Here is a 288,358-nt window from a genome sequence, read left to right as displayed (position 1 = left end):
GATTAACTATAATCACAGCTGCTAAAGCACATTTTTTAGAGAAACATTCTCTGGGTTATTGACTTATACACCAACACAGTTCTCTCTTGGATTCCTTGCGAAGTTTAGAACTAAATACTTTGCAGGAGGTTTTACAGCAGAGCGGTTCAGTTTCTGACAAACTTTTCTTTCCTCTTGGAGGCAAGCACTTGCATTAGCAAGTTACACTCATGTTTTGCTGCTCGTAGATTGAATTACATTTATCACTCTGGAAACAGCAACAGCATGACTGCCCTTCCACATGTGAGACATGCAATTCATCGATTTCTGGAGCTGCAACCACAGCTCTACATTTATCATATGTCACTTCTGGTTTACTTAGCAGTCCCCTGCGTGGGACAATGTAGTTTAAAATGTTGCTATTAAAGAGGGGGGGGAAAAGAAATATTTCACATACAATGGTAGCATTCATCAACTGTTCTTTGCAGAGAGATGTAGCACTATTTATCAACTACCAGTTTTCAATTTCTTTAGCAATAACTTTTTTACTCTTATAGACAGCTCAGAGATGTAAGAACAAAATGACAAAAAGAATAGTTGAAATACGACTCACATAAACCTGCTTTTTACAAGAGGAGGATGCAGTTTGTTTGATCCCTGAACTTTTGCCTGAAGGTATAGATCATCTTCATGGCCCCTAAGGAAATTAACTGGTCCCCAAAATTAAAAGCTTCAGTCCCAATTTCAAATATCCCCATTTTGTGAAGGTGAGTGACAAAAATCTCATCTCTATCTCAACTTTAAGTTAGCATCTCAAAAGATGAGAGAGTTCTAAAGCTCTGCCAGTTTTGGTGGGGTTTTGTTGGGGTTTTTTGTTTGTTTTGTGAGGTTTTTTGACACCTTTTAAAATTTGTGGCTGTGAACAGCATGAAGTCTCTGACAACTGATTGGGTATTCAGGGACAGCATCTCTGGTCCCCAGTCACACAAATCCATTCTGCTGCCCAGGAAGTCAGGAGAACATGGTCTTCCCTTCATTCTGGAGGTGTTGCAGGCCCCTTACAAATCCCACATGGACAGTCTAAGACAGGCTGCAGAAATACACTTAGAATCATCTGCAAAACATTCCCCAAGCAAAATTTCAACAACTTGGAGTTTGCCACATCTCTCTAGGCTTTAAGGAACAAAGTGTATCCCAGCAGGAGGAGCATAGAATCACCATTACTGTGATGGTTTTCCTGCTGCCAGACTGGGAGGCACTCGGGACCCTGCCCAGTCTCGGAATCTCTGCTGGTCACAGTGACCCCCAGATGTGTTAGAAAGTCTCTTTTCCCAGCCTGGCAAGTGAAGAAAGAGTCAGAACTCTTCTATTCTCATTCTCAAGGTTGTTTATTATTTCTTATCTATTACATTCTTTCTCCAGCCCATCGAGGTCTGTCTGGCAGGTCAGGTTGAGGCGCACTGACCATCTGTGACGGTGTTCACAGGGGTCTGAGGATGAGGGAAGAGACGTAGATTGGACTCCATATTTCAGAAGGCTTGATTTATTATTAAAGATATATATTACATTAAAACTACACTAAAAGAATAGAAGAAGAAAAAGTTCTCCTCAGAAGGCTAGGCTAAGAATAGAAAAGAATGAATCAACAAAGGTCTTTGGGTAGGACAGAGAGAGAGCCAGCTGTGCCGTGATTGGCCATTAATTCCAAACATCCACATGAGACCAATCACGGATCACCTGTTGCATTTCACGGCAGCAGATAACGATTGTTTACATTTTGTTTCTGAGGCCTCTCAGCTTCTCAGAAGGAAAAAATCTTAAGGAAGGATTTTTAATGAAAAGATGTCTGCAACCCCCATCCTTGGTGTGGTGTTGTCTTTTTATACTAAAAACTACATGTACATTATTTACCATAACTTCCCAATACCTATCACTTATGTTAGACAGTGAGCTTCTACTCTAAACCAATCTGAAAATGCCAACATCACCCAGAAGATTGAGGCTAGGAAGAAGAAGGAAAAAGGACAAGGCACACTCAAATTCCTCCATCTTAGGACCCCGAGCCCCCATTTTAAAAACCTCAAAAATCTATCTTTCACCCAGTGATAAATTCACTAACATTCTACTTAAACTGTCGTGGCTTGTAAATCCTCACATAAGGTTGGTATTTTTTCCCAGGGATCAGATCAAAGGCACAGGGGTCTTGGGCTCTGTGCCAAGGTCTCTGAACCCCCTGGGCTGGGGCTCGAGTCCTCCAGGGCAGCCAGAGGAATTTCCTGGGTTCGGACAGCCCAGTACCAGGAGAGAGGGAGCAGCACCGCCACCCCTTCACTCCTGCTCAAAGACCTTCTCTCAGTCCTTTGCCCTGGAAGAGGCCTCTCTTGCCAGAGGGATAGCTTATCTTGGAGTAGGAGGGACATGAAGGGAAGAGGGTGGTGACTATCACCACACTGCAATATATCTTCAAATGGCTGAGGGGAAAGGGAGAATTCATTCTGTCCAGATGGCACAGCAACATGCCAGCAAAACTGTCGCAGACATCTTTTGTGAAAATCCTTTTCTTGGGATTTCTTCTTCCTGAGAAGCTGAGAGGCTTCAGGAACAAAATGTAAACAATTGTTATCTGCTGCTGTAGAATGCAACAGGTGCATCTGTGATTGGTCTCATGTGCTTGTTTGTAATTAATGGCCAATCACAGCAGAGCTGGCTCAGAGAGAGTCTGAGGCAGCTGCCTTTGTTATCATTCTTGTCTATTCTATTCTTAGCTTAGCTAGCCTTCTGAGATGAAACTTTTCCTTCTATTCTTTTAGTGTAGTTTTAATGTAATATATATATATCATAAAATAATAAATCAAGCCTTCTGAACATGAAGTCAACATTCTCATCTCCTCCCTCACCTGAAAACCCCTGTGAACGCCATCACACACGACTGCAAGAACAAGCAGACTTCAGCCTCTCATTGAAAACATATCCTCCTAAGCAAATGAAAAAAAAATGTCTTAAACAAACTTGTGACACTTAACCTTGAAGATTTTCTCGTCCTATCAGAGGGGCTTTCATGAAGTTTACAATATGAATAGCAAAATCACAGACTCTGTAATCACAAGGCAAGTTCTATTTGTTTCTTGTTTTCTGTTGTGAAAATTGCTTTTCTGAAAGAAAACACTGTAAAAGAAAATCTCCCAATAAACATTTGCTTTCACTACACTACAAAAAAACAGCTATTAATAAAGAATATGTTGTGCTGTTAACTGGTTTTATCTGTCTTATCTGTTCGAGAGTAAACTGGTTTTAGATGAAACAGGGCATAGGAAAAAGTAACTCCCAAGAACTGTCATTTCTACCTCCTCCAGAAATTGCAGTATGAAAACAAAGCTATTTTGCCAACATTTCTAATGAAGAAAATATCATTTCTACTAGTGAGGACAGTCACTTGGAAAGTGGGATATCTGCCTTTGAGATGCTGCCATCAGATAGGCAAAACAGAGACTTATGTCTTTCTCAAATCCAGGTATGCATGGAAAGGATCTCAATATATCAAGTAGTTTAACCTCCTTTTCCAAGTAGATCAACTGGATCAGGTCATCCATAGCCACATTCTAGCTCTGAATGTCTGCAACAATAGACAAATCAAAACCTCTCTAGCCAGGCTCTTACAGTGTTTGGCCACCCTTGTGGTGAACACAAAATTTCTAATATCTACTTGGAATTTCCCTTGCTGCAGCTAGCCTCTGGTCTCTGCCATTCTTTCCCTCTGCACCTCACAGAATGGAGCTAAAGCATAAACATCCCCCAACACAATCCCTTCATCTACTTGCCACTACACAAACATGACAGACTGGCCAGGCATGATTTGCCCATGGTAAATCCATGCTGGCTGCACCCAGTCACCTTCCCATCCTTCACATCCTTGGACATGGCTTCCAGGAAGACAAACGCCATGACCTTCCTGAGAACCGAGGTTAGGCTGATAGGTCAAAAGTTCCCCAGATTCCCCAGAAAATTCCCCAGATTTGATACGCTAAAAGTAGGGAGGACTTGTCATTAAAATGGCGTTAAAAAGGTGTATGCCTTTGCCCTGTTCCTGACAGTCACCATATTTCCAAGATGACAGAGGGATTTTGCAATTTTATCAGCCAATGCCTGGCACCCTTGGATGCAGCCTATGTGATTCCACAGTCTGGTGTTTGCCCTGTTGACTTCAGTTGCTCCTAACTCAGTTCAGCATCACTCTCCCAGCCTGTCACTGGCTGCAGAGCCCTTCACTAGATCCAGCCGTGCCAATTACACCTCAGCACATTTCTGCTATTCCAGTGAACTAAGTCTGCAGCTGCATGTGGACTTCAAATTCCTTCCATCTTTTCTGCATGTTGTGTATGTACTTGCACAAACACTTGAGAGTCTGGCTTTAGAGAAAATAAGTAAATAGATTGTCCTCCTTTCATGCTTCTCATTAGAATTTCTGTTAATCTATATTCATATCAATGCTACCACAGTTCTTGGCTATTTAAAAATTTGAATAGTAAGTTAGAAGCTTCCTATATATGGATTGCATAAATTCAATCAGATACTCCCATGTCCATAATCTGAAAACTAAAAACAAAAAAAAAAACAAACCCAGATAAACTGCAAATTGTGAAATAAAGTCTGAGGAGACTGTTATGGGACAGATAGGAAGGGATGTACAATTGGAAACTTGGAAACTGATACGAATCACCAGTATTAAATAGTATTCCACAGTACTGAGCACAGAGTTCAAATGATTTAGAAGTCTCAAGAATTAATCAGAAGCAAGAAATATTTTGGCCATGGTGTCCAAGTGCCATGGGCATGGAAAGCACAACTTACAGAAGGAATGTTTAATTGAATGGTCAAACCACCAACATCAGTTGAAGCCAAGTAAATTTAAGTTATATTTAAGTTATATCTAAGTTGTATTACATGTATTATATGTAAGATTTTAATGCAGTGTGTCCACTAACTATTAAAACACATTTGTAAAGAAAAAGGTGGAATTTCCAGATCTTCAGTTCTCTTTGCCAACAGTCTTTCTGGAAATGTATTTTAATAGTTCACAAATAGTTAACTCCTGAAAAAAACCCACATATCCTGTGGCCTCCAATACAAGAAGTCAAAAGACAGCATAGGCATAGACCTCTACGTTCAGATTGAAACCAATATAAAGCAGACAGTTTCTTGATTCTGCCTACAAGCAAAAAAATGGCTCAGTGGGTACCACAGCAAGTCAGAGGTGTCCCCAACAGCATCACAGCCAGTGCTCTGCCAAGGCAATTTCTGCTGGAAAATACCCAGTTTAATTTTCCTGGCATTAATAAATTCCAAGTCCTTGCCACACTGGTGGGAACGCTCCAGTACTGCAGTAGAGCACCAGCCTGTTTGTGTTCCTGAAGAGTGACATTTACTGCAGCAATGAACTTTACAAACACTTTGGGCCAGATGGCGACCGCTCTCCTGGATGGCACACAGGGGAAGGGAAGCCCCTGGAAACAGCACAGAGGAAATCTCAGGAGTTCACAGGGTAACACCTCCACTGACTGCAGCTTCCCTGGGGTAATAGGGCTTTGCCTCTTTGCCCTTTGCATGGGGGTAAACCCAGCTCTGTGTGAGCTCTCCAAGAGAAACAGATGTGGGAACCTTGTCAGGATAGCTGTCACCTGCTCCTTGCAGTATTCAGAGACTGTGGCCTACTCCAAATAAGCTTATGAAGGTAGTTCAAGCCTTTGCTGAAGTGAATCAAAAAGTTTGGAGCAATCCTAAAGTGAAAACAAATAAGGACAATATTTTGTCAGGTACCTGTCCTTTATTGTTCAGGTCTTATGTCTCTGATCATTTGCTTGCACTCAGCAATTCTTTTCTAGCCTTTTTTATCTCTCTTCTACTGCTATCTGAGTCAGGCCCTTTTAACCAGCTGCTGTCCCAGCCCCAAGCTGCAGATTATGATATTGGTTTGGTACTTCACTGTGATGAGCAGAACTTCATGCCCATGCTGCAGGCATGGGGCAAAGCCCACAGCTCCTGCCTGGATGCAGAGAGGAATTTCCTCTTCCCTCAGACAAGTCTCACAAACAAGTTTCAAGTTGTTTGCACATAAATGCTGCTCTCCCACCCACACTTCTGTCTGCACACCCTGAGTACACTCTTTTGGCTTTATGAAACGCAGATATGCACACCAGTAAAATTTACACACCTTACCTGGCTCGTTAATTCTTATGTGCACCAAAGAAACATTTGAGATACCCATAAAAGGCATTTTTTAAGAATTTGACATTGCATATCTAGTGCAAGCAAAATGCTACTCTTTGCTTTTACCTCTGCAGTGCAGTATTTGAAAATGTACCTCTTATATTACCTTATTGTGGGCAACAATCACAAGCTTGGTGTTAAAATCATATCATTGTGGCAATCATGCAATCTATATGTTAGAAGGGCAATTCTGCAGACTCATTTGTATAGCCAGAGCATGGCAAAAAACTATTAGAAGAAAGAGCTTTAGAAATAAAACCTTGGATGCTACAAATCTAGGATAAATAAAAAAACAAAGTTACACAAAATCATGCAGACCTCATTTTGGACTAGCTGAACTTACAAGAACAGCTGCTTCAGACATTTTTCCAAGAGAATTGAAAGGTACTGGAGGAAAAAGCATTTGTGTGTATACATGCATATCTTGTGCATACACACAGGCACATACATTATATTTATTTATGCACCTGGCAAGATTTTTCCTTTACTCCAAATAAAACATACAGGATCTTAAGGATTACCAGTTAATTTGGTGTCAGTATCTTCAGATATAGAGCACAGCTGCCAAGTGACAGAAATGGATTGAGTGCCACAGACTTTTATTTTTTTCCCCTCATTTGGTGCTGATATAATTTATACCAGAAGCTGGAATGCCAGCCTGGATCAGCAATCAGCTGCAGCCCTGGCACATCAGCTCCCAGCTCTCTCTGCTAGCTGTGTACATCAGTACATCTACCAGCCTGTCAGGCCCAGCTTCTGAACACCTTCAATGTGCTCCAAAGAGAAACACTTCTATATGTAGGATAGGAAATGAGGCTTCTTTTGCTGATAAAAAAAAAGATTTACAACAAGTGTAGGGAAAGAACCTTTCTAATTAAAACACAGCTTAAGCTCTTTTTTTTGTCCTCAATATCCATGAATTCAGAACAACACTGTAATTCTGTTTGATAATTTTAAGTTAGTTTATTAGAGATGATCCCCCTGAGCCAATAGCTAACCTCTAAAGCACTCCAGCTTCCTGTGGGATAACAAAGAATAACATAAAACATGCCACTGTAAAATAAGCATGGCTGGTGAGAAGTTTGTTCCTGTGTTGCCAGATAGACAAACCTATAGCAAGTACTCAGCAGTGATCCAATAAATATCCAGAGATCTTTTTCTAACAGACAACTCAGCAACATCAAACAGATTTCTTGAGCTAATTCACTTGTGGTATGGGCTGATAAAGCAGTGTTAATCTCCTGCTTTAAATCAAGTCTCTGTCATAAGGCTCTATTAATCTCTCCCAGGTTATGGAATGTCTTAGTGGTAGGAAATTATACTTCTAAATTGAATTTTGTTCTCTTTCAGTGTAGCAAGAAATATTTTTCAAACTTCTAATAGGAACCGTAAACCTATGATGGCAACAATACCTTTGAATAAATAAAAGCCATAATTTAAAGCCACTTTCTTCCAAGCTCAAACATTATAGCAAAATAACAGAAATTCGTTACCTACAAAGATGAAATTAAACACAAAATTTTAAATGAAAGTGAAGCAGATGGTTAATGCTTTTATCTTTTTACAGCAATTGGATTTTTTAATCCTTTATAGGCAAACAATCTCCAGACACTAATAAAAACTTATTGATTCTTAGTTTATACACTTACTCTACAAGATGTCCTAACCTGCAGTTTCCATTATTTTTAACAGAAACAGATACCCTTTACATAAGTCTGCACAGTTAGTGCCCCTTTGTTTCATGGGAGACAAATTTACAGTAAGTAAATATCTCTGCATTAAATTTACTATGCTTAAGTTAAAATTACTAACCATAGGTGACAAAATAATTTTATTGCCAGTAATAGAGTTGTTGGGTGGGTAGTGGTAGGAGGCACCAGAATGTAACTGCAGCATCAATAAATTTATGGCCTTTGCTTTCCAAGAAGAGTCCCACAGTCTCTGTAAGGTTTAGATAGATCTGTCCCAGTGGCTTATCTGAATCTTATCTACTGCTGACCATTCCCATCTCACCCAGTGCCCCAAGCAGCACTGGTCAGTGCTTGGATCAGAAGTATTGCCTGCATGGTCACACAGCAGTAAATACAGAGAACTCACACACATCAGCACATTAGGGTTTGCATTAGGCAGAGTGTTCAGGGCATCACCACTCAATTCATATCAGCTGTGCAGTCAAACCAAAATCCAGGTACATAAGCAATCACCTTGATGTAAACCTGATAAGTCGAGGTGATTGTTTATGCTACCTGGATTTTGGTATCAGGTTTGAGGTAAGATGGATTCAATTTCACTTAGGTGAAATTTACATTAAAAAAATAAACACAAGAACACCAAACCAAAAACCACCCATGCTTGCTATGGAAGCATCCTTCCATATGCATCCTTCCTCTGTAGGAATTAGATTTTTCCCACAGAAATAAAAGTCAGAACACTTTCCACAAAGCTGTTTCTTTGGGAGAGGCTGTGGGGCCTTTTAAGGTGTTACCTTCAAGGGTCTTAAAAATGTTATCTTTTAAGTTCAGCTGGGACACATGGTCAAAGTATTGAATACCACCAAGAGCACAGTAGGACTGGAGCAAGAAGCATTTTAAAGTGACTGCTGCCTCAAGTTAATTTTAGCTGACCTTCATTAACTGTTCAGAGTTGACTTGTATTAAACTCACCTGTCTTCACTCCTATGACAAAGGGTCTCAGTCTCCTCTGACATCACCATGGTCTTCCTTGTTGCATTTTCTAATATGTGCCAACATTTAAAGCATCTGTCCTAATAATCAGAAAACTGGAAGTAGCTGTGAAAGCTAAAGGGAGATTCATGGTTAACATTTTTCAAGGCTGGCACAGGCATGTGCTCAGTGTATGTGCAGGGAGAGCAGCATCCACACACAAAACAAGCAATAGGAGCCAGCTGGGTAGGCTATGGTGGAGCACATCTCAGATTGCTGCTTCTTCTGGTGCCAGGAACTAATGATTTGATGCAGAGTAAAAAATATAGCTTAAGTGTTTCCACAACACAGAGCTCTTTCTTTTTGACCTGCTTTCTTTGCAATAAATAGAAGGATAACTCTCTCTTGTCCACAGAAAAACCGGCAAAGATGAGAGAGGAAGAAGAGAGAGGAAAGAAGAGGCAACAGAAAGAGAAGGGCAGCTGCAGACACCAAGGCTGGAGAGAAAGGTGGAGCAGATCCCAGAGCTGGCAAGCCTCAGGTGAGCATTGCAGCAGCCCTCCTGCAGTTTCTGCAAATAATCAGAAATGAAAGGAGCCTGCTCATGGCAATGCACCTAAAGGGGCCTCAGCAGTTTTTATAGTCCCTTTGTCTGCCCATCAGGCTTCTCCCTCAAGACATTCATTTTACCCTCTTTTAAGTAAAGCTGTTTCACTGACACATTTGAGTGATGCTTGCAGCCCCAGCTCTGAACCAAAGAGATGATGTATTCAGCATTCCACATTTCCGTGGAAACTTCCCCAGTTTGCCTTCGGTACCCTGTGACAAGTAGCAGAAGAAATGCCTTATCTAGACATTGATGTTTTCTCTGGAGACTGCTGATCAGAGTTTTTTCCTGCCACAACTGAGATCCAGCAATAAAGAGGAAATATGGTCTTAGGACAACATAAGCAGAAACACATGCTCCTCCAAAATTCAGAATTTTAAGAACTACTCAAGACTACATATGAAAATACATAATGTAGAGCAGGTGTTAACTTTGATATTTCAAGGTGGTCTTATACCTGGAGAGAGAGAATCTAAAGAGAGTAAAAGATTCCTTAAAGGTAAGTGTCCTCATTTGTATTACCTGAATTCAGTAAAGATTTAGATAAACCATTAACAGAACATAAATTTAGCAGTTTGGCAATAAAAAGAAATCAAAAATGGGAGGAAATTTCAAGGCATATTATTCAGAGGTCAAATTCACACCTCCCATAGACAGCTAACAGACAAAAAAAAAAGGCTGACATAACAAACACTAAATTCATTAGAGGAAAGAAGAATTGGACTAATTAACTCTGAATTAAATACTATTCATTAGGGCACATTGTACGATCCTCCAATTCCAGCAACTTTTGCCAATTTACAAGCAAGAGACCATTTTCTTAAACAAGTCATTGATAAAAATGATACTTTTGCTCAAAAGTTACAAGCCTTTGGAATTTCAGCAAAGGTTTCTGAATAAAGACCTTTCCTTACCCACCAATTTACATGGGTCTGATAAACAGGATATCCTACATTTAGTTTGGCCTTTGGCAGCTGGAAGACCTCGTATCCTACAAAGATTAAAATCAGATAAAAATGTCAAAATAATTAAGTTCCCTTACTTAAGCAGGTTCAGACATACTGAACTAGCACAGATTTATGGTCCAGGATCAGAGTAAATAGCTGTCCTAAGGCAGAAAAATCAATGGAAATACTTTAAATACTTGGCAGTCCTTTTTTGAGGGATGGTAGGAGTAGTTGCTTGGTATAAATCAACATATAACTGTGTCACCTTCGAAATTAGAGACCTTCAGACCCTGCAGACTCTTTGCTGGTTTACAGCTTTCTATCCTGCCTTCCAGCCTGCTCAGAAGCCTTCCTGATGCTGTGAAGTTTGATGTGTCTGAAGGGAAATGTAATTGCACAAAATTGAAAGATCTAATATTCCATAGTCATAGGAAAACTAAGGTATTTTTTAAAAAAGAAGTATCTCTGTAGAGCTGGAGGATAGCACTCTGGATAAAGAGACCAGCACGTTTCTAGAAAAATCATGGTATTCCCCACATTATTGAGGTTTTTCTTTGACTGCCACCCACTTCAAACACAGACCTAAAGTTTTTTCATGTATGTAACTGGTCATCTTAAAAAGATACAAGTGCAGTGGGCTTTATTTTATTAAACCAAATGGTGTCATCTTATTTCAAAAGTCCCCTACCTTCTTGGTGATTTCTCACGTGCAGCTCCTCACAGCACTGACTCCTCCTTCTTCACAGCACAACCAACAAACTCCAACTCTCTCCCCAACCAGCTAACCCACTCTTCTGTAGCACTCTTCTTCTCACTGGACACAGCTGTGGCCTGTTAAGGGCAGGCTGGCTCCTAATCTTTGGTGATTAGTACAGCTGCAACTCAGGTGTGAAACTACCTTCGCACTATCTTTATTTCCTTACATTCTATCTCTCCACAACCAAAAATCATATTCATTGCAAATAAATATTGAAGGTCCAGATTCGATTTAGATTCTCTGCATAACAGAAAAAAATGCAGACTCTGAGCATAGATTGCACTAGTGAGAGCTTGTATATATAAATAAAAGGTAGGATCGACACAAGATGGACTTTTGGGATGAGTTCAAATTTAGGTGGTTAGTCTTGGGACAGAAGTTGCCAAGTGATGTTGAATGGATACAGAAACAGACCCAAGTCTGTTTTCAACTTTGTCAGAAACCAGAAAGCAACACTTAGGTCCTTATTTATCTGAAAGTTAAGGAATCAGAATTAACCCATGGGGATTTCCCACCTTATCAGAAGCACCTCTCCATTCAGACCATCAGTGTCTGGGTGTAAAAGCCTCCAGCATCAAGGCTGTAAAGGCTCTTGAGAAGATGGTGCTTCTAGGGCAAGGTAAAGCACCTGAGCCACCCTTGGATGGAGCATCCCCAGCAGTTCCCCGGTTATCAGACATGACTGCTTTCCAGACACACCACAGGAATGAACATATTTACCCACACTTCACCAAGCATACAGTCGTGGTGATAGGGGAGGATGAGACACTGAAGCAGAAGCAAGCCTTGGAGAGAATTGGTTGATACGAAGCTCTTCTGTTACCATTTTCAAAATTTGTAATTGGTGAACACTAAACTGCATTTTTAAGATACCGAGGTTTCCTAAGCACAAGTTTATGACAGCCATCTGCTCCAGTTTGCTCCAGCTGCCAGAAGGGCTCAGCAGGATGGGTGAGACAGAAGAGCAAGTACACTCCTGAGACCCCACTCAAGGACAGTCCCTAAAGAACAGAACAGAACAGAACTAAACCCTGGTTAAAACCACAGACAGCATGTCTGGATGCCTCCACATATCCCTGCCAAACTCATCTGCTCTGCACAGTGTCACACAGACACACAGAGGCTGTCCCCATCCCTCTGAAGTTTTCAGTCTAACTGCAATAGCACAGCCTCTGTGCAGACACACGAAGGGGTTCACGAGGTGACAAAGGGGGTCAGTGCCAGCTGCAGACACCAAACACGAGCCACAGCAGCCTCCCTGTCATCTGCCTGTCCATTGAACTGTGCTGTCTGATAACTACAAAGACACATGACAGAGCAAGCACCCCTGGTGAACTCACATCAAACCAGTCACGACTGAGTAACTGAGAAGCTTGGTACTAGAAACAAGACTGAGAGACAAGCAGAAACAAAACCTACAGGCCAGCAGGGCAAGATATGGTCAAGGGCATTTTTTTCTTTTTTTTTTCTTTGGTTTTTTTTTTTCTGTAAAAGTAAGAAAAACCTTTTCTTCAGGCATTTACACACACACACACAGAGTGCACATTACTATGAGCTGTAATTACACACTGCTGGACTTTTAGACATTTTAAACCAAAGAATTAACACATCACATTAAAGTTTATCACAGTTGTTCACTCATACATTTGTATTATTTCAGTCCATTCCTCTGGTAGAGTTACCAGTGAAGACACAGGAGATTGTCACACAATTCACAGAAACTCTAATAAATAGCAGAAAAGACTGAAAATAAATTTGCCTGGTCTAAGATAGTTCTCAAATTGCCACAATCCAGTCAATAGTGAAGATGGAAATTCTAAATATGCTAAAAATAAAAACACTTCCACAAAGAACCACAACCTAAACAAAGACACACAGAGACTATTTCCAAAACAAACACACAACATAAATAAAGTGCATTTCAAAATGATGTCAAGGTGCTAAGGACCAACAGCACAGATATGACTGTTAACCTCCACATATCCTGCCCATGGAGTTTACATTTAGAATTTTCCTAACCTGGAGACACATTTCAGCAGTTATTCATGCCACTGTGCTTAATGGGGAGCATCTCACCTGCACAGAAGGGAGCCCCTTCTCACATAAAATTTGAAGTGGTGCTCTTTCAGCAGAACCTTAACTCACTTTAGCAAACACTGCCAAAAAATCTACCTTAAGGCATGGGGTGGGGGGGGATACACCAAAATGACAAGTCAGCAGTAAGCTCGTTCTGAGCTAGCATTAAACATAAAGAAAATCCACCATGCTCCAGCATCCCTCCTGGCTGAGCCCAACCAGTCTTCCCAAACTCAGTGGCAGCAGACTGCAGCCTTCAGACCAGGCAGAGAAGAAAAAAGGACCATATTTCTACGAGGCCCAGGCACTTTTCCCATCTGCCAGCTGAATGACATATCTGTTCTCAAAACACCCCTGTTATTCCACATTTATACTCAGGACACGACTCACCTCTTTCCTGAAGATACTCTTCACTTTCAGAAGTGAACTCCTACCATTTATTTCCTCTTTTTTCTTGCTTATGGGCCTACACCTAAGAGCATCCCTAATATGTCCCACAAATCAGGAGTAAAGCACAGTAGTTGTCTCCAAGCCACCTCTCCAGACCTAATCTAACACAAAATTTAGATTCCCCATAGTGCAATCCCATTTTTAGCTGACAAACACCAAAAAGCCATGCTCTCGTAACATCCACGGGCATCCAAATACCAATCAATAGCTGCATCACTTTGTAGAAATAAAGACAGCAATTAGAAGAATTAATCTAAAATAGTGCTTATACATTGATCTAAATACATCAGAATAAACTTACCAGCACAGAAAAGCTGTCTATGAGATACCTGTGAAATCTTTGCCCTATGCATGTTAACTAGTATCATTCTGCAAGTATTCAGTTTTCTTTCCAATCCATGTAATTTGTAGACTGAAGGTGTTTTTATATACTGGACAGTACTAGGGTTCAGTTTCCTTTCACCAGGGGTTATAAATCTGACTAGACAGCAACAATTGCTTTTTAATCTAAGCAAACTGGTATGTCAGAAGCAATCAGTATGGCAAAGCCATCCCAGGAGTATCCTAATAATCCCAATGAATCACTTCAGTATGAAACTGAATAGTTGAACTCTTGGCACAGAATGTCACAAACATTTAATGTAGCAAGTATATGCAGCTGCAAACAGTGAGCTCAGGGACGCTTCCCTTCATAGTGTTTGTACTCCTGATCAACTTCTGCTCTTTTGGCATTAGTTTCCAATCATATTAGCATATTTTATTTTTTAAAACAATTTCCCATAGGAAAAACCTGACACAAATTTAGGGATGTTATTTGCTATTCCTACCAATGGTTATACATTATGTTCAGAGAAAAAAATCAGGAAAAAATCTGGGAGGGCTTTGATACAAGAGAAAACCTATCAACATAAAGTAGTTAATAAAATAAGGAGACCAAAGTGTTTCCAATGAGAGGCTTTTTAACACAAATGATGGACACACAAATGACATTGATTTCAGAGGAAATATTTCAATGGACCACTGCAGCCCTTCTTAGTGGTGTTTGGAGCCCAATTTGTAGCATTTCAAACATATTAAGTGAGCATTTCAAAAACAATGCTCTCCAACTAAATTATATACCATTTATGGAAAGACATGCAATAATGCCATTTTTAAACCCAAACTAAAAGTATAGTCTGTTTTAATTCAATTTTTTATTACTTTGAATTACATGCAGATTTTTAAAACTGAAACTAGAAATAGTGCCTTACACACATAATCAGAAATGTTTCAATCTACCTAACTGCACAGAGTTTTTCATATTGTCATATGAAACTAGCCACTAATTAACCTAAGTCAGTAACCTTACACTAGGTTTCTTTATGTGGTGTGATTCCTACTGCCTCTAAACAGCAGCTAGCCCCACAGAAGTACATCAGCTCTGTTAGTGCCCTTAGAGTGTAAAATGTTGTTGAATTGACAAGTGTGTCTATAAAACATGTATCACAGTTTCTTCTCTATCTTGTCTCTTGTCTATAGTAAGTCTGCATAAAAACAGATGTTCTGACTTGAAAATCACTTATCTTTACAACTCAAGAATCCCTGAGGAGGTTTAATCTAGTTGATTTAAAGCTTTGGTTCTTAGCACCAGTTTAGTATTTCACTGATTTTACTTCTTAACTAGACAAATGCTCTTCTATGGACATGCTAAAAATTCTCAGTAATAAGAGCTGAATAAACTACTCACTTAACCATAATTTCTAAAGCACAGGTGATCCTAACATTTTTTTCTATTGTGCATGTGAAAGTCTCCAAGTATCTGGAAAATTCAGGCCAACCACCATCTTTCTCTCATTCCATTTTCCATCTTATTTGACTATGGAACATACAGTAGAAGTCATTAAGCTGCATTTCACAGTTTATGGTTTTAATGGCTTTGCAACATTAGATGCACAATACATTTTCAAGCATCAAAAACTAGGCTCTGCTATCTAGCATTTCATAAAGATAATAAAAGCTAATGAGCACTCATGATCTATGATCTGACAAGACATCTGCTCTGTTCTTTCCAAGATAAAACACTCACCCTGCCTTGTTCTGGCACAGTGGGAGAACAAATATAAACCAATTAACCATTCTAAACTATAAGCTATATTAAGTTATAGTTTCTCAACAGGCTTTTCATACCCTGTTGCTAATAGGGCACAGGTGTCCTAAAAAACAGTCTTTCAATGCAGTAATTAAATCCTGCTAACTTCACATGGTCAGCTGCAGTCAACAGCAATGTTCAGTTTCAGCAGGAAAAAACCCTGCTCAAAACAAGCAATAAAAAGGCTGATATTATACCAAGAGTCCAGCATCAACAGCTCTCTTCCCTTTATCTACATATTTACTTCATGCTTTTTTATTACAGGAGGATTTTAGAGGAATTTCATTCTAATGTCTTAGGGGGGTAAGTAGTGCAAACATTACAGGAAATCCTACAAGATGCATCATAAGGGACATGACTAATGTGGGGCAGAGGCAACAAGAAAAATTTGCTTTACCATTGTGAGGCTGTAACAGGGAGATGTGTCGTAGGAAACTGTTGAGAGCATTAAAATTCTGCTCTCCCTTACATTTCAAAGCCAGCTGCCAAGCATGCTAGGTGAACTGTTTGAGACCAAACTCAGCTTGTTGTCACCTACAGTATAATACAGATGTGAAAAAAAGAAAAATTCTTTTTTGTCTTCATTCAGCCTTGCAGTATGACTTATTTTGAACACTGCAGGAGCATGGAATGTTTTGGCTTCGTGAAAACTGCTGTATATTACTGCAAATAAAATATGTGAAAGGGGGAAAAAAAAAAGCACAGATTGCATAGCCATTAACGAACAGCACTATTTACAGTAAAACCTTAGATAAAGACAAAAATCCCAGTTTACATAAAGAAAACAAATACCCAATGCCTGACAAACACCTCATACTGCTCAAAACACTGTCCTCTACCAATGTACCTTGCAGAAACACATAATAAAATAAGCAAGAGAACCAGGGAACCAAGCACAGCCCAGCTGTGCAAGAAAGCCAAGTACTTTTGCTAAACTGAAGGATCCAAAGCAACTGAGATTAAATGTGAAAACCCCACACATTCTCAAACATCCAAACTATTCAAATAGCCTAAGCTTCCTCAAGCATGCCAGAGAAGACCAGCATCTCCCCATTTCCTTTCAGGAAAGGGAATGAAATCTTTGTGATTTCAATGAGGATTAATTGGGCAAGCTTTGGTCCATTTCCCTGCACCTCTTGTCATCCCATTCACTTCTATTGCTTTCACTTGATTTTGGATTTTTTTTTCCTTTTTTTCCTTAATATGTCATTTCTTTAGTTTCTTCTACTCTCTGTTTATTTACCTATTTTCCCTTATTTCAGGATTTTAATTGGAGTAATTTTGGCAATTTTTGGTCCTTTTCATTGCCCCTCATTTCATCTCAGTTAATTTGGTTGTAGTCATTCTATTTCCAAATTTTCAGGGTTGTTTTCAATTGTACTTTTTTTTAGTCATCTCATTTCAAGATTTCATTCCCTTTCCTGAAAGCAACAGCCAAGCAGCTTTCCCTGGACTGTTCTGCTGGAAGTGTCTGCTCTTTCCACTACCTAAAACTGGTATTCTCCTCATATGCAGCCACAGACTCAGAATTTAAACCAACATTTACACAACATGTGCACAAACAGAACCAAAAAGGAAATGAAGCTAATAAATTCATGTATAAAGCTTAGTCCAGAGGAAAATTACTGTGGCAAGATGGTCCATGGATTTCTCTCTCACTCCCTCAGAGAGGTTATGTATGCTTTACATTAAAATTAATAAAACCTGAAAAAAACCAGCAATAAATAATCCAAAAAAACAGCAATAAATACTTCTATATAGATTTTTGACATGAAATTCTAAGAATCACAGTTTTTTCAGTTACCCTCGTAAGCTCAATTTACTTCCTTGTGCATTTTTTTTATGTCTATCCATACACTTGGACAATGACTCCTCAAATACTGGTTCCAAGGCAATTTAAATTATAGAAAGATTAATAAAATCCTGGTTGAAAAAAGAATAATCTGCCCACAGAGACACACAAATTTGTCACATTCAGATTCTGGTTAAAATATTAAAATTTAATTAATACCTTTTGAACATACAATTATATCAAGGAAAGGGTAAAGGCATTCAAACAATGGATATAGATCTTAAACAATATTTACAAATTCTGAACTGCAAGTGGACTATAAAGTCACAAATACTTTAAATATTTAGTAGAATATAGTGTAAATTCTTATATAAACTAGGTAAACTCAATCTGTTGGGTTTTTCCAGTCTTAACAGTCTAATCTTTACATATTATATACATTAGAATACTAAAAAGTTATAAAATTTTCTTTCTGTTACTATGCAAAGAAATGGAAAATACATCAGCTCTGTCTTAACTGTACAATATTCCAATTGAACTTTCTGTAGTGGTCTGCAAAAATAAATGGCACTTTCACATGCAATAAAGCATAAAGTACAACTCTTTTCATTTGCAGTATTCCATCTGAGTGCAAAGAAAACTGCAATGCAAATGTCATTTAACCAAATAGTTGGAAATCAAATGTAAACTGTGGAAAGAGATTCTGATAAACTTTTCTCAGATTGAAGTAATAATGAAAAGCATGTAAACTGATTTCCATACAGATCTGTAATTTAAAAAAATGAAAATACAGCATACTGAGAGGTTTGTTATGATGGTATGAGAGCTACCTTGACAACACAATAATGGAGGAAAAGCTGATGGCGCTGTTCTGAAACCCAGCCCCCCAATGGGCTGCAGCATCTAAGATGCTCTTCTATTGACAGTTTCCAAAATTACTTCTGCCACTCAGAATTGCACATTAGCAGTCAGATGGGTTTTCTAGACTTCATTATGCCATTGTGTAACCATAGCTTCCACAGTGCAATGCCACAAGAAGCCTGTCTTTCAGGATTTCTTTACTTGGATATTCAGGTAACTTGAGCATGTTGATACTGGAAATCAAAAAAAAGGAAAAAGAACACCACAGTTCAGAAAAAACTCAACAGTAAAGATTTCTGATCAAAAACTCTGAAGAGATCACATGTATGGAATATGTTGCAAGAAATTAAGTTGCTTTTCACTTCAGTAAGTTATAATACAGTAATTTAAATTTAATATTCCTTTATTAATTTCACTACATTTAATTAGACAAATTTGAGTTGCAAACAATGAGCAAACATAATGTAACATCTTTTGGGATAAAGCCACCACTTTCATGTTGGAAAGTGAATACTGCAGAAACTGTTTAAATTTTTTTTGACCTTTCAATATGCTAAAGAACTGTACTTTTGACTGTGACTGACATGAAAAAGCCCTGGTTTTAAGATACTTTAATGAGAATAGTTAACATACCATGTGCTTGATGTTGGTAAAAGATTTGCAGTGTATGGCACAGCAGCAATAGTAAAATTTTGCAATCCACTGCCACCCATTATATGGGCAAAGCCACCATGAGGCACCCTGGAACTGAGAAAATGTACAGAAGTTAGAGCAGTGCAATAATGTTGTAAGACAAAAAAATGTAACATTTACACTGAAAATATCTCTTACTTAGGATAATTTGACAGTTACTAATACTTTTACTAAAGTTCCCTTTTTCTTACTGGTATCAAAATTCTCATTGTTTAAAAGTTTTTAATTACAAGACCAAATAACACATCAGTCCACTGACAATAGGCACCATATTGTTTGGCTGACATTTAAGATAATTCTGCCTGCAAGAAGGACTCATTTCTATAACCAGTTTTTGATGCAGAATGTTCATAGAATCAGAATATTCTGAGCTGGAAAGGACTCACAAGGACTGAAATCTACTCCTAACTCTGCAGGGATCACACCCTGTGCCTGAAACTGCAGTCCAAATCCTTCTTGAACTCTGTCAGGCTGGGGCAGTGAGCACTTCCCTGGGGAGCCTGTTCCAGTGCCCAACCACCCTCCAGGGAAAAGACTTTCCCTAACATCAACCTAAACCTCCCTGACACAGCTTCACATCATTCCCTTGGGTGCTGTCCCTGGTCACAGAGAAGAGATCAGTGCCAGCTCCTCCACTGCCCCTCCTGAGGAAGCTGCAGGCTGCAATGAGCTCTCCAAGGTCCCCTCTCAAGCTCCCCTTCTCCAGGCTGAACACATCAAGTGTCCTCAGCTGCTCCTTACACAGCTTCCCCTCAAAGGCCCTTCACCATCTCCATGGCCTCTCTGGATGCCTTCTAACAGATTTATATCCTTCTTAGATTGTGGCATTATCTCAGTTAAGACAAACATGTCTATTTATGTTTCAAGTTTAAGCTACATCAAAAAACAGTTTATTCTCTGATTACTATCTGTGGAACAAATGAGCAAAGTGTCCTTGACATGTCTCTTCATGTACTACATCAGACCAAATATTTCAAGTAACTTATAATAAACCATTACATCAGTCACACTACAGCCCAGTGACAAACTATGGCAAAACTAGCACACACTAAAAAATCACTAGCATCTTCAGGAATGCCATCTCACTTAATCATGTTACTCTTTTTTTCCCCTTTACCAAGATATTATTCAAAGATTACTTCAGGTGTAAATGGGAAATAGCCCATTGTTCAGACTCCCTCTCTGTCATTCGAAACTAACAAATAGAATAAAATTCAGATATTTTCATAATATCAACTTAAGCCAACATACACTACAAGATAACATCTTGCTAGCACCGCCCTTGCATTCAAAAAAAACTAAGGAAAAAAAAACTCAAAAAAAACCCAAAAAACCCCAAAAAGCCAGAAGCAAGTGTAACAGAATAAGTAATGTTTCCACTCACAGTAAAACTACCTGGCAAAAATGCACAAACATAAAGGTTGCTGCTGCTGAATGTGAAGGAGCTGGGACACAACTCACAGTAACACCTTTTAAACACACCTTTTAGAACTAGCTGTAGTATCCAACACATAAATCTGTATTACCCAGCTTAACAACAGCAATGTTGAGCTGTTGTTCAAACACTGCTAGACAAAGTAACCACTATGGAGAGAAGTGCTGATTATTTGCAGTATATAATTTCTGATACAAATGGAATTGTGCTTACAGGAACAATGCAGAACAGCAGTAAAGATGGTACATCAATACTCTTATACCATGGTTTTGGCTCACATTCCGATACAGCCCTGCCTCCCCTGCAATGACTTTTTTTCCTCCCCTCTGATAAGCATCCCACATTCAAATCAGCAATAAACAGAGACCTAACTGCTGAAAACTTCTTTCAGTCCACTATTATCTAAAGTTTTTTCAATGTAACTTATAATACTTTCCATAAAACAGGTGAAAATCATAAAGCATGGGCAAGGGCTTTGAACATTTAAAAGGAAGAGATTGCTGCCAACTTTTGCCTCCAAGAATGAGTCTTCTCTCCAAGCAAAACACTGCCAATACAGTAAAGAAAACCTCTAAATAGATGCAAGAAATATCACAATAGCTGTGTGCAACAGCAACAATACAATTCTATAGCTTTGGAAATTTCTATGTTTACATCTGAATCATGACTTTTCTACCTATTTTTCCACTGACGAGTTTTGCATAAATTTGCATGGAATGAAAACACTGTAGAAGAGATTTTCAGTTTGTTTCCTTACATTTTCTTATTCTTATATGACAGTAGACACATACATATCTTTCATATTTAACAACTATGCTGGATTTTCCTTAAAAGAGCATAAGCATATTGCTTATTGCTCCACAAAAACTACAGTCCCAAAAGAAGTTCTATACAATCTCTGCAGCTGTAGAATTCAAATAAAGTAGAATTTATAATTTAGAATCTATCAAGTTGTGAACACTTCCTTCCAACTGTTCACTAAAAATTCCATCAGAAGTTGCCAGTAGAAAATTAACAATAAAATAGCCAAATACCATTATAAATATCAAACAGATCAAGATGAGGAAAAATAAGAAAAGCTTGTAGTATTGGCAATGTCTCAAGCAGCTGTTAGATGAGAAAGAATAAATGGCATCATAAGTGAACTTTCAGATCCCCAACATGAGCCACAAAAACTTTTAGACTTTTTGTTGGGTGTGCAAAGACCTCCAAATATGTTCAAACTTTGCTCATGACAATTACTCTGCTATTAAAAGAGTCTCAAAATTGGTATTAACAATAAATGCAATGTTATGTCCACTGAAACTACAAAAGTAAGACTCCATAAGAGAAAAAGAGAGAGATGTAAAAATGGGGGAAGAAGGCAAAAGGAAAAGTTTAAGAAATATTTAGAGATGTCATAAAAACACTGAAGACATAATCATAAATCTATTTTATTTAATTCACTAAATTAATTTCATAGTCTTTGATTGGAAAGAAAGAACAGTTCCACTTCACACACACGCACAAAAATCAAGTAAGTCAAAGTACAGAAGAGAATAAAGGGAAAGAGAGGGGAAAAAAAGACTTTTGAATGTAGCCTGCCAACCAGGACCCATAGAAACAAATTCTTCACTAAGGCCAGAAAAACATGTTAGTTTGAAATCAGGTATACTTTTAAAGTAAAATTTTACTTAAGGTATCAGCTGACTACTGTACTAGGCTCACAGAAAAGTCATCACCTAAATCTTCCATTTAAAAGAAAGTAGGAATGTCTGGGGACTTATGTGCAAAAGTGCCAGCTACATATCACTATTAGAGGTAACTTTCAAAAGTTAAATACTTAGGGGAAAATACATCCATTGCATTTCAAACACTGAAGAAAAAACAAAGGGTTTCTCCTAGGTGATACAGGAAAAAAATCCTAAACAGAATATGTTTTTAAATTCCAGACCAGATTTCTTAAAGCCACACCAAAAATTTCTTTGCTACTAAGAAGCAAATGGGTAAGAACAAGACAGCAGGTGATTTGTGACCAAAACAAACGATGCTGATGCACATATTAATCAGACAGTGTAACTGTTAACTTGATAGAATGTGCCTCTTAGAGTCCAGTAGATAATCCCAAATGCCATGAAAATACTGAATGCCACTTCAGCATCATTTGGAATGTTTTAAGAAGCATCTGAAACATGACCTTACATTTTAAAGATCCTTATTTGTTTTCTAGATTTAGAAATGGACTGGTCCACTAAAAATGAAAGACCAGCAGTTGGCATGCCCCACATGTGCAGTTACAACTTCAGGAATTATTTACTCAGAGGACAAAGAGATAAATGTGCGTACAACTAGCTTCTTAAATCATCTATGATCCCTAAAACCAAGGAAATTCATAATAAAACAAGTGAAACTAATAGAATTTGGAGACCAGGCCATTTGAGGACACATCTGTGACTGTGAAATTCCTTAATATAAAAGGCAGTTTTGATGATCTTAATTTCTATTTTATCTTTGATTAACCACAAAACTTATACACAAAAGGTCAACTACTCTACTAATCCTAGAATATTAAGGGAACATCAAACCAAGAAGATGCTGTGATCTCTGCCTGCTACCAGAAAAAGACTGGACTGCACAACTCAGGTGTCACATTTGTGTCTATGGATCCACTTTGTGAAATGTCTATACCCACAAGCTCAGCAACTCACCCAGCTCACAGGGGCACTTTTTGCTAAAATATTCCCTCACTGCCCCCAAAACATAAGGGAAATAAAAGTGGCTTTCCCTAAAGAACAAATAGAATTTAGAACAGAAAACCTTTATAAAGCAGACAGTCTTCCATAAGGCTACATCTTATCTTGACACAGTGCACTAATGTTAAATTCAACTCAGCTTGAGGAGAAGGATATTCTGTATATATTGGCTGAATGTTCTTATCTCATATGTTACAGCCTCAGCTGATTGCTGGAAAAGCCAAGAGTTACATAAACATGCAACAGGAAAAAGAATATAAAGCTCATTTAAATTCACTATGGCCTTGTCAAAAACAGTCTGGACAGCAACAAAGGCCTCTTGCAAAGTGATCAAGTATAATAAATAAGTAATCAATCATTTTGCAGGCAACAGAGACAACAAAAGTATTAACATACACTTTGTCTACTTCCATCAATGTATAGAACAACCAGTATGCAAAACAGTTTCTAGATGATCTTTTATGGTCTCTCAAGTCTCTTATTTCAGAGTATCTAGACAATGTATTTGTTCTTACAGAAGAGTCTCTCACCTGCCAGTAACAAACTGTAATAGTAGCACTCTCTCTTCCTGAGTTAGTTCTTCCACCACGTCCCAGAACCACTAAATGACAAAAAAGTTAGTTTGTATTTTCCATTAAATACTTGTAGTACTTGAAAATATACTGAGAAAACAATAAATGGAATATATATAAGTTTACTACTTAAATTATGGAATTCTTTGAACCAAATTCATAAATAATTAAGATACTTAATGTAGAAATACAGTATAAAAAAACCTCCATAAATTTCAGCCAAAATAAGCTTCCACAAACACGCACATATAATGACAACCACAAAATCACTTTTTTTTTTTTTGATTAAGCAGTCTACATTATTCAAAAAAAAAAAGAAAACAAACAAATAAATAATTTTACCTGAATAACTTGGTCTCCTCTCTCATAGCCACTGGTGTATTCTGTATTTTTTAACCAGTCATTCACATCAATTTCTGGCATACCAGACAACAAGAGCTCCTTCAGGAGAAGCACATAGACGGTCATTAGTCCTCCTGACTAACCACCTATTTCAAGAGTTTATGCTACTTTGAGAAGAAGAAAGCTTGCAGTGCTTTTTTAGTTTATTGCAACCTTATGGAACCGACAACTAAATTTTAATACATGAAGATTCTTGAATTCAGAAAACTTCATATGATCTGTTTAATTTAAGTATGCACCAGCAAGAGATAAAAATTATTGCCCAAGAACCTACAAGAAAAAATCTCTGAGTCTTGCCATGGCTTCAGACACAATTTGAGATGTGTTGATTACAGAAGATCAAATCACCAACAAGTATTTACTGGAATTTGAATCTGTGACTCAGAAAAAGTAAAGACAATAGACAGCATCTCCTTACTGCTGTTTTCAAGGAAAATATGTAAAGACTTAAAGGCCACAACATGCCAATTCCATAATGAAATTACAATTTAGGGCATTTATTACTGCCATGTGAAGTTTCAGGAAGATGGAAATCCTGACTAACTAGAAAAAGCAGGAATACAAATAATGAGATCCTCACTGATAGATGCCCAGGAAACAAAGCCAATGTAAAATCTACAAAACCTTTATTTTGTGGTTATTGAGCTTTACATCTACATCATTTCCACTGCTGATGAAGAATGCTGAACAAAGCATTTAAAAATATGTAGGCATTTCATCTTACCAGTTCATATTCATCAAAAAGTTGGATCAAAGATGGTGGAATGAACATATGGAAGCCTTGTAAAAAGGCATTTATCTGAGGCTGAATGGCTCTTGTCATTCTGAGCTCTGTCACAAGCTGGACATATTCAGCCTGCAATATAGAAAACAATTTTAAGACAGACCCCAGCAAAACCACACAGTGCTCAAACAAACTCACACACACAAATGCAGTCCTCAATGCATCACAAATCTCCTCCACTGTAAGGTACTAAGAGTCTCTTTCTATTTTTCACATGGAAGCAACCCAAAATAAGCCCCTTCTGCTCTTCTGTCTTCCTTCCTAAGACAATTACAAAACAGAAGTGTTTGAATTGTTAAAAAAAAAAAGTCAAAAAATGGGGACTCAGTCTAGGATAAAGGAAGCAAACAAAACTTAATTTGTCATGCCCACATCTAATACCACTTCTGTTAAGCTCAATTAAGGCCATAAGCACACCAATGTTTGTAAGCAAAAATACTCTATTTAAGCAAACTGACATTACTAAGGAAAAAGGGTTGACTTCTGAAGGAATGCTTGTGAAACAAAAAGCTTCCTTGCTTTCCCCTCCCTGTCTCTGGAAACCTAAAATAATACATAATAAAGCCTGCAGAGTTTATTAGTCTTAATAAGAAATGCATTTTTTTAAAGAAAGTCTTGAAAAATTTCCTTGGTTTTTAAAAAAGAAAACTACCAGAAAACAACTTCCATCATAGCCAGGGAACAGACTATAACATGCCTTAGAGATCTGGGGACTCCTTTCCCCTTTAAAAGATGCCAGAAAAGGAATCCACCAGAACTTTGCTTTTGTTAAGAACACAAAAGCCTAGGAGGCGTTAATGGAAGAAGGCTTTTAGAAGGAGACAAGTGACTTTTTGAAGGGAAAAGTGCCTGCATTAAAATTATATAAAAATGTTTTATCTACCCTGACCAAATTACAGAAGTTTAACAAAGTTTCTTTACTCAAGAAAATAGTTTTCTACTTGAAAACAAAATTTATTCCTAGATTATTTAGGTACTCTGTTTAAAGAAATGTTTTGACTTCATAATCATGACTCTTAATAAGAAAATCATGAAATGTATCTCCCAATTAAACCATCTCAACTATCAGCTTTCTTCAAGAGAACAATCTTACAAAAACACTACTTTGATTTTTAATTTTAAAATATTTCAACCTAAACTTATATGTTCTGAACCTGCACAAAAGCAACCAAGCATTTTTTCTTTCCTCCCTTTCTGAAAAAGAGAATAAACTATGCAACATTTCAAAACGGAAGGATACTTGTTGAACCCAGCTCCTTACATTCACAGATGTACAGAGGGGTTGCTTGCAGTTGAAAGATACTTTAAAATGAATTATCACCATTTTATTAGATTGAGAGAACAATTAATTTGTGAAGTGCCCTGAAGAAAAACATGACCTAAGAATAACTTCAACTGCAGTACTGGTCCCAAAAACCAAGCTTCAGTCTAGTAATCTCCCCAGGTTGTTTCTACTATCAGTGGACCTGAAGACAGCTCCCTTCTCTGAGGACTGACAGGCAGCCAAAGGAGATTATGTGCACTAGACAAAATTGTCAGTCTGTGAATACAGAAGAAATCAGAAATTTTTGCAATACCAGGATTCAAAACAATGGTAACACTGGTTGTTTTCAATGATCAGAAATGCTTGTTTTACATTTCTTAAACTGTTCTTTTGTAAATTAGGCTACCCAGAAAAACAGGGCTGCGGAAAGAAAAATTCACAACCTTATTTTGAAAAATCAATTTTAAAAAGATTACTTATTTTATGCTTGACAAAAACACTACACTGAACACTTTAATTATGAGAGAAAGCAGTTGCTGTAGTTTAGGTGTACCAAGAAATGTTTAAAATGGCCTGGAACAGCCAAGCATCCTGGCTATCAGGACTGGTGTGTGATGAAAGACCTGCAGCACAGAATTTACATAATACATGTCAGTAAACAACCTGGTCAATTTGTTTTGCTTTCTGTGCATTTCATTTACATTTTTTTCCCCTCTGAAGCCTTAGGAATCCATTACAAAACAGAAATACCTACATCATTTCAGATCTACCTATGCATTCCTACACAGTATATAAAGTTATGATCCAGGCTTCTTTAAGGAAGAGAGATTTGATTGAACACACATTAGATGTGCATCACAAATATAATGGCAAAGTCTAGTCTGGGTGAGGGGTTGTTCTGTATTTTACTTTGAGGTAAATAAAGCAGGGATCATGCTTCCTCGATTTCACAATCCCATATACTGTGAGATGAGGATCAATGGCTATGATGATTTTCAGATTCAGAGAGCAGCTCCATTTTAAAGCTGCCTGGAAAAAAATACCTACAATTTTACTGTCAAACAGAATGGCCAGCTCACAGACAGGCTCTGGGAGGACTGAGAAAGCCACAGGATTGTGGAGATCTCACCATGCTTTAATATAACAAAAGTAAAACCTTGACTACACCTGATTTTATTTTTTTCCTAAAAAGTAGAAAGCTGCAAAATGATACACAGCAAAGAGAAAGATAAATTCAGGACAAAGTCTGGCTTTTCCCTTTGAAGTCTCTCCATTACCATGACAAAAGGCATTTGAACCAAGCTATAACTGTATTTCAGCTGGGCTACATGGACAGCAATTTCAAGACATGAATATTTGCATCATCTAATTGTCCCACAACCATTCACCTATTACACAGCTGATATAAAAACAGAAAATTACCCCATTCAAAGAAAATAACACTTTACAAACAGCTCTTACTAGTAGTGCACTTACTCTGTTTCAGTTTTCAATGAGGGACAGGGACTGCTGGGTGGTTTCTGTGCAGGGAGGGGCAAGGGTGTGTTTTATTCTGGTTTTGGCACAGGGGATTTTTTGTTAATGTGTTTGTTGTTTAGGTTTTTTAAGAGATAAAGATTCATTCATAATTTAATTTTAACAGGTAATCTGCAAGTGTGCATACAAAGCAAATTCTTTTAGAAGGTGAATTTTCTTCTTCCAGAGGTATAATAAATACAATGAGTTTTAAACAGTGATCTATTATTCCTTGGGTAAAGGTGGAAAAAAAAAACCAAGCTATCACTTGCAGGAGAAAAAGAGGTTTTTGTTTATAAAGTAGACACATTCCTATTTAAACTGATAGAACAGCTAAGCCAAAACATACTGCAAAACTATGTTACATTACACAAACTGGAAAAAAATCCCCCCAAACCCCTAAAGTACACATCTCCAATTTTCAACAACTTGATCATTGTCAGCAACTTCATCAGTGAACAAAACAGTGACATCTTACAGATATCTTTTGACTTCACATTTTCCAAGTTCAAATTCAAAAAATGCATTAATATTAACAGTTCCAAAACTACCACTAGAGCACCTCTTTCTTACCACCTTTCAAATTAAAGCTACACCAACTCTAGTCCCCTCCTGCCATGCTGACAAAGGCTTGATGAGACAGAATGGAAGCATCTCTACAGATTTTCAATCACCCTTTTTAGACTGTGCCCCAGCTCTAAAATTAGCGAGAAAATAAGGCTGATAATGGGTAGTACCCTCATGTGGGCAAACTTCTAATTTTATGCTAATTGAAAATGGGTTTTAAATAGTTGTTATGAAATTACAACTTATGTTAAATACATCTTTTTTATATACTGAGAAGCTAAGACTGACCAGACACAAGAATTAACATTCTTGTTTTCTCCAACAGATAATAAAGCCTCCACCTCCACAATTAGACTTCTTTTACCATCTGTATTCTTTCACAAATGACTGTATTGCAGGAATTGGTGCAGAATCAGGCTAATAATAAGATGTATTCCTGCTATTGGAATGACACTCTGCCTTAGTGAAAACGAGGATTAATGCTCCAAGAATCCAGTGCCAATTGCTCCAGCACAGACTGCAATGTCCTTGCAACAAAGGCTGACACCAAGTGGCTGCTCCCAGTGCAGCAGCTGCTGCACCACTCCTGAAACCAAATGCTTACTGAGCACAGAAAACAGGCTCAGCCAGCCCAACACAAACAGAAATCAGAAATACAGAAAAACACGAATAAAAATCAGGACACAAAGCAGACATCAGGACCAGGAGTCAAGGTTATAAAAAACTACAGGTCAGGTCTACCCATGACACTCCTGCTGTTACTCAGAACTGTTTAGTCAGGAGCTGCAGGATTCAATTAGACTTGTGTTTATCATAATTTCTACACAGATCTTCAAAATCTGGCTGTGTTTTCCTGTATTTCTTTTTTTGAATTAATGCTGCAGAGGAATCAGGGGCTTTTCAACCTGCTACTATTAAAGTAAATTTAAAAAGCAGATTATTTCCATATACATCAAGTGACTTGCAAATGGCTGAAAAACCTTCCTGCAGACTTTTACTCTGTCCATTAGCTGCATTTTAATTAGAGCAATACTATAGACCAGCCTGGCAGGCAGCACACTTTGCAACATCACCTATAATTTTATGTTTAGCAATTGCTACTGTTCTACTTCCTTGGTATATATACCTAAGACTTAACTTCAGGAATATTTGTAACTTTCAAAATAAATCCTTCATTTAAATTGATCCCATTTTCCTTCCACAGTTCTGTCAGAAAGAAGAACCTCTAATCTGAACTCTTTTAAAAATTTTTACTACTATTTCTGTAACATGCTAACTTAGAAAAAGAGGAAAGAGTGTTGGCAACTGCAATCTTTTTTGTATTTTCTCCAAAACAGGTATACCATTCATGCTTCCATTTATTCAGAAAGTCAGTCCAATGGCTTGTACTATGCTACCATCTTCTGAATAAACCTGTACACTCACCTTGTTTTCCTGTGTAACAAGTATACTTGCACCCCCTGGCTTCAATGGCACTTCCTCCATTGCTCCAAACACATCAGTCTCAACAGAGAATGTCAGCTCTAAACCCAGATCACTGATATCATTATCTAAAATCCACTGCAAGTTCTTTGCATACTCTGGATCAATAGATGCTACATCCTGATAATTTACAGGTATGCCTAGGAAAAAAAAAAAAAAAAAAAAAAAACAAACAAAGAGACAAAACTGCTCAAATAAACAGGAAAAAGCAAAAAGGATTCTAACTTAATACATGGTAGAAGATTGCCCTCTAGAGAAAAACCAGAATAATGCAGTAATAGCAAAAGGGGAAAAGGGATGCACTGTTGCTAACTACAGCAGAACTGTGCACACTGTATTTTTAAACTACTACAGAATCAAGTTTCCTCTGTATGCTTTTCCTCCTAGTGAAGCAAATGACATACCACTCAGAAAAAACAAATTTGCACCATTGTAGCTCGAAAATGGATTTCAGTAAAAGCATCTACTCATTCTGAACACAAAATGTTAAATGTTTCCTACAAAGTCTTAAAGTTTTCTACCTACATTTTGGAAATGCAAATACCATATTTCTCTATAACAGTATCTTTTCCCTCAGAGCATTACTTGGGGGGTGAGGGGGAGACAACCTTCCTGTACCCAGAAAACTCTATTACTCTTCAGTGTTCTTCTTTTTAATCATACTTGAAGTGAGATCTATCATACAGTTTAAAATTATTATTATTATTATTATTGTTGTTGTTGTTGTTGTTGTTATTGAAATTTTACATTTCAAACTGAAGTTGCAAGTAATTTAGAAGCATTAAAAGGAGAGTTGCTAGAAGTCTGACTTTTATTCAAGTATAGAAAGTGCCTATTTACAAACCCCTTCAAAGGGATGTCACTCAAGCACATTTGAGCAAATGGGCCCAGGACAAAGTGACCCTAGTTTATGCAAGAGAGCTATTCTCTTCACAAGAAAGCAGACCTCGATTATTTTAACTCTGGCATGATAGATACTTCAATGCTACCAAGACAGATACAATATCTGGGAACAGGGGCAGGCAGTGAGGGTAGCAGTAGGTTTAGGGAAAAGCAAGTTACTGGGAAGTACTGTCCTTGCTTCACCATCTCCCATGCACTGTGCAGTGTCATAAGGGTGCCCATTAGGAGAAGCCTTAGCGCACTATGGATTGTGGATGCAGTACCCCAGAGAAACACAAAATTCAAAGGTTAGCAGCCACTGCAAAACATCCAAGTGTAAAAAATGTTACAGTATTTCCCTGGAAGAGCTGACAAGCACTGCAATGGTGTTTAGACAGCTGTAAGGCATTGTTTTTCAAGTAAAATCAAGCAACACACCAGTTTAAGAGAGGGATAACTTGCTGATTAAATATCACTACCACTTCTCTCAAAATAAAAAAACTAACAGCTGTCTAGTAGTTTCCAGAGGACTTTCACTTTTGCTAACTAGCAAGCATATGTGCATTTGACACACGAGACGTAGAAATAATGATGACTCTGAGGGATATGTGCAAAATGTGGGAAAAGAAGACTGAAAAGTAGGAATCAGAGGTTCCTTTAGAGAAGAAACTCAACAAGTGTTATGATGAGAGTACACTCACAGTCAGCATGTTGTGAGACCAAAGCAAGCTCAGTGATTTGGTTGAGAGATATTTTACCAATGAATAGACTCAAGCAGGCAGTTATAAAAAACTCTATCAGATTTATAATGAAAAATGTGAATCCCCCAAAATATTACGTATCTTTCACTTGTATACCCTTGAGGCCCCTGTAGTTTGAAGAGAAATCTATCTCAGCATAATTGTGAGAAGCAGGTATGTTCTGTGCAACACAGAACTTCCAAGAGATACGGGTAAGTTCTGAGACAAACTTATTAATTACTCAAGATTTAAGGCCTCCAGTTCAAAATATGAGCCAGAAATGAACCTTCACTTTTGTTTATGCCATTTCAAGGACTACTTTCTATTATAGAGTAGAATGTAAGAGTAGATAGGACAGGTAAGAATGTATACACTGTCTTTGTAAGCTGAAGGCAGAGGTTAACAGGACAGTAACCATATCTGTAAAGAAGTAAAAAATAACTGGAAAGCAGCCCTGGAGAAACCATCTGCTCCTCCCCTGTTTAAGCAGAAGCCTGGTAGATAAGAAGTGTGAGAAAAGTAAACCTAAGAGATCTTACTAATTTCTGACTATTTCTCCCTGTGCTACATCTGGAATAGAGTGCAGCCCTAATAAACATGCAGACCTATGGAACACTGCTTGGTTTCACAGCACACACACAAAAAACAATCATGCACACTACATATCTAATGCCTTATAAACCACATTAGTTGTGTGTTAGCTGGGTCATCACATATGTTAATGATCTTTCCTCACCTACCAGATGCTGTTGCAGGAAGATCTCAACTCATCACAGTGGAAAAAGGTAATGCACCCACCTGAGACGCAAAGAAATGTATGAACACTTGTTCATACAGGTTTCAGCTTCTAATTAAGTCACTTCCAGGTCATGTCTATTGGCTAAAAAGAGGAGCTCCTCTCTGAAAGAGATTCACAGTGTTCCTCAGACACAGAAGGGCTTAGCACACAGCTGGTGGTTTCAGTGCCATCAGCAGATGGATATACTTCCACTACAGAAAACAAGGATCTCAGTGCAAGGTGAAAAACCAAAGGAATGAAAACAGTCTCAAACTGCAAGAGAATTTATACTCCTTTTTTAAGGCCTGACAAGAAGCTGAAGGGAATTTCTATGTCTATAACCAGATAACTTGTATTTGACATGAACAAGAGCTAGCAAAAATAAAACAAATCTTCTCAGGAGCACCCACTGCTGCACAACTCTAATTCCTTAAACAAGAAGATAGGAGATGTGCAAAGTTCATGGAAAAGGCCTTGGAAAGGTTTAAACAAATCACAGTGATTGAGGCAGAAAAAGCAACTACTTTGAGAAGTGGAGGTGTAATTTTTCCAGTTCTTTGTCTCTGATAAGTAATAAGAAGTGATAAAGAATTGTGAGCATTTTGACCTTAAACAAGTTTAATGTGTATAAACCTCTAGAAAGTTCCAGGATGCCTGTAAAACAGAATGATGGAATGACAAGGCCTTACTAAGACCAGTTAGACCTTATTAACAGTGACTAATGATTGCTGCTGGGTTTGCAATACTTATTCTAGCAAAGTGAAAAAAAAAAAGAAAAAAGTAAGTAATAGGTCATCTTGTCAATTCAGAAATCAACAGCCAAGCATATTATCACAAGCCAAAACCAGTAAAGAACCCAAAATCATTAGCAGCCATTTCCAAAAGAGGTGACAAGAACAGCACTTCAACACTTCACTATTCTCAAGGTAACACTGAACAACAGAAAAATAAGATTTTCTTTTTTGTGAATGTATCACAAGGAAATTAGCCTGTGAGTGTTATTCATAGCAATGAAAGCAGCATGGCCAGCAGGTCAAAGGCAATGATTTTGCCCCTCTACTCCACACTCATGAGACCCCATCTGGAGTACTGCAGCCAGCTCTGGGGCCCCAACATAAGGGACAGACCTGTCAGAGCAAGTCCAGATGAGGTTACAAGGATGATCAGATGGCCAGAGCACCTCTCCTATGAAGTTGAGAGGAGACAGTTGGAGAGACAGTTGGACTTTTTTCAGCCTGGAGAAGAGAAAGCTCCAGGAAGACCTTCAAGCAGCCTTCCAGTACCAGAAGGCAACCTACAAAAGAGCTGGACAGGGACTTTTTACACAGGCAAGCAGTGATAGGACATGGGGGAATGGTTTAAATCTGAAAGACAGTAAGTTTAAATTAGATATTAGGAAGAATTTCTTTACTGTGGGGATGATGAAGGACTGGAACAGGTTGCCCAGAGAAGATGTGGATGCCCCGTTCCTGGGAGTGTTCCAAGACCAAGTTATACAGGGCTTTGAGCAACCTGGTCTAGAGGAAGATGACCCTGCCCAAGGTATCTAAGATCCCTTCAAACCCAAATCATTCATGATTCTTCTACTCACTCTTGATGTCAAAGGCCAAGGCTTAGATCAGCACCAAACTGTGCCATGCAATGATAGCTCTGCTTTAGAACCACTTTCCTGTGTGAAGATCAGTGACCTGGGGAGCCTGAGGAAGCACTGCCAGCATGGTGCTGCAGACTGGCTGTGCTCCACTGGCTCCTGCCCAGCACAGTCACTCTCACAGAAAGCAGTACTGAGGGAGAGGAGTAAAATTCGCTCCTCTGTGAAGAAGATCTTGATGAGATGACTGAGCCTGCACCTTCAATGAACTGCAAGTGTTCTCTGAACACTTCCAGGGAAGATAAACAGCAAACCTGAAGTTAAGAGTTAATCTGCCCTGGACTCAGCAAACATTACAGGAAGACTGCAGGTAGACAACACGATGACAGAAAACCATCAAGCTATCTTATACTTCCAAATATTAGTGACTGAACACCAAGGAAATTCTGCATGCAACAGCAAATAAATTTATGTACTTGGAGGAGTAACAAGAATGCACAGGGAATCACATCTTCTTTCAAGAGAAGTTCTTTCATGACAATGCAGAAGAGAGGCATCTTGTTCAGCAGTCAAGAGGCACAAAGGCTCTTAAAGAAGAGCAGAGAAAAGCCCTAGACCACAGATATCACCAGCTAACAGAGATTATCCTACTAGAAAAGTTATATTTCTATACAAATGTCTGTCCAATCCTCTTGAAAGCTACAGTAAAAGCATGTCAATTAACTTCTCTCATTAAGGAGACAGGATGAACCTGCATTAGTTCTGACACCCTATTTTGGGAAATAAGTAGTATTTGTAGGAATAGGTGGACAGAGAGGTTTTCAACAGCAGGGCTTCACCTTTTTAAAAACCATCACATAAGTGAAAAACTTCAGACGTGATCAAGAATGCCCAATGGATTTTTGCCAGAGTTCACAAACATTCTCAGCTTTGTCTATCTGAAGTTAATTAGGGAACAATTATTTTCATTTCTCAAGAATGACACTATGCAGAAGAGTAAACGAATTTCATAGCTGTAATGCAAAGAATTGCTGTGACTCTGATGTACATGAAAGACTACCAAGACATTAATTTCCAAGGCTTTTTCATCTTTAACATACACAAAAGTAAAAAATAAAGGTTTACTACTCAGCCAACTGTTATGACTAATAGGCAGTATTTTAATAAAACCATACCAAGAATATGTTTGTAGAACGACCTTGTGAAGTAGATGTTCACCAGCTGCCTGTGATTCAGAGCCAGCCCCAGGATCTGGCCTGCAAAACGGAAGTAGTTCAAATGATCTGGATTTACAGAAGAGTTGCTGTTTGGCTGGAATGTTGTTCCTACAAAACAGAAATATTATCATGTTCCATTACTTTTTTTTTTTAAATTAAGCTTTTATTTATCAAATACTCCAAGCATCTGAAAACACTGCAAGAGTTTTTTCTTGGGGTTTTGAAAGTCTGTTTGGGGTTTTTCATTTACACAAAAGGATGTCAGAAAGAAATGTCTTAGAATGTAACAACATCTTATTACAATGATACTGCTTAGCCACTCTCCAAAGCACTGTTCTAAAATAATTATCATCAACAACAAGGTAATTACTAACTGCTAAATTTGGTTCTCCATCTTACTGTATTGCTATACACGTTTTACTCATTCTAATGGGCTTGGCTTCTGTCAACTTGTGAACATGCTCAAAGGAAGGATGAGAATATATCTACTTCCTCTCATATGTCTCCAGCCAGATGCAGGCAGGAGACAGCCCAGTCCTAGCCTCTGTGGAGAAAACTACTTCAAACAGGCAGACCTGAACCTCTCCTTCTAGGTTTCATGAAATAATCTGTGCCTCTACACAGATTTTTTGGATTATAAAAATGCTTTTATAAAAAATGACACCCTAAATTTAGGAAAAAAAAAAGAAAAAAAAAGGGCAGAGACATACCATCAGCTGACTGGGTAAATAAGGCATAATCTGGGTTAACTATTTCACTGGATAAGATATCAAACCATTCACGCACCACACCCTGTCCCTGCATGGCAAGAGAATAAAGCATATTAGTACACAAAACTTTCACTCAATGGTTATGCTGAGTAACACATTTCTTTTTAAGTAATTTTAAAGTAGGCTTTAGCTCAAAACCCCACTTGTGAATGAGAATTAATATTTCCATATGAAAATGCCATAAAAACGTAAAAGTTCCATGCACTTTTACCCACCATTCCTTCTTCTCCATGAAATCTCACAGCAATCCCCTGCTTTAATTTTGCACAGTTTGCTTTAGACACAACTTCACAGCTACTCCTAAAAATAGAATCTAAATACAAAATGCCAATTAATTTTTTCATTTTCATTCATCATCTTTCAAAGACACACTAATTCCATTGAGAACACAATACCTCTGTGAACCAAAAGTATGTCATTTTCATTGACAGGCCTGTGCACCATGTCTGAATCTGGCTGCCCGGCGTGCAGATGTTCATAGAACCATTCGCAGCGATCTTTAAATGGCTACAAAACAAGGTGCAAACCACATTACACACATACATTCCCCTGAATAATTCCTCTCCCATAAGCAAATGGCTATGCATAGTTCTCAATTAATTTTTGAGATGTGCAGAGTCACCCCAGCATGTTATACAGTATTTTGGGAAGAAGAAAGGACTAGATGTGCACTTGAGTGCTTGCAGAAAGACTGGATCACCAGCTATCCAGAAATAGCTATTTAAGTTTTCCACAGAAGAGAAAAATAGCACAAAACTCCTTACAGGTTAGGGGAGAGCATGTAGGAATTTAGATAAGAAATAAGTCACTGGCTTCTGTAAAACTACTGATAATCAACCACAGCTGAGCACAGAAGCACAAGTGATATGAACCAGCCCTATTTGCAGTAAGGTTCACTGGCAATATAAAACAGCCCAGAGGAACCAGAAACCTTACAAAGCAATTCCTGGGTGAGAAGTTTCTAACTTGTTTGACTCAATGCTTCTATTGACATTTTGCAACTCTTTTGAGACAGATATGATACAACTATGGCCTTTCTCATCCCCTGCAATTCACAGCATGTAAGTGAGTTGATCTAACAAGCAGGATATCAGTTCTCAGGGTCTCCTCATTACTCATAGGTAGTGAGTTTCAAAAACACACATTTCAATGAAAGACTGAATAAACAATACGCCTACACCATGTCCCAAAAATGAAACTGCATTAATAAAAGCAATTTATCTTTAAAAATAAAAGCACAGTATGGTTCACATCTTAGGAAATAAAGCTCTTGGAACAGACAACAAGATGACATGGTGTTTCATTAAATGAGCTACCACTAACTACGACCAAATCACGTAATAGTGATGTATTTTGGTTTGTCTCAAAATGTAAGTCATTTAGGGGAAGGTAAAGCATTTTAAAGTTCAATCTATTAGATGTGCACAAGTAGATTTACAAACAGAAATTTCACTCTTGAACTGAAAGTTGGACTTGTAAGACACATCCAACATTGGTTATCTCAAATGGACTCACCCATGTATTTTACAGAATTATGAATACAGAAATCTGGCTGCCATGTCTGTTTAATATGATCTTTCCACATTACAGATTCAAAAGCACTAGAAGCCATGTTTAGTTCTTTCATCCTCCCCAAATGGAAATCCTTTAAATATTGTTTTTTTTAAAAAACACCCTTTGTATATTCACAGAAATTGTAACTAAGCACCTCCTGACATTTACCTGAGCTTTTATGATGTGCATAAACCTGGACATTAATTCAGGACACTCCAGAAGAAAATGAAAGTGATCAAAAATTATTTTGGGATTTCTGAAAGAAAAATAGGTTAGAAGCCTGTTAGAGATTTAATAATAATGCTTCACAATGCAAAAAGTCTACATAAAGAAACAATGCAATTAATCATATAGAAAAGTTTCAAGAGATTCTTCTATTTTATCCCTTTTTCCTAACTCTTGTTTCCAAACAACTTATACTACCTCATCTGTTAAACATGGGAGGATTTGAAGCAGCTCCTCACATAGAAGGAAGGTTATAAACCTGGCAGTCCCAGAGAAACTCTGGAAAGAGCCAACTGTACAAAGACAGTTTAGACTCCTTTAAGTCATCACACATTTGAGGAAAAATGAAAGTTTTCATCTACCTTAAAAGGGAAGGCCTTATTTGGAACAAATATAAGGAAAGAATCCATTCATCAAATTATTCTGTTGCTCTGTGAAATAGAGTTTGTTCATGAATCTTACAAATAGATCACTTAAATATGCAGAAGAGTTCATTTAAGTCTGAGCTCCGAATCATTAATCTACACTGTTGAGTTCAGCAAGACCATTATATTGTATATTGTTCATATATCACAGCAACAATCTAAAAATACAACTCAGCAAGAAGAAAAAAATTTAATTACTGCCAGGGAGGAACAGAGGGGTGGATTACAAGGTCCATATTTGTTGAAGCTTACCGGTTAACAAAACACTTAAGGACATCATCATGTTTACAAACAAATTCTATAAAACGAGGTGATGTCATCCTGTTCAAAAATCATAAGATGTTTTTGGTTAGTGCAATCAAAACTAATTTGAATTACATAAATTCTTGGGGTTTTGTTAAAATACTACACAAATAGAAACTGATGCTGTTCAACTAGTCATCATGAAATTAAATATTCAACAGCATGAAGATCTCATAACGAGAAACAGAAATTTCAGAATTCTAACAGAAAAGGCAAAAATGTCAATAAGCAACCATCTTCCCGAACATCCACAGAGAACTATGCCCCAAACAAATATTACTGCCCAGTTTGAAAGCTTTTATTCAACTCAGTTTGGCAGAGAAAGAAAAATCCTTATGGCGATTAGGAATAACCAAGAGTTGACATGTAGTAGGACCCTTGCTTCTACATTCCTCAGGGAGCTTGTAATACCCTCATACTTGCCTAATCTTCTAGTCATGAATATAATCCATAAAGTCATAAATATAATCCATAACCATCTTGAACAGACAAAGACCTCAGTTACAAGTGGTCACACTTGTTTCCTTTTTAAACCAGACCTCAATGATATTAGGTTTACCTAAGCTGAACTGCATGTTCCACACAAAACTACGTTTGTCAACTTGGGACAGGATTCCAAGTGAGCACTACTTTGAGACTGAACTTTCCTTGATATATATATATATATATATATATATATATATATATATATAGTTATATATATATATAGTTATATATCACAGTTATATATAGTCAAGTAAGTTTTGCCTTAGCCATCATTTTCATACACAAAGATAACTCACTTTTTTTTTATCTGAGCTTATAGCTCTTCTTGTTGGATAATCACATTAAATTCAGGGTTAATTTCACATTAAGAACCAACAGCAAATACAGCTAAACTTCAAAATATCAAAATCCTACTACCTACAAGTATATTACATGATTACAAAGAGCCATTAGACATTCAAAACAAAATATGTCCTAGTGCAGCTACATTCATAGGCAGCAGCACTACAGAAAACTTGCAGTGCTGCGCCTTTAGAACCATAAAAAAAAAAAAGCATTCAAATAACTGAACAAGTGAAAGCATTAAACAGCATAGCCTTGACTGGCACTAACACAATGTGGTCAGTATCAACATTCTTCCCAGAAAGTATGTATGATTTTAAAATGGTAATAGTTTGGGTAAGGAAAATGAATAACCTCCTTACCCCTGAGGCATCTGACAGGAGCAGCACATATAGAAGGCTTGAATGACAGCACTTAGCCTGTTTGCTGTCATGGAGATAACATCCTGACAATCAGCACAAGCTTCCTGCTTCCCAGCAACATCGTATGTTTTTAACTCGACAGCATCAGCGGACAGCTCTTTCCTTCCCTCAGCTCCTGCAGTGGCAAAAGAAGGCGCAGAAGTAGCATCTTGGTGATCTGGTCCTTTTTGCTTCAATAAAATAGAAGTAATATTGGCAGAGTCCCTTTTGTTTTTCATCAGCTCTGTGGCTATCAGAACAAGCCATTCATCCAGAGAATGCCAGAGCAGTTCCAGCGGCTGCAATAAACACAGGAAAAAACAGACAAAAAGAAACATGCTGACATCAGATAATATTAATAATGTGATAATCCTCTTAAGGAAAATAAATATCATGCACATTTTAAAGCTTTAAATGATCCTTTAGAGGTCATGTTAGAGATAAGAGGCAAATACTCATACAAAATTCTGCACTTGTAGCCAAATAGCACAAAGAGAAAATTTCATATAGAAAGAAAATCAAGCAGTAGATGGAAGAAAGAAAAACTCATTTAGAAAGAACTACAGAAGAACTATATCGCAGAGTTTGGCTTCACACAGCACACTACTGCCTAACCACTGCAGCCAAGCAGGGAAATAGGAATACACAGGTTGAGTTTCTAGAGTGCCAGTTCTTTAGGAAGAACCTGGTCAAAGGAACTTCCTCCACCAAGAAGATGGAGGAAATCCCAGACAACACCTCACAGATTCAGGTTCGCGTCTAGTAAGAATGTGCTTTACGCACAATGTGAGCTCATACAGCTCATTTTGATAGTACCTCAGATGTTTTGTACAGGTCACTAACATCGAGCTTTACAAAACAGAAACAAGTATCAGCAGAATCCCATATCAAATTATAAGTCTATACATTTTAATTTACTTTAACAAAGACATGCTTTTTTTACTATCACCTGCTAAAACCCAATATAATTGAAATCCAGTACAATTCGTCCATTACTCTGAGCTGCAGGCCTGCTACAGAGGAGAAAAGGGATAAGACCTGTTGCCCTCTCACAAGCATAAAAAAATCCACAAGGGCTAACTGTATTGCCCCTTAATGGTGTTTCACAAGCCCACAGAGTAGTGACCATAGGGATATGAATCCTATAGGGAAGTAATTGACTCAAGTACTTCAGAGCATTCCAAAAGTAAGAGTGAACTTCTACATGGATTCCTTTTCCCATATGTTACTGCTGCATCAACGTTTTTCATCAGTGAAAACATCCAAAGACTTAGCAAATACTGAGAGTTATGTTCTCATATTCTCAGGTTGCTTTTGAAAACAAAGAGCTGCTCACAGCACCTGTACACTGTCTGGAGCACTGTCAGTTGCACCTCATAGTTGACATGCTCTCAATACACAATAAATTACTTCTCATAAGAGCTCTGAATTAAAAGATTCTGCTGAAATTCACAATTTAAAAACTTACTATGCTTCCATTTTTTCCTAATAGAAGTGTGGGGGAAAGCCAGCCTAATCTCTAACACTGGTAGGCTTTGCTCAATCCTTTGTATGTGACTCACTTAATGCTTGTGCTCCAAGTGACCACACATTTCTCTAGATGGTGATCTGAGTATCTGCAGCACAGGCAGCATTTTCTACATAAATGTCTGCCATACAGGATCAAGTTATCCTCCTCCCAAGACCCATGTGGCAGACATTTACCACAAAACATAATGTAAAGAAACTTTCTAAGGGAAAATAGGATTAATTGAATACACAGAAGAATTAAAATGCAGATGTACTCTCACCCTATAACTCAGGAGAAACTAGGTAGTTATTTACTAGAATACTAAAATCTATTTTTTTTCCCTCAAATTTGTCAACGTTTAGCTTGCCAGACACCATATTCCCCCACTATCTTGTGTTTCATCTTTTACTTCCGACAGATTTAGCACACCTTTCAGAACTTCTCCACCCAATTTGTTTTTCCAAAGCTAGTTCTTCACAGCTTCTTATCATAAACTAATTTAAAAGTCTAGTCAAGCATGGCAGCTTTAACATTTCATTTTCTTTCTTTCTAGTCCAACTTCAGGATATAAAACACTTGTAAACATTGCCCATCACCTCTATATCCACGACTGTCAGCATTTTATGTTGTCATCCATGACCAGACCTTTTCAAGTGGCATATGGACATATTCAATCAAACCACTAGCAATGCTTTTTTTCAAACTACTAGTCAGCATTCTTCTGTTAATTCTTACCATGAACCTCACATTAAACAAAGATCTCCACTTAAACTTCAGTTGTCATATTTCACAGTGCAGAAAAGTTTCTCTAGAATTATACAGCTGAGTCTGATGGAGTACCAAGCTTTTACAGCTGCACACCTTACCTCCCAAATGCAAGAATTTACCTATGCAATGCCTTCCTCTTTACCCATCTAGAAAGCAAGACCAGTAACCAAATCCATATTCAAACTGCAACACTGAAGCAAAATCTTTTGGCAGATGTCAGATAGCTTTTTAAGACACAGGGTGCAGGAGATCACTAATCCATGAAGTGACTTTGTCACAGCAGAGCAGTTACCTCAAATCTAGAAAAGAACAGTATCTGAAACAAGGAAAAAACATTAAGCACTTCCCAACCTTGTTCAATTACAGAGAAATTTTGCAGCAAGTTTCCCTAATGCGATCACACTGAACAGCAACTGGAAGAGCAAAACATGGAAAAGTAACAAGTGTAAACCTGGTAAAAATTACTACTCAAAGTTTCTCACTGGGAAGATCGCATTTGAGTTAGCAGCTTGTTTCAAGCTTGGGAGACAAAATGCAATGCTTCTTTTGTATCTTTCAGGATCAGTGCAAGAATGTGTTATCATTAAAAGTGCTTCCACTTTAAAACACCTGGATATGCTGAATCACATACAGGGAATTCCATGAAAGCACAGATAGATAGCCTTCTGATTTTCCTGACCTCATCAAGCAGCTCTGTAAGCTCAGATCAAGAATACTCACATTTTTAATCCCTTTCCAGTGACAACTCTTCAAACTATGTTCAATCAGTACATGATACAGAATTATTTAATGAAGCACTACAAAAAGGCAGGTCTGTTTTATCTCCTCCCAGAAGGTGAAAAAGACCATCAAAAGCACATTTTCAAAGAAAGGCCAAAAAAGGAGAAGGAAAGGCAGCACTAAGAGAAAACTGGAAGTCATCCAATTCACTCAGCACTATATCTAATCTCCTGCTATCCAGTCTACTGTAAATTCATGGAAGAACAGACTAAACCAACCACAACGGTAGATAAACTTAGCAATGCCAGACTTGTGTGCCCATTCCCAAACAACAATAAGTTCTCATCAACACTTTTATATTTCTGAGTTTGAAATTTAAATCAATCTTTAAAATACCATGGACACCTGCAGTGACTCTACTGCAGGGTTGCCTTACTCATAAAACTTCTAAATAAATTACAATAATTGCAATAATAATTCTTAAAACATCCTGAAATTTTTGTTTTGTTAGGTAATGGAACAGTAGTACACGTTTTGCTTATTTATTAAAAATATACAGGTTGTTTTCACACAAGTGTGAAAGAATTACTGGTATTTTCTGGGACAAGTGTGGCAGTTGTTTAATATAAGTCCACTGCACAAGACTTAAATGCACAGTAATTTAAAAAAAATTCTTTCCTCATACAAAATCATTTGGGCATGCAGATAAGTGATTTTACTGATATACCACTTCCTTTGCAAATTGCAGTTGAATGTTTTTGTTTATTTCACACTGACTTCTGAAATTATGTAGAGTTGAAAAGCAGGAAACCTTCCTTTTTTCCTTTTTGGGCTTGGTAGCAGAATATCTTACTGGAGACAGTTCTTGTATGAAGTGTGTTTAACATCTGCTCATCATTTAATCTGGCATACTTGGAGCAATTGTCATGAAAAATGTTAGAAAGTGCTGCCTCTAATAAAATAATCCTTTTGATTTGGGTACAGCTTTGTTTTTTCAAAAACAGATACTGTTTTGCTTTTTAAAAACAGAATTCTGGTTAAACCCACATTATTGCCCTATTTTGATGAACAATTCCAAAGGACAATTATTACACTGCACACTCTACAGTGCATTACATTTTGTACAGACTCAAAATGTACAGACTCATTACATTTTGTTCAGACTCAAGCATTAGTTTCATATTCATTATATAAATCAATTTGTTCTTAAAACTATTGTGCTACCAGAAGAACAAACATTTGTGCTTGCATGTTTTTTGGTTTTAACAGTCTACTGCTTTTCTTCCTTCCAAGAGAAGAAATTTAAACAAAAACTCAGATACTTCTCTAAAGAAACAGGAATTAAGAGTATCACCTTCCACAATCTTATCAAAATAGTTCTGTCTTAAAACCCCTTAGAAGTAACCTGATGTACATATATCATCAAATAATTGCAGTAATTTCAAAATACTGTTTTCACAACACAGTGGAAGAAATGTAAAAGAAAGAAAAATCCTCAATTACTGGCATCTAAATCTCTTGATATGAGCTGTGCAGTGAAAGAGTATGGAGTAAGATGGGAGAAGAAAAATTACCCTGCAGTTCTTTTTTATTAGTGCTGTGAAAAATATGGCAGTTGTATATCCAATGAAGACTGAGTGGCACACAGGAAACTGGGGCATCTTTACAAAAAAGATCTTTGACTTTCTACAGAGAAATTCCTTAACAAACAAACATAAAAATACCAAACACCTTCAGGAAGTAAACCTCTAAATGGCAACTACCTAAAGCATGTGTTTGAAAGCAGCTATAAATCAGCAACCTTGCAAGGGCAGTAGTGAGCTGATATGTTTCAAAGCACGTAGTAAGAAAAACCAAGAACAACTTGGGAAAAGATTTCATGATCACAGTGAGAACCACAAACAGATCAAGAATTCAATTGTTTCCATTTGTCTTGTGAAGCTGGATAAAGCTTACTGTTCAGTAATCCATCTGTGTATCTCCAACTATCATTTTGAAATTACATTAATATAATCTATTATATTAATATCACTATATTTTGATATTACTATAGTCTTAACAGAAATAAAAACAAAATTTACCAAGGCCACCTGGGTAGCTAAACACCTAATAAACAATCGATTAAATAAGAAATCAACAGGAATCATAACATGAGATGTGCATCAGTGGCTAAATTAATTAATTAATTCAGTGGGAAAAAAATACAGGAGAAGGAAAGAGGGAAGTTTAACTTAAAAAGGGAACATCAACCAAACTTACTTCCTGTTCATGAGATGTCTGATTAATGAATGCATGCTTTGTGAAATTCATCTCTTTAACGTCTATCTTCCTAACAACATCATATACTTTTCTGACCTTGAACACCTGACTTCTTGGAGTTTTATTTCCATTGTAGCCCATGTCATTTCCATTACTGGGGGAGGATGGGCCAATGCGAAACACATGGCAAAATATCCTCACGATCCTTAAGAGACTCTTCATTTGAGCTTCATAATTACTTGACAAGCTGGGGGAAAAAAATGGCATGTTTAAGTGTCTTTTCCTAGATGAAACAATTTAGTATAATAAGGAGTAAGCAATGCAATGGTAGGGTCTGATACATATGCTGAAAAAAACCCTAAGCTTCAAACCCTAGAAAATTCTAACTTTTATTTCCTGCACCAGCCCCAGAAGTCAAACATAAGCATTATGATTTTACTAACATGTAGAGGTAACTTTAACTAGAAGAACAGCAAATTCCAGATCTTTCAAAATACTTCCTTTTTTTTTAAATACATTTCTTATGAACCCCTGGGAGGAAATCCAACTTCCTAAGGATCTCAGTGCATGAAGCAAATTGGGATATCCAGATTAAAAATGTTTCTCAACCCAGAAAAACCCAACAGACTGATCAGATAAGCTGCCACAGCCCATTCTCACCAGCTATTATTCTAGATGCCCATTAACTACCTCAACCAGACAAGGGATCAGGATGGTAAGGATGCCACTTTTCTACTCAAGAAAAATGTAATCTAAACGATACTACACAAAACCACTACTATGTGATTTATTTATCCAACAAATAGACTAAAAGTTTTATGTCTCCTTAATTGAACTGGCAAACACTGAACTCTGTACCAAAACAGTGCAAAATATGAGATATCCATTACTTTATGCACAAGCAGAACATTCTCCACCAAACTCAACTAGGTTTTCTTCCTTAAACCCCAAGTAGTAAGAATTTTTCTGCCTTGAATGCATAACAAACTACAAGAAACTAATCCTTTTTCTATCAAAGCCTACTAACTTATAATAGAAGTCAGCACATACTCAATTCTATCCTTAAAGTACTTGCAACTTAAAAGCATGCTTAGATAGATCAGTAAACACCAGAAAATTGACATCTTATAGGGTGCTGTAAACATCTCTTGCAATTAACAATCTGCTAATACACAAACCTGAAACACAGCTAGCTGTAATAGCTAGCATAGCTTTGTGATGATCTCATTCATCCAATGTCATCAACAAAATACCAATTAATGACTGAGTTAACTTTTAAAAGCAATGCACTAAGAATTTTACCAAACTACTATACAAATTACAACTTTCTTGTGACAGTTTATACTTTAACCAGGTAAGTTTTCAGTAAATCAATATAAGAAAGGAACAGAGAGAGCAAATAGTGCTACAGCAGGAATATAAAGTTTTTAATCAGGTAAAGAAAATCCCCTGACTGGCAGTCTACAATTGTGTTACCAGATGCTCTCATCACAGCTAAAAACTGGCATTTGTAAAATCTTTCTTTATATACCAAAAGAATCTATGAATACAACAAGTTAACTCAAGAAGTTAACTTAATTATTGAAAAGAGAAAAAAAATAAAAACTTTTAACATTTCAACTGAGGCTTATCATGTTTTAGAAGTGGTATTTTCCTGGTGAAATTTCCTGGTCTCCAGGATAAGGACCCACATATGTAGAAAAAAAACCTTAGACGGCTTTTAATAGTTTACTGAAACTTTTACTGGCATGTTTGTAAACATTCATCTAGGCCTAACCTGCACCAGCAAGACCAAGTCATGTCACATGTCAATTATTTTCTTGGATAAAGGGAATACTTGGTGAAGATAATGTTAAGTGAAACAGGGTCTTTGCTTGTACTCAAGGCCAAAGTCTTCAGGCAAAAATTCAGTGGCACTCCTGGATACTTGCTAGAAGCATTACAAGAGACAATTTTAGATAATTTTGAACTAAACAATAGACAAATGCAAGAGCAACTGGTTGTGGGTTAGTACCCAGGAAACAAATAGAGATTATATCAAGTTCAGCCATGCAAGAATATCACTATTGGAGGTTTTCATGTACAAAGTACATTTGACACATTTGTTGGAAGAAGGAGAGAGAGGAAAGAGGCCCAAGCTCAGAGTACTACCAAGTACTATCTTAAACCCCACTGTGTTTATAAGAAAACAACTGAGAAATATTTCTTGAAGTAGTAATTCACTGCTTCTGCCAGGAAACCAAGCTGGAGAGAAGAGAGACATGGTTTTTGCAAAACTGCATCTGTGAAACTGTCTTGGAATTGTTTTATTTTGCTATCACATTTCTGTATTACAAAGTACAAAAGAGAAGCTGGCCAGTAAGAGTCCACAGCACACTCCAAGTACTGGCATGTCTGGAAATGAGTTCTTACCCACTGCAATGCAACCCTTTGATCCTGGCTCACCCATACAGAGCCACACAGGAGCACACAGAGGCTCAAACTCAGAGACAGCACAGTCACAGAGCTTCTGTTTCTACAGCCACACTGAGGGAGTATTGCTCAAATTAGAAGAGCAGTAACAGTAACAAATCAAATCTAAACAACAATCAGTTTAATTTACCTCTGAGGACACTGAAACAGAAGCAAATACTACCTTGTATGATGTAATCCAGCTACCACAACTTCCAGTAACATCTCTATACAGAGCAAGTTTGAAACCCTTTCCTGCACTATGGTTTTACACCTTACCACAATTTATTTGTGGGAAATCTACTGGCTCTAAGGAAGTCTGGAAACTAAAAGGAATGTGTTACAAGTTAAGCTGATACACAATGCAACAGCAGAAATTTTACAGAAAGTTATCTTTGCAGCAACAAAATTTCATTAATGTCTACACACTTTGATCCCTTTAAACCCCAAAGTTTAAAGGGATTCAGACCTTTACATTAATTCATCAAAGTGAACAGCCACCAGCATAAGATTTATTAATGATGTAATGAATTTCCTACCATCATCCAGGAGTTCTGATCTGCTATCTACAAGCTCCTTTCAAATTTAACATGACTAATGAGGAAGAAAAATAAAGTATCTAGGAATAAGAATAAGCTATTTATTTTCCATCTCACTGATGGGTTCCTCAGACCCCAGGCCCAGTGAAAAAAAGCTTCCCAAGTCATAATCCTCTACCACCTATGCTGACAGGTTTCTCTGATTACAGAACACATTCAAAGCTCTCTTTGCCAAAATGCCATCTAAAACATGTTAATAAGGAACTTCACTCATGCTTTCAAACCCTTGGCTCTTTCAGTAAAGATTTTCTAGTAAAGCATATAGGTTACAACAAAATCTGTTAGCTGTTGAGAGCAGTAAGGTGTTCCAATAAATTGCAGAAAAAGTGTTTTGCACAAACTCAAACAGAGGCCACAAAAACTAGGAAAGCATACCAAGTAAATATGTTTGCCTATGTCATGCACTTCCCCAAGTTACTGTTGCTTGTGCTGCTGAGACAGAACACTGGTAGATGAAATTTTTTATCTCATATATATTAGTAGCCATGTAAGGCAACCAGAGCCAGCAAACATGAGACAGGTGTCTGATGTAACAAAACTTTCCTCAAGCATACTAAGAAAGCATGTAAAAAAGTGAAAATGTGGAAGGGAAGAAAAAGTGAGAAGGGTGAAGACAAAAAAAAAAATTATTTTATAGTTGTCTAAAAAGCTTCCCTTTCTAGGGCTGAAGTAGCCAAACTCACCCAACAAAAAATACACTTCCCTGCAACTCAAGCTTCTAGATACCAGCAGCTATACAAGGACACCAACTTTTTCTCTTGAAGCCTTTGTGAAGACAGTGATCTAAACAGACATTATCATATAAATCAGATTTGTGATCCATCTACTCCAGCATGTGCTGAGCACCAGATAGTTTCAACTACTAAAACTATTAAGTGGCACTAACTGTGGGGTAGTTTATCAACCTGTGACCTCACACTTACCTGAGCAATTTGTGACCATTTGTTGTAGCAACTTCAGCAAGACTTGTCAAGATTTTCAGATACTGGCTTTCGCTCTGCTGAGACAAGTGTTCCAGAACCTGCCGCAACTGAAGCATTCAAACAAAAACAACTGCATTGTGGCAAGGAGCATCAGAACAACAATAATTTATCCATTGCATAGAACACCATCACCCAAGCATTATAATAATGTATATCTATACTGTACAACCTCTAATCTAGCCTCAGTTAACGTTTCATTATCATTTACAAAGATTACAGATGTGCAAAGGTACACATTCTAGTGTTGATGTATGTACTACAGGGTATTTAACATTACAGAATGTTACAAACACTGAATGCTTAACCCTGTATTATTAATTCATAAGAAGTTATGACATTTAAAATACAAGTCCTGACTTGTAACACATACCCAGTTTCCTTATGTCATCACTTCCAGATAATATGCACTGGTCATTACCCAAGACTAAACAGAACAGCTCAGACTTGGCCATAGAAAATAATTTTCAATATATGATCACATTTTGGCAATGAAGCAAAACTACACCATGTATTAGCTAATATATTCTGTATACACTCTCATTAAGATCTTGCTTTTGCACACAGCTCTGCCATTACTCAGACAGATGAAAAATTTTTCTCACTTTTTTGCTTCACTTCTACAAGATACAAAAGGTCTTTTTGTTCCATTGTTTTAGTTCTTTCTCTTTTAATTTAAATCATCTATAGCATCTCCCCTTGCATCTGACATACACTTTGAGAATTCTCACCTGCATCATTTCACTCTGTAAAACTCAACCCTGTCTCAGAAATTTAAACACTGACTTGGAAATCCTCAGTGTTATAGTAGAAATAATTGAGTTATAGAGAAAATGACAACATCAAAAATCTAGCAAACTAAATTAAGTAAATTGGCAGCCAACACTTTACTAAATATTATTTTTTTTTACAATCTGTAAGGTTGTTTGCAGTCATTTTAAAACAACTAATGTATTAAAAACCCACAGCAAGCCAGATTTACAAGGGGGAAGAGGCATCCCATGCTTCATTTCCCTTACACAATTAAGAAAAAAAACTTTTTTCCTTGATTTTTCTTTGCTTCAGATTGTACTACTCCACAATAACCAAAGAGAGAACCATTAAAAAAGAAACAGAGTAGTTTCATCTACAGAAATAATAATCAAATGTAATTGTGGCTGCAATCTTTTACACTCTAATTGTACAAGACAACTTCATACAGATGAGTGCTCGTACCACAGACTTTTAAGTTAATTCCAGATGATTAAGCCTCAAGACACATCCTAGAATGGATGTCTGCAGATAATGACTAAATGAAGGCAAATAGGCCCTGTTACACAAAGTAACTATATATAGGATGCTCTAGGAATGCTCTGCCTGTACCTTTGTATTGAAGCTGCTCTTTAAACTGTCTAGATCACTTTGCCAAATGTACAAAGTTAGAACACTAAATGAAAACAGATCCTACATTTAATCCCAAATTCTTGTGTTTAAAATTATGTGAAGAGTGCCCATTTTCCATGAGGGAAGAAAGATACCTAGTGGTCAGCTACTGTGGCACTGACTGCCACTCATATTCAGCACTAAGCTCTCCTCCACACACACAGAGATCCCTGGCTCTAACACACAGAATCCCACATTACCATGTTTTCCCGCAGATCCTCATTCTGGGTCATTTGAATTATTGTCTGGAAAAGCCGAGGATGGTACTGTATTAAGACTTCACAAGTCTCTCCATAACCACCCTAAGAAAACATTTTAATTAAAAGAAACATTAGAATTGAGAGTTAGACTGTTACAGGCAATAACATCTATTAAGGATAACAATTTTTTTTAATGCTGGAGAAACCCTATTCTAAAATAATTTGAAATTGAAAAAATGTAGCAAAGTTAGGCATCCCAAAATGTTTGGGAGAAGACAGAATCAATTTTTTCCAGTATACTGGCTCACATATATCCACTCCCATTTTTTTGTTTCTTGAAACATTTTCCTACTTACCAAAATAAAGGTACAGTTGAACAGCACTTCAGTCAACAATCACCAGAGATTAAAAACAGTGGAGGTATTTTATTTCTCTTCCTCCTGCTGATACCTACTTATTCACACCCAGCATCTAATTCTTCAGAACAAACATTTTCTAAAGGTTCATAGACTTGTTCAAAACAAACATTTTTTAAAAGTTCAAGACATATCTGACTTGTTACAGGAAGAAACAGGATAAACCCATGAAAGGGTTACTTAACTTTAAAATCAATACACAAGTATAATTCCTCAGAATGTGCCTTAGACTGACTTCACACACTTCTGAGAAAAAATGTTTTCTGGAAAGAAGATAACTTGATTTTGTGATTTATTTGTATCAAATCTTATTTAACACAGCTGCATTTTTAAGCAGACACCTAACACCTGAATATGCATGAATTTCTACTCTGGGAAGATGACCATATAATGTATTAACTGCTGCAACTCCAGGGACTCCGCTGTGAATGACAGTTGACATTATCTCAGTGAAAACCCTACATTAAAAAGATTAATTTAATTGTTTCTGGCACCGAGAAATTAAGTATTAAAAATAAACCCACCCAGTTTCTGTAAAAATTAACGAAAGTCAAATCTTCAAGATCAAGGTAATGTTTGCAAGAAGTGTATGAGTGTATAATTTCAGTCTTCTGAAAGCATGTGTTTGTTTGAAAAACAAACTTTTAAGCATAGAATAAAAGCCATAAAGTAAAAAGAAAGAAAACATATTGTTTTCTCCATTCTTACTTGGCATCATGAACTTGTATACTGCACGATCTCGAACACAGTAAGATCATCACTACAAAGAAACACCAGGTGTCACTACTCACACCTAAAAAAGTTAACCTAAGTTTTTTGTGTAAAAATGTGCCCTAGGGATTCCAAAACTGGAGACTGAAGCAGAAACTCAATTAATCATAAAAAAAAACTCTACCATTAAGCACACACTGGTATAGAATCATATAGGTTGGAAAATACCCTTAAGATCATCAAGGCCAAACATCAGCCTGGCACCACCCCTACATATGCTACTTAACCACATCCTCAAATGCCATATCCACCATTTTTTTAAACATTTTCAGGGGTGGAGACTCCACCACTTCCCTGGACAGTCTTCTCCAATGCTTTACAGCCCTTTCCACAAAGAAATTATTCCTAATATCCAATCTAAACCTCTCCTGCCATATACTGTCTTACAGGACTGTGGCTGCAGAAAGCCTTGAAACTGATCAGACTCCATGTGGCTTTATGTAATGATAAGTCATTCTGCCATAGCAAAGAAAAAAAAATCTGATGTGTTTCACAATCAAGTCAGCAGTGAGACAGTATAGTGGTCTGGCACTTCTCAGTGACCAGAGCTGAGGACTTACTTGGTTTCTTATATGCAAAGAGAAATACTGTAAGTAACCTAACTGGAGCAAGGTCTTCCACAGATAGTCTATGAAATAAAGCTTTCAGAGTTAAACACTCCAAAAATATCCTACAGATATTTTTGGAGACAGCACTCCCGCACACACACACAACTATTTCAAGTGCATATCTTAGGCACATGAGGACACCTCAGAAATTAAATATGTTGAGGTTGAAATAGTCTGAAAATACAGAAAAAAAAAAGAAAATTTCAATTTTATCCTGACAAACTAATGACATGCACAAAGGTAGTGTTATGTCCACTCACTCCAATGACTTAGTTTTTTCAGCTTTCAGTTCAGTTTTCTAGTCTAATTACTAGCAAAGGTTCAAAGGCTTCCATTCAATAGTGTTATTTACACACTGACCTGCAACTGGCCTGACAGAAAAAAGTGTAAATGTTCACAAATCAAAAAAGTCACTTTATAATATAGTACAAGCAGTAGGTGATGAAGAAATTGTTTTGCAGTTTAAAATTTCACATTACTTGAAAATATGTAAGAATTTTGTTCCTCATCCAGATATAGAAATCTTTGAAAAGTAAGAGCCATCATCATGTAAGTTTTGTTTGTTTTTAATAGCAACATCTCCTCAATAGAAAAGAAAATCTATTATTTGAGATTAAAAAAAATCACTCCTTTCTACATGCCTTTACCTCTTGTTAACAGGTAAGCACCTAAATTGTGTACTACTGTTATACCAAGGATTCCAAAACTTTCTAGTCAAATGGAGTTCTGGAAACTCTTTCTTATGATTCTTGCATCTGACTTATCCAAAGGGTAGAAATTATGAACCTGCCTGTAGGATCAATTTCATTATTAAAAAATTACATTTTGCACTTGTTTTGCCAAAGGACTACCATCTTCCAGAGGCCTTAGGAATAAGAAAAGGTAATAATGATCAAGTGACACTGTAATAAGTCAGAGAAATTCACTGAAAAAGTGTTCTTAACTTAATACCTGTACACAGAGGTCCAGTGGAGTAACACCGTTCTTGTCCGGTAAATATTTGGCTCCTCTCATCAAAAGAATTTGGGCAGTGTCTCTCTGACCATGGCTGTTCAAAAGAGAAGAAAGACAGTTAATAGAGCATTTATGATCTGAGTCATACATCTGTCTTTATTGCATCTAACAAACAAGACTAGAAGAAAATAGTTACTGCAAAAGAGCAGTGCAAAATTCAGGCTATTTATGAAGTCAGAGTCACTCTCATCATTCAGAAATGATTCATCTTAGCCTTGCCTCAAATATTTATGAGCTGCATTTCCTGCAAAAAGAGAGCTCTTTCTCAATTTACATCCTAATTTACTTCACAGAGGAAGTCATCTTTGTCAAATTCTTTGCTCACTTCTACCATTTTTGGGGAAAAACAATCTGTTTGTGCTTTCAATAAAATATTAGCAAGATATTTTTATTGATAATCCTTTTTTTTGTACAAGAGATAAATACATCACTCAAATGGCTCTAATTTCTATATACATATCTTGCATAGGCTCTAGAAATGATGGGTTTTACTCTTGCATTCAAAGTCTGCTCACTAATCTGCTTATAGGCTGTATAGGACCCTCAAGTCTCTCAAGTTAAAAATTTCCCAACATGCTAGCATTGCCTAGAAAACAGAAAAAAACAACTATTTATACCTCGCAACACTTTCCCAAATCCTTTCTTTGGAAAAAAATGAGAAATTGAGTACCAGAGGTTTACTTCATTAAAAACACATACAATGATTATTTGAATATTGCCTTCACCAGCATTAAGTGCATACACTGCCAAATATAATAGAGAAGCATCTAAAGGGTGAAATGAAAGACTGATAAAAAAAGACATAGCAATTAAAGTTACAGAGACAAGTTTTTTCAGTGAAGTTTTATTCCTCAAACTGGTTTGCAGTACACCCTTTACACCAATGGATATGAGTATTTGGCACCCTGGAACATACAAGAGGCTGCCTGCATCCTCAGCCTGATAGGTGCAGCCTATCAGTTCAGATAGGGCACAGGTAAAGTGACAGCTGAGGGGCAAGAGGTAGCTTCACTGATCTCTCAAAAATTCACAGATGAGTTCTCCTCAGTCCTGTCCTTCCAGCCCAGGAAGCAAACAGGTTAACCTAATGTACCAGACTTTGTCCCAATGCAAATAGACACTAAAGGTCAGAAAGGAGCTAAGACTAATGGCCTGCTTGCAGCATCTTCACTGTAATTCTCTAGACTAAGTGCACAACCCAACACATTGACAAAACAGGTGTTTCAGACTTTGAATACTGATACTCTTCCCGCAGCTACCACCTGCCACTGCTACCACATCCTGCCCTCCCTGTCATCAGGAACCTACAACCTTTCTTTCCAGGTTTGCTGTAGTTCACACCCTATGCCAGATGCTCCAGTTGGTAATTTCTAAGGAATATAACTCCTGCACTTGCCACAGTCCCTTCCTGTGAAAAACCTCCAAGCCAAGACAAGCTGCTTACTTCTTTCAAAATGTGTACAAATACCAGTCCCTAAATCAATGACCAAGGCTAGCAGCTATTTATTCTCCACTTCCCTTCTTCTTAAATGCCACAAGTCAACATACACAAGTCAACACTCCAGAGACCACAGCTCCCAGAATGTAACTCTTAGCAGAGCAGAAGGTCATCCATTTCTCCTTTTGCTTATAGTAATAGTTAATCTTATGTGAACTATTCAACCTGTAATCAAAGCACAGGGATTGCAAAAATTGTCAATGCTCTAACAAATTGCAGAAATGCTCTAATTAAAACAAAAGATCATTTATCATGTGTGTTAATTTTGAAATAGAACTATGAAGAAAGCATAATTGATCAAAGCAACAATGTAATTTTAATTCAATATTGTAACTTTGACACATATATGTACGTTTCATGTATACTGTAATACCATACTGTACATTCAGGAATAGCCAAACTTGCCTTATAAAAGGCTCTGGTTTTAGTGTACTCAAAATAATCTAAGTTGGCAGAATTCATTTTTTCAGAACAGGGTTCAGCAGTCATCAATTTATGATGTGCTAGAACACATACATGTATATGTTTAACATGTCTGTTAGAAAGAGGTACATAAGCCTGCAGTACTAACCTGAGTATTTAGAAAAGACACTAAACCACACTCAAAAATGAGACAAGATTAAACACCAGTCAGCTTTTATATTTCCAAAATTTGTAATTTCTAATTAGTTATTGCAAAAGGGGAAAAAATATTTCACTTTTAGGCCAGTATTCAAAAGTGAAAAGTATATAACCTGCAAGCAAAATAAAGCGGAGTTGCCCCAGAAACGTTCGGCCTGTTTATGTCTGCACCGCTGTCCAGCAAGCACTGCACTGTCTACAAGAGAACAAAACATCACCTTTAGAAAAAGAGCAGTGAAAACCCTAGTGCAAATATTTAATGCATGTCTAAAATACGAAAACACTGACCAGACTCTCAAACAACTTTTGTTGTATTTCAGTCACATAAATTTGCCATATTTATAGGTAAGTGTTTTTCAGAATTTGGCCTTCCAAAATCCAGCACTGACAAACAACAGAAAGGATCTAGGTAGAATTACAATTTATTCTTTTTAGTAGTAAATAGTTCTAGTGGCAATCTGTATAACTCTATAGGGCTCTAATGCACTTCAGGTAAAGTATCCGAACTTATACTCTGAATATAAATAGTCAGCCCTAAAACAAGGCCAGACATAAGAATTATTCACACAGATCAAAATGGAAGAGTTTATTTGAACTTGTTTACTTCTAAAGTTAAACTGCAACTGATCCAACTGTGTTTTCATTTTTTATTCACAGTAAATTAATATTTCAGATTTCAAAATCACATAATAGCTTACACAATTATGAATTAAACATATTCTGAAAAATAAGGCAAAACATTTTCAAGCATTTAAAATTGCATAAAAACTTGATATTAACAAGGCAATAATAGCACTACAGAAGAGATGAATAGTACACAGTAAGTCACCTAAACTCCCATAGGCACTGAGATCAATCATCTCCACAAGAATAAGTAAGTTGCTCCCATGGAAGGGCAGACATTTGATACTAAGACGCACAACAGCATTCTTCACACTTGTAGCCATTATCATGTGCATTACTACTCTGAAGTTTATAAAAAAACCACAACAACTTTGAGGCATTACCAAGTTCTTCACAAATTACTTGTGTTCATTCAGTTTAGAAACTTACTGTCTTGTGTCCATTTTGACAAGCTACATGAAGGGCTGTCTGTCCCATGGCATCTTCAACATCGACATTACTGACGTGCTGAACAAGATCATGAAGCAATTCTGTTCGTCCATTGACAGCCAACCAATGAATCTAAGCACAAAATGATGACACGTGTTTCCTTTAGCAATGGCATATATACACCATAAAAATTATTTCAAACCTGGCTGTATTATTGTCAACACTTTCACAAAGAGAAGCCTTGCATAATATTAAGTGAAGCTTTCAACAATACAATCATATGCTTGGGTATTTTGATCACATCTTTTGATTCTTGATGGCACTGGACACACAGCAGTTTGGTTTTATGTGTAAGATAGCAAAAGCTTAAAAACCAAGAATCTCCAAATTCTTCATTCATTTTATGAACATTGTGATAATTAATAGCACTTACTGCAGTCAAGCCTTCATTATTACAAATGTTGACATCTGCACTGTATTCCAGCAGCTTGCTCATACATTTTTTCTGGCTATAAGCAAAAGAACACATTAAAATCCAGTCAGGGAAAATCACTTAAAAAGACTAAATATCTTATTAGAGCTCCACTCACTCTAATTTATCATTGTTCTAAGCATAACAGGTGGTCAAAATTTATAAGTACAGTGCTGTGCATGTGAAAGAGAGAACTGATCTTCACAGAGACTCAGACAGTGCAAGGGTAGCAAACAACAACACAGGGCTAAAATCACAGCTGGTTTTGTGGAAAGTGCAGAAGCACTTAACCACTACTGTAACAGTTTCAGCTCTGCATGAACTACCCTCTCAAGACAAAAAGCCAGAGTTCAGCCAATAGAAGTCCATGAAGTTCACTGTTACCTGTACATGTCAGTGGACATGTTTACAGCACACCACTAAATCATAACTTAATGAGGCAGTCATTGTAAAACTATGCAAATCCTTGTTAAGTACAAGCACTTTCTTAATAAAACTAGAGGTATTTTTTCCTAATTCATGTTTTGTTTGGTTTTTTAACATTTTTAATGCTCTAAGTGCTTTACCTTTACAAATTTATTTTGCTTTTCCTTTTTATTTGGTACCTTTCTTATAACTCATTTCCACATAACTGTCTCCTGTGTGTTTTTCTGCATTTCATCATAAACCATTTGCCTGCTTCTTTCCTCTCCTACAAATAGACCTCACACATACCCAGAAGCCACTAAACTGTACCACCTCCTCACCTGAAGTACCAACTGTGATACAATTCAGTTATTGTATCACACACATGTCCTAAAAAGAAAAAAGAGAACATTACCTTCACAACGGGATGTTTTCACATACTACAATTCCAGAAGTAGGATCTTTAAAAGGTACTTGCTTGCTGGTTTAGAGTTCTTTCTCTGCCTCTCTCCTAACATTGTGCCAACTTTGTATTCCTTTTCTTGCAGGAAAAATTTTCTTAGGGACACTATCTCAGAAAAATCAGAAGTCTCTGACCCCCTCCAAGCCCTACAACACCTTTTCTTACTCAGCTAACTGGAAGGTGAATGTATCCCTCATTCAATTACTGTCGTAAGAATCATTATGCCCCTGTGTCACAGACACATTTTATGAAAAATCCTTTCCTTAGGATTTTTTCTCCTGAGAAGCTGAGAGGCCTCAGGAACAAAATGTAAGCAATAATTATCTGCTGCTGTGGAATGCAACAGGTGCATCTGTGATTGGTCTCATGTGCTTGTTTCTAATTAATGGCCAAACACAGTCCAGATGTCTCAGACTGTGTGGTCAGTCACAAGATTTTATCATTCCATTTCCATTCTTTTCCTTTCCTTTCAAGCCTTCTGATGAAATCCTTTCTTCTATTCTTTTAGTATGGTTTTAATATAATATATATCATAAAATAATAAGCCAGCCTTCTGAAACATGGAGTCAACATTCTCATCTCTTCCCTGGCCCTGGGACCCCTGCAAACACCACTACACCCCTGATTAACAGAAAACACTAAAATGACTGGAAGTGGAACTGGTATTTCAGACATGACTTACTATTTATAAAATATTACTCTGTGAATACTCAAAATAAGGATTTTAACCTCCATGTTCTCGATTTTCAAAAGTGAAAACCAAAGGTGTTTTTTTAACTATGCAAAAATATTACAGAAGATGCCAGCTCAAGTGCGTTATGAAAAAATTTTTTAAGAGTTTAAGGATTTTAAAAACTTACCCATTCCTTGCTGCTAAATGAAGAGGAGTACATCCTGAGATGTCCTGATAGTTTGGATTTGCTCCTTTTTTTAATAACAGAACAAGGCATTCAACTGATCCACAGCTAAGAAGAAAATATGAAAGGGAAAAACTGTAACAAGAATATTTACAAATCAATATTGGCATAAAGACAACAGCAATATTATGTGCAGATCACACTCACTAGAACATCTTTACATAAAATTGTTTTACACCTTATAGTTCAGGCTACACAAAGCTAAAGGAAAGTCACTTAATGCAGTGAGAAGTGACCAAATATAACTGGTAGCAATGAATAGATGCCAGCCTTCTCTTTGATTTTAATGACTTTAAAACACAACAGTGACTCTTTAGGACTGTTAATTCTTTAAACTATAAACAAAACTATGTAAGTTTTGCTTTCAATTTCCTCTCACCTCCCTCATCCCTAATCTATTAACAGGACTGAATTTTCCATTACAGATTTTGGGGTTTGTTATGCTTCTGTGTCTGGAAGTTATGTTTAGAAGTCTGAATATCAGGAAAATTCTAAAACTTGTACAAATATTTATTTGCTAGTACAAATATTTCTTTGCTAGCAACTTTGAACTTGTAATAAAGAGCTGAACTCTTTTACTTTACATAATATAGCAGCTCTTCAGGATAACCAATGTCACTAAGAGAACAGAAACTCTGCATTACATATTTATCTTGCCCCTGAACTCTGTAAGACGAAGAGCTGATTGAAAAGATAAACAGAGTACTTTTGTATCTGTTACAACCAGCTACTCAATTTTTACAAATCTTCCCAACATCAGAACTGCTACACAACAACCCAAAGAAACTGAAGACTAACTGTACAATATGTTGCAAAACCAGCAGCTTGATGACCCCTTTGTGACCCAATAACTAAGTCAAGATAAAAGACAATCCAGAAACTAAGTGTAACACAACTTCTTGTACCTTTAGAATCAGCAAGTACAGTATATTTTCAAATATAATTCTAACGGATATGTTAAAAATTTGCTTGCATTTTTGTAAGTACTTCCTTAAGTAAATTTTAAATAAGCACTATGTAATTCTTAGATGAAGTAGTTGGGAAACAGCTATTTCTAATAGCCTGTTTAAGAAGCTGGAATTTCCACCTTTATTGTGACCAAATACTGCTATATATATGCAATACTGCTACTATTTCCTTTTCTGTGTTTTGTACTTTTTTAACCATTTAAATGTAAGAACTTTCAATATATTTAAAAGGGGAGCTAAATACAGAGCATTCATTCATCAGTTTAAAGTTTATCTTCCTGAAAGGTCCTGAAAAGTCAAAAACTATCTGGTTAATTTCTATTTATATGATGGTAACCTGTCTGTTTCTTGGTAGAGTGACATATAATATGGAGTCATCCCCACTGAAGAGCTATACAAACAATAAATAATGTAGATCAAAATTTGCACTGAAGCTATCCAGGATACAAAACTTATTAGAAGTGAGCTCCTGAGTTATAGTCCCTTCAGTTATGGTCACATGAAGTACTTTGGAAAGCTGCTTCCCAACAAACATCCAAACACTTCCCACTGTTATAGAACACCTCAAAAACAATCAGCACCTGCAAATGAGAGTTCTCTGCCTCTACAAAGGCAAGAGTAACCCAGCTATACAGGATGCACATCGTGGCTGCATTTTTTTAAAGTACTTGAGATTTCACAGAAAGGTAAAAAAGTATCTAGCCAGACTTCCTTCACTGGAATTTGAAGAGCCATTTGATACCATGTGTAAAATCCTCTTTTTGAGGCAGGGACATTACTAGGCAGAACAAACAAGATACAAAAAGTGTGAAAACAAATGTTAACTGACACTATAGAGTTTTCCAGCTTACATTGGTGCCTTAGATTTGTGGCAATATTTTCATTGTTAACTTCTGGACTGGACTCAAGTAAGTCTTACTTTGCTGCAATATGAAGCAAACTTCTCTTCACACGTCCAAAGGCATAATTCACATCAAATTTTGAATTTGACAGCAGCTCTGAGACAGACCTTCAAATAGAAAAATAATTTTTTAATTTTAAAAACAGCTTACATATCTAAGCAAAGTTTATACTCTAAGTTGTACACAAGTAGTCTATTTCTTACTTAATCACTATTTCTTTTCCATACAACTAATTACTAAGAGATCACATAGTTTTTAAGCATTTGCTGATTAAGAATATCTTTCCATTTCTTACTGTACATAAAAAATGAACTGTGCCACTGGGAAACTGTTTCAAATGTAAACTAGTAAGAATTAGACCAAACAATTGAATCACTTCTTTACAAATACAAAAAACAAGCACTTCAACAGCTTTGGTTTAAACAAAATACAAATTCCCATTTTCCCCTTATCACAATCATCCCAACCACATATCCAACAGTTTTCCCAAACATAGGCAAAGTTCAGAGGGAAGAGTGGTATGTGAAATCATGATGATGAAGTAGAAGGATACAAGATCAGGATAAAAAATTTAAATAGGACCTTTCAACTTCCAGTAATGGGTTGATTTAAAACCCTTGCATGGGATCTCAAAATAATACACAGCAGAACAAATGTTTATCCTGGGTGGGAAAGCAGCTTTCTCTTGCAGTAAGAGTTAGTGCCTGCTTCCCTACAAAATTCCTGTGAAGGAAGCACCACTTAGCTGGCATTATGCAGCCTCCAGGTTCCAAGCACTTCAAGGACAACTCAGTAAGAGTTGCTGTTCATCTGCTCATCTGAGGAATTCCAGATGTCAAATGAGACTAAGAGCTTCTACGTCACCCATAAATACACACACAGAATTAACACATAGTTACAAAACAACACTTTTGTTCTTATCATAGGACAAATTTTCCCATCTGCCTCAACAGAACAAATCCCAGTTCCACTCTATGGCATAAATCAAAACAGGTGAAAGTATGCTGGGATGCACAGTCAGTGACTAACTTCAAATTAGAACACAACTCAGCAATTCAGCAGCTGGACTTCTGGGAGTGCTTTAGGAGCTATGAATTCAGCAAATAGGCTGGGTTTTTCATACCTTAAAAAAAAAAAAAAAGGTAAATTTAAAGAAGCTCTTACCTGTGCTGGTCAGCCATAACCATCGGCATCAGTGTATAGACAGCAGTTTCATTATCTGGGAAGAAATTTAGTTACTCTGTTACCATAAAGATATATTTCATGTAAAATAAATGTATCTAGCAACACTTATTTACATTTTCAAGTATCCACTTGAAATAGATATTTTTTTTACACAGATGCTACACAGACAAAGTTTCATTGTACAGAAAAAGCCATCACACTTAGATAAAAGAGAGAATTAACAGAATTGCAATACATTAAATTTCAATGTGGCTTTTTTTCTTTTACAAACTAAAAAATAAAGAATTTTCAGTGGAGTGTCAATTTCTTTGAATTGACAATTCTGTTACCTAAATCCAAGTTTCTAAGAGATGTGCATTAAAAAACCCAAACAAAACAAAAACACTTTACTATTTAATTTTAAAAAGAAGGAAGTTGCCCGTCTTCCAAGATGACTTCCACAGTCCTGAGACTATGATTTTGTAGGAGTGACTTTTTTAAATTACTTCATAACCATTCCATTTTGTCTCTATACTTGAAAATCTGAGTGCAATAAGTTTCATTTAACTTTTTAATCTCTAATCAGTTGCATATTTCACACTTGAAGGTAACAAAGATCCACGTCAGTGGTGGGAAAACAGTGACATTCAGCCACACAGACTCTGTCATCACTACTGCTGCAAGTGCCAGCACATTGCATGGCTGTGATGAGCCTGTCTGGTCACTTACAGACTTCCTGAAATAAAATACTATTTTTAGAAGATTAATTTGACAAAACTTAAAATATTTTAACATATAATAATTATGAATGGTTTTAATGTGGAATAATTTTTTCTTTTATTATGGACAATTATTATATTTTTTCCCTTCAAAAAGCTACCCATTTTTGAGAGTACAATCTCCACAGAATGTTCATTTAGATACCAACTTACGACAGGAGGGACTGTGCTTTCTGAGAACCCAGGTATATGGCTTCAAGATATGGAAATACGGAACTGTTCTCAAAAATTTTTTATTTTCAACTTTTTCCTCATCACCTTCATCAAACCAAAGTCACAAAGCAACCAGAACAGGAAGAATTAAAACAAGCAGAGTATCTTGTGTCTTTTACAGACCATGCTCTACATATTCACTACTTCCACTAGGTAGGCAAGGTGACATCTACTGAATTTATTTTAAATAAAGATTCTTCAGAATGACGAAGTGGAATCCAGGAAGTTGTTATCATGCTGCAGCTCTGCTATTTGTTGTTATTATTGTTTGACACTGCTCCAAGGTTACTGCTGCTATCAGCCAGTTGAAGTTGTGTGTCCCTAGCTAGCAAAAGAAAGCAGCAATGCTTCTTTCTAACAATCTATTATTATTACCTTTGAACACTGGACAGAGATAAGTCAGATTCAAATCACATTTCATCAGCTATAAAACTTTTAAAACAAAATTAAAAAAAAAAATCAACATTGCTTATAGAAAACACATGGTGCAAGAGACACAAGCCTCTCAAAACACCAAATTATGATTAAACATTGCAGAGTCACCAACCATCACCAAGTTCAAGTTTGAACTCTCTACAAATTGTTTCTTATGGCAGAGTTCTGTGAGCATCAGAAAACTCCATCTCCAACACATACCCCTAGAATTTGACTGCTGGAGAAAGAACAAGCTGAGAGGGAGGGGACACAGAGAGAAAGAATCCTGAAACAAAATTAAATAGATGCTAAATAAATATCAATTGTGGAAAACATTTGAGCATTTTGAAAAAATCTATCCATGATTAGCTCCCAGTATACACAAACTAAAAAAAAAAACATATCTCAAGCTCTGTTTCAAAGCACTCTGGGCAGGAAGCTTTGCAAATAAAACAAAAAAACCAAACTTAAGAACATCAACTAAATTTAAACATTACATCCTTATGTATTTCCACAATTAGGTCCTATACAAGACACCAAAAAAGGGTGAAAAAAACTTTTAAATATATCAGCATACTTAATTGAAATGCTTAATATTGATTCTAACTATATTTAACTATATTGCAAGTGCAGTGATCTAGAAAAAGTCAATAGTTAAATACAAGTGTAGCTGGGCCATAACAGGCATTTATGGCACAGTTACAAAACCAAGCCTTTTGCTATTCTATTAACAGAAATTACACTGTGGAGCACATGCAGACTTTCCCAGAGTTTTTCTGTAAGAAGTAATTAAGAGGGTGTGGGACTAAGGAGCTTTTTATGCCTATCTTTGGTGATTATTTTCTCTAGTAATAAAAAAAAAGCTCCAAATGACACAAACTACATGACAGCAGGTAGAGAAAAAGCATTATACACTCATGGACTCACAGAATTTATTTGCTTGCTTTTCAAATCTTGATTATATAAAGACAAAACAAAGGCACACCAAACATAGTGTCACAGCTTTGGGCTGCAAGACCTCATTTTCAGGCACTGAGCCTTAATAGAAGCATCCAGAAATTTGTGTGCAGCTCTCAAGTGTCCACAAAACAGTTGCTGAAGGATACTTTGGGAGAGTGATAAAAAAAAAAGTTCTACTTGCAAGCTCAGTGTATTCACTGGCACTGGACTCAGGTGTTAAGACTTGCTTTAAGAAAAAAAAAACTAGAAATTTATCATCTAGAATCCAGCCCTGGCAAGACACACTGACTACTTTACTTCCTCAGAGATACCATTGTGAAGCTGGCAGAGATCACAATCTCAAGGTGTCAGCACTGTGCACATCATACCCAAGTGGCCATGGCCCATGCAATGAAACTTTAATACTTCCATTTATTGAAATTTATTGCCTTCTTCAGCATAAATAAATTTAAACATACATCTCCATTTCCTGTGAGAGAACCATGACGCTCACTTTAAGGATGGAGGGGTAAACTATGTATCTTTCAAATTATTCAAATACAGTGGGGCTAAAGAGGGAGGAGTCCTAATTCAAGAGGCCAGACACAGCACACCACAAGCCACCAAACTACATATTATCCTAGCCCAGTGTGGAATACTCCAAGCTGATCCTGTCAGTACATGTTTCGAACAACATACTACAAGCCAAACCTGCTTCTCAGGGAGAGTTTGGGCAGACCTGCATGAACCTAAGGAACACCAGGGTCAAGAAAGAAGATCCCTAATGAGCTAAGACGGACCCAAAGCTGGATGGCCATTGGACAGAGACCTTCTTGCAATGCAGTTTGACACTTCAGTGTGGAAAGCTTTAAGCCCATTTATCTCCTTATATCAGTCCCACTGATTTGTTTCATGCAACTTCTAAGGAATCCTAGAACTCACACTCTGTCTGCACTACAGGATGACAGAAGTACTTGTTCCAAAAGTCTCAGGGCTTGCACCTGCACTACAGGATGACAGAAGTACTTGTTCCAAAGGTCTCAGGGCTTGCACCTGCACTGCCATTCCACAGACATAACTACCTACAAAGTGTAAGACAAAAATGGCCAAGACATGAAGAAAACAGACAAAATTCAGAATCAATTTGCCTACATTACTACTGAAGTAAATTTAAAGCAGCTCCAACTGACACAGGCTGTGCAAACTGTTATTCATATTAGCATCTTCAATCAGTTGAACTGGTGCTACTCCATTATTTCTGTAAGTCTAAGCTTCAGTTAATAGTATTACATCAATTTTCACTGCTGCCATTCAAAGGCCTACAAGCAGCAGCAAAATCTGCCTGAAACTTGCCTGTCAAGTGAAATTTATTAGCAACTGCACTGCAAGGGACTGGAACTGACAGGTGACAATAAGTGAAAGGTGCAGTAGCACAGTTCAGCAGGACACCAGGAAGTCCAAACAGGGAATGCACAGAGAAAACAGAATATTACTCCCTCTCCTCCACCACTGGAGATGAAAGCTGGCAGACAGGCAGCCAAGGACTCATCCATTAAAGCAAACACTGAGGAAAGCACAGTGACCGCACATGACTCACAAGAACAGGAATTCTGCCCGTCCAAGAGTTTTACAGTTAGCCCTCCCAAAAACTGGACCTGGCTGGAACAACAACCCACTTGCCGTAAGAGCCTCAAGCCCTGCTTTCAAACCCATCCTGATATCGGGAACCAGGACCCATGTGAAGTGGTTTAGACCCCAAAAAAATTAGGCTGTGACGGGTGACAGTGACTTACAATACCTTTTCAAACAAAATTCAGCACTACTAAAAGATAAAAAAAACACAAATAAAAAAAAAAAACCACGAAGACTTTTCATCACTACTCTGTCATGGACGAGGCACCTGGCGAAGGATGCAGCAGCGAACGCAGCCGGTGTCCGGCACCCCGGGCTCAGGGCGGCAGCCCCGGCTGATCGGATCCCCCGCGCCCGCCACGGAGGGCGGGGGAAGGAAGGAAGGAAGGAAGGAAGGGGAGCCGCTGTTGCTGTCAGCACCACAAACACACGAACAGAGCCTGTCAGAGGCGGACAGAGCCCGGTCCCATCCTCCCCAGCCGCCTCAACTCATCCCCGCCGGCCCGGGCGCGGAGGCCGCCCGGACCGACCGCTCTGTCAGGGCCCCGCTCCTACCGTCCGGCAGCTCCACGGTGCGGGCGCGGCGCAGGGACCTGGTCAGCCGGTTGAGCTGCTCCATGGCTCTCTCCATCCTCGGAGCGGCCAGCCCGGAGCCGCGGACACCCCTCGCTGCCACCGCCCGCCCTCTCTCAGCCCATCGCGGCGCTGGCGGCGCCGAGGCCGCCCAGGCCGCCGCCACCCCGGGACGCTGCGCGCATGCGCGGGGCGGAGCTGGGGGCGGTGGCGAATTCCCTCAGTTTGCATTTTTCCCAAGGAAGGAAAGGGGTGTGGGCGGTGGATTTTCAAATCTCGTGGAAAATGGATCTTTAAACGTCTGCTTGTTATAAATAAAAATAAAAATGTGATGCCTTTTGAAGCCGCCCCTGCCAGGAGACCCTGCCCGTGCGGGCTCATTTCCCCGGAAGCACGGCGGGGAATGGAGCTGCAAACGCACCTAGGCGGGACAGAATGACAGAACCGATCAGGTTGGAAAAGACCTCTGAAATCATTGAGTCCAACCTATGACTGAACACCACCATGTCACCTAGACCGTGCCACACTTAGTCTTTTCTTAAACACCTCCAGGGATGGTGATTCTGCCTCCTCCTTGGGCAGCCCATTCCAATGCTTCATCATCCTTTTTGTGAAGTTCTTCCTAATGTCCAGCCTAAACCTCCCCTGGTGCAGCTTAACACTATGTCCAATCATCCTGTCGCGGTTGCCTGGGTGAGGAGACCAATCCCACCTGGCTACAGCCCCATTTCAGGTGGTAAGGTCACCCATGAGCCCCCTTTTCTCCAGGCCAGACAACCCCAGCTCCCTCAGCTGCTTCTCACTGGAGCTCCAGACCCTTCACCAGCTTCACTGCCCTTCTAGCGCCGGCATAAAATCTACAGACACTTGGAACTGTGCAAGGAAACAACCACCAGCATAAGCCTGTCAATTCATTTCTTGCTCTAGGACAATAATACATGTTGTCAAGCGTGAAGGAGCATTCAGTGTTGGGTATTTTGGCTTTAATGATGCTTCAGGTGTTGATATAATCTTGGCAAACCAAAGAAGTATGGGCTACATAACAGTGCTGTAAAGTGAGAATGAAAAAATTATGTAAAAATTGAATGTAAAGAAAACATACCCCAACAAGGTTTTATTCATGATCAACTTCCAAGTGCAAGAAGGTATATGGGACTCCACAGGTATCTGTTGTGATCTGGTTCTGTGTAATGCTTTCATTGTTTCATTCTGTGAAATGCTCTAATGATTCTGACTTGGAAAAATGAAGAAAAGCTATCTAAGATTTGAAAAGGGTTGAGAAAGGACAACAAAAACAATCAAGAATCATGGGATAGTTTAAATTGGAATAGACTCTTAAAGGTCACCCATTCCAACCTCTCTGCAATGAACAGGGACATCTTCAGCTAGATCAGGTTGTTCAAAGCACTGTCCAACCTGACCTTACACATTTGCAGGTCGTGGCATCCACCTCTCTGGGCAATCTGTTCACTACTGTCATTGTAAAAATCATTTTTCTTATATCTAATCTAAATCAACCCTCCTTCAGTTTAAAACCATGACCCTATTCTATTGCAAAAGGCCCTGTGAATTGGATTCCATGTAAGTGAGAGCTGACTTGGACTCTGCTATCTGGAAAAGAAACACTGTACAGGACAAAGTAGAAGTGGAAAAATAATGAATGTCATGAAGATATGACCTGGGAAAAAAAATAATTTAACTTATTACCAACCAAATTAGAGTAGGTTAATGAGAAACAAAACCTAAATTTTAAAAAACACCTTCCCTCCCTACAACTCCCTTCTTCCTCAACTTCATGCCTAAATTCTGCACCTTCTCCCCACCAGTAGTGTAGGGGGACAGGAAATGAGGGCTGTGGTAAGTTCACCACACACTCTCTATGCTGTTCCTTCTGCCCCAGAGGGAGGACATCTCACACCTCTATTCCAGTGTGGAGTCATTCCCACAGAAGTCAGTCCTCCACAAACTTCTCTGACACATATCCCTTCCACAGGCTGCAGTTCTTCATGAGCTGCTCCAGCGTGGGTCCCTTCCATGGAGTGCAGGCCTTCAGGACCAGGCTGCTCCAGGGTGGGTCCCCACAGGGTCACAACCCCTGCCAGCAAATCTGCTGCAGCATGGGCTCCTCTCTGCACAGGGCCTTAGAGAGCTATTTCCTTTTATTCCAATATTCATGGAGCTGAGGTTAGAGCTTATTCCAGTTTCTAAATGTTCTCACTAGTGTAGAGGATTAATTGACTGCTTGAGATCCATTTCTTCTTCTGTGAGAATGATTCCAGACACACCTAATATTAGAGCTACAATATGTATGAACAACTGTTCATAGAAATCTAAGAAGAGGAAAGTGAGGAAACTGGGGAATGTATGCTTTTTTCCTAAATTAACATCTTTGGAAACCGTCTGTTAGTACAGTTATATCCCTTCAGTGCAACACTGCCACAAGACATATTTGGTGACATCTTTTAAAAGCACCAAAATAATGGGCTGAAACAAAAACATTAAGAGTATGCAATCAGTCACAAAATGCTATAATTTTTATGTATTTAGCTTCTAATTCAGTGCTAAACACAAAATATATTCAGGATGCATCCTCAAAAGTTAAAGGATTGATACAACAGTATAAAATCCTTAGTAAATTTTTGTTTTAGATATAGTGTTTTACTGTGATCTGCAGGGAGGAAATGCTATTAGTGGACAGTGAAGTGGTAATACAAGTTCTTACTCTTACTCAGCCAGCCTTGCTTGATCTCATTGTGGTTTAAATTCTTCTTAGTTCTTCTTGGGAAAGAGAGTAGATAAATTCTTGGTGGTTATCATCTTCCATACTGTCACAAACTGCTCAGGAAAGAAGGGAATGAACATACATACTAACTAACTCATTTCCATAGCAATAATCTACACAGTCTCCCAGCCCTAAACACAAGATCTTCCTTGACCTAATATCAGGTGCTTCTACTCTCTGTCTCCTGGGGTCTTTGTGGTTTAGCCACAGCCAGCAACTCAGCCCCTCCCAGTTATTCATTTACTCCCTCCCCATGGGATGGGGAAAGAATCAGAAGAGCAAAAATGAGAAAACTCATGGGTTGAGACAAAGACAATTTAAAAGGTAAAACGAAATCTGCACACAAAGCAGAACAAGGGATTTGTTCACCATTTCCCATGGGCAGGCAGGTGTTCAGCCATGCCAAGGAAAGCAGGGCTCCACCTCACGTAGTGATGACTTGGGAAGACAAACACCATCACTCCAAACATCCCTGCCTTCTCTCCCTCCATTTTGGACTCTATTTCAGGTTTTCTTGCACAAACTCATTCTACTTGCCAAGACATTCCCAAACAGATAGGATGTATGGATGGGCATTTGCAGCTTTGTAGCCTTATTCTTTCTTTCCACTACAGCATGAAGAGATCTACAATGTTCAATAACTGTTTTAATTGATGACTGTGTAAAACTTCAAGGAAGGAAAATCCAGTGGAGGCCAGAGAACAATCCAGGCAGGGGTGACATGATCTCAGTGGTCAGTGTCAATGGTCACAACGTTCAGTATCCCTTTCAGAGGATGATCTAATTCCAGATCCACCCAGTTGGTTTGAGGGCTGCACACATGGCTAAGGTTTCTCTTTTTTTTCAGACTACTTTGTAGTAGACTTCATCATTCCAAAAAAGTCTTAGCTTGACTCTATGAGCTTTTAGTATATTCTGGGAAATTTCTACTGGAACAGTTTGCTTTTCCAGTGGTATTGCAGCTGTCCATGCCTGTATTGACTGCTGTGGAGAACTAGGCGCCTCTGCATGATAATTAATTCTGTCCAGTTTAGAAATGGGTATTGCACTAGAATTGGACACTTTTGGAGGTGTTTGTAAGACACCTGTAGTAAGACTAAGTCTTAAATAGAGAACTTTTAAGTGAGCAAAATTGGCTGAAAATAGTAAAATTAGATTTATTTGTTTATACTATAGGTATAGCAATACTTCCAAATTTTATTAATTTTCTTGATGTCAGGGAAAAAATTGACATCTCAAGGAAAGATTAAGGTTCCCAAGTTACCACCTAAGGTTTAAGTCATTTGCTCATTGAATGCAGTCAGCAGAGTTCCCTTCAATACTGAGATAAAGGGACCTCAATATATCTGTCCCTTGCACTTACACATCTGAAGATGCCATGTTCAACTGCCTACAAGCAATTGGTCAAACTTGTCTTTCACAGTGAATGAAATCAAACCAATTATCAGCCCTGTGAAAGCAACACTGTCCTTGCTATGTGTGTAGAGTAATTCCATTGCTGTGAGCAGTCTCAGGGAGGATGAGAGGTAGACTGTTTCTTTTCAAAAAAGATAACACCATCCTTTACAGTTAAAACTCTGGTACTTGTGGTATTGTTTTTTCTAGAAGAAAACTTTTCTTCAGAGATAAAATTATTTTGTTTTCAGGATTGGAAGGAATACAGATTGTTGTCAGAAATGGAATGCAGTACTGTGTAAAACTAAAAACATTCAGCTCTTTCACTCTGTTTTTTCTTGTATACATTCTTCACAAAGACATACAAAATTAGAAGAACTTTATGCTAGTTAGCCTACGGCAAAGTGAGGAATTTATATTGATTTTTCTGTGCTTAAATGCCAGGAGAAATTTGTGGCATAAAGACTTAGTAAACTTTGGATCTCAGGTTTTTTCTGTCTTTAGATTTCTAGTTATTCACAAAGAGCCTTCTCTGGACAGTGATGAGCTCAAACATACAGTCCTAAACTGTACCTTTTGTCATCACAGAACACCAAAATATAGGAACAAATTCAATATGTGGGAAAGTGCATTTCATTTATAGTTTGTTGGCTCCTTTTACCAAAAATATAAAAGGGTTTCTGCTTGGATTCAGTTCAACAGGCCCTTTTAATTTACAAGAAAACTGTGAGATAGGACTACTTTGAAAAAATACTGAATCTCTGCAGAAAGGGAAAATATCAGTAAATACTTAGAAATAGATAAAAGAGCATAATTTTTTATTTTGCCTGCAAAGAAGTCTAGGATCATTGAGTCCAACCATGAACCCAGCACTGCTATGTCCAGCACTAAACCATGTCCCTAAGCACAGTACTGCACAACTGTTAAATACCTCCAGGGATGGTGACTCAGCACTTCCCTGGGCAGCATGTTCCAGTGATTGACAACCCTTTTGGTGAAGAAATTTCTCCTAATATCCCATCTAAACCTCCTCTGATTCAGCTTGATTCTGTTTGAATTTGGTCTTATCCTATCTCTTGTTACTCAGGAGATGAGACCAGCCCCTGCCTGACCGACTTCTTTCAGGTAATTGCAGAGAGCAATAAGGTCCCCCCAAGCCTCCTTTTCCCCAGGCTAAACAGCCCAGGCCCCCAAGCCATCCCTTAGAACACTGTACTCCAGACCTTAACCTGCTTTGCTGCCACTCTCTGGACTCATTCCCGCGCCTCAATGTGAGGGGCCTAAAAGTGAACACAGGGTTCCAGGTGCAGCCTCGCCATTTTTAAGTATAAGGCTATGATCATTGCCCTGGTCCTGCTGGCCACACTGTTTCTGATACAAGCCAAGATAGAGTTGTAGGGCATGTTTCATCAAGGAATCAGCTAAAAATCTGAAAGCAATATGATACTTTTAAGGGATACCCAAGATAGACAGGCATGAGCCAATATTTTCCTGCTGCAATTCCATTTGCCTTGATTCTGTTCCCTATCAGTGAACTAAAAGTGCAATCTGAGCTCTTCCTGGAAGGAGCTCTGCCAGCAGAGATTTTCTTCTCCACTGCATTGCAGGGTGAGGAGTCAGCACATCTTGGGAGTGTGGCTTGGAGCCATTTTTCCCAGCAGCCATGTGCTCCTTGTGGGCTGAGTCAGCTTCTTCTGGACATGCCAGCAAAGGTTGTAAACTGCCCTCATATGATGTGCTGGGACTTGCCTGCCATGAAGATGAAGCTGTATAACTGAAGACCTTTGCAGAATTGTAGTGGAGATCAACTTTATTCAAAGAGATCTTCAACTACCTTTCCCTTCCCCGTGTTGCCATCAAAGATGTTCACAGGCAACGTGTGCATGATGCTTTCCCTCTGGTCTTGAGGAGGCTTGTCTTCACAGAATCAAAGTGTGGTTTGGATTAGATGAGACCATAAAGGTCATTTAGCTCCAGCACCCTGCCATGGACAGGGACACCTTCCACTAGACCAAGGCTCTTAGAGCCCCATCCAGCCTGATGTTGAACACCTCTAGGGATGGGACATCCACAACTTCTCTGGGCAGCTTTTTCCAGTGCCTCACCACCCTCACAGTAAACAATTTTTTCCTGTATCTATTCTAAACCTGCCCTCTTTCAGCTTAAAGCCATTACCCCCTTGTCCTATAACTACATGCCCTTGTGATAAATCTCTCTCCAGCCTTCTTGCAAGACCCCTTTATGTGCTACAAGGCCACAGATCTGTCTTGAGCCTTCTCTTCTCCAGGACAAACAGCCCCAACTCTCTCAGTCTGTTTTCATAGGAGAGCTGTTCCAGCACTGTGATCCATTCAGTGATCCCATAAATGATCCATTCTTATTGCTGGATGTTTACTCTTTGGGATGGAGGAAATCAGATCAAGGGCACTGCAGAGAACTGTGCACAATCCCAATGAAAGCAGTAACAGAGGGTCTGTACCTATCTCTGAGAATTCCAGTGCTACCACAGCTGCCTGTCTGTCCTGTTCACTAATTCATGCAGCTGTGTTTTACTGTACCTGGCCATGTAAAATGCTACCACTGTGAAACTTCAAGCAAACATTTTTCATCATTGGATAGATAAGCTTTATACATGTATACATTAATCCTTGTTTTCCCAGAGGTTTTTTGGATTCCAAAATCTACATTTCACCTTGTTATCAGTAGTATTGAGGGTAAGAAAATGTAGCTTTAAACTGTTTAACTTTTATGTGTTATTTGTACTGGAAATCAATTTTTCATTTGCATATCTATCTTAAAAACAATCCATACAACCCCACATTTTTGTCAATGGGGTTAAAAGTCAATAACAATAATATGGATTATCTCTACATTTATTTCTACTGTCAAAAGAAATGTGAACTTGGCTGATTCCAGATTTGATGTCTGATCCTCATTTTTTCTCCTACAGATGCCAAAGCAATACTAATAGAGGCTGCATTAATTATTAATAATTAAATTATATTTTATATTATTATCCTAACAATAATTAATAATAATAATAATAATGATTAAAAACTCACAAAACAAGATCTATTATTTTTATGCCTTGTATTATTTTTTAGTAATATGATCCCATGTAAAAATATGCTCGCTTTATATTTACTGAATGGGGTTTTTTGAAGTCATTTTAATATATTATTTTAATGGACAAACTTAGTGCCCTAGATAACATTGAAAACCATGTTCTAGAAAAATATTAACTGTATATACTTTTACTGGATTTTTTTTTTCATTTTAGGATGAAAAAATTTCATCAAGGAGAGAAAATTGCTCAGAGAGGGCCCTGAAAGCACCACACCTGCTTCGATTCTGCCAACTGACAGGTCAGCAGTTATGGCTCAGGACATCACAAAAATTCCCCATCACTTTTTCTGGTTTTATTTTATCTACCTTGTTGAACTATCTTGCCTTTCATTTCTTTGCTGCTTTGCTGCATGAGCTATACTATGTCCTGGTTTCTCTTTCTGAGATTCTGGCACTGCTGAAAAAGAGGTATAATTTTTTTTTTTTAATAAGGTTTAAAATGTTATTGTCTATTTTTATGACCCACATTATTTACATTGACTGTCAAAATTTCTAAACTAAAGGACCATCAATTACAGCTTGTGCAACATCCATTTCTATCCTCTGTGGAGCAGTTAATGCCTACCTACATTTCCTTAAAACTGGGTTGCTGATATTTCTCAAAAATAATATGTCCAGGCTTGAAGATATGTTTTTAAACTTTGTCTAATTTACCCAGGCTCCTGGTCTGAAGCAGCTCCTACCAATTCTATTTCTGCTATATTTGTGCTACATCTCCCTTGCATTCATTTTTCAAAAGGAAGCTTTAATGTGCCTCAAAACAAATCCAAAGTGCTCAAGAATTAGAGTGAAAATACTTTGAACTATTTTCATAATGTCATAGCCCTGAAGTTAGCATTGTCTTTACTGGAGCTTGAAAACCTTACAACTATATCTCATATATAAAAAATATCATTACTCTTCTTTTAGAAAACCCATCTGCACAAAGCATTTTTAAGAAAAAAGATACCAAAGAGCAAGTAATATATAAACATAAGGCTTTTTTTTTCCTGCTAATACATGATTCTCTCAGTATTAGTCTAGGTGGAGTCAGGGAAGAGCCAAGTATTTAAACACCTGCTTGGCCAAGAAAACATCAATAACCATTCTCTCCTTGTCTCTCTAACACTGGTGATGTTGCTCTTGCAAGATTATTTCTGGCTGTCATGTTTTTCCTGCCACTTCTCTGGTTAGTTGTGTTTGTTTATTCTGTGCAGCAGGAGCTCTCTGAAGATGTTAGGAAAGTTTTTTTCTCCACATAATGGTGGCCATTTCTTTATATTTTCTCATGTTTCTAGAACATGCATGTTTACAATTCTTCAACAATAAACATAACTTAAGGTCTGTAACTCATCACCACTACACTCAAGCAGAGATCAGAAGGAAACCTGCAAGGTGAAAAATGCTGAAATATTATTTTACATCCTGAACAACAACATAAAAATGTTGAATGAACAGTGGAACCATTATTTTGCTCCACTTGCTGCAAATTTTGAGTTTGTGCTGTACTGGGGTTTTCATTATCTCTCCATGTTTCAGGTTCTTGTTAACCCTGTGAAAATTGCATTCAGGCTGACACTATTTGCTGTCGTTCGAGAACTGATCCTGTTTTGAAGGACAAGCAAAATCTATTAATTTGGTCCTAATCAGCCCTTTTTCATCTTGGGAGTGTATTAAAACTTGGCTATTTTTAGTTGTTGGGAGACAAAGAAGCATTCTGTCAGTCAGAAAAGTTCAAAGGAAGGCAATCTCCTTTCTTTTCTCAAGCAAATAAATAAGTGAATTAATTACATACGCAGGGTTGATCTATCCTCACTTGATAAAGTAACTAAAGAGATTTGTTCTGCTGTTTCTCTGTTACTTGCTGCTGATGCTACACAGGTGGGCTCCCCTTGATATCTGAGACCTCATGTAAAGCATTCCTGCAGACACTGTTGATGCCTATGAACAAGCTAATCAAGTACCAATAAAAGATTGCAGAGCTTCAGATAAAGGTCCCAATTATGTTCTAGCCTGGTATCAACACATTGCCCATTGCAAACATCTGTTTAAGAAAGAAACTTCTATTTAAAAATTTAGAAGACTGTGAATATTGAGCCTCTTAACACAATCCCTGAGATTAAAAAAATAATGTGGAAATTTCTATAGTCTTTGGACTGGCAAAAATAGTATTCTCTGTAATGGATCCTATTTTGCAGAGACAGGAGGTGCATCTTCTACCCTTGCACCACACTAAAGTACATGATGAAACCTTGGAGAGCACACCTGAGTCCCAGTAACTGTCTTGATTCAATATATACAAAAGTCAAGTCTCACTATACACATTCTGCTGGACATGGTAACTTTTAACTCACAAAAGACAGAACATCATTAAAGAGACTTTCAAGCCACAGGAGACTCCATTGTTACTCTGGCTAACATCTTGAAGTTTGCTCAGTGTTCTAGGACAGGATTACTAACAATTCTAAAACTATTCGAGATGATAAATATTATCATGTAAAGAGAGACAAGATTAAAGAGACTGTGATTGCAGTGGTAAGAATGCTTTTGTGCATTAACAATTCAACACCATAAAGCTCTGCAGGGGAAATTAAAAAGATAATTAAATTTTGATACAGCATTCATTCTTTTCTCAGCTCCCTGGTGGGGCTACTGAATAATTTTCAGAATCGTGTGACTAATACATCCTCAGTAGCATAGAGAGGATGTACAGTAGCTGTTTAAGCCGAGGGATAAATTCAGTGTTTTCTAAGTTCGGGCAGCAGGCGTCATCCTAAAAGCAGCCACAAGATGTCAGTCTTAATGAATTACAGCAGATTATTCTGATTGGCTCCTTGCTGGTAAGGAACTAGGCAGGGGAAAACTATTGATCGTGTTGAAATATTTGTGGAGGAAGTGATACAGGAATAATATTGATAGTCAAACATATTCATGAAAATGAACGATCAGATCCAAATATAGCCCCTATGCATATTTGTTTCCTCTAGAAGATTTAACCCTTTTGCTGGGGACTCACAGGAAGGACATAGCGGAGATTTGTTCCTCCCCACTTGCCCCTTTTCACACATTTTCTCCAAGCATCTTTCATCAGACTATATAGACTTCGAGTTTTTTTCTGTAAAGCTATTTTTGTTTTCCTAATAGTCTTGACCATGTTCTAATCCTACGGTTCTGAATGTTTGTAAGATAGTAAGAAAGTCCAATTTCCATTTCCAGTCCAGGTTTGGAGACATCCAAGTGACAGGTACTGATCATTGTTCCTGGAATACTTTACAATCCATTCCTTCATAGTTCACCATTTGAGCCCTGACAAAGGAGCTGTGCTCTACATTGGGGATTTTTTGAGGGACACTCTATTTAACTCTTGCTACTCACACCAGCACTGTTCTTGTATTTGCTACCTGTTTGCTCACCAGATTTACCATTGGCTACTGCCAGCAGTCACAGCCTCCTGTTGTTGTTTTGCTGGTTGTGATGCTTTGCTTTGCTCTGCTCTGATCTGCAGCTAAACTGCTGTGTCTGCTTCTGTGCCTCTGCTCACCCTTCATTTCTGCAGTCCACACAACTTTCCAGTTGTGCTCAAAAAGTTGAAGGGATATCCAGGATCTGTAAAAAGACCTTGTGAATAAAAAGGGTATTTTTCCAGCAGGATCTTTCCCACATTCTGAAAAATACAGACAAAACACCAAAATAAGCTTTGACCCAAATTTACTTTCACTTCCTTCACTGTGAGATCCAATGACAAGCTGCAGCATTTGCTTCCTCACCAATCAGACAGGTTGCCCATAACACAATTAAACCCCTTACAAATCATCTTGTAGCTGAAATATCCCAAGGCACCACAACACTTACCAGGAAATTAAACTTGGAATCTTTGGTTCCTTCACTGGCTCACTGCAGACAGGCCATCTTGTGGGATCCTCCCTAAGGCTGTCAGCCTGCCCTGCACCTCACACCTCCAGCCTTACAAACCACTTGACTGAAGTTCACCGACTCTTGGCATTCAGCTATTAATGGAAAGCAATTTTACTAAAGTTACTTTATTAAAATTTAATTCACCTTCTGTATCTTCAGGTTTCATAATGCACTGTTTGATGGTTGCAAGTCTCCCTTGGGGCATTTTCTTCTGCTTTCTGATGAGAGCAGGCATCCTAATATGCAGATTAAAGGTGCTGTGGGGTTTAGCTCTGGTTTTCTCAGTGGTGAGAAGATGACAGAGAGCAGAGACACCACTCTGCAACTGCCTAACAGTAATCCCAAACACAAACACTCACACAGGGCAGGAAGGGAGATGATGCACTCATGTGGAGCCTCCAGTTGCCTGAACCTGCATCCCATGGCTGAAAGTCTCCCTCCATCTGGGACAAGCATGGCTGCAAACACAGGTTATTTGTGTGCCTGGTTGAAAGATGATTCATGTTCTGCTGAGATCCGTTCTGTGCTTTGTAAAGTGAATGGGCTGTAGTAGGATGTTTCAAAATTTAGGAGGGAAAATGTTTTGGGATGTTAAAGCTTTTTCCTTATACATAATTTATTATAACAGTATCCTTTACTTACAATAATCCTTTGCAAATATTAAAAGTAAAAAGGTAAAGGATGAAAACCTGTTTTTTCCTTGTTTCTCTCAACTTCTGTCTTGTAATTTGCCTGGAATTTTGTCTAGTTTTTAGTACATAATCAGTTCATTCCTGTGTAGTTTCTGTTCTGGAAAGCAGCTAGACATATTGGCCACTAACACAGTCACAAGGGATGCAGAATCATAGACTCTGAAGTTAACTTACATTGATTTAGTGCTCATCAATTATTTTATAATGAATACCACTGGAGCGATGCAAAATGTCAGCAAGACAATGAAATTTCAGAACTTATCTAAAAATATATCTAACATACATAATTTCTGCAGAAAGTCCAATGCTTCCAACAGAAAAAAATCAATTTTCAGATTTGTCAGATAACAATATTTATATTTTTCAATACCTATAAACACACTCTGTTTGAATTCATCATTTAAAGAGCTTGTTCATGTCACAAGACTAAGTAGTGTAGCACCCCAGGTCTTACACTGGAAGCTCATGAAGCACTTGGTTTCATGGGTATCTTTACATTAGTCAGTACAACCCAAGCTCAAGTTTCATTGAAGACAGCTAATAGAGTTACTGTATTCCATTAAAAGAGAGTTTTCTTTCCTTGCCTGATGCTTAATTGGTTTCTTAAATGTTATTCTCTTGCTCACTCTTCTCAGGATGTGCTTTTCTGGTTTTGCCATTTTAAGACAAAGTTGTTTTGCTCGTTCCAGCTGGGGCAGAGTTAATTTTCTTCACTGTGGTTCCTATGGGGCTGTATTTTGGCTATGTGCTGAACACAGGGGTGATAATACAGAAATGTTCCTGTTATTGCTGAGCTTGCACAGAGCCAAGACATTTTCTGCTTTCTATACTGCCATGCTGGAAAGGAAGTTGGGAGATTCATTGAAGATTGGGAAGAGACACAGCCAGGACAGGTGACCCAAAGTGACCAAAAGGTTATTCCAGATCATATTGACATCATGCTTAGTATATAAAGTGGAAGGAAGAAGGAGGAAGGGGAAATTTGAAGAGATGGCATTTGTCTTCCCAAGTCACTGTTAGTAAGATGGGGCCCTGCTCTTCTGGAAATGGCTGAACATACCTGCCCATGGGAAGCAGTGAATCAGTTCCTTGATTTTCTTTGCTTGTGTGCTTGGCTTTTGCTTTCTCTATTAAATTGTCTTTATCTCAACACACGAGTTCTCTGGCTTTCACCCTTCAGATTCTCTGCCTGATCTCTCTGGTGGGAGAGTGAGTGACTGGCTGCATGGGGCTTTACTACTGGCTGTGGTTAAACCATGTCTGTCCTATTTTGGCACCCAATGTAGGGTTCGAAGACTTTGAGATAATGGTAGGTTTGATTGGGATGTGGCAGACTGAATTTACATCTGATAGTGCTGTTTAGCTGGTAATGAGCAGGCTCCTTTGCTTCCATGGGGCTTGCCTTCCTGAATGTATTGTGCTGGTTATTGGCTGCTTTTCGCTTTCACTGCTGCTGTCCTGCTTATCAGCTCCCTCTGTTGTGCCTGGGAACATTCTGATAACAGCCATGGCGATGTGCCTGGGCTGGCAGGTGGCCAAGCATTGCTGCTGTGCTCTGTGCTGCTCTACTGGATGGGCTGGAGCTCCAGTGTGAGCTTGAGTTGAAGGGACTGTGATGGGTGAGTGAATGAAATTGCTCCCGAGGTATTTAAAGACTCTTTTTTCCCAGCTCCGTGACAGAAGAATTTGAGATTCCTCAGCTCTGGTTTTCAAGGTTGTTTATTTTCTCTCATCTAACACATTCTTTCTCTGACCTGCTGAGGTCTGCCCAGCAGGTCTGTTCGTGACACACTGACCACCTTAGCTTTTTAGACTAAAAACTATGTGCACTTTATTTACAATAATTTTCCAATACCTATCACCTATGTTAGACAGTCTGTTCTGTATTCTAAAACAATCCAGAAGTGTCACCATTACAGCAGAAGATAGAGGACAAGAAGAAGAAGAAAAAAGACAGGACATGCCCAGATTCCTCCATCTGACCTCTTGAACCCCCATTCTAAATCCCCAAAACCTTTTCACCCTGTGACAAGTTAACTATTATTCTACTCAAACTCTTGTGTCTTGTAAATCTTCACACAAAGTTGGCAGTTTTCTCCATGGGTTGAAATCGAAGGCACAGGTGTCTTTGACTCCGTGCCAAGGTCTCTGAGCCCCTCACCAGGGTCTCAAGTCCTCCAGGGCAATCAGAGGAATGTCCTGGGTTCTGACAAGTGAATCCACAAGAGAACAAAGATACACATGTAGTCCGTGGAGGACCCCATGCTGGAGCAGGTGGATGCCTGAAGGAGGATGTGACCCTGTGAGAAGCCCCTGCTGGAGGAGATTTGTTGGTAGGAATTGTGACCCCACAGGGGACCAGGGATGGAGATTGTAATGGATGTGCCTTTAAACTGTTGTAAGCTATGATTTGGGTTGTATGTTTCAGGAATTACTGGAACAGGAACCACCCAACCTAATGGAGGAGAAACCTTACAAGAGGCTGTTGCGGTGGAGCAGTGACCTGACCTGAGCTGGCTTTGGTGCACAGTAACTCCCCACGTACACCACCTCTCCTGTCCTGAGTGACCATAACAGATGGAGCCCAAACTCATGGGCTGCATAAATTCAACAGACATTTTGTGGACATTGTGTGGACATTTTGCAGGGGTGGTCCATGGGCTAAGGGAACAATATCTGTGTGTTATATCAGAGAATTGGAGGGGAGGTGGTGGTTAATGAGGTTGTATTCAATAGTGTGGGACCTGAGCATGATGTAAATTGTATGGAATACGCTGGTTTCAGCACAGGTAGAGTTAATTTTCTTCACAGTTGCTGGTATGGGGCTGGGTTTGGGATTTATGCTGAACACAGGGCTGATAATATAGAGATGAAGTTGAGTAGGGTTTGGACAGAACCAAGGCCTTCTCTGCTTTTCATGCTGCCATGCTGGAAAGGAAGTTGGGAGGTTCACTGAAGATTGGGAGGAGACACAGCCAGGACAGGGGACCCAAAGTGACCAAAGGGATATTCCAGACCATATGACATGATGCTCAGTATATAAAGTGGAAGGAAGAAAAGGGAAGTGGAGGAGGACATTTGGAGTGGTGGCATTTTTATCTCCCTAAGTCCCCTTTACACATGATGGGGCCCTGCTCTCCTGGAAATGGCTGAACGAACATCTGCCTGCCCATGAGTAGCAATGAATTAGTTCCTTTCTTTTCTTTACTTGTGTGCTTGGCTTTTGCTTTCCCTATTAAACTGTCTTCATCTCAATTCCTGAGTTCTCTGGCTTTCACCCTTCCAATTCTCTCCCCAGTGTCCCTGGTGGAGGAGTGAGTGAGTGGGGTTTGATTGCTGGCTGGGGTTAAACCACGACAGTCACAGATGGATGCTTCTGTCAATGCCAGTTTTAACCATTGACAGTGATGATGATAGATGATGTATACCTTCCCCCATGGCAAGGCACTAATTCAGAATGCATTTCCTGCCCTGCATTCCTAAGATTGCCCATCACATTCCTTATCCTCCATTCTGCCACTTTTATTTTAAAAACTTACCCACCCATAACCACTACAGTCATCCACCTACTCTGTGTCAGCTTCCACTATCTCTTGGGACCTCCCAAACACACACAGGCAGAAAACAAACAAACCCAGACCTGATGAGTGTTACCAGTCTTCTGTCTCACTTTTCTCCTTGCACTAGAGCATTTTCCAGAGGGCAGGATGGGGCTAAGGACTGTGCCTGAAGAGCCAGCCAAGCATATGGGAATGTTGTATACCATAAGATAAGGTGTCTTTTTAAAAGCTTGTGGCAAGACTATGGAAGGATAGGATTGGGGGTGTTATCCTGGGTTTAGCTTCCAAAAAATTATTAAAAATATGATTTTCCAGATTTTTTTTTCTCTGTGTGTGTTTTCCTGTACTGCATGAAACCCCATATTTGGATTTTGAAATTTTCAGACCTCTCAGCATCTTTGTCGCTCACTTTTTTTCTCCCTGAATTTGGATGTATGGCACGGTTCCTGTGCAACAAGGGACCTGCTGAGGGGCAAAACTGTAGCTGGGGAGTCTGTTTTACAGCACTCACCTCTGGGTGCTCCTGAACCTTGTGGCCTCCCTTGTCCTCCCTGCCACATGGAACTGATCACTTGGGTTTGCAGCTGCACCTGCCCTGTGGGATTCTGGGCCCAGAAAACAGATTGAGTTTAGTTTGGGAATATATCTTGTAGGTAGGTCTTTGTTTGGTACCATGGCTTGGGAAGATGGCCTAGGAGATAGTTAAACTAGGGTCACTTTTGAAGGATAATTTGACATATTCACATTTGAGAGGGAAACTCATTCCTGCTCTGTTGCTTTCAAAACATCTGACAAATTTTAAGCACACTAGAACACAAGTATATAATAACAAATAGCAATATTACTACTTTTTCTTATTTTAGTATTTTTTCTTTTTTATAATATCTATTGTTTTTCAGAGAAGTGGGTCATTGGGTTGTGCCTGTTGCCAAAGAATTCAGCTCTATAATTGAGAGCAGCTTTGTAAGTGAAGAGTTAATCATCTAAAGCATACATACACTTGGGAAAAATAACTGCATAGAATAGCCAGTCTTGTCACACTTGCTTATATCATCATCTGCGTAACTTCCTTGGAGCAAGAAGGGGGTGTGAAGCCTGGGAAGAAAGGAAGGGATTTGCAGGACAAGAAGCAGAATGGTTTACATCACTCTGAGCTATTATCTTAGGCTGTTACTCACTTCCCTCCCTGAGCTCTTTGGGGCCACCTCAGAGAAATCAGTGGGATGAATTGTCTATTTCATATGCTTTGGACAAACCGTCCGTAATTACAGCTCAGCTTTTCTGAAGACAATGCATGTAGGAAAAGATTAACTTATGGAAAATGAAGCCCTGATAAAAACAGCTATTACAAAGTGCTAGAAAACACAGCCATAGCCAAAAAGTGGCACACAGCCACTGACTGTTGGGTGAAGTTTACTCGTACATTGTTTCTGTGTAACTTGAGTTACAGAAGGCAGGGAAAGTGACACCCTCGGCATTCTGCTGCCTGTGACACGCGTGGGGTGCCAGAGAGGGCACCGGGCAGCGCGGAGCGAAGGCGCCCTGCTCATGGTGCCGGCAGCCACGTGGGACAGGCAGGCAGGAACGCACAGGAAACTGCAGCAGCACAAGGCTGCAGGGAGATAAGCACTACAGAGGAGTTTAATTTATGGCCACTGTCTTCCAGGGGCTGGAACGAGCTTCCCATGGACAAGGCTCTGCTAGCAGAGTCCTGTGTTGAGGCCACCCATCCTGGATTAATTGTAGGGCTGCATGGAGCACCAAGATCATGCGCGTGGAGCTCACCCAGAGGGACAAAGCAGAAAAGAAGAGTTTTAAAACTTTCATGTTCATATGCAAGGATATTTAGGTCATGAGGTCAAGAGACTTCTGAGCTGTCACAGAAAAGTTGCTAAGGCAGTCTAGCACCCACAGACTGCGCTTGGCTTCTACCTCCCTTGGCAAGTTTCACAGCTGACAAAACTTAAATTAGGGTGTTCCAGAATAAGACGTGCCAGATCTCACATTAATGATATACTGTATTACCTACACATAAAAATATAGAATATGACAGACCACTGCAATGTTTCCACTTCTTGCAATGACCTAGTTTTTGGCTATTCATAAAAGCAGACAATAGGTATTTTAACCTGAATCTTTGATTTTTGTACTGCACCTGAATAATTAAACAAGGAACAAAAATTATTATCTAAACATATTAATCTACAAATTACACTCAGCTGTATATATACAAGAGAAATACTATATTTTTTGTCTCTGTCTTTCAAAAAAATGCCATCAATAAGACTGGAACCGGGGTTGAATAATATTTTTGGCCAGTTTTCTATATATAGCCAGGGCATCAGATTCCTTGTGAATAAGAGAATCAAAATCTAACCATAAAGGAATTAATATTGATCTACTTACATACAAATTATACCCTTATGTAATATTTAAATAAAATTTTGGGGAGTTATCTATCCCCATGCAGGACCTGATTTATATATGGGTATGTATGTTAAAAATTATTTAACCTGCTGTTAAGCAAATCTGATTTCTGGATATGCTAACTCTGCAGAACTTGTGTGCTCCAAAGGTTTAATGTCTGTATCTAATCCTGATTATTCCTAATCTTAAATCAGAGAAAATCCTCTACTCCCCTCTGCAACACCTGATCTTGATTCCTGGCTTACCTTATAAATACTTAATGGCTTATTAACATGAATCATCTCCTTTTAAAAATATATATTCTACATAAATAGGACCTCAGCACTGCTCACTCCTAAGCATCACTCTCTTACACTATTATATCTTCTAGGTATAGTAGGTATACTGTAGAAGAAAAGAGCTGGATTCATCTAATTTTTGAGCACTTTTCTTCTGCTCCAAATACAGCGCAAATACACGGGGAAGCAACGTCAGAGATTTGAGAGGACTTGCACCCACTCATCACGTACACCACAGTGCCAACCTTATCCACCCCATGCTTCTCTCTCTACAAGTCAATCTGTGCCTAGGGGTGTTGCTGGTCATTGGAACTGAGGTGTCTGTACTGCTAAATTGTTCAAGGAGTCCCTGGAAAAATCTCACCAGGCACACATCTCCCAAGCAATTCCCAGTCATAGCTAAGGAGCTGTCCAAGGCCAGGAGCCGTTTCCTATAGGGCATGCATATGGCCACCCTCATTTAGAAACAAGGGCCATTATTGGCTGCTGTGTCAGTTAACTAGTTTGTTAATTAATTGATTTGTAAGCCAATTCCTTCATGGATTAAATGAGAGTTCATTTTATGTTGAAGAGCAGATGTTCCACACTAGGTATGGTAGAAGGAACATCAAGCCTCCCACAAGGTGTTACCTTCATGCAGGCATCATCTCTTCATGGAATTCACATGGAAGCATGATCCATCTTCCTTGGTAAATCAATGGAAAATAAAGAACAAATAGAAAATGCCATTGCACCACTGAACACTGTAGGCAGTTCTGCCTCCTCAACCAGCTCAGAAAGAGTGAAAAAGTATGTCAGTCAAAGTTACAAAACTGCTCCTATCTGAGGAGTTTCTGAACACCCAAAGACAGAGTTGGGGGTGAGGAAGAATGTATAATAGATCTTTGTAAAGCCAGGGATACCACAGAAAAGGTGCACACCAAGTGATTACGAGCATCGGTGAAATTTCCAGGCAGCATTTTAAATATGAACAAAAGGAAGGATTACTGCAGACAGCACAAAGGAAACCAGAACTCACTGACACAGGACACTGTACTAACACAAAGTATAAATGAGTTAGAGAAGCAGCTAAACAAGTTCCTAGAAAAAAAAGTTTGCCAAAGCTGTTAAACACCAAGTCCTCAATACAACTTTGTCTCTAAAATGCCAGTACACCAGGAGAATATAGCAAGCATATATGTTTTACATTCACTTCAGAAAATCACATTGATCATTGCCTGAGACTGGGATGCTGGGCTTTGCATTCAAATCACTAAAACCTTTCTTATTTTTTGTCCAGTCTATAATATAATCATGCTAATTAATTAATGTTCATTAACTAGAGTTTAAGCATTGATGAAAACCCAAATTGGTCTTATCTGAAAAACTTCTTGGTTTGGATCTTTGTACTATTTAAAGTGAAATAACTTTGAGGAAGAATGATGAAGAATGATAAATGATGAATGAAGCAATTCCTCAGATCCTGGTCTGCCAGATATCCAAAATGTGCAGTTGAACACATGCTAGGGATATTTTTAAAAGAACAAAGTTTCCATGCCTGTTGTTAAACGGATGTATTATCATTAATGTAGCTCAGAGCTGGATTAACTTTGGATATACAAAAATAGCTTCAGCAGCTGTGCAAGGTGAGTTTTGACTCTGGAGATTAGTGTCTCACAGGAAGAAGAGATACTCTAACAAAGTCTCTACTCACAACCATTTCTCAAAAATTAATTAAGTCAGGACAACTAAGCTCATGATTCTCTTTGGTAACAACACTGAAAAAGGTTGATATTATGTAGCTCTGGACCAAATTTCTGCTAAATGAGATCTTAATAAGTGAATTATGGAAAAATGGGCATCAATATAGGAAGTTCTAGTACATGAAGTCACACAAATTTACTTAATATCCTGACAGAACTTTAAGCTGAGCTGTGAGAAAAAAAAATGCCCTGTTTTTCTCCATCTGTTCATCATCATATTTTTTCTTCATATTATTCCTTCCTTCCTTCAAACTCTGGCAAAGTAGATATGTTTTTGGGCCTGACAAGAAAACCCTACACTATGAAAAGCTATACACGTGGAAGGCATGGATTTTAGCTTCTTAACCTCCTAAGAATTTGGCAAATGAGCTTGTGCAGATTTATTTTTTACGTATTTTTGTCTCTGTAGGATATAAGTTTAAATTAATTTTGCTGTCAGCACAACCATGGACTTAGTTAAAGGTCTACACCAGCTCTTGGTCAGCTAGGATTTATGGCCTCTACTTCCTTTTCAAAAAATACATACAATTACTGATGCCTCAGCCCACAGTGGAGTATCCTGGTATACTGCATTATGATATATCTTAGTAGAAGATACCTTGATGGAAAAAGTAATCTTGTTAAAGGGAGAAAGAGCATCTTAAATATACTCTTATGAAATCTTGATTTCCAAATATCACATTAAACCTGCCCTTAGAATGCTGGAATCTACTCCTGCAGCTTATTCCATCCTTGAGCTTATTTATATATTAATACCTTATATAATCATATTAGAAATGTATGTGTGTGCCAAATTATGTTCCCACTGGTGCTGAGGACAATGCAATTTACCATCAGTGAGGTGGAAATGCTGGCTGATACAGAGATTGGTGGAAAACAGTGCAACTGGCATCACTGCCTGAGAGGAAAACTAACAGAGATACAAAAGGGCAGCAAGACAAGCACTGTCTTGCAAATGTGCAGACTTCTGAGCATATTGACATCCTAAAGGCCTTGAATGTTCAATTCCTTCGCATCTCCCTTGAGCACGTGCTGTTTCCTCCTCCATTCATGGTCCATGATGCATAAACCAGTAGCCATCACTACAGGCTTGTGATGAGCTCAACAGCACAGCTGAATCCTCCCAAACACACAGTCAGGAAAAAGCTGGCTGTGGATAGTTTTTATCTCCTTTTTGTACTTCAAAGACCAAGGTAAGAAGCCTTCCAAGTGGTGCCTTGTAGATATATTAATTTCTTGGAAGGGGATTGAGGTGAAACACAATTCAGCTGAGGAAGAAAACTCTTCCTACTCTTGGTATACAAGAGAGGTTTTTCAACACTTTCCCACATATTTATAGGTTTAAGTGCAGAGATAATAACATGGGTTGATGGTTGTTTTTTTCCTTTTCTGACTGATCTTTTTTAACTTGCTTTTCATCCAGTTCCATTAACCAAAGTTTAACTGACCAGCTGCACAAGCCTAGTTTCTAGTGTAATGCAGCAAAAGATGCAAGCTTGGGAGTTTTGACAGTGTGAATTTGAATGTGATATTCCACAACAAATGAAAAAAAAATCAGTAAATTTCACCAAATCTCCAACCTTCTCTTCTGAAGTTCAAAAAATGTTGAGGAGGGTTTTTGTTTGTTTTTTTATGAAGGGGAGCTGATGACCAGTTCCAGAGTATGCAAAAATGTAATGCTGTAGAAAGGACAAGAAAGCAATTTCACAGTTATGATATGGATTGTTGGTCACAATCACAATCAATTCCTTTCCTGTTGACATTGACAATTTGGTAGTTGGAAAGCCTAATTCCTGTAGTATTTTATGGATAGGTGAAACAGTTATTAGGGAGCAGCAGGACAAAAAATTTCTTTGAAGAAAAAATAATTTAAGTTCACTTTGATCGGTGTAATAAATGGAATGTTGTCTTTAGGGAGAAGGGCTGATGGCATTTTTTACTCCAGATCAATCTCTTCTCTGGAAGCTTGCTCTATCTCGTTCTTTCTTTCATAGAGAAAGTAGAGCCCCCAGCCCTTCTTTAGTTACTTCAGCTGAGCACTGAATTGTCCAAGGGTTCAGATGTGGTGGCACTCTAAAGGTCAGGCCATAATCTGCAATGTGGGTCACATTTGCCACATGAAGTCAGCAGAACAATGGTACTTTGCTCCATGAAAGTTTGCCTCTAACTACTTTGTTGTCTTTCATACACATTGTAAATGTGTATGTCCCAAGTTTCTTTTACTTCTGCTCTTTTACGATTTTGTTTGAGGCTCCAAAAGGACAGGAGAATTGGTCTGCTGCTAGAGCTCTCCTGGTTAGATAAAATTATTTGGTCAAAATTAATTTATTAGCAGTCTCTATGTAGTTTGTATATCACTTACACAGTGTCCTGATGGTTTTTCAAAGAACAGGCTTATTGTCTCAGTACCAGTGCATGTTGGTAGAAGGAGTGTCCAAGTTCATTTAAAACAAAATATAAGTAGGAAAGGGATAAAAGATTATTTAATTTCTTTGAGTATATTGAAGGATGGCTCTTCACTTGCCGAGTAGGCATTTTGGAAGGTGGAGAGAATAGCAGCAGTGTTCAATGGAGCCTCTCAAGAAAAGGGACAATGAGCTTTACACAAAATATGGACGATGTCAGGAGTGCCTTGGAATGGCAAAGAGAAACGAAAGAGCAGCTTCATTTATAGGATTTTTATTTGCTCCCAGTCTACTTTCTTCTGTGTCAACAGGGATTCAGCAGGAGCATTCATGCAGGAGAGTGCAGGTGACAGGACAGCCAGCTCTGGGAGGGGGCAGTGCTGCCACATCTCCAGCCGACATTCCACATTCCGCTTCCCACTGAACTCAATTTGTGGTGATGAAGTAATTTGTTAGCAAGATGTCAGTTCCTGTCTCCAATCAGTCTATTTGTTAAAATCATTAAAACCAAACAAAACCACAACTTTGTGATCCTTCCTGTGCCATTCCTTGCACTTACTAAAAGCTCTCAACTGCCTAGCTATTCCATTATCCTTTTTCAAGTAGATTCTTTATATTTCTTCCGTAATGCCTGCAGAAAATATGACAACAGTGAGATTACTGGTAAGCTATAACTACTGTTAACTCATTGATTTCTGATACCTTCTTATCAATCTTCATTCTTATTTTGAATTGCTAGTTCTTTACTGAAGGTTTTTTTCCTCTCCATTTGCATGAATCCTTAAAAAAAAACACGTCAGGTAAGAAAAAAGCAAGCAAGAAGAAGAATTCACCCCACATAATCTAATTCACCTATTCTCTGCTTCCCTCACTTTTTAAACTCTAGGTGCATTTCAGTAAACTAGAGTTGTACATGGCTCCAGTTCAGCTTTCACAGACAGAGCCTGGAGGGTGACTCAGGGCAGGATGATGGAGGTTCAGTTGAAATCCCCTCTGCTTTTAAGTCTTTTTTTTTTTTGACCATAGAGATAATGAAGGGGTAAATACCTTACCTCCCTCCTTTCCTCATTCTTGCTATTTACCCCCTCAAAGTTCCTGACCGATTATTCAAATTAAAAAAAAAAAGAAAAAGTAATTCTTTTTTACTTCAGACTTCCAGCTGTGTTAGCGTATCTGTTTATTTACATGTTCCCAGGTCTGGCTAAGCACAATAGGATGGTTCTACAGAGCTGAATGAGGCTTGTCTCCCCTTATTAAGTGTCAGTTTATAGTTGAGTGGCACAGGGATTTTTAAGGAGAATTAGTGATCCAAACCCAGAAAAGGCCTAATGAAGGCTATTAGGAAGTGTTCTGTAACTATATCTACATCTGTTTATATATCTATATCATCTATCTATAATAAGGAGTTACAGAAAATTCCTTGTTGTGGTTTGGTTTCCATTTAATTTTCCTCTAAGTGTTCCAATATTAACTTTAAAGTAACATATGTAGCATGTCAACAAGCTGAAGTGCATGAATCCCATTTATCATCTCTGTTAAGGAAAGGGAATGCTGAGGGAGACAGTTGTCTAGGCTTTCTGACTCTTCCTTAGATTGGTAGTTATTTTTTTCAGAAAGGCAGTGAGAGTTGTGGCTAACAAATTTTGTGGAAAATTCTTTTCTCTAAAGTCTTTCGTTTAGAGATGTTTTCATTCTTGTGCAGTAAAAACAGAAAATGAGAGAATCGTATTCCCATCAGAGAAAGAATTTTTAGCAGGCAGGTTAGATTTCCCAAATTCCATTGTACAAATTAGCCTTAATTTCTATATCTTTAGAGTGAGGTTAATATTTTTGTAAGTACCAAAAATAACTCACTGGAAGTATGCTAAGTGACAAGTAGCACTGATACACTGCATAACACACACAATTAAGAGAGTGCTGACCTTACCTGATCATAAACTTCAACCAGTAACAAATAAATAGAAAAGAATTTCTTAAGTCATCAAAAAATTCTTCAGTCATTCAAAGATTCTTGAATTACCGTCATGAAACACTCAAATGAACACTTATTTGAGATGAACTTCGAGTAATGAATTTACTTACTTTTAGTAAGTGAATATATATGTATCTATTATATTACACCTAATCTATAACTTTGGAATACCTTCCTTTTTTCAAAATTACTTTTTACTTCAAAACTGGTTGAATATTTGCCCCAATTTCCTTGATGCAGAATATTTATTTCATGTAATCACAGTGGTGTTCATTTCTGTTCCAGTAAGACATCTTGTATTTGATATGTTTGTGTTTAGTGCGTTGTAAATTTTACGATTCTTTTCAATTCATATTGTATGGTTAGAGGGATTTACCTCAAATCAGATCATAATCTGAGAGTAATCTCAAATAGCTACTGTATGTAAATCAGTGGTGTAGAAGTTACAACAAAATATATAAATATAGGTACACACAGTTTTTTAAACTGAAAGGTGATGAAAGCTGAGAAAACTTGTGCTTATTTTATCAGATCTGTGATTCGCTTTGACTTAATGCAAAGTTGAACACTTCCTTAAATATAAAATTCTACACATGACATTCTCAGAGGTTTTCTCAGAGAAGCTTTCAAAGCTGATGTTTTATTTACTCAGATCTCTGTGGTCTATGGTAAATCATTAAAAGTTCAGTTGTTTCAGCTTTGCTAATGGCCTAATTAACCTCTATGTTTGTATAATCAAATTCAATTTGCTTTAATTTTTAAGGTTTTACTTTATAAAGAACAATAGTTTAATGAATAGGCTAGTAAGCTGAAATTGAAGTTATAGCAGCTCGCTTTTCAACTCAATCATATAGCCATCAGCAATAACAAGAAAATAAATTATTTTAGTCTATGTTTCCTATCTGTAAAATTAGGAGAACACTTCTATTTCTTTCATGGTTGTCAAAAGAAATAAAATTCATTAATGGCTATGAGGCTTTCAGATACTGGGATGAAAAACATACAGATGCACATACAGTAGTAACCTGAACAGTGACAGAAGATGGGTCTGAACACAGGAACTTACTCATCTGCATAAACACTGAACCAGTTAGGGTTTTTTCTCAGCAATGTAGGGCACAACTCACAAGTTAGAAGGAGGAGGCACCATTTCCAATTATGGGTTTGTACCTGGCCACTATTTGAAATTTAAAGAATTTAATAATACAGACCTTGGCTACCCTAAGTCAACTGGCCAAGAGGCAGAGAAAGACATGGAGCCAATTAGTCCTTAGATGCACTTTCTCTGTGCCCATAGATGATGAGTGCATTTCCTGGTGATAAAATCAGATCTGCATGCCACAATATACAGTGCATTACTGTTTTAGGTGAGCGGATGTGAGGAAGGAAACATTTCCCATTCCACAACAGTCACGTTTTGGAAAACTCTCATGTCTGCACATTGCAGATGCTCAGAAAACAAAGGATTTTCCAATTTTCCTTTATTTTTTAACTGAGAGACAAAGAACAAGATGCCACACTGGTTACCTCTGCTCCCAAAATACATTTAAGAGACCTGTCTAAAGCCATTGTCTGGATTCAGCAGGCAATTTATTTCTTAATTGACCATATTCAGTTTGCACAATGCACTTAATATCATATTCAACTGTAACAAATTCTACTTGGAATTACCCAAGTATTTGACCAGGTGAGTTCATGTCCTAAGTTAAGAGCTATAGATTTTTCAATGTCCTTAATTTTGACACAGCCTTACATGAGCACTGATCTTGCAAGCTGTTCCACCCAAGTGAGCCCATGCAGCTCTGTACAGCTCCAGCTGAATTGCAGATGTAGGTTTCACCTAGGTCAGCATTTTTTATCATAACTAATGTGATATCTTTTACAAGGCTTGCCTTATTTCACACGTCACAGAATAAAGAGTCACTGAGAAAGGAACCTCTGGAGATCATCCAATCCTCCTCTGCTCAAAATAATGATGCCAGTCAAAATTTAATTATCTTTAAGGATGGAGATTCCACAACCTCTCCAGACAACATATGTCAGCATTTGATCATCTTCAAAGTATGTTTAAATGGAATTTCCGATACTTCTGCTTGTGTCCTCTTGTGTTTTCACTGAGCATCACCAAGAACTTGGCTCTGTCTTCTCTCCTTCACCCATTAGGTATTTGTTATATTCATTGCTCAGGTTCCCCCTGAGCCTTCTGTTCTTCAGGCTAAATAGTTCCAGCTCTCTCAGCCTCTTCTCACATGGCAGATGCTCTAATCCCTGAATCATCTATGTGTCCCATTGCAGGATCACTCCAGATTATCTTTCCTGTTCAGTTCGACATCAACCAGAACCCCCATCTCATTTACTGCCACTATGCTTTCCAGCTAGGCAGCCTCAAACATTTACTGGTGCATGGAATTGTTCTTTCCTAGGTGCAAAACTTGTGTCTTCTCCTGGTTGAACTTCGGGGATGCCTCTGAACCTATTGCTCCAGCCCATCCAGGTCGCACAGAATGACACTGTGACTGTCTGACCTATCAATCAATCAATCAATCAATCCTTGCAGCTTTGCACTTGAGCAGGGAAAATGCTTTTATAACTAATTTTATGAAATTCATCTTTTAAAAAGCCTCTCATTTCTCTAAGACACTTGTTAGTCTTTGTGCAGGTTTTTTCTGGGTTTTGTCTCATAGAAAGTGTAAAGCAACTCAACTCTCCCTGCAAAAATCTACATCAAAGCTACCATGACTTTTAAAGAGAAAAGGGATTTTTGGGGGGGGGGGGGGGGGGGGTCTTTTCTTCATGTCTGTCCCTTTTTGTAGAATTCATCTCAAGTTTACAACTCTTGTCAATCCAGGGATACACTCCTAAAATGGACTGTTCTTCAAACAAGATTGCTACAAGCAATAAAATGCCTTCAAGAGTCTTCCATTGCCCAGGAAAGCAAAGTAATGCAAGGAAATAAAATCTTTGTCTTAGTAAATCCCCTTTCAAAAGTAAAACTGAATCTTTAAATTGAGTCCTGCAGGTACAAAGGAAATTGGTAGAAACCAAGACTTTGGAAGAGGTATTTGCAGTGTTTTTTAGTTTTTTTCTAGAAACAATCAATATTTGAAGAGAAGCTGGAAAAGGCAAAATCCTTGATTTCTATATATGGCAGGTTCTGAAACAATGAAGGTATGGGTATTTTTGAAAGGGTAAGAAGGGTAGTGCAAGCTCTAAACCAAGTAATATATTTAAAATATGCAGTTAGTCCAGATGAGTGTCACTTAATTTCAGAGAATTGCCAGTTTATAATCTTTTATTAGTGTAATTCCTTATTACAGGAATAATAAGGCAAAAAACCAAAACAAGTACAAACCATTTTCCAAGAATGTCTTACCCACTACTTGCTTTGTATGTTGCCACTGGAGAGTTTATCAGTCCTGTCTTCACCTCTCTCATGAATGCTTTATCCCTTTACTTCTTTCCAGGCTTGTTTGTTAGCTTTTCCTTTCTTCTGAAGAAAGCAAGCTTGATAGGTTTTGCTAATGATCATGCCCTCTACACTAACTATAAAACACATATAATTAACGATGGAAGCAAAAGGTTAAGTAAACGAAAGGTCATGACAATTGAGGCTGATTTCATTAGACAGCATTGGTATGTTATTGTTCCCAATGCAGAAATCTAGGTTTAAAGATAATGCATTGATTAAACTGGGCCACAGGAAATGATCATTCTTCTGTTGCTGTTGGGTCACCTGTAACTCTTAATTTAATTAGGGTCACAAGAAGACACTGCTAACAAATAACCTGAAAATTATATATGAGTGTGCTGTCATCAAAATGACTCACATTTTGATTTTCAACATTTACTCATTGGGTAAAATTTCCCAGTATGAAAAATCAATCTTATACATAAGGGTGGAAAATTCTCTCCACTGATTTGTGTCACTTCCATTTTCATCTCTTGGTAATAAGAGAGGAAAAGGACACTTGGGTCCATGTGTTTTGAAAAAATAACAAGCTAGGATTAGGAAAGGGATACTTTGTCACATGAAAACTGAAGCATGGTACTTAGAGAAACACACAAAAATGGCAACTTTCATCTCTTGGTAATAAGAGAGGAAACAGACACTTGGGTCCATGTGTTTTGAAAAAATAACAAGCTAAGATTAGGAAAGGGATATTTTATCACATGAAAACTGAAGCATGGTACTTAAAGAAACACACAAAAAAGGCAACTTTCAGCTCCCTACATTAAGGATATGTTGCTGAAGTACAAATAAACTGCTTGGGAAAAGGACAGTATTTAAAACTAGAAGGTACATTCTTGGCTACTTAATTACATATTGGTCTATATAAATTGTAGCACTGGAAGTCCAGAATAATTTCTTTGATACCTCCAGTGCCTGCAGCAGAGTTTTTCTACCAATGAATTTAGCCAAAATCACTAAGCCTGATAGCTTCAGAGTCTCAGTCAGCCTATGCTGTGTTCTGTTCTTGAGAGAGAAAAATGTCAGACACCTGGATGCTTTTAATATATTCACAGTTCATCACTCAACTTTTCAGCTGCTGAGTGTCACTCCTGCCTTCCCTCTTCGTCCATGTCCACCTAGCTCTGGCATGGAGTCTCCTCTTCTGTGGCTTCATTAACCAGCCAAATATCACTGCTACTCACATAGCTGGTCCTGCAGTGACTGTCAAATTTTTGACGCTCCAGTTTCTCTGCCCTCCTTTTCATCATCACTATTTCTTCCTTGATTGCTTGGAGAATCTTTGCCTCTGCCACTATTCTGTAGCTAACCAATTTGCTCCCTTCATTCTGAGTCTCAGACATGCCTTTGTTATTTATACTGCAGAATTTGTTGGAAAAAGTTGTGAGATCTTTCTGTTTCCACAGAAAGCTGATTCTCCACTTCCAAGCTTAGCTTTTACTTTGGCCAAGGAGCCCTTCTTTTTCTCTGCAATTTTTATTTCTGTCTGTTATCTGCCACACCTTTTTTTTTTTTTCATTTCTTGCTTTTTTACAAGAATAAATAAGTAGGATTTGTGAGGATCTCCCTTCAATGCATCCTTCCCCACTTAGATTTTAACTTGGACTCTGCCTAATTGAAATTTCCCGAATTTCTTCTGATAGCAAGTACAATGGGACTTAAACTATACTGACTTTTAGTCAGAAAAAAACTTCAAAATTTATTAAAAAGCCATGCTTTTATTTCCATTGTCTTTTTTATTTATTTATTTAAAAGGGTATGGGAAATATGAAGAAAGACTCTCCTGTATCAAAGCAGTCTCCATTTGAATCAGTGTCACTTTCAATCAGTTCACCCTTTAGCAATGTGGTTTATTTCTGCAATTAACCTATGGGTGAATTCTGATTGACTGAAACTGAAGTGGCAGAGGTAAGCCAGGAGTGAAACAAAATCTTTTGAGACAATATTTTTGAGTAGTTTAAGCCTTGCTTATCAATTAATGTTTCATTCTTAAAATTCAAGAGTAACAATAAGAGCGATGCTGCAAATGAAGGCTTGGACATTATTATTCTAGTTGCATATTATTCTAGTCCAGTGGAAATGCAGAGAAGCTCTTTCTAAATCATGTTAACTTCTCTGCTTGGTTTTTCAATATTCAATAGAATAGCGAAATGCTGACCTAACTGACTGTAATTAGTTCTTGTGATTGGAGCAATGGTAGATGAAGAAACAAAGTAAATGTATAAGCCAACTGTGCCTTTCCACCCACAGATGCATGAGGCAGGCACTTTCTCACTCTACGCCCCCAACTCCAAGTAATCATTTCCTTTCTTCACCACTGTACACTTTCAAAAATGTTCTATAATTTTTTTTCTACCAGCTAACAATTCAGTTTTTGAGCCTGCAGTTCCCAAAGGAAACTAGTTCAAACTTCTTAAATCAAGCTGCTCTAAGGAGCCAGACAGTTTCAGCTGATGAAAGCCACATCCAGTGTAATGCAATAAAGCCTACAGACCAGTCTCAGCCATAACATAAAATTTATTCCTAATGTTAACATTTTCTTATGGCCATTACTCTTACAGGCTACACATATTGATTTAAAAAGCATTAAATAGAAATGGTTAACAAAGTCCATGTCCCTGAATTCCTAAAACAGTATTTGAACATGACTGTCATCATTTTAAAGTAATTGTTTATGTGTGAAGATCTTGTGCACTAATTCAGCTTCACCATAAATCCCTCATCCTGCCTCAGACTCTTTGCTGTTACGCTGATGAGCATTATATGAAAAGCTCCATATTACTTTTCCTTTTTAAAAAGTGCCACAACCTCCACTCTCTAATTATTCTGAAGAAGAGCATTCTGAAACCTTTATGTTTGAACTGATCCTGAATCCTGAAATCAGAAATAGAACAAACATTTAAAATCTTGGTCAAAACTACCACTTTGGGTAATCAGCTAGACACAAGGAGACCTGTGTCCTTATTTCCTCCCTACCAACCTTTTCTTTAATGGTGGTAAAATGTAAAATACAGAAGAAATCTGTATTGAGAGCAGAAACCACTCAATTATGAGTCTCATTTTTAAAGCTGGCTCTTAAAAACAGAGCCCTCATAGTGGACACTCTCCTGCTCCCCTCCTTCTCTCCTTCCCCTCCCCTCACCAAAGTCATCGTGAGGTCAAGGCCATGTCCTACCAGTGAATAAAAAATTCCAGGGCTCATTTTCTGCTACGCTGTGGCTGACTAGCCTGTCACATCTCACAACCATGCAGGAGTTTTAGCCAGTTGTTCCTCAAACCAGATCAATAGGACTCTGCCCATTAGGGCTTGAGTTTCTCCTATGCTAGCTCCTCAGCCACATCCTGGCACTTACTGTTTTGGTGAAGCCTGGTTGGCACTAAACCTCTTCATGGACTATGCACAACCAGTGCTCTGGCACTTCGTTTTGGTCCTGTTCATTTTGCTAATTCAGATGTGGCCAGAGAGTTTCTATATCCCTGAGCAAGCAAGCCAGCACTGAGGACCTGGGCACAGGATTTTCCATCCATGAAACAAAACCTGGTAGGGGGAACAGATAAACTGAGAACAGTCCCTTATACTTGGTTTCGCAGGGGCAAAATGTTTGTCTTCTTCCTTGGTGTAAAACATACTGACGTGCTCATTCTCATTAATAGGAAAGCTTAAGCTAACACTTTTTTTGGAGGTACATGTGTGGCCTTGGCTGAAAAAGAAGAAAGCTGAGTCTGCTTTCACTGTGGGGGTTCACATCTTCCTTTTTAGTTTGGTAAATATTGGTAAAAAATGGCTTAGAAAAGGTGTGGAGAAGTAACAGTTAAGGCTTGGCTTGGCAGAGCGCTCTGGGTGTGCCTGTGTAATAAATTGACTTTGCAGCAACTAAATAAATGCCTAAAAAGTCATTTTTTTGATAAAATAATTTTCTCTGATTACCATATTGAATGTTCATGTGCTTAGATATCTGCCTAGGTCTGCAAACGGAACATTCTTGAGAATCTCACATTAAAATTTAAAGCTTCATAAAATGCAGCATAATTTTCATAAGGCCACAAAATAAAGCAGAACAGCATATTTTGGCACAGCTTTTTCAAACAAACTTCTAAAGAAATCACTTCATTTCTTTGGCCCCACTGGCAAATGCAAATAAAATAGGAGCAAGACACATGGAAAATAGGAAACTCCTCTATTACTAACATTTTCATGGGATCATTAAAAAAAGAAAAGAAACCCAAAGGCAAAGAAGGAGACTAATGGCTAAAAAGAGGACAGAGATGGTTATGTAACTGCACACAGCCATTGACAGCTAAGAAACAGTTTGGACCATGAGCATTTCTGGGGGAAAGAAAACAAGACCCTCACCAGTGTCCTTCTATAGCACATTTCACATCAAGTTTGCTGCCAGCATGCAGGGAACATTCAGCTTTAAAACTGCAGTAATTTCTTTTGGTTGAGTTTTATAGTAGACTTGATGTGGTCTAAAAAAATAAATCTCTTAGTTAAATGAAAAAAAGACAAATGCAAGACCAGAATGAGGAAAAAACATGGATTAAGAGGAAGTTCCAAGGGGCCAAAAGCTAAGCCTGGAAACTGGGGAGCAGAGGCAGAGACACTGCCAAGAGCATCTCAGCCATATCAGTGTCCATTGGCCAGCATAGCTTAGTCTGCAATATGTGAAAATGAGTTTATGAAGATCAGCATTACTGCTGGCTGGAAGAGCTGTCATAAATTTCTTCAGGAAGCAGCAGCATCTCTCCTATTAATTGTGAGAGGCAAGGATAGGGGAGGCTGATTAGAAAACCATGAGGAAAGTATGGGAAGTTAGTGGGCAAATAGGATAGGCTAAAATAAGGAAAAGGGTCTGGGAATGCAGTGGAGGAGGAAAAAAATTTTATAAGCACATCTGCAAAATGTGGGTTGGGATGGCAGGCCACTTTAACAGGTCACGTTAGGAAGAAATGCCATGGCTCATGAAAATGCCTAGTACTGTTTAATCTGCATAGGAAGAAACAAATTTTTCAGCAAGTTCTCAGGGGGAAACCCTATGAACAAGGTCAGTGGAAAAAAGCTGAAAAAGAAGAGAAAGCATTAGGAAAAAAAATGCGCCGAGTTTTCACAGTCTGTTTGCTGTGATTTATTGAAGGAGTTCGATTCTGCTTATGTTCCATTTATAACTTGTTTTGTACAAACTTGCTATAAAATTAGGTTACATTGTATTCTGAGGGCACAGCAAAACAAAGCATGTGGGGAAGTTTCTTTCTCTGCAAAAATAAATACCTCAGCAGAAATAGTGGGTACCAGGAACCCTTCCCCATCTATAAGAAATAAATAAAAATTAAGTGAAAAACCAACTTCTGATCATGATTAGGTTTTGCTTGTTTGTTTTTCAGAAAAGATTGTGTAGTCTCAAACTATTAGCCAAATACACCTAAAGTTGTGTTAAGGTAATGTAGTTCTGTGCTAGGCTAGATTTATATATATTCCCACAGAGTATGCACCAAATTCTAGGTAACAGAGCCAAATATTAGGATTCTAGAGAAATGCAGGCACTTAAAATCTCATCTGTGAAACATGAAGCAGCTTTCTATGGCTGTGCCTAGATAAGTTGAAGTGAAACAGTTTGGTCATTTGGTCTCTGGGAGACTCCCTCCTGAGCCTTGGAAGCATCTCTGTTCCACACAAAACCTTTCTGAGCTAAGTAAAGCACAGTATTTGAAGGCTGGAGACATTTCACAGCTGCTTTAATCACAGGCTAAGATCACAGAGCAAAATTCTGTGTAAAGCTTTTTCTGTTGAAAGGAAGTTATAAAGCTATGTATGATAAGAATTTTAGTGCTGACTTTGTGCTTACTTACAGCAAAAAATGCTAATAAATTATTGAAAGCATGCTGTACCCTCAACATTTAAATCTACAAAGGAAAGCCCAAGAGTGGGAAGTTCAAGGCAAGCATACTAATGCCTAATGATAGAAAATACATGTGAACTGGGCTCACTAGTTTTTATCTTGTTCTCTTAAGGAAATGGAATTGCATTTGCTGTCCATCTCTTTGCTCTCAGGCTAATTTTGAACCCTTTTCACAGTTTCAGCCCAAATCAACATAAAGGACCCAGAAACACTTCGTGTCATGACGAAAACCAGCAGTCAGGAAAATGAGACTGCTAATCGGTGTCCTCTCCAGATGGAAGACGGTGTGACTTCAGCAGTTGCCTACTGTTTGACTCACCAGCTGGCTAATCCTCAGCACATGAAAGGAACCACACTGCTAAGAACCATACCCACCCATTTTGCCAGTGCATGTGCAAAGTGGTGACTACTGGAGCCTGTATAGAGTGGATTGGTAGCAAAAGGATGTGGAACATGGGTCCATAGCTAGCCAAACTTTGTTAACTCTTCTATTTTTAGAACAAAGACAATATACCTTTGGGTGAAGTTGATGCTCGCTTATGACAGTATGTATACTACCGTTGGGGTATTCCACAGTTAAGTCAGGACAAGCTAGAAAAATAAAACGTTGGCATTTTTAAAGTCTCATATGCCACTAAAGGAAACCAATCATGCTGCAAGGCTACTGGGAACGGACAAGTTCTGGACAAACCAGCTGTACAGCGGGAATCCTGCCTGCTTTGTGGCTGTGGACTGCACACCAGCAGGTCGTGGCTGCAGTGGGTTAAAGTGCTGTTAAGACGCACAAGATCCACACAGGAGCGATGCCCTCCCACCTGCTAGCGGCAGATTTGGGGGCGAGCAGCAGCGCAAGAGGACATTGGAGTGTCCAGTCCTCGGGGCGGCAGAGCCGGACGCCACCACAGCTGCCAAGCGGCCTTCGTGATGCGCGGCCAAGGAGGCGCCTGGGGAGGAGGCTGCCGGCTGCATGCGGGACCGGGGCCCGGGCCCTGGGCGAGCGCGGGCTCCGGCGGGGCCGTCGGGCGGCTCCCGGGGGCGCGGCCGCCCCGCCCCGCCCGCCGGCTCCCGCTGCCCTGGAGCGCCCCCGCGCGCAGCCGCCGGTGCCGCCCGCCCGCCCGCGGGGAGGGCGGCGGGGCAGGTGCGCGGCGGCTGCGGCGGCGTGAGCCAGCGCCGGGGCCGTGTCCGCCCGCCGCCGCCGCCCCTCCTCGCCGGCTGCCGCTGCCGCCGCCTTCCCGCCGGGAGCGCCGCTTCCCTCTGCCGCCGCAGCTCGCTTTCTCCTCCTCCTCCTCCGCTCCGTCCTCCCAGTGGCTCGGGAAGGCAAAGCCCCCCGCCGGGGGCGCCCGTCGGTGGGTGCGTGCCCCCCAGCCCCCGCGCTCGCCTCGCCACCGCGGCAGCCGCCGGCACAGCCCCGCTCAGCCCGGCCACCATGGCGTGCGGGAGGTAAGCGAGCTCCCTTCACCTCTCTCCCTTCGCGGGTCTCGCCCTCCCGCCGGCGCCGCACCTGCCGGGGCGCTGGTGGGCGGCCGCGGGGAGGGGACGGCCGGCGGGTTTCTCCAGTGCCGGCGGAAAAGTTGCGCTGGGCGGAGGCGGAGCGGCGCCGCATTGTTGTGTGTGCGGGCGCGGGTGCTCCCTGCGGGCGGCGGCGGGGCGGGTGTACTTCCGGGTTCGCACCTTTCTGCCTTCGCCGCCGCCGCCGCGCCCCCTCCTCCGCCGGCCGCCGCTGCCCCGAGCCCGCCCGCTCCGGCCCACGGCTGCCCGCGCCCGAGCCGCCGGCACGCGGAAAGGGGGCGCCGGGCCGCGCCGCCCGTCAAATGCCAACGACGACGGCAGCCGCGGTAGAGGAAAGGGTGAAGGGACGAAGCCGCCCCCCGCGCCGAGCGGGGCGCAGCGCCCCGCCGAGAGCCGGTGGCGGCCGGGGCCGGGGGAGCGGCCGCGGGGACGGTGCGGCAGCCCGACGCCAGGGGGCGGCCCGCGCCCCGCCGACAGCCGCCGCCGGATGGCGGTGACCGCCCGGCGAGCCGCCGCGGCCGGGAGGGGCGGGTAGGGACCGGCGTGGGGCGCCCGCGGCCCGGCGGAAGGGAAGGCCGGGGGAGGAGAGCGCCCTGACGGCGGGACGGCACCCGCCGGGCGACGCGTCCGCTCCGAGGCGGCTGGGGAGCCGAGGATGGGGCGGAGGCGGCGCGCCCCGAAGGGTGCGGGGCTCGACCGCCCTGCGGTAAACACCGGCGGGGCGGCGGGGGCCGGAGTCACGCGCGGCGCCGTGTGCGCGGTGCGGGGGGTTTAACGCGAGTGGCGGCCGGGCCGCCATCTTGGATAGCTCCCGCCGCGGCGCGGGGTCGCGGCCGGGCGCTGCCCGCCCCCGGCCGGGCTGAGGGAACAGCGGGGACAGCGCCGGGGCTGCGGGGACAGCGCCGGGGCCGGGGCCGCGTCCCCGCCGGCGAGGGGCGGGCGGGCTCTCCGGGGCGCCGTGACACGAGCCCCGCGGCTGGCTCTGAGGTGCCGGCCGGGCGCGGTGCGGGACGCGGTGCGGGGGAGAACAAATAAAGTGCCGAAATGCCTCCCTCACGCCTTGCTCCTCCCGGTCCGGTTGCGCGGCCGCGGTTCCGCGGGGAGGGTACGGCCGCGGCATCTCCGCGGGCAGCGAGCGTGTCTGAGCGCCGGCAGCTCCGCTCGGCTGTTGTGTCTTTGTAGTACACCCTGCAGCGGGTCAGATAACCAGCTATCGAATGGGAACGGTAATCTGAAAATAAGTAAACAGCAGCAATGCACGCATTTTGTCCAAGCTATAATAAAATATGCAATTGGCGTATCTAAATAAATTTTTAAAGTCTAATTAATTTTAAGTATCTTTTTAGCTTTAACATGAGGGAATTACGCATTTTAATCTGATAAACATATTACCTAAAGAGATTTGATTCATTTACTTGTTTCTCTCTTACCAGCCGGTTAGCTTATTAGTGATGGTGAGTAAATGATATATGATTATCTTACAGTGATGGGACAAAACCATAGTGCATGCTACACTGATTTGTTTACAGGCTTGACTCCTTTTCCTTATGTAACTGGTCTTGCTGTTCTTTTTAAATAGGCCATTCACAGGGCTGTGGGTTTTTCCCCACCTGTTTTGGAATTTCCCATCTTGCATAGAAATTGCAAGTATGGAGAAGTGTCCTGCGATAGACAAGTCATCAGACACTAAGAAAATAGTTACAGCTAAATTTGGTCATAGTTAATTTAAATGTAGTTGTGTATACTGTCAGTGATATCTGGATATAACATTGTACTGAAGTGCAATAGTGCGTGTTTACTCTTCGATTGATATCTGTATGCTTCACATTTATTTTTTAAAACATACTGCTGAAAAAAAACCCAAACAAACCCTTAAAGCTTCAGAGGAGGTAATACCGACAAACTTGTTTGAAAAAATATTTGTAATATATGCAGCTAAGCCGTAATTCTTCAAAGGATGATGATTTTTTTTTCCCATTTGGTACAAGAGTAGTAAGAATCAATGTTGAATTAAATTATTACCTAAATTATTAATACACCAGGAAGTCAAGTTTCCTTTGCTGTAGTCAAATGAATCATGTATGTAATGGCAAAGGTAGTGATTATATCTGATGTTTGTCCCTTGCAGTAGTTACAAAAATGCAGCTGTACTAAAAACTCTGCCTCTGTGTGTATCACAAAAGTAACTGCCTTCTACTCTGATCATTTTAAAATACATTCTGTAAAGGACATGTGCTGTTGTCTCATTTTTATCAAAACTTTATTGAAAAAATTTTAATTAATCTGAAAATGTATTAGCTGGCATGTATTGAGAATTTCATGAGAGGGAAGACGGAAGGAAGAAGGAAACCCCACATGCTCTCCCTCCTAGGCCTGAGCAGCTGCAGTCTAGGCCATTTGCAGGATGCAGTGGTAGGTCACACGCAGTGTTTCACATTGCATCGCCGAGCACAGAAGTGAATTTTAAACCCCAAGCTGTTAAGCCATTTGTTCCTCCTCTTTTTAGCGCTTTGCAACCCCGTGGCAGCGTTTTGTTTGGGCGGCAGCTGAAGCCCGCGGCGCGCAGCGCGATCCTGGGCCGGAGAGGCGCCGCTGCGAGCGGGGCGCTGGGCCGGGAGCGGCTTTCAGAGGAGCCTTTTGCCTTGGCTGGGCGGGCAGGAGCGCATCCCCCGAGGGCGGCAGCGCCAGGGTTGGCAGCGCGGTGCCCCGCGGGGAGCGGCCGGGTTGGCAGCGCGGTGCCCCGCGGGGAGCGGCCGGGTTGGCAGCGCGGTGCCCCTCAGGGAACGGCCGAGTTGGCAGCGCGGTGCCCCTCAGGGAACGGCCCGGAGCGGCCGGGGTTGGCAGCGCGGTGCCCCTCAGGGAACGGCCCGGAGCGGCCGGGGTTGGCAGCGCGGTGCCCCTCAGGGAGGGGCCGGGGTTGGCAGCGCGGTGCCCTGAGGGGAAAGGCCGGGGTTGGCAGCGCGGTGCCCCGCGGGGAAAGGCCGGGGTTGGCAGCGCGGTGCCGGGCGCGGCCCCTCCCTCCCTCCCCGGTGTCTCGGCGCTGTCCGCGGTGCTGAAGCCGGCCGCGGCCATGTTCCTGCCGTGTGCCGGCCCTGGCTGCCCCCGCCGCTCTCGGGCGCTGCAGCGCTCGGGTCACGGCAGCGCTCACCCACGGCCTGTGTGTCATACACCGCATCGCGCCGGTGTCGGATGCTGACAGCAAAATCAATGGCAAATGCCACAGCGCTTTCTCCTTCGGAACGCGAGCGCTCCCAGCAACGCAGATTTTTTTGTAGCCAACTTGTAACTTAACGTTATCTATGTGAAATGGAAGTGTGCGGATGAAACCAGCAACTAGACAAGAACTTGGTATTCGCTGTTTTTAACCACAGGCTCAGTTTATGAAAGGATGTTCTGAAACAGGATGTCATCAGTGGACACGAAATAACCACTCGTGGCACAGGGAAGGTTCAGGAAAAACCTGGTATCCATTAGCAGCAGTGCAAACACATGCATAGGATTTTCTCCTTTTTTCCTCTATTTAAAAAAGACAAATTTAGAAAGGTGTGCTGTCTAGCAGATCTTTTTTTCCAAATTCACTTTAATGTGCTGCAACATCTCTACCACATGAAAAAGAAAAGACTTTTTTCATCTCAGAGACAAGCATTCATTTTCTGTAATTGCACACTGGATGTTTCAAATACAGTTGCACAATAAAAGGCAAATATGCTCCTCTGGTGTAATGTGTAGAGGCTGACAAAAAAAAATACAAAGCCAACATGGTGTGTTTCATATTTTAAAAATATACATTCTGCTTCTAAAAATAGAATTAATTGATATGCAGAATGAATTGACCTTCAAATTAAAGGTCAGAGGTGACAAACCAGGACAAAGGTCATGCAGCTCATTTTCAAGCAATCAGTTTCTAGTTTTTTCATAGTTGAACAAAAGCTTATTTATACAGAAGGGTAAGGACTGTAATACCTAACTAGTCAGTTCTAACAAAGAAATAGAAGTAGTTTTACACAATTCCCTATTTTATTGAATGTAGTTCTGTTAGGGAAATATTTGTGCTGTTACTGGTGCAAAATGTCTGTCTTAAAACATTTAAATGCATTTCTTAAGTTAACATGTAATAATCCACCATCTGTACTTAATATTACTTACTGCTTCAGAGATGAGAGGGTTGTGTAGCCATTTTCTGATTTTTCAGCTATTTTAGCAAAAAATCCTGCTTATGCTATTGTTTCAATAAAGTTAGATTGCAGGTCCATTCATTTTGGTACTCATGCACATACTTATTATTTCTAGCAAACCACTTCCCCATAATCCTACTTTCAGTCTGCAGCATGCTGTATGTCCAAATGCAGTAATTAGAGAGACTTAATACCTGACTGTTTAACAAGTATGTGTATGTGATAATTATTTTATTATATGCACTAAGATTCAGTGTTCTAACAATTTGAAGGTATTGGTTCAGTGTTTATATCAGTAATATCACATTTAAATTAAACCAAGCTTTCATAAATATTCTGAAGGTATTTAACAAATATCCTATAGGGTGACCATATGCAGTAATGAAACACCTAAGGATAACTACTAGAAATTCAACTGTTAAAATGTGTACACTCACTCACTAATAATTTTGTATCACATATTAGGTTTTTTGCTTTTTTTCAGATACTTTACATCCTGTACCTACTTCAGCTACTGATGTGTACATTGTTTTTAAAGTTTTCATCTTTTCTTTTAGATATTGTGAATTTTAGTTATATATCACTGATGTTCTTGTTTACTTTTTTTCCCCTATTTGAATTAATAACCTATCTCCACGAAAGCTTATAAAAAGTGACTATTGCATTATTTGTTTGGTTGTTTTAAACAATGACTCAGTTAGAAGCCATTGACATACAGGACTGATGTCCACTCCAGCTGAAATGGGAAAGATGTGCCCTGAACTATCCACTCTTCTAGGAAAGTGAATATTGGTGTTTGAAATACAGACACTCATCTGCTCTTTACCTTCTACAATGTTTGATTTTATTATTTTAATGGGCAATACTTGATAAGCATATTGCAAAATACAAATTATTATAAAATCCATCATTAGTAGTGCTCTCAAGTAATAATTAAGTGATTTAAAAACCCAACAAAAATTAAGAAATAAGATTCTGTGGTTTGTAGATAAATAGCACATGCAAATAAGACAAAAGTCCTGTGCAAAGGAAGAGATATGTGAAGGTGTGTAAATTCCCTCAAAACAAGTGTTAATGGAAAACATTTCAGAAAAGAGATCTGAACAAACCATAATAAAATTGTTATAAAAGTAAATGAAAATTATTCCATTTTTAAAATAAAAATTGTAGTGCCATCACTTTTGACAGGATGATATTAAAACCCTACTTGGCTGCAGTATTTTTATAACCTAGGTGAAGTTGTAAGTTACACAAATACTGAATTCAGCTTGTCATAAGATTCGTTCTTATTTTGACCTTTAGCAGGGTTCTTTTTCAGTACTTCATTTGGCATTGTTTTGTTTGCAAATAGGTATCAAGTGGGGAAATAGAATCTTACTCTTTATATGTAGTTTCTCACAGAAATAAATAACAAAATAAATGATCAAGCTCTGAAAAATGTTATCTACTTATAATTTCAGAATTAGGGCTTTTAAAGTTCTTTTCCTTACAAAGTACTGATATGAAGTAATTTAAGAAGTACAAAGAAAAAATCCATCTGAAAACGTAATAAGATCACAAGGTGGTTTTCTCATTGTTTCATTTGCTGTATAGCAAATCGATGTGTAGCAATTTCAAATGCCCCTGCTAACAGTAAACTGGGAACAAAATACTTTAAATATGTAGGAAGTAGAACAGTAGTGATCCATTTTTACATTGTGTGTTTAAAAATTTCCTCTTTGAATCACAGAACATTGTTTGAAACATACCTGGTTTACATTGCTTTTTAATTATATAATTATGATCATTGTTTAATATATGAATATTCAAATGCAGACCATAAGAAATTGCAGATTTTAATAAATCAAATACACTAAATATGAAAATTGTATCTAATTAATTTCAATCCTTTAAACAAAAATAACCTTGTTCAGCATATTCCTTTGTTATGTAATATTAACATTTCAAACTAAATAAATAGTTAATAGTTTTTATTGCTTAAACAATTGTCAGTATAGTAGTAGCATTTAATTTTGAGGAGAAACTCTGATCCTAGAGTAGTTAGGCTTTCATTGGCTCCTGTTCTGATACTGTGTGGAGTTCTTTACCCTTTTTATTGCCCAAAAGAATCAGATTCCTAACAATGGTGGAAGCACATTTTGCCTTTCTTTGTTCCAGTTCTCACTGTAGTCAAATGACATTCTTACACATAATTAAAAGGTGTATAACTGGATGTTTGTTTGTTCATTTCCTAAAAACTAAGATATGCTTAGCCTCTTTCATATCAGAAAAAAAAAACAACATACCTGGCTATTGCCTAGCTGTGTTATTTACCTGAAGATGTAGTTACCTTCCTTCAGATCAGTGACAAAAGTGAGTGAAATTAGCAAAGAAAGCAAAGTTTTCATTTGTTAGTTGTTCAATTAATTTCCTTAAATTAGCATTGTGAAAATATTTTTAAATATCTCATGCATGCTTGCTTTCACCTTCACATGCTAGAAAAGTACTGTAATGGTGTATAAACAGAAATATGGAAGAAAAGCAAAGAAAATTATGGCTAAACAAAGAATAAAATTGTGAGAGCTTTCAGCTTTATCCACCCTCTCATTACATAAGGACATTAACACTTGAGTGTACCTTTTCTGGAAACCTTAATTTTTCTTATATATGCATTTCAAAGTAACTATATTGAACTGAACAAAATGAAAAGGAGGAAAAAAGAGTTTCAACAATAAAAACATCTCAGGAGGAAATCCAATATTTAGAATTGCACATTGAGGAATCTGTGTAAAACATGTAAATTCAGAGTGCCAGACAACACTCATTTGTGAGATTTGAAATCAAAATACTGTGTGCATAATGCTTCTATCAGCAGTCAGGAACAGTAAATAAGATTAATTTTTACTGACTGGTTCAAATGACAGCAAAGTTTGTTAATATATCTGACTGGTGTGTATGTGTATATGGATACATTTTAAAAGCTCATGTTTTATGCTCTTACTATGCTTAGGTTCTGTCCACAGAGTTTTAAAATTTTGTATAAGCTTTGCAACATTCATCCATTTAAGTCTTCACTCCTGCTGAGTTAACTGAAGGAAGATCCTTTCAACACTGGAATGTTTTCCCCTATTCCTTTGCATCATTATTTTCCTTGTTTGTTATAAAATAAAGGATTGGTGGGTTTTGTTTTCTAGTTCTTTTACTCTCTAATCATACTTACAGTACCCAGCATTCTTTTAAAAAATACTGCTGGCTTTACTCTGGAAGAAAACAGTCCCCTGGCTACCTCGGTGAAAGAAACGAGTTTAACATATTAATTTTTCTTTTCAACTTACTTTTGGAGGAAAGTGTATATCTTAAATGGAGTAACTATTTATTTCTGCTTTACTTTCTTCCAAACAAACAATGTTTCTAAATTCTTTGGTAAATTCCTGCTTAAGGTAATAAATTCAAAACAATCTATATCTCAGAGAATTCATTTTAGATACAAACTTATTAATTTTTTACTGATCAATAAGTTTTCAAAAATAGATTACATAAGCTGTAAAGTTAGTTCAATTACAGGATATCCTACTTGTAAGGGAAAGTGGATTACCTTTGTTGAGTGTCTGTCAGTGTGCCTTTACACTTCTCATTGTATTTTCTATCCAGCAATAATTCCATATTGTGTTCTCTCGCATTATTTTTCATGCTTACTGTTACAGTATCCTTCCACATGCTGTGAATGCCTGGTAAAAATGAGGATTGCTTTCAAAGCTAGTGACTTTTTCCCTGAAAACATCTTGCTGTCTAGTACACAATTCCTCAGCAGCATTTATTTACTTACTTGCAGTTACAAAGTTCATGTAAATGCCAAGATAGTTTCAGAAGTAAAATGCCAAAATAATTATTTGGTTTGTACAGGATAAGCAGGCACAGGACAGTTCACCATGAGCCATTTCAGAGACCAAACCTGCTTCCATTTAAATCAGGAACTGATTTTGTATGTCTTTCAGTAGGATACAGTAAAATACATGCCAGAATAATTCCTCATTTAAACTGTCTATTTAAATGAGTTAATAGAATTGAAATGCCCAGGCTCTTCTACACTAACACATCTATATGCCAAGCTTTAAGAGTTGCATCAGGAAGCTTTTTGTAATAATTATAAAAAAATTAGGTATCCATGTTTCTGCTTAATAATCTGTGACTCTCTAGAATATGTGATGCTTAAAAATGTGTTACAAAATGACAATACTGGAAACAAGAATAGCTTGAACTTCTCCTGTTTTCTGCTACATTTTTTAAGAACTGTACTTTCTTCCTTTGAATCCCAACACCACTCCCCCAAATACTTATTTTTAATCCCTTCATAAACTGAAGCAGGCTATGTTCCAAAGCCAAGAACGGATCCTTTACTCTATGCTTGCATATTTCATTATGTTGCATAAATAATGCAGGTAAATCTGAAACACACAAAAGCCACATGGCCACAGGTTGGCAGAACAAAGAAGCAGATACAAGAGATTGGGCTTCAGTGCTTGAAGGTGTAAAAGCAGAGTTAGGTTTAGTACTAGACAAAAGTCCACACAATTCCATTGGAAAACTTAGTTACTACAAAAGAAGAGGAACTGAATCAGGTTGCCAGTGTTGTTGCACTGAAAAGAAAAATTGTACCACCCCCTTTTCCCATTTCTGGTGTATGAAAGTATTCAGGATATTTAACTGTAAGGGAAAAGAAGTTAGAGAAAATTGGTTCTAATTTGTCTTTGTTCATTCTTGTGACCTTTCTCACTCCTAGTAGGATATCCAATTCTATTTTTTGTTTTTTTAGTAAGAGAGCAGGATAGCTGTCCAGATGTCCTCTTAGATTGGAAAAAAAGACAGAACTCAGATTTCTCTAAAACAGAAGAGAACCAGGCTTATATCTAAGCAGGTTGATACTGCAATTCCTTGTTTCTTTTTGCATGGGTTTTGGTTAACATGGATTATTCAGAAAGGTAGTAGGGTGACAGGAAGACAGGCTTGTGGCAGGTGAGTTTGTGAATGCTCCTGTCTATTCATCCTTCATTTGTTAAGCAAACTGGACAACCTAAGTAAGAAGAATACTCCAAAACCAAGGTATTTTCCTTAATGCTTCATGCCATCTGCAATGGGTTTCTTCTGTGTGATGTTTTCGTTGACATGATACAAAATAAGCCAGGCCTTTTTCAACTAGAGCAAAAATACACCTTTTATGAAGTTTCAGTCAAGTCAGACATGTATATTTGTACGACTGCTTGATTTTGTTTAGATTGAGACCTAGAATTTAATATTATTACATACTGTGCTCTGCAGTTTTATAAGTCATAACTAAAAGCATTTTTATGTTGATACTCATAAGTTGGCATTGAGTTACTATTTTGATCATGAAAGAATTCTGGAGAATTATTTTTATTGGCTTTTCTTAAATCATATACAAGGTATGACTTGATTGTTTATTATGTACAATTTAAGCATAGTAAAGACAACTCACTAGTTCTTAGGTTACCTACTGCAATTAAATATTGATAAAGGAAAATAACACCTTCCAATATTCTGCAAATCTGTGTGTTTTCCCTCTTGTCATCAATTGTGTAGCTTTCATAAGAGACTAATGAAAGGGGTAATGCTTTTACTGGTGCTGGGGGGCGAGGGGAAAAGCAGCACTTAATTTTTTTCTCTTGGTTATCTCACTGTGGTTCTGATGAGCTAGGTAAGTCTCACACAGTAGGTTTACAGGTCACTTCATAGAGTCAGTGCCCTGGCATTTTATGGCCTCCTAATGAGCCGTTAAACGGGAGCTGAGGTAATTAAATACGGTACTCTGGGACAGTGAACGCGGTACTGACTCCGGCTCTCTGATTTTAGGTTCCTCAGAAGACGATGAGGTCATTCAAGAAGGTCTCCTCAGGCTCAGGTCAGTCTTCTCTCCAGCGTCTTACGTGGCTGACTGTGTATCTGTAAAACTGAGGTGCTTCAGCTGACCCTCATGAACTAATCACTGGGTGGGATGGGGAAGAACCGCTGATTTTGTCCACAGCTTCAGAGTTCTTGTTGGATGCAGTCTTGAGTGTTCGGCTTCTGTAAGAAAAATAAACAATTACATAAGGAAAGTTTATTTACAATAATCGCATGTCGCATACCTGTCGCAAATGGTGGGAGCCCACGGGTTCGTGTGAGCGCTGCGGGACCATCCCCGCGGCAGGCGCGCCGGTGGGCGCGCACACCTCAGTCACGGCTCAAATTCAAACACGTTATTGCCGCGCCGCTGCCACACTGGCGCCACGCACCTCCTGCGACTGCGGCGCCTCAGCAGTGCCGTCTGTCCGTCCCCCTGCCCGTCTATCCATCCCTCTGCCCGTCCATCCCCCTGCCCGTCCGTCCGTCCCCCTGCCCGGGCGCCCTCCGTGCCCTCAGGGGCGGCGCATGCGCGGGCCGGGGCGCGGAGCTCCCCGCGGAGCGGCGCTGCGCCCCCGAGGGAAGGGCGCGCGTCCCAGGGACACCGCGACCCGCACCGCGCTCCCGCAGCGGTGGGAGGCCTGGGGCGGCGATGGCAGGCGCCGGGGCTTGGCTGTGTGCCAGGGCGGGAGGAGCTGTCCGTGTCACCGCAGGCCAGAGCGCGGGGCACTTGCCCGTCGGGGAGGATGAGGCGCGCTGAGGCCGCGCTGTCCCGCCGGAGGGGACGGGCTGCAGCGAAAGCGCCCGAGGCGCGGACCCGTCCGCTCATCGTCCAGCGGCTGCCGAGCGGGCGGCGAAGCGGTGACACCGGGCCGTGTGGCCGGTCCCTCCGCGGTGGCCGGTGCTCCCTGCGGGGCGTTAGCCCTGTCAGACGGTCTCCCGCGACGACTTCCAGAGCCTCCTTAAATCCCCCGGGGAAGCGGCCGCTATCAGTTGCAAATCCGCAGCTGGGAGACGGTTAATGTACGTGAGACCACATCCTGCACCCGAGGGAGCGCCTCCCGCGTCCTCTCGCGCGGGATCGCAGTAATTGGCAGCGGGATCACAGTAATTGACAGCACTTTCAGGAGTTCCCCGCAAAGCGCCGGCGCGCCCGGCAGAGGTGCACGGACGGCAGGGCGGGCCCGCACCCACGGCCGCCGCTTCTCGTTCCGACAGACCGTGTTCGCAAAGCCCGTGCCCGAAACCGCGCTCCGACCCCAGCTCTAGCAGCGGCGCTTGCGAACCCCGGCGGGGGCTGCCCCGTCCCCATGAGGGAGCAGGGGGGGCTCCGGGCATCCGTGGGTGTGACTGCTGAGGAGCGTCGGGGAAGCTAAGAACCCGAGCTGCTGCGGCGGCCGGGAGTGAGGGGACAGAGGCGCTTTCTGAGCCCTGAAATGCAGTTTGGAAACTGCATTTCCCGAAAAGAGCCGCGGTTCGGTACGGGAGCGGTGCGAAGGCGCCAGCATAAAGCCTCTAACTTCATACCCGCAGCCGTACGTCGGGCAAATCCCGTCCCTGCTCGATCCGAGCCGTGGCACCGCGCAGTTGGGCCGGCGGCGTTTCGGGTTTTTTTTTATAAAAATAATTACAAATTGCACATTTTCCACTCTTAATGCTGGCGTTTTAAAGAGAGGGAATCAGCCCGACCAGGGGAACTGGCGGTGTCCCGAGCGCGTCCGACCCTGCTCTCGCTAAGGCGCGGGAAGGCACCGCCACCACGTCCCCGCCCAGAAGGAGCCGCATTTTCGGGGCAGTGTTAAACAAAAGCCCGGGGGCAAAGCCCGGCTTTGGGCAGGGTTGGGGGGACAGACCCGCCGCCTCCCGGGCCCTGACGGCGGGCTCCCGACTCCCGCCCTGCCGGCGGAGGCGCAGCGGTGGAAGCGGCCCCGGCTCCCCGGGAGCGGCACGGCCACACCGGGAGCGGGGCCCGGCGGCCACCCCCGCCCTCGGCCGGGCGGAAAGGGAAAGCGGCTTTGGCGCCCAAAATGTAGGTGAGAGGGTTTTGGCGGGAACAGCTCCGCACCGGCACAGCCTCCCGGCCGCAGGAGCGGCGGGAAAGGCCCCCCTCCGTCCGCACATCTAGGAAGAGCCGCTGTCGGTGGAGACCGTGCAGGAAAAACACGACGGCCATCTCATTCGGTGCGCCACCGGCGGGGCGGCGCCGAGCTGAGAGAGGGGACAGCGGCGCCGCGCCCGCCCCCCCTGCCCCTCCTGCCCCTCCTCTCCCTCCTCTCCCTCCTGCCCTCCTGTCCCTCCTGCCCGCCCCTCCTGCCCCTCCTCTCCCTCCTGCCACTCCTGTCCCTCCTGCCCCTCTGCCCGCCCGTCGGCGAGTGGCGCTGCCCGTGCTTTGAAATGGGAATGGCAGCAGCAGCCCGAGCTCTGCTTTCAAGTGAAAAACACGCGTTTTGTTTCAAATGCACAATTGCGCGCGGCTCCGCCGTTTGTTTTGGATTTTTGTGGTTTGCTTTTTCCCCTGTTTTCTTTTTCTTTTTTCTTTTTTCTTTTTTTCTTTTTTTTTTTTTTTTTTTTTTTTTTTGAGATGGGGTCTTTTTTGAGAAGGCGAGTAGTATTGTAGTATTTTCGGGGAGGGGGGTTGTGCGATTTTTGCCTTGTTTTGGTTTTGTTTAGGGGACTAGAAGAAAGCAAAGTTAGGACTTAAAAAGCTTTAGGAAGGTGACAAATAGGAAATCCAACACCACTGGTTTTGGTTACATAGTTTCAGGCGAGCTCTTGCTGTGCATGTGGAAAGACAATGATTCCAGCTTCCTATAATTGTCTTTTCCAAAATTAGCATCTGTTTAGCGAAATGTAAGGATAGAAGTTGATTTAAAAAAGAAAAAGTAAACTATTACTATGAAACTAATTTTTTCCACGAACTGGCTTGTTCTGTAGGGTTTTCTTACCTCTTCCCTCCTCCTTTCAGAATGAATTTTGGAAGGGTGTTGGTTGGGGTTCCTTTTATTTCTTTTTAATTTCTTTTTTCTTTTACCCGGAGAGTTCCCAGCTGGCAACAGCTCTCTACCTTCCACAAAACTTGAAAGGCTGATGTCCCTTGCAGGAAATGAATGAGTCGATAACATCTGACACCAGTGACCAGTCCAGTGACCCCAACCTTAATTCCACTAATACTGGAGGCCTGAAAATCTCCGTAAAGACACATTGCAAATCCCACCCCCACTCCATTTTACAAAATCTGCGCTTATTTTGCAACCTAAGAAAAACTTTGCAACCAATATATTTACATTTATTTATTTACGTGGTTTAGTAGTCGTTCATTTATTCATCGAAGAACATATAGTGAATTTTCTTTTCACTGAAATTTGCTAACAAGACATTTTGTCCATTTAATGAACTCAATCAACTCGTTTGTGTCTTTTTAACCAATATTCTAGCCTCTAAGGATTTTTTTTTAATTCCGAATACCGGTAAATTAAATCGATCTTTTAAAATAAAGACTTTAAAAACTTTATTAAACCGGTATTTTCTTTCTTTTTGAGGGGCAGAGGGATCTTGCATTTTATTAATGTGCCATTCTGCTACATAGTAGATATGTAGTCTTGGGCAGTTCAAGTAAGTGGTGTAATGATTGTTTTCTTCCAATAACCTTAATTTCTTGTTCATAACTGAAGTTTCGCGTTTATTAAATTCGCGTACATGTATTATATATTAGATATCGTCCGGGTCATAAGATCCAAGCATATAAAATTACTGGCGATTTAATATTGCAAAATAATCGCTGTTGTAAGGGGGAAAGGGAGGTTATGAGCCAAAAGCAGTGGTATGTAGCACGAATGCGTAAGGCAGGTCAGTGTAGGAAGTCGCCCTGACTGTTGAAATAACCTATAGGAAATTTACGGTTGAAGACTGCAAAGGAATTTCAGGATTTAAAGCTTCTGCTCCACTTGTCAGGGTGCTTGTATTTGTACACTCTTGCCCACCCTCGCCTCTTTCTTGCCAACGATCACACGGAGCCTCCACCTTGGTGTTTCACACAGGAATGAGGCGCTGGCAGGGGAATTGACGCTTTCCTGAAAGGCAACAAAAGGAGTAAACAGGCCCATGGGGGCAAAGGCGTTCCCCTTAATTGGGCAGACTGATCGACGCCACTTCCCAAACAACAGCAAGTGCTTTGCAAATGCATAAGCCCCTTGCATTGAGGTTCTGCACGGATCGGTTTGTTGCCTTGGCTTTTGTTTGTGTGTCCTTGGGATAAGAGAGGATGCTGGGGGAGGAGGGGGGAGGTTAAAAAGAAAGTCGGAGTCCTGGTTTTTACAAGGTGTGGGCAACGTTTAAAGCACATATCTATGTATACATATATATGCATGTATCTATATGTATAAACACTGCATGGAAAGACAGGTTAATGAGAGTAGGTGGTGATGAGGACAGAATACTTTAATCTGTAACTTTAAATGAGATGGGTAGGTGGAAAAATAAAACTAATTCTCCCCTGTTTGTTTTTCACGTTTCTGAAATATTATTTTACAAGCGTTTGGCCGCGCGTAGAGTAGCAGGAAGGGCAGGGCCATAGCCGTGTACCTGTGAGCGCGGAAGGGGAGTTCCCTTGCAAAGGGGCTGTTACCAAGCCCGTTACACATCACACATTTCTTCTCCGAATCGAATCCCCCCTCCCGCTGGCAGTGAAGACTTAAACCAGCAGTGCCCGGTCACCGCTATTTCTCCCCTCTTTGTCCGCTTCCCCCGAGGCTTTTTTTTTTTTCCGCCCTCTTCTCCAGTAAATCCCTCTCTCTGTCAGTCCTCTCCCAACCGCTGATTGAGGTTCACTCCAATTCTCGGCTTGAAAACTGGGCTCTTATTTAGGAAGTCATTAATCACATCCCCTCCCCCGGAAAGAGATGGCGGAGAAACCTGTGAAGTACAATTCCTCGCCCCATCCCCCCTCCAGAAATGTTGTGAAACGCTAGATCTCCGCACATTCTGGGGCATATTAAGGTGATACCGCGTTTCCGGCGCGCTTCTCATTTGAATGCGAAATTAGTCACGATCCAGTTGCGCATCTGCCCGCGCTGTGCGCACGGGGTGCCACAGATGCCTGCGGACGCTCGCCGTGCGTGTGTGCACACGCGTGTGACCCTGTTCTGTGTGTGCACACGCGTGTGACCCTGTTCTGTGTGTGCACACACGTGTGTCCCCGGTCCGTGTCTGCACACGCGTGTGATCCTGTTCTGTATGTGCACACGCGTGTGACCCTGTTCTGTGTGTGCGCACACACGTGTGACCCTGTTCTGTGTGTGCACACACGTGTGTCCCCAGTCCGTGTCTGCACACGCGTGTGTGCCCGTTCCATATCTGCACACACGCGTGTCCCCAGTCCGTGTGTGCACACACGTGTGTGCCCGGTCCCTGTCTGCACACGTGTGTCCCTGTTCCGTGTCTGCACACACATGTGTTCCCCATCTGTGTCTGCACACTCGTGTGATCCCGGTCCGTGTCTGCACACGCGTGTGACCCTGTTCTATGTCAGCACACACGTGTGTGCCCGGTCCGTGTCTGCACACACGTGTGTCCCCACTCTATGTCTGCACACACGTGTGTCCCCCGTCTGTGTCTGCACACACTTGTGACCCCGCTCTATGTCCGCACACACGTGTGACTCCTCTCTATGTCTGAACACACGTGTGTTCCTGTTTCGTGTGTCCCCGGTCCGTGTCTGCACACACGTGTGTGCCCCGTCTGTGTCTGCACACCCGTGTGTCCCCGATCCCTGTCCGCACACCCGTGTGACCCCGATCCCTGTCCGCACACACACGCGTCCCCGTCCGGGAGCATCCCGCCTCGGTGCGCGGATCCCGCCCGCGGTGGGCACGGACACCCCACATCTCCCCCGCACGGCCGCCCCTGCGTGCAGCTGTTGTTCACTGGGCTGTATCTAGAAACACACGGACCTTCCTACGGATTTCTGCACGCACGGGAGGGCAGAAACCCCAGAATAATACGTCATCTCGATTTCCCGTAAAGAAGCGTGCAGATTAGCTGTCCGAAAAGGAAGGGGAGAAAAAAAAAAAAAAAAAAGTGCCGCGTTGAAATTTCTTGTTCATTCATAAATTATTTTGGTGTGTCAGGCTACTTGAAATGGCGATTGGCTGCTCCTGCCTGCCGCCAACCCCTTAAGCATCCGATGCGAAATTAGTAGCAAGAAAGCATGTAATTGACCGAGTCACGTGTGCGCAGGGGGCCAGAAACGGAGCGAGAGAGACGGGGAAAAATCAAAAGAGGGAAAGCACATTAGACCATGCGAGCTAAATTTGCGATCGTTCAAAATCAGGATGTTAGATTAATGCAGAAGACCACTTCGATCCACAGGGAAAGTTTTCATCTCACGAGTTTGGAGCAGAGGGCCCGTGGGGCAACATGGCCGAAGGTTAATTTTCTTTTTCTATTGTTTTACTATGATTTTCGCTCTCTCGCTCGCTCTCTCCCCCTCTCCCCCCCTCCCCCCACCCTTTTTTAACCCAACTATGCATTACCCTTTTTTAGCAGCTCGCGCAAGGGGGCTTTCTCCAGACCCATTGTTACCCAGCTCAGAAACTGTTCCGTACCGCCCACACCGATTCACAACTTGAAAAGCTTTCAGGGGGCTATTGTTTGAATTGTTCCTGTTTGATTAAGCACAGTTGCAGTGGTGGGATGAGAAAACGGCCGTACACCTGTCCCAACTTTAATCGAAAGTTTATTCCAAGGAGGGATGGATACACGGTGGAAAATAGTGGTTTCGGCGCTGCATGTGCAATAAGCAGTTGTGCAATCTACCCAATTTTGCTCATTCTCTCTCCTCCACCCCTCCTCGGCCGGCCTCCCCCCTCGCCCCCCCGGTCCTGCGCCTTGCGAGGAGAGACTAATTGGGCTGAGAATTTCTGTTGAGAAATGGGATCGGTCTTAAACCAGCAATATTCAAGTAAAGTATCGCGTTCCGTGCTGTAATGTGGCTGAAAGATGGAGTTAAATGGAAAAATACACGTATGTACAGAAACGTGGGCTGCCCTGGGCTCGGAGAGAGGGAGAGCCTCCGTGCGCAGTGTTTCCTCTCTGTAACCTCCGGTGATTTAATTTTTTTACGTATTTTGGGGAGAAGGTTGTTTATTTTTAGATTTAGGAAAAATACGCACTTTTCACCGTTTGCTTTTTGATTTTGTTTTGTTCGCCCCCATTTTTTATTTTTTATTTTTTATTTTTTATTTTTATTTTTTATTTTTTTTTTACCTCGTTTTTCCGTTTGTAGTAACCCCTTCATACAGCGGCAAAAGGATGTTACCAGAATTTAACTCTTAGCTTTGCATCTTGTCCCTCTCTTCCCTGTTTTTCTCCCCCCTTCCCCCTCACACCCCCCGCCTTTCCCTCTACCTCAGCAGGGGCGAGTAAAGGTGGAGACGAGCCCGGGAAGTTGCCGGAGCAGGAGGAAGAAGAGGAATCCCAGGTTTTGCACGGGACCGGCCATTGCAAATGGTTCAATGTGAGAATGGGATTCGGGTTCATCTCCATGAGCAACCGAGAGGGAAGCCCCTTGGAGTCTCCAGTTGATGTCTTTGTACACCAAGTAAGACCCGTTTTTGTCTTCCATCTCAGCCTGCCACATTTGGTTGAGCTCAGTGGGGCTCCGGTTTTATGTGAAGAGAAGTAACCTATTTTTTCTAGGTGTTTAAGTACATCTGTAGTTAAAGAGTTGCCTTAGGTAGTGGTTTTGTTGGCAGTGTACAGTTTGAGTATAAATAAGGTCGTTAGATTGTGCTTGGTCTCTGTGGCTGGTGATTTGTGCGAGGGTATAATGTTTCTTCGTATCTTCGTCCTTGGTTGGAAAAAGTCTCCTGTGGTTTTTATTTATTTTCAAATGTCACACTTTTTAACAAGGTTTATCATTTGTCACCAGACTGATCAGGAGCAGATATGCCTTTCCTTGGAAACTGTTTAAAATTAAGCTGGGAAAAGGATAAATAAATGTCGGGTTTCATTCAGATAACATTTGAGTACAGTTTTAAACGGTTTACTTGTAAACCTCGAATTACTTTTTAAAAGCTCATCTGAGATTAGTTAGTGAAATTAAGACATAATTATAGTGTTATTTTGCAGTAATTCAGACCTGAGTGCATCCCTGTGGTGATAGTCTGAAGCGTGTATGTGGTTTGGTTGGTTGGTTTTTTAATTATTCCTTTCTAGGGAATAAAAAAAAGAGTAATTATAAAATATTCAGACCAAAAGCAGCATCTCTGTAAGGCTGTTGGGGAGACAAGGGGTGTAGGGTCCATGGTTTTAATTTTAAGCAGCATGGTTGGTTTAGTGTTTTGAACGTGGAAACTGGTATGAATGCCTTCATGATAAACGAGTTAGCAAAATAGGTATGAAATAATAAGGGAGCTTTTTCTGAGACCTGTACTGTGGTTTGTAAAGATCTTCCCTGATCCTTCTGTAAGTCTCCAGTTGCAACAGTGCTATTTTGAATTTCACCCATCTCCTCTGTGATCAGGGAAGAGAAGAGAGCTCTCAGGTAGAGAGACCATTTTGGGCTTGGCTAGGGCCATGTTAGGGAGGCAAAAGGCATCTTTTTCCACTTTTTACGTGGCTGTCCGTTTGCTGTGACGTCTGCAATGACGGTGAAGGGGCTGTTCCGTGGTCATAGAGTGACTCCCTTCTAATTGTGCGTTTGGTGGCCCGGCTTTATTCTGCAGTAACTTTATCAGGCTTTTTTAAATCATACACCTTTGATTAGGTCAGTGAAAAGGTGGCTGAAACTTCTGCAGAATGTGCTGCTGTGGCAGGGTGGGGTGGATTTCTGTCCTGGTGCCTTACACACACGTGCCCTGGCACCTCCGATACAGCTGCTTGCATTTGGAATTATGTACAAAACACAGAATCCAGTAGTGAACTCACTAAATTCCTACACTTCCTGCTTTGTACTGCCATATAAACTGCCCCCTCTTTGCTGCTGCTTTTTCTCTTTAGAACTGAATGAATGAAACACTTATCAAAGAAGGAGCAGTCTTCCTCCTTTTCCCCTTTTCTTCCCTTCTTTGTATCTTAAGTCACGAAGTTGCTTTTTACAGTTCCATGAATTTACTTTAAAGATAAAACTCCCTCTTTCTTAATGTAATTTTGTGTTAATGTATGTAATTTTTTTGCTTCTTGAATTGTAGAAGACAAATATTTAAAACATAGCAGTGCTGTTAATAAAAAACACATTTGGAAACAAAGATATTCTTAGAGCTATGGAAATAGAGAAGTATTGAACTGCATGATAACCTGATACATTTAAGTAATACTAGACAAGGTTTTCAGTTTCATAATGGAAAGTAGTCATAGAAAATAATAAAGTAGTTGTAAATTTGAAGGTCTCTGTTGAGTTGTGTTCCCTAAAGGAAGGGAAGAGAAGGAAATGTTAGACAAGTTTGTTTATTACAGTTTAATAATCTACAATTTATCCATACCCTTGGGTTTCTAAGACAATCAGAGTGTAAAATGCAGTGAAAAATACCATGTTTCATTGCATGTTAACTGTGTGCCTCTGTCATTTTGAGTTTACTTAGAGATATGTCTTACTGAGTGAAGTTATTATTAGTATTTTGCAATGAATTGCTCTTGCAGCAAAGTATGTTACTCATCATTTTCATTCTGATGAAATCTAAGGTGTGTCTATGTAAACTTCGTGGTGACATGAATCTTCTTTCCATCAGTTTTCTGTGTAGTGTAACAGGGAGAACTACTATCTGTTGTATTTCAGAGTACATTTTAGATAATTGTTATTGTTATATAGAATGCTTTGTTAGCTAACTAGCTGACCAGTTCTAGCAGTAGCAGCCAGAGCATAAAAATGTCTTTAATTCTGTAATGTTATTTAATGCTCCTGCTTGTACAACAGTCTGTTGCCTGAGCAGTGGTTGGACCCTATTCCTATTAGTTTCTTTAATTTGAAAAAAATTTGTCACGTGAAGGGTCCTTTTCAAGGCAAAGATGTTAGTTTATTAATCTGTTGAAACAAAACCCTACTGTTCAAAATGCTTTGAAGATACTTCATCATTTAAGTGTGTGCAGGTGGTGTTGCATGCATTCATTTGCTCTTTCTGCGGTGTTTGTAGCTAATAGTATAATTTTATAGAATTAAGCAGTGTGAGCAAGGGAGAGAAGCTTCTAGTTCACTTAGTCTAAGTCCTGTCAAAGCTAGCTTGAACCCAACAACAGTGTTTTTACTTTCTTATCTTACCCTTTTTTGGTGAGGTTATGCCCAGTTTCTGAGATCTTGCTATGAGCAAAAACTTACAGTATGTCAAGTCAAAATTCCTGTAATAGTTTAAGCTCATTATACCTAGACTTTTGAGCTTGCAATAAATAATTTTCCTTTCTTCTTGGAGTTCCCCCTTAGCTAAGTGTGGATTATAGTCACATTTTTCTAAAGTCAGTGCTTGCTAATTGTATATATTGATATATTTTTAGAGGACCATGCTTTTGTTTGGACTTCTCTTCCCCTTCACCCAACGAAAGTCCTATTCACAAAACAGCTGCAGTATTGAGTTTTTAACCCTGCCTTTCAAGTCCTTCCTTTGGTGTTAATCATTTCGATTGATCTCCTCTGAACTACCTTCAGACTGTTGCTACCCTTCTGGTAATGAAGTACCTCGAGCTGGATGCATTATTTAAGGTAGAAACACGTCAGCCATTATATATGTGCACCTGTGTGTCTACAGTGTGATTTGGTACACTTACACACGTCCAGTCTTTTTCTTTTTAGCTCTATTCTGATGCAGCTTAAATCTTTAAGTCTTGTGCTTGAGTCATTCAGGGTCATATAAAAATTATGAGTCCTAAAAACAATTTGATTTTTTTGAACAGAAGCCATGCTCAGTGCAGCAATGTGCCAAGTCAACTCTGTTTCTTCTCAAAAAAAATGGAAGAGTAGCAATGATAGTCCTTTGTAACCTTTTTAAATCCAAGGACTGTGCACCTTACTGGAATGAATAATACAGCTTGTTTCTCTTTTGTGATGTGAATTCTGGACCTAGTTATGTGTGAGTGGCTCTTACTAAATTTTAGAAGAAGATCTATTTGTCAAAGGGTAAAGCAGACTGGAGAGGTGAAGCGAGGGAAACCTTTTGTGGTGCACATGAATAAAGGTCTTCAGTGCAAAGAACTCAGAAGAGCTGAAGTTCTCATAGAATCAGAAAAGGATGATGTTTGTTACATTTTTTTTGCACATTCAAAATTAGACAACTTAAATATATACTACTTCTTTTGGATGCTGGCAGTAAGGCAAAAATGCTGTTTATTCTTTTTCACACACACTTTGTACAGACTAAGTTAGAAACAAGTCTTTTTTCCTTTGTTAGTGTGAAGCACAGATGTTAAAGATGATCATGAGCTGAGGGGTGCTGAATGTAAACAGATGCAATTAAATGTATGGTTGTGAGTATTGAGGGTTAAGAATTTATGTCTGTTTCTCAATAATGTGCTTTTTCAGGATGGAATGGATTGTTCAGTTTAGACGGAGTTTGTTGGGACCTGGCTCTCTAGTCCAAAATTCTTACCACAAGAAGGGATTGATACAATATTTCTGAGCTGGGACCTTAAGCACAATCATTCTTTGGGATCCTCTTTTATGAGATGGGGAGAGGAAGGAAGGGAGGAGCAGCATGTAGGAGCTGGTGTATTTTGTCTTCTCATTAAAAGGAACATAGTTGGCTTGAAAATTTTCACTTTCATCTGAACTTTCTTATTATTACTGCAAAATTTGATTAAAATGGAAAACACCTTTTTCTTGCATTGAGTCCTTTTATACTGTACTATCATTTGTGTATTATAAAGGTTGCTCTTACTGTTTCAAGTACCTATAACTAAAGAAGGAGGAAAAATTATTGTGACTATTTTGACTATAAACAGAAGAATAAATGGAAAATAAGACATACAAGCAGCATCTGAACAGTCTTTTCCCTTAATGTGACCAACTGTTCTTTTTGAGGATGAATCAGATGCCTGTTCCTTGAAATCCTAGTTTTTAGGCACAGCTGAACTACTTTTTCTATGACAGAGTAGGGCATGACATTATACACTCAGTGCTGACTTTCTTACATTGTGAGCACTTGTGATCTTGTGCTTTTTCAAGGATGCATTCATTCTTTTATCTAGCATACCTTTCTCATTTGTTTCATTGGGAGCTTTTAAAAACTACTTAATTGCTCAGGATAACTGGAAGTGCTGGGCAAGCAAGTGGGATCAGCATTTCATTGCTCCTATGTTTAATATGACATAGATGTGCCTGTTTGGGGTATAGAAATCCCCAGACAGAATGTGCTGCTACAGAATTGTCGTCTTCGACTTCTGCTGGGGGCCAGGCAAGCCCAGTCCTAATCAAAACAAAAGTGGCCAGCAGGATTTGGGGAGGGAGGCTGAGGAAGGAAGTGTGTCTGCAGTGTGGGGAGGATCCGGCAGGGATCAGCCACGGGTGTCAAAGTCTGCTCAGCAGCCTCAGCACTGAGGGCAGTGTCCAAATGGGATGGAGCTGCTGGAGAGCCAGCCAGGCCTTGGCACTCACCAGCTGGGCTGCAGCATGCACAGAAATTATGGGGACCACTGATTGTGCTGTGGAGTGCTACAGCAGTTTGGGATTTTTTTTTTTTCATTCTGAAAAATTTGTTTTGGCTACTAATTATTGTATGAGTTAGCATAGTGTATGGACACATATACTTCACTGACAGCTTGATGGTTTAAGATGGTTGTCTGAAGAAACTTGTAATTTAGTTAGTTGAGTTATGGAGCTGCCATCTTAATCTTCCACATTTCATCTATTTACATCTATCCCCAACACTGTAGTAAATTGTTATTAGTAAACCTATATAGTGTTTAAGTGAATGGCAGCACCATTAAACCCAAGTGGTGTTGAATCAGATCAGACTTGGCTGAAGAGTTTTAAACCTTTGCATGTTGACAAGTAGAAATCACAAGTGGCCCAAAGGCAGAGGGTTTCAGTGGGACAACTGTGTTTTAAGAGGTATTTCCCTCTTTGGCAGAGCAGTAAATGCACCCATTCCAGAGCAGGCTATCCTCCTTTTCTCCAAGACTGAGGAAGTTGTGCACAGGGGTTGGGATACTGGAAGGAAGAGGATATTTTGTCTGGGGCACAAACATAAGATATCAAAGCAGATGTATGAACCAAAGCTAAAAGGAAATGAATTGTCAAATTGGGAAAAATGTTGTTATTGTTGCTTGTTTTGGTTTGCAACTACATTACCAAGGCAGTAGGTACATTTAGAACGTTCCAGAGCTTTGTTTCACAAAGTATACTCCCATGTAAATATTGTTTGATTCATCTTCCTTAAGTAACCCATTGCAGTAAAGGCCTGCCATATTCCCCCAATAATTATCAACAGAAGCAAAATTAGGCCCACCAGTTTCTACAAAGGTGTATAAAAGTGACTGTGAAAGTATCGTTTAAGAATGATAGGAACTAAAAACTAAAGACCATTTATGATGCTTTTTAAAACCAACACAAATAAATAAGGACGTACTGTTTAAATTTTTAATTTCCTGTGCTTTTTTTGCCTTTTTAAAAACCAGCTGAAAGTAACCAGGAATGTTAGAGAGGTATTGTGTGATGCTTGGCTCTTTTTAAAGGACAGTTCTTCAGGACTGATTTGGACTGGCTTTTGCCTGATGGATATCACCACTGAAAGCAGTGAATCCTTAAACTGCTTTTACATCAGCAGAGTATCACTGAACACCTCTGCATGGAAGGTGGGGAAGTGCATCTAATTGCTTAAGCCTATTCAGTTGAAGAAACTGGTGTCCATGCTTTTCCTCAGGTTAGTCTGGCTGGTTCTGACTTAAAATGGAGCAGAGGGTTTAACTACTTGAGAGGTGGCTGAAGGGAATTCTACATCTCACTCCAGAGATGGCTTGGCTGCTGGTGGAGCATCTGTGGACCCTGCTGCAAGTATCACAGCCTGCTGTGTTATGGAAAACTGGCACTGAATTTGATTTTTTCTGAACATGCAAAGCTGTATCATGCAGCAGGTTCAGCAGCTGCTCTGCAAGCAGCTGAACAAGGCTTTGCAGTAGCAGTGTGGGTGAATAGGTGGAGGTTTAAACTCCTGCAGCCACCCTTCTCAGTGGGAATCCTACAGAGATGACTTTTCCATTTGGCAGCAGTGCCTCAGTAAGATTCAAGAGCTTTTGCATCACTCTTCATGTTGGACTAGGAATGCTCGTGGGGCTGCATTGCAGACTCAGCTGGGGAAGTGTTCAGGTTTGTATCTGATTTTTGTATCATTATTCATAGCAGAGAATCCCCATGATCCCCACAAATAGGGGTGGGCAGAGCTGGCACCGTGGGAGGGTGGCCAAGGGTGCAAGCAAGGAGCAGCCAGGGTGAGGTGGAGGAACTGGAGCAAAGAGCTGGAAGGTGCTGTCACAGGAATGTGATGAATGTAGCTGCAGCCTCCTGGTGCAAAACAGCAGAGTTCTTGTGTTGCCACTTTCAGCTGGGATGGAGAGACAACGAAAGTGATAATGAATTTTCAAGGAAAAGGGCATTTGAGGGTATTGGCATGAGAGTACAAGCATCTGAGCTCTCTTTGTAAGTGAAATCAGTCACTTGATTTCAGCAATCTTTTTGTCACACTTCAGTTTTCCAGTTTCTCTTTTTCTTGTTTAGAGATTGTAGTTCAGTGGTGGCACTGAAATATATTGATTGCGGATTTTAAAAAGCACTGTTTATAAGGCAGACAAAAATCAGGGAAACTTTGCTGCATGTAAATATGTGGTCTTTTTCTTCTACAAAACTGAAATAAGCATGTTTACAGGGCATATTCATAATAATTTGGACAGGTCTTTTTAGCAGATAGGTGAGGTCTTAGTGAAATTAGTTGATAATCTGGAAAGTATAGCTCTTTAATTATTGCATATTTATGGAATTTCAACTTTGAAAATTAAATACATCAAAGCATTTGAGATTATTTGTCTGAGTTTGTAGAATATTCTTATTCTATTATCAGTGCTGGAGCAAAGAAAAAGTTTCTATTCCAAAATTCTGATCTGGTGCTAGAATTGCATTTTTTGGAAGAAGGAAGGTTGAAAAGCTTGGATTAATTTTTTAGCATCATAAGTCAATATTTTCACTGGTTAAAATTGTAAAACACGTGAAATCTGAGTAAAGACATATGTAATCAATATTTGGAGAGTATGAATTTATCTACAAAATCAAAGTAATGTTTCATGACTATTACAGATCTTGTGCACTCTCAGAAAATGCTAATGTTATTATTACATTCATAAATGTGTAATTCTCATCAATTTAGCTGATAGTGGCTTTCCCATCAAAGATAATCTGTTCCCAGAGAGGCCTTCTTTTAATTAGCCATGCTAATTTATAGGCAGTGCTGAGAGAATTTCTTTTTCTTGATTGTTTTTATTACAGTGCCACATGAGGCTACTTTAACATTTGTGTTACAACTCTCTGTTTATGGTCTTATAAATACATGGCCCAAAATAAACCCTGGTCTGAGACTGAGAGTAAAAGTGATAGCCATTGTGTTCCTTAATAAGACCGGAATAAGCATAATTTCATATTTTTTTCAAAGTACAGGTGTCTTTAAAATCCCTAAATTGTGCACATGGGCTATAATTTAAAAAATATTTTATTTCATTTTACAACTGTGTTTTGCAAGGTGATAATCAAAACCTTGGTTAGTTTTATGAGCCATTTGTAATAATACAATCTTAGGGGAAATAAGGGGGTTTAAAAAGCCTCTGCTGACCATGTGGAATAATTTGTGAATATTCTTAGACTCGTTGTACTGGAAATGCTAGAAATATATAAAAGTAGTAGTATCAAACATACCTAATAGACCCAAGCTGACTTCTCTAGATGTTGGATTAGACCCCAAACTGCATCCTGTATTTAAAATACATATTATCTCACCCAGTTTAGTTACCTGGTCTAAGACATGCAGAATGTACATCCTGAGAATCAGCCATTTTTGACATAAAGTGGAATAAGATCCAAGAATTATTCACAAACTTGTTTGCTGCCCTCTTCCCCAGATATTAAACACAATTAAGCACCTGTTCCTTAATGCAATGAAATTATGACATCCCTTCCCTTCTTGTTGATTGTAGCCCTGGTGGGCCCAATTCTGCTCAATATTCTCTCGTGAATACAGATCCTACTGACCTGTAAAACTTAGAAATGGATGTTAAGACTCTTACATGAATGTTTTTACTGAAACTCTGTGGTTCACAGGGTTTTGTTTTCATAAGGTTGTAAGTGTGCATTTTGTGCTCAAAAACTATCTGAGCTGTTCCTGTACAGCGCCTAAAATGTAGGGTTGTAAACAGGATTTGGGTTACTGTTGCATAAGGAAAAGTTGACTAAAAGTGATACAACTTGTTGAGTTCATGCGCACATACTATGTTATGTATGTAATTTGTATATACTTTTCACAGTATGCCACTTCTTTTCTACTGTGAATGTGTAATATTTAATGTTTTACCTAAATTCACCTGGCCACACATCTACCAGTCTGCTCTGATGCTAAGGTATAATATAATAATAATGTGATAATGTGGGTTTTTTACATCTTCCTGGTGAAAAATTGCTCAGTCCCAAATAAGTTCCTCACAGTAGGAGAAAGTGGGAGAAGTATGTGAAATACTACTCCCAGTGTGGGAAGGAATCTACAGTGTGGGCACAGCAGGTTCTGTTGGAGGTGAATGCAGCTCACCCTTGCAGTGAATGTGCCTTTGGGGTGTTGAACAGTTTCTGAGCCCCATGCAGGGCCTCTGATTTCTGGCAGGGCTGATGGTGGGATGCAGTAGGTATTGGGAAATTCTTTTCAAAACCTTGTAACTTGCGGTATTGCATATCTGTGATGGCAAGGGGGAGGATGGGAGTTGTGCTGGCTGGATCCTTTAGGATCTGTCTTCTTCCCAGGCCCTGGGGTTGGGGATGCAGAGATACTGCTCAGAGACAGGGAGAGCAGAGATACTACTGAGAGACAAGGGAGAGCAGAGATACTACTGAGAGACAAGGGAGAGCAGAGATACTACTCAGAGACAGGGGAGAGCAGAGATACTACTGAGAGACAAGGGAGAGCAGAGATACTACTGAGAGACAAGGGAGAGCAGAGATACCACTCAGAGACAGGGGAGAGCAGAGATACTACTGAGAGACAAGGGAGAGCAGAGATACCACTCAGAGATAGGGAGAGCAGAGATACTACTGAGAGACAAGGGAGAGCAGAGATACTACTGAGAGACAGGGAGAGCATTGCCTGTGGGGAGGAGGAAGCAGCTGAACCTTCTGCTCAGACAGGAGCAGGTGGACAGTTCATGGATTTGGAGGCATTGTAAAATCCTCAAATATTTGTAAATGCAGTTAGTCAAAAAGTTTCCATCTCACCACAGTCCTCAACGGGTCTCCACTGCAGTGAATACATTCCCCTTTGGCTGTGCCAAATCTGCTTTGTTTGCCTGCTTTGCTGTTTGGTTTTGGAGGTTTGTGTGCCTGTGTGTGTGTGTTAATTAAAGAAAGCACATTACATTTGTAAAAATAGCTGTTTTACATGAGTAAAAATCACATTTGTTCAGTGTTTTCATGTAGCATGTTTTGCAGAAACTTTTTTAGTGGGTGGGAAATGTGGGGTGGAAGTGAACCCTGTAAGGAATGTGTGGTTTCTTGTGTAGGGGTCTGGGTGGGTCTGGCATGCAGGCTGATCTAAGGGCATCCTGTTTGTTGTGTGTGATTCTGGTTTAGAAACTACTGCAATTTGGGGAAAAAAACGATGAAATAATTTCTACTGGATAATTTCTGTTGAAATAATTTATTCTGGATGTGAAGCAGATGCGTTAATAAACCAAGAAACTCTTTATTTTTGATACTGTAGAGAACTTTACATGTCACCATTGCCTTTACAACACTAGGCTCAAAGAGAGGACTGTGGGATTGAACTGTAGAGGATAAGAGAGCTAAACATTTTAAAGGTCCATTGTTAAGATGAAAACGATATTCAAGATTTTTAGGCAGAAATATAGTAGATAAAATACAGATAATTTTATCTGAAGATAAAATTTTTGCTTAGACTTGCAGGAATAGTATTTTATTAGTCTTAGTTCCTGCTTTTGCAAACACTAAATGGAGCAGTAATTACCACATCTTTCACTAAAGAGTGCTTAATTATCCTGGACTATAGTCTATTATCTACACTAAGAAAGTAGGTTATCAGATTCTCCTCTTAGCAATGCCTTCTCTTCCTCAAGAATCAAAAAAAGAAGTTTACAATATTCCAAAATACATTCAATTTTATTTGAAAATGTTTAAAATTATATAGATTCAGGACACTGATTGGGAAAGTCCCTTTAAATTTGATCTGTGCCTACATTGTCTTCAGTAGAAATTCTTAAAGACTTCTATAAAAAATAAAAATGCATATTCTATTTTATATGTATTTACATTTAGTAACTACATTTTTCAAGAACGTGGATGCTTTTTAAATTAATTTGCAGTCTGCTTTGAGCAACATCTTTTTATGTTTGATAACATAATTGGTAGATCCAGATTCCCTGAAGAATTTTCACGTTAATTTTCATTAATTTATTTTAATTGAGCAATTACATATTTTCTTCAAATGGCAGATTAATTTATTCTTGCAGTATAGTTTCTTTTTTACTGAGAATAATGATAAGTAGTTTATTGGGAAATGATAGCCCGTTCCATGCTTGTGTGGGTTTATTGTTAATCTTCACACAGTTCTTCTTCTTTGGATGATCATTCTTTAACTGGTGACAGCTGTAAATGGACTAAGATTAGACTGCTGAAGCAGCTACAGTTGGAGCACTTGGCAAAAGATGAATCATATTTAGTGGCCATTATTAGATAGTATAATCAATGTTTAAGATTTTCTGTGATCCACATATTAATATCTTTTTAATGGGAATCAGTATATTTTTAAAAGTATACATAAAACACTAAAATGTTTTTGTAGTTATAATTTGATTTCCTTTAATCTGAATGTCCATGATAAGGGATCTAAGCCAGCACTGACCACAGTAGGTGTCATGAAATGCACCTATAGTGTATTATATTCTCTTGAGTGAGCTAATGGCATAACATGGTTGATTTTGTTGCAGCATTTCTGGTTTCAGGATTATAAATATAATCTATTTGTTAAATTCTCAAAAAACTGGTAAACCTTAGCTTAGTTTCTGTTTTCTCCCTCCATCTGATGTGCATTTTGAAAGTACAGTATGTTTTATCTATATTTCAAGGACCAAATGTTACTAAGAGATGAAATGTTGAGCCATGTGAAGTCAGTGAAATAGTTGTCAAGGAGTTTCAGTGCATATGCAGAGTTTGTCTCAAGGATTTTTATCTGATAGTTTCATTTGGGAGCTTAGATACTTAAACCAGAAAACGTTGATTAAATAAATGAAAGGGGAGTTTGTGTGTATAAGCTATCATTCAGTGGACTTGTTTTTTACTATCTTTGTGGCAGCTTTGAAATCTTTAAAATGCCCTCAAAACTAATTTTATAACAGTATTATTTGTATGAACTTATCATACACAAATGTTCATCTGAGTTTCTTGCAGCACATTCAGCAGGATCTTCATTATTTTAAGTGTAGCTGTGCCACTTTGTGGACAAGTTTGAAATTCCTGACATTTCAGGTCTGAAAGAGGAAAGAGGACTGAAAGAGATAAAAATGTGTACTCATCCACAATTTTCTCCACTTAAGTGAACATGTAGAAAATTTAGTACAGGGGTTTTTTGTTACTGTTTGATTCCAGTGATTTAACGAAGTTGATCTGAATTTGTATGTCTTATGAGCCCATTGTTCTGGGCACACTAACAACTCACTGCCAAATTTTTAAATACGATGGACAAAAGAGCAAATCACTTCCTTTTATTAAATCTGCATGGAAGTAAATCATCAAACAATAAGGGACATGCTAAATACAGAAGAAAGACATTAATCCTTTCTTCCTCTAATAATTGGTTAGTTGAAAAATACTGATTATATTATTGTAACTTAATTTTTACACATTTACCAAACAAAATACTGTTGTGTCAAAAGCAGCTGTTAAGATTTTGAAATATGAAGTTTCCATTAATTTCACAAATTTTATCAAAAGCTTTCTGGTAGCAACGTTGCTATTAAAATGTTACTATTAAAAAGCTACATTCAAGCATAAAGGAATCAAACCAGAAGAATTAATTTAGAAATTATGCAAAAACCCCACAATGAAATATTCACTATGAATAGATGCTAATATAGGAAATACAAGATCCCTGAGATATCTACATACAAGCGTTGTTTTTATCTTGTACAGCATTCCTGCGTGTTTCAGGAAGCAGGTTTAACAATGTGGGTCAGTTTGGATTGTGCCGGGCGGAGGAATGGCAGAGGGTGATGCAGACTTTACCGCGGGTTTTACACTCGCCAGTTCCCTTCTGGATCGGCGCAGATCTGCAAGGCGCCAAAGGAAAAAATTCCGGGCCTTAATTTTTCTGCTCGCTGGCAAGGTTTGCCAGTCAGCTGCTGACTTCGCTGCGCTGCAGTGGGCGCGGGCGGCGGAAAGGCTCCGCTCGGCTTGTCCTGCGCCGTGGATGCCGCGTTAATGGCGCGGCCAGCCGGGAATGCCGCGGGCAGGGCAGGGCAGGGCAGGTTGTGCTGCTGCAGGAGCTGCTCCGGTGCTCCGGGGATGGATGGAGCTGGGTTCGGGCGGGCAGGATGGAGCTGGGTTCGGGCAGGCAGGATGGAGCTGGGTTTGGATGGGCAGGATGAGCTGGGTTCAGGCGGGCAGGGGGTGCTGGTTTTGGGTGGGCAGGATGGAGCTGGGTTCGGGCGGGGAGGATGGAGCTGGGTTTGGATGGGCGGGCAGGGGGTGCTGGGTTTGGATGGGCGGGCAGGGGGTGCTGGGTTCGGGCGGGCAGGGCGTGTGCGGTGCGCGGGGCGCAGTGAGCGGTGCGCGGGTGCCGCGGCGGCGCCGAGGAGGGGCCGGGGCCTCCCTTGCGGCGCCCTCGGCTCCCCTGGCCGGCCCGGCTGCAGCGGGAGCCGCAGGAATTTGCCCCCTCCCGGGTCAGGTTGCAAGCCCCGAGCGAAGCGGGGAAGCGAGGGTCAGGGCTATTCATTGCCTATCGCTTCCTCGGGCCATTTATAACCCGCTCCTCCCCGGGCAGCTGACTGTGGTCCAAGGAAGTGATTGATATGAGAGATTCGAGGATTTTATTACTCTCTAAATAGGGTTTAAATGTTCGGTTTATTTGTTTTATTTTAAAAAATAAAGGGGAAAAAAAAGCTGATTTGGTACACGGCGCAGAACTGGAAATGCTGAGGATCAAAATAATGATAGATCAAAATTGTCTGAAGGCCTGCACTGCTGGAGCTCATGGGTTTAGTGCAGTGTATGCCCATCTCCCTGCAGTGACACACACACACAGTGCAGTGTGTGCCCATCTCCCTGCAGTGACACACACACAGTGAAGTGTGTGCCCATCTCCCTGCAGTGACACACACACAGTGCAGTGTGTGCCCATCTCCTCACAGTGACACACAGTGCAGTGTGTGCCCATCTCCCTGCAGTGACACACACACAGTGCAGTGTGTGCCCATCTCCTCACAGTGACACACAGTGCAGTGTGTGCCCATCTCCCTGCAGTGACACACACACAGTGCCGTGTGTGCCCATCTCCTCACAGTGACACACAGTGCAGTGTGTGCCCATCTCCTCACAGTGACACACAACCTGCCCATATAGTCTTAGCTGAAAGGGATCCACAAGGATTGAGTCAACTTTTAGCCTTGCACAGGACATCCCCAAAAGTCCCACCATGTGCCCAAGAGCCTTGTTCAAACACTTCTTGAGCTCTGTCAGGCTTGGTGCCGTGACCACTTCCCTGGGGAGCCTGTTCCAGTGCTCCACCACCCTCTGGGAGAAGAAACTTTTCCTGATAGCCAACCTAAACCTCCCCTGGCACAACTTCAGGCCATTCCATCAGGTCCTGTCCCTGATTGCCAGAGAGAAGAGGTCAGTGCCCCTGATCTCTGATCACTGGCCATCAGCCATGGCCAGTCCTCCATCAGCCACAGGGCACACTGATACACAGGCAATGCCAATAAAAGCTCTGTGCAGCAAACACTTCCCTGGAGCTTTGGCTCAGTTTGTGGCAGCACTGTCCATACCAGGGTGTGGAATAAGCCGAGCTGGGGTCACTGAGCCCTGCACTTCTCTGCCTGGCCCTCAGGAGCTGCCCCACACCAAGATCGCAGCAGGGTGACATCAAGAACAACTTTGAAAAGAAATGCAGCCTCTCTTTCAGGAGCCATTTGTTTGCTTCATTGATGCTCGGAGGAAGAGTTAAACTTGGGTAGTCGCAGAATCACAGAGTATTCTGAGTCAGAAGGAACCCACAGGTGTACAGCTCTTCAGCGAATGGTGCCTATGGGGATCAAACCCACGATCTTTGGTTTTACCATCACCCTGCTCTGACCAACTCAGCAAAGATGATAAAAAATTGGGCACATCACAATTTTCTGTGACTTCTCGGACTTGCCCTCCTAATGATCAAACAAATCATACTACAGAATACCACACCACCTTGAAGCAGTCATATTTTCAGAAATATTTGAAAAGGAAGAAAATTTTACCAACAAATTATTCTCCTTGAATTGTTAGAACTTTTCAGTGATGTTTTACCTCATATCTTATATCCCTTTTGAACTTCTGAGTTCTGTAATGTGACAAGACAGAATTTTTGAAAAATATTCAGCAGAATTATCTGCTTTTGTTTATTTGCAAGGACAGCAAAGTCCTTCATGCTAAAAAGTCTTTCAGCAAGATTAATGATTGCTGGATTCCAATCTTGCAAACATTTGTTCTTTAAAGTAAGACCTGTTCATGTAAATAAAGGTTTCAAGATTAGGACCTTAAATATGCAGCTTTTATAACTAAATGGTCTTCTGCTTTTGTCTGTCCTTGGGTGAAGTTCCACATGGACTTGATGGGATGCTTTTTCCTTGTGTTATGACTATAGCTTTACTACTTAAAAATACTTTCTTTGAAAAAAGAATTTATGGTCTACAGAAATTTTTCTTTATAAAAAACTCAGAAAGTAGTGCATATACATACTTTATGTACTATAGATGAAATATATATATTTCTTCACAACAACAGTTTTGCTCTAATGGAAATAAAGTCAAGCCATCTTTCCCAATGCAGGTCACATTATGCTGGTTTTTCAGTCTGTGGTTGAGTTGTACAAACCTTTTACCAGTTTTCTCACTGTAGTTTATAACAGCATAATTAACTGCAGTACTTTTTGCATTCCTAAATATAAAATGTACTTCCAGGCTGTCAGCAGTGTTTAATGATTCACCCCTCTGGGAGAGCTTCTCCTATGGGGTGAGTTTGGTGTAACGCCATTGACTGTGATGCATTTGTGTCAATTGTTCCTTCCTCCCATCAGAATCCCACTTGTTGGAATCTCATGGTTTTTTCTGATAATGTTTTTTACTTGCAAGCCATTTTTTTTAGAGGCATGTGTTACGAAAGGAGTTTTTACAGACAAACCTAAGGTTACTTTGGTTGTTTCAGAATAGTGCAGGGATTAAAGGCTGCTTTACTTTTATTGCTGCCTTCAAATAGGTGGCACGTGCTTTTTGAAAGTGTTTTGCAAGCAGAAGTATTTAATGTTTCCAGTACAAAGTAAGTTGGTTTTCTGTAGTTTTAATTAATCCATGTGTGCCTTATATTTACATATTTTCAGCTAAACATAGGGTTGTTTTACAAAATGTACAAAAATTGTTTTTAAATAGACACATTAGATAATGGGAATATTTAATGACATTTTGTATGAAGTTAGCTACTTATTTTAACCTTTCTGTGTAAAATTCTTTGTCTGTTTTTAATGTTAATGTTACATATTGCTTTTACAATGCCAAATGGGAGAAATGCTTTTCACAAATCTCATGTCTTGGGGAGCCCAGTGATTGTCATTCCATACACCAGTGCATAATTACATTTGGTTGATAGACATTAAACTTTTCATTGCTGTTGCTGTGAGCGCTTGAATTATTCTGCATGGTTATTTTTAAATTAAGCAAGCATCTCTATTAATCTTGAAGAAAAAACTGTTTGCTGAAGATATGATCCATGCTAGGCTTTTGCGATTGTTTGGTTTGGTTAAGGTTCTTTTTTTGTTGTTGTTTTTGTGCTCACTTGTTTGATTTGGGTTTTAGCTTTTTGTTTTTTCTTCTCCTGGATGAAATCCTTGCTTGTTACAACCCTGCAGTTTCATTACTGCCTTAAGCCACAAAACTGTAGATTTCTGCTAGAAGAGGCAATCCTTCCCACTCTTTCCTCCACCTGGACTCCCGTATCAATTCCACTGCTCTGTAGCTGCAGGAGTTACAATACTTTTCTCCTTAAGCTGCAAACTGGTAATTTATTTTTTGTGTTTGGATTTCATTTGTATCATGAAACTCATAGGGCTTTGGCTTTGCTGCATGAAAAATTGAGCTAACTTGAGGAAAGCAGCAGAGGCGTGCAGCCTGAGGAAATTTGGGATACACCATTCCATTTGGTATCAGCACAGTGGTGGAGTGCAATTTTTGAGGAACTGAGCCAAAATTAAATGGCAGGTCTTGTTCCCTGAACTTCTTGTTGCTCTCATTGATTTAACATGCTACCTAGGAGAGAAATGGCAGGGTGAGACTTTGCACAGCTGTATCTCACAGAGCTGCCACCTCTGTTGGTGTGTGCTCACTGTGACTGCACATTGTACCAGTGCCAGCCTTATTTTCATTTCTGGCATTCATTTCCTCAGAAAGAGATGCTAAGAGTCCAGTCCTGCAAATAGTGTGTGTGTCTTGTTTCTGTGACTTTAAAAAAAATAGAGTGACTTTCCTGTTGGCAACATTGAATTTGTGACTGCCCCTCTGGTCTGTAGCTAGCAGGTATAACAGAGTTGCTTGCTTTTCTGGGCACTGCTTTTCCTTAGTAGTACAGGAGGATCATGTTAAGTTCCCTGGAAGTATCTCCATGATTTGAACTTTCTTAGTAGACTCAGTGTAATGTTTATTAACTGATCTCAGTGGCTACTTCAACAAAGGCTCAGCCATGAACAGCTTCTCTCCTGTTGTGCATACTGTTTCAAAGCAAGCTGTAGCAGTAATTTAAATTTTCCTTTTAAGGACATTTGAAAAATATTTTCACTAAAATAAACCTCTATGAATGACATAAAAGATGTTCTTAAGTAAATACTTCTCATGCTCATGCACGTGTTTTGTCATTCGTGGTGTAAGTCCAGTGCTGCACAGCACTGTGCCACACTTACAGAGTCCTTGGATTTCATTGGATTTGGCTGCTGATGAGTGAAGTCTGGAAGTGAGCTCTGTGCAGGATTTCCTTGTGTGACAAGTGGCAGGAGGGGACCTCAGTTTGTGTGAGAGCAAGTGGGACTGGGTTCTGTCTGTACAGGACAATGAAACTATGCTGGGTGCTGCATGCATGTAATGTGGGCAAACTTAGTTGATGCATTAAAACGTTCAGTTCTGCTTCTTGCTGATTTAACATGAGGTCAGAAGGATGTTGTATTTATTAAAAAGCAAGAATGGTTGTCTTGAGATTGTTTATTGACACAAGCTCTGCTGTGACTGGCTAGAGAGCAGTTCTACTTACTGTATGTTAGTGTTCACCCTGTCCCCAAGGAGATTGGTGAGAAGGTAATACAGATGTAAATAAATTGAGGGAGCCTTTATTTATATACATATATTCTCTGTTGTATGTGTGTTTTATATAATAGAAATTACACACACACACACACACATATATATATATGTGTGTGTGTATATGTATATATATATATATATATATATATATATATGCAATTTCTATCAAAGTGAGTGTCCTCAGGCAGCTGGGATGGGCAGTGTAGGAGCTGTTTTTAATTGAGCAAAATGTATGTCCTGACATTTTAGGAAATATTTCTCTTCTACAGAGAGCGATTGCCTCTGATGAATGGAGCCTGTCCAGTCACAAATCTCTGTGTAATCGCATTTGATCAGGATCCTCACAATGAGGTTGTCTTTCATCTCTAAAATTTCAGATGGTTTGAATTTGTAGCTGCTTTTCTTATAAATGCGCCTAGGTATTTATTTTAAAAAGAAAAATTGATAAACTAAAAAAATTCTGTTTAAGTGTAACATGTAGCTGAGAAGATCATTAGACTTTTCAGTAACCTTGATTTATTGCATGGATTAATGGTTGATTAAAGTAATTTTCTTTTGCAGACGATTATCTGTATGCCTTGTGCACTGATATTACATGTTCAGTGTAGGCTGATCACAAGTTGCCTTAATATAAGGGTGACCAAAGTAGGTATGGATGTTTCTGGTACACAGATAAGAATCAGGAGAATATCAATATTAGGCATATTGTAACAAATTAAATTATTTGGCAAATTATTCTAGCAAAGAGTGAGTTAAGTGAACAAAATACCATTTATCTTTATTTGTAAGTTGTTCTTCGTATCATTATTGATTTTCAAATTTGAAATAGTTATAATAAGTTACAACACTGACATGAAAAGTAAGCAATTTTTTTTCCCCCAGGGCTTGGGGGAGGGTATGTTGCAAACAAATGGAAAATTTAGTGTAAGAAAGAATAAGCTGTGTGTGAGAAAACATTTTTAAAAGTTATATCGGTTGTGAAAGTAATATTTGAAAAACTACTATGAAATGTAAATTTATTTTCCATTTAAAGGTATTTGCATAGCACAGAGTTTTTTATTTAACAAAATGAAACAATGTTTACCCTTTCTGAGTAAACATATATAAATCACTAATTGCAAGAGGAAGCTGTATAAACTTATTTCCTGTCCCATCAGCTTAGCACTTGTGAGCCAGCATTTTCCAATGAACTCTTGATTTCTTTACAAATAGGATATAACAATAAATAAATAATTTCCAAATTGTTGCTGGAAATTTGTGGAGGTTGGCCAACGAAGAGTTTTTCTTTAGTATCTTTTTTTTTGTTTTTTTAAGTTCTCAGGTAGTGCTAAGGACATGCTGTTTCATGAGGGCTGGGAGAAATGCTGCTGTACCCTGTAGGCATTTCTGCTGGCTCTCCTTCATCTCCTGCGGGTGCCCCTCCTCCATTTTGTTTTCCTTTTTCCCAAGTTTTCTGGTTGTGCTCTCTCTTGACCTCGCTGTGTGAGCCTGCAGCCACACAGGACCCTGGCAGGCTCAGAAAGCTCAGGGAAGGGTCTGCAAAGGCAGCAAAAGGAAAGCAGAGGTCTGCAGATTTTTTTCTATAAAATAATGCAGTAGTCTTAAAACAAGGCTTGAGTTTTGTACAGATTGTTTGACATGTAATTTTGCCAGATAGCACAGCTATTTGTGAAAAATCCCTACATAGATTTCGTTAAGATCTGTTTTTTCTCTTGTGATTTGTTGTTACAATTCAGAAAAAATAAGACTAGAGAAATGAGAATAAGCACTCTCAGTCTAAAAAGACAAACAAGCACCAAATAGGATTATTTTATTTATATTTTTTTCATTGCAAACAAGTTTCCCCAAAATAAACCTTTGAAAACCATGTGACACAATTTAAATAATAATTTGTCCTTGCAAATTAATGCCTTTTATTTATTCCTAAGGTATGACATCTCTGTTGTGTATAAATATGTTTTTTTAATTTAGAAGTTGACCTTAACTTAATGTTTTGTAATAATGATATTTTAGAACCTTGTATTAATATATTTAACCTATTTCTTGGCATTAGTATTCCAGGTTCCATGTTTTGTAAAACAGTGTGTCCAAATACAGAATGTAAGCAGAAGGTACTTGTACTTTTGTGATAAAGTGTGCTTATTCCTGCCTAGTGAGTACATGATTAAACCCTTCAAAAATGTTTTAGAAAGTGCTTCTTTAGACAGGCATAAGAAACTTTCATTCCTTTTGTCCTTCTGTCTCCAAAGTCATACCCACCTTGAGTTTGATTTTCATCTTCCCTTTGACAGGATTTGAGCACCACCATTTGTTACCCTTGTCATACACCTGGGCACCAGGGGACGTGTTCTGCAGTTGGTTTTTCATTTCCATGTTTATCAGTCATTGCTCATGCACAGTGAGGAGAGGCATTCACAAGTTTTGTGAATATCTGATAACAGAGCCTCCTTAATGCTGTGCTCAGTGGCTTTGGGCAAGTCTTTTAGGAGAAAGGACATGGTGCATCACTTTATTGTGCTGTACCTGTGGGTCTGATTTTTACTGTCTGACTATCGATTTTTACATGTCTGACTATGGATTCAGTTTCTTGGCTACTGATTGTCATTTATATTAAAAAGTAATGCAGAGATTTCTCTCAGGATGCAGAGATGAGCAAGGAGCACTGCTGAGCTGTGCTCAGGGTACAGGTTCTTGCTTAAATTAAAGCAAGGGCCAGCTATATGTGATTTCTGCAAGCACCTGCCTGACCAGTAAGAGAAACTTCCAGTTTACAAACCCATATTGCTCACACTGAGGTGAGTGATAAATAACCCTGGGTCAAAGGCAGGCTGAGCAGTGGAGTGTGATCCTCCATCATGTGAGAGGCTGCACATTATTCCCTGTGTTGGTTTTTTGCCCTCCCCACAGCAGCTTTTACTGCATTTGGCGCATGGGAAGGGCATTGCTCCCATCAGCTGTCAGAGCACTGCCACCCTGACTGCTGGGAATGGGGCAGAAGTGGAGAAGGAAAGAATGTTGCCAGATGAATGTTCAATTATGTTGTGCCACCTTGCTTCAGAACCAGGGAAAGATGCCCAAGCTGTTAATTAGAGGCACATATGTAGCCTGAGACTGTAGAGATGGGTGCACATGTGGCTGCCAGCAGATGTTGGCAGGAGCCAGTGAATCACTGTGTTTGTGGCAGTGGTAACACCTCTGTAACTCACACAGGTTCGTTGAATTGTTAAAAATTTATTTATCACTGTTGATGTTCTCATCTCCTTTAAGTTTAATAATAACAGGTTGCAAAGATGGGTGTTTTTGTTCCCTTTCCAAAAGCAGTAGGACATAGTAAGTTTTAGGAGATGAAAGGTGCTACAGTGGGTAAATCCACACCAGGGTTAGTCTGTACCTGGTTAAGGGCAGCTGTGCAATGAATCTCCCCCTGCACAGGTGGGATAGAGGCATTTGACAGCAGTGTGGTGGCTTGAACTGCAGGTGAAAGTGTCCTGAGCTGTGTCCTGTTTAATGTGATTGAGCAAAGGACTTGTGCCATGTGGGAGGTAACAGCAATTCACTCAGCACACGTGCAAATGCCATGTGTGGATGCACTGACTCATGTTAATGTAATTACCTCACTGTAATTGAGTTAAGTACAATTGATTTAACAGTAGTGAAGATGAGCCCACAGTTACAGTCTAAAATGTGAGTACATATTTGATTGTCAGGTTTACCATTTCTTGCTGGAGGTTGAAATTTTTCTTCATAATACAGGGAATGAAGAATGTGCTTAACTTTAGCCCCATCCTTAGTCTGAGTGGAACTTAGGATGGTAGTTTGTGTTTCCTTGCATGTATTTTGCAAATGCTGTGTGAGCTATTGATAATACACCTTTTTCAGGGCAGGAGGAATTAGCACAGTGTGCTCAGCACCATTTTATTTGTCAGCTGCTGTGTAGGCTGGGCTCTGATACTGAAGTAGAATGTCTTTTCTTGTCACTTAATTGCTTTTTGGGGGATCTCATGGCAATAATTTTTAAAGCCCTGTGGTCCACTGCTCCACAAACTCGATCTTTTCTCAGAAATGTTCCTCATTCCTGCTTTATATTAGTTCCTAGCTGCTAAGGAGCTCAACTATTTACTCAGACTTAATCCAACAGTACTTGCCATATCTAGTTCAGTATGTTGGCACATACTAATTCATTATTTTAGAGGCAATAGAAGTGTGAAGATGATATGAAAGGAGTTGAAAAAAATTAGCATCTTGATTGGCTCATCAGTTACTAAGCTTGCCAGATCTTAATTGTATAGATTCGGTATATTATGTTAATAGAAACAAATTTACTTCCCAGTGAAGTACAAAGTAAACTTTGAATATTTTTTAAGAGGTCCTGAACTGGTCTTTGTCATTATTGATAGAAAGGCATTGTGACATATTCAGAATTTTCCATGACGAGTTTATCTGTGTCCCTCTGAGTTCTGACCACAGTGTGTGAATACCTAAGTGAAACATCCCACAAAGAAAAATATTTTTAAATTGCTTTTAATTACTAAACTTGCTTTATCTTTTAAAGTTATATTTAACTGATACTCTTAGGGTCTGATTTGAATAGTTTAGCACATTTAAATTCAGTGCATCAGGAGGAGCAATCTTACTTTCTTTGCTCTTTCTGTGCTGGCCCAGGCTCCAGCATCAAGCAGTTCAGCAAGTTGAACTTGTTTTAAAAGCAGAACACACACAACCCCACCTTTTTATTTTTTTTTTAAATCACATTTGTGTGGACATTGCTACCTAAATTGGTGATGATTCAGATGATTGCCAAACCTGGTACAGTGGGTGAAGGAAAGAATCTGCATTTCCAGCAGGAAAGAGCAGAAAGGAGCTTCTCATTTTTCCTGACAAGACCATTGTTTAAATTAAAAATTACATTAATGGGTTTATATAATTTTAGTTGTGTTGGCTTTTCAGAAATAATTTCTGAAAAGAGGATATTCTGAAAATAGGATATTCTGTATGTATCTACACACAGATGTCCATATCCCTCTCTTTGTCTACACGTACTGATGGAATTTTGTAAGATATTATAGATTCAGGCTGCTGTTTAAAGAGCCAACTGCTTTTATTTTATGATCAGTTCATTTGCAATGGGTTGGTTGGTTTGTTTTTAAGACCCAAGGTTGGCCAAAAACCTCACCTGGATAGCTTCTTATATTAACTGTAATGGAGCAGAAATGTATCAGGGACAAGCCCACAATATTTTATACAGCTGTGATTCCAGGTTGTTACAGCATAGAATACAGTTAGTATATCTTATAAATCTAAACACGTTATTAAGAATATTACTATTTCTTTATTAGAAATTCCAGTTAAGCCCTGAAGTTGAAGCATGTTAAGGAAGCTAAAAATAGTCTTGATGTTTAGATGATTGAGTCAGAAGATGTTCAAGACTTGGGAGTGGGCTGTATCAGAAATGATGCAGTGCTACTGTTTGATGTAGAAAAATTCAAAAGAGGTGCAGCAAATGTTTTTATCTGTATCAGGTCATTGATAACGCATTCTGGTGGGTGAGAGTTCTTCAGATGTCAGAGAAGCACCACTGATGGCCCTCTATCTAGCAGTGATGGTTTACACCATGAGATTTGGTGAGTGGAGCTCCTGTTGGCTGCTCTGAGTTTTATCCTGCTTTGAAGCATGGAGCCATTTTGACCAGCCAAGGAAAATACCTTTTTCTATGAATTTAAGGGCTCAGATAGTTGTTCAAACGCCATTAACTGTAATTGAGACCAAACCCTGTGTGAATCTTTGTATAAAGAAATCCAGTGTTTCTGCCTTTATGTCCTACTGGGACACAGAAAACCAAAGGCACCAGTGCAAGGAAAGGGACTCTGTGTGTTGAAATAAACTAGTGACATTTGAAGTGCAAGCAATCCAGACCTTCAGCAGGCAGGCTCTGGGCTCTGTATTTACAGAAACTTTTAACAACACTTAAAAGCTTGTCCCTTTAGCAGAATTTTTGCTCCCTAAACAGGGAAGCATCATGTGCTAGCAAGCACTGGGGCAGGCTGTGTTGGTAACCTGTGCAGCCTCTCCCAGGCTGGATCCATGACCCAGCTGCTCCCTGGCTCTGAGTCATCCTTCTCTTGTAAAAGGGTCTGTGGTGTTCCTGCTCAGCAAGTGCAACTGGGCTCATAACTGCCTTTTTTCCCTTGAGAGCAGGGATGTGTTAATCAGTGACCAGAAATGGCCTTTCAAACAGAAGTATAATTTTATAGAACTAAAAGCAACAGAGGGAAAACCATCTTAAAATCACAAGTCTTGGAGCATGTGACTGAAGAGCAGCACTATGTAATTTCCTGGGCTGAGTAACACCCATTTTCTGCAGATGGCTGTGATGCAGTCTCTTTGGGCTGGTCCATCTTTCTAGTTTCTGAGCAGGGACCCTGCCCTTTCCTTTGAGAATGACCTTTCTCATTCTTCAGTTAGTTTTTATTTTTTCCAACTTTTATCCAGGATCATCGGGTTTGTCCCAGTTGTTGCATGTGGCTTTGCTGGGCTGTTCTTATGAGAGCTCTCTGTCACTGTCCTGGCCATGTGCTCATTTGCCTGATCATACATAGCCAGTTCTGTGTCCTTTTCACCAGACAACAAATGGCTTTGCTACTGGCTTTGATTTTATATGTGATAAGCCTTCATTTTCTATCATATCAGGAAATGAGAAATGGATTGGATTAGAGTGTTATTTCCCAGGAGAGACACCTGTGAATTAACTATTTTTGAGTACATTCACAGTATGTTTTCTTTGACGAGCAGGAAAAGTTTTTAGATGCCCTTTTTTCTTCTGTGCCCTTTGGAAGACAGGACAGCAAGATTTTTAGTTTTTAGAAGCTGCATCAATGGGAAAGCAGTCAATCCCCATTTTTACTCTCTAAGAAAGTTTCTCATTCACATTAGGTTAAGTCATTTGAGAAAAAATACCAGGTCTTAAAGCTGTGCTTTGATATCACACTGATGATTTTTACTTCTTTAACTTTCTTCTAAAAGGATGAATTGAAAATAGAAATATTTTACTGATATGGGACTAATTCTTGCATCTTCAGGTATCCTAATTTTATTACAGGAGAGAAAACTGAGGTCTTGAGTCTGTGAAAATCATATATCTTCCACTTCTGCATCCATTTTTATGGTGTCTCTTCTCTATGTATTTGAATGTCCTAACTGCCAAGCACTGCCCCTCTTTCACTTTTAACTTTCCCATGTTTGTTTTTAGCTTTAGGGGCTTATTTCTCTGGAAATACCTGAGTGTGATTAACAAGTTAATATGTGTTAACAGTAAAAAAACACAACAATTAAGGCTTTAAATTTTTGTAGTCTTGACTTTCTGTTTTCTTGTAAACATTTTTTTTTCAATTTCTTATCTCAAAAATATCTTGCCTGTCTATATAACAGACGTTTATGCACCTGGATACTCTGAAAAATATTCCCAATTTTACAGAACAAAGCCAGCCATAAGAAATCCCACGTGCTTTATGAACTGCAGAAACCTGGCAGGTGATTGATCATGAATATAATCTTATGATTTCCTTACTTGTATGAAATAGTGGTCACACCTAAGTGGTCTGGGATGTGCAAAAGTGCCATGTAGCTATAAAGAAAAAAAGCTGGTTTGCTAGTTTGTCCTTAAGATCTGTTGAATTGAAATGTTTAGGAAAGTGAGATAAATTATGTCAGATTGGTCTCAAAATCAGTCGCTGTCCTAAGTTTTGTGTTGTTTTGTTTGTTTGGTTTTGTTTTTTTCTCCTCTGTCTCTGTCCATGAGCCCATTTTGCTCATGAGTAGAGTGTTTGCCAAGCCCACACAGTCCTGTAGCCCATGATATTTACTGTTCTTGGAGGAGGGGGTTGTTTCTGGTTCCTTTTCTGTGCTAGCTTTTTGCCAGGGTGTGGAAACAAATTCCAAGGGCACTTCATGCCCATGGTGTCAGTCTCCTGAGCAGCTGTACTGTGTCACAGAGCCTGTGGGTGCATTGCTGCACAGCCTGCCAGCTCTTCACGGCCACTCCTGGAGAATCATTCTGTTCTCTGTCATGGAAGATGTGGTACAGAGCTTTGTCATCTTCTTCCTGTGTGTAAGGTGGTTGTCAGCTTCTAGAATTAATGCACTACTTCTTTGTGGATACAGACATTAGTAATGTATTTTTTTAGCCTTCAAAACACCTAAAAAGCAGATTTATCAGGTTAAATTTGTCAGCACAGTGAATAGAATTGCGGTATGTTAGCATTTACTAATCTATTATTATTTTTTGCAAGAGTTCTACCACAGATTATTTTCTTAGACTGTGCCTGTCTAATTAAAACTACTTCTTGTGTTATCCAAAATTGCTGAAACATTTTTCCAGAGGAGATTGTAGCATCACATTGACACCTTTGTTGGCTTTGGTTAGTGAAAAATTCTTATTTGCTCATCTGTTTATGCCTTTTGTCCTTTATGTGTTCTATGAGAGCAAATGAGACCCTCTGTTGTTCCTGTTCCCATCTGGCCAAGGCAGGCAGGTCTGCTCACTAACTCATCCCTGTGCTCTCCCCATGGCTCTCAGGCCTCCTCTTGCACATCAGGAGGGGGAATTGCTGTCAGAATCTGCATTTCCTCCCTCCTGTTGCCTGCATGGAGCCTGGATGAACCAACACCTGTTAGACCCTGAACATCCCCTTCTTACCTGCAGCAGCTTTGAGTCCCCACCTGAAGGTGGAGATGGCTTTTGGCTGAGTGTGCAAAATCTGACTTGGGTTAAAAACTGTGTTTTACCAGCAGTCCACACCTGGTGGAAATACAGCACAGATATTTCACATTACAGTTTCACCTCCCATCTTTTACCAAAGCTTGAGTCATTCCCACACAGAGATGACTGTTCCTGATTTACTTCCCTGCACCTTCACAGCTGTTTATAGCTGTATCTGAGTCAAAGACTGCACAAATGGGGGTTGGCCCATGCTCAGGTGAATCTGCTGATAATCATTAGAGTTTATTTAATGAGTGCTTGAGCACTTGGTCAGAAGTCTTCCCTCTCCTGTAGCTTTCTTTCTGATCCTGCTCTCTTCCTCTCCCAATGGGAGCTGTTTCTGCAAGAACTGCTGGGCACATGCATCTGGTGTAGGTACTGCCTGGATTTAAAAAAGCCTTTGTAGTTAAATACTGCAACATTGCTGTTCTGCCATAGTGTAGTGTGGACAAGAGACATCTGCAGAGCTCAAGTTACTGACAAGTTTTCTGCCAGCAAGAACTTCCTAGCTAGCCTTTATTATACTTTGCAATGGATACTTTGTGTGGCCTGCTGTTTAATTTGGCTGCTGCTTGATTGATCAATTTGATGAACTAGGTTACGGTGTTGCCTTTAAATGACATGTGTGTTTTCACATGCTCACACACATGTATGTGAATGTGATAAGGGAGTGCTGAGTTTGTGCAGTCAAGGAGGAGCACATAGATGATGCTGAAGCTGAAGTCACACACCTAACAAGTCTATCCTTTTTTACTTCTCTCACTTTAATTTGTACTCACTTGATTTTTATGATCACCTATTACCTGCCCCCTTCCATTCCATAATGTGTTGTGCTTTCAGCTACAAATGGCTGCATCTTACATAGCAGCCAGAAAATAAATCTTGTATGCCACTGAAAAGAGTCTAGAAAAAAAATAATGCTCAGAATTTTTTGTTTCCCACAACTCAGCTGGGTTTCTTGTATTATAGTTACTATATGATTATAGCTCTGATTTTAGTCTTTGGAGCTTTTCCTTTCTAACAGTCCAATAAAAATGAAGCCTGGGATTTGTTTACTTCTGGCATTAAAAGCAAACAGCATGGGGAGCAGGCCACTTTTATTGGACCTGTAAAGGAGTAATACAGATGGTAGAGATTTCAGGCTGCATTTTGTTTATTATGGATTTCAGGGTTTTGGGGGTCCTGAGCTGTTGGTGTGGGTAGGGAAGGGGAGGGGTGGAAGATTTCACTGGTGTTATGGCTGTCTGTGAGAGCAGACCATTACACCAATGCAGCAAAAAGACTGAATGGAAACATAAATATGTTGTAGTGAAAAAAAATGCAATTTTATATAGTTCTGGGTTTTTGTTTCTCCAATATGAAGTGTAATGTTATGAGGAAGAAAGTCTTCAGCCAGAACTGGGAGGAAGAGTATAAGAGTGTAATTATGACTGATTGAATCTTATTACAGATGGGTGCAATAGAAATAAATTTCTTGGAAATTAAGAAAATACTGCAAAGCCTGGTCTTGTGATCCCTTGGGCTGGAAGGGGTATCTGGAAGAGAATGTATTCAATCATTGTTTGTGCTCCCTTTGTCAGGGAGGATCTGTGCCCCTGACAGGCAGGGAAACCTGAGTGTGCCACACATGTCACCAGTGCCCCGTGAAACATCAGGCCTCTAGGATTGAAAGAAGGGCAGATACTGGAAGGATGTGTCTAGGAGAGGCACATAAACCATTAATGTGTGTTTGGAAGGATTTCTCCTATGGATTGTTTGCCTTGCAGCTGCACCAGAACTCGTCATTGCCTGGGTTTCATGTGAGATGTGTCTGGCGTGTGTGAGGTGCAATCAGCCCACAAGGCAAACACCTTCAGAATCAGCAGGGTGACACTCCTGGCTCTGCTCTCCTCCACCAGTGTGGGTGGGAGCTGTGTCAGCACACTGCCAGAAGAAGGATTTGTCCTTAAGGAACCCCTTTGTGTCCTCCTGCTGCAGCTGGTCTTACCCTCTTTCAGGAGGCCTCAGAAAACATTTACATTCTTTGCCAGAGCATGCTAAAACTGGGACATAAAAATGACAGATTTGATAATGGAGTCTCAAATAATATTTAAGTAGTGTTGTATCCTCTGCAGTCTGAGCTGAAGCCAACATTATTGTCATTTGATTGGTGCAGTTGCATGCATGATATTGCACTTTCACAATTACTTCCTACCTAAATAAACATAATCATAACCATAGGAATAAAACAGTATTTTAAAAGTAAAGTTTTTCAAGCATTTCTTAGTACCTCCACAATGCCTATGCTAACATTAAACAGTTTATAATTTATAATTAAAATCCTTCGCCCTCTTCCATAAAAATCACTTAAATCTGCCTTCCATTTACTTGAGAAGGGTTTTGCCTCAAATGTTTTCTCATTTTTATCGCTGTAAATTCAGAGGTGTTTAATTGAGACACAGGTTGTGTCTTTTTTAACAGAATAGAGATTTGATAACAGAAGTAGCTCCAAACCAACAATTTCTGTCAGTTTTTGAAATGCAGCTTTTTAGGGAACTAGTTCACAGTAAAGTTAAAAAATAGGTATTCACCAAAATACTAACTTAAAAGTGCCGCTGAGTTCAAGTTACTTTTTGAATCCTCAATGCTATCTCCTCCCACCACTGTGAATTTCTAAAGTTTAATTTGAAGTCAGCCACTCATTTCCTGTTACATCCAATGAGACTTTTATTACTAGTTTCACTGCTATCTGGTACCTTGATTATCATGTATTTAGATCATCTGCCACTCCCTTCCCTCCAAAAGAAAAAGTGATTAATGTTTGAAGTGTAAAATAGCCTTGTGCTCATTCTTCATCCAAACCAAATGGGTTCTTTTGTTCAAATATCTGAATACCTAATAGATACTTGTACTTCTGATAAAATTGTATCAAATGAAAATATAGCTGCCTATAAGTTGGTAGAACTGATGTCATGCTAGATTATCTCGTTTTAACAAAAAAAAATTAAAAGTTGAGTAAATGTGTATAACTGCTGTACAAGAATAGCTAAGGAAGCCATAATTAAAGAACCTTGAATTGTTAATAAAGTATAAATGTTGCTGTTAATTTTTCTGTTATTGTAAAGGAAAAAGGGCTTTTATTTACAGTACAGATAATGTTGTGGAAAGAAGTAATCATCCCCAATGAAAATATCAGCCTATTTATTGCTTGTTTTATAGGCAACATTTGAACCCCACCAATTTTGTTAGATAATCTTGTTTTATTCTTGTGTGCGTGGTAACTTTGATTTTAGTAAACAAATATTCTAACCAGTATTTTATTTTTGTGTTTTGCTTGTATATTGACATTTTAAGTAAATGGAATTAAAAAATAGATGGCAAATACAGGTTCTGACCTCCAAATGGTTTAGCAGCATTGATGCATTGCCTGTGGATGGCTTCTTTTGTCATTTGTGTAGGACCTTGCAGAGTGCAACATGGGTCCTTGGTGGGAAACAAGGACACCTGTACCATAAAAGTGAAAACTGTGTTTGCCCAAAAGCTGGTGAATAGTTCAAGAGAGGTGTCTGTTTACAAGAAAATGGATTTTTATCTTGGAATTGCTTAGGGCATGGTTACTCTCAGTTGGGTGAAGTACCAAGCATGTTCATTTACTCCCTGGCTCAGAGGAGCTCTCAAGCAGACAGCGTTTTTCTCTGAAGAATTAGAAGAGGTCATTGAAGCATGGAGGAGCTTTGCACTAAAGCAGCTGATGGCAGTTTTCAGAAAACATTCTCTGCAGCATGATCTCGGGTTTCTGAGGTGAAGTGGCAGTCAGGATGCTGTGCTGGGCTCCTGTTCTCAGCGCCTGGAGAGGGTGGAAGTGATGTGAGGACAGTTTTCCAGACTCCAGCCCAGAGGTAACTGGGGAGGAAGAGAAAGAAGGAGGTAGGGGCAGGGGTGGACTGCCAGCATGACCCCAGTCAGGACTGGCCTGTAAACCTTCATTCTGCTCAGTATTTGAGTGGGAAGAGGGCTCAGTTGGCTTGTCTGGGGCTTTGAGAACCTGGAGATGCTGTAACTGTCCACCACTTCTTTTTCACAGCTTGGCTTTGGCTTCAGGCCTCAGCCAGACCCCTGCCCTAGCCCATTCCCTGTAAGGTACCAGCCCTGGATTTTTGGCATTACCCAGCCCTTCCACCACCCTGTCCCTGGCCTGTTGAGAAACTCCAGTTGCTGCATTCCTTCAGGATACAACAACCATCCACTCTCTTACCTCCCTCCTTAGCACACCAGAGCCCTACCTCAATTTACTGCTCACAAGGAAAATTCTTTTTTGTCCTTATTATTACAGGTTATTCGCCAGTGTCTACAAACATAACCCTGCCACGCTCACCGTAATCTTCTGTTTCCCTTTTGGGCTGCAGAATTGTTGGTGGCTACCTGTTATAGAATGCTTCAGGAAGAAGGAGGCAGGTCAGGATAACTGGGATGTGTTTTGCCATGAGAATAGGGGGAGATGGAGGTTTTGCCATGAGAACAGGAGGTTCAGGACTCCATGTGTATGCTGATTTGCTGATTCATTTGTTTGAAATGCAGGGGGTTTTTAGTGCCAGCCTGTGGCTTCTGTAGCTGCCCACAGTGTTAGCCATTCTTCTGTTTACTAGTGAAGTGTGAACCACCAAATTTTCTCATGTGAGGGGTTACAAAAAGGTGGATGAACTGCTTTCTCAGAATTTTCCTGGTACCATTCTGCAGCTGGTATACAATTTAAAAGTTAAGAACAGCTTCCTCAGAGATGGATGTTAAGGGTCTATAGTAAGAAAACATCACTCTCAGGCCACTTTTGTGCAGAGCAAGGGAAAGGTGCATGTGCAGAGAGACATCCTGCTACATCTGAATTAGCAGATCACAATGTGAGCCTAATTTATTTTTAATTATATGCAGTGTCTTGGGATGGTGGGAGGTGGTGAGGGAGGTGGATAAGAAACCTTTATATAGCTTAAACATCTCTTGACACAGGGGTTGTCATTCTTGTGCATGGGGGTGTATGGAGGAGCACAGAAATTAAGGTCACAGACATCGTAGGGCAGGCATGGAAAATAGAGGTGCTGCAGCTGTTTCTGGAAACATGGTTTATGACACCAGAAAGGTGTAGTACATCTGCAGGAAACTGTGGTTTAGGTGACATAACTCTACCATTCACTCTCTGCTTTCTACCAGAGTACATTTTCAGTACTTGAAAAATGCAGCAGACTCTGACTTGTGCGTTATGCCTTCCTGTGCTTTTGATTTCCACCTCTGTGGAATGAAGTGCACTGAAGTTGGCTAACTTTTAGATCTGCTAGAAGAGAACTGTGTTTCAGTGTATTCAGCATGGTTTTTAAAATGAGTCAAGCATAGCCATGCTGTGTTCTGTCCTCACTATAAAACTTACAGGAGAGATACCTGACAGGAGACATCTTGCCCAAATCCATCTTGCAGGTTTCACTGTATTTGTATCCATTCTGGAAAAAATTAGAGGAGTGGACTTGGTAGTATTTATGGATTTTCTGGTGTCCCACTCTGTTTTTTCTTCTTTCCTTTTTTTTCTTCCTCCCAGAAGAGAAAGAGAAAATGTCTAGGATTCTGTATGATACTTCCTTTCTTCATGTAATAGACGAGCTGCAGGGGTGGCTTGTTTTGACCTCTGCCTTGGAAGTTTGTGTTCTTTAACAGAGAGGAGGTTTGAAAAATACTATGCCTAGGTGGACACTACAAAAGTATGCAGCTCATTATTTTTTCAGTTTATTGCACATTGTCAGGGGAAGGGGTACACCAAAGAGTCTGATGATGGTGTTCTTCCCTCTTGGGAAGTTTGGAAGCATCACTAAAATGGATTGAATATCAGGATGCCTTGGACAGTCTGGTCAGCTGGACATCAGGGCCTCATATCCTGGAAGAATAAAAATTGGGGGGTGGGGAAGAAAGAGCCTCATCCTAATGAAAATAGAAAGAGGATAATCTGCCCTGTTTATTGATTGCATAAGAGGTCATGTTTGTTTGTTCCTAATCTTTGTAGAAAAGAGCCTTCGGGTTTCTGCAAAACTGCATTACAGCAGATGAGTATTTGGGACAGAGAAAGAGGTGGTTTCAGTTGCATGGGGTGGCTGCACTTGCCTGAGGGTGGAATGGCTCAGTGGTGAGTGAAGGAAGGAAAGGGCCCCCACCCTGGGGTGTCTGTGGGGCTCCCAAAAGCAGCACAGCCAGCTGGGAGCAAGGGAACGCTTGTGGGGAGGGAGCTTGGAGGTATTTGACCATTGGGAGCCCATCAAGAGGAGAAGATGCTTCTCAGTGGGGGAACTTCTGAGGGTCTGGGATTAACAGTGTGAGATTAAACTATCTGAGATGAATAGTGTGGTTTCAGGAGATCACTGAAGCGATGTACGTGTTGGCAAGGTGCTGCACAGGACAGCCTTACCTGCCATGGCTGCACAGTCACAAGGCTTCTTTTGAGGGGTGCTGGTGGGTTTTTGACTGCATAGAACTGATTCAGGGAGCAGAAACAAAGCAGAAACCTGGCGCTGCCAAGGAGAGCTAAACGGTTTTCTTCCTGAGCCAACGTGAGGCTTTGGTGGGAAAAGAGGAACTTCCCTTTTGAAACTGACTGAAGTGAGTCAATTCTCTCGTGTGCCTACTGTGACTGATGAGAAACTACTTAAACTAAGAAATAAGAGAAGAGACTGGTTTGATTTTCATGCCTGGTATTAAAGCACAGAACAATGAAAATTGGGTAAATGAGAATTGCATATGCAGTAACATACATGGTCCATGAAAAGGAGAAAAGGGTGAAAATTACTAGCAGAACACTAGTTGTGTATGTGCTACACTAACAAAAGATACACTTACTATAGCAGGAAAAGAGGGTTAGGTTGAGGAGGAAAAGCAAAAGATACGTTTGATATCCAGGCTCTTTTTAATAGTATACAAAGTTAGGGCAGACACTGCTGGATAAGTAACCAGATACAGAGACAGAGAGAACAGGCCAAATTGAATTCATGGCCTGAACACAAATACTTAAAATTATGCAGAAAATTGATGTGGTGTCGTCAGTGAAGTTGACACCTTGGAAACAAAGAGTAGCATGGACACAGTAGAATCTATTTGGCCAAAATCACTTTGTGAAGGAATTATGAGAGACTTGTTGTGGGTCTCTAGCTTAGATTTATATACAGACAACATGTCTAATACTATGATGTAATAATGTTTTTTTCTGTACACAACCATCAATAGCTTTCTTACCAAAAGACTAATTCAGAGTAGAAGTTGTGTTATTTTGGGCTTGAAAGGAATTGCTGACCCTACAGAATACATGCTTGTTTAAAAAATGAAGGTATAATATTAACTGTGTTTACTTGGTGTAAATTAAATGAGATGACAGAAAGTTGTAATTTTTTGAAGATATATGCATTAAATTTAAGAGAACGGTTTAGTAAACATAGGTGAGCTGAAGTACTGGAGGCTTAAATAAAGAAAAGGTTCAACTGGAATCACAAGTAAAGGAAAAGGAGAATTGTGGCAAATTACGTAATCATTCTAGCACAGACCCTTTTCTTGGGAGAGATATTGGGTTGAGAAAAGATAATGCAGAAAAGGAACAGATTATCAAAAGAAATCACTTATTGGAAGTGACGAAACAAGAACTGTAAGTATTGAGTGGAGTTAGAATTCATTTACTCTTCTTAAAAGTTAAAGCAGTAGTAGAAGTTTCTTAAAAATATAAATTGGGAAAGAAAAAACCCTTCTGTTGTATAGGGAAGGTGGTTTTGCATTAGACAGAGCCTTTTGTTCAAAAGTTAAATAAATACCTTTGCACATTTCTCAGTAAGAAAAATAACAGTGTGGGGACAGCGACAGGATGATGAATGGAAACAAGGTTATGAACATGACTACGGTCATGGTGGAAATTCAAGACAGAAACAAATTCCAAGTAAATAAAGGTGTGAAATTGCAGTGTACCAGCTGCATGTGGTTACTGCCTACATACCAGCTCTTTCCCTACTGTAAAGTTACTTGCAGTAGCTCACCCTTTCTCATAAATGTTTTATACATGTACATGGCTCTTCCTTGTCTTAGAGCCAAAGTGCAAATCTTTGAGAAATAGTGTTTTGTAGCTTTTTGAAAGTTACTTTGTGTTACGTTAAGCTTTAAAAAAACCCCCTGTGATGCTGTAGAGTGTGCTTTTTTACATAAAATATTAAGGAGTACATTCTCATCTCAAAAAGTTGCTGTTTCCACTGTGTGTGCCCCAGAGCTCATTGAACTTCTCTGTGAATAGATTTAGCTCACTGGAAAAACAAAAATCTATCTCTGTTTCCTCTTCCTCTTATCCTCCCCCCTTCTTTTTAAACTGAGTTTGTTTCCTGTCAGATTAGCGAGTTAAATTGGTTTATGGGGAGGACCAAAAGAAGTGCCAGATTTGGTGCAAGATAAGCCCCTAGGAGCAGGAACAAGCCCTTGAGGGTCAGCAGGAGCAGTGTTGAGGTGTTTTGCAAGCTCCCAGTCTTCAAATCCTGTGTTAGTGCAGCAGAGCTGCACGTTGCCCTTGGAGGGGCTGTTCAGTTAGTGATTTTTTTGTTGGCTTTAGCATTCTGCCTGCAAAAATGCATGGTTTTCACAAACCTCCTAGAACGAACTTTTGGTCAACAGCAGAAGTCCTTGTAGCAGGACTTGTGTCATGGACCTGATACTATTCTGCATGGGTTTTGGTCTAATGCAAGGAAGGGCACAAGTATGCATCCAGTGTAAATTGTTTTATTTCTGGGTCCTCTCACTGTGTGCCCTTGCTTTACTCAAAGGCTGACGGCTCTTGATGGAATTGTACGAGGTTGTTTTAGAGAGATTTTCTTACAGTCTTTATTGTAGCTGGGCTTTAGAATATGCTTTCCTTCATGTCTGGATTTAATTGTAGATAATTTTGGAGGAAAAACAGTTTTCTTACTTTGGGAAACTCAGCATACTGGTGGCGTCTGGTCATTGTACTAAGCAATCAATCAATCATTAGATAAAAAGGGTCAGAAATGAGAGATACAGAAAATAAACGAGGTAAGCAGAATGCCACCAAATAACTTTTCCCCCTCATCCCTCTAAAGGGTTTAATGTCTGCAAAAGCTGTTGTTCACAGCCCTGACTAGAAATGGCAAAGTTGTGATGAGGCACTTACTCCCCACACTTATTAAAAGTAATGCACACATATCTGAGGCAATCAGGGCTCCTGTAATGATCCTTAATTCCAAACTTCCTTTCTTTTGTAGAGCCTGGTGAAAGCTGTAAGAACTGCCTGACACTGCCCAGGAATTAGTGCATTTCTTTGGGGACCATTTTACTAATAAAATTTATACTTGTTAAGTTTTCATTTTTGTTTTGTAGTAGGAAATGCTTCCATGAACTTGTGATCATGGGGTTTTCTATTTATATTTGTTGTTACCAATACTACTACAAAATTGCCAGCATTTTGGACCAAGCCATTGCTTGTAACAGAGAGGTGTGAGATTTTACATTAGGATATCTATTATAAAAAAAACAACAAAAAAAACCCCAACAAATCACCATAAATGGTCCTGTCAAATTTTAAAAAGAGAAAAAAAAAGCTCCAGTCTGAAACCACTGTATTGACTGCTGGTAAAAATAACAATAAAGTCTCTGACAGCTGAAAGAGAGAAAGGAGGAAAAGCATGTTGCTTTTAAGTTTTCTCTTTGTTTGTTGGCGGTGTGCCCATACATCCCATTCAGGGCTCTAGAAATGGTTCACTGACTTGAAACTCTGGCTGCTTTTAATTGTGTCAGTTTTATTTGTTTAAGTAATGTGAGGAAAATACTGAGCTAGGTCTCTCAACATTAAATGATCAACTTTACAGACATTTTTTGTCCAACTCTTTAAACAAGTTAAGAGGGATTCAGGTTTTAGATTGGTTTTGCTGGTTTCCAAATGCCATTTTTTCACAATGGCTTTGAATTGTTTGTTACTGCGCCCTCAGAGAATCTCACCATGAGCTATACATTTGCACAGAAAGTCAGACAGCACCAAATCCATCTCTAACATTGAAAAGCTGTTGAGATCTATTCAAGGAGAGAACTGTGCAAGTCATTTGAAGTGGGGCTTTTTCAACATTTTTGTTAAAAGTGCTCGAAAAAAACACATGCAAAAAATGTACACCTGCATAACGTGATTCATGAAAGCATGATTGTTGCTTTACTTATGCTTTTAAATGTTTAAAAATCTCTTGTAAATAGAGTGCTTTGTTTAGAAATCAAGGTCTGTTGTTAACAGTGAAATGAGAAAAATGAAAACATTCTAGAATACTAATAATGCCCTGCTTTAGGTTGCATTTGAAGCAAGTATTTATTTTGAGGTAAAGTAGAAGACAATGTTATATGTATCAGATGTTAACCTTTTGGCATTTTTTAATAATGATGGAAGTCAGGAAGAAAATGCATAACTCTTACTGAGACTTAACTGTATCTTCATTAGGTTGTAATTAAACAAGTAGAGAAGCATCCATGCTGTGTTGAGTACTGCAGGAAAATAAGGGCTTATTCCTCTGAGGTTCCCTTGTGATCAGCACCCATCTGTGTTGTACTGATTGGTTTTGGAACATTCAGCTGTGTGCTTATTTTAGGACAGAATACACATTGTTCAGTTCTTTCCTTTCACCAAGATGTCCCTGGTGGCCACTGAAGGCTGAAGAGTTGTGGACAGACCTAGAGATGGACTCACACCACAGGCAGTGTCATTTGTTTCAGTTGAGGAGTGGTGGTGTCTTCTTTTGGCACATCCTGAACTTAGATGTTCTTCATTGTGGCAAGGATCCCCTTATTGCTACACAGGCATTTCAAAGTGGAGAGCTTGCTTGAAATAATGCTGCCCTCCTGGGTGGTTTGTTTAATTGGTTTGTGTACAATTATTGTCCTCCAGTTGCATTAGTAAGAACATTTGCCTGTTTATTTTTTCATGCCTTAAATTTTAACATTTCAAAAAAGCCAAGGTAATGATTCAGGGAACAGATATTATATATTTCTTCTTTCATGTGTTCCACAGCCTTTCCATGTTATTTCCCCCACATTTAAATAGTGCTCAACCTCCAGCCTATAAAATCAGCGATTTGTCTCGTGTTTCACACTGTTACATTTGTGTTTGAGAGCCAAGCCTACTAGAACTGCACAACTGGATGAACAAAACCATCCTTTTTCCTAATGAGTGAAGCTGTGTTCTTGGTTACTTTTGGCTACTGGACAAATTATAAGCACCTGAGCCATTCAGTCAGACCAGCAGCAGTAGTGCCTTGTGCTGATGCACTGAGAACTTGGGGTTTGAGGAAGCTGAGGCATATGTGCTTTTACATGATTTCATTAAAATACATATTCCAAATTATTTTATAATTTGTAATTTAATCTATTAGTGCTGTGAAAAATAGACTTTTCAGTGGCACCCCTCTTCAGAAAAACGGGGAGAAGTTAAGTGACACAGATGGCCCAAGGTAGCTCTGCTGCAGAACCAGGAACTGTAATCCTGTTTTCAGGCTCACCAGCACTGGGTTAATAAATCAGAACCAAAAGAAAGCCTGGGTTGGAAGGCTCCTCTTGATTTGAACATCTGGTTGAGCATCTTGCTGAAAGCAGGGCCTTGGATTGGGTCATTCAGTGCCCTGGTAAGACAAATCTTGAATATTTCCAGCAAAGGGAGCTATTACTTTGGGCTTCTCTGTTTAATTCTTTTTATAGTGAGCAATTTCTCCTTATGTCTGAAACTAGTTTGGTCTGTAGCAGCTCAAGGGGAGCTGCTCTTGCTCTTGGTCCTGTTCTCTGTGCATCCCTGTGGAGAAACCAGCTCCCTCTCTGTGTGGAAACAGTGACCTGTGTCAGTTCCTGTGCTCTGCTAGAACAGTGTCTGGTGCTGCAGAGCTCCCATCTGGGGGCACAGGGAGCCCAGGTCAGGATTGCCAGCTGATTTCTACATGTTCCTAGCTGCACTTGGCAAATAACAGATGCAGGTTTTGTGTCACTTGGCTTTTTTTGACATGGCTGACTTGGGGTGGCACCTGCAGTGGAGATTTCCTTCTGGACTCCATGGTTCAGCCAAGTGAATGTTAGAGAGAATGGATTAAGAATCAGTCAGGATACATTTTTTTCTCTTTCCTTTGAGGAATTCATGAGCAAAGGAAGAAAATATGTGTTATAACTCTCCTGAAAGGCCCCCAAATGTGTGTAAATTGGGGTATTTTGTAATATTCTCTGTGAATCCAACTGCTTTCATTCATGTACTGTGTAATTTCTAAAATAAAAGTGTATTGCAACCACTTTATCTCCACCACCCCTAAAAGCCTCCTTGTCATTTAACTCAATTATCATTTTATTTAAGAGTTTGAGTAATCAGATTTGTCCTGGAATGCTTACTTACTATGGTCCATAATTTGTTTGGAATCATGATGAAAATTTTCATTGTTCGGAATCATGATGAAAATTTTCATTGTATCAGAATCAGTGATAAGCTCCTGTTGACTTCAGCTTGTCCAAGATTTTTCTACTGCAGTGTATTATTAAAATATTTATCAGTATTTATTTCACTTGCCCTGATGATAAAAATTTCCTTTTCTGTGAATGAAAATATAAACCCGTACATAAATCATGCTAGGTAGGTAAGATTTTTTGGTGTAGTCAACAGAAATTCAACAGCTCACTTGGGATATTTGAATTGCCTATGTCAGCAGACTTTGTTCAGAGTGCCTTCCTCGTGCCTCTCATGCTTGCTGTGTCTTTGATTCATTTTCAGAGCAGCAGACCCATGTCTCAGATATAAAGAATGCAAATTATTAAAACTTTAATCAGAAATTAATTTGCTCTGAAGTGAGCACTTGCTCTCTTTCCAGACCATTTCACTTCCTGAGACCACTTAAGAGTTTTTAAGGGTTTCAAGAATACAGCATTTTTTCTGCTTCATCTATAGCATTCATCACAGAAAAGGAAAATGTTATTTCAGTTTTGCTGATACTGAAAATAGGTTATTTTCACTTGTTTAGTGTTGAATGGGGTTTTCAGTGTATCCAGGACTATAATTTGTAATATCTGCTACAGCTCATGCAGAGGAAGCTGTTACTCAACTTGTGTGTGTTGTAGGATGGTACACGGGGTAATTTGTCCTGTTGATTATAAATGTAAATACTGTTTTTAAGGCAATGGTAACCAACGGTGTTTTTCCTATTTACAGAGCAAGCTTTACATGGAAGGATTTAGAAGCCTAAAAGAAGGAGAACCTGTGGAATTTACTTTTAAGAAATCTTCCAAAGGCCTTGAATCAATACGGGTAACAGGCCCTGGTGGGAGCCCCTGTTTAGGAAGTGAAAGACGACCCAAAGGGAAGACAGTACAAAAAAGAAAACCAAAGGGAGATAGGTAATTACCTTACTTTGTTATTCCCCCTTTTTTCCTTTTGCAAGTTTTTCTTGAAATTGTGTTTTCAGCATTTATTTGTTTGTGAAAGGAAACCCTTCTGTGTACATTTGGCTTTTACATGTAGCTTAGTAATTTTATTAAAGCTTTATCCATACAACTACATCAGTCACCCACTGAAGAGTTTTACTTGAGAAGGTTTTATTAAATTAGAGGGAGCCTGCAGAGGAATATATTATTATTTTGAAGATATTGCTCTTAGACTGGAGAGAGGTCAGTCTGAACACAGGTGAAATAATGTCATGTTTAGGTGAGAATTGTGCATGCTAAAGAGACTATCAAACTATCATTAAACTGCATCAGTAGTTTTATATGGAAAAAAATGTGGGTGCTGCAGTAAGGGTTGAGATGTATATAATTTGGTTAATTACATTTTTACTTAGTGAACAGAGAATAAGGTGTCTCAAAGGTTTTAATTCCTGGTGGTCTGAGGGGCTGTTGCAATAATGCTTTACAAATTTCAGGTTAATTTTGATTGCTGCACTTGTCTCTACACATGTGCAGCAGTTTGACTTGCACTGCACTGTTACCCTTTATTTTCTAATTCTGATGGCTTCAAGAAATTCTGAGTCCTCTCCACTACAAAGCCACCTGTACCTGGTTCACCAAGGACAGCCTTCCTGCTCAAAAGCTTATGTATTTATTTATTTGTTTAGGTGCATTCACCCGTTTTCCTCATGCTGTTCCCCAGCCCTGACCTGTAATGACTGGTGCCAAGGGGAATACATACTTTGTGAGGATCCTAGTAAGAACAGCCAAGTTCTGCCTGCAGTGTTTAATGTATGGCATGACTGAGAAGTGATGGCTCTCTTCCTTTGCACATTCTGAAGCAAAGCGTAGCTTAGGAAAGATAGAGTCACCTTGAAAGGCAATGTAGCCCAGGTTTGAGAAATTTGGGATCAGGAACCTTTACTAGCTACAGATGAACTCCACTTGTCCTCACTTCTGTTAAAAGCCCTTTTTTTTTGTCCCACCCACCCCACTTTAATTTTTTTTTTAGTTAAGGAGTGGAGACAACATGATACAGCATGATATTTGTCCCTCTTTCACCTCCTTTGTAAAAGCTAAAAGCCATAAAGAAAATTTATTGCTGCTGGAACAGATCAGAGTCCATAACCACAACAAGGACTGTGTAAGCTGGACAAAGCTTTCTTTTTGATTGCTCTCCATATCTGGCCTTATAGAGTGATATTGCATGCAATGGCTGGTTTTTTGTGGTTTGGTGGAGTTTTTTTGCGGGTGGTTTTTTTGGGGTTTTTTTGTTATTTCACCATAGGCTTTCAGTATTATTCTTATTTAAATAATTGGTTTTTTCCATGAATTCTAATTGCTAATCTGTTCAGGGTATTAGCATTACCACTGTTTTTGATGTTTCATACTTTGGCAGCAAATAAAGGCCACTGTCATGCTGGTGTGATCCTGTTTACCTATTTGTTGCACATGTATATGAAGGAAGACAATCCTTGCTTCAGAAACCTTGAAATTGAAATGGGCTGGTTGTAGGCAGTGAGGGAAGAGTACATATTGAAAGAGGCAGGGATGTGAACAATCTGTATTGTACAGTGTAGTAGATGCAGGGGGAAGCAGAACTTTCCAAATGGAGTTCATCTCAAGCACATAAAATGCTGGGGTTGTATCTTACCTTACTGCTGTTCCTCTTCAGGGATTACAAAGGGATCCTAGCTCCAATCCTGTAAATGCTTCCCTTACAAACCTCTAAAATAAAATGAGATGAATTCTGCTTTCAATCATGTTTTTTCATAGCTGAAGCATAGAAAAAGTTGAACAGATATACCCTGGAAAACAGTGTGGGGGGCTGATCTATGAGACAGTGTACTCTCTAATGTTCGCTTGCCTTTTAAAAAAGGGAGAATTTAAAATTAATTTGAATTAATTTGAATGTGAAAATGTGGGCAAAAACATCTACCCACTTCTGTCTCAGAATTCTTACACTTAAGTCATAAGACACCCAAAAAGGCTGAAATTTGAAATGTTTGAAGTAGCATTGACATTATCACTCAGTGAAAAGCAGTGTCTTTGCTTGAAGGAAAATTAGTTTTGAATGCCTAGACAATTAAAAAGGTGCACCTCCAACATGTCTAGTGAAAAGTTTCTTGAAGATTTTACAAGATTGTTCTCTTGTACTGAGAACTGCCTCCATTTATGAAAGCTAATTCCAACTTCTTGTGTTCATCTCTTTTTATGTTACCAGTGTAAGAGTGTGAGGGCCCAGCCTCAGTGCATCTTTTTGTCTGGATCCCATTTGATGGATTCTGTTACTCTAATTACTGAGAGGAGTTAGAGATAGCAAAGGTGGGGGGAGAAAAACCAGAAAAGCAGCAATATGTACAGACAGGGAGGGAAAAAAAGTCCTGACAGTGAGGTTACCAACATTGGTGGATTTTGTGAGGCTTCCATGGTAGACTCAGGGTCCCTGTAATTTGCAGTATTGTTGCTGTGGGGACCTTGCTGTGATGATATTTGTGAGGATTTGCACTGTAACCAGGTGCAGCTCGCTTTGTAGGAGCTCTTAACACATTCCATCCACAGTGTGTTTTGCTCGGCTCTGGCAGTGAGCTGGCACTAAAGTGTGCTGTGCTGCTCTCTAGGAATGACCACGGGGATCTGATGCAGAAAAGATGAAGCACTCTGAAATCACACTTAATCAAGTACTTAGTAATTTGTTGACACATCTATGGTTTAGAGTAGAACAAATGAAATGAGAACCTAACCCAGCAGAGTAAAGTTGAGAGGAAAAAGGAAAAAAAGAATAAGGAAAAAATTACACTACTTTCTTTTTTTTTCCCTTTTTTTTTTTTTTGACAAGCACTCCCAGTGTTTCTATGTCCCCTAAAATAAACCAGGTAAAGGACTCTTTTATGAGTTGTAATTATTTATATAGATGGGAGAATATTCTTTAGTGCAGTGTACATGTAAATAATTTGACCCACAGTCCTTTGGGACAATATTAATAAAGGTGCGTGATGCTCACAGGACTAGAAGCTAGAGTTATCTTTGGGACCTAGAGGTATTACCCAGTATCTGTAAATATTCCTGCTAGGAGCTCAAACTTGGATACTTTTTTAGCAGAGTGTCTGTTATGCTGCATTTGCTTAGCTTGGCACTTGATTCATGTGGAGTGTTCTGGGGGAGATGGGGAGGTTGACAGCTTTCTTTTTTTTCTTCATTTTTTGGTTTTGAAATCTTTACACCAAAATGGAAGCAATAAAATAAATCAAGAAGAAGGGAATAAGGAAGAAATAATTAGGAGTATAACTCCATCTCCCAGTTCTAATTTATGTCATTTCAGTTCTCTGATGCCTTCTGCTAACATCACACTTGTAGCAGGGAAACTTCCTAGTACAAGTGACTTGTGTCAGTAAGTGGTTTCGATTTAAACATGTAATAAATAAATACTACATTGTGAGATTGGACAATGACATGAAACATTTCACTGGCTTGGTTTATAGTGCAGCCCTCAAGTGAGCTGTGAGGAAGGGATTTGGGAGCTGCTTCAAATGATGGAGCTCAAAGAACCATTGCCACTGGATAAATGGTGATGCTGAATTACACCCTGGGATATGACTGGTGAAACAGGCACGTATTTGCAGCTCAGCTGGCTGAACAGTAATGAGTGCTGCAGCATGGATACAGCACTTTGAAAACTTTTATTCCAATATAGATAAATATGAAGGAGGAACAATTAGAAAAGAAGTGGTTTTGTGTTAAGATGTTATAAATGGTGTTCATCAGTAACTCTTGAATGTGACCAAACCCATAATTTTCAAATTAAGAAGAACGTACTTCTAAACCACCCACAAGGTGGAAATAGAGCCACTTAGGGAAGGAGGGGTTATAATTAAATAATACAATTCTCCCTGGGTGAACTGTCACTTAAAACTAGTTTGTGTCTGAGTCAGACAGAAAATGGTTTTAATATCTGAAGACATTTTGTGGATGATCTGAAGTCAGACTATATTAAGAAAATCTTAAAGGTCTTCTTTAAAAGCTCGTGATCTGCACAAACAGCTGCTAAGGTGGTGTGATGCAGGAGGGGATGACACATGGTGGCATGCCATGGAGGACATTTGAATTGGAGTTAAATGGACTAGGAGAGCTGGTTTAGGACAGCAAAGTTACATGATACTAAGTTACTTCAAACTTGATATTATATCAATTCCATCTCTACTGATTGAATCACACTCAAGTGTATAATCTGACTTTCATAGAAAAGCCTCCTTTGGCTTGAACCAAGCAGGTTTTTGTGAAGGAGATGTGAACAATGAGAGTGGTATGGGCTGGGCAGGAGAGCCCTGAGCTAGTGCCAACGTGGGAGAAGCACATAAAGCCCCTGCTCAGCAGACGGGTGGGGACAGCCTGTCAGTCCCTTCTGCTGAGAGTGAGCAAGGCCAGGCTGGCTGTCACCACACACAGCTCTGACAAAGGGGATACATCACTTGGCCAGCCCCAGGGACTGCTCTGGGCACTGGGGTGAAGTGGGGAATGGGCAAACTGAGTCATCCAGCCAGGGAAATGGACAACAAGTTCAGGGAGTTGTTGCCTTTGGCACAAAATGGTGTCGGCATGTTACTGTGAGATGGTGAATTTTTCCTACTCCTTTTCAATGTAGATTGCATTCACAGTTCTGCCATTTTCTAAAGAGGAAACTGACACACAAGTAATGCAACAATTGCATGGTTTGCACCAGTTTCTTAGAAATACAACCTTGCATAAGGACATTACTCAAGGGTGGTGTTTCAGCAATTAGAACATGAACACCTCCTCTATGATTCCCTTGCACCTGGTATTAGATGGCAAGAATCTCTTCATTCCAATTTTTATTCTTGCTTTTCCCATTTTTCAAGCATAGGGCATTTTTTTGACTGCTTGCTCTTTCCCTGCATCATAATGATTTATTTTGTTAGGTGTTTAGTTGCTCTTTCCAGTGTTGTCTGAGACAACCTTTTAAACTTAGAATGGAAAGACAGCCATAATTTTGTTCTCTTATGTGAAAATTGCCCTATGAAATGAGGTCACTCTGGCCTACTACCATCTTTCCAACACAGGCACATATTTAAGGAGAGACTGTAAAAAGCAGGGAGGTATTGCATTCTATCTCTGGCAATAGTGGTTTAAACATTTCTTCAGTATCAACAACTAATGTGCAAAAGACAAATTAGATGAAGTGTTAAGTCCCTGAATTTGCTGGATGCAAGTTCCTTTTGGATCCTCAAGCAAAGCTTGGTATTATTTGTGCTGAGTTTTATAGAGTTAACAATTTGCATGTCTAGACAATGGGCTAGAATGGAGATAAACCACTCTGAGTAATGCTTCCTTACATAATTTTAGGACTGATATTTGCTGACTGTGCCATAATAAGCCACTAAACTGGCATGAAATGCTTGTAACAGGAACTTCAGAATGCTGAATTAAAAAAAAAAAATATATATATATAAAAGAAAACAAAAAACTACCTCGAGAGCTTTGCAATACTCCAGGTACTTTATGAAGGTTTTACCTTAACAGGGCTACAAACATTAGGGACAAAGTTTTTTATCCTTGGTTTTTTTCCTCAGGTCGGCAACACTTTGGAAGTTTTAGCAACATTTTGAGTATTCCAGGTGTGAGATAAAACCAGAACACCAAAGGGTCTTGTTGGTAGGGTTAAAAAGTAGGTAAATTTTAAAAATAGCTACCACTTGGTGCTGTGGATTGGAGGTTTGAAAGCTGGCTTGGAGATGGATCTGTAGGGCAGGAGGTCAATCTTTGCTCGTCTTTGTGCAGACCCATCCAAGTCAGAAGCCTCTGACAAGTGTTACTGCATATATTCATTAGACAGCCCTTGTTAAAATCTACATCATCCATCTGTGTTTAAAGGGAGCTCAGCAGTCACAGCATAACAAACACACAGTGTGCTTCCAGGACTTGGCCTGTCCAGTCTAAGAACACAAGCAGATCTTCAAGAACAAGTATTTTTGGCATGAAATAAAAAGAAAAGAAAGTGGCTTAAGGGAGAAAAGAGAAAACAACTGCCACTGCCTGGTGTGTATAGCTCCCAATACCTACGGACCACACACTGTGTGTCATGATTTCTTCCCTGGCACAGGGTGGAACTAAACCAGTCTTCCTGAAATGCCTGGTGTAGAACTGTGGGAAAGTGTTCCAGAGTGAGAGCAGAAGCAGGAGAACCTCACCTCTTGGAAGACAGGCTAGCTTCTACCGCCAGATCCGGCATACAGCACTGGGAGCTGCCTTTCTCAAAAGATACTGGATTTCTCTTCTATAATTCTGTAGCTCAAGCAGTCAGGAGCCAGGATGCAGAGCTGAAAGATCAGTGCTTGCATGTTGGAGCAAAGTGTAGAAAATGATTACAGTTGTGAATAGCAGCATGTATAATATTTGAATATAAGGTTTTGTTTTTCAGAAAACATGGAAGAAATCCCATTCAAAATTTTAAATCATGGTTGGATTTGCAAAGCCAAGTGCCCTTGGCTTTGCAGGCTACAGAGCTTAATTTGATCCAAGGTCAGTTAGATATTTTGGGGTACCCTGGCACACTGGAATGTGCTGGGTGCTTATACAAGCAATTCCTCATCCATTTGAAAGGCCATTTTTTGGTTTCAGATAATTTAACTACCAAATTCATCACAAGGCCACTTAAAGTAAGAGCTCTTTTCAGATCCTCCATTGCTGGTGAACTTGCATGACCATGCAGTGTTTCAGCCTGCACAGTTTGCTTTGCACTGAGGCCTACAGATCATCAAAAGATGCAAAAATATGTGCTGCCTCTCCATCATGTGTCTTCTGGTAGGGCTTTTCATGTGCCTCAAGTAAATGCAGATATCTGTGCCAAGGGAAGAGCCTGGAACCTGGTAGCCATGATTCTGCTAAGCAACATCCAAGTGTGATTTGCATCACTGCAAGCTTAGAACAGAGTAGAGCCTGGAAAAAGTTTTTTGGTATCTGTTTGTATGCATGTACAGTTAAGAAGAGAGAGGCCCCAAATTTTTCACAGTGTTTATAATAAGAAATCCAAATTTGATGCTAAAGTAAGTAGATTTAATTCTGAAAACATACCAGGAACAGATGAAGTGAGTAGGAAGGTGTCATTTCTCTGCAGCCTCACGTAGAGTAAAGCTGTCCCTGCACAGCAGATGGGTTTCTTAAGTACATACACTGTTTTTGGAACGCAGAATATTTTTCTTTAATTGGGTGTCTTCTCTAGGCTTCATGTTTTCTATTGACTATTCCACTCTCTTTAATCACAGGGTGAGCTCTCTCTCCCTTACAGTAAACTCTCAGTGTATATTCAGGCCTTTGCCTGCACTGATACACCTGATGATCCCCCTGCATTCTTACTGTACTAATGATTACACATACCAGAAGGAGTTCAGAAGCAAAAAGAATTTAGAACTTTGCTCAATTTAACAGACATTATGCATAAATCCAGTAGAGTATATGTTAAAAGTATCTCAGTAAATAATTTTCAAAAAATCATTCTGTTTCTAAAAAAATCTTCCTGATATAACTGGCATCTTCTTCTTTAATTCAAATTTGTTTCTCAGTGTTTAATTTGTTACTACTATACTATTTTCAAGTAGACAAAAATAAACAAACAAGTGCATACATTTTCAGGAGCAAAATGAGTAAATACTTACTCTTGTGCTTTGAAAATAGCAGGGAACAGAGAATTACTTGAAGATATTGTCCAGCTTGTGAAAATTCTGTTTTAAGTTGATGCTGATCCTGACTATAGACTGTGCTGCTTTCAATGAAAGAGCTGAATGACAGGTGGTGCCATGCCATGGAGGACATTTGAATTGAAGTTAAATGGACTAGGAGAGCTAGGTTAGGACAGCAAATTTACTTCAAACTTGATATTCTATCAATTCCATCTCTAGTAATTGAATCACACTCAAGTGTGATGCTGTAGCTGTCAATGAACTGGGAACAGACCTGCTCACAGCATAAGCTGCCTTTTCTAAAGGTGCAGACTGCCTGTGCTGTACTTTATGACAGAAATATTGAGTGTAATTAAACAGCTAAACCCCAGATCTCCTATTTTAGGAAAACTATTGCGTTTCCTTGCTTTTTTTTTTTAATATATGTTGCACTCCAGCATCACCTAACAAACATACTCAAAACATAATAATAAAACATAAAATGTAATAAATACACAACACTGAGGCCCGCTTATAATGGTGATTCCAGATGATGGAAATAATTGTCATATATTTTGGCCTGTTGAAAAAGATGCCAAAAACTTGAAAGCTGGAGAAAAATTAATTATAGCATATCTGCTAAATCAGATATCCCTGAAACATTGCCTCTGATTTACCTCTGTAGATGAATCTGATGCTCTTTAGAAGGAATAAAAGTTCTGGAGCCCTTTAACTTCAAATTAATAAAGACTGTGTGGTAATGTAATTCCAAATCACTACATCTGTTTCTTTTATTAGCTGTGGCTTCATGTTTCTGTCCTTGACACCTAAAGATCAAACCTACATAAATATGAATAATTTAAAATGTGAATTTACTTCAATATCTTATTTTGCCAAGAAGCTCAGCAGCTCATTATATAAGAGGAATGTGTCACAGAGGTAGTCATCTCCATAGTGGTGGTGCAGGCACGATGCTGCTCTTCCCACTGTGCATCCCCCAAAACCTCTTGCACCTGAGCTGGAGCATTTGTCAGGCAGGTAGTGACACACAGGCTGTGTCCTCAAAGAAGTCATGAGTCTGTAAGGGCATATTTGCATCAGGAAAGGGACTCTTATTTCAGGAAAAACACACCAGTTGAAGCCACCCCTGCACAGCAATGTTGCATCCTCCATCCAGAAGTAGCAGGACTGAGTGGGACTTTGCAGTTGCTTCTTCTGGTTATGACAAGCTGCTCAGTGAAGAGACAGTGGAGCTTGAATAGAAATGCTCCTGTGGTATCCACAATCCCTCAGGCAGGATAATAGGAAGGTATTTCAAGGATAAAAGGTAGGGTGAAGATTAGGAAGAAGCAGGAATAGGAAAAGAAACACAGGGAAGATGAGGAAGGAGGTGGATGAGAAAGGACTTGGGGAACAGAGAACAGACCACTGAAAAGAGTGTCAATGTGAGAAGCCCATATCTTCTCCAGGCTCCAAATGGTTGCCTCAGTGCTGGTGGTTCTGCTGCTCTTCAGGGACTACAGAAAAACCTGAATCTCCCTGCACACACAGTCAGGGATTCAAATGAATTTTCCTGCATTTTGCAAAATTGCTGCAAGTCAAGAGCTGGAGCACAGGTGGAATTGAGCTCTGCTCTGCAGCCTTGCAGCAGCTGTGGTGATTCCAGTGGATGTGGGAGGGTTGACCTGAAATGGGACTTTCTGCAGTATTCTACTTATTGTGTGTTCCTTGCTTACCAGGTGACAAACAAAACGCATCTGACAATCTGGAGTTTGTCTTGCAGAACCACCAAATGCAGCCCTCACAGTTGCTCAGTTTGAACTTTGCCTTAAATGCATCGAGTGCTAAAAACCAGTGAGTGCTCCAAGGGCAGTGGTATTTCAAATTGGGCACTTAGAATAATGCTCCTCTGGAAAATAATTTTGGCTTTTTTTTTTTCCTTGTGCTCCAGAATCCTGTGCATTTCTCTGACACCAAATAAATCACACATTTTGTAGAGACATTGCAAAGTAATTAATGTTTGTAGTGCACGAAGAGATCATAGTGAGAGCCCCAAAATCAGTATTTTTTGTGTTCATGATTTAGTGGTGAGTTCAAGTATTGAATTCAGTAGGCTAAGGCAGAAGGATACATAATAATTTGTATTTCATGCAGCAAATGTGAAAAGAGAGTATAGGAGAATTCACATGTGGGTTCACAGGCTGTTGCTGCAGTGTAAATTATTTCTATCTCTTTCAAATACTGAATGGGATAATAGGATTTGTAGAAATTAACCTGCATACTCCTCTCACTAGTTTGGGGACTTGGACTAGTTTTTGTTTGCTGTAGGATGAGGATGAAGAGTTTCAGGGAGGAAGTGGAACACTGCGCAGGAGAGCAGAGGTGCTGTGGCCAAGCTGGAGGAATAGCGAGCCAAGCATGGCATTATTGATGAAGAGGGAGCTGGCTTTGCTCAGTAACAGTGGAATGGTTAAGGAGGAAAGAGTTGTGAAAGTTCACTATGAAATATGGGAGTGAGCTAAACAATTTCTTTTCTTTGATCTCCATTAATTTATAATCTTATGATGTTGAGTCTCCCAGCACTAGAGCTTTTACAATGAATAGCTGAAAGTACAAAAATTTATTTAAATTCTGCTGTTCTTGTGTTGAATGGCTGGCTCTATTCTAGAAGTCACTTGGAGTTTTACCCTTTTAACTGTTGGATAGTTTAAATGGTAAACATTTAATTTACTTTAGACAGCTCTGCAAACAACAGCTAACTACAGAATGCTCAATTAAAGTTGCAACAGCCTTTGCATCAAAGTTTAACCAGAGTGCTTTGATTTCTTTTAATGATAAATTAATATATTCTCACCAGTATAAAAAGCTGAAATAGTTCCATGTTTTAAATTCAGTTTCTGATTTGCTAGTGTTTAAAATTGGTATCTTTGCCTTTTTGTTATGCTAAACTAATAATGTAAAACAAAACGATAGTGAGTGTGTCAGTGTGTGTGTCTGCCTGAGATGAGCTGTACTACAGAATTGTGCTGTGTTACTGCTTCCATCAATGAGAAGGAGCCATCAATGGTTGCAATAGGATTAGAAGTTGTATGTAGCTCAGATGTAAGCCTATTAATTTACCTTTTTAAAGGTTTCATTGTATTTACTTTCTTTCTCCCCAGTTTTTATAAATCGCTGCTTTCTAGTAAGTAAATGAAAAATCTCTCCTTTCCTGTTTATCAGACTAATTCTTTCAAGTTCTTATGTTTTGATATAGTTTTTTGAAGAATAATGGTTAGCCAGTCAAATAATAATTGTTAGAAATATGTGCCTACGCCTCCTTTTAATAATTATTTAAAATGTGTAAGCAGTTTCATTTTCTAAGTAAAAAAATATTCCTCATTTAATTTACACGGTAAATAATTGAATGTGATTTTATGTTATTAAATGTGGGAATATCATTACTCACTTCACTAGTGAGAAATTCTGGATTTTTTGTCTTTATGTTCATTGTGTAACAAACAAATTTTCCTTGGATCCCAGAAATAATTTTATCAAATGGTTCTTTCTTATTATCTCTGTATTTTTACCTCCCTGGAGCCTCCTGAAGTTATCTTTCTCCTTTACAATTTTATACATTTATCTTATACATAGAAAAGAAACATCTGGCTTTTTTTTTAATGAGAGCTGTTTGCTCATTGACCAAACAAGCAGTGAGGAATCTGTTGTGTGGTTGATTATTGCAAGAAAATGAGGTAGTAGTCTCACTAATAATGACTAAAATTTGTATTAACTGGTGCTGTTTCATTTACTGAGTCAGCTAATCTCACACTTTCACCCTTACAAGAAAACAAATCGTATTTAAAAACGCCTGGTGTGGAAAAATGGTACTTTCAAATGTAGAGATTAGAAACATTTAAAACACACATATCTGTGCTTAAAGATGCCGACTCGTAATTCTCCCCTGTCTAGAGCTTTCCTTTTTTATCTTTGAAGTTCCGTCATTATTCCATGTCTGTGCCTTTGGTTTATTTTTGTATCCTACAGAAATTAATTCACACTGTTTAGATCCAATCTTTTTAGAATATTTATGAATACAATTTATCAACAAGTTTACATTTTATGCAGCCTGTGGAGTTGGATTTTGGAATTTGCTTTTTTAGTAGTTCTTTTGTGGAAGAGAAATCTTTCAGGCATGAATTGATAGTCCAGATCTTTTGAGGTCTGTCTGCGCTAACCTATGACCTCTGTTCTTAGGAGGTCAACATCTGAGGGCAGGAGATTAAGGCAGTTAAAAGATTGGAATGGGAACTGGAATGGAAAAATTAGCCAGCACATTTTGGGTGGAAAACATCAAAGTCATCAAACAATTTGCTTATTTTAAACTCAGTTTAAGGGTAACAAGCTAATTGTACTGTGTTTGTTGACGCAAGCAATTTATATTATTTGAGAACATTAACACTGAAGAATTTTTTTTTATTGGAGAAACACAATGCCTCTTCAGTATAAATGCACTATGTATTTTGTATTCTAAATGTTTTTGTGCAACATTTTGAGATAATAATTCAGGATCTGCTCATACAGTCTGTGTGCATTTAATTAGCTGTATTGCTTACAAACAGCAATACTAAGTGTTGTAGAACCTGAAACTTGCTTGTAGTCTGCTGAAGACCCCTCGCTGTTGTTGGAGAATGCAGGTGCTCTCAGTACAAAGGAAAAATTATTCCCAAGTTAAAATTTTAACTCCAAAATTTTCAAACTCATTTGTAAGCATCTCTCCTTGTTTCAGTTTTTGAAGTGTGAATTCCTTTCCCATACAAATTTGTGACCAAGACATGTTCTTTTTATAGATTATAAATTGACTTACAAGAAAAGACACCATTGTCTCTTTGTTCTTGTCTGACATAGTTCAAAATTCATTAGTGTGTGTTTTTAGAAGAGTGACAACTTCATCTTTCATCTGTGCATTGATTTCAAAAATGTTATTATCTAGAAGAAGACACCTTCCCACATCTGAACAATTATGCAAGTTTGAGGATTTGTGTAAGCAATCACATTTTCTTCTTGGTTGTTTAAAGTGCAAATGAAAGTGGTTTCAGTATCATAGGCAAAAGCCAGAGTAGTGTTTCAGCATGCAAACCCATCTAGCAGGAAAGAAAACAAAAGTTCCAAGTCCCTCTCAGCTCAGGCTCTGACTCACAGCATGTGGATTATGGTACTTCTCCTATAGGTATGGCTGCTAATTAAATTGAAGTACTGCAATACAGTTAAACTCAAGAAAGACAGCCATCTCTAAACCTCAGTGTAACTTCCACGTTTTCTTGTTCTTTGGATAGTGAAGGATAAGAGATTTAAACCCCTTTGCAAGCTTATAACTTTACAAACTCTTCCTCTAACTGTCAAAACTTTCTTTTTTCAGCTTTTAGCCTTGATTTGCACCTGAGGGGAAATAGAACAAAATTATCACCGTAATTTCTTGTTCTTTCATGGAGGGAAAAGAAGGGAAAGCAGGAGGAGCTGCTCCCAGGGGCGCAGGGAGTGCTTTGTTTCCTTCCTGCCGTGTCACTGGGTTGCTGGAGAAGCTCTGCCAGCTGCAGGGCTGTGCTCCCCCATCCTGGAGGCACTGCTGGTCCTGGATGTGTCCTGCATCCCTACGAGTGCCACAGGCACTGGGAATCAGAGAGCATTTGAAGGGGCAGAACCAGCCCTGAAGGTTATTGCATCTTGGAGACCTGGTCCCTGTTTGAATTCTTGGGATAAAACGAGGCAGCTTCTGATCAGCTGTTCTGGGTTTCTTGCTTGTCAGCACTCTCTGTGGTTAAATAATCCATGGTTTGAGGGCTAATTCTGTTTTACAGAATGGTTTTGGTTACCCACTTGTGAGAACTCATGAATCCTTGTGAAGGAACAGAAGATGTTAGTAAAGAAAAAATGTTAATTACAAAGATAGTGTGCCTGACTTGACTTAAGATAATTTTCTTGTTTGCCTGAGCCATTTCTATACCTTCCTTCTGTTATCTTTGTTTACCAATAAACTCTTCAATGCAATCCTTCTTAGTCCATATAATACTTAAAAATCACTGTAGTTTTTTATTACAAGAATTGTGATTCTTGGCTATTTGAATTATTAGCGTGCAGTGATGCACACAGATTTTTTGATGTGCAAGACTTGTTCCCCAGGATTTTTGCTGTATGTGTGTAGCCTCTTGTTTCATGATGTTTGATGATTCAAGCACCCTGTCCACAAGCCTGCTTTTCTTAATATCTTTTGCTCACCCTTTAAAGTAATCTGTAGATCTGCAGATCAAAAACTACTCTAGTGCACACTCTTAAGGTGCTGGAGGTTTTTCATCTCTTAGTTATTGTGGTATTAATTCTAAATGTGCTAAGAGCTGCCTCCAAGTTTTGTGTGCAGTAGCTGACAGGGCAGAATAGACTGCTTGCTGAGTTTGTGGAAGGGTAATTCAAAACTCAAGAAAGTTATAATGCAATTTTTGAATGATTTAGAAATTAATTTGACTTCCTTATGATGAAACCCTGCTTTGTTTTTGCTTGGCCTTTTCAGAAATAGGTTGAGGATATATGCTCAGTTCCCTTACATATTCTTTTCACAACAAAAATGCTGTAGAGATAGACAAACCTGTTTAGAATTCCTGCAAATAGTATTTTTCAGGCTTATGTGTTTGTGAAGGTTGGAATTTCTGGCAGTGCAGCTGTGCCAGTCCTGGCTGCAGACCCTGGTGCTCTTGGAATCAGCGTCTCCAAATGGGCTCTGTAATTTTCCTCAGCTGAGTCACTTCCTTACCATGAACTGCCATAAAGAGATTATTGCTTCTGCTTTGCTTTCTAGGGTTTAGCCTGCACTGCCCCCCTCCTTTTCAAAAGAAGAACTCATCAGAAAACACTTTTTGTAGAAAGTTGAGTTCAGAGGATTTCAGAAAACTGAATTATTGGTGGCCTTTTTTTAAGGGGACTATTGAGGTTTGTGTTCCTCATCTGTTTCTAGCTGCTGATTTGAATGAGAAGCCAGCAAAAAAAGCATGTTGGTTTTGTTTTAAGTAGTGGTTGAAGTTGTTTCCAGCTGCCAAGAGAGCATGAATGTAAGAGATACTTCAGGTGATAGCTGTCCATAAAATCTTTGGAAGTATATGGTAATAAATCTAAGATGTTATATATAATTTTTCTTCATGACCCACATTTCTTGCTTAATTCTTGGATAAAATACAAATTAGTCAAATCTGAAAGCTTCTGGATTTGTCAGAATAAGTGTTTACACCAGTGTAAAGTTAAGATGCATTTTATAGAAAATAGACCTTTTCAAGAGGAAAAAATAATTATTAAATCTGTTGTATACACGTGTTGTACACACATATATGGTGTATACAACAGATTTATGAAAGGTTGCCTCAGTTGCTCTGAAGAAAGATGACTTAATAAGTTTTAAGGTATCAGCCAAAATGAAGATATAATAACGTAGCTATGTTAGCTTGCTCTTGTTAGGCCAGGTAACAACAGAAGTAAAAATGTCAAATGTCCTTTTATCATCTACAGTCTTGTCTGTGTAGGAAAGTCAGTTGAGAGTTTCCAAAAACCTGCAAAAATTCTTGAATGACAGATTCAAGAATTGAGACTGTAAGTGAAAAACTATATGAAGGTGGTGTTAGTACTGGAAATTAATTGTGCCACTGTGTGCACACTAATCACTGTAGTGGAACATCCAGCTGCAATAATGAGATGCTGTGTTCTGAGCAGGATTCCACCATGTTCCCTTGCTATGGTAGCAGGTGGTAAATTTGCTTAAGCTTGCATATTTTGTTACATTGTAGAGTACTACAGTTTGTGTGTGGCATATAAATCCATTTTCATTTAGCTTGGAAATGTTTTCTTCAAGCAGATTCTCATTTAGTCAAAAAAAAAAATATTCCACAGAGACAGGTTGTTCATTATTATTATTATTATTATTATTATTATTATTATTATTATTATTATTATTATTACTATTAAACCTGTTTCCAAAAAAACCCACTTCTTTGTTACATGATAATTCAAGTTTAAAAATCCTTATTTCCTTGAAGTAGCCAGCTGTGTCCCCTGAAATGGTTCGTTCCAATTAGTGTCTAAAGGCAAAATCAGTACATAAGAGCCACATGTGCCTTTTAGGAGCAGAATCAGCATGGAAGTGAAGGTGGGGGTGTGCAGAACTGGAGATGGGAAGGAGATGAGGTAACAGGTAATACTGATGTGAGCTAGGTAGTTTGTGGGACTGGGGCTGACTGAATAAAGAGAAGTGGTGGGTGGGCAGTGTTCACCTTTCGTGACGGAGGCAGGGCTGCTTCTGACCTGATGCTTTCTGTGCACTGATAACTTCAGTGCTTTTAGGCAGGTCTGCAGCATGCTGCTGCCCCAAACCAAAGCTTTTACCCCCATTTCCCCTGCAGAAAGCTAGAGAAGCTGCTTTAAAGTGCATATTCCACAGGATGCAGAGGAAGGGGAGTACCAAACATGGGTGAGCTGCAAGCTGACCAAGAGAGAAAACAGCACAGGCTGTAGCTGAGTGGTCCAGGGTGCTTGGCTGGCCAGAGCTCTGCTTGGCTGGGGTACAGCTCTTTGCTGGGGCTTGCCCCCTGGCAGCCACCCAGGAGCCCCAGGCACTCTGTGCATGGGGATGTGCAGTGTCTGTGGAAGCCAGCACAAATGCAAGTGTGTGGCACAGCTGTGGCTGCACTGCAGTGTGGTGAGGCCATGGTTTGGTGCTGAGAGCCAGGCTCCCCGTGGGTGTGCTGTGACTGGAGTCCCAGGGTGCTCCCTCCCGGGACTGGGCTCTCTCTGACAAGACAAGCACTTGTAACATTTCCCGTCTTGGTTTGCAGACAGACAGCGCTCATGACACTGCTGAGACTGCTGAGATGGTCAAGCAATGTGGCCAGGAGAGTTCTCCTGAGGATGCTGTAATAGACACAAGCCTGGAGACCCGTTTGGCAGAATGTGCCAGTAAGATAATTCTGCACATGCCACAGTCTCTTTCCACAAGGGAAGAGAGCCATCTGAAAGACAAAAATGGGGAAGGTACACAGGTGGGCCTAGCCCAACCCTAGACCACACCCTTTCTCAGAGGTATTCAAGACAGATTCCTTCAGATTTTGGAATTAACTTAAAATTTCTTGCATCAGGAAGTATTCTTAAATATGCAGTAAATTGAGTACATCTAGGTTATTGTCATTGTAGGCATTGCACATCTTGAGATTTTTTTCTTTATGTGTAATGTATGTATGTAAATCATATATATGGAATATCTACAGTGTAAACTTTCACCCACTGGTTCTGTATCTCATGCCTGTATCCATTAATACATAGTTGGGTTTGGGGACTCTCCTCATCCCATATTGACATTCCCTGGGGACACACAGCTGATGTTTAATTATGTCTGATCTAAGTTTGCCAAAACTCTCCCCAACAATTGCAGCAAAATTCTTCAGCCAGAACTGCTAGAGAGGCACCATTAAGTTGAAAGTAATGTAAATTTCAGAAAGCAATGCTTCTTCAAGTATAAAACATACAAAGTTTTTTAGCTGTTGTTGATTTGTCTGCACTGCTCTGTACTAGCCGAAGTAATGGGAGTCTCCAAGGTTTTGGACTGTGTTAACCGATTGAATCCCTGTTTATTATTTTTTCCTTGTGAAAAACCCCAGTCACTTGTTTTCAAAATTTTTAAAAGTTTAATAGTAATAAAATGGTTATAAAAATCGTAATACAATTAGAGTGATAACAATTTGGACAATTTGAATTAGGACAATATGAGACAACAAATGCAAAGAGTTACTGACGTCCGGGTACCTTTTTCTGGGCAGAACGAGCCTGAAAAAGGACCCCCGTTAACAAAGGATTAACCCTTAAAAGCAATAGCCTGTTGCATAGTCATCCAGCTCATACATGATGCATAAATTGCGTTTTTCACATTCCTGAAGGGGAGCTGTGGCTTTAAAAGAAAGGGATGCTGCCCCTGACTCTGAGCCCTGGCTGCCAGGGTGCAGTTTCAAATTACCGAGGCTGGGCAGCTCCTGGCCCCCTGCACCCACACCAGCCTTGTGGTCCTGTGCCTGCAGGGTCGCCAGTGCCGATCTAATTCCTCAGAGAGACACTCTGGGGAGCGTAACTGAGCAAAAACTAATCCTGCAGGAGTGAAAGGCACGGAGAGCAGCCGGACAGGGAGGTGGCAGAGTGGGGGACGCCTCTGGTGACAGCTCAGTGGGTTTGTCTGGAGTGAGAAACCCCACGGGCAGCTCGGCGTGAGACGTGTTGTGCTCTCTGCTCGACGTGGCACGGACATTCCCTGCTGGCAGCAGCTTTTTGGCCTCTGCAGTAGGAGCCAGAGGAAGTCTGCCCTCGCTGGTGGCAGGTGGTGATTTAAGAGCCAGCGGGGTTCATGGGAGGAAAGTGTCAGGAACACAAAACCCAGCAGGGAGTTGGGTTTGGCCTCCAAAAGGCCAGAGGTATAATTAGGCATCAGCAAGACCTCGCAGAGGGTTTGGGGAGTGTCCCAGGCGAGGTCTTTTCTATTTGAGCTCCCTCTGTAAGACTGCCAGTGGATCCCGCTGCACACAGGAGCTGTGGTCCTGCCTCTTAGCAGGGCTGCAGCCTGTGCTTTCCCTGGCCAGGGAGTGAAAATAGGATGCAAAAAGCAATCCTACCTATTTCAGATGCTCTGGTGCCACCACGCCATTAATTTAACCCTGAAACTGTTCAGTACCAGAAGTTGGCAGCTGACTGGGAAGGTGAGCGGGGTTCCTCAGCTCTGTGCCTGACATCCCTGTGGCACCGAAGAGCAGTCTTTAAAAGCTGCAGTGCTCAGGCTTAACTCACTGCCAGCTTCCAGTTGTATGTATGCAGTGGTCATTTCGCAGTTCCCTTCCTGCCTTTCAGCAGCTTCTCCTCAAAATTTGCAAAATGCAAGCAGTAGGCTTGGAGGAGTCAGCTGTGGTGCCATCACAGCTCTTCTTCCCTGCCAGCTCCTGCCAAAAAATCTGTTTCATTTATTTATTTTTTTTTCTGCTTCTGTTGCATTAGTTTGAAGTGCTGTGAACAATGTGAAGACAATTGGAGATACAGACAGAAATTAGTATTTCCCATTGTAGTGCTCAGCTATTTCACATCAATCATATTATCTGAAGGGTGTTACAGTTTCAAAGGTTCATTGGGAGCGTAAATGTACTAAAATTATAGCCTGTATTCTTCATGAAAAGGGAAAAAATAACATAAATTTCACATACAGTAACAGAAAACCATATTCTTTCCATCTGATTTTACCACATGCTCTAATTACAGAGTGTTTGTGTGTCATACAGAAGAAGTTAATATTTCAGATTTCTTAATGACAGATCTTCAAAGGAATTTTTCCCACCAAATGGGAAGGATTAGATAGAATCAGCACTTGAAGTTAGTAGTACTGTAATGCTGGAAGGCAGACCTAAGTGTCAGTAACTTTGTGAAACTCAGTCTACAATATTGTGTTTTCCAGGCTTCCAAAAAAGGGAAATATATATTCCCTGGTGTTTCCAGATATGTGTATTTTCCTAGTCATTGCTAGGAATCAGTGAGTTTTCAAAGGATTTATAAGTGCTGCTCAAATATAAAAGTAAATTATAAAATGCTATTTTGCAATGTTGAGATAGTAAACTAGCATTATTTTGAATCTTTCAAATACCCTCAGTTACTAAGAAAATTGAACAGGTGTCTTAAAAAACTTCAAACAAACAACCAGTTCATTTAAAAAAAATTAATTTATGGTAAAGCTCTAGAGTGATACTAATGTTTTCAGAGTTCCTTTTGTACAAAGAATGTGGTACTGGCAACTAAAGTCCTGATTTATTGATGACTTCCCTTTCTATAAGACAGCTTGTGGTTTTCTTCTTGTCATCATCATCAGCAGAGGAAAGTTACCAGCTGAACTAACTAATTCTGCAAGACTTCATAGGAAAAAAATAATTTTGCATCTATTTTTTTCTAACTGATACACATGTGATTTAAGCTCTGGAGGCAAGAGGCAGGGTAAGGTATGGAAATGCAGACAGCTGCCTCTGGAAGAAACAAAGCTTCAAGGAAGCTTAACATGCTGAAATCAAGGGGGGCACATAATCTCCATCCTAGGGTGCTAAAGTACTGAGTGTCACATCAGTCCAGGGTTATTAACAGCTTTTGCTTTGAGATATGGACTTAGGACTAAAGAATGTTCATGAAAAAGGGATATAAAAACTGCAGGCAATGGCAATCAATCCGGTCCAACTTCAAAATATTTATGACAGCTTTGCATCCTGCAAATAGAGAAGACAGGAAAATTATAAAAAGTGAATGAAGTGCAATGTTAGTTTATGAGTTCCAAATTGTGCCTTATTTTTTATTATTTACTTTATCTAGTATTTGTATTCTGTTAACTAGATAATTTTCTTAGACAATGGAAATATACTAAAGGTAGTCTGGCCTTCAAAAATGAACTGTTACAATGTGCAAAGGAAAATTATTTGTTAAAAGAAAGTCCAATACATGAACTATGAAATAGTTGGAGGAAAAAGAGCTTTGCTTGGTTTTGAACCCTCCCCTGTGATTTATTATTTAGAAATGGAAATGGTTTTAACAACACAGTGAATATAAAAGTTCTGTGCCTTGTGCAGCATCTCCCACTTATGCCAGCACCACCACACAGATAGCCTTTAAGAATAACAATATTAAAGAAATATTCAAGTAAAAATAATTTTCCCAAGTTGCACCCTACTATTTATGTAAAAGATAGAGGGGTAGGGGATAAAATTTAAACTTGACATTTGTAGGAGGAAGCAGAAGTTATCACGTCCTGCCTTTTCTGCTGGTGTGTCTCCTGTGGTTGCCCTTGGTCACTGGGAACATTGGGGTACATTGATCTTCCCCTCTTTTCCTGCCTGTTTTTGTGTCAGGTTACAGGAACTCTTGGAAAGAGTAAAGAGTTTGGCTGGAATTTTGCTGGGTTTTGGGAGCCTGTAGAACAGTGGAAGCAGCTCTTTTGACAGCATCTAGAGCAGTTTGGGGATAGAAGATAAATTATCGGGTCCTTGATTCATTACTCCAGTTCATGCCTAGAGCAGGCTAAGCTCTGCTGAGCTTCAGGTGCCTCCTGACTCTCCTTCCTAAAGGCACACACACTAACTGGGAATGGCAGGGGTATCATATATTTCAAGAGTAGTGTGTCTCCTCTACCAGATGGGCCTGGGAATCAGGTAGTAGGATTTCCTTCCCTTCCTTACTGTGCCAGTGTAGTGCAAAAGCAAACCACTTTGAACAGATCAGGGAATTTGCTCTAAAGTATTGATTATGGTTTCTCAGCTCTTTTAATAGCCTGATCAGCCTCAGTGTTGCCAAAGCCTTTGTGCAGTTTCTGTAGGCACAGATAATTGTTTGCAGCATCCCTCTAGTGCCATTCACAGGTTGTGCTAGCTGCAGTGTCAAGTCCTCTGCAGAGAGGGAGGCACATTGTCTGGTGCTCAGTGGTGCAATTCAGTAATTCCTGGCTGCTGCCTCCTTTTCCTGAGATGCAGTTTGCTTTCCTGATGGCAGGCTCATTGGGTAGGAAAGGCTGGAGAGATGGCTTTGTCCTTTTCTCATCCTGTGCAGAACAGCATGCACCACAGCTGGAGTAGACCGGGAGAACAGTACTCCTCTCTCCCAAAATTATGTTATCTTGCACAGCAACTGGAAACCTGCTAGGCAGCCAGCTGTAGTCTTGTGGCTTTTCTTTTACCTCTGTTAAGTCATGTGTTGCAGCTTTTCATCAGCAAATGTTTGACAATTCTGCATCATTGCACTGGCACTGCGAGGTATCATCCTCTACATCACAAATGCTGCTCAAATGGGTCTTGGCATGTAACAATTTGCAAACACCCCCTTATTTCTCAGGCAGGGTCATTGGCTGTGGGCTGGCTTTGCTCAAACTCCTCTTACTTCCTTTTTCATCTTAAAGGCACAAAAGAGGTCAAGACAGGGAAATTTGACCAAATTTTCAGAAGGCAATGGTCATTAACAAAAATGATGCATTCACAGGTTACCTGGGTTTGGTAGGAAAGAAATTACAACCTGACTGTTGATGAAGTCAGTGATGATTACTTGTGTGATTAAGAACTGCTGGGGCAGGATCTGAGGCTGTAAGGGAGGAGGAATCTGAGGCTTTTGATGAATATTCGGGGTAATGACCCTGAGGTAATGTATGATGTGCTATATAGGTCAGAGTTAGGGTTTGGTTTCCCTCAAGAACCAACAGATCAGGATTTTAAAGAAGGGCAGAGGAAGAATAGGGGAGTAGAATGGACCTGCTGCTGCTGCTAACAACCATTAAAAAAATACAAAGCCAGCTGCTCTCAGAGCAGAGCTTGATCCTTTCAGTGCCTTTAACAGCACAGTATATATTCAGAGGAGGGGAATTCATGAGGCCCTATGGACCTACACCATGGCATTACAAAAAAATGCAAACCCGAACAATGGGTGGCCTCAGCGATTCCATCTGGCTCACCATTAACAAGGTTAAAGTAAAGTGGGTTTCCTTGGCTGTGTCACACACAATTTACACTTCAGATGCTTTAACTTTGGAGCCAGACTGAAGGGAGCACCACTCTAAACGCACGCGGCAAGAGTCGCCTAAGATGTGTGGTAAGCACATTTGGTATTGATGCTCTTTCAAAGATACAGAGTGGTAGCATTTAGATAATTTTAAAGTACTATTTCCAAGTGCAGATTTTTTTTTTCCTAAATAATTTTTTTTTTAATCCTGTCAACAAACTAGAATTGCAGTTGAATATTGTTTACTCCAAGTAATTTACAGGCATGGTAATATTAGAGGCTGGATTAAGTAACAGCAGAAATCATTTGAGGCCCTAGAAATGTTGACACCAGCATTTCTGGCATGAAAACCTCAAAACTTCAAAGTATTTATTTAAGCTAAAAGGGATACGGATCCATATAGGTGTATTCTGTTGTAAAGCACTCTGCTTTCAGAGCCACCAAAGCACTTAGTAGCAGAGTTAACCATGGCAGATAACAACCACTAAAAAATTTTTGCTCTAGAGAGGCAGTGGTATGTCAACAGGTATGTTGGCCTGTTAACTTCTATGCCATTGAGTATAATAAGGCATGGGAATTATCCCAGCATTTTGCAGAAATCAGGTTCTTTGTCCCAGCTTTGACATATCTAAGGGAACCCAAGCGTCCTCTATGGTGTCCCATTCTTGAATAAAAATGAATTGTTATTGAATGAATATCAAAGTTGATAATTGAATATCAAAGCTGTTTTATCTGTAAGACAAGCATTTGAGCAGTTAAATCCATGGTAAAGAGCTAAGGTAATTTACAGAGTGAGGATAGACTACTGTTGCTGCAGAGGCGTTCAAGGCATTCTTCAGAACTTAGCCAGTGTTGCCCTGGATGACCTGGCCATCTTGGCTGCCTCTGACCATGAATTGTGAGTTCAGTAGTGGAACAGAAGTTAGTTCTGCTCCTGAAGTTAAACAATTAAACTTGCATACCATAAGAGCAGCAGACATGGTTGACTCACAGTTATCCTGGCAGTGTCAGCAGGCTCACGTGGGAAGGCCTTCAGGTCTTGCCATTCTGAGCTTCCTCCTTGCTGAGCTGTGCAGTGCTGCTGTGATGGACACACTTCCTCCTGAGCATGCTGCAGAAGGGTTGGCATCAGCCTCCCCAGGGCTGAACAGTTGTTTGTGCCTTCCAGGCTTTGCCAGCAGGTGGGACAGTGCCATTGCTGATGGCCTCCCTTGCCTTTAGTAAGGGGCTTGGTGTGGGTGACTCTCTTCTTGTTTATCCCTCTTCTTACTCAGTTCAGCTTTCTGACCCACCCTTATGGCCCCTCTGTGCTGCCTTTTCATCTCTTGCAAAGACAGGAAACCTAGAGTGTGACACTTGAGTTTCTGACTATATGCATCAGTCCTGTAATCATAGCCATGATTATTGAAACATGCAGTAATTTTACAAATTTTTAAAAATGCTGTAAATTTGAGAGGCATGTCAAAGTTGCCAAGCTCCTCTCAAAGGTTTCCTCCCCACTGAATTTGAGGTAACTACAGGCAAAATAAATTGAGCTGAGAAGTCACCTCATGTAATTGGTGACAAAACATTGACATTCCCTTCTCCTATTCCTTTTTAGCTGCTGGTCTGTCCACGAGCAGCAGCTTTTTACTGAAGCCCTACCTTAACAATAGCCTCAAAAGGAAAATAGAGAACTATTCTTGCTGAGCCCTGACAGGTGCAGTGCTTCCACATGAAGCATTGCAATGACAGGAAAATGAAGAAAGAATAACACAGCAAGGCAGAACCTGTAAAGGGGTGGAAGGAAAATAGTCAGGTTGCAAGTAAAAGCATATGTCCAGCTGTAACTTGAATGAGCATGAGTGGGAAATGCCCCAGCTATGCTTTGCAAGAGTAGAGGGACAGTTCATAAAAAAAGCATTAGTTAGCCTGAAATGGGGCTGGTTGATTTATGGGGAATATGTAAAAGAATGGTGTAAAAAACTATTTCCTTAGAGGAGGGATGTTAAGCTTCTCTGTGCACTATATTTAGAGTGTATTTAACTCAAAGCACACAGCTCAGCTACTTTTTGTCAGTTAAGTTTTTTTCCAGCTCATTGTCTCTAACTGAAAGGAAATTCAGCCACAGCCACACAGAACTAAGCTGAACATCTGCATCTTCTGCCTGGACTTGGAGTGTGTGATTCTTTCATCCACTCTTCACTTACACACACCTACTGGTGGGGATCAGATGGAATATTATGATATTGGCAAATTCATGAATCCAGATAGAAATCCAGTATATATTTGTGTGAAAGTCATGTGTGTGCTGTGACCAGGGGTAAATCCCAGGCAGTGTGCCTGTTCCACATTGTAGTTCCTCTGCAAGAGTGTTTGAGGACAATGGGAATTGCATTGCTTAATCTACTCCCTCCCACCTCCTGACAGTGTTTATCACACCCACAGTTGTGCCAGTGCAATGATTTATGATTTTGTCTCAAAACTGGAGGTGTGATATGAAGCAAGCTAAATAAATGCTACAAATAGGGGAAAAAAAAAGTGAGTGAATTAACTGAAATTTTTTCCTTTGAGAATTGGCTAGCATTTTAGTGACTGCCTGGATCATCACAGGGATCATCCTTAGCAGTTTCTGAAAGCAGTTTATATGCCTTTGGAAGCATTCTTCTTAGAAAGGAGGCTGTTTACTCAGTAATTATTTTCCACTTATTTTTACATTACCCAAGGAAAAGCTGTGAATGCAATGCTAAATATTTGAGCTGGAGTCCTGGTCACTTGCTGATGGTTCTGGATGGTTTGCAGCACTGGAGCAGGGTCCCTGACCCTGCCTGCATTCTGCCTGGCACAGCACTCTGCTGCTGGCTTGTTTTGCACTACAGAGTATGAAAACAGAAGGGCACCCTGGGAACTGCTCCTGATGCTGCCAAGACAGCAAGCAGTGGTGGCACTCACTGTGTAAAGCTTTGCAGGAAACTGGAATGAAATCCAAGCACAGTAGCTTATTGAGGACATTCTAGTTTAGATTTGTTTCATCATTTAGAAAGTGTGTGCTTTCTTCATCTAATTCTCAAATCTGTGCTGCCTGCCAAGAGGGAATGTAAAAGACTTGTGGAGGGGGTTTCAGCATTTATGTGAAGTCCAGTTAAGCTCATGATGGCCCTCATTTTCTGTGTAATGTTTCTGATGTAATTGAAATTACTTTTCACAACTTGTCTATGACTTTTCATGATAATAGTTGGACAGTGGTGAAATAGCTGTAACAAAGAGAACAGTTTCAAAATCAGGTATTTTATGCATTTTTCAGGATGTGCTTAATTTCTGTACTAGTGAATGGCAATTTGTGGCCTGATCACCATATGGTTGTGCTTTGTTGTACCGTAACTTTCCTTGGTGTACCAGATATAATCCTGAGGGGCACAGACTCAGATTTTCTAAGCTATGAGGACCTTGCTTAGCTCTGAAGTCGGTGGGACTTAGGCATTTAAATTCCTGTAAGCATTTGATTATACTTAACTGTGTCACACAGGCTGCCTATAACAGAGAAAGAAGTTTCTATCACCAGCTTCTGAGCCTGGGAAGGATGAGACTTTTCATAAGGGAAGTTTGTGGGCTGTGCTTGAAATCCAGAGTGGCAGACACAGTTTCCCTTCATTTTGTGGTTATATGGGATCGTGTATTTCCAGGAAATTTGGATATTTTGGATAGAAGGTTTGTAAGGAGGAGAGCCAAAGGGATCTTGATTAGGAGCAAAGTCCTAGGTTTTCAAGAGAGAGGTTGGTTCAATAAACAATTGATTTGTTCCTGAAAGTATCCAGGAATATTGTAGGAAGTGACAGATTTCTAAAGGTCCAGTCCCTTGTCTTCTATGGCTAACGCTGTTCAGGTGTGACTATTTCCAACCTCACAAAAGCCATCTGGTTCCTAGATTTGTTGTTTAGGTGCTGCCAAGAGACTCAAATGTCAAATTTAACTTGCTGTCTGTGTCTTATGTCAGCTGGGTTTTTTACTGGACAGCAGCAACTCTGTGCTCTGGCTTTTACAGCTGAGCCCCTCAGGAATTACCAGGTTGGCTTCTGAGTTCTCCTCTTCACTTGTGTGGCCCAAGCCAGTGAGCACACTTCTAACCTACTCAAAAGGTCCTCCAGTTCACCACACACCTCCCTCAGTAAGAAAGACAAGTTTGGATGACAATCTTCCCTCCATCAGGAGATTGCTGTAATCTTCAGAGGGTTGTTCAGCCTTTTCAAGGAGGATTAGTAGGTTGTAGGTGAGACACCCAGGTTTCTCATCTTCACTCTCTGGGGAAGGAGGTCAGTGACCACTTGAAAGAGCATTACACCCAGTGATGGAAGCAGCACAAGAATGGGGGAGACTGTACCTGACAAGGACAGGCAGTGATGGAGGCTCTGGGATTCCATCAGGTGCAGAGGGTGAAGAGTTCAGCTACAGAGCAGCTCCTGAGGTTGGTGGTTTGGTTTTTCCAGTGGTGCAGTGGTACAGATACCCAACACCCACAGCCAGTACAATTTGTTATTGCGCTCACTAAGGATTGTGGCACCCATGTGCCACCCCTCAGGAGCAGCTGTGACAAAGGACACTGCCACTGGAGGACACTGAGTGGATGGGAGGGACCCTGCTCCAGCCTGATGCTGAGAACTGTGCTCTCTCACACTGCCTGCCAGTGAGCTCCCTCCTTCCTCAAGCACTCAGTGTTTATCCAGAATGAAAAAAAGAATAAGTTCAGTTTGCTGTGAGTTCAAATCCCCTGCCCCAGCTGTGATACTTTAAGGTCTTGTGGCAGAAGGATACTCTCAATCTTTCCTGCAGTAGATCTGTCACTAGAATAATTAACAGCTCAATGAATAGTAAGAATTGTCTCCATAACCTTGTGGCAGTGTGGTAAATAATCATTAAAGCAGGAAGAAGCGGGGTTTCAGTCAGGGCTAATGAAGTCCTATGGATTTGACATGTTATATGTTCCATTCCTAGCTCCTGCAGTATGTCACAGTCACCTCTCTGTGTCTTCTAATGTGCCCCAGAGCCTGGGATCTGAGGAGAGCAGACAGGCTACCAGCATAACTGAGTAATCCTCTATTTTACTGGAAGTCAAGATTTTCCTGCCAAATTGGAAGAACTTGTAGCCAATCCCCTTGTAACCATTCTTGTGGCCTTTGCACACTTCACTGAGTGACTGCAGAGACACACATGCCTTCTTCCACCCCAACCAGTGGTCTGGATTTATCACTAACAACTTTTGGGCTTGCATTAAATTATGGTGCCCTTTCTGCCTCTTCTTCCACTCTTAATGTACCGTGTTCCTGCCTTGCACAGTGAGTGCTACTGGATAACTGGAGGGCTGTTTCAGAGTATTAATGAATTGTTAAAACACAGACATGATGCTGACATTAATTATTCCTCTGGTTTGTGACTGCTTTTAAAATTGTACATTCAGGGCTTTGGTGTGAATTTCTGATGAAAACTACAGGAAGTTGGTTGTGCTGTGTTCAGTGAGCATATCCACTGTGTTTTACTGTGGCGGCTTTACTCAATGTCCAGCTTGTAATCTGTTCTTCCCTTGCCATGATCACAACTGGGGTGCTCTTGTCTGAATTGTTCTTTGCTTTCAAACATTTTATTTAAGTGTGGGGTTCCTATTTGATAACATCTCCTAATTCAGAGTTCACCGGTCCTGCCAGAAAAGCTGATCCCTGGCCTATAAACGTCATTAATTTTGAGATAATTCATTCTTTCTTAGGCTGAAAGGCTGAGCAAAAACGGGCAGAAGACACATCACTCCTCCACTCTTGCCACAATTCTTTGGTTTTCTTTGTGATTTATGCTGTATTCTGCTTTCAAATCTTACATCAACCAGGAAACACAGATTTACAGGTGGAATGAAAGAGCTTCAGCCTACATTGCTCTGTGGCCTCACAGCTTGTACCAACCTGACCTCTTGCAACCAGCCTTGGCTGCTGCTGTGTGACCTTTCAGAATTTGTACAGTGGGAAATTTTCTGTGTTACATTATTAAAGAGAACAGAAAATAAGCTCAGTGAAGTCATCAAAATTGCTCTGGATCTACGCCATTGTGACTGACATCAGAACTAAGACCATTAAGATGCTCTGTTTCTGGGAACTAGCAATATTTAAGAAAACTTTTATTAACTTCATTGTTATAATTTTACTGCAGTGATATCACTTAATCTACATAATCCAACCAAAAGGATAAAGTGATCTAGTTTACAACATACAGTGAAACTATTTATGTTCCATTATTTTTAACTGTGCACAGAATTAACAAAATTCAGAGATATGAGTATTAAACATGTGCATGAGATTTGCCATCCTGAGGCCAAACAAGGAAAGAGGAAACACCAAATTCTGAATTAACAATAATTTTTATATGCATAAATTGCTTTCTATTCTTATGTGCACAATTGTATTTATCTTATGTATATTAAGATATTTTATATCTTATGTACACAGTTAATAGTGAGAATTAATGATTATGATAAATCCGGTGGTGATGTAGGGCAGAATAGTAGAAAATGACATTATTTCTCTTTTAATGCTCAGAGATCAGGCAGTGTGGGACAAGAATACCTGCCTCAGGTGGGAATTAAAAGCTTTAACATATAAGGCTTAATCCTGTTGCAGGCGAAATCCTCTTTTCACGCTTTACTGCTGCTTCCGCATTTTAATGTGAAAGTTGCAAAATAATTTTTTTCTCTTCAAGATACTGAAAGCCTCTTAAAAATGTGTTACAGAAAATGCTCAGCCCAGCCATTTAGTAATAATGTAAATATATGAAGCTGGTCCATTTTAGACATCTTAAGGTGCAAGTTCAGAAAAGTGAATAAGGTGGCTGCTTCCTTTCTCAGTCAGTGCAATCAGAGGGATGTGGATTTTCCTTGCCATTAAAGTGTGGCTATAGAGCATCTGAATTATTTAATTGTTCTTGTGGGTATTGAATGTGTGAACTTACAGGTGCTATTTCAAGCGAAACCAAGCACCATGTTTGATGCCCTTTTGTTCCACATTTGGGATGGGAAGCCCTCCATGTGATTCATGTGACATGACTTTATCAGTGCCATTAGCTCTGGAAAGAACCCCTACAGAGATAGCTGGCGTGGTCTCCTCGTAGAGAGTGTGTCACAGAGACAGTAACCACCCCTTTGCTTCTGAAGAATGAAATGAAAATGTGAGCTGCTGGTTAAATCCTGCAATCCTTAACACTCATGAAGCCTGTATTCATGCAAGCCATCTAACTTGGTGTATGTAATGGGAGAATCCATTTCAAGGCCAGCATCTAAGTCAGTCCATGCTCCTGTCACCAGATATTTCTGAAACTTTGTGTGTGAAACTGATTTATATGAGGTACCTAAAGTCACACCACTCACAGCTGCTATTTGGGGAGGAAGAATAGGTTATGAACTCCCAGAATAACTCCTTTCCTTCTCTTTCTCTACTGTGGCCTGCCTCAGTGCTCCAGCCTACTGCCAGGATGCCATTTGCTGTTTCCTGCTGTTGTGAGTTGGCATCACTTGCATTTGCTGTATTTGTTGTATTTGCTGCTAATGTTAGCGATGAAATAAGGAACAAAACTGAAAATGCAATTTTTAACAACTGATTCCCAGTTACCTACTGCCTTTTATCTCATCTGTGGATTAACTGATCAGTGGATGTGGAAACCCTGGAACCAGCTCTGCTGAGAGGCAGATAAGGTCAGGCATGCCTCTTAGCTCATGACCAGCACCTCACTGACCCAGAAAGAGCTGAGCCGGTTTTATGCAGCGTGCATCCTTATCCACATGGCCAGGAGGCTCAAGCCACCTCTGTGAGAGGCTTCTAGTGTTACCGAGGCAGGCTTCTGTAAACAGGGCACTCAGCAGGGCTTCCAGGCACAGGCAGCGAGGTCTGCTCAGCCCTGGTACCCAGCTGCTCTGGCAGGGCAATGCAGACCTGGGTGCACACAGCAGCAGTGCCCAGAGCAGAGCCCAGGCAGCCTTGCCACCACCAGCAGGAGCTGTGGAAAATACGTACTTTTAAAAAAATTACTGTATACAGAGCTGTTCTTGTTGGGAAACTGGGTTATTTTATTATTCCCACAGAAATTAAAGCTTACAAGGGAAATTTGTGGTAGAGAGTATTTGTGTGTGTGGTTTCATAGTGCAAAAAAATTAACAGTAGTAGACTTGCTTGAAATCATTTCATGTTTGAAATGTGTGATATATGGCTGTTTAAAACATAACTTCCTTAAACCATCGCTGATTTTGTATCTGCTTTATCTGGATGGGTTTGAAGCCATTAAAATATACACATTCTTTCCATACTATATTGATACTATAGGAGCAAAACCGTCCTTCATGTTATTTAGAAACAAAACTTCACTTTTGCAAATTGCTATTTCAGGACTTTTTAGCTCTTAATATAAAGAAAACCCTTTTGTTGTAATAAATGAAAATGCATCCAAATCATTCCTCCCATGAGGATGCATTTCTCGAGGATTTTTGTGTGATTGTGTGAAAAATAATTTTCCTCCATGCCTGTAAAGAGAGCTGAGTGGATAGTAGAGATAAGGTTTAGTGGAAAGGAAGAATGGAAACAACATCGTTGAAGTTATTTTTTAAGATCTGCTGTCTCTGTAGTCCTTTCCATTTTTGTGGAGAAAAAGCTGCATTTTGTGCTTTTTGAATGACCTTTCTGTTTCATTGTTGCTCTTGGTTGTAAAAAAAGCCAAAGCAAACCCCATCACCTTCCAGTAAAATTGTATTAGGAGATTTTAAACAATTTTATTTCCTCATGAACTTAAGCTAAATTGTATCCTGACAGGCCTGATTTATCAGGCAAATGCCCCACGTTTTTGTCAGCCTCTTTGTTGGGGGGAAGGGGGAGGGGAAACCCGAGCAACAAAGGACCGTAACCTATTGATATTAGTTCTGTGATACACTGGGGAAAATAGATTGATTTAGAACTAACCACAGAAAACTAGTCGATCTGATGAGTTTACAACAGAGCATTTTTATTTATTTATTTGTAACAAGAGTAAACACCATCAATATTCCACCCTGTGTTATTGGAAGCCTCGCAGACAGTGCGGGTTTGTGTCAGCACGATGGGGCTATCTGTAAAATGAAAGAAGGCAAGCTTAAAAAAATGGAGGGACCTTGTTTTTCTCACAAAATTGAAAGTCTTGGATCTCTGGTATATTATCACGAGTTGTAGGATTCACAGGACAAATAATAGATGGGTGAGAATTTTTATTGTATTTCATCTTTTTTTTTCTTTGAGAGGTTATCTTTTTTTATATATTCCTGTTAAATATCTCAAAAAGCTAGTAAAGCACAGGAAATTTTCTAACTGAATTTCACTGAAGAATGCCAGCCTGCAATTAACTTTCCCAGCATGTTGCCTCTGCACAGTGTTTTGCATGAACAAGAAGTTCAGGATAGCAAATACTCACAGGACCAACACAAACCTAAATGTGGCACCAGTGTGCCATTTTCTGCATTCACAATATGCTGTTTTACAACATTCTTGATTAAAAATACTTACAGTTTTAAAATTAAACTGATTTTTTTTCCCCATGGATTGATAGATGAGGTGCTAGTGAGGTTTTCTTCCTCATTGTAAGCCTGCTTGATGGACAAGCCATAAATGTTCTAATGAAGATTGTAAATATTCCTTTCTCTAGTTTATTTAACAAGATAATTTCACATGACCTTAATTATTATTTCAGTAGTATTACAGTATTCACTACTTTTAATTCTAATACCTGTTTAGAGTGTTTCCAAAGTTGGCTGTATTATCTCCTGCACTCAGCTACAGTTTAAGAATTAAAGGTTGATAACCAGAGTGGTGTACACCCCAGCAATGCATTTGTGAGCAGGAACATCCCATCCATTTCCCTGTCAGGGGGCACGAGCAGAGTGTACATTCCACTCATCTGTGTGTCTTGTCAGCTCACCAAAATGCTTTGGGTTGAAAGGAGCCTTAAAGACCATCTAGTTCCAACCTCCCCTGCCACAGGCAGGGACACCTTCCACTAGACCAGGTTGTTTGGAGACCCATCCAACCTGACTTTTCAAGCTGCAGCAAAGACAACTTGAAATTAGCAGATCCTCAATAGTCCAGAAGATCCTTTCTGAGGATCCTCCAGCACCTGCTGAGGTGTGGGAGGTCTTTCTCACTTGTCCCAGGTGGTACCTGAGCAAGCACCCTGAGCTTTTTTAAATGTCACATCCAGGTAGTGAGAAGCATCCCTTTGCAGTATTTCATGGCCTTATTTTCAAGACAAGTCACTGAAGCCTTAAACAGAGGAAAGAAATCTTAGTTATGTCTAAGACCCCTTTTTCTGTTAAATCATGGATAGTTTAACTTCCCTTTACAGCCATTTACAAAATAGAATAATCGATCTGCTGCCTGTTCCATCTGCTTTTCTTCAGGTATGTTGTGAAAGTAATGGCTGAAAAGGACAGCACATTTAGGTACGATTTTAAACATTTCCTTTGTGCTTTAACTGCACAGTTGCACTCAGTGTATTGTAACAGCATCTCATGTGCACACACTGCTAGGATTCCATGCCGTTTTCAAGGCATTAATGTTGCAAGATGGAGTATTGTTAGCCAAGAATCATTTTTTTGTGGTCTGATAGCATTCAGAAAGGAATAACAAAAGAGAAATTGGTGTGGGGTATATCCTGGTGAATTATTTTAGTCTTCCTCTGAGTGTACCCCCTTCCCTCCCTTTCCTATCCCTGTTAGATGTTAACCCCTTACTCCCTGCCTCCCCTCCCCCAAGTCAGTCACTAGGGTAATTTTACAGTTTTTTCTCTCAAAAGATAACAGTCTGGGGTTACACATAGTTTTTCTCTACTTGTCATATGTATTGGATTATCATCTCAATTGTATTATAAAACAGCCCAAAGAAGCAAGCAGTTGTGTTTACTGTAACTAGTGCTGCTTAACCCATCTGAGTTGTTACTGTGGAAAACGTATTTGCAAGGCAAGGATATTGTTGTTTTAAAAAGTTTAGGGCTGGGGTGTGCTTCCTGAGTATGAGTAGCTGATTGCTGGAAGAAGGAAAAAAAGCTAAAGACTAGATGGTATTATTTGGTTGTTAAATTGAGTATTTCTAATCAATTTCAGTCATCAGCTTTTTGCAATTAATACAGCATATTTTATGTTGGAATCTGTACACTTCTGCTTCTTCATGTTTCCTTTAATATGTATAGTTTTGTGCAATCACAAATCCACAGTGAAGGAGAATTTAGGAGGTTTTCTTAACCTTGCTATATGCTCTCTTCTTTCTTCATTAGTAGGTATTATGGTTACAGTTTTTTTGAGAGTATTGAAATATAATGCTAGACAAGTTCCTCAAGGTGTTCCTCTATTAAGATGTTCATCTTTTTTATATTAAAAAATCACCCTGATTCACCTTCCTGTCAGTGCTGTAGAGAAGAAAGGATTTCCCGTTAGGATAATTGCCATCTCTTTATATTTTTGAGCCTGAAGCTAGCTAGCAAATCATGGAAGCCTACTGTGAGAAAGACAATCCTATTTTAACAAATCCTTCTTACTTTTGTTCTTTCTAAGTGCTGATTCTATTATAATTGCACATTTAAGGGCTTTTTGTGTTTTATTCATCTCACGGTAGAATTTACATATAAACTTGTGTTTAAGCTAACATACATTCTTTCCGTGGTGCTTCAGAAGAGAAGAGATACTTGCTGTGGTTGCACTAATCTGGAGTTTCTGAGAGCAGAGTGGAATCAGAATTTCCAGTTTTCATGGCAGGATCAGCTTGTGTATTGTTCTGTGTATGTATGTAGGTGGAGATGTGAATGTGTGAGCTCCCATGTGCACATCGTGCTCTCGGCTTTCGTGATGGTGTAACATAAGTACACACAGCAGAGAGGAGCAAAGGGCTGAAGTGCTCAGAATGAAAGGGTTAATGCCATACCTAATCCCTGGGGATGGTGCCATGCTGGCATTTGTGAGCTCTGAGGTGGCTGACTACTTGCATTTTGGGATAAATCCCTTGGAAAGGGAAGGCGTTTCAGAGCAAGGTGTGATCTGTTCTCCTGGTAAGAGTGATTGATGAGGAATGAATAAATTGTTTAAAGAACTGAATAAATATCACCCTCCTCTGTAAGTCCAGGCACACTCTGTCTGGCACATATATACTCTAATGTGACACTTTACTCAGGTGCTTGAATTTGTTGGTAACAAAAAACATCCCCAAAAAACCAAATCAGAGTTTAATCACAACTGCTTCTGACAGAGTTTTTCTTTTACAGTGACACTTCAACGAAAATTTAAATAGATGCAAGGAATTACAATATTTTGCAAATAGGATGTATTGATTGAGTAGCTATGCAAAGGGTGACAGAGGCTGCTTGAGTGGAAGCAGGGGCCCTGACAGCAGGTTCTTTGCCAATTGGTGAGGTGAAATGGTCCACTGAATTGGATAACACAGAGCATACCATAGTGACTGATTAAATTGATTTGTCCATGGCTACTGCCTATCCTGCTACTGAGGCCCTTTACCCTATTTTCAAACTTTTTTCCCTTTTTTTTAACTGTTCGAAATAGATGTGATATTAAGGGAGAAAATAAATGTGCTGATGCATTCACAGCCATAAAATTCCATATCCTGAATTAAGACAAAAATTACAATTTCCAGAATGTCTGCACACTCCTATGCTGTACTGTTAGAATGCATTTCCCAGGAACAAGTACACTGCTAGAAACCAATGACAAAGATATAATAAACATAATTCTCTAATATAACCTAAATTACAATCAGTACCACATCTGTGTATCCTTAGATGTATTTATTGAAAGGGAAGAAAGTAAAACACTTAAAGATTTTTGCTGCTATTGTTTCATTTCTCTAATTGCAAGGCTTTATTTTGTTACTACTTTTTTCAGAAGGTGTTTAGAAAGCTGGTGGTGGAAGCAGCTGAATGCCAGTTAGGAAGACTGAATGCTGAACATACTGTCAAGTGAGGGTCACTAATTTGAAAATACCTGCAATGATTTGGCAAAAAGTAGGGATAATGTTTAATAACTTGAAAATTATTTTTTTAACATAGGAGAAAAAAGCTTGATGTTTTAGTCTTAGATCAGGATGTTTGGATTTCGCAATGTACTTAGTCATTTCCCTTCCTGTGCTAGGGAAATCAATACTAAGTGATAATGGGACTGGTCCATGTTATTTTCTTTGTGGTTCAGGGGAAGCTTTGTTAGACTGTGTTTGTCTTCATGAGTTAGTCTGTAGTATATGCAGACAGAGTAGTGTAAGCACAGTCTTCAAATTCCACTGAAGAATCACATCAAACTTCAGGGCAGTGGTGACATCAAAATGGAACCAGTTCACCTGAAATATGTTATTGCAGTTGTTGTAGAAGTGCAGAGTTCATTGTACTGGGCTTGGTTTCTTCTTACTCATTTTTAGGAAAGATACAACAGTAAATCACAATAATTTCTGAAAGGACAATGAAGTTCTGTTCATTATTTAACTTCTGTAAATTACTGGTTAGTCTTGTAGGACATGATGGCATGCAGCATGCCATGAGAAACTTGTGCTGTTTTTTTGTTTGTCTGTGGAAATGAAGATATGGTTGGTATCTTGCTGCTAGTGATGAAGAGATGTGAAGTGGGAGGTGCCAGGCATTGCTTCTTGGAGTGTAATTACAAATGTTGATATTTGCAGTCTTTTTTAAAAGTTACACAGGTTTTATCAATAGCTTTTCTTTGCAAGGTAAAGCAAATTCCATAGGTGAGACTTCAGTTATACATAAGCTTTGCTTGGATTAAACTTCTTGATATTGTATAAACTAGTAGGGACTACTAAATCCTAGGTGAAATAGTCAAATGGTGCTTTGTTACTTTTCAGGAATCTGAAAGTGTAACATATCTTTATGTGGGCTTGATCCAGAGCACATTACAGTATTTTGTTCATAGTTATAGTTAGTCTTTTTTTTAATCCTTAAGTTGACTCCACAGACATAAGTATTTGTGAAATAATTGTTTTTAATTGGTTGGTGGTTAAGGAAAAGAAAAAAAAAGGAAAAAAAGAAAAAAGAACCAACGAGGTTTAGTTCTTTCCAGTAATGTTTGATTATTAAAAATGAAATGTCTATGCATTCAGTGCAAGTTTTATAAAACAAAGAAAGAGAAACCATACAAAAGCAGCCAAAGTTGAAAACTCAGGGGTGCACATAAGGTCACCATGCCAAAGGCGTGTAATTATTTCTTTGTATCGTACGTTAGAATAATGTAATCCAATAACTGGTGTTCCTGGTGTGTGTTACAAAGGATTCCGTAAGGAATTGCTGGAGAGTTCTTCAGGACTCCCCCGGCTAGCAAGGTTAAATAGAAGAGGTTTTGTGGGCTTCAGCCATTTCTGAGCAGTGTGGGAGAAGCCGTGTCCGTGTGGCTGAAGCCGTGTCCGTGTGGCTGGAGGGGCCTCTCTGCACCCCTGGGCTCCGGGCAGCGCATCCCAGCAAAGCGGCACCGCGGCCACAGCCACGTGGGCTGGGAGTTCTAGGAGGAAACACACAAACACAGATTCATTTTATGCTGAGTTTATTTTGAGTCGAACCTCTAAGTGCCATTACAGACTCTGTGTCCCCACCGGCCTAGAGCTTTGGCCCGCCGTGCCTGGGCTGAGCCAGAGGAGCCGATGTGCTGGGCCCTGGGACACAGCCGGGCCGCGGGGCAGAGCCTGGCCCTGGGACAGAGCCGGGATCTCGGACAGAGCCGGACCCTAGGACAGTGCCGGGGTCTGGGACAGAGCCGGGCCTTGGGACAATTCCGTGTCCTGGGACAGAGCCGGGATCTCGGACAATGCCGGCCCCTGGGACAGAGCCGGGATCTCGGACAATGCCGGCCCCTGGGACAGAGCCGGGATCTCGGACAATGCCAGGCCCTGGGACAAAGCCGGGCCCTGGGACAGAGCCGGACCCTGGAACAGAGCCGGGGTCTGGGACAATGCCGGGCCCTGGGACAGAGCCGGTCCTTGGGACAATTCCGGGTCCTGGGACAATGCCGAGCCCTGGGACAGTGTCGGGCCCTGGGACAGAGCCGGTCCTGAGACAAAGCCGGACCCTGGGACAGAGCCGGGCGCTGGGGCAATTCCGGTCCAAGCTCGGGGCGGGCACCGCGCCCCTCCCCGGGTTCGCGTTTCCCCGGCTGCCGGCACCGCGTCCTTCGGGCCCCGGTTCCGGGAGCGGCCCAGCCGGAGCATCCCCGCTCGGCGCGGGATAGCGGGACCGGGTGCCGGCGCTCGCAGGGACAGCGGGGCGGCCATGGCTGGAGATCTGGTGCCCTCTAGTGGGGCCGCGCCCGGGCCCGCAAGGAACCTTCCCGCTGGACGCTGCCTCGCGTAACTCCATCTCTGTCTCTGTTTGGTTTTAGATGCTACAACTGCGGTGGCCTCGACCACCACGCTAAAGAATGTAGTCTACCTCCGCAGCCAAAGAAGTGCCATTACTGTCAGAGCATCATGCACATGGTGGCTAACTGCCCCCATAAAACTGTCTCGCAGCAGCCCGCTAGTTCTCAGGGAAGACACGAAGCCGAGCCGCAGCCTTCCACTTCTGCCTTGCTGAGAGAAGGGGGAGGATCGCACGGCTTCTCGTCTCCATCGTACTCTCAGGAAGGCAGGCCGGAGATGTCGGAGCGCTCGGGCAGGTCACCGCAGGAAGTGTCGTCGAGTAAGTTGTCTGCGTCGCCTGAAGAACCAAACAGAAAGGGGCCTTCAGTTCAGAAAAGGAAAAAAACTTAATGCATTTTTCATAATGTTCCGTTTTCTTTACCCTCTTGGGATGTCTACCTCATGCAAGTACAGGGGAAATAATTCATTATCAGTAGCTGACCTGGAATTTTAACTACTGTTGAGGAACTGTGAATGTTTTGTTGTTTTTTGTTGTTTTTTTTTTCTTTGACAGACAAATCACTCCAAACAAAATACATTTGAGCAGGGTGCATTATGTTTTACTTTCTGTGTGTATGTGTGAGTGTGCATGCATGTGTGTGTATGTGTACATATCTATAAATATATATTTTTCCATCAGACCATTCTCCAGATCCCACCAGACATTACTGTGAAGCAAAAGTCACAGTACCCACCCAATGTTCCTGAACTCATTCCTAGAAACTGTTTATTAACGTGTTCAGAAAGCAAACAAGAAAGCCCAATTTTTTGAAATTTCACTCAGAAACAAACCAAACAAGAACTGATAAACCACACAAAGAACTGAGATCAAGACTGTTACGTTTCTTGTGAACCAAAGGATACTTTCATATTTTAAAGCTGCCATATGGTACTAAAGATACTAAGACATCCCCCGTACCATCAATTTGAATTATTTCCTTTTTCATCTCCACAAAATATCAAAACCCTCCCTTCCCCATGCCAGTGCAGGGCAGTTTCATGACTCAAGACAACTCTCATTGCCACCACCCTTTGTTGGTGAGGAGTTTAAAGCTCCAGAAAAGACAATGAATGTGTAGTTTCTGTGATGGTTTCTCAAAACGTTTTGTTAAATTAATATGATTGTAACTGTAACTTAGATGTCTGTTGTGTAGGGGAGAATGTGTAAGTTGTTACCAAACAGATCCTTTTGAGTGGTGTCAGGATGCCATCCTGCTTAGCCATTTGTATACTGTGAGCATTTAGGGTACCTTGGTGGCAGTAGTAGCCGCAGCAGCAGCAATTTCTCTTGGTCCCAAGTAGTGTCCCTCAATTTGAAGGTTCTTCCCCCTTATTTCCTATTGAAATACCATGGAGAGAACTCTCTAGGGATTTTTATTGTTGTTGTTGTCTGTTTGGGTTTTCAAGAAAACAAAATGCAAAGCTAACGAGATCCTGGGCTGAATAGTTTCCTAAGACTAAAGGTTGATGGGCACTTGGGGTTGCTCAGCTGGCCTCCCTAGATGGTGATACAGCAGGGGGGCAGACCTGCAGATTTGCCAGAAGCCCTGGGCATCACCTGCTTCTGGTGAACTGGGGGCTGCAGCTGACCAGCCTTGGTGCAGAGTGCCCTAGGACCACACACTTCTGTGTGAAAGAGGAGGAAGATTGGTGGCCTCAGAGTGAGACTCCCTGGGCTGCAGGCCTTGCCCGGGGTTAATAAGAGTTGGAGCCTATCAAAACTTCAAGTCGCTTTCCATTTGTAACTTTTGAATTACCAAGTCATACGTAAGATAACGTACTCTGACAAATCCCATTGTGGATGTAAGTTAATTAGAGAAACCTGTATAATCCTTAACATTGGCAATAAACACAGGCTGTTAAAGCTTGAAAGTGTCGGGTAGGTTTAAGCTCGGATAATCAAACTAAAGAAACAGCCTGCATGAAAGGCTACAGCGAGCCAAAGTCCTACCCTGGTAACTCCTCTGCAGCCGAGGGTTACACCAGGTATGCAGCTGGCTCACTGCCTGGCCTTTCCCCTTCCCACTTGTCCTGCCACATGAGACTTTTACTGGTGCTGCTGCTGCTTCAGTGAACAGGTAGTCGTCATCAAACTCCTCAGTGAAGGGCACAATTTCGAGAGAGAATTATTTTGTGTGAATTCCTTGCCAGTGTTTGCAAGAATCTCAAGGTTTGTACTGAAGTTCTCAGTAATGCTAATGCAAAGCTTACCTTTGACGATATTGAATGTGATATATCTATAGAGAACGTCCTTGCCTTACGTAAGGATAGTAAACTTATTTAAATTATGTAGACAAATCAAAGTGGCATTGCTTAACCTTCTAGTCGGTGTAAAAACCAGGTTAAACAGCAAAGATGCAAAACTTAGGTCACTTTGAAAATTTAAACCAAAGTTCCTTATAGAAATAGGCAACTGTGGATTTGAAAACTGGTCATTCCCTGTTTATATGTAAGAAGTTCAGAGCTGAGACAAGGAAATGTTTTCAACATGTGGATTTTTGTAGGTGCTGTTTGAAATCACTGTGCGCACCAAAGTCAGACTGAACTGCTAAGAGCACATACCAAACCCTATCTTATTGTTGAAAGCTTAAGGTTTTATTTTTATATATTAGAATGTTATCACTGTTACATAACATACTCAGGACAAAGAACTTTGCTCAGGGAATATACCATGTAATGTTTTTTCTTTACAGAATAGTCTACAGACCTGCTTACTCAGAACAAACCAAATAGTCTTAGACCTTTTTATCTCTGTATAAGTATTATGTACTGATGTTAGTAACTACCTCTGAGTTGACGTAGACCTACGTTTCTGATAATCAGATCTCAGCATTTTGTATTATAAGTTCCTGTGAAATGATGAAGTGGTATTATGTACTGGTTGCTTATGTGAGCATTTGTGTCTTTATATTCACAGGGTCTGAGTTTTCAGAGATGCTGGGCAACCACAGCTCCCACTGACTTCCAGTTGGGGTTATGGTGCTTGGCTTTTCTAGGAGGGGAGGGATGGGGGATTGGGGTGGAGGGGGAAGAACAAAAACACACAAGCATCAAGCCCACTTTGTTTACATAGGTGACAATAAAATTATTATTCTGTTTACAGTAAAAGGCTACCTCATATCTACTGCATGAACACACCTTTGTGCTGCTGTGGCCTTAAAGGTGGCTGTTGATCTATGGTACATACTTTTTATCTGTACTGAATATGTGACTGTTAGTTCACCACTGCAGACGTTGTGGTAAATACTTGTTTAAGATGAAGCATCCATTTGAAATGATGAGACCTTTCCAAACATTTCTTTGAAAGTTTTTATTTTTCTGTCCAAAGGACTATGGGCACTGTTCATGGGAATGAATACAGCTCCAGAAGAGACAAAAACGTACATGCCTAAGTTAAACATATAGCAGCACAAGCTGCAGCAGGTAACTACTTAGCACTGGGCTGCAGTAGGAAAAAAAATCTAGTTACACCCTTCAATTGGCTGCTCCAAATAAGCAAAGAACCTTTTAAAGGAGGAGGCACAGACTGAGTTTGGGATTCTTCCTTCATGCCTAAGGACAAAATTAATATTCGGCAGCATTCGCTCAGGCTGGATCTCCCCCTATTCACCACCAGCCTGTCCTTGCCAGAGCGCTCCACAATAAAACTCATTTGAGTAGAAATAGTTCAAATATCTGCTCAGACAGATTTATTTTTCTCCTAACAATAGTGGAGATAAGGTTAAACCTGAAGCAAGAATCTCCCTCCCTCCCCTTCCCCCATCCCAAAATGCTCTATGTGATTTAATTGTAAGGGACATTGTGAGATATTTTTTACTCTTCCCCAAGGAGAGGTCACAGTATTTAATTACACGCTACAAAAGATAGGCCATGAGGAAGACTCTTGGAGGAAGAGCCAAATAACTTTTTGCTGCAGTTAACAGCAGATCTGGCATTGTAATACCATTTGCAATATTTTGCCTTTTGCCAGCTTTCAGGGAGTGCCAAACACCACATTTGGATCCTACCTCTTCCCGTTGCAGGCCACCTTTTTCAGCCATTTTATTCTGCACCAGTGTTATCCTGGAGTTCCTGCTTGGTTCCTGCTAACTTAGTTCTGTTAATAGAACCCCATTAAAAAAAAAAAAGTGCTTATAGATCTTGTACCATTCTTTGTAAGAAGAATTATGAAAGAACATGGGAAATTGCATGGAGTCTTAAATTTAATTTAATTAATTTATCTGTAAGAAATGTTTATCATAAAAAATATATATGTATTCCCCTGTGCTAGATATAACAGTAATTGGGAAGATGTGTACATGTGCAGATGCACTGATTTTAATTTCCTAGAAGTCTTAATGAGATTTGAGTATTGTTTTAGAAACAAGCAGAGCCTTGTTAAATGCATCGATCTTATTTTGTTTAGTTTTATCAACAGCCTCTTTAAGATCCAGTGGTTGTGTTACCCCTGTTACAACTGTTGACTGATAACAAGAGGTTGATCTATAAAGACACATTTCTTTTTTTGTATAAACCAGGGCTGTGTATCAGCAGCTGTGGCAGTATTTTTCTGAGAATGTTGAAAAGTAGCAAGGTATTTGCTACCATTGTCATTGAACCAAATGTATGAATATCTTTACAAAGGACAATGGTTTTGACTACCTCTTGGATTACTAAGTTAAGCAACAACTGTCTGACAAACATCACCAGACTGGCTTTAACTAGTATGTGTTGCTTGTGATAATAATAACAATAACCATACTAGAGACCAAAGTGAACACTGATTTCTATATGTCTTTAATACTGTGTCTTATCTAGTGTTTTTAAATTATCTCTGTAGTATAGATTACCTCATTGTCCATTTTGACTTGTATGTTGTTTACAAGGTGAAATAAAAGAAAAATCACTTGAATTTTATGTTGTAAGAAAAAAACCTTGAGTTGAAGTTTTGAAAGTCATTTCACCTGTTTACTGTCTTGAGGGACTAAAGCACTGATTGCCTTTCTACATATCATGTATTTTATATCCTCATTTCATGCCTAATGTCTTTTTTTTCCTGTCAGTCATGGATATTGTGAGGTTGAAAAGAATTACTTGATTAAAAATAAAACATATAACATTGGCATTTACAGTGAGCCTTTGAGATTTGCTTTATTTGCATGGTAAAACCACACTGCATGTCACTGAGGAGTTTTCTTTTGCACCTATGCTCACTTAGTTTTGGGATATTACCTTCAGAAAAAATAATTTGAGTTATATAAGTCTTTGCTGGGGGGAGGGAGGGAGAAATAAATTATTAATTCACACCTGAATCATACTTGCAGTGCTGCAGAAATTGTACCCCAAAACCTATTCAGCTGTTGAAATTAAACTGCAGGATTATAGCTTTTGGTACTTTTTCTCTGTGAGAATACACTGGACATTAAGGCTATCAGACATTTAGACATTTAGGTTATTATCTTGCCTGAAAAGCTTTTGGTATTTAAGCCTCATCCCATCTTTATTACTACTTCCATAATCTGTAAGCTTGTATATATCTATTTCATGGTAATTTGAACTGAATTGAAGAGGGGTTTCTTTTTAGAAAGGAAAGTGCTGTCATTTTTCATTACCTGGAAATTCCTTCGCTAAATTACATAAAGTGTTATTAGTGACTTGGATGGCATTAGCTCATCATTCTGTATTAAAATATTTGAGGACGTGTATATGCCAGCTCCAGTGCCTCTGTTTTAACACAGGGCTCTGCATGCAGTGATTAATGGCAAAATTTAACAACCTCTCCTAATACAAGGAAGAATTTTTTTTCTAATTGCACAAACACCTGCATGAAAGGGTGATTATCTACTACTCATCTAGTCACAGAAAACTTCCATTTACTTCCCCTTACCTCTCATACATGTCGACAAAAAAGAGTGAGCGATGAAGATGTGTCCCAATCACATGTCCAGTCACATCCAGTCATGTTCCCACCTCACTCCCAACCTGTAGCCAAGTGGTTTCATCACTCTCCTGAAATGTGGAAGAGGTGACTTGCATCCCCTTGGCCAAGATCCCACACGTGTCCCACTGCTGGTGTCAGTCCTGAGGATCAGTGAAGCTTCCTGTGAAACATCTGATGAGTGTTCTGTGAAGAGCACAGTTCACACCAGGTGCTTACATCAGCTCCTGGCCAGCCTTACTCCAGTGTCTCAGGGAATGGGAGGGGACACCTTGGGTGTGCCACCACCTAACTCTGGAACACCCTGCAAGGTGACACAGGCAGGAGGAAGCCACCTTGGGGAGCACTGAGCAGCTCTGGCCATGCTCCCACAGATGTGGGAAATCCTTGGAACAAGTGAAATGAAGAAACCTCCTCTCCAGCTGTGTCTAATGTTGACTGAGACCAAAGCACCTGCAAGAAGAGCAGGACCTAGTTCTTCCCACTTCATCTCCCAAATGAGCAGCCCTCCTTCCCAGAGCCACTAAAAGTCAGCATCTTTATCCTTTCCCAGGACAGTTTAGAGCTGTTCTCTTCATGTTATAGACAGGAAGCCTTGTCTTGTGCATAAGGCAAAGGCAGATCATCAGCAGTACCTAAATCCACTGCTGCAAGGCAAGGCCTCCCTTCCTAACCCTGCAGAGAAGTGATCACTGCCACACAGCATTACAACAACATTGCTCTGTGCCAACAAGAAAAAATCTTTGGGTTGAAACTTCTAATTTAATCAATAGAGTGACATCAAAATCACAGAAGCCTTTTGAAATAACAATAAAAGTAGTTTGTTTATTTTCTTCCCTGTTCAGTGGGTCCTGGGATGAATGCTTGCAAGCTATCTCCAGCCTTTCTGTAATCCTAAGTGCCAAAACAAATGTGGCCATTTTTGAAAGAATTGCATTTTTCTTACAATCTGTTGGGAGCAAGAGCTCCCACAAGCCATTACATTTACACAAGCTATTCATTTCTAAACTACTCCTAATTTATGGTAGACTCAGCATACCTATCTCCTTCCCTCAACACCAGTCAACTTTTCTCCAATAACAAAAATACCCCAGATGCAAGTAATTTCATGTACTTTCAGTTGTTTACATAATTAGCCCTCACACCTCCTGTATACTTGCCCAGGAGGACACTCTTTGGTGGACAGGAGGGAATTCATTCTGTGGATGAATATGTGATGTGAATTCTCCTGGTATTAGTGTAATTCAGGTGATGTCCCAATTAATTAATGTAAACATCATTTTGGCAGTGTTTCCAGTGTTGTCTGCTGCCTGCAATGGTGTTGACCTCTGGGATGAGCAGTCCCCTCAAGAGCATGTTGCTCTGCACCAGTTATTATTTTTTGCAGTCATTGGCCACTGGATGATTGCTGAGTAGCTGCCATCCAGCCCCAGGCACCTTTTCAGGCTGCTGGTGCTCAGTTAACATGCAGCTGGTCAATTTTTGTTTGCTGGCTGTTCAATATTTGGCCCTGGGCATCACTTGCTGCACAGCTCTTAGCCCAGATATTCAAGGCTGGAGCAGCCAAACAATTCATAAACCAACAAAGATGGACTGGTGGTGTTTCTAATGTTCTCCAGTCAGGAGAAGGCAAACCAGGCAGAAAGAATGACAAGCCCTGAGCTTAGGTATCCATCCAGGTTTAGATGTTTACAACCCATTTACCTCCAAATAATCCAGGATTCCAGGCCAGGAAGTAGCAGTTGTTTATCTAGTTTGACCTGCTGGACTTCCCAGGCTATTAAATTCAAGGCAGCTACGGGGCATTGAATTTTAGCACTCAGCTTTAGTTGGAGCCATGTTTGCTTGGGTGCTTTAAGCATATTTTCTAATAGGGCTTCAGGTCAGGCCTGAATGCTTTTGAGAAAAAAAGAGATGGTCTGCTCCATGACAGCTTGTTTTAATCACCTGCTGCTAACAAGTAGTGCCTCATTTTCCAGTTCCACTGGCTTCAACTTCCAGCTCTTTGTCCACTGTAGTGAAAAGACCTGTGTGCACCAATAAGGAAATCCAACCCTCTTTCTTTAGTTTTTAAAATTATAAAGACCCAGTATATATATATTTTTTTAATGTAGAATTGCCTCCTCCTTTATCATTATTTTAAGAAATCTGCAACTTGCCTCATTCATAATGAAGTTAGGCTATGCTGGGATAGCATATCAGCTCTGGCTTTAAAATCAGCCTTATTGAGCTGCCAGTGATGGTCTTCAATGTGCTAGAGAAGTGGTTCTTTTGTCTTCTTTGCCTTTTAGAAACGTGCTGGATTATCATGTGCTGGATTCTTTAAAGCAATTAGCTAAAACTGCCCCACCAAAACCAAATCAAACAAAATAATAATAAAACACAACAACCAAATCCACTTCAGTTGGAGCACCCAAAATATTTGAGGCAATCAGACGAATCAGACATTTTGGGAAATACTGGCTGAAAGTTACTAGAATGATGTGTAATAAGTAGAATTTGGAAGTATTTTGGGAGTTGCCCATGAAAGAAAGCAGCAATGCCGTTTCTCCCCCAAGGCAGCACAGCAAGGGTGGGGGCTTGAAGCCCAGCAAGTTCCTTTCCATTCAGTCCCTGTTTCTTTCATCTCTCCTTGACCTACCCTGACAGCTGTGACAAAAAGTCACAGTCAAGCCTGCTGAACCGTAACTTCTCTGGAGTTTCAAGCCTGAGAGTTTCTGAAAAGCAGCTGTCTTGCACAAAGCTGTGCAGAGAGGAGCAGAGGCTGCCCCCACAGAGCCCCTCTGCTCGGCTGCTGCGGTGGGAGGGTGACGGGGACAGGCACAAGCACCACACCAGCAGTCCCTGAGCCCTAAGATCTGTTTGTCTGTCAGCAAAAGCCAGGGGGAATTAAAGCTAAAGAACTGCAGGAACAGACATATGGTTTCAGCACCAGGTGATTAAAAAAAAAAAAAAAAAAAAAAAAAAAAAAAAAAAAAAGAAAAGAAAGAAAAGAAAGGGAAAAAACAGGGGAAGGTTTGCTAGACACTCTGACCAAAGAATCTGGACAAAATAGGATTAGTGGCAGCTCCTGGAGTTTGGGGACAGTGAATCAGGGGGCTTCAAAGAGCAGCAATAGGCTCAGGTGCCCTTCCATCTGTTTCAGTAATGCTCCATTTTCAGACCAGGGATTGGGGCTGTTTCTCCTGATGACTCATGAAGAAGTGATGGCCCTGAACTGACCTGAATGCTAAAAGCTACAGCCTTGTTCCCCTGCCCATACTGGGTTTGCTGGCAAGGTTTGGGGGGTGTGGGGGCAGGGGCAGCTGTGCCCCTCCAGCCCATGGAAGTCCATAGGGCAGCAGGTGGATGCCCAGAAGATGCTGTGACCCCATGAGAATCCCACACTGACCCCATGAGAATCCCACACTGGAGCAGGCTTCTGGCAGGGCCTGTGGCCCCATGATGGACCCACACTGAACCATTCTGTCCCTGAAGGTCTGCACCCCATGGAAGGGATCCACACTGGAGCAGTTCATTAACAACTGCAGCCCATGGGAAGGACTCACTTCACTGGAGAAGTTTATGAAGGAATGTCTTCCATGAGAGGGACACCACTCTGGAGCAGGGGAAGAGTGTGGGGAGTCCTCTCCCTGAGGAGAAAGGAGAAGCAGAGACAACCTACCTGTGATGAGCTACCACAATCCACAATGTCCATTCCCCTGCACTGCTGGCAGGAAAGAGAGAGGTTTTGGGAATAAAACCAAGCCCAGAAAGAACGGGTGGGGGGAGAAAGTGGGGAAGTTGTTTTTAGATTTTGTTTCTCATTACCCTACTCTGATTTGATTGGAAATAAATTATGCTAATTTGCCCAAGTCAAGTCTGTTTTGCCCATCACAGTGACTGGAGGTTGATCTCTCCCTGTCCTCATCTCAACCTGAATGAATCTTTTATTACATTTTCCCTCCCCTGTCCAGCTGAAGAAGGGGTAACAGAGCAGCTTTGGTGGGAATCTGGTGTCTAGCTGGGTCAGCACACCCCACTGCCCAAAACAAGAGAGTTTGAGAGTATTTCACCTTGAGCCAGCACTGGTGAGAAACAGCCACCTCTGCAGAGCATCATCTGGGGGCTGTGCTCTGCTGAAGAGTCACCACAGTCCTGCTGGATGAAGGCCATGAACCACAAATGGGAAGGTAAAATCTTGTTCCTAGAAACCTCACATAGCTTCCCAGAAACTGCAAGGGAGGGGCTGAATTTCCAGCTGTTTGACCAGACAGCATCATCTCTACAGGTAGTGGTGTCAAACCTCCCTTCTTTTGTCTGCTCATGATTGCCTGCCCTTCAGCTTGACAAAGTGGCAAAGGTAGGCCTAGGGTTCTTCACAATTTTTCTGCAGAATGAACATTTTCTGAGCACTCTGGCAACTGGTAGGTTTTGGGGACTGGGAATGACAATATGCTGATTTATTTCTGAGGTTTAAAACAGGTATTTTTCTCTACAAACAAGAAGTTTTTCAAATCAACAGCACTGACAGTGTTTTCCACAGCAGGGATTAGGGCTGATTTTCAGGTGAATTTTTTTCAGTGAAAACAGCCCACCTGCCTCTTTTTACATGGATTTGAAGCACTGCAGCAAGACACAGACACCACAGGAGCAGGGAAGGCAATGGAAGGATATGCACCAATCAGTGCAGATCCTGAGCCCCTTAGTAGCACAAGGTATTTATTAGCTTGCAGCTAAGAGCTACAAGCAGTTACCAGAAAAACCTTGTCACCCTCATGAGTCACACAGGGACATGCTATACTCACTCAAAATCAAAACAAAATCATCCATTTCCTGGAACACTACCAGCACAAAGCCTCAGTGAAGTGACAGGATACAAGAAGAAAGGGCTGGTAGAAGAATAAAGAAGGTCAAGAGTCTCTCTCAATTGGTTTCCCCTCGCTGCAGAGAGACTCTGGCAGGTCCCAGGAGCCACAGGGGCTCCTGGGGTCACCCTGAGCCCCAGCTGAGCTCCCCAGGCCCGTGCCAGGGTCCAGCCCACACTCATCACCCCGTGCCTCTAAAGTGTCCATCTAACCCATTGCTTCTGAGCCTGGCTTTGTCCCCAGCGAGTCAAAGGGGGAAGGATTTGGGTCACTGTGAGCCTTTGTTGGAAAGGTTCCCTAAATTAGCTCCTCTGTTTGAGATAAAAGAAGAAAGGGGTCCATCTTTATTTTCCCCATTCATGCACTGTAATTACTCCATCTCATCCCTGTCTGCTATTCAGTGGCTCTCAGCAAGGCCTTGGCAGCCAGGTCACAGGTCAGCAGCGAGGACAAGCCCCTGCTTCCCTGAAAAGGATTGAAATGTTTTAAGTGCAGCTTCAGCAGCTTCCAGAACGTGCCAATCCCTTCTGAAGAAGTGGGTTTGGTGAGCCACACCTGCAGTGACATGGTGAGGAGACCATAGGTCTGGAAATCTCTGCTCCTGCATCTCATTCTCTGCTCATCACTTGGTTTGCTCAGGTTCTCAGGAAAATATTTAATATACCCTAAGTCTCTTTATTGTGCACTGCTTTATTTCTCCAGATTACATAGCAAGGTACTTGCCTTGTGAAATTTCAGGTCTGCTCAGCTGCCTTGTTTGTATCTTTATTTTTAATTCAATGTGTAATTTTGCTGTTGTTGGTTAGCTCTCCACATGTCAAGTACTAGCTCTAATATGAAATGTACAGGTAAGATCTCCCAGGCCTTAGAGAAAAAGTGCAATTGCCCTGTGACTGTTTGTTTGTTTGAAAAGATAGACATCAAAACAACATAAAACAAAAACTGGGGGAATTTGCTCTGTTCTGGCATCAATGCCAAGGATCCAGCTGGAGCTGCTTCTCTGCTTGAAGGTACCACACACCATAAGGTGACAGCTTCTGGTACAAGCAATAAATGCAAAAAAACACAGCTGTGGGGGTGGGCTGAAAGCATAAAATGTCTCTCTTTCAGCAATTTCCTTTTACAGAGAAGGCTGGCTCAAAGGGATTAACATACAGTTGTTCTCCAGGTCCAAAGGAGTGGGAAAAGACCCCAAAACACTAAACCTAAACAGGTTTTAAACAGGTCAGGCATAGGTGAGCACTGAACACCCATCTCTGTGACCTTACAAGAGGGGAGCCCTGGGTTGGGCCAGACAAGACCAGCAGAAGGGGTTTTATCTTTCCCTGTCCCATTCTGAAGGGGTAGGAGCTGTCAGGGAAGAGCAGAGCTAGCGGGAATATTGAATGCCTTAGGACTGTCACAGCAGCAGCTGCAAAAAACAATCTGCTGCCTCCCTGCTGTAATTCACAGTGTACAAATCCTAATGAGGCAGGTTTTGATGAGAAATATCCCGTTTACCTGGCCATGAGGGTAGCACTCACTCTACAAGAGCCATACTGCAGATGCCAAAATTCTCTAATAGCAGCTCAGTAGATGTTATCATTTTCTTTTCACAGTAAAGCCCAGAGCTGGGCTTAGGAATTAATGCATTACAGCTGATGTACATATCATTCAGTCAACAGAGCTGGTAAGCAGAACAAAAGGAGGGTAAGAAAGCATATAAGAGGCTTTGATTTTCCAAACTGAAGTGCTTGGAATGCCAGATGTCTGTGGAAATTCTCTCAAAACATTTCTCCCTTTGGAAAAGAATCATTTTTTCCTCACTGCAGGAGCCATTAAAATATTTCCCATAATATTTATATAAAGCATCCCCCTTTCATTCAGATTTACTCTGTTGGGGATTTCCTTTAATTTCAGCAGTCAGCACTTTTTAGTGCTTATCAATGCACTGTACAGCATGATAAATATGGTGCTGGACAAGAGCAGAACTCAGACCAGCTGCCTCAAGACACAAACACCAGAGTGATCATTCTTTCCATGACATGATTTTGCTAGTGCACAATTGATTTTTTCTCCCTGTCTTTCCTCAGCAGGCTCTGCTGCACCTATCTCAGAGAGGCAGAGAAAGCATCTCCAAGAGGAAGACAAGACTCAGAATAGGAACATCTGTCTGGGAAAGCTGTGCAGGGGCAGCTCACAGATCTGCCACCTATCAGCACAATTCTGTTCACCTCAGTAGTTTCCCCCAAAGGTCTGTGATCACAACTTCAGCACCCCAGCCTAGAGCAGTGTTGCCTCTTTTGCTTACTTTGGCACCAAAAGACACACTCTAAGCTCATCTGGCTCATCCCCAAGCCTGAAGCTTGCATACACTACCTCTGCCAAATCCATGTCTTTCCAATTAAGTTGGGTTTTTTTTTCTTCTGGCTTCCCCACTGGTACTGACAGCACTTGCAAAAAGCACAGGAAGTTTCTCCCCAGCAGAGGCTGCTGTTTGTCTGCATTCTTGTCTTCCAAAATGAGCAATTCTTAAGATTTCTCCTCTGATAAGCAAAACAGAACAAATTGCAGGGTGCTCTGGCACAGAGCTCATTTCTGTTACCCTGACTGACTGTCACCAGAACTCGTCTGCATTGGTGCCATCGGGCTGGGCTGGAAGAAGCCCTTGTGCTGGCTGAGTGCACTCCAGAGGCCGTTCAGGGACAGGCTTGGCCACAACACAGCCTCCCAACCTCACCTTCCCTGACCCTGGTGAGGTATCTGAGCAGAGAAAAGGTAGCAATCCAGCTCTCTGTGTTCCTTCCATTTTTAAGGCAACTCCAGAAAGCAATTAGTTTTCTGAGAGGCTTGTGATGAATGGAGGTACAATTTAAAAGCAGGCTCCATCCATTAAAATAGTCAATGTAAAAAGAAGCTGGTTTGAGCTGAATGCAATGGAAACAACTTGTGGACAAACTCCACTCCAACAAAGTTGGATTAGCTCCAGCTGCCTGATTTAAATGAATGTCACAGAAAAATTTTGTGGTAATAACCCACAGAGAGACACTACCTGTGTGTTCATGTGTCATTTAGGATACAAACTAAATTGCTGAACCCAAAGTGTCGATTGTTCTACAAAGAAAACCATGTTTCCCAGCCCACTAAAACAAAACATGAAAACAAACCCCACTCATTTTGTTACTGATTTGCTATCACAGATTATTTTAGGGGCTTTTTTTTGCCTGTTGTTTCTTCACCTGCAAAATTTCAGATCGCCTTTTCTAGGAAAAGGCAGCAGAGGGAGCGAACAGTTGCTGCAGTGCTAAGAATCTCAATTTTTCTCCAGGAATCACACATTAGAAGTGTACTTCCTTGGCCTTTCACTTGTGCCACCCTGCAGCGGTCAGGCTGGAAGGACGTCACAGCGGCACTTAACCCGATAGCGGGGCTTCAGGTCAGCACTGTGATAAACAGGAGAGCAGCTCCTTCAGAAAGGCCTTTATTAAAGACAGCTCTGGGTGGGGAACCCGAGGGGTCGGCACACCGCCGCTGCTCCCACTGGACGACGCTGAGGATGAGGAGGGCAGCTTTGTCTTTTGGCACAGCTGGGGCTTCCGTCCTCAGGAGAGTCCTGGGGAAGGTAAACATTGGCTCGTAGCCCAGGGGTATCCTCTAAGCTGGGTGCTATCACAGTTATGGTGACAGGACGGAATCTGGCTCTGGTCAAGAGTGGGTGACTTAGTGCGGTTCTAGTGGGTTAAAGTCAAAGTTTATGTCCCTTTTGAGAGGGTTCATATAGTTCCCACAGCCTCTCATTTGAATTCAGTCCGGGTGCAAGGCCTCCTGGGAGCAGGGAAGTGGTTCCCACGGGAATGGATACAAATCCAGGGTGAAAGGGGTACAAATACAGAGTATGACCGGGAGAGATACAAATACAAGGTAAAATAGTAACACCTAACAGCGGAAACAAAAGGCAAGTCTTAGAATTCTAACCTTCCAGGTTCAACAACAGACTAACACAGGGTACAAATACAGAGTATGATGAGGAGAGATACAAATACAGGGTAAAATAGCAACATTTAACAACAGCAACTAAAGGCAAGTCCTAGAACTCTAACGTTCAATATGTAACAACAGACCAACACTTCAAATTAACACCTTATCAACTTCATTAACAGCAACTCTGAAAAAGAGCTCTCATCTCCAGGATTTCATTCCTCATAAGCGCCTCAGGCCATCCCCAGTGTTACAGCTGGGGACATGTCCTGGTGCAGGACAGGCTGACCAAGAGCTGCAACCAGCGGAATAAGAGAGCGAACTCCAACTGCGGTGAATCCCAGCTCTAACCAAACCCAGGGAACCCAGCAGAAGACAAGAAGGGCACGATTACAGCAGGTTTTAAAGGGTGAGGGTACAAGGGAGGAGTCAGTCTCTGGACCAATAGGGACACTGTGGGGTGCAGGATCCAGGGGACTGGCATGAAGAAAACCCCAATAGGAACAATTGGAAGGAGGGGCCCTGGTCCCTGAGCCAATCATTCAGCTCTCCAGCTGGAAGCTTCTAGAAATAAAGGAGGGAGTGGAGAGTGAGTGGCAGGGCACCAGGACGGGTTGGGGGAGGATGCATTTGGTCACCAAGACAACCAGGATGGAGTTGGGGTAACTGACAATAACTGGGAAGGGGGGAGGAGTTGGTGCAGAACCATCACAGAATTGGGGGAAACAGAAATTCCAACTCAACACAGCACAACACCACCCTCTTCAGCTCATAGTAGTAGGTTTAAACAATTAAAGGATGTCCAAGACATACCAGGAGAGGAGACTTTTTTCTCCCAAAATAAACCCACAACTTTTTAATAAACTCTACTTTTGTTTTCTATATAAGTGCTATGATTTCCCCTTTGACATTTAAGTAAGGATTTGTATTTAAACTTTCACATCTGTAAGATGTACCCCGTGCACATAAAAAAACATTTTCTATTCAATACATTCTAAGTCAAAGAAGCATAATCTGTGAGGCACTTTTTCCTCCAAATAAAATGATAATTTATGTCAGTATGAGTCTTTTTTTTCCTGTTGCTAATTATATAGTTTGGTGGTGAGCGCATAAAAGCTGCAAATGAACATAATGAAGTTTCCTTTGATAACTGTCTCTACTGCCAGATGTGTTCAAAGAAGGAAATAAGGAAGGCAGCAGGAAAGTCACAGGGAGCCAAGTAATCCCCACAATGCTTGTATGAGCATAATTTCTCTATGGGATTTCCAGAAGAGCAATTCCAGTTTTGCATCCTCACCACAAGCACAATTGTATTTTGGACAAAATTGTGTCATTCCTCCATATGCTTACAGAGATGAAATACCAGCTGGAACATAAGGCTAAACCTGCCTTAATTCTCAGAAGAACAAACCCCTGTGGAGACATAAGGTGCAGGGAGCCTGCAGACTCATTGCCCTGCACTCAAGACCACTTACCTCTCCTCAGATGGCAGGTGACAACCACATGCACCCCTGCAGCAGCTTAAGCACATCCCAGAAATGCATTTCAGTGGATTCTCCCAACCCCAGAGAATAATCTCACTCAGCTCCAAGAAAGCAGAGATTGCCACTTACTCACCTGTATGCTGATTTTATCCTGCTGACTCTCACTCCTCTTTTCTCATACCCAGCCAAATGAACCAGCCATCTCCACCTGGAATTCCCAGTGGCCACTGATTTTAGTACAATCCCACTCCTGAGATACAAGCCTGTTGCCCCAGTGCACCTCAGAGCTCAGTCCTGACAGTGCTTTGGGACAGGCCAGTGATGTGCCCCAGGAAAGGGAGATGGTGGGGGTGTGATGGGGAAATGTCCACAAAGCAGCAACGCTGTGACCTTAACATTTACTTATACTTAAAAAGATGCTTCTGAAGTCCTGCCTCTGAGCAGGTTTCTTTCTCTCTCCCCTGAAAGTGACTGCATGCCTCATGCCCCACACTCATCCCAAAGCCCTTAGAGGTCAGGACAAGTCCAGTTTAGCCAGTAGCAGGTGTTACCTGCCCTTTCTAAGACTTAATTCAGCAACCCAGCCAAAGAACAGTGCCACTGCCAGCTTTCCTGAGCACACCTGCATGGAGAAGTAGCCTCATGAACCAGGTTGTGGACTTGACTCGAAGCTGAAATTTGCAGCCTTTTGAAAAGGCTTCCTTCCTCTCTTGTCACTTTGTGGACCTATGGCAGCTTTTGAAAAATTAAACAATGAGGAAATGCAGAGAAAAACATAGATGGCTGTTTGGTTTTCTAGATGGCTGTTTAGTTTTCTAAATTGTAGTCCTCATAAAGTGTCCCTGAAAGCCTAACAAAGCACTTGCACACATGAGTCGTGAAACCCTGGAAATCTTTGGCCACAAAATGTTTTTATAGAGAAAGCTTTTCATAAATATTTGGAGAGAAGCCCAAGTACACTGAAAGATAAAAAAATTTACAAAGTAAAACTCCAGAGCATACTGTGATCGGGGAAATTATTTTGAAAAATACTACATAAGAACAGGCATTTTAAAGCTTAGAAGATTCATATTTCTTCACAGTATTTTGGCAGACAGTGTCTATACTATTATTAAGTTCCTTAGTTTTCTGGAGCAGGATGGAGCGCTGAGTGACAGCAAACACAAGAGTGTTGACGGAATAGCACACAAGTGGATGTATGTCAAGAGGCACTGCCTTTGATCTGTTCTTTGCTATGAAGGATGACAGGGAGTTGTTATCCCAAAAGCACTTTGCACAGGAAATCAGGATGTGGCTGTAACAGATATTAATCCCCCAGGAGAAAGCTAAGGAGTAATTCAAGCACGGTAAATTGCAGTGACTGCACAGTATTCAACTACAGTAGGTGTAATACTGGAGGTTTTGGTAATGCTTGCACTCATCCCTGTGCAAAGGGGTACTGATATCTACTTCATCTCTGACTTAGGGGTCTTAAAGAGTTGTCTGGGGAAAAAAATAGCTCTCAAGGCTTCTAGAGGTATTTAGCAAACACATAAGCATGACATGGCACTGTTGTAACTTGGGTTTGGAACTTATGTGCATTAAATGCTAAGTAAATATTCTTGTGAACTAAAATCCAGTTAATATTTAAGCTCATTGAAAATACTTTGTTCCACCTGTAGTCATAATAACTTTATCAACTGAAAAGCATTTTGCCTTGTTAAATGGCCCAAAAAGAGCCCATCAACTTTTGCAGTGTTGATGAGCCCCTCCATACTGCTCTCTCTCCTTACTGAAAAAGCAGTGCAGAGACCATATTGCAATCAATACTGAGTGATCCCACAACTTTTGCTTTGTATTGCATCTCTGCACCCTCTAATGACTTTCATATTATCATCAGCATGCTCTCAGGAAGTTTACATGTCAGGGCTAATTAACTAGGATGGTTGTCTTCCCTTATTAATCCCCTAAGTACTGAAAACCCATTCCCCTTTGAGCAGGAGCAGCTGTGACCAACATGGCATCAGAGATGCAAAGCCAGCATTTTACTCAGAAGCACTTACTGCAACATTTCTGAGAAAATAATTAAAGTAACTGTTGCTGTAATTCCAGTAATAAGGTTAAAATTAAAGGTCTTTACAAATTGACTTCCCAAAACTCCATCCAAACGATTTGTGAATGTGTACGTCATGCACAATGTGCCTGTCATGCACAATGTTGCTCTAAAAATTGCTGCCTTCCATCTGCAGAGATACTTTCCAAGTCTGTATTTTTGCAATTAGGCTCTACCTAGATACCAAAAATTTGCTGAAGAATGAAGCCCTTGCCTTTTAATTGTATCAGTATTGCTATTTTTAAAAAACCAAATAACTTCTTTTGATAGATCTTTGTTTTGCTTACTAATGCATGTATCAAGTAAAGTAGCCTATTTTCCATAAGGAGATTATAATCCTGTTGTCCTCATTTCTTAAAGGGAAATAGTATGGGAAAGAAAGAAGACATTTTATATTTGCATACTAATTCAACACATTATATTTTTTGAATTTAAATACATCTGGCTTGTTTGTAAAGTGATTCAAAACAAGGGTTATCTAAAATGCATTCATATTACTGAAAGAATTTTGATTGTTGAATTAACCTTTTCTAAACTTGCCATTTACTGTAATGTTCCTTATGGACTAGAACCAGAGAGCTGTTTTTCAGCCTGTAGAAACATCATGTGGATCATGGCTACCATGTTTCTTTAATTAAGTGCACTGGTTCACCAGCTCTGCCACTACACACTTGACTTCCCAAGTGCTGGGCTACAGATGATTTTCTGAATCCTCTCTAAATGCTCAAATTAATTTTTTCCAGCTTTGACCAGTTCCTCCAATACAGATTTACCTCCTGGGGTAGGAGCACACAGGCTCCCACCTGAGAGCATGAGAGTTATAGCTCAATCAGCTCCACATGAAGTTCATTCCACAAAATTGAAGATTGAGACAAACAGCGCTTTGCTATAAGAATGGGACAGAGCCTTAACTGTATCTCTAATACAGCTCTTGATAGAGATAACTGATGTCTTTTGGTTTGGTCTCCCTGACACATGTGGTACTCAAGATGCATTTTTATATATACAAATTCATTGAAATCACAGAATTCTAAAAAGAAATTAAAAAAAAAAAAAAAACAAAACAAAGAAAACAAAATTGGTGAAGTATATTTCATTTTTACCCCACAGGTATTATGGTTAGCAAAGCCAACAGTCTGCTACTATAGTTCACATACATATAGTTCACTGTACTTAGTTACAGTTATGACCAACAGAACAGGGTGTTCTGATTTAAAAATACATGTTGTTTTATGTTTGATTTACTAATTGAAATTAGTTATTACATTGAAATGAATGAACCATGTGTTTACAGTACATCTTCTACCCCTCTACACAAGCCCTCCTTGAACTCCAAATGATTACATGATGCTTTTTCTAACCTTCGGCAACAGCAATGAAAAGGATTCCTCATTCAGTATGGAAAATTTAAATCAGTTTATAGTCTGTCTTAACTTCTGTTGTCTGATAACAACTGTATTTGAAACACAGAGACAAAAGCAAACAGCCTCTGCAAGTTGTATTCATCAAGTAATCTTATTTCCTATTCATTTTACCCATTTATCAGTAATTTAAAAGTTTTCAGTTAAGAATTTTCAGGTAATAAAATGTATTACTTTTGGTAAACTGACATAGTTATTTATCATTATTTGCAGTGTTACTGCTGTAGCATCCTTAGCTTTGGTGATAACTTGGTTTGTGCTCCCAGGCACCAGACAAGGGTTCACAGCCTGAGCCAGGGGTGCACAGTGGGTGCCCAGAGCTCAGCTCCTGCAGGCCCTCCCTGCTTATTAAGACAAATTCTATGATCATTTAGGAGATGCAGTCTCTACAGGCACTGCATATTGATTGATTTGGTAACTAATCACAAGAAATTGTTCAGCTGGAGAAGTGTCCGAACTCAGTACATCCCTCTGGGTGTCCAGAGTTGCCAAGGACCCTGCTGGGGGGCTCAGAGACACTGGCACACTGCCCAGAACACCTGGGGATTTGATTTTGACCCCTGGAGCAAATTGCCAGCTTTGTATGAGGACCTGAAAGTCACAGAGATTTGAATAGTATAATAATAAAATTATCACAAGGTGAAAATGTAGATTTTAGGATTTTTGGTGTGGGGGTTATGGGGACAAGATGGAGGAATCTGGGCGTGTCCAGCCTTTCTTCTTCTTGTTCTTGTTCTCCATTTTCTGCAGTGATGTTGGCACTTGGGGATTGGTTTAGAATAGAAGTGCACTGTCTAACATAGGTGATAGGTATTGGGAATTAAGAGTGAATATGTTATACGTAGTTTGAAGTATAAAAGGACAACACTGTCTTGAGGGGGGTCAGAGTGCCTGTGGCTGCCCTGCTGAGCAAACCATGGCTGGGCAGAAAGAAAATTTTATAGATAAGAATTAATAAACAACCTCAACACCGAAAACTGAAGAGTCCAGACTCGTTCCTCAGTTGCACAGGCTGAAACAGAGACATCTTATGCATCTTGGGGCAGCAATTAACAACCAGCCACCCAAGAGAGGAGGAGATATAGGAGCTGCTATTTTTACTTTAGGCACTCTGCATCTTCTTCTTATTGCTAAACTGCACGAGTTCCACTCCACCAGCTTAGTTTTCCTCTTTAAAAGGAGTGTGAACCCCAGCAGAAATTTGGGAAAATGACATGAGGGCAAGGACATTACTCTTTGTATTGACTCAAAAGTAAAATAGTTCCCATTTCCCTCTTACTCCCCCAGCAGCCAAGGGGCAGCCCCAGAGATGTGGCCACTGTCCCTGAGACACTGACCTAAGGACGCTCTTAGGCCACTCTGCCACCTCCACCAGGAGTCACTGGGCTGCCTTTTGCACCTGTGTGGTCTAAAGATATTCTGCATCTATTTGTAAATGTCTCAGCTCTGTGTGCCATTTGTAATAATGGAAAACTGCCTGAAGCACGAGACACAATGATGTAATCTGATACACTAGATTTAAATCCCCAGAAGCAGGAATGCTGACAACACAGGTAAAACTTCCAGTCCCTTAATGTGTGTTTTGGTATTGCATGAGGTTTTAAGGAGGGAAGAAGTGGGTTGTATAACTTGGATGCAGGCTTATTCAAAGAAGCTTTGCCAAGATAAATTTTAGAAACAATAGGGAATTATATAAACAAAAAAACCCCAGACTATGACATTTCTAATTGCTAGGGAGTTGACACCAAACATCCATTATTCTATGTATCAGTTTTGTGCAACTCAATAAAAGCAGTAGTAGCTATTTTTTGTTATATTTAGTTAAAATCTACTATTTGCTCCATGATTTTCAAGAGTTGTCAAAGCTAAGTATTACAGCTACCAGCTACATGTCTCCATATATCACAGGCAGGACTGCTACAAATACTTTCTATAAAAGCTTCCCAGTGCCTCCCTTTATGAGACTGGGCTTTACTAAACTTGCAGCTACCCCATTGTGGGGTTTGAACAGAATTTCCTATATCAAGTGTCATTTGTGTGCCTCTGCGGGGGAAGGTTAATTCAGAACAGCTCAGTCAGTCCATGGACAAGGCTAAGGAAAATCCTGAAGCTCAGTATAATAGAGTTGCCTAAAGAAGAAAAAGTTAAGGTTGAAAAGGCAGCATTAAGTTTAAATCTTTGGCCAATAAAAACTGAAATTGAAGTCGTTATTATAATTGTGGAGTCAAGAATGAGATTGGGAAACACCTTAAAAGGCAAACACCTTAAAAAAAAGTGAGGCAGAAGACTAAGTGTGTTTTTCACATGTGACTGTCACAAACATGATGACTGGAAATAGCAACATGCCCTTGGAGTTTCAAAATCTCCAGGCTTCAAAGGAACATAGGTAAATGAAACTGGCGATATTCTCCACCAGGTAAATCTAGAAATTTCCAGCTAGTCAGCAACACAATACTAAATTTATAATGGCAAAAGTCAAAGTAGAAATAAAGCAACCAAAAAGATGCAACAAAAAACTCACACAAGTTTTCATTTATTTTATTTAGAAGTAAAATAAAACATGACATTTCCATCTAGAAACCACTGGCATATGCTGCAGTAAATTCAAACATGGAGAGGTGGGCTTAGCTTTCAGATTCCTCCCAAGTTCAGCTCCCTCCTGTTGCACTGGAGCTCTGTGCAAGCTCTGATCCACCTGAGGACACAAGTGTCTAAGGCAGCCGCTGGAGCTCGAGCTTATCAGCAGATGGTGCTTCAAAGACATCATCTTCAACACTCTCCTCGATGGGCTTCATCTTTGCTGAAGTTCTCAGGTAGGGAGATGTGCGGCCTGGGCCTGCCACAGGTACAAAGAAATTGCCAGTTAATTTAACAACACACACCTGCTACACAGACCTGTTTGTGACAAAGTGGACACAATCTGATGATCCTGCCCTAGTTGCTTCATGAGAAGATTTCTAAGTGAAGGTTTCTTTGTTATCTGGCCATAAGCACCAGGAAATTCTAGACATGGAACAGCCACACTGCTACAAACCAGCAGTGCCTGCTGCTAACCACAGCCACAGCAGGTGTAGAAACATCTCCCCAGGTTCAGTGCAAACCCCAACTGCACAGAGTGCCCACTGCTTGTTCTCCAGAGACCATTTTCTCACCATTACACTCACTCACTGACTCATCTCCATTCAGCTGCAGCAACATGAGTGGCTGCCCCAGGTACAAAGGGTGTGTGCTTCTGCACCTGGCCTGGCTGCAGGGAAGGCTCCTCAGTGCACTGGGCAAACCTTGGATGGGCACAGCATCAAAGCCACAACTCCCTTTAAAGCATAAAGCCATAGAATGTGCTGAGTTGGAAGGGACTCCTGGGGATCAAGTCCAGCTCATGGTCCTGCACAGGACATCCCAAGAGCCACCCCATGTGCCTGAGAGCATTGTCCAGACACTGAGACACTCTTGAACTCTTCCAAGCCCAGTGCTGTGACCACTCCCTTGGGGAGCCTACCCAACCACCCCCTGGGTGCACAGCCTCACACTAAAAGCTGACCTAAACCTCCTCTGACACTTCCTCATAAGTTTTACACAGCATGATAATGTAAAACTTATACAGATTTATACCCCTATGAACAACCACAGAGAAAACGAGATTTACAGGCAAAGGCCACATAACTTTCAACTGACAGTGATTGCACTGCAACAAAACTACCTTTTAGAAAGGCAGCAACTTGTCTGCCAGAGCAGGGCTCACACCACAGCTATCCCTGTAAAGACATCAAATGGAGTTTTTGTGCAAGTTACCACTACAAACTACCTCTGTTATGTTACAGTTAAATTTTCATTATGAGGGTCAAACCAGAGAACTCCTTTGAGCCATCAGCTAACACTTCTCTTTTCCATTGTTCATTCTGAAATAGAATCTACACATGGACATGTACTTTTCTCAGTACCCACTTCTAGACTTAGACCACCACAACAGTATGAGGTTGCAAACAGCCAGTATATGATGACCAAAACAATTATGGAAATCTCTGAAATCCCATTTGAGAAGAAAACAACAAGAGATAAAGGCCATGCAAACAGACTGCTTGCATACAAGCTAAAAATTTAAATATTCTTGAAAAAAATACTGATAGCTGTAACACACTCTTATTTTTAAGAAATGTTTATCAGATATACAGTAAAGTGCTGTGTTAAGGAAGCTCACTTATGAGCAAAGACTCGTTTACACTGAACTGGATCACATTTACACTGTATGTTACACACAGAGAACAACATACAGACAGAGGCTACACCTAGTATGTTATGACACTAATGCATTTTAAAGTCACATTCACAAAGACACTGTTTGGAATTGGGGTTTCAGAACTCTTTATGTTAAAAACGTATGAATGTTTTCTTCTGAGATTCACAAACTACTTAAACTGCCACAAAACAGGGTTACTCAAGCACATTTTTAGACACAGAAATTATGAAACATTTCTTCCCAGACAGATGTGTTTTATGGCCTAAGCAAAGGATAACTAGATCAATTAATTGGTGAATGTGCCACACCCAACGTCTGTGGGTCCATTTGGATACAAAATTGGCTTTTCTGGGAGACACCCAAAGGTAAAAGGGTGCCTGAAAATGCTGAGTTACAGTTCCAGCTTCTTTTTTTTTATTGTAGCTCTTTTTTTCAGTGTAGTTTATTGTTATTTTTAAAATGATTTTCTTCTGCTTAAAGCCACTTAATTCTCTCCAGAAAACAGAAGTAAGCAGCCATAAGTTTGTACAACAGGATCCAATATAAGGTCTAATTCTCTCAGCCTGTTTGTTTCAAAGATGCTCTTATTTGCTCCAAATACAAAATTTTGTCTACTGATGCCATTATCCAGTGTTGGACAGATGTTCAAGTGACTGAGTCAGATCTTCCTTTCACTACATTTTGTTGCCCTTACTTGAGGGCCTAAACAAAATATATATTAAAATTCCTGTGAAATCCAATCCTGCTTTTAACCACAAGCAGGGAGCATATAATTTGATAATACCACTAAAAGCATTACCAAACCAAAACCTTTTACATTCCTGCTCAAATACAGATGCATACACCAGCAAATCTGAGATGTCTAAAACAAGTACCACAGGAAAAAAGACTATCTCTAATAAATATGTGAATGGCTGTCAAACAATAGAATTACAGAATAGAAACTAATACCAAAATATTATTTTAGGGACTGAAATTCAGGTGAAACTAGGCTTGTGATCAGGATAAACTATTTTTGCTTAACTCAAATTCTGGAAACAGAGATACCTCTACTTCACTTTCTAATGAGTTACATACAGATGGACCATGGATGTCAAGCACAAGTGTCACATGATAAACAAACCCCACTTTAATACCTTTTTGAGGATGCCTGCTGAGTTAATGTGATGTTATCAACAGAAAACATCATGCTGCAAACGACTCACTCCGTAAGCATTATAGAACTCTTGTTGGTTATTTCCTTAATATAAAAGCAAACAGTTAGTTGGGTTTCTTAATTAATTAAATTAAAAACACACTTTTTTTAGTAATTGTAGCTTGGGACCTACTAATTAGTAATTTTAACCCTTTTATTACTAAACACTTTGAAATAGGATTAATATTAATTTCTCGAGAAAATGAGTCAAAGCTTATAATTTATAACACTGATAAATGCATAATTTTAAAAGTTGGGATTATACAAAAATATAAATGCTCATTTTTTCAAGAATGTGGAAATTGGGAGAAGAAAACTTATTTGGATTATAGTAGTCAAAGTTATATTTGTAGTGGGAGGCTTTGTCCACACAACAATCACCTAGCAATGACAAAACAGTATTCCTACAGAGTTCCTGTACAGGTAAGTTCCCTTCATTCATTTTTTATTCTAATTTTATAAAAATAAAAAAAAATATGGACATTTCCATATGTTTCTCACAAAATCTTTTGAGGATTTTGGATTGTGTTTGTTTGTTCTAAATGAACAAATGTATGCCTGTAGAAGGAGGATCCAGGGAACAGCACTGGAACTGGAAGCCTCAGCATGTACCTTATAGTAAATCTTAAAAAAACAGACCAAAAAAAAAAAACCCCAGCTGTTGCACTGAGAGCACCCAGCAGAAGATTTTTGAAAACACAGCAGTGACAAGGCAAATGGCAGATATTTTTTTCAGTTTTCCCTGTGATCTGAAAAAAGGGCATACCTGGCCACAATCCACACTGAATACAAATCTTTAAGCAGAGCTCACCTTGGCAGCAACCTCATCATTGGCAATGACAGTACCCAGGAATAACTAACAAGCTATCTTGGCAAAAACTGAGATTTAAAGCATTACAGTTCAAGGAGATGAACAAACCTTTTACAGAAGTCAGAAATTTCACAATCAAAATACAAAGAAGAAATAAATAACAATACTTCCCAAGGAGTGTGTTGCACTGCTGTAGGGGCAATCCCTCTGCCTCCCCAAAAGTAAGGGAAAGTGTTGGACTCGGGAGGCTGCTGACTCAGCTGGGCTCAGGAATTTCAGAACATAAAAGACACATAAACCCCTTCTCTTGGGTAAAGCACACCCTGTATACCAAAAAAAGGTACACAAAGCAAGGAAAAGTACAACAGAGAAAAGTGTATTTATCAAGTATGTGCTAAGCACAAGTGCATCCTGGAGATTAATACAATTACAGCTGAACTTGTCATGCATTTCAAGTACTTTCTCCTGAAGCTGAAATACTGGTGTAAGAGTTTTGCTGTTAAGCCTGAAAGAGACACTTTAATTCTAACTAATCACACAAACACAGTTTTACAATTTCTGAGTGTGCAAGTTCACCCAAAGACTCTCTATGCAAAGGAGTGGCTTCAATTCATGGAACTTTACTGTGTGTGGAACAGGTGAAAAGCCACTCGAGGGTTTAAAGGCAAAGATCAGAGAACAGACCAGCACAGGAGACTTCTCAGCAGGAATCTCTACAGGCTGCCTGATCAACAAGAGCAAGGAGAAGGAAGCCTTCTTTCAACAACTGGATCACAGGCCTTGGTGCTCCTGGGGTGGGAGCAGGCAGTCCAGGAGATCCCTGAAGGCAGCAGGCAATTCCTTCATGATGGATGGGTCAGCTAGGGAAGGCGCTCTGCTGGACCTGTCACTGATGAACAAGGGAGAACTCATCAGGAGCTGAAGGTTGCTGGCAATCTGGACTGCAGTGTCCAGGAGCTGGTGGAGTTTAAGATACTGAGTGGCAGGACAAATAGCTGAATTACAACCTTACAGGACAGGGGACTGTGGCTTGCTCAGGGTTTTACTTGGCAGGAGCTCATGGGACAAGGCCTGCAAAAGGACCTAAGGACAGATGGTTGATCTTCAAGGACACCTTCCTCAAAACACAAGGACAGGCCATTCCAGTGCACAAAAAGCCGAGCAAGCGTGGTAGAAGGCTGGCAGAGATGAACAGGAAAGTTCTGACAGATCTCAAACAGACACACACGAAGTGTAAGAGGGTATGAGCTCCTTGGAGGAAACACAGAACCATGGCCCAAGCACGTGGTGATGAAATGAGGCAAGCCAAACCTCAGCTAGACGTGGATCTAGTGAAGGGCAACAAGAAAGGCATCTACAAATAAATCAGCAACAAAAGAAAGACCAGGGTAGCTGCGAGGCAAGAGTTCAGTGACGCACAGGACACAGGAACACGAAAAAGTCTGAGATGTTCAGGAACTTTTTTGTTTTGAGTTTTTTCCTTTAGAGGTTTTTCCTGAGGCCTCTTGGGGCTCTGTCTCCAGAGGTAGAGAAGGAGAGTGATGTTTGACTAACAGGAAACTTGGACTGAATTAGGAACACCTCAAGTCTAAAGGGTGAACACAAGATTGTGGAACCACATGGGCTGCATCCAAGGGTGCCAAGCATTGGCTGATACAATTGCAAGGCCCCCTCTATCATCTTGGAAAAGTGATGGAAGTCAGGGGAGATAAATGGAAATGCCAACATCACAGCCATTTTAATGAAGGGGAAGATGGAACATCCAGGCCTCACAGTCTAAATTCACTTCCCAGGAAGATTATGGAGCTCGTCTTCCTGGAAGCCATGCCCAAGCACACAAGGGATGGGAAGGTGACTGGGGAAGCCATCATGGATGCTGATTGCATCTGACCACTCTGGCCACCTTCCACCTTTGGTGGTGAGATGATGCCCTCCGAGTATGAATGGAGTGCAGGGGATGTTGTTTACACGGATGGCAGCACAGCCCTCCACAGTCTGCCACTGGGTCCTTCCAGACAAATGGGAAACAGACTGGATAGATGGGCTGTAGCTTCAGTGGAGAATCTGCTGTACACAGATTCACAGGGTGGTGAGCAATAGGACAAAATCCAGCTCTCAGGTGGTTGGTTACCAGCAGTGTTCTCAAGGGCCAAAGCCAAGGCCTATAACATTGAAAAGATGAATGACCTGGTTGATGGGATGGAATGCACTCCTGCCAAATTCACAGACAAGATCCAGGTAGTGAGGGAAACTGCTGACAGGCCAAAGGGTAGGGCAGTGAGTCTGGACAGGCCATTGGAAAAAGAGAAAAGAACTGACAAAAATGACAAATTCATGAAAGACAAATCCCTGAACCTGGGACATGACACACCTACACAGCATTACAGCCTAGGTCCCAGCTGGCTGGAAAGCAGCTTTGCAGAAACAAACTGTGGTGGACACAAAATGGAACATGAGTCAGCAGAGTGCCCCTGCAGGGAAGTGTGCCATTCATATATTGGGCCACATTAGCAGCATGTATTGAACCCTACAAGCAAGAGCATAGCCAGCAGGTCAATGGAAGAGATTAATCCTCTCTAGCTGGCAATTGTGAGCCAGGATCTGGAGTGCTGCATCAGTTTTGTGCCTCCCTGTACAAGGAAGACATGGACATACTGGAGCAAGAGCAGCAGAGTGCAACTCCAGAGGCTGGAGCAGTGATGGAGAGGCTGCAGGAGCTGGGTGTGTTCTGCCTTAGGAACAGAAGGCTCCCAGGGCTTCTGACTCTTGTCTTTGGCTACCTAATGGAAGAGAGAGCCAGACTTCTCAGAGGCATGCACTAAAGAAAGAAGGAAAACAAGCATGAGTTGCAATAAGGGAAATTTTTTCACTGTGAGGGTGCTAAGTCCCTGGAGTAGGTTGCCCAGGGAGGCTGGAAAATCTTCCAGCTTGGAAATATTCACATCTTCACTGGACATGGCCCCGCTGTAGCTGATCTTGCTTTGGACATGAGGCTGGACCTGGTAATGTCCAGAGGTCTCTCACTACCTCAACTACCTCTGAATGTCCTTGCAGCAAACAGAGGAGAAAAAGAAAACAACACTGGAATTTTCATCAAACTACATCCCAGGTGTCACCCTTGATGTTCTAGTAGGGTGAAGCATTAGTAGGGCTTTTTCTTCCATCTATCTGGGCATGCAGACTACACCAATGTTAAGGAGTAAAACCAGATAGGCCCTCCAGGTCTGAAGGTGTTACTGGATGAGAACTGTGAGGAACACAATGGAAAACAGATAATTAAACAGAAAGATGCAAATATTTGAAAATATTTCCTCTTCTTAGCAGAGACTTTAACCATAACAAATAACATATAACAAATAACAATAACAGTGGTTTTTCTCTCATATATTTGAATTCAATTCACTAAAAATAATATTTCCAAAATCAAAAGAAATAATCCTATATGATCCTTTTAACTGCTGTTAAACTAACAGCTTATGCCAAATGAGAAAATAGAGAATCCTCTGTGGCTTTTTAATTTAAACACTGCTTTCAGAATTCAGGCTAATGTTGACGTGTAGAGTCAGATGATCTAAAAACACATGACAGCAAAAGCCTAGAAAGAATAATTTAGAATGTTTTCATAAAGAAATCAATTAAAAGAATAGAAGTAAAAAGGGCAGACATGGTTTCTTCTCTCACTTCATCTGTTCTCTACTACTCCTGTCATACAAAGCACAGCAGAGGAGAACCTGCAAGGATACTTGGAGATTTTCCAGGCAACATCAAAATATTGGTTGTATACCACATTCCTCCAGACTCTGCCAATACAAACTATCTCAGGAGGAAAAGCAGGACATCGAATTGCTGAAGGAAAATGTTTTGTTTGGGTTTTTAGTTTCTACAAGCACCAGTGACAGAACAAAGGACATACTACTGTGACTGGCACTGTACCTTCAGTTTTGCCCCATTAATATAAGCATTCCATATCATGCCAAAGATTTTTACTACACATGTTGTGGTCTTTTCCCAGTATGTACATGAGGTATCTGCATTTAGAACACGAAACCTCATGCATCTGACTGCCCTATAGTTAAGTCCCTTAATTCAGCTGATACAGCAGCACCCAAAAAGCTGCAGTGTGCTCCCACAGAGGACAACAGGAGTTCTGCAGTGTCTCTAATGGTCAACCTGAGCCATATTCCAAACTGGCACAAGCTATCCTGAGCACTCACGAAGAGAGGATGCAGAGGAAGTGCCACGAAGGAACATCTGCAGGCCGTCCTCGCTGTCACTGGTGCTGGCCATGCTGTTCCTCATCTGCATCACCGAGAGCTGAGAGCAGAGGCTGGGCTGCCGGTCAATCTTCTTTGAAGCCTAAAAAAGAAAAAAAATATTACTTGAAAAAAAGATATCAAGCAAATTAAAATAAAAATGGAAAATTACTACTTCCCTTGTGATAGATGCTCCAGTCTCAGCGTGATTATACAGGAAAATTGTTATAGGAGAAGATTCTATGCAGTGTAAATCAATTTAAATGACAATGGAAAATGCCAGTAATATACTGGAACTGGAACACTGACAAGTATGAAACTGCACATTAATTATTCAATCTCAAATCGCTTTTGTACTGAAATTTTCATGTATTTTCTTACAGGAAGCTTGGGGTTTATTATCTGGTAATTCATTATTTAAATATAATGCTCTGCAATTAAATGCAGTCTTTATGATGAAGCTGATCCTCCTTGCTAAACAAAACAGCATGCTATACATAGAGGCAATGTATGCCTTAACAGAAGCATGGTTATTTTCCTGGCTTTCCATATCATTATGTTAGAAAAGTGGTGAATGTCCCTCCTTCCCAGTAGATGACCATTTGGCTCTTGATTCTACTGCAGACTAAGTGCATCAGGTGAGCATTATCCTCTCCCTGTCAAATGGTCTGAGGAGCTTCCATTTTACTTTGAGTAGCCTTCCTGAGAAGCCTTTATACTACAACATTTATATGAAGCCATACCTTGTACCTTGTAAGGTATCACTGCAAGCCAGAATGCTATTTTAGGTGTATGTGAAAGGTAGCAATCAATGACAAAACTATAATGGATAACTCCATTATAGAATTTGACAAGTCAATAGTATCCTATTTCATGCAGAAAGGAATGACAATTTTTCCAATACTAGTGAAAGTCTCCTTAGGCAGGAGAAAATCAGAAGTTTTCTTACAAAATAAATTATATTTTAATAATATATTTAATAAAATAGAATATACTTTTAAAAATAAATATACTTTAAAAATAAATATACTTAAAAAAATAAATATACTTTTTTAATAAATAAAATACACTCTTCTGTTTTCCAACAAAAATTATTTGATAGTTTAACCTTCTTTCTACCATATTGAATATGAATAATCAATACTCAATTGATTTCCATAGTCCCCTACATACACAAGTCAATCCCAACATTTTCTGATGAGATTGACAACAGTTAAAAGATATCAAAGACACCAATAATATTTATATTTGAAAGTGAAGCTTGTGAGAGGTAATATGTGCATATATACAATGTATATGGCAATGGGTAAATGAAGAATTTATTTAACAATTCTCTTGCCAAGTTATGTAGGAAGAGCTCATGCAACAGGATTTTTATTTTAGGAAGAATAATAAGATACTACAAGTTTCCCAAATGCTCACTCAATTTCTACAACATACACTTTCAAAACTTACTATAATAATCTTAAATTTATGTGACTTTTGCAACTAAAAACAAAGACTCAGTACAAACTGAAGTTGAAGTGTCCAGCTGTTAAGTGAAAATAGGGGCAAAATTTGTTGGATTTTCTAATTCTTCAAAATTATGATAAGGAATAAGTAAGGAGACAAAATGAGACTAAAGCAAGATAGGTCATATATCCATGAGTACACCCAGACCACTTAATGTTCTATATATTTATAAATATATAAATTATATTTTAATTATATTTATTTATATTTTATATGTATTTCATTATTCCTTCCACTAACTGCATCATATCAACATAATTTTTGCCCTTTTTTTTTTCTGCATTTGCAACCCTCAAAGACATGATGAAATTATTCTTCCTAGCAATCAGTACTACATAATTGTTTGCCCCAGTAAGAAATTTTTTTAAGGGAAAAACTCTGAAGCTTCCTTTTACAAAGACACTAATTTGTTAGTGGGAAGGGATATCCAGGGAAAAGCACCTTTTTAGCTACTTGCATCACGTCTAATTGTTAGGCAGAAATATTTCCACAAGCTCATCAGTTCTGAATCTCAGTTACTCATCTTTCTTGTGCTAACTTTAACAAATGTTGCTTCTGACAGAAATGTTGCACTGACTCACACCTTGGCACTAAAAGGCAAAAGTGTGCATTAAGTAGCTGATGGCAACAAGTTAAAATAAGGCGCTTTAAGAGCATTCAAAATTGAAATAAAAGTACATTTTTATGTGGGAGGAAAATTTCCAAATAAAACTTGAAGTTGCTTACCTTGTCATTTAAGGTTGGGTCATTCAATGAATAAAGTTTATTTGTAATATCTTTGCCAATAAGGTACTTAAAGATCTCATAAAGAAATGGCTCAGACTCCAGAAAGAAAGTCAGCCTTTCCCTGGACCAGCACAGGAACTTGCAGTTATCATCTGCAATAATGGTGACCTGGAAAAAAATACATTCTCAGAATTAGCGCATTTAAAATGTTTTAAGATGAGCACACTTAAACATGCTTTAAAAGAAGTGATTACATTTTATTTGTGACTCCAGTTAAAATAACTCTTAAAGCCATAAAGCTTTTTGGGATCTCTATGTTATGAATGTGATATTTACAAATGTAAAAATTCTCAGCAATTTATTATCATCATATTTTTAACTGATATGTGTATCCAGTTTGTTTTACAGAAAATTTGGGGGACAATAACAGGGGAAAACCTCTCATGAGTTCCCAAACCTAAAAACCCTTATGGTAAGAGGAAATTCACCTATGAAGTCAGTCCTATAGTGATGACAAGCACTTGCAGTAGGCATATATGTAGCTTGGTTTATTTTACATCACTGCCACAAAATAGGAACAGCTGGTATCACCTAAAGGTCTCCATCAAAGAGTTTTCAGTGATTTAAAAAAAAAATTTCCATCTTCCTTTTATAACTGTCAGCCCTACTGATCCCACAAGTACAACCCAGTAGCAGTTGAGCCAAGGCTCTGTTTGCTCAGTTATTGATAGTCCAGTTCTGGGTAGTTACAGGGGATTCTGTCCCCCTCTCATGGGAGGATGGACTTGGCAGGTTCATCCCCCTGTGCCAGCAGAGGGCAATGCCACACCAAAACCCACACTGGTCATAGCCAGGGGCAGCTTTTGCAAGGGGGAGTCGGGCATCTATGAATAAATCAAAATCAGCTGCTGTTACAAGATAACATTACATCCTTTAAAAATTTTAAAAATCCATTAACAATCAAAGTAGAAACAACTAAATACTGTCATTTTTCTATGGATTTTCAACTCCACGGACTGTAATATAAGCCCACGGGCTGAGGAAGAATTCACCAGCATTGCCAGCAGATGGGGCCCTTAAGACTGAATTCGTGCGCTCCTGCAAGGCTGCTGGCGTTCACAGGGCAGTGACAAGCAGAACCCACGAGTAAAGGACACCCACTGTTCCAGATGACAGTAACTCCTAAGGCAGGCAGGAGCTAAGCATGACCCTTTTCCCCTGGGAGGCACCGATTCCTACCTGGCTGCTCCCAGAGGAAGGGGCCGTGCCAGGAGGGCTCTGGGAGGCCCCACAGCTGCGGGGTGAGTGCATCTGGGCAAATCTGTCCCCTGGCACCGAGCCCAGCGTTTGACTGGAACATATGACACCAATCACTGATTTTAGAGTCTGCACTGCTCTGCCTCCCTCCCTTCTGCCATAGTAGCAGTGAGGATGCACCAGTCAGTCACAGTCCGGGCATTATTACACACACCTAGCTAAAAAACATAAGAAGGTAACAAAATAGCCATTTATATGGGAAAAAAACACCCTTCTCTAAAAGTATTCCACCTCCCCAAACTATAATAAAATATATTTAATGTACCAGCATAATTACACTGCTAGAGAAATATACCCCTATTGTTCCCCATATGAATATTTTTATTCAAAATACTGAGATAATTTTCAACTTATGTTGCTTTAACAAATTGCAAAATGACAGAAGTATTCATACACTTTTATAAATACCAATTCCTAATTACTAGTGCCAGAACTTCTAGACTTTCATTATTACAGTACCTCTTCTTCCCTTTTCTGTTTTTGAACCACTGATGAAACCTGTCCATATAATCTTTTTCTATCAAAACTGCCTCTTAAATTATTTGTCCTGAACAATCTCTTAACACAAAACAAACTTGGAAACAGTAAAAGAGAAAATAGCAAAAGCCAGACTGCTCAATACACACCATTATAGTACTGTTTTGCAGCATTTAGAAGTTGTTCTTTATATGGTCCATCTTCAAAGAGCTACACTAAAAGGATAGCAAAATTATGCAAGTCAAACAGTTCACTCTTGATCAAATTTATACTCTGTTTTTTTAATGGTCTCACCAGCTCATGTCCAGTGACATTTAAAACAAAATGTACCTGGAATTTCTCACCCCGATTCATCTGCGTTGATCGAAATTCAGGAGAATCTATAAAGGCACAGGGGTAAATATTATGCAGAAAATGCCCTCGATAAGACACCTTCATTCTGGAAATAAAAATGGATGAAACAACATTTTAAACTCATGGAGGCTGATTAATTTAATCAAAAATTGGGTAGGACTACTGACTATGGTAATGCATTAGGTAACAGGAATAAATACATTCATCTTCTGGAATATCACTCCCAGAGCTACCCTGTTTTCTGCCTAACTGATTCCAAGCAGAACAGGCTGCCAGACAAATAGAGAATTGATGAACATGGCATGTATCCACAAAACATTGTTATTCAATATGAGAAAGGTCATGTTACACAGCCAGACCAGAATAAGGTTTCCCTTAGGTAAGCAGCTTTGTGGTAATGAGTACGAAAAGCAACGAAGCCGGACATCGCTGCTGCTGTAGACAGAAACTGGCTAAAATACTGGCCAGAATTTAGCAGGAGTTTCAAGATTACAGCTTGGCCACGGGGCATATATTTTACCCTTTCTCACCTGGATTCTGTCTGCCTCTAGGCAGTGCACCTGCCCCTCTCTACTTGCATGTACAACTGCAATGAATCCATTCCAAAGGCCTGCTGTTTTAAATCCTTCTGGAGACATACTACTTCTTCGATCATGCACTATATTTTTTAACCTTAAAACCTGAGAATGGACAAGTAGGATATCTAAGACTCAAACAAATCTCTTGTTCATTTTGCAAGAGACATTGCCTTTGGTATTACACAAATATAATTCCCACTAAAATCCATGCAGCTGCACACATAAGCACATTGTGGATACACAATATGCTCCCAGTAAGAGATATCACTGCCACCTGAAAATGGTGTCACAAAATAGACTGTAAGTATAGACTATTTGACTATAGACTATAACATACTACAAACAGTTGCAACCTCAAAAATTTTCTAATTTATTTAGCCATGACACAAAGCATACATATAAAAGCTTGTCCCCAAGCTTTTATAGAACCTACTTCCCCTTCAGCAGGATGCTTAGCCTATCATCAACTGATGTTTTATCTTCTGCTGCATAGGCTTGACCTGTCTTCAAAGTCTGAATGTTGCAGAATTGTCCAGTTAGTCTTTGGAAGAGCTCTGGAGGCACATGGAGAGGTTCAAACATTCTCTTGTAGAGGCTGCTAAGCTCCTTCTCTATCTTGATCTAGATTGGGAAAACAAGAGAGATCAATAAACACAGATGCATTAGGTAAAAAAGGGTAAGACTGCACACATGCTTTAGTTTGAGGGACATCTTTGGCTTCATTATGCTCAAGCAAAGAAAGAAGTGGTAAATGTGTGATGTCTATCACAAACATTGCCTGTGATAGGGTGACCAAAACCTTATCTAAAATGAGCCAGTTTGGCACACTGGTGCTTTAGAATGCTGTCCCATCCAAGTGCCACATTAAATCACACACAAGGAGCCCTCTGACATGTCTGTTGATGCAATAGTGAATAGGAAGGACTTGGGCAAGAATTAAGCTTAAAAAAAATTTAGTTTGTCTTTCACACTGCATGCACACATCACTGTGGCTATCCCTCAGGCTCTCCTGGGAGCCCCTCTCATCCCTGAGCTTCTTGGCTTACTTGCAGTAGAAAAGCAAGTCCTGAAAAACAAACCAATTATATTGAAACCACATGTGATGAGGGAGGAAAAAAAACCCCAAAAACACTGCCAGCTGAACATCCCACATCTGAGCCCACCCAAACTCAGGCAGCTGCAATGAGGGAAAGGATGTTGGCTGAAATCCTAAGCCTGGAAGTCTTCCCTGAATGAAGGAAGCAGGGGATGAGACAATATTACAGCCTTCCTGAAAGCAGAGACAGCCTGAAAAAAGCCTGCATATTTGCCATGAGGAAGACAAATTAGAACAATAAGCATCAGATAATGAAAAAAAAATAAAATATACATAGAAGAGAGAATAAGGAAAAACAACCAAGGAAGAATGTCAGAAAAGAAGAGAAAGAGGCAAGTTTCTGACACATGTTCAGCTCTTCCCCCAGGACCTACAGGTCCTTTTCCACAAAGCTGCTTTCCAGCTGCTCAGTCCATGGCACATGCTGATGCATGGTTATTCCTCCCCCCTGGTGCAGTTCTCCAAACTTTCTGTTGAACTCCATGAGATTCCTGTTGGTCCATTTCTCCAGCCTGCTGAGGCCCCTCAAGATGGTTTCCCAAGCCTCTGGCCTATCAGCCACTCCTCACACTTTTGTGTTATCAGGGTTCACATATGCCCCACCACCCAGACCATGAATGAAGACGTCAAACAGCACTGGGACCAGCACTGGCTCGAGGTTACACACCACACACTAATGCATGTGTAGCACCCAGCTCCAACTGGACTTCCTACCTCACACAGTGATTACCACACACCCTGCCATTCAGCCAGAATCCAATCCATCTCACTGTGTCCTCTTCCAGGCCACACTTCAACAGATTCTCTATCAGGATTTTATACAGGACAGGGCTGAAAACCCTACTGAAATTAAGATTGAGGACATTCACCATTCCCAGTCAGTCATTCTCACCATTCTCACATATGGCCAGTCATTTCATCATGGAAGGTTATCATAAATATGGCTTGGGTTGGAAGGGACCTTAAAGGTCCCAACCCCTCTGCCATGGGCAGGGACACCTTCCACGAGACCAGGTAGCATCAGAGCTTCAACCTGACCTTGAACACTTCTAGGGACTGTGCATGTACAGCTTCTCTGGGCAACCTGTTCCAGTGCCTAATCCCCCACACAGTAAAGAATTTCTTCCTAATATCTAATCTAAACCTACTATCAGTTTGAAACCATTCCCCCTTATCCTGTCACTACAGGGCCTTGTAAAATGTCCTTCTCCATCCTTCCTGTCATTTCCCTTCCAGTAGGGAAGGCCACAAACTGGCCATCCCAAAGCCTTCTCTTTTCCAGGCTAAACAACCCCAATTCTCCCAGCCTTTCCTCATTAGAGCACCTTTTCTATCTCTGTGCTTGGGACCTCAGAGCTCTCCCACTCTGATGGGATCTCATCAGAGCAGTCACTTCCCTCACTCTGCTGGCCACACTGCTTTTGATGCAGTTCAGGACACAATTGGGTTTCTGTGGCTGTGAGTGCACATTGCCAGGTCAAGTCCAGCCTCTCATCCACACCCAAGTCCTTCTCTGTCCTCATCTGTCCATCCCTCAGCCTGTGTTGATATTGGGGGTAGCCCCAAGCTTGTGCAGCACCTTGCACTTGGTCATGTTACATTTCATGAGATTTCCATTAGCCCACTTCTTAAGCTTGCTCAAGTCCCTCTGGATGGTATCCCATCCTTCAGGTGTGTCAAACTCCACTTGGTGTCAGCTCTAGACTTCAGAGTGCACTCAATCCCTTTGTCTCTGCCATTAATGAAGACAGTAAATAGCACTGGTCCCAATACAGACCCAAACGGGACATCACTTGTCACTGATGTCCATCTGAACCTTTGGCCATTACCCTCTGGAGGTGACCAGTCAATCAGTTTCTTATCTATCTATTATCAGGCTGGTTAAGTGTGGCTTCCCCTTGGTAAATCCTTGCTGACTACTCCTGATTGCCTCCTGGTGCTCCATGTGCATAGAAATGTTCTCCAGGACTATCTATTCCTTCTTTTCAGAGATCAAGTTGAGGCTGACCATGCTGCAGGTCCCTGGGTTCTCCTTCTTGCCATTTTTGAGGAAAGGAGCAACATTTGCTTCCTCTGTACCTCACTCACTTCTGTCAGTCACCACCATTATTCCAAGATTATCAGGAATGGCCTTGTAGTGACATGAACTCTTGTGGCTGTGTGACATCACGGCTCATGGACTTACTACGTGCAGTGCATCATCTGACCTGAAGTTACACTGGTTTCACACTGAATCAATTACTAGTTAAATATTCCACAAGCAACTACACTCATATGAAACCCAGGTTTTGAGTTTCCTGCATGTTCCTTGTGCCACAATCTTTAATCCCTCAGAGGACATCTACACAGACAAAGCAAGGATTAAAAACAAACACACAAGAGAAACTGTATTATGTTAAGTCCTGAGCTGTTTGATTTCAAAATATGTTCCATATACCCACAAAGCTAGATGACTGATTTACCATCATGTTCTCCAGGAACTCCTCCTACATTTTTAACAGCTGTACCAATTTAATTTACACCTTTCTATACTGCAACTTAAGGAAATACATTTCCATCTGAAAAAGGAATTTATGTAGCTCCCAAGACTCCTGAACCCAAAACCAGGCACACAGACATGAGGGCAAATTTTAGCCCTGGAGTGTTAATCCAATCCCTTAACTTGCACATGGTTCATGTTTCCTGATCTTCCTCTAGTGTGTAATACTTGGAGGGGAAAGCAGGTGTAGGCACTTTCTTAAAGACTGATCAGATTGCAGGCTGGAGCTGTGCTTCAGATGGGCTCCCTGTAAGAGACCATTCCCCTTCCCAAGCACAGCTGATGCTCCTCCAGTCATGCTCGTGGGTCATATTCCAAACAAGCCATATGGGAAGGTGTAATGTTTTCTTCAGCAGGGGCTGAAATATTCTGGGATGCTGCCAGAACTCCGAGTCAGACTGATTAGAATCAGCTTCCACTCCGACTAAAAAAGCCAAATTTGTAAAGCTCCAAGGAATCAAAACCACTGAAATAATCTTCTGGTCAGAAAAGAAACTCACTGTGATTTTGCATGCTCCATTTAATAAAATAAATATTTAACAACTGAATGTATCAATTATTCATTTTGTAATATGACTAACTTGTAATTATTCTGCCATTCCTTTCTTTTCTTGGAAAAATCTTTTGTGAGAATTACCAAAACTGATTGAGATGGGCAATACAATAGCTGCAGAGAGAAAATCTCATTCAAAAATTAATTCCTAAGAGTTTCTTTAATTTTTTCCCCTATTCTTTGTCCTCCTGTAGGAAAAACACTAAAAACAGCCTTGGGGTTTATAATAAACACGTTAGACAGCTAAAAAGTCTTGTGTGACTATCAGGCATCACTTCAAGTATGCTTGTTGATCATAGTTTGCAGCAAATATTCATATATTTTTAATAATTACTGAAAATATCATGTATTACAGCAATTAAAATAACATAATATTTTTCATGCAATGTTCATAAATATTGTAATTTCTCAATGGAAAGAAGACTATTGAAATGAAGCCTTAATATGCAAAGAAACAGCACTACCTGGCTAGTCTATCAGATCTAATTTTTAGCTGAGCTTTTAAGTTTCTCAGGTCACAGCACAGCTGATGGTAATCTTTGTGTGAACCTGTGCTCCATATTGGAGGAACACTGCTGTAGGTAGAGCCTCTTCCTTTTTTAACACATGTACTCAATTTATCAACTTGTTGCAGACAGATGCAATTTAACCTTTAGCCTCCTTTCACACGCTGTGGTTGCCTGCCAGAGTGTGAGCAGTGCAGAGTTATGGGAGAGCCAAACACCCCAGTCCTGCTGTGGTTACTCTGACACTGGGCAAGGGCTACAGAGAGAGAAAGCAAAGTTAAAGGCAGGTGCTCCAGGCCTCCCCTCTTAGATGCAATTTTTTACCAACTTTGGTGACTGAGTTTATCAGTCAAGTTTCATATTCTCACAAAATTCCTTCTTTTTGTATCCACCCACAGAGTACTTCAATCACTTCTATCACTTGACCTAACTCCTACAAATAATTCTGCTAAGAAATTTATTAGAGGATTTAGTGAAAATAGCTGCCTCTTCAATAGGATGAAACCTATACCATAATGCACAAAGTACCCCAATCTGTGCCAACACAGCTTTTAGTAGACAACTGTAATTACAAAATAATGTATTTCCTTCTTCATTCAGTATTGATTTACACATTGCAGGGTGATTTTTTTGTTTGGTTGCTTTTTTCACTCAAGCCCAAACCAGCACCTCATCCTCCCAGGATGCTTTTTCACTCACCAATAACATTTTATTTAGATTTTTGGAAAGGGTTGGAGAGGTACAAACTCAAGGACCATTACCTATTAAGGATGTCACAATTCACATTTAAAATACAGGTAAAATGAGAGGTTTCCCAGGGAAATGGGTTTCTCTCAGCTGAGCACTCCATTTTGCAATAATTTCTGACTTTGGTGGCCATTTCCTGTCCCGTTTGACAGAAGATTAGAAGCCTCAAGATTTATTAAAAAGGCTTAATTGGTGGGGGTTTGAAGGGAAGTAGAACATGCTAATTTGTTTGGGGGAAAAGACTGCAAAATAAATTAATCCCATATTAGAAACCAGAGTTCCTGCATGGGATATTTAATAGTGGACAGGTACAGAGTATGTAGAGTCTGGCCTCACTGGCTCTCCCTTATCTATCTCCCTTATCACAACAGCTATTTTGTGTGTGTGCTGGACAGCATGGCCATGGCCACCTAGCAGAAGTACAATGCAGTTTCATAGGTGCTGCATCTCAATGGTGACATAAATCAATTGAATAGGCTGAAAAAATATCATTAGTAATTAAATTTAGTAACTAAAGAGGACGTTACCCTTTAAGTAGTAAGACAACACTTCAAGAGCAATTTGAACTAGAAATATTTACTACACATCTGCAATTGTCTAGTAACATATCAGTTTAGCTTGTTTTAAGCTACTTGCTAGGCAAGACAGAAGTCAAGCTTCATGCTGCCTTGCCAGCTAATTTCCTGGCTGCTTTCTTGCACAGGCAGTGTTGAATTGGTGAAGAGCTTATTTCCAGGTAGGTTTCTTTGGTACAAGTTGTTGCACACTCACAGAATGTGTCCAGAGTGTGATTTTGGACCAAACACAAAAGTATTCTCCTGAAAATGTGTACTAATCCATTGGTTTGCACAGCAAAAATGGGCAAAACTTCCTTTCTTTGCATCTTACTAGAGAGCTTGTGAAATTTATCTGTTATACATACCGGCCTCCTTTTATACACAAGGTATATGAAATGCAAAAGGTTGACAACCAAAAACACAGAATTCCAGATCATTATGTCCAAGGCACAACGATAGAGTGTAGCCCAAATGATGAATAATGCACATCCTGTAAAAATTAACAAAAAAGAGAAAGTTAAATTTCACCAAATAACAAACATTCCTAGAAAACCATCAAGAATATATCCACTGAGTGTAATTACACTGAAAAGCAGTATATTCTACAAACTTTAATACAGTTAAGCTCTCTGGATGAAGGCATGCAACAATAGCTAATCACTGCAATGCTGCAAACAGGCACTGAGGGCAGGTGGACAGACTGCAGCCTTTTACATTGGACTGCAATACTGATTGAAATCACAGTAATCCAGATCAGGATGGGGCAAGCAGAGAGGTGCAGTCCATGATGATTTGTTACTGAAATGAAGGAGAAAAGAGATGGGACGAAAATTAGGGAGCTCACAAAAAATTGTATTGCATTAATTAGACAAAAAAAGGCCTAGAAGTTAACATTCACATCTAATTAGCAAGGGAGAGTTGCATAAAAACTTCCTAAAGTCATATGCAGATATTTTTGAAAATTAAAAGAAACTTTTTTTGCTTATGTGACAAGGTCACATCAGGAACTTGAATTCTCCTGTGTGACAAAGACAAAATTTCCAAATGCTTATTCTTTTTTGAGTTGCCTTACTTTGAATAATGACACTTGCTTTAAAAGACAAGGCATCGTGTATGAATAGGGATTCCAATTTCAGCCTACAAAGACAATATTTATCAAATGATGGATTATGTATTAGTGAGTCTCTCCCAGATAACTGTCAGCCTACCATCCAACAGAGATGGCTGGAGAGGTCACAGTTATATTTTCCCTTAAGCTTCCTGCAAGGACAAAAAGAAGACAGTGCTAAATGAGTGCTCTTACCCCCTTTCTCCCTGAAAATGACCTTGACTTAATGAACTCGGTACTGTCTAGTCTGGCTGGGTTGTTAACTGATGAGGCAGTGCTTGCATATGGATTAGAAAAACCAAAATATAGTGACTCTTGATCTGCTTAACAGTTAGACGGCAAGGCACAGGACGATATGAAATGAAGTCTGGATGTACTGAAGAGCAGCAATATTGCAGAGAGCAGCACAGAGGTGGGACAGGGCCAAACAAAGGGAACAGGTCCCCAAGAACAAGGCCTCATTTCTTGTTCTGCCCCCTGAGTAAATCTGCTCCCTGCTGCCACCCCTGCTTGCAAAATTCTGATTCCCTATCTGCTCAAAATACTGCAAGACCCACAGATCAAAACGGCAGGCCCAGCAAGGGCAGAGCTCCTTCTGCTTTTAAAGCCAAGACAAAAAGCCTTGCAATGCTCAGATCCTTGGTCACCAGTGCAGTGTGTTTTAAGAAGTTACCCTATCATAACTATAATATAGAAAATGCAAGAGTGTTGCAAATTCAAATAGTTCTATCAAAAAATTGACCCACACTATAATGCCAATAAGCACTCACTTAAAAATACTTGAGCATGCTCTTGTTGGATGGGATTTATCCTTCTTACACTGCAGTGAGTCACTATTCCTGCTTTGATCACAAGGATCTTGTCCCACACAAGGTACAGAGGCTTTGAAATAGCTGTGAGACTGCAATGTTACAAACTGAACCACATTCACTCAGTCTCAAGCATGCCAAATTTAGGTTTTCCTCTCAAGTCAGATTCTGGTGTCACAAGATTTCTACAGTGGCAGAAGAAACACAACTGATATCAGAACACACTCCCCATGGAAAGGCTGCACTTCTAAATCAGCAATGAAAATAATGCTGGTGACCCACAAGTGCCACAGGCTTGAACCCACATTAAAAGAACACTTGGGCTCACAGCAAGAAAAGCTCACCTACCTCAGACACACTAAATCAGTGCACCTGCCAATACACAGTCCCACTATTTACTTGAAATCTAAAATAAAGGTCTTAATGACCAGACATAACTGATTTAAGTGGATTTTAAACATCCAGTTACATCTGACATAAATGATGACCACTTGTTTTCAAGCTGACATCTTCATAGGTTTGAAATTGCAAATTGCAATTTCTAGAAAGTTTAAGAGCCAAGAGGAATATAATCTTTCTAAAAAAAGGTATATTAAGGTCTAAACAGATCCAGTCTTAGACCAAAACCACCTTATCAGAGCACAATGGCCATTAATAGAGGCAATAATTTCACTATAAGCTGCAGGGACCAGCTCCATAATGGTCAATCCCAGCCATTTGTGTCACATTCCTGTCCCCAGAACAATTCTCCTACCTATGGTGAGCAGGCCTCGCAGGAGAATCATATGAAGGTTCAAAGTGGTCGGAATGACCAGCCCAATTGCAAAGCAAATGTTTGCCACATGGAAAACAAGATGATGAATCTCTTTCCAGTTTTCACAGGCAGTCTCATTGAGAGGATCAAGGGTGGAATTTTTAAAGTCTGGAACAAAACCTAGTGGAGTAACAGTGAGTGGGCTCATTGTTGTGGTATTCATCCTGGAGACTCCTGCAAGGAGAGGAAAAATATTGACTATGCATTAAACTGAAACACAGTAGACACACATATGGATTTTAGGGTTATTCTCTCCCTTCCCAAGATATATTTTCCATTAGCATTCATGGGAAAAAATATAAAAAATGGTTTAAAATGGTAAGCTAGGTCTATAGTTCAGTAGCGCTCTTTCACTTAAATCATAGCTACCAAAACAGAGAGGCTGCTACATCTGCTGCCAGTCTTTTAAGGAGATCACTTAGTCTACACAGTCTGAAATAGCTTGCAAGACCCTTGTCTGTGTGTGCGACTACTGGAGAAACTGAGACAGTTAGAGACTGTTTCTAATCTAAACATACATAGGATGTTTTTGTCATTGTAATAATAAATATAACACATATACCTTTTGCCTAAATGAAATGGAAAAGTATCTGTGGGCAAATCTCAATACAAAACAAAAAATTACTATTAAGAACAAACTACAGAAACTGGAAGATTTCAGGACACTGTCTTTAGAATATTAAAAGTTGGTCTCTCTGCGTAACTGCAGTCAGTGCTACAAGCTCTACAGAAGGTCTTCTGAACCCAGAGCAGGGCTCAGCTGAAGGAACACGACTGCTCCTAGACATGCCTGCTGCCAAACACAGGAGAACCCTGCTTCCAGCAAGGCTTGTATGGCCTCTCACTGCCACAGCAGTAGAAATTACATGGAGGTGGGCTCGAGTCTCATTAATGAACTATATGTACTTCATCACTGAGCCAACAAGCCCCACAAAATACAATACAGCAGGATTTGCATTTGATTAAATTATGTAGAGACAGGACACGTCCCTGATGTGTGTCATCACTAACTGCCATGTAATTCATCTGCTCAGCAGACAATCTTGGGTCACAGTTAATACATTCAATTTCCTGCAGACTTGGATGCACTCTGAAGCATCTCTGGTAACTGAGAGTGTTTCTTGGCCTGTGAAATAAATTTGAGTTGCTTCATCCCTTCCTTTTATTGTTTTCTTGTGATCAAATTGTATACAGGGCATAAGCAAGCTGGACAGTCTTCAAAATTAATCAGTGTTTTAGACCCCTTCTGAAAGCAGCAGTAAGAAAGAAATCCTCAACCCTCTCCTACAGTTCATCTCCTATGCCCAGAGCCTGTCACAGCCAAGGGATGCTACAGAATGTGCAGAGGCATCCTGCAGGATCAAACAGCAGCACAGATGCAGTGTATCTATATCTGGTTTGAAATTATTTTCAAGGAAAAAAAAATAACTAGTCCTAAATATCTAATCCAAAGTACACAATTCACTTGTTTCTTAAGATATCACTTTCCTGTATTCATTCCTACATTAGTTATTCACAAAGATTAATTAAAATGTGAGGGTTTATCATAAACTCTACACTTAACTGTTAGCAAACATCAGGCCTATCCAAACACACTCCTACTTTATTTCAGCTTTCACACGAGTTCATCAAGAGTCATTAGAGCAGTTTCAGTGTCCTGACAAAGCCTCTCACACTGTGAGCCAAAGCCGGAGCCCACGAGAGGCTGCAGGACTGGCATTTTAACGGGCTCATAAACAGGAGGGAATTGCTAACTGGATAGCTATGTCTGTGCTCATCTTACACACAGCTCAGCTGCTGCTCCTGTCGTTTCCAAACAATAGAAACTCCTTACACTCGAACAGCAAGATCTCTAGATCTTAAAAAAAACCAAAATAATCAGCTGAGTTTCTACCTATATTCAGCCTTTCACTGCCCAGTCACGTGCCAGTAAAAGCATCAACTAAAATGCCAACAGAAGCAGAGACAACCAAACTCACACGCAGATACAGAACCAGGCATACATCTCTAAGCTCAACATCAAAAGAGGCTGCAAGAAATAGTTACAGCTACATCTGGTTACAGATCAAGGCAGCCTTCCAGATGCTTGATATTTTTTATTAGCAAAATTTTGTACTGCTCCACTGTGGGAATAGAGGCTACCTGACCCTTTCAGCTCAGCTCTGAAGCATCACACATTAGAAGACTGCAAAAACAATGATCCAAATTAAATATACAGCACCTGACAATCTCATTCTCTTTGCAGCCCAGCCAAAACACTGCTCCCCTTGCTCTTCCAGACACTGATGCAAAAAATCACCAGCCATAAACTGAAATAATGGGAAGGAGTTTCTCCAAGTGTTGATCAAATAATTTAAAGTGTCCACAGTTGTAAGAGGACATTTAACACTTAAAGGTCAGGCTTACCTACTAGATTGCCTAAATTAGAGCCCAAGAACCTAAATCTGCCCATCCCCAGCTTTTTTATAAGCTTTGTCTTTATATGAATACTTTTGAACTTCACTTGCTACTCACAAACAATAATCACAGCTCCCCTGACATACTGGAAACAGCAGAAACAAGAACTTCTCCATCATGGTGGGATTAAAAAGCTGACAGAAATAGATTGATGCTAACTGCAAAATGACACAAGGAGAGACTTAGACACAGGCTCTGAATTTCAACTAAGGAGGCTGCTCTGGGGATCAGGAGAGAAGGCAGACAGGCAGAGCTACAAGCTGCGACCTAAAGTGTTTGTCTACAGGTAACACCAGAAAGACAAATATCCAAAATGTCAAAAAATAACACCACTGTAATTTTTAGGTCAATTCTTTAATCCTAGCACCTACTGTTGCAAAATAATACTGAAAAATTAGGGGAAAGTCTGCAGTTCCACTAAAGAGCAAGCAATTATCATGTTTTACCTTATGTGACCTCAAAAAGCCAAAAATTAATTTGGAAGTACAGATTCAGGCCTTTAAAACTTTAATTATGTTTACTAAGGATTAATATAGCACAAGACTATTTAGTTACATGCTTGAATTTTCAATGTAAAGACGTATTAATATCAGGAATTAAAAAAACAACTAACATAGTCAAAACATTTTGGAAAGTTGGGTTAAAACAGCATCCACTGAAATGAAAGCTTTATGGGGCATAAGACAAATCATTAAAAAAGCATTTTAAAATAGCCAGTATATATCCATCATATGGAGTTAGATTTACCAAACAAGAATTTGAAAATTCAGATGATTGAGAACTCAAGCCGATTTGTTGTTTCAAACAGGAGGGAGAAAAGAGGACATAAAAATGAAAAGAAAAACCCATTGACTCTTTAATATTGAACCTAACAGAAATTAGTGTAGTTTAGAAAAAGGCTTGTTAATTGTTTTTGTGCATGAACTTGATAGAAAGTGTAAGTAATACATGATGATCTTAGGTCAGAAAATACAAATTCTCAGAATATAAACAAGGTGAGCTTACTCTAGGATTTTGCTACACTCAACAACAGCTTTATACAATAGACCAAACGTCTGAAAAGCTTTATACAAGAGACTTAGTCTACAAATATTTGGACACCAAGATGGCTTTGAAAAAAATGTGAATTTTAGGGATACCTAAACAACATTCATAGAAGACAGACATGACAGAAAATTTGGTTCTACTATGAGAACCAGTCAGCCAAGCTGATAGTGAGACAGTGCTGAGTGTCCCACTTGTGTCACAACCCACTTTACTGAGGTTATTCATATCCCACAGCTTTACTGGTCAACATCATTCAAGTGAGCTTCTTAAATCTTTCAGTATGTTTCTATATACTTGAGTAAATACTTGAGTATGTTTCTATAACTTGCGTATGTTTTCTATAACTTTGAGTATGTTTCTATAACTTTACAGTCAATGCAACTTAAAAAAATAATTTAATTATACCTGCAGAACTTTAAACTACTTTTCTATGGACTTACAGCACAGAAGCTGCGTAGATATTTTCGGCAATAATTCTTCTAAGAAGACAAACTACTAGAGGTAGCATAGCTGAGTTAATTACAGTTTAAGTTACCAATTTCCTCTTTTACAAGGCAGTAAGAACGAACAGGAAAGCGGTATAAGAAAGTGTGCTCAATATGCTCCTTGCAGCAAGTCACATTCAATTAAATGCGTCAGCAACTACAGAAATTTGTTACTCTCTTTGGTCACTTTAATCAAGAGAAAATTTAACAACGTGTTCATTCTTCATAGTCAACAAAGCATCCACACAGTGAGAGCACCTTCCCCCGCGGCAGCGCAGCCCCGCAGCCCCCAGCGGAGCGCACCCGGGCCTGTGAGTGCCCTGGGGCTCGCTGTGCCCTCAGCCGGCAGCGCTCACGGATATAGAGGTGAAAAGCCAACCGAGCTGGGTCATAGCTGCTTGCCTGTGAAACGAATCTAAGTTCACTCTTAATTCTTCTCCAAGGAAAACCCACAAACCCCAATGAAGCGAGTTAAGAGGCCGCCCGAACCCAGGGGAGCACCCCCGAGCCCAGGGGCCCGCCCGCAGCTGCCGGCGCCCAGCCCCGCTCTGCGCTCCGCAGCTTCACTTCAGCCCACGACGCGCGAACGCCAAACCTACCCTTCGTACCAAACAATCGTGGAAATAATTTTTAAAAATTGAAAAGAGTCGAGCAACTGCTCCCTTTCCCCCCAAAAGAGCCACTTCGAAAGCTGCAGCCCGTCCCTCCTCCCCGCGGGCAGGGCACAGGAGAGCGACCGAAGGCAATGAGGCACCAGGGACGGGACCGCGCGTTCTCCCCGCTGGCCGGGCGGCTCCACAGCGGGGGCCCGGCGCCCACCCCTCCTGCCGCCGCCGGTGGAGCGGCACCGCCGGCCCCGGGACGCTCCGATGCCGGCTCCCGCCGCCACCCACCCGCGGTGCCGCCGGCGCACGGCAGGAGCGCCCCTCACCTGCCCCACCGAAAACTTTCCCGGCCGCCCGGACAGGACGGCCACAGCCCGGGGCTGCCGCTCGTCACCGCTGGCGGTCCCGCGGCGGGCACAGAGCCGCGGCTGTGACTAAAATAGGCAGAGGAGCCGCGGGAGCTGCGGGCGGCGCCAGCGGGGCCGGCACCGAGCGGCCGCAGCGCGCAGGCGCCTCCGCCGGGCCCGGGGCTGAGGGCGCGCCGTGAGGGGCGGGAGCGGCCGCGGCCCCCGCGACCCTCAGAGCATCGCCCCGGCCTCCACAACCCTCAGAGCATCGCTCCGGGCACCCCCGCCCGGGCCGGGGGCTGTGGTCGCCGGGCAGTGTTCAACCGAGGCGCCTGAAGCAGATGCGGAGAGCCGCCGCGCTGAGGTGCAGCCAGAGCCCCGCGGCCGGGCAGCCTGCCCAGCTGTTGTGTGGTTAAAATTAGAAGAGCTGAATTCTCCCCTAAACCTGGGGCAAGCAGCGTTGCCCCTACATGGTGTGTCAAGGAGCCTCAACAGCCTTTATAAAACTGTTTTCTTCTCAACTCGGCACCTGCTGTGGTTGCCTGGTCACGAGCGTGATGTTTAAGGAATGTCACCAAGTTTGCTCGTGTGGCATTTGACAGCTCCCAGAAACGGCATGATTCCAAAGCGGGACGTGTCTGTCCCCGCATGTTGGCACCGACTCTGCCCGTGTCCTGTACGAGTGTGACAGGACGGGCAAAGCAGTCACCGAGCGTGCCTTCATCCCCAGGAGGCTGAGGAGGGGCATTCAGTGGTGAAAGGCATTCCAGCCCATCTCAAAACCTGATAAATGAGAACTGCCAAGGCAGAAAAATCCTTTCAATACATTGATGAGCTAGATACAAAGTGGGGTTTTCAGCAGCCAAGAGCATATGGTCGGCATTATTCTTAAATATTTTTGGGAAGCATACAGGATCCCAACTTGTTTTTGAAGAAACAGTTTATACACGTACACATCACATGTGCCCGGGGAGACCCTGCCTTTGTCACAGTTATTCTCAGTTTTGCACCTTGCACAAGGGATCCGGATCTCTTCAGGAATGTATGCCATGTGAACAAGGGTTTTATGAATCCTGTTGCCTTGTGTAAGATCTGATTTTCAAAAATATATTATGAAATAATTATGAGTGACTTGATTTGGCACTACATTTCCTCTGACTGGCCAGCCATTTTTATGGATGTACCTTCTCTTTCCTGAGTTATGCTGAGTGAGTGAGCTGGAAAAAGGGTAGAAGAATGAGTCAGGTAGCATGGCTACAGGAATGGTCATGAGTGATAGCATCTAGCATGTGCTTGAGATTGATAGGATTCAGCTACGCTTGCTGGAGCAAAGCCAGGGAGCTTCCAAAAGCTGCACAAAGCAGCCTGTCAGAGAGTTTCTACCCCAATCCAAACTGATGTGTAAGCCTTTTCTGGCATGTTACTGAATATTATGTGTTGGAGAAGCGCAGTTTGTTCTACTGGTTGTGTCTTCTATAGTTTTTGTACCTCTCTCATTTCCCTCTAGGTCTTCTCTAATTTTGGGGGAACCTTGGTGGTAAACAGCATGTGCTTAGCCCAATAGGAAAAAAAGGAAAATAAGTTTGTTGGAAAAGCTTGGCAACAAACTAATAATATTTGCAGCCATGTGACAGTGTAGAGCTTTGTCCTGATAGCAGCTAGTCTCTTGGGATCTTCATGTATATTCATGATTAAATGCCATTTCCCCTCTGCAGCAGGGCAGTAAAAACCAAGACTACATGGAGGAGGTGGCATCCACCAGTACAGCTGTCAGCAGGAAGAGGGAAATGGGAGAGGAGCAAAGAGATGCCCCTGTATCCTCTCTCTCCAGGAGGACCATAAGCAGGTGGAGCACACAGACATGGCTCTGACAGACTCTAGTCTTGGGCTGTGGTGTGCACCTGTGCATGGAAGAAAAACTCTCTAACAGAATCACTGGAATTAATTTTATAAAATAGATTATTGGCCTTTAGTTTTACAGATAATATTAGATAATATTACCTATACTTATACAGACAACATTCTCTAAGTAAAAAGTACTAAGTAGAATTTATCCCCTTAAAATAAGGTCTCATGCACTGTAAGATAGTGGGCTGGTTTAATTAAATTAATGTCCTATTGCTAAACCACTATAAAGACTGCTTTAACCTATCTTTGTCAACAAGCTGCAGGTCCTTTGAAGTCTGCAAATACAAAATAATCTGGCAGAGGCAAGAAATAAAAACTGTTTGCATTTACACAGAATGAGGAATTTGCTTTGGATAGACAGACCAACTTTTGGAGATTTGTGTTGAATTGATGCATTTTGTTAGCTATTCATTGATGCAAGCTTCTTCCCTTTCTTCTGCTATTAGATTCTTGATAGCTTAAGTACTTTCTCCAATCATACAGTTATTTTTCACAATAATAGTCCACAGTAGAAAATGTCACATGAGTGTTGCAAATTGCTCGGTCTTGTTCCTTATCTCCAGCAGCCAGCTTTGTGATCCTCAACAGTGTTCTTTAATCTCTTGGTGCCTGCCTTTTCCTCTGTTATTCCAGGGAAAATATCATCCTGCTGATAATGCAGGAAGGTGTTGGACCTCAGAAGAGGACAGGCAGGAGTTCAGAGGCACAGCTGAGACCTGAACCTTCTCCTCCTGTCTCTCAGTTTAGTTTAGATAAACTTAAAGGAAAACTTTATTAAGCAGATGAGGAAGAAACTTTTTGTGAAACTGCAAGCACCGTGCCTCTTCCAAATGAGAGCCCAATGTCACAGCCTTTTTTAGGCAAAGTTTTCACTAAAGAGAACAAATGCTTTGTATTCAGGATCCCAGATGTGCCAGGCTGGCAGGGCTATTTTCAGACAATGGCAAGATCTATGAAATGTTTCCATTTATAGTTTCAGGAAGCGCACTCAGCATCTACTCTAAACCAATCTTTTAAATTCCCTCCATAGGGTCTGTAAGTGGGCTCCTTTAGAAAGCAATTCATCCTGGGTGTATTTGACAACTGTCTGGAGTGGGATGAAATTCACCAGCAAATCCCATCCCACCTGCTGAAATTTTGTGCTGTAAAACTGAAAAATCACACATATTTTCCACAGAAATTTTATGTATATGTGATTTGCCTGAAAGCATCCTCAAGAATTATGTTTTATTGGAAGGAAGTTTGTATGGAAGAGATTGTGAATGACAAATACTCTCTCAGCTCTTTAGTATTCTGGAGGTTTATTTAACAGGGGTATGTGCATTCCAGTGCATGTTTACCTCAGGCCCTCTGACAGACACTTTCTGATGTATAGTCAGGCAATTCTTCCTGCAAGACCTGCAGGAAGGGTGTCTCCTGTTAATACAATTCTTGTTTGAATCCAAGATATAAAACACCACATCCCAGGGCTTCCAGGTATCTGACTAATAGTATAGTAACTGGTTGTGGCCAGCTTAGAGCCAGAAGCCAACCATTTTTTAAAATAATCAAAGTATTCAAAGTTTAACAGATGGTTGATGTAGGTGTTTATCTAAAGGGTACATGATCCTGAGGTATAAGGACAGAGCAAAATTGTTTGCCATTAAAGTTATCTAAACTGTGTGCAGTAAACAATTTATGCAATCACACTGAACAATTATCCCTGTTCCCACATTATGCACGAGCAGCTCCCTGCTGACACTTTATTTTGTATGTTCATTATTTGAAATTGCACAGTGAACAGTTTCTATGAACTGCTTGTGATTTTTCTGGGACTTGATAGAAGGGCCTGCTATGCTTGCTCTAGCTCTACCTAAATCACATGATTCCCCCCAAAAAACAGGAGAGCTGATATAAAACAGGTTGGATTTCCTAAAGTAGAGCCATGGCACACTTGTCACTGCCCTGCCAGGACAGCTTGCTAATGGCATTGGGGAATAATGGGAGCCTGTCCCAGGGGCTTTGCTCCTGTCTGCAAGTAGAGGAATACCAAATATGGAGTCTGACCACATTGCCTGGAGCTCAAATAGTTATCGACACTTTGCTCTCTGTTAACGTGAGGCAAAATTGGAAGACAAGTTGGAGCCATGCTTTTGCACTGCATCTGTCCCCTTCCTGGGGGACAGCCCATTTTTAGGGGTCCCCACTACAGCAGATTTGGCAGCACTGGGTGAGCTGGCTGTGATTTTTCTGTTCCTTTTTTGGACAACTTCCATGCACAAATAAAGTTCAAAACAGTCATGGAGAGAAGTCTGCACTAATCCTGAAGTGAATGCATTTCATCTGCAGCTCTCAACATTGTCTCTGCAGAGATCCCTATGAATTTGTGTGAGTCTGTGTCTGTATAGACTAAAAGAACCACAGATATTGTCAGAGTACAAATGTATGCATGCTTTTGGGTGTTGGGACAGTGACAATTAATGTTTGGTTACAGCGTTGATCCTTTTTTAGCTGTGCATTTTAATATCTACTGTGGCTGGTTTTAAGAAGCAAAGGCTAGGATTGAACCTTCAGGGTGTTGCATATTGGTATCACTATCAACCATTTTCTAGGAATTTTAGAAATTGATAAGGATTTAGAATTTTACATAAATATATGAAAAAGAACTAAATAACAAGTGTTTAACATCTCTAGACAGACATAACTAAAAAAATAAAATAAAAAACCTAACATAAAAACTTAAGGAACAATGACAAAAGAGAAGTAGGGAGAGGCTGAACATGAGTCTAAGGAATTACTTTAACAAGTGACAGAGAAAGCATAGATGATTTGATAGTGAAGATACTCCACAGTGAGGGGAAAGAAAAGAGAACCATATTAGCTCAAAAGAACTTTGAAATGGAAAGAGATAACTTGTTTAAATTTAATAAACTGTGCATATTGTAAAGGACTGTCAACATGTGTGCTGAGTTAGAGCATGCCACAACTGCTCCTTGCTACCCTGATCTTTAAAAGTAAAGGCAAACACAGATTTCTTTTTTTAATATATTTTCTTCTAATTCCAATGAATAAATAAGACCAGTCTGCTGAATGATGTTTATTATAATTCTTCATTCTGTAAAGAAAAAATCAACTAACAAAACCCTATTATATAGGGTAAAAAGCAGGGATACAGACTGCAATATACATACATTTATATGTGATTATTGCTTTTGCATGTAGCCGAAGTACATAGATCACTGTAAAAAGCACTTTTGGAACTAAAATGGCAATCAATATAGTTAACAAAAAGATACTAACAGTTTGTAAAATTAAAACCAATGTAAAAATATTTTATGTAGCAGTATTTCCTGTATTTTTTCTATGAGTACTTACTCATTAATTCTTTAAATAATGAACATATTCCCTGTAAGAACACTGTATTTTTAAAAAGCTGTAATTAAACAATAAAATGGAGACCCAGTGATAAATAGAGCAGAGTGCTGGATATCTGACTTTTTAAGAAGCACTTCATTCCCCTCACTAGTGAGATCTGCTTGAAAGTGTCATTTGAGAGGACTCAACTTTTCTGTAAATGAAAACAGGACAGTTTTGCTTCATATTCAAAATAAGTACTCAGGATATTTTTCTCTCTTAGTAAAATGGAATAGCTACTACAAGTGGATTCCATAAAAGCTTTAAAGATTTCAGTGTGAGAGAGTGAGATGACCAAAGCACAGCAGGGAGGAATTCCTGCACAACAGCTGTTCTGTAGGAACTGCTGGTGCCCATCCTTGGGTGTCCTGGCAGATGTGAACTGGCTTGCCTCACTTTTGTTATGGATTAAGCTGGTTTTTACTCACTCAGTGTGAGAGAGCACATATGAGAAGATACAGGGTCATATCTAATGTGTTTTAAACTCATCCCAAATCTTACCTGCCACTATCCCACCCTTGTCCTACAGCTGGATACAGGAAGTCCAAGTGCAGCATTGGGTATCTGGATTGTCCTGCACTCATCCTAAAACCCACACAGGGAAATATTAAAGAGATGTGTCTGCTTCATCCCCACTGAGCCCAGACTCCTGCAGGCTGCTTGGGATCACCCCACAAAATCCCTGCCTGGGGGCAGGAAGCTGCTCCCCTCCTTTCACTGACCTGAGATGCCTTGATGCTTGCCTATGAGGGGCAGTTTCTGTAGAAGGGGATGGTGCTGCCCACTTCTATACAGTAACATGGTTAAAACATTTATCCATTAGATGAGATATTTGCCTCAGTGTCTTTCTTGGGCTAATGTCCCTTTTCCTCCCAGAAAATTATTATATCCCCCAGATTTAGACAAGTTTAGGTGGAGAGTCACTAATGGATACAATGAAAAGTATGGGATTCACTGCTGAAATAGTTTATTTATCACCATTAGTTGTTTATCACCATTATTTTATTGCAGTTGATTATTTATATGACTTTGATGTATTAGTTCTTGGTCATCTATCTTTTATCACCATTTGTCTTCAAAACCCCACTCAGGTAGTGACATAGTCCTGTTCCTACCATACACCACTGATCCCTCAAATTAGGAGCTGCAGTTCAACTGACAACTTAAAAAATACTGCAGAAGAATAACTGCTATAGAAGAAAACTGCTATAAAATCCTTCTGCTCTCACAAGGTTTTGGGAAAGTCCCAATTTTTTTTCCCCCACTCCAGAGCAAGGTTTAACAACATTTGTACCTTGCAGAAAGATGGTTTGGGTCCAAACCTTTTGCTGGCAGAACCCTCTGCCACATGCCCTTCTAGGAGGGCATTGCCAGCCATGGTTTGGGACACAACCCCAAAAATCTAGAGCTGAGTGATGACATGCTTGTGCTGCCTTTCTCCTACACACTCCTGCTGATGAAGCTCCACCCACATGGTTTGATTCATCACCATGAGGTGGCTTCATTTACATGTCAAGTTCAATACATCTTTCCATTCCCACAGAAGCAGAAATACAGCAAGTTGAAACTGATGGGATAAAAAAGTCTAAAAGAAAGGAAAGTTAATCTGAATTAGACAGAAAGAAAGGGTGTTTTTCCTTACAAGCCCTGAACTTATTATATTTTAATGAATATTAATGTAAATAAGGTAAGCATTTTCAACAGGGATTAACAAATCAGTATAATATGGTATTTATTTTGTTGTATAGTTAAAAAAATCTGTTATGCAGTAACAGCTAGGGAGGAAAAATATGCATTCAATTATTACAGGAATAGAAAGAAAAATATTACTCTGATCATGTCTGAATTCAGCAAATAGATATTAATTTTTTCTTTCCTATTCAAATAGTTTTCTTCTATATAAAGAGCTGCAGATTTGTTTCACTTTCAACACATGGTTTGCAATATCAGCTCACCTGAGCAACACAATATTGTGTTTTAATACTTCATGTACACTGAGACCAAATATATCTTATATTTATCACTCACAATAAGCAAAATCTGTAGAGCACTTTTTTCCCTGAAAATGTAGCATCAACATATTTTTTAATTACTACAAGCATATGTCTTTTTTTGTGGTATGGAAAATTTGTGCAATATCATCCAAGCATGTATTCATCTTCCCCAGTTTAATCCTAGGAGAGCTCATATCTCTATGTGTATAATTTGCTTTGTTGCAAGGAAAATAGTTCCTGAAAACAGATCCTGGATGGCCCCTCCTCAGCCACAAAGCACAGCCTCTGTTATCACAGGCAGCTGAATAAAATAACCTGTTTCTTTAAGCACTTTAAATTTGCCTTGCATAGTGTATTAGCTACAACAGTACATTGGGCTGTATCCTCTGGTTATTCCATAGTTTCTGTAGATGGAACCTGTTACCTGTACTTACACTATTAGTAGTTAAAATACTACACAGTGAAAGAATTGCAAGGTCAGACCCATGCTCCTTAGTAGGCAAGACTTGCTTTGAAGCTCTAACTACATATTGTTGCACCCAAAACTAATTTGCCAGAAGTCCAATTTGAAATAAACCTCTCTTGGATACAATTTGTATGAAATTTTTTTGTCTCTTCCTCTACTCCTCCCCCTCTGTTTTGGACTGTCCTAGGCCATAGTTTCTTACCTGATACAAATTTGAACCCTTCTGCAGGCTGTGAGGGCAATTCCAACATGATGTCCACATAATTACAAAAATTTATAAAAATCAACTGATGAATGACCACATCATGTGCACAAATGTGAATGACCACATCATCACGTGCACAGGTTCTGCCACTCTTACCTATAGCAGCATATAAATGTAGACATAACTCCACAAAAGGTCATGAAACTGGTAAAAATGTAAAATGTGAGTAAAGGGGAATCACTGCAGGATCAAGAAAAGGACTCACTGATAGCAGCAGGGACTCAAGCATCCACTTGTTTAAACCAATTATGAAGGAATCTGGTCATGTCACTAAGTTATTTCTGAGCTGTAACATGGGCATAAATTGGATGATGCTCAAGTCAGAACTTCATCTAGCTCCAAATGTTTACTAAGCTATAAATAATCCTAGAATCATAGAATGGTCTGGGTTGGAAGGGACCTTTAAAGGCCATCTTGCCCAATCCCCTTGAATAAGTGAGGATATCTTCAAATAGATCAAGTTGCCCAGAGTTCCATCCAATTTGAATGTTTCCAAGGACCAGGCATCCACCATCTCTCTGGACAGCCTTTTTCAGTGTTTCATCACACTCAAAATAATAATAAAATTCCTCCTTATATCTAAATATATCCTTAAATATATTAATGAATTTAAAGCCACTACCCCTTGTCCTATCACAAGAGGCTCTGCTATAAAAAGTCTGTCCTCATCTTTCTTGCAGACCCTTTAAGTACTGAAAGGCAGCAATAAAATGTCACCTGGAGCCTTCTCCAGGCTGAGCAACCCCAGCTCTCTAATGACTGGGTGTTTATGAGCTCACAAAACTTGTCTAATTTCACTGTCATCATCCTGAGCATGTCTTCATTTAGGGAGACTATGCAGCCCTCCCAAAACACTGCTTTATGAGTCGCATTCCAGAGCATATTTCACTGTATGTTTTAGAAGTACTGTCCAGATGAAAATAAAAACAGAGGTAGAGAGAACTTCTGTCTTGCTTCCAGCCCTTTTGTGTCTACTCATATTATTGTAGACATCTATTTTACAGCTGATTTTTCCAGCTCAAATGTTCTGCTAGTCATGTCTCAAACAGATGCTGGAAACCTAGAAACAATTTTTTTAAAATGACTCAAAGCCCAGAAAGCACAGTAGCAACACCTAAACAAGATTAGCTAAGAGTGTGTTCAGATATTGACTCAGACGTGTCCTGGTAGAGATTTCTGACAGTAACCAATTCCAGCAGAGAAAAGCATCACAGAGGATTGTGTTTGGAAAGTGTGACAACAAACCAAGGCATACAACAGTCACAAAAAAGAAAAAATTATCAAAGTATGTCATGAAGCACCCATCATTCCCCAGTATCTTTCTAAGCAGTATGCTACAGCTTAAATAGAATACATAAGCTTGACATAGAAACTGGGTAAGACAGACTCCTTGGTCTTATTTTAAGGTGAAGATGATCAAGCTAATTAACTTCAGCAGGGTCAGAATTTAGTAAAGACAACTTTTCTTTAATAAATAGGTCAAACCGAAATATCCAAGAAAACCAAGGAGAACACTAATAAATTATTTCTATTACACCTAAGTCTAGAACAAGATCTCTTTTATGCATTTAAAATATTTTTATGTTTGTAAGATGTACATCCTTACAACATGCTGCCAGCCTCTGGCACTTTGTGCCTTAGTTATCATCTGAACAGGTCATTAAAAGCCATCAGTGAACTGTTTGCATTTTTTCCAATTCTCTTTCGGCCAAGACAAAGTAGCTCTGTGTCTCAGGGACTTCATGCATTAAACAGTACATACAGAATACATTGCCTGGAAGGGTTATGAGAATGATTTGGGGATTACCATATTGCATTCTGGGGTATTTATGTTTGGCTGGTTTTCCTCTCAGAGGAAGCAACATAAAGCTAAAAGCAAAACTTGTACAATCTTATCTGCTCTACACTAAATGTCCTTCAAACAGGTCGTGTTTCATGTCACTCCTAATGGCTTTTTTATACATACAGCATGAGTATCCTTCAAGTGTAAGATTGTATCATCATTTTAAGTCCTCCAGAAACAACTCACAAGATCTGAACTTACGTGTATACCCACACATAGAGAAGCACACAGGGGTCATCCTACCAAACAAGCCAGCAATTTTAAAATATTAAAAATATTATCTACTTCCAGACATATCAAGCAGCAATCCATTCTCATAAAATAGTAATGCTTCTTACTTTTTGATTACTGGCAGGCATCAGGCAGAGCAGCAGGAAGGTGAGTTAGCAAAGACATTTGGACACTTCTCTTCAAAGGCACAGTGACCCCGAGGGTCGGAACGAACTCTCTCCTACTGAAGTGCAATCTGAGGCTCCCTTATGCCATTAAACCACCACAGAATTAGGGAGAGAACATCTTTTGAATAAAGAGTTTCATAGGCACAGAAAAGTGACTCTGGAAGCTAAACAAGAATGTGTCAGTTAAAAATTGTATTTATTGCTGCAGCTGTTTTAGTCTCTTCCCGACAAACATAGTTAAAAGGAATATTATAAAACAAACTCCAATGGTTTAGCAGTAGATTGATTAACATTATTTATTGTACATGTCACAAAGGGCACTGACACTGCAGAATCCCAGGTCCTATAGCATCACATTCCATCAGAAATGCTACACAACATTTCCCTAAGCTGTGTTTGCAGCAGTTACAGCTCTTGTATTTTTCTAATGCCAGCAATGACAGTTGTATTTGTTTTCACGTATTACCTCTTAAGGACAGTCAGAGAGAAACCAATTACTTATGGGACACAATTTGTTGCTTTGTTTGGGTTTTTAACCATCTTGCTGTGCATTTCAATATCTTTAATATCTATTTCTTTAAGAAACAAACTCAATGCAATCGTTCCTTAGTCTTTTTTTCTGCAACATTATTCACGTAAATTGAGAGAATGTTCACATGGCATAAAAAAGAACATTATAAACCAGTTGCTATATTTTGAAGATGACTTAGTTGTTTTCATTGACTACTCTGACCATACTTCATGGTGCCAACATTTTTTTAGGAAAATATAGAAATATGAAAACTTAGTTGTTTTCATTGACTATTCTGACTATACTTCATGGTGACAAAATTTTTTGAGGAAAATATAATTACAATGGGTTTGCTTTAAAAAAAACCAACAAACCAACAACAAAACAAAAAAAAACCAACAGAGGCCATCACAATTGCAATAAGACCTCATACTGTTATGATTTGTTCTACTCCAAAACAAAAGAGATGAAGGAGTATCAACAGAAAGTAAACATATTGCACAGACAGTCAAAATGCAGAAGCCAACCTGCTGGCTTGAGATAGAGAATTCAGCCTACTCCGGTTAATGAAATAAACACAGGCAGGAGACCTTTCTCGGGTGGGGAGAACCAACAGGTCTGCACTCACACTGCCACTGCTCCCAGGAGTGACCCCAAGGAGGAGGAAGAGTGCAGCTTTGCCCACTGGTCTGTGGGCAGAGCCGCAGTTTCCATCCTCGTGAGCGCATCAGGAGATTCCCCACTTTTTGGTTCAACATTCGATGCCCTCTGTCTAGCCGATATATCGGTTAGGGTGAGGGGTAAAAAGGGTCTTAGCAGATACTAGATTCTGTTCCTCACGTCTAATCATCACTTTGATTCGTCAATTTTGTGTTGGCTCGTTGTTTTTAGGGGTTTTTGGCTAGGTTTGGTGAGGGGCTTCTCCCGTTGCATGCTGGCTCCGATGTCATTTCCATGCTAACTCCGAGGTCTCCTCCTCTTCACCTTCCGTCTCGGTGCCATCCTCCAGGAAGCAGCAGGATGCCACTCGACAAAAGGAGGAATTCTTAACCATCAACGACAGGTAGTTAATGAAAACGACAGGTGATTACAATAACAGACGCTTAGAACTCCACCCTGGCAGCAACTAGCCCAACCTGTGAACTCTGCAGCCTTTTAAAAAAATGGGCAGCTTTTCTACTCATAAGAGTTAATGGCACTTGTCAGTCAAATTTGGCTTCATCTGCTTCCGTCTCTCTGCTCCGCCAGCTCCCGTTTCCCTCCGGCGCGGCGAGGAGTGCCGGGGGCAGGGGGTGTCCCTGCCTAGGAGGGGGCGAGGAAGGAGCCGCAGTTGGCGGGCGCGGCGGGCGGGCGGCGCGGCGAGCCCCGCTGCAGGCGGTGCGGGCGCGGCGGCGGCAGCAGCGGGGGCGGCTCCGGCAGCGCCACGTGGTAGAAGTTGGGCAGGCGGATGTCGTACCTGAAGCCCTGGCCCACGTGCACCCGGTCGTTGAGCGCGTACAGCTTCTCGGCGATGTCGCTCCCGATCAGGATGGAGAAGAGGCGGGAGATGAAGCGGTGCTTGGCGAACAGCAGGTAGAGCTTCTTTCTCCTCCAGGCCACGTACCGACAGTCTGTCTCTGCTGTGAGTGTTACCTGGAGAAGAGAGAATTGAACAGCCAGGTGACAAGGTAGTGCTGCTGCTGCTGCCCTTGCTCAGAAGGCACCCCCCTCTCCCAGCAGAACCTGTCTACTGCAATTAGAGACTTTTAACCGAGCCAGAGAGCTCTGGGAGGTTAAATCAATCTTAGAGGTCTCTTCCAATCTCATTATTCTGTGATTCTGTGTGGGAGGTTACTGTATGCAAAAGACAAATGAGAAAGGTGACTGGCTATGGAGTAAGTGATCACATCTAGTTAACCTCAGTGACAATATGCCTGTGGCCACATGGCATGCCTTGTTCAGTGCCACATGGATGCCCTCGTTCAGCCCTGCATTCCCTGCTCCACTCTTGGCAGCCTCAGCTGAAAAGGCAGGTCTAAAGAAAGCTCTCAACAAATGCCATTTGTTCTCGTGACAGCAGACATCAGATCCAGCAGGGATGGGAGCCAGCGTGTCAGGCGAGTGACAGCAGCGCAGGGACACCGCAGCTGACACCGTGTCCTGTGCTGTGACCCGTGCCAAGCTGTGGCCCAGGCACATCCTCCCCTGGCTCATCTCCCACTGGGAAACCTCTTCAGCACCAGCTTCTTCCCACCCTGAGGAACCCTGGCTTCTCAGGGCTGAATATCAGCGCAGCAGAGAATGCCAACAGAGCCTACCTCCCAGCTAAACCTCCCAGACTGGCTTTTAGAAAACCCCTGTTTGTTGTAACAAGGCACAGTCTAACAGAAAAAGAGGACTTCCCAAACCCCTGAACTTTTACCTGGAAAATTCCCTCTTCTGTGGGCCTCAGTGAATCCCATTCAGGAGAGTCCAGAAATTGAAGAGGAAAAATATAATGCAGAAACTCCCCATCAACTGTCACTCTGATCCTACCAAGATAAGATGTGTTAATTTGTTAGCACTACCTGTACATCAGCAATGACTACCACAAGATTGTGCTATTTCTATTGTCTGAGGAATTCAAATATGGCTTTGAAAGCATGAAAAAGCAGTCAATGGCCAATTACAATTATCCTAATTATATTTTTGAACCCAACTTGCTCAAGCCAGTTGAAAGACAATACAAGACAATCATGCAACTGAAAGGGAAATCTTTCCAGGCCTTTTTCAAACCACATTATTCTCTCTGTGGTAGGTGTGCGCAGTGATGCACAAGCTTTGCCATTAAAAGGCCACCATGCACTGAAGAGGTGAAAGACCAATGCCCATAACAGCATTTACCTGCTTCTCCTGAAAACCGTGGGATTTACTTCTAGTTTTGGCAAATACTCATTTTAGAGAGAACAAAGTGGAAAAATTGGGAGTGGGAAGCAGGAGTGCCCCATGGCACGTGTTAGGTAGGCCTCTCTCCGTGTTAAATAGGAATTGCATGGCCACAGGACCATGTCTGGAGCCAGAAGAACAGCCTGGCATTGTGGGATCTCTGTGTAAATGCTGTGGCCTTCTGAAGATGCCAAAGAAGAACTTCCTTTCCTTGCTACTTTTTAAATAACAAATAAATTTGAAGGCACACAAGCAGCCCTGTACCCCATGGTGAAGGGCAGCAGGAACTCTGGGTGATCCCTAACTGGCTGGGCATGTAGAAGGATGGATACCTCTCCTTTGGTAAGACCAAAAGCAACTTCCATGAGGTACTTCCTAGAGAGCTCCCAAGAACTCTGTGAGCCAGGGTTCTGGAAAACTGCTGACAATCCTTATTGTTCACTGCAGGTAGTCCTGAATCAGCTGAGTGTCAAGCTGCCCACAGGTTCCATGTGTCCATGCAGCAAAAAGCACCCACCCATCAAGGTGTCCCATCAAGGACAGTCCATGTCCATCACCTCTGGGTGTCCCATCTACTCTTGGGGTGGTCTGGGACTGCTCCCTGCTTTGCATACAGTACAAAAGCTGCTGTTTCCCTCCAGGACAGCATCAGCAAGGCTGCCAGAAGCCTCTCCTGGAAACAGGGAGTACAAGCAGGTGGATTTGCTGCCTCAGGGTCTAACACAGGCCACAGTATACAGTAACTGTAGACCCAGGTCTGCACGTCTTGATAAGGCTCAGCTACATCCTCTTGTAATGAAAGGGAACTTTTAAGTCTTTTTCTCTTCCTTATCAATACCCTTCTCCCACTCCCTTGAAAGCAACTGAATGCAATCTATATCAAAGTCAAGATCTCTATTAAACAGTTTATCTCAGTTTTGTAACTAACTTTTTGTCCCCTTTCACATGATACTAGTGAAGAAAAATAGGCCAGATGCTGTGCTCATCAGCTATGCAGTAGATAGACAGAAAGCCATAACCTGAACACTAAAAATCCACATTTATTCCCTTTATCTGCCTAACCTGTTAAATGATATGATACAGCAGCCTGAAAAAATTCTTTTCTTTATGCTATTTCAGATTCTGTGCTTTGTGTTTTTATGCTAGTACTATCCTAGACAAGTGTATTTAACCTATTAATATTTATATTACTTGCATTAATATTTAATCTATTGTACTGGAAAATAAACAAACAATACACAAACCAGGCTTTTTCCTTTTTTTTCTTTCATTTTCAATAAGAAGAGGAAAATAAAGACATTTGCAGAAAACCTGAACAAAGCAATACCAACCTGCCTGACACAAGCAAGGACAGTTTGTCAATAGGTGTTTTGCCCTGCATGGCATAACAATGCTCCTTCTCCAGGGTAACCACTTCTGCATCACAACACAGGACAATCTTCCTGTAGACAGTCAAGGAAATCCCCAGAGGCTGGAAGAGAGCACTGTAGAGTTCCTGGAATTCCCTGTCAAAGGCAACACTCCGCACTTGGTAGGTAACATAAACGAACTGGACGAAGCAAATGGCGAACAGAACAAAATTCCAGGAGAATATATCAGCAGCACACACATCCAGCCAAGCCCAAACAGAAGAGCAGAGAAAGCCCAGTCCAAGCAAGCTGAAGACGTAGAGGAGCCCAAAGAATCCACTTCCACCCATGAAGCCCACGACAAAGAAAATACTGGCTAGGTGGTAGATAGATCCCTCTGCCTCTTGCTTCCAGCTGGTACATGTAGGATGTGCATATATCAGACTTTCCCAAAAACTTGCATTTTCTCCCATGGCTGGAATAGTTTTTTGATTCAGCTGAATCTTGAAATCTTTTATTTATGAGATGCAATTAGTTTTCGTTTTCCTTTGGTTTTCCATTCTTGCAAACTGTGCTCAGTGATCACATAACATCAGGGTCTCTTGGTAGTGAAGTTGCACTTAGGGTTTCCAGCAACGAAGCAGCTAAAGTTCTGAGTGCTGTTTCTCATCAGTTCATGCATTGTTTTGACTTTGGTCATGTCATCTGTAGCTTCATCTGATCTGGACAAGTGAAGAAGAGATGAATTACTTATAAAATTATTTTCATCAATTAAATTTTATCAAAGTTTTATTGCCTAAACCACAGACTGCATTACAATCCAATTACCCTTGAAGCTCTGTGATTCCAGGATCAAACTTTAATATTCACTCAGCTGAAGATCATGTTTTCTGTATCTGTGATCTGAGCAGCAATCACTGAACTGCCACTGAATCCATGTAAAGCTGTGTGTTGCATTCACAACATCCTGTGACAAGCTTTGCACAGCCTCACTGCTGACAAGGATTTGTTGGTCCAGCCCCTGCTCCCTGAGAGCCTTTTAAATGTCCTACCCAGCTCTTTAACAAGAAGAGACAGTGAACTCTTCTTCCTTGTTCACCTCCTCCATCTCTCTCTGGATTTTGGTCAAATCATTCTCATTAAGGGGTTGAGCATTCTCTCTGCTCTCTGTCCCTGGGGACAGCAAACTTCATCCCCAAACCCACAAGAAGGGAAACCCAAGTGTCACAGGGTCTTTTCTACTCAAAGGATAACAGGCAAAAAACCCTGTCATATATAGGGAAGACTACAAGGCTTAAAGGCAACCTGATACAGGTTATGCTTTTAGAACATGAAATAAGTAGTCCGGCAAAATAGGACTCCAGGGACATTTACAAAGCAATTTTACAACATTCAAAGTTCTACATCATAGAATTTCATGCCATGGGCCACATAATTTTATTGTTCAACACTCTAAAATGTGAAACATGGTATTCATTTTCATATGGTGATGTATTCCTAACAGTTTTCAAAGGGAAACACAGAACCAAGAAGTAAGAAAGAAACTCCAAAATAAATCTAAAAACAAAAAATCAAAATCAGCTTTCCATATCTGTCTTTTAAAATAAAAATACATACCTCAGTGTGAGATTATACACGGTAGAAATTGCAAAACCAGAATATATTAGTGGTGTAATCAGTATTGAAACTTTCCCAAGCCTTACTGTCTGGTTTTTTTCCTGGCAGAATGGCAAGGAAACTAGGAACTATCTTGTTATCAAAATTATCAGATTCTCTAGAATATCAAAGTAGTTTGGTTTTTTTTCTCCTTACAAGAGCCACAGAAGTCAATACTTTAAAAGCACTGCTGTTGCACTGAGGCATGCAGCATCATTCATCAGGGCTTTCAGTGGTGCTTCTTTTACAGGGACAGCTCTAAGAAATTAATAAAGAAAATTCGTATCGTATTTCCTAGCCACCACAGCATTACTTCTTTGAAGTTTATTCAAACCCCAACATTAATTCTATGATTGAATAACACTGGTGCCAAATAGAGACATAAAATCTCACACAACTGAGCAGCAGAGCTCAGAAGAACAAGTTAGGAGGAGACTCTCCCTCTCTGGGAGTGGTGATAGGAAAGTCACTGGCCCATAAAAATACCAGTGCTAAAGAGCACAGAATCTCTCCAAATTACAATGCTCAAAATCCTCCTGTAAGTGTAAAAATCAGCATTACAAGAATAAGGCAGTTTACAACTAAAACCTTTGCCATTTTTTTCTTTATCCAAATACTCTCCTCTGGTACAGGATTCCCCTGAGATGCAGGATTTATCCCTTGGAGACTGGGAGATGGAAGATGCATGAGTTATAAAGAAGTTACCTAGGTATGGTAAGGTCAGGAGGAATTTTAAGTGGTGCTTCTGTGATCATGGGGTAAGATTTTTGAATCAAAAGAAAATAAAAGTGGAACATGCAGTTCCCAGACCTTGTGTTCTGAATCCACTCAGCATTTTCATTACACAGTCAGAAATCAGTGGCAGAAGTTTTTTTGTTTCACTGATTGTTTGTTTAAAACAGAATCACTGATAATAGTGATTTTGGATTACTGCTAATACTTCTACTCTCCTGCCAACATTTTGCTCTAAGCAGTTTTACTGAAGACTCTAATTTCTAAAAGAAAACAGTAAAAATCAGTGTTTTGAAGGGAACCATGACTGAGGAGTTACACTGGAAATTGTATGAATGCCACAAACAAAACCACGGTGGAGCAGTAATTTGCTTTACATTACAACCATCTTTTCATTGTGTAATGTCACACATTACAATAATGTGACACAACACAATAGTAATTTCACAGAATGTATGCACAATTTTTAATTCACTTATTGCTTTCTCAGTCTGCCCACACTACAGCTCACAGCATTTCTGTGAAGCATGTATTCATGGCAAGATGGGCCAAAATAATTTGGAAAGAACAGCGTACCACTAGGACATGGATATGGGCTCATCACACACAAAAACAAAGTCCTGAGAAAACTGTTCTGCATTTGTTCATTTTCAGAATTGGACCTATCTTCCAAAACCAGTGTGTGGAAAATTCCCACTTATTCAATTAGTTCTACACAATGAAAACTTTTACTGTGCTGCAGCATCTCCCAGACTGGAGAGGGCCTCTCTCCTTCCAGGCAAGAGGAAGGGCAAAGGAGGGAGGCCAGTGCTAGCCCAGAGCACAGCCTTACCAACTCAACACTCTCCTGAGCCTCACAAGGTGTGCAGGAGAAACCAAACCCTCTGGAAATACTGACAAAACCCACTCCTAAATGAGACTCATTTCTCAGAGCTATGCTGAAGAGCAGGCATGCTTGCAGGCAGAAAGACAGAATGCAGCTCTTCTCAAATAAGAAATTATTCTAATGTTTGGGAGCTGAAAGTCATTGGCAGTTGTAAATAGAGCAGGGACAATAGCAGCTATAAGTTTAGTAAAATTTCCAGTTTTGAAGGATATTTAGTGCTAGATGAGGCCTTTCACATTTTTCTTTATAGTTCCGGCAAGTCCAAAATTTGAACTCTCGAAGGTTTCAGAACAGACACGCCAAATAAAGCCATTCAACTACTGCAAGTGAGGTTGTGGGGGAGAAAAATCCCCCAAACCAAAAAACCAAGCAGCTGTGATACCAACTGAGTCATCCTGCACAGCACACAACATCACATTTGTGAGCACCTTGAGGGGACACCATCCTGTCACTGAGGTGCTTTGGCCTCCTGCTTTGTTGGATGTCCTGCTTCGATTGCCCTGGCTGTGCTGAACAGCTCTTGCTACAAGTTCATCTGATGGGGATGCTCCAGCAAGCAGGAAACTGCATTTAAAACACGAGCCTTGGCTGCTAAAGCCGAAGCACTGTGTCCTGCCAAGCAAACACTGAGCACTTTCTGCTCCATGCCCTGCCCATGGGGAAGGAGCAGCGTGCACAGCACATCCCTGCCATGATCACAGTGACACACATTGACATCTGCAGGCTGCCAAAACCTGAGCAGCCTGCACGATGAGTCCTCCAGCTGGGGAAGGAGATGTGCCCTGCCAACGCAGCCTGAATTACTGACATGCTTCAGAGTGTCCTGCCCCACCACATCCCACCTTCTCCAGCAGGAGCAGATGAAGTGATGTGAAAAATCAGTGCAGGCTAGAGGTGTGAGCAATACACACTGGCATGGACTTCTTTAAAACAAGCAGCAGTGCTGGGAGGACTGAGTTGCCATCAGAAAGTGGTGTTTGCTGGAGTTTCAAAGCAGAAAATGAAGTATTTCACTTATATGCTACCAAATAAATACCTGCTGGCAACCTAAAATTTCATATAAACAGAACACTGAACCAGTCAAAACAGAAAGAATTTACATTGTACAAATGCACATTACAACCTTCCCCCTCCTCAAATGGGTGTTTCCCCCCTACACTGCAGTGTTCACACAAAGAATTACCTATTATGTACCTTTTTAATTTGCTTGAGAACCATGTGCTTTACCCCATTTTTATCACTGATGATTCAAATTCAACTCTGAGAAGCTCTGAGTGTTAGTTACTGTGTCTGGATCACAATAATTCCTGCAAAAAAGAAACCCCTAAAAGCCCTGAGGCCACCAGCAGATCTTTTTTAATTAAGTCAAAAGTAAAGCTATTCAGAGTTTGAATAGTCCATTCTTCAGTTGCCTTATCCCAAGTCCTCTGAAAGCCCTCAGCACTTTCACACTGCACATGTGGACAGGCCATAGAGCTGTACATGCTAATTGTGTAACCAGCCTGGCTGAATTGTTTGCTACAGGTTTGGAAGCAAAAGGAAAGATTTTCCTTTACAGCATGTGCACTTCTTAGCATCAAATGAGATTATGATGGGTTTAGCACACCCCAGTGTGTATGTTTATACATGAGCTGGGAGTCACAGCCTGGCTCAACATTCCAGCAACTCCACCGGGGCCAAGGCAGTCCCTCCAGCCAGGGGAGATCCTCCTGGCCTAGACATCCCCCACTTCCACAGGGATGAGCTCCAAGCACCCTCTCTAGGCTCACAAATTACATCTGGTCTAACAAATTTAGATTATAAAAAGAAACTTCTCCTTAATTTCATCAAGTAGTTGTAGTTTCACATGCAATGTAAAGGCAGATGTCAATTGAGATACCCCTTCCTTCAACTGCCCCATATCCCTGGAATCCCCTCTGTGGCTCCTACTGACACCTATCACTGCCAGTCCCTGTTTGTGCTGCATACTTTCCCCAAGCTACTGTCCTCCTGCAGTGGGGCCAGACACCCCAGGGACCAAGAGAGCCAAACTCTTAAGTGAAATGCAGCATCTAACTCAGGGCACAGAGGAGCTCTGCATGTAGAGAAACCTAAGGCTGTGTGCCTCCAGGCAAGCATGGGCAGGTAAACCTGCTGTGTTCAGTGATCCACTGTCCCTGGACACTTCAGGCTGAGAAGATGCATGCAGCAGTAAGGGCAGCAACTAACAACCCAAGCTACATTACCTTAAACTTCTTGAGACTATATCCTAGAGAAAGCTGTAATTACAATACTGGAAAACACAACAAAATGCAGCCTGCAGGAAGGTGGCAGGAAGGTGAGGAAGAAAAGGACTACCCAATCTAAAAGACAACAGTATCAAGATAACCAGTCACTATAAAACTAGAAATATTCAGATTTCAAAGACACACAAGCATACATAGCAAAGGTAATTAACTAGTAGGATGGCTTTAAAGATTTCCTTTGCTAGGAATTAAAGAAGTTAAGATGCTGTCTGGTCCCTAAAATAAGTATGGGTATACTATTAAAAAAAATATTTACTACAATTCTATTTTTTATGCTACAGGAAATCACATTAGATGATCGCAGCAATGTTTCCTGGACTTTTGTCTTGAGTTACTTGATATAAAAAAGTTGTTTATACCTAGAAAGTTTTGGAGCTGGTCTTCCCAGAAAAATCCAGAAGCCTATCTCAGATACCAACTAAGAGCTACTTTAGACAACAGAAAACACTGAAGACAGGTGTATCTCTGAAATTATTCCTCCTGTAGACATTATAGATGAAATCTTCATCTATGTGGAGCCAGCATCCCTTCCTGTGAATGGTTTTCAAAGAAAGGGATGTGAATGCTTTACCTTGGAGCCTGTCTGCAACCTGAGCAACCAAGCCTCAGGATCCACTCCCTGGGTGAGCATCCTCATGAGTAAGAGTCTGAAAGAGAGATGTGGGATTTCAGGAGGCTCTTCAAAATGCAGTTTATTCCATCCAAGACATTACAGCAGTCCAGGGTTGTGGGTGACAGAGCCTGTGCCTACAGCTGTCAGCCCCAGCTGCAGGCAGGCCTGGAGACCCTTAGTTTAGGTCACAAATCATTCTATACTTTTCTTTGCTGAGCATCTTAATACAGAAGAACCAATCTGTACCTTAACTTTTATCTATAGCCTATCATAAGTGCTATAATTACCATATTCATGTTTCTATTCTCCAATCACTAAAAGTTAGTACATTGTAGTTTAAGCCAGAAATTGTTTTTCAGTTTTCTTGCAGTGGAAAATTTTGAGACCTGTTTTCTACTAGCAACGTCAGCAGGCTTGTTTGCCTGTGCTCTCTGCTTGGTAAAAAATTATTCTGTTTGAGGTGGGTTTATCCTTTGCTCTAAGTCACAAAAACCCCTTCTAACTAACATAACCTTTCCCTCCTTGCTTATCCAGTAAGACTGGCTCAGCAATTCTTTTCATCTATATCAAAACTTGCTTTCATTTTTATTCCTTCTTCAGATTCTACATTCAAAAAACTTTCTGCCAAGCATACATATCTGTGAGACTTTCTTATCAAACTTTCATTCTTCCCAGCACTCATGGCAGAGTGAAGAGGGACTGCAGTGCAGTTCTGTGTCCCTCCTGTACAACACCACAGCTGCAACAAGAAGGGCAGCAAGTGACCCACCCACACGAGTCAAAATGAGTCACTGGGAGCAGCCTCAGGGGAGGAGAGAAGATGGATTAGCACTCCCTTGGTTGGGGCAGGCATCCCGTGTCCCATTCATGTCTCATTGCTGCCTCACCCACAGGATCAGGCTCTGACAGAGGCTGTCCCATGGAAGGTGAAGTGTCTCAGGCCTTAGGAAGAGCAGTCAGACCACACTCTGCCCAGTCCTTCCAGCCCGCCTGGGCTGCAATTCCCAAACTGGAGCTGCCACATGAGATCATCCATGTGATGTGACACTCCCCAGACAGTAATCCTTCCTTCTGGGAATGCTCAGAGCTGCAAAACAGGCAGCTGGGGCATGTGCAGCCAGCAGAGGGGCTTCACTGCCTTCAGGGCAGCTCTGAGACACGACCAGCAGCCCAGCAGGACTTCCCAGGTCTCAGAATCTCTGCTGCTCAGAGTGACTCTGAGATATGTACAAGCCTCTTTTTCCCAGCCCAGCAGTTGATGGAGGAGTCAGGATTTTTCTGTTCTCGTTCTCAAGGTTGTTTATTATTTCTCATCTATAACATCCTTTCTCTGACCCGCCGCAGGTCTGTCTGGCAGGTCGGGTTGAGGCACACTGCCTGCCTCAGAGGCAGCGTTGTGTTTTTATACTAAAAACTACATGTACATTATTTACCATAACTTCCCAATACCTATCACCTATGTTAGACAGTGAGCTTCTACTCTAAACCAATCTGAAAATGCCAACATCACCCAGAAGATGGAGGCTAGGAAGAAGAAGGAAAAAGGACAAGGCACACTCAAATTCCTCCATCTTGGGAAGCCCCATTCTAAAAACCTCAAAAATCTATTTTTCACCCCATGACAAACTAACTGTTATTCTACTTAAACTTTCTTGACTTGTAATTCTTCATATAAAGGTTGGTAATTGTTTTTTCCAAGGGCTAAATCAAAGGCACAGGGGTCTCGGGCTCCGTGCCAAGGTCTCTGAGCCCCCAGGGCAGCCAGAGGAATTCCTGGGCTCCCACACCCAGGGCCAAAGCCTTGCTCTGCTCGGGCAGAATTCAGGCTACCATGCTTAAGGCTGTCCAACCAAGCAGCCCCTTCAGCCAGCTGCTGCCCAGCCCTGCAGACACCCCAATGCCACCTCTGCACTGAGGTCAGCACTCCACACACAGACCCCACCAAATGGCACCAGGACAGCGATTGCTTGTCCTCCTCACCAAGCTGGGCCTGTCTGCATCTCCCGGGTGCAGCAGATGCAGAGCTGCTGTCTCCAAAGTACAGCTCTTCAACAGGAGATGTTTATGGGACTTTCCCCTCACTGAGCTGCTTTGGGTGCAGCTGGGAAAGCCTGATTCTGCCTACAATTTGCTTAAATTCCTACTAATCATTCTAGGAAGTGGAAAAAACCTGGGCAGGGGGAGGCCTTGAGAGAAGAAACCCCACAATAATACAGAAAGAACAGTTTGAGGCTCATTAGGAGCACTGCATACAGTGAAACTGGTATTATTTAATCTTTAATTATTTAAAAGACCAGCTAACTCCAGTACTTCAACAATTCCTCATTTATCACTGTAAAATACACAATGCAACCCTCTGTGGTTGCAAGCCAATGTTGAAGATGCTGTCTATTTTATAACCTAGACAGTAGCTGAAATGAAAAAAATACATATTTCTTTCAATTTGAATCAGAATTAATGAACCATAAGTAGATGTGGTACTCCCACCAAATTAAGAAGTAGAATCTCCTCTCTCATTTTTTAAGCCCTTTTACTCCTAGAATGCCTGATTGGCAATCAGACTTTTTTTTTAAGACCACAAGCACTTGAATAAATTTGAGCAAGGCTCTTGAATATTGAATGGCATTACCAAAAAGCAATGGAGGTTGTCTGGTTTTTTGTGTTTTAGAATAAAACATGAAAGAAAGTACAAGTTCAAGCTTCTCTCCAGTTCAACTTTTAAATTAATAGTGGAGAGAGCAGCCACAAGGCACATTTCACAAGTGCTTTAAAAGTGGGTTAATGAACTGCAGCTGAACTCTGCAGCATTCCACTCAGATGAGTTTGTGTGGTGCAGGAGTGCCTTTCACTGGGAATGTATTCCCATGAAACCAGCCACCTGACATGGACTTCATTTCCCAAAGAAGAGCTTGGCTCACCACACCACACCTGCACGTACACCTGGCTTACAGGGATGTGCCATGAGCCACGAGCCCAAACACACAAACACAGGTTGTCTGTCATCATCTGGAGACTCTGACCAGAGCTCTTCTTTGCAAAGTAGGGGAACACACTCAAAGGACAAAATAAAATCTCCTCTCTGAAGAGCCCACACACTTAATAAAAAGATCAAATGTAGCTTCAGTTAATGCTTTTCTTGAATCTTTAATAAACTATCTGTTCTCAACTTGTATCATAAGAGCTTTAAGATATCTGTGAAGGCAAAGTCTTTGTCAAGAACCATAACTGGCCACAGTTACCATTTTGTTGTTTCACTAGAGGACTTGCACTGTACTTACTATTTTGCAGGCAAGACATTTCTTTAAACCTTGACATTTTAAGCCACTTTATTATTTGGCACCACACAGAATTTTGTGGAAAGCTTGAACAGGACCAGTTCTGCAGAAGTGGAAACAATCACTTGTTTTGCTGTGGTCAATGAAGACATTTAAACTTGTATGTGTACAATCATATTCCCATCAAACAACAAAGTTAGCAAGAAGCCCTAGCTCTGGAACCCATGTTTCATCAATGACATTTCTGTAACACTATCAGGTAGTCTGTGATTCAGTATTACAATAGATCTGCTACATAAAATATTTGCCCATAAAGTGATTGACAGTCTAAAGGTACACAAAGATTTATAGAACAGATGAAGAATATGTGATAAAATATTAGAGTTTGGAAGAATATGTTTGGCAAAAAGAAACTGTAGTTTGGGGAAGGGAAGTGCTTTGTGTCGCTCGTTCTATCTTCAGAAAGGAGCAACTGCAAATGCGATTCCAGGGTTCATCTGCTCTTACCATTAATTGATGGAGAGAGAGAAGAATCAAATAACGCCAGGCTACGTGGCAAAGCCCCAGCCGCAGGAAGAAATCCCCGGATCCCGAGGTGGTTGTGTGACAAGTAGAGATACTCCCGAGCCAGCTCTTCTGTCATGAGCGGCAGCACCCGGGCAGAATCAGAAACCCGGCTGTCCTACGGGACAAACCCTGACATGGGACACACAGCTGAGAGTCCCACTGCAGAGCGAGCCCCGGCGAGGAGCAGCGCTGGGCAGCGAGCCCGCTCCTCTCCAGAGGGGACAGAGCTCTCCAACTTCAGCCAGGGCTGGCTCGGGAGCTCCGGTTACCCCCGCCGGGAGGGAGGGCTTCCCTCCCGGGACAGTGACCCCTGGTAACCCTGCTCGAATCCCGGGGCGGGCGGGCAGCCCTCCCGGCACCGCCGCTCCGCCGCCGCCCCTGCCTCGGCGCGGCCGTCCCGGAGCGCGGCGGTGCCTGAGGCGCCCCCGGCCCCGCTCGGCCCCGCTGGCTCCGGGCAGCGCGGGCGGCGCTCCGAGCGCTGCCGGGCTGGACAGCGCCGGCGGGGGGCGGGCGGAGGCAGCGCCGAGGCTTCTGCCCGCCCCGGCTCGGTCCGGCTCGGCCCCCGCCCTGCCCGCGCCGCTTACCTGCCCCGCACTCCGGGAAAGTTTCCGGGCAGCCCGGACGGGACGGGCTCGGGCTGCCGCTTGTCGCCGCCGGCGGCCCCGCGTCCCGCGGCGGGCACGGAGCCGCGGCTGTGACTAAAATAGGCAGAGGAGCCGCGGGAGCTGCGGGCGGCGCCAGCGGGGCCGGCACCGAGCGGCCGCAGCGCGCAGGCGCCTCCGCCGGGCCCGGGGCTGAGGGCGCGGGGCAGCCTCGGGAGAGCCCCTGGAGAGCTCCGGGAGAACTCCGGGGAGCGGGGCCGGGCCGGGCGGGGCCGGGGCAGCCGCGGCGGCGGGAGCTGCCGCCCGTCCCGCACGCCCTCTCCTGAGGCGGCGGCCGCGCTCCCCGGCCCGGCCCCGCTCCCCGGGGCTCCCTCGGGGCTCCCGCGCCGCCGGTGGACGCCGAAGCCCTCGGGGCGGGTACGGGAGAGGCCGGGGCAGCCGACGGCGGGGAGCCCTCGGGGACGGCAGAACTCTGAACCTGAGCACCCTAAAACCCGCTGCAGGCGCAGCCCAGGTGCCGGGATGGACGGACAGGGAATACCTGCCGCTCCTGGCGCGGCTGTCTGGCGTTAAACTGTCTGCAACTCGGGTTTGGAATAAAGGAAATTACAGTTCTCTTCTCTTTCACCTACTCACCCCAGCAAGGTGTTTCTTCAGAAGGGAGAAGGACGCCTGCAGGGTCGCCTTCATCACCAGGCTGGCGCACCGTTCATGCCCGGTTTTCATTTACTTCTTTTCGGGGGCAGCGAATGCCTCTCCAGGAGCACAGAGGTGTCACTGCCTGGAGCATTTCAGTGAGCTGGCCACGCACTTGTTCTGGTCACTACTTTGTGTCTCGGGGAGAGGGAGTTTATTGACGGGGGAGGAGGAGGAGGCAGATTTACAAGTTGTTAAGACAGAAAAACCCACAGCCTATTAAATGCGCAATTCCTGTTACTACAGGAGCTATTTGTCAGGAACTGGAGCATAAGCAATAACATGTTCTGAGTAGTAAGGGCGGAGAAGCCCGGGTGTGTGGGGCCAGCTCTGAGGTCCCAGGGCAGGCTGGCCCGCTCATCATGCAGCAGGGTGATGCAGGGCAGGGCACTGGGAGCATCTTCTCCAGGAGTCAAAGGACAGAGCAACCTGTCCTGCTCTAGGTAAAGGGATCAACACTTCTGAGAACTTGCTTTCCCAAAGGGTGTGGGGTTTTTTTTGTTTGTTTTTTGTTTGTTTTTTTTTTTTTTATTTCCATGTTTGCCAGGGAAGAATCAATTATTTCAAAAATGTATGTGATTCTTTTAAAACTTGAGAAAACAACAAGCCAGAGCACTTTAAGCTATCCTGAGTTGCATATATTCAAATCTTCATTATCTGATAGCAGTACTTATTTTTTATTTATTATTTTTGAGGGGAAAAAAGTATTTTTATATATCTATTAGAGCATGTATTAAGGTTCTTGTAGTTAATGAAATATTTAAAGGGGTTTGCAGTGTAGCTCAATACTTACCTTCCAGGCATGCTTTTTCACAACTAAGTTTAATTTTAGCAGGATACATACATACATACATATATATATATATATGGTGTATATATATAGGTAGATATATATATAAAAATATATATATTATATATATAGTTGTGAAATAGGATAAATATATATATAGGTATATATATATAAGTTTATGCTATTTCACAACTAGTTTAATTTTAGCAGTATAAGTTGAGAGACTCCTATACTGGCAAAACTGAGGCAATACTGATTTGGTTTTTTCCCCCTTTTTGTTCTTTATACTTGGGTGGTGTGGGATCTCAGCACCTCAGGACTGAGGTGCAGAGTGACCGAGACCACCCCTGGGGGGCTCGGGAGTCCTGGAATGTTGCCAGAAGTGTCTGGTGGCTGGACTTTGATCCTACACAGGAGATGACATCTGTATGAGGATAGGAGGATTTCACTGGGGTGAATGGTGAAGGGATAAGTTAGTTAAAGTGAAACACAGGATTTAAGATTTCTGTACAGGGGGGTCTAAAGAAGTAAGATGGAGGAATTGGGGCGTGTCCTGTTCTTCTTCTTCTTCTTCTTCTTCTTCTTGGCCTCCATCTTCTGTGGTGATGTTGGCACTTTGGGATTGGTTATTACTAAAAGTGCACTGGTTAATAAGGATAGAAGGTATTGGGGAAAAGTGATAAATATTGTATACATAACTTTGAGTATAAAGATAGGTGACCGCCCCAGAGGCTCTCAGTGTGTGCTCATGGCTGACTGCTGAGCAGACCTCTGTCGGGCAGAGGGAAAATCTTTTAGATAAACAATTAATAAACACCGAGACCGAGAAAATATCTGAAGTCCCTTCTCGTCCTTTGAAGCGCGGGCTGTCCAAGGCCACCCCAGGCCTTTCCAGGCCATCTAAACAGCCGAGAATCCGACAGGGTGGAGTTGAAAGCACTTATTTAGATTTATACCCAGTGGCATTAGGCATAAATTTGATAATTATATTTACTCTTCACTGGAATGATAACAAAGGGATGAGGAAATACACAATAAAAGAAGAATCCTAAAGTGTTTTATTCGAGCTATGTATCTACTGAGATTACATTATTCCAATAAACCACTGTTACATCAATTAAATTATGCTCCCTCTAATCACCATTAAAGAAGCAAGGAAATACTCATGGCATATCTGTAAGGTACTTTTTGAGTTGTAGTTGGAAGCAATGGCCATCATAATCTTCCACAGATATATAGATCACCAAGGAACAAGAACCACTATCATATTTTTGATTTTAAATCAGTCAACTCCATGTCAATATTATCTAGTGCTAGAAGACTGAGACTACAAATGACCTTCTCAATCTAGCCTTGGAAATCAGACCTGGATGAGAGACCCAAGAGAGGCAATAATAAGATGGCAAAGCCGCCATGTGGTACAGAGAGACTGGCTCTGCCCAGTGTGCTTTGAACCAACCACTTGAGTCACCAGACTATGCTGATATTTTTTAAACTGCTGGCTGTACTTATATAAAAAGTCTATTTCTAAAAGGTCGGATAATCTGGTAAGTGTAAGGCCAAATTATAACCAATATTATTCTTTGCAGCAGTATGGCAAGATATAAAGGCCATCCTTAGAGGCAGAGTTACAAAGGAGCCTGTGGAAAGGCTCAGGAATCCAATATTGGACTCGAGAAGCTGTAGGAGACTTTGTGGCCCTGGATCAAGAGAGGCTCAGCTGTGGCAAATGCTCTGCACAGAGGGTGGGAAGGCAGCTGGCCAAGGGGCCTCAGGGGCCAGCTGGGAAGGCATAGCAGAAAGGGCAAGATTAATTCCAGTGGGGCTGGACAGGAACCTGAACACTTGCACAGGCATCTTTGGGCCAGTCCCATTGCTTAGCCACGAGTCTGGGCATGGTGAGCTTCTGACAGTTTGTAAATCCCTCTTGTCACACCTGCTGTTGGGATTTTGGACCTTAGACACACCTGTACCTGGACATGATTCATTGTGTGAGAAGCCTGGCAGCTCTGTAAAACGTGCAGAAAGCCTTGCTGTTTGTTGGCCTCTCTGCTGCCCTGTCTCCAGATGCCTCTTGTACCCTTGCTGCAGCCAAGGCAGGATTACCCAAGCAGGCATCCAGAAGTGCCCCCTTAGAGCTGGCACCAGACCTTCCCTTGGGTGTGCTGGCAACTCCCCCCAGAGAGAGGGAAAAGAAAGCTCAGTCTGTGATTTCACTGTCTAGCAAACAGGCCCATCTATTTCCTCAGCAAGTGCTTAAGGAGGGTCTGGCTTACAGCATCAGATGGCTGCCTTCTGCATTATCTCTGAAGTCAAGTAATGGTGTTCCCTACATCATGCTGTCCTCCAAGAGGAGAAGTTATCAATAACTGTTTAATGGGAAGATTTTTTTCTATTTTATTAGACTTTTTAAATGTTTAATACATCTCTACTGCATTTTTCTTTCCCTGCATTGTCCTTGGTCAATAAAAATAAGTTATGAAGCATGGGGACATGGTAGCAGGTGGCATGATGAATTACCTCTTTAAGAAGTGATGTTCTTTTCCACTATGGATGTAATGTTCTTCCCAGGTAGTCGTAAGAGGGCTCTTCTGTAGGAGCTCTTAGTCATTTTGGAAAGAGAATTAAACTCTCTGTGTACTTTGAAAAGGTTTTAGCAGACTTATGTATAGGTGAGTTCTAATGAAACTCCTCCCTTTTTTTGTGAATAATGAAGTAAATAAAATCAGGTTTGCATTTTTATAGTGAACTAGTTATGTTGCTAACACTTCCAAGCAAGACATCATCAAGTTATGTCATAACACAACATAATACTGTAATTCCAATCATACCCAGCCTGAAGAACTGAGCAAAATTCAAACTGGAAACCTTTTTAAAATTGTCATTCAGCATTCCCCACCAGGTAGAGATAAAAAAGTTTTAATTTACAGTTTAAATGTAGGCAAAAGGTGCCTTTTTTTTTAACACATCAGTAAAATAAAATGCTAAATATCACATTTAAGTTTTTATCTTTCCACACATAAAGGCCCTCAGGTAATAGACTTGGAATTGAGTATCTCAGTACCTTCAGCTTAAGTGTGGGGTTAAGGTGGAGAGCCTTAGCTGCTCCTTCACCCAGTTTCCATGGGAGACATAGCTCACTGTCCAAGTGGCCTCATGCCTTGAAGCAGCCTGACCACAGAGATTTTTCCTTCTGGAAACTGGCTCTTCCCATCCTGAGCTCATTTCAAACACTATTATCTATAAGTACCCAGTGTAGGATTTGGCTGTAACAAAAATACACAAATCCCAGTCAGTGGCTGCTGCTGGAGGAGGTGTTTAAATTCACTTAGTGAGTACTTTTTTGTGTTTAGGTTTGTAGATGGCCTTCTCTGGTTTCTGTGTGTGGCCAGGGTCACTCTGCTCAGGGCACTTTCCACAGCCCTGGCTGGGCTGGACCACGGCAGAACCAGGGTTTGGCTCAGAGACTTCTGCTCTTGCCCTCAAAAATTAGAGCCCTGCAAAAATTTCATCTGATGTCAAATGCAGGAACAAGAGAGGGCTCTAAGAATTCTCTGGGACAAAAGGGTGCAAAAACCAGGCATGTGTTGAAAGCCCAGTGTTCAGAGCACTCAGTGTGGGAAAGACCTGCATTTTTTCAAGATTGTCTCCACTTTGCAGCTAATATAGCTTAATGCCAAGTTACAGAATCAAATCAGGAAGATAGCACTAAAGCTGGACTGTGCCAAAGCCACTGCCCCATGGCATCCCTGCCTCATCCAGGTGCATCCCACAGACACTGGATGTCCAGGTTAGGGTTAGGGTGTGCGGAAGCTGGCAAATAGGGCACAGTAAGTGCTTGTATGACAAGAAGGAAATTTAGATTTGGATTGTTCTAGACCTCCAGCTGCTTGGGTGGGTGCTTTAACCATGAGGCTGTTGGGGATGTGGCTGAATCATGGCTCTGAGACGAGCTGCTTCACTGGGCTGATGTTTGTTGGCATTGCTGCAGAGCTGCAGTTTGGTTCATCCCCCGAGTAAGGTGTCTGCTCAGGAGTGAGAATGTGAAGTTAAAAATACACGGTGTAAACCTAAAAGCTGTTCAAAGCATTATGTAACTGTGGAAGATATCAACTGTGAAAGTGAAAAAGTTATATTATAGTCAGGCAAATAAAGCAGGTACTTTCTATCACAAATGTTTAAAGACTTCAGGAGTGGAGATTATTTCTGTTTCTGATACTATCTTGCTGAAGTTCTGAGCTGTCATCAGCCTCCTACTAAATGTTGCTGGAAAAAGGAAGGAAACCTTTAATTCCCAGCCTAAGCTTTCATGTCAAATATTTCAGTAGTTACATAAAGTTTTCAATAGTTGTTAGATTTACACCTTTTATTTTTAACTATACACTCTCACTGATCATTTTGCTTTTTCACCTTCTTCTGGCTCACCCTTCATCTGTTCCCAGAAGCCTTCTGCCTCCGTCCTTACCAGTCAAGCCACTTGCACAAGCACTGTCATTAACAATGGATAAAGATCCTTTAAATAAATTATTATCTTTACTTCGAAAGATCCAGATGACCAGATGTGCTAATGCAAGAGATCTGTTTGCCTGGGGGAGCCTGTGTTCTTGTTAAAACCATGTTTGGCCTGGCTTAGAGTCACACCAAATGCAGTTGACACACACACAAATGCCATTTACCTCTTGTTTCATCCACTGTAGCTCTGTGTTCTGAAGGTGCATTTACAGAATTGTGTCAGATTAACTGCAGGTGGAAAATCTGTGTAACATCAGTCACTGAGCCCCAGCAGTGAACTGAACCAAGGTGAGCCCTGGGGGGCAGGCTTCTCATGAAAGCTTATGAAGTTTAAGAAATGCCACCCAAATATTTATCAAAAAACCTCCTCTTCAAACCAAACATTTTATCGTGAAGTATTCAAAGAGAGAAAAATTGTATAGCATGCCAAGCTCTATGTAAATACAGAAGAGCGACACAGCATGTGGAGAATTCTGCCCATATCTGGTTCCATTGAAGTGCAGCTGGAGTATGGAAAAATCATTGCAAATATCTGTTCTTGCATGTGCTTGCACTAGTTTAGTTGTGGACTTACCTGTCAAGGGGTTGTCAGTAATACGGAGATGTGGGGCTGAATTCCACCACAGATTCCATATTTCTGATCTGAACAGTTGAACTCAATAATCATAAAGGTCTTTTCCAACCTAAATATTCCAATGGTTGTATGAATCGTGGTCATCAATACAAAGAGAACTCAACCCTGTAAACAGCTTCTCCACATGATTAACTATCTCCATCATGGTCACTGTTCTTACATTCTGCTTCAGACACAAAGCTTTGCAGAGAGCCACAGATAGCAAGGATGCAGTTATATTTAATCCAAAGGTATAAAAATAGGAAGTGAGCATTCACTTCATTATGTTTCTAATGAATTATAAAATGTATATCATCAAAATAAATATTCTTGAAATTGCTTCCTAATGAATCACTTACACAATGTGCCTACTCAGTTGTGTCAATGATTAATTGCATTCTTGCCTCCTTCCTGGAATACAAATGCTTTTGTTAAAGCCATCCAACGTCAGTAAGACAACAGACTCATTCTTATGGTCATTCATTTGGTTGTGGATTGATAGAGTATTCCTTTCAGCATCTTTAGAGTGCATCTGAACAGCTGCAAGTGGCTGTGACATAAATGAAAGTTCATGTCACCTTAAGCAGAATGAGATGAAAGACAGTCTATTCATCCAGTTTCAGCTTATCAGTGCACAGTCATTAAATACTAATATTATCTGGAGCACTGTGATAAATACAGAGCGTACCGTGCCAGCTGCGAGCGTCATCAGATGAGAGCCTTTTTACAACATTCTGATGCACAGAGGTGAATTATTCCAGATTATTAAACATTTCATTAGCTCTCAGCTTCGAGATACATCTTTAGAAGTGGCCAGTCTCACAGAAAAAATCATTATCACGGAATGCAATACTTACAAATTGGTATTTGTGAAGTTCAGCAACTGCCAGTATGAAAGAGCCTCAGAAACCTTTGTGTAGGTGAGTGACATCGTTCTGCAAGGCTGAAAAGCAGTTGCTTATTTGCATAATGGCATTCACATCATTGTTGAAAGATTAGGATTCATTTAATGAAAGTGGTCCTGGGCAGAGAAAAATGCTTTTGTACTGTATTTAAATAAGCCACTCCTGAGATTAGGTATTCCTCTTTGGCTTCCTAGCACAAGTCACATGGAAAACCTTGACTGCCAGCTGTCCTTGACACTGAGGGCCTTCATGGCAGTGAAGATAGTAAATAATGTTCTATCCATGCCCAAATACTTATTGTCAGGAAGCAGGATACTTTTATCTAGTAACTCAACATCTGCAATTACATGGAAAGAAAGGAGCACTGGAGAATTCATTTAGTACAGTCTGTCTTGCACAGTGCAAAGTGACCAATTTACAATGACAGGAAATGAGGAAGGGTGGTATTAACAGGAATATACGACATGTGGCTGTGGGGTGCAATACTTTCAAGGTGCATGGTTTAGCTAAAATTGATGAAACTTAAAAGAAAAACAAAAATACAATTAGGCCAATTTGAAGAATACCCAAACATAAAGAATCCATCTTTCATGTACTCTATGTATTAAAAACATTTGATTCAAATGAAATTTAAGTAAAAAATTGCTCAGAGTTACCTTGTACATAGGCTGTAGCAAAACAAAATTGGTAACTTACAGAAGAAGAAAGCAAAGATTTTTAAAATGTGAGGATTTTGTAAATACTTTGGATGATAAAGGAAAGGCAGAGTGCCTGAACCACAGCTGACTGCATTTGATAGTGCTCTTTTTCTTCAAAGTGCAACAATTACATGTAGGGAAAATGACATTTAAAAGAAAAAACCGCAGCAAAGAAGAACACAATTTCCTTCACCTATTAACATTCCTCTTTCTTTGTTCAATCCTGCCTTTGTTTTTGCACATGAATCTCACAAATTTAGTTAGCAGCCCTCTGGATGACCCCTCTCCAGATCCATTATGGAGAAGGAGACTCTTGCTGAGCTCAGAGGAGTTTAGGGGTAGCTCTGGACGAGGAAGGATTTCGGGTAGGTGCTGCTGCTGAAAAGCACAGGTGGCAGGGCCATGTCCTGTTTGCACTGACGTGTCCCTTTCAGCAGTGAGGTCCCGGGCCAGGCAGGCTCTCACCATGGGGGTGGCAGGACAGTGGTGCCCCCCAGGACCGTGCATGGTGGGGAGCAAATCCTGCAGCATGTGTGGCAGGGAGGGAGGGAAGGAAGAGCCAAGTAAAGGCTCTGTCCTTGCAGTCGGCTGGGGTTGTCCTGTCTGGGCAGAGCTGCCCAGTGCCTCCCTGCTGGGCATGGAGCCACGAGAGGGCGGGCAGAGGTGCCGAATGCGGGGGAGCAGCCTTCTCCTGCTGCCACGCCCTGGCCTGGTACCATCTCCCCCGTTTGCTGGGCAGAGAAGCCCTGGCAAGAGCTACTCAGCTATTTCTGGCAAAATCTGTTTTTCCCTGATACTGCCAGGAAGTGCCTGGCTAGCTGGGCTCATTAGCCTGAAGTAGCATCTGTGACCAGCTTCCTGACACATGAATTTGCTCGTGCCTTCCTCGTTCATTCAGGTACAGATGAAGAAAGATGGAAACACTGGGGAGCCAGCCTGTTGTCTGGGTGGTGTGGCATCAGGACAGCTGCTGTTTCCTCAGAAAAACTCACCCAGGGCTTCCGTGGCAGCAGAGAGCATCTGGCTCCTGGACCATTCCCACAGGTCACTGCCCCCTCCTCGGCTCCAGATGCTCGCCCAGACTCTGCCCAAGTGCAGGACCAGACTGGCCACAGGAAGCAGCCAGAGGCAATTACTGGGTTAATGATCTCTGTTGTGACTACAGGAGGAGATTTCTGTGCCATGGAAATCAGCAGGAAGGTACAAGTGCAACAGGATGTGAAAATTAGTGAGTAGTGGTATGCCAAGGCTTGGGGACTTCTTTTCCTCAAACGGGAAGGTGCTGCTGTTTTCACTGAGCAGCATGGCCATGAAGCACCTCTGCTGGCTGTGTATTAGCTGTACAAATACATTACTGAGACAGCCCAGTGAGGGAGAAAATGGGTGCATTAAGGGAGGATGGAGCTCAGAATAGATATACTCATACCAGGCACACACATATATATACTCATACCAGCACACACATATATATACTCATGCCAGCACACATATATATATATATACTCATACCAGGCACACATACTCAGGCTTAGATAAGAAAATGGATAACAATTGAAATTCAATTAGGGACTTCATGGCTTATTTTTTCTGGGAAGTGTCATCCACTTCAACATATTCCTTTATCATGTTCTCCCTTAATAAGGATATTGTCTTTCAATTAAGTTAACTCTCCTTGTTGCTTAATTACTTTAAAAGAGGATCTCAATTACTCTTTTCATGATCTGTTGTCAGACATGTTTGCCTGCACTTATTTATAGCAACTGAGAAATTTTTTTCTTTAGTCTTTTCTGGCATTATCTTTACAATTTGCAGTGTATGCTTTGGCTAAATACATTCAGCCAAAAGAGTAACGCAGACAGATGTAATTGCAGACATATAGGCTAAAATGTGGCTTCATTGGGATTGCTCTCAAAAAATGAAGCTGTTCAGAAGTATTTATCAAAATGGCAACTGAATTGTGTTCCTGAAGGCTGGAAATTTGGGGTCATTCTGCTTACTAATGTAGATTATCTGCCATAATGCCAACAATCTGTGTATCACTGCACACACAAAATTAATAAATGCTACTAAAACCTGTACTGTGCTTTTCTGCTATATGCAGAGAAAACTATATATATAAGAGTATCTGGGCATGGATGACATACTCAAATACTGCAGTGGTTGGCTGTATATGGAAATCAAAGGGGAATAAAGAAAAAATACTGTGCTATTCTTTCTTTTTCCTGCTTCAGAGCTTTACTTTCTGAAGTAAACATGTGTGGACAGATACATATCAGAGATTTATCCAAGTTAATTTTCAAATCCCAGCCCTCTGAGCATGCGAATTTACTGTGCTATGCTATTTCTGTGCAACAGCTGTAAAGCAGATGTACCTGGTTTGTGCAAAGCCAGCTCAGAGCTGTCTGTGCTTGCTTAGTCCTGCAGGCACATAGATGCACTACAAATCATGTCCAGCACTTTTCAAGAAGCAAGATGGAACCTAGGGAGTTAATATTTTACTTTCTTTTTTGGTTATTATTTGCACTGGTTACAAAGCATTACACAGGAAAAAATAAGAAGCGGAAACACAATTTACTGTACTGCATTTTACCAAATGGGCTGTGGAGTAAAGCAACAACAAACTAAAAAAACAGCCTCGAGAGACTGATATGGCTGCAGAGCTCCAAAACATTTCCCAGTGCACTGATCAGCTCATGTCTGTCATTAACCAATACTGTGGCACTAACTGTAATACAATGAACAACACAAGATTCAGCTTGAGCAGTGTGAGAATCTCATCCTGCTGCAAATTGCTAGGAAGGGAAGAGAAAGGAAGGGAAGAGCAAACTAATGTGAAAAACATGCAAAGCACAAACATTAGGCTGGATTTAGAGAGCTGCGAGTTATTTTATGAGCATTATAAACAGGATATTTTGTCATTTAAATGAAGATATTGAGATCTGAGCTAGCTTACGTTATAACCCAAGCATCGGCATTGAAACGAAGCTCAATAAGTGGCTGAGAACATTTGCAGATAATCTTGTCTCAGTCTTTACCCTCCTCATGTGTGGGCCAAGGGCTGCATCCCGGTGATGAGCAGGAAGGAATTGCTCTGCTCAGCTCCATGGCCTGCAGCTCCGTGCCTGGGGAGTGCTCCTGCTAACACACCCTGCAGGCTTTGTGCTCCTCTGTGTCACATGAGGCTCCAATGGAGGAGCATCCTGAAATAACGGGATCGCCTTCTACATTAGATTTCATCCTGATCTTTTACACAGAGGTAATAATTTAATGCCTCATTGATGAGTTCCGATATCCCTTCCTATACAAGTGGATAACAAGCAGAAGAACTTCAGTTCTGGTTGCCAGACCTTCTTTGGAATCTTGCTGACTTCTTGATGTGGGTGACTTGCTCTGGAAATGAGTTCTGGATAACAAGTCATGTGGAAAATCATCTGTTTCCTCAGTGATAGATTCCCTGCATTGTCATTTCACCAAAGAAATTTTCTTGGCTGGAATAACAGCAATCCCTTTTGCTAGAGAATAATTGTTACAGCTTTTATAGATGAACATCACCTTCTCAGACCTTCTGTTCTTTGAAAATGTCAACAACAATTGAATAAGAAAAGGCTGGCTGTGCTATCTACTGTAATTTCCAAAGGCTTTCAGCAAGGACTTTCACCAGAAGCTTTTAAGGAAGCAAAGCAGCTGTGGGGCAAAAGGGAAAGTTCATGTGTGAATAAATAATTTATTAGAAGAAAGAAACCAAAGGGTGAGAGGAAATGGTCATTCTTCATGGCAAAGTGAGATTGTAAGGGGAATCCTGCAAGAAATTCTTACTGGCACTTGTGCTTTTCAGCACTGTCATACAGGACATGAAAGCAGGGTGAGGAGCAGGATTTGCTGAGAATATGAAGTTAATAATTTATTCTGAACAGCAAAGATGATTATGCAGACTTGCAGAAGGAGCCTGCTGGATTGAGTGGGCAATAAAATGACAGATGAAATTTGATGTAGACAAATATGAGGGTGGGGGAAAACCAATCCTGTTTTCAAATATAAAAAGATGGGTTGACTGCTTCCCTCAACAGCAAAAGTTCTGGGCTATGAGAGATAATGCCACTAAAACTATTCATGCTTGTTATCAGTATGCAATCTAAGGAAAAGCAAGTATTAACACCTGACAGAAAAGAAAGAAAGAGAAAACTGGACATCATCATCATGCCATTTTATATGTCCATGATTTCTCATTCCTTCTATTCTGCATGCAGTTCTGATCTTTCTTCCTTAAAAAGGTGCAGAGATGCTGAAAAAGCTTCAGAAAAAAACAACAAGGATGATCAAAAGTATGAAACTGCTTCTGTATGAGGAATAACAAGAGGAAGGGAGCAAAACAGTCCAAAAAAGAGTCAATGAAATAGCACAGAAGGGAGCCAGCTCAGAAGTTAATGAAGTCATGCAAAGCATTGAAAGAGAGGATCAACAGAACACTCCTGGTAGAGGAATGGGGCCCTGGCAGATGGAGGTAGTGGGAATCAGGTTCAGCTGACAGCACCAGAGGCTGTTCCAGCCTCAGGGTGTCCCTGGGCTGTGAGCTCCTGTTCACAGACATGGATGGCCAAAGTTTGACTCAAGGGGCACAGGACAAATTCATGGAAAAGAGCTTTTCTGAAGATTATAGCATGTTGTGAGTCATCTGCAGTCACTGCTGGAGACAAGGCACCACCTTAAGAACCCTTCTGGTCTTATGTTGCAATCAGCAGCTTTAAATGCTGAAAAAAACAAAAAAGAAAAACAGTTTTGGTTTTTTTTTTGTTTTTTGTTTTTTTTGTTTTTTTTTTTTGCCTAGGAGAAGTGATTCCTGATCTGAAATTTGGAAACAGGAACCTACAGTGAAAAGACAAATGCTGTTTGACCCTTAACATTTGAGCCTGCTGTTGCACCCTTCCAACTTATTTTCCTTCCTTGCCTGAACCAGATGTGAACACGCATGGCGAATCCCTTATTTGAGTAAAAGCCATTTTTGTGGCCACTGTGGTCCCTGAACTTGTTTCTACCACTTGACTGTAGTACAATGCAATGTTACTAAAAGCATTCAGTTTTTCAATAAAGGTGGGATTCCTTTGGCCAAAGCCACATTAAACATGACACTGAATCAGCCTGGGAGCTATCAAAATCTCACTATCACTTCAGCACTCCTGCCCAGCTCAGTGCACAGTGCTACCTATCCTTAAGAAATTAGCCAAGAAAATACAATTGTGTAAAAACTACTGAGCATGATTTCAAGGAAAATCATGCACTGGAAAACAGGTAACACTATGAATAGCCATGAATTGGAGTAAAGCCATGCTTTTACTTAGAACTAAAGGCAAGCTAAGGCTAACCATGAGTTGGATAGACTAAGTGCTGGGCTGTGTTTAACATTGTGTTTTAGCTGCCATTTGTTAGCCCACTGCATTTCCTTTGTGAAGGAGAAGCTTTGGTCTGATCAATTCCTTTGCTGCTGACGATGGACGAGGGATTTTATGGAGCATCCCCAGGGTACAGAGAGCCCTGCTGGGCTCTTTGCCTTCCTCCCAGAGGTTTCCTGTGGAAGGGTACAGTGTAATTCTTTGGTTTTAGCAGTTAATTTACATCTGCTGCTGTCTCTCATTTGTTATTCCAGCTCCCCACGCCTGAGACTGTCATACTTTGTCCTTGGCATAATGGGTTTCAGTGAGCGTGTGTGAAGTCATGAAGAGGATTATTAGCTTCTAATTATGACAAGTGGGAGCAAATGAAGACTTAAAGCAAAGATATCAGTTCTCTGAGAAGAATACTAGAATGAAATTAAATCAGATAAGAAATTACAGAAATTTGGAATAGGAGATAGAGACAAAATTGTTTATAATTAGCTTGTTGGGGTTTTTTTCTGTATAGACTACATGTACTTTGCACTATTTATTAAATAGACTAATGACTCCTCTGTGAAACAATCTCTTTGAAAGCAGTCAGAAAGCCTTTTTGGGATCACTGCTGTATATACCATGCTGGGAATCCTGGCATGCTGCCTGGGAAGCTGCCCTCACCCATGTTACACCTGGGATGGGGCAGGTGTTCCTCTCTGGTACCATGTCCCAGGCGTGTTTTCCTGCAAGGGTTTGTGTGTCATGCTTGTAAGACACAGCTGATTAGGTATGGGCTAAACTCAGAACCTGCATTTGCATGTCCAAAAGATGACATTTAAGAAACTTGTGCATTTAAATCTAGATGCTTGTATGATAGAATTGGAAATAATCCAGGTGAAGATTTCCAGTCTGTCTAAGCATTGCACCTGGGGGGTCTGCAGAGACAAAGCCTGGTGCCCAAATCCCTTTTGAGGAGCTCTGAGGCACATCAAAGCGGGTGTGGAGTACACAAGGCTTTTAACCAGGTGTAGGATGAGATCTCTAGTTCTGATCCAGCGAAATATATTTTCTCTATTCAACAGATGAATGCAGAAAACTTGAGTTCAAAAACTCGAGCCACTTACCACTTGGAAGCCAATATATAGCAACTTCAGTTTTCAGGTCTTCAAAGCATTCGTGGATGGTTTGTACTGAAAAAGGGGTGTATGGAATAAACTCTGACAGCAGAGGCAGCATCTGAATAGTTGAACTAAGCTGCCAATCTTTGAAGTAACTCCTGAACCACCATGAAGTCCATACTCACACAGTAAGCAGAAAGCTTTGTCCTACAAAGCTTCAGATGCTGAGACCTTGCCCTTGGAAGGAGTTAAGTTGGTATCCCACTTTAATTCATTGTCATCTCAGGAGGAAAACCATTTGAAAATAACAAAATGCCACCTGATAAAGACTGTATTCATGTTTCTAGTTGCTGGACAGTTTCTATTTTTGAATTTGAGTGAGGATAAATTCTGTATTTGTGGCAGCACAGTAGTACCAAAGCATATTTAAACACTTGGACTGTAAAGTTATGAGTGATCTCCTCAGAACAGGGATGTTGGTGTCAGAGATGTGGCTGGGTATCCTCTTTCTGTCCTGCTCTGGCAGAGAAGGTAAAAATAACTAAGCTTTTTTTGGAGGGTGGCTAGTTCTTGAGTGAGTCAAGACTTTCCTTCAGAGGTGTATCAGCCTTACTGCCCATGCTGTGGACACGTAGTGCGCTTCTGTGAGCTCAGATAAGGCTCCCAGTACGGTCCTGATGGAAGAAGGTTGTTCAGTCTGGGATGCCCAAGGGCTGTCTGTGATGTCTCAGCAGGGCTGGCACGCACCTCCCAAGGCCTGGGGAACCTGTCCCCTTTGGGAGAGCCCCTGGAGGCCGAGGGAATGCTCAGGAGCATCTCAAGTGTCACCAGACATGTGTGGGCAGCTGAACTGCTCTGCTGGTGACACACCATTGATCAGGCACTTCTTAGCAATCACACATGAACTCATCTGGCACAAGGGCCATGCCAGACTTAATAGCTTATTTTTCTAGTGATCTTTTAAAGACTTGAATATTTGTGGAGTTTTTTGTTGTTTTCTCTTTTTCTTTCTTTCTTTTTTTTTTTTTTTTTTTTTGTGCATCACAGAACTATAAGGCACACAGATTTGCCAGCTGAATTACATTTTAACAGGGTTCCCTAGCAGACTTCATGAAGTCTCCATTCTCTGAGTTGTTTATCTATAATCCTACCTTTTACTATTCCCATTCCCCCTGTTCTATTTATGAAAGAAAGTGTGCTGAAAACACTCTGGAGAAGTGTGAATCACTGTAGCTTGCTTGAATTTAATGAAGTTAGAAGAATTTTTATTAAGGAAGGATTTTGCCTTTTCATCTTCAGTTGTCATGGGTTTCTCCAGCTATCTCTGCTGTAAAACCCGAGGGGTGCAAACCTATATGATGAAACAGCACTGTGTAGTTCATTCAGATGGTTATGATTTATCTGCTCATTATAAATCACAGATTTCTGTCCAGAATTGATTATGTTTAAAGATTTTGAGAGAAAGAAATTCTTTGTGATATTTTCATTAATTTTGCTGTGATATGAAAGTCATCATGTGTCTTCCATAGAACACACTCCCATATTAGATGAAATAAAGACTTGGAGGGCAGTAATGGATGTGTAGTCCAAGAGTAACTGTACTGAAGTGGAAAAATATTCTTTGTGTAACAGAGGCATCACAGCCTTTAAGACATCATTTATCTGGGTACGTAAAATTGAAGAAATTCCTTTCAGCATAATGGAATCTTGTCAGGAATTATGAAACACAATTTTTCTTTTTCAGGTTTTAACACATTGCTAAAGAATTGGAATTTTTTGCTTTTGACAGAGACAATAGGTAATAATTCACTGTGCATGAAAATAATACCAAGATTGGACAAATCTGCAAAAGACATTGTTAACAGAGCTGACAAGAGCCGTTAATCTTAACCTTTTTTTTTTTTTTTTTTTTTTTTTTTTTTTTTAAGCTGGAAAACTAAAAGATATTTTCCATT

At 40.6% G+C, this 288,358-nt stretch overlaps 4 protein-coding genes across 9 annotated transcripts; 1 reads left to right on the top strand and 3 right to left on the bottom strand.

Moving 5' to 3' along the window:
- Positions 1-17,858: 17,858 nt before the first annotated feature.
- HACE1 (HECT domain and ankyrin repeat containing E3 ubiquitin protein ligase 1) lies at positions 17,859-66,572 on the bottom strand. 3 transcript variants are annotated; one of them, XM_054291730.1, is made up of 24 exons: positions 66,398-66,572; positions 61,866-61,920; positions 60,719-60,808; positions 58,775-58,879; positions 57,008-57,083; positions 56,575-56,706; positions 55,635-55,717; positions 53,340-53,436; positions 50,594-50,695; positions 48,915-49,021; positions 44,942-45,188; positions 39,646-39,983; positions 38,405-38,473; positions 37,671-37,758; positions 36,344-36,455; positions 36,164-36,261; positions 35,889-35,976; positions 35,137-35,286; positions 29,914-30,110; positions 25,083-25,214; positions 24,299-24,397; positions 23,915-23,985; positions 19,158-19,271; positions 17,859-18,757 (listed from the first exon to the last, which is right to left on the bottom strand). In XM_054291730.1, the coding sequence occupies exons 1-24, from the start codon at positions 66,471-66,473 to the stop codon at positions 18,655-18,657; spliced, it is 2,829 nt and encodes a 942-aa protein (XP_054147705.1). In that variant the 5' UTR covers positions 66,474-66,572; the 3' UTR covers positions 17,859-18,654. The 3 variants fall into 3 exon arrangements, with proteins under 3 accessions (XP_054147705.1, XP_054147706.1, XP_054147707.1); XM_054291731.1 differs by having other exon boundaries at positions 45,038-45,188; XM_054291732.1 differs by lacking the exons at positions 61,866-61,920; positions 66,398-66,572 and having other exon boundaries at positions 45,038-45,188; positions 60,651-60,733.
- Positions 66,573-101,471: 34,899 nt separating this feature from the next.
- On the top strand, positions 101,472-200,149 carry LIN28B (lin-28 homolog B). Of its 2 annotated transcripts, XM_054291802.1 has the most exons (5): positions 101,472-101,494; positions 111,586-111,634; positions 119,028-119,212; positions 159,336-159,520; positions 197,195-200,149. In XM_054291802.1, the coding sequence occupies exons 2-5, from the start codon at positions 111,601-111,603 to the stop codon at positions 197,562-197,564; spliced, it is 774 nt and encodes a 257-aa protein (XP_054147777.1). In that variant the 5' UTR covers positions 101,472-101,494; positions 111,586-111,600; the 3' UTR covers positions 197,565-200,149. The 2 variants fall into 2 exon arrangements, with proteins under 2 accessions (XP_054147777.1, XP_054147773.1); XM_054291798.1 differs by lacking the exon at positions 101,472-101,494 and having other exon boundaries at positions 109,269-111,634; positions 119,025-119,212.
- A 19,357-nt stretch (positions 200,150-219,506) lies between these two features.
- Positions 219,507-246,128, bottom strand: BVES (blood vessel epicardial substance). Of its 3 annotated transcripts, XM_054291735.1 has the most exons (9): positions 246,041-246,128; positions 241,061-241,294; positions 238,755-238,879; positions 232,825-233,012; positions 231,790-231,898; positions 229,666-229,833; positions 227,389-227,530; positions 222,305-222,408; positions 219,681-219,767 (listed from the first exon to the last, which is right to left on the bottom strand). In XM_054291735.1, the coding sequence occupies exons 2-8, from the start codon at positions 241,281-241,283 to the stop codon at positions 222,341-222,343; spliced, it is 1,023 nt and encodes a 340-aa protein (XP_054147710.1). In that variant the 5' UTR covers positions 241,284-241,294; positions 246,041-246,128; the 3' UTR covers positions 219,681-219,767; positions 222,305-222,340. The 3 variants fall into 3 exon arrangements, with proteins under 3 accessions (XP_054147709.1, XP_054147710.1, XP_054147712.1); XM_054291734.1 differs by lacking the exon at positions 222,305-222,408 and having other exon boundaries at positions 219,507-219,767; XM_054291737.1 differs by lacking the exons at positions 219,681-219,767; positions 222,305-222,408 and adding an exon at positions 223,974-224,063.
- Positions 246,129-258,141: 12,013 nt separating this feature from the next.
- On the bottom strand, positions 258,142-271,778 carry POPDC3 (popeye domain containing 3). Its single transcript, XM_054291738.1, has 4 exons — positions 271,691-271,778; positions 261,075-261,814; positions 259,241-259,349; positions 258,142-258,471 (listed from the first exon to the last, which is right to left on the bottom strand). The coding sequence occupies exons 2-4, from the start codon at positions 261,563-261,565 to the stop codon at positions 258,142-258,144; spliced, it is 930 nt and encodes a 309-aa protein (XP_054147713.1). The 5' UTR covers positions 261,566-261,814; positions 271,691-271,778.
- Positions 271,779-288,358: the final 16,580 nt, after the last annotated feature.

This window comes from Melozone crissalis, unplaced genomic scaffold (assembly GCF_028551555.1).
Source record: "Melozone crissalis strain CALT ecotype California unplaced genomic scaffold, PUWL_Pcris_2 ptg000106l_1, whole genome shotgun sequence".
NCBI lineage: Eukaryota > Metazoa > Chordata > Aves > Passeriformes > Passerellidae > Melozone > Melozone crissalis.
The sequence above is the reverse complement of the archived record's forward strand: the minus strand, read 5'-3'. Positions and strand labels throughout refer to the sequence as shown.

What these genes read in the sequence shown, in the direction of transcription:
- HACE1 (XM_054291730.1), bottom strand. Translation starts at nt 66,473, where the DNA reads ATGGAGAGAGCCATGGAGCAGCTCAACCGGCTGACCAGGTCCCTGCGC. An exon ending in CACTGGACCTCTGTGTACAG is followed by an intron (nt 50,696 to 53,339) that starts GTATTAAGTTAA and finishes ATGTTTTCTTAG; the next exon opens with GGTGGTTATGGAGAGACTTG. An exon ending in AGACATCTCATGAACAGGAA is followed by an intron (nt 39,984 to 44,941) that starts GTAAGTTTGGTT and finishes TGTTTATTGCAG; the next exon opens with CCGCTGGAACTGCTCTGGCA.
- LIN28B (XM_054291798.1), top strand. Translation starts at nt 111,601, where the DNA reads ATGAGGTCATTCAAGAAGGTCTCCTCAGGCTCAG. An exon ending in GAAGGTCTCCTCAGGCTCAG is followed by an intron (nt 111,635 to 119,024) that starts GTCAGTCTTCTC and finishes CCTCTACCTCAG; the next exon opens with CAGGGGCGAGTAAAGGTGGA. An exon ending in AGAAAACCAAAGGGAGATAG is followed by an intron (nt 159,521 to 197,194) that starts GTAATTACCTTA and finishes GTTTGGTTTTAG; the next exon opens with ATGCTACAACTGCGGTGGCC.
- BVES (XM_054291734.1), bottom strand. Translation starts at nt 241,283, where the DNA reads ATGAATACCACAACAATGAGCCCACTCACTGTTACTCCACTAGGTTTT. An exon ending in ATCGGGGTGAGAAATTCCAG is followed by an intron (nt 229,834 to 231,789) that starts GTACATTTTGTT and finishes ATTTTTTTCCAG; the next exon opens with GTCACCATTATTGCAGATGA. An exon ending in ACCCAACCTTAAATGACAAG is followed by an intron (nt 227,531 to 229,665) that starts GTAAGCAACTTC and finishes TTTCTTTTTTAG; the next exon opens with GCTTCAAAGAAGATTGACCG.
- POPDC3 (XM_054291738.1), bottom strand. Translation starts at nt 261,565, where the DNA reads ATGGGAGAAAATGCAAGTTTTTGGGAAAGTCTGATATATGCACATCCT. An exon ending in TCCTTGCTTGTGTCAGGCAG is followed by an intron (nt 259,350 to 261,074) that starts GTTGGTATTGCT and finishes TTATCTTGGTAG; the next exon opens with GATCAGAGTGACAGTTGATG. An exon ending in CAGAAGAGGGAATTTTCCAG is followed by an intron (nt 258,472 to 259,240) that starts GTAAAAGTTCAG and finishes TCTCTTCTCCAG; the next exon opens with GTAACACTCACAGCAGAGAC.